The sequence below is a fragment of the Carcharhinus amblyrhynchos genome, chromosome 5 (genome assembly GCF_965287045.1).
Source record: "Carcharhinus amblyrhynchos chromosome 5, sCarAmb.v2.hapA, whole genome shotgun sequence".
NCBI lineage: Eukaryota > Metazoa > Chordata > Chondrichthyes > Carcharhiniformes > Carcharhinidae > Carcharhinus > Carcharhinus amblyrhynchos.
Window position 1 is genome coordinate 61,430,791 of NC_137328.1, and position 288,358 is coordinate 61,719,148.

Consider the following 288,358-nt stretch of genomic DNA (forward strand, 5'->3'; position numbering starts at 1 on the left):
TTACTTTAGCTCCCATGAAACATTCTGACATTTGATTTAATGTAACTAAAACAAAGTGATAATGGAGAAAGGAAATCAGGGCTTGCTTTCCAGAATAATTCCAGAGTAGAGATCAGTTTTTGCAAAGGAGAAGGAGGCCCAGTATTGTCCAATGTGGCCCACCCAGATCAGGCAATGAAAAGTAAACCAGGCATGCATCATATATGTTTATATGCACCCCTTGGACTTAAGAAGACAAGGATGAAGGAATGATTGAGCAGAATGAAGCTGCAGAGTAGTCTGGTGAATATGGAGGCTCAAAGATTAGATTTAGATGTTTGCAGGTATCATTACAAATATAATAGAGTGTTTTCTCCCCCTATAGCTATACACAGAAAAGGTGGTGTTGTCCTAATTGAGATGATAGGAATAGAAAGTCGCATGAAATAGCAGGGTTGAGAGTGTGGTTTTAAGTATAGTTATGAAAATTTGTATGGAGAAACAGGTTGAAGGAGGGTAGTTGAAAAGCGAGAGGAGAAAGGGGAAGTTGATTTGTGTTGAGTTCATTGCTAGGGTTGAGGAAGGAAATTATGAATTCTGGGTGAGAGACTTCGGGTGAACCTCTGTAGTTGGTAGAGTATAGTTATTTTAAAGGAATAAGATAGGTGGTCAAAGGAGGAGAAGGATGGGTGATAGACCATGGTGAGATAAGGGTCACTGTGGCATGAATAGAACTGGTGCTGAAGAGTAATGTCAAGCGGAAAGGCTTCATTAAGAGGAATAAATCAAGTTTCCATCAATACCATTGCTACCATGTAATCACTGAATAGAGGAGTTGGAATGTCTTGTTGAAGTTGTACAAGACATTGGTAAGGCCACACTTGGAATACTATGTGCAATTCTGGTCACCCTATTATAGAAAGGATGTTATTAAACTAGAAAGAATGCAGAAAAGATTTACTCGAATGCTACCAGGACTTGATGGATTGAGTTATAAGGAGAGGCTGGATAAATTGGGACTTTTTTCTCTGGAGCGTAGGAGACTGAGGGGTGATCTTACAGAGGTCTGTAAAATAATGAGGAGCACAGATCCGCTAGATAGTCAGTATCTTTTCCCAAAGATAGGGGTGTCCAAAACTAGAGGGCAGAGGTTTAAGGTGAGAGGGGAGAGATACAAGAGTGTCCAGAGGGGCAATCTTTTCACGCAGAGGGTGGTGAGTATCTGGAACAAGCTGCAAGAAGTAGTAGTAGAGGCAGATACAATTTTGTCTTTTAAAAAAGCATTTGGATAGTTACATGGGTATAGAATGACATGGGCCAAATGCGGGCAATTGGGATTAGCTTTGGGGCTTTAAAAAAGGTCAGCATGGACAAGTTGTGCTGAAGGGCCTGTTTCCATGCTGTAAACCTCTGACTCTAATCATCTACAATAAGATCATGGATAGCAAGAAATAAAAGAAAGATCTTGTGGATATACACATCATTCATGAATGGAACACAGCAAATAAAGTACTTTTGAAGTGCAGTCAGTGTTGCAATCTAGAGCAGCATGACAGCCAATTTATATACATTACCCATTCCGATCTGTGACAAGGAGCTTGTTTGCAAGAGAATGGACATTCTGAAGAGAGATTTTTGGAGAAGCAGTGTTATTTGATCACTGAAAGAGTTAATGGGTTCAGTGGTGGGACTATTGAGCAGAAAGGGACGGAGGTTGCAAGTGTGGTCCCCAGTGGGCATGTTTGATGTGGAGGTTAGTAAGTGTGAAAAATAGCTTGGGATACATCTTGTAAGAAGGCAGTCACAAACCCTGATAGATCCTTCAGAGAATGCTGAGAGGTGTTCAGGAAACTCTTATCCAAAAGGGAATTCAGCTTGGAACAGTGTGTTATGACCAGATGAGAAGGGGTGGACTGTGTCCCCTCTATTCAGCCTCCTTGGTTGGTCACTACAAAGATTTAAGTTTCTTTTTCGCGAGGATATGCCTTTTTCAAATCCAAATGTATTTAATTATTTAAGCAGTAAGCAATAAGGAGCCAACCAAACAAGGTTTTGTTGAGTTAAAGAAAGAGCAAATTTATTCAGCACTAAACCCGAGGGAAAAATTTAAAAACACAATGTCTCACACAAACATATATCAAAATAAGGGAAGTTAGAATCCAATAAAAATAAGTTAGAAGAATATACAGTTACGTGTCCTTGGGACATAGATTGAAACCATGGGATGGATTTAGATTTTCTGGTTTGTTATGTTATAGGATTTTTGCCAAGTTAATAAATCCAATCCTGCTCCTGGCTGATAGAATTGCGCCATAGTACGTAGATTTCAGCATGTGTGGCTGCTCATAAATGGGCACATGTAAATGTAGTGCCACTTTGCACTATTCACATTAACAATAGCAAACTGCATTTTAAAATATCCAGAGTAGAGCTAGGTGTTCAGGTACTTTCTCCCCTGTTGGCGTGAGTGAGGTGACATTGTTTAATATGGCTTAATCATACAGGCACCCTAGGTGCCTGTCATGTAACATCAAGAAGAGAAACTGGGTCAGGTTCTTAATTGTGAAAACTAGAAACTATGTGGCTTGGAAAGAAAGCTACATAAAATGTATAATAATTAAGTGCTGAAACAACAGTTTCTGATACACAAGAGACTACATTAAAAACATGACATTCCCGAGAATTAGCCAGGAGCCAAAATGACCAGGAATTGTTTTGAAATAACTGAATATTCCCAGTCATCCCTGGAGGGCTGACAGGTGTGATTATATTAGCACTTTCTGTGGTGGCATCTGCACTTAAGACAAGGTGTAGCTTTTATCCCTTTCCTACTGAGCAAAATTAACTCATTCCTTTCAGGTTTCCCTCTCTAAAGCTGTTATTGTGAAATCCACGGAAGTGATTCTCCCAAAAAAATTTTAAGTATTGAATTTGTGTAAAAACTGTAAGTAAATAAGTTTATTTACTAGTCACAAGAAAGGCTTACATGAACACTGCAATTAAGTTATTGTGAAATTCTCCTTGTGGCCATACCCCGGCTCCTGTTCAGGTCTGTGCACATAACCAGCACATCTTTCAGACTGTGGGAGGAAACCGGAGCACCCAGAGGAAACCCACGCAGACACGGGGAAAATGTGTAAACTCCACAAGACTGACTCAAGCCGGGAATTGAAGCTGGGTCCCTGGCACTGTGAGGCAGCAGTGTTAATCACTGTACCACCGTACCGCTCTTGGAGTAACTCACGCTGGTTTCTTGTCAGCGGAGTTTCAAAATGAATCTTGCACACTCTGCAGAATATGTTAGCGTGGATCATGCTGACATTCAGTGGGCGGGGCCTATTCCCACTGAAGAGACAAAGTGCTGAGCGGCCCCCTGAACATGTGCCGATCTGTCAGCACTGAGATTGGCACATGCGCCGTGGCCCCTCTCTGCCTGCCTCCTGATTGCTAGCCAGCTTGATTGCCGGCCAACCCTGCGACCCCCGTATTACCGGCCATGCAACCCTGGCCCCACCCCCCTCCGTGGCATGATCGCTGGCCCCCCAGACTTGCTTATGCCAGCTTCACTTGAGCCTCCCCAACCCCCAAACCTCTGCCAGCCTCATTGCTGGCCTCCCTTCCTCTGTCACTGAGCCCAAATGTAGAGTGGCTGTGGGACCCCACCCACCCACACCGATCACCCCCAAGGGGCCCTGCCCCTTTGGAACTGCCCCATGCCTTGTGGGCACTGCCAAGGTGCCCCCTAAACATTAGCACTTTGCTTCTTAGTGCCAGGCAGTCCAGGCTGGCAGTGCCAAGGCAGCAATGCTCTGGGGGCACTCCTCAGCACCTGATCCTCTTGGGGCTTCGATTGCCCAGCCTTCACTCCAGCAGGGTCGGGCTGCAGCTCCCCACAAATGGGAAGCTATATTAAACATCACAGGAGTGAGCCATTCCTGGCAGGAGTGGGGCGGAGATGCTGGCAGGCCTGGAGACCTTAGTTAAACATTATTTAAAACATTAAAATTAGGATTTACATGATTTATTCAGCTCTGTGCTGATTTCCATCATGGAGCTGATGGCACTAGAAATCCGGCTGCCAGTGACGCGAGGAGGCTGTGGCACCCAGTGGGGAGCCCATGAAACAGCCTCCGCTAGAGTCTCATAATCCACTGCGCTACAAAAGCAGTGCAGCGGGCTGGGAGAATCGTTTCCCACATTTCCATAAGTTGTATTTCCTGGAAGGCTTTCCTTCTACATATCGTTTTTTTTAAAAAATATGTTTTTGAAGATCATTCCAAATGTTTACATACAATGCAACACACACTCCAAAATTGATACAGCACAACATAATAATATTCCCACATGTACATACTGAGAAGATCAAATTATCATTACAGTTGGTTTGGAATATCAGTTATCAATTACAGTTGGTTATAATCATTGTAATCATTGCTACTGTAATTGGTGCCCTCCTTTGCGTGGATAATAAAAGGATATTACCCAGAGTGGGGGATATCAGGATAATCGGATAAAGCCATGAACACACCGTCACCCGCAGAATAACAAGAACGGAAGTACACAGCATAAGGGAGGCCATGTGGGGTCAAATACAATCAATGGGAGTCTAAAACAGCACTGCAAACCTCGAAATACTGAAAGGATACCACAGGACGAAGGAAACATCACAATACAACCCCAAACCCAAGATGCGGCATTGCAGTGTTTACCCTCACACACATGATACTGGGAGTAAATTTACACAGCCTCATAGGAAGAGTATAGATAAAACAGTGCCCAGGTATCTAAACTTGACCCCAGACCTCATGAATAACAGGGTGTCATAGTTTACAGAGAGACTTGGACAAGTTGCAGAGCTGGGCCGAGAGGTGGCGGATGGAGTTTAACGCGGAAAAGTGTGAGGTAATTCACTTTGGCAGGAGTAACAGATGTGTAGAGTATAGGGCTAACGGTAGGACTCTGAATAGTGTTGATGAACAGAGGGATCTAGGTGTATGTGTACATAGATCCCTGAAAGTTGGGAATCAAGTAGATAAGGTCGTTAGGAAGGCATACGGTGTCTTGGCGTTTATTGGTAGGGGGATTGAATTTAGGAGCCGCAGCGTCATGTTGCAACTGTACACAACTCTGGTGCGGCCGCACTTGGAGAATTGTATGCAGTTCTGGTCCCCACATTATAGGAAAGATGTGGAGGCATTGGAGAGGGTGCAGAGGAGGTTTACCAGGATGTTGCCTGGTATGGAGGGGAGGTCCTATGAGGAGAGACTGAGGGATTTGAGGTTGTTCTCGTTAGAAAGAAGGCGGCTAAGAGGGGACCTTATTGAAACATATAAGATGATTAGAGGTTTAGATAGGGTGGACAGTGATAGCCTTTTTCCTCGGATGGACAAAGCTAGCACGAGGGGGCATAGCTTTAAATTAAGGGGTGGTAGTTATAGGATGGATGTCAGAGGTAGGTTCTTTACCCAGAGGGTGGTGAGGGATTGGAACGCCCTGCCTGCTGCAGTTGTAAATGCGCCTAGTTTGGGGGCGTTTAAGAGATCCGTGGATAGGTTTATGGATGGAAAGGGATTGGTTTAGGTTAGAGGGTCATTGGCTTTTTAATTGGTCGGCGCAACATCGTGGGCCGAAGGGCCTGTTCTGCGCTGTTATGTTCTATGTTCTATTAGGGAGACCTAAACCGATAAGATAATCTCCACACCTTCTAAGTACGAATTTTCAAAGTAGCTGCTATCCTTGACTACAGAGCCAAAGAAGGTGAGGGATATTGACACAGATAAAAGAGGAGCCAATAAGTCAGATTCTCACACCAAGCTTGGGCTCACCACAAAATGAGCCTCACTCATCTCCAACCATACGGGAGTTGTTGCTCAAGCCCCACCATCAGCTGGCAAATTTAACTAATTTACCACTTGCCAACCAGAAGAAGAATTGCCAAGACAACACGGATGGGATATGTTGAGGAATGATACAATCCTTCCCCTCCCAACAGCGTGAGGGAAACTCCATGGGATCAAATATACTGAATCGGAGCTTAAATTAGCACCCACCTGATCTAGGAAGGAAAAGGAAACCTCATAGAAAGAAAATCCAGGGTAAGACCATAGACATAAGAATGGTTTGACAGTGTGCACTCTGATGTGCAGAATATCAGGATCGTAGCCACACAAACTCATAGGAGAAACTCAGATAATGCGGAGCCCCAGAAACAACAGAATGTAGCTATTGCTCTGATCTACCCAGCCAAGATAAACGTAGAACAAGGACACAGCTAAAAGAAGGGCCGACAGACCAGGAATACTCACACCACCCTTGGGCTCCATTACAAATGCCAGGATTACAATACAAAAAAAATCAATATTGCACAATCCTGATGACAAATAATCAACCTAACACATGCCCCAGTCGAATGATGGAAACCCATTATCAGCCCACAAGCAAAGAAAATATCTCTATTACAAACACTAGACCCCAGGAATTTAGATTTGACACAAGGCCAGAAGCAAAGTGGACAGACCCCTTACCCAACCTGCTTCCCAGGTGCCACATGGAGGGATGAAGATAGAACATAAACGGTAATACATTTTAAACTAATATGATAATAAGATTCAGCGTTAAGCCAATTTTGCATGTTTGAATGCATGGTAATCAGGTTCACCCCATCAATGGGTGTGAACCTGATTGTGTCCGTTGGGAGGGCCTGGCGCTGGTGAGCACTGGAGCATCTATGGCAGTGTCTCCTCAAATAACCTTTCTCACCTAAGGTGTCTGCCTGTTGCAAAGATCCTAGAGGAAGTAGAAAAATAAAGATATTGGGTTGTAGAGATGCAAAAGAAATGAACACAATGTAATTTAATGTAGATAGGCCAGTGGTTGTGCATTTTTGTTGTGCTTGATGAAGCAGTAGAAGGGCTCTTTCCAAGATTTTTAGATGGAGGGAAGAAAATTGTCAGGATACTGTGGAAAGGATGGAGGCTACTATCTCATAGAGTAGAGAGAGGGATACATGAAGCATATTAATCAACCATACCACTCCGATGAGGTAACTGCGGTGGTTTCTGCACTGTGTCTCGATGCTGAGGGTGACATTTGGAGCTGACAACCTCTGAAATATTCCTCCAGGTCTTGTGGAATGATTATTTCTACAGCTATAGCACAGCAGCTCCTTCCTGGCCCTCACTTCTTTCACAAGCTCTTCCAGTGAAGCTTCTGAGAACCTAGGGCCTAACTTGTGATGCATTTATAGAAGGTTGATCTTCCACTGCCTTAAAAACAGAAAAAAACCCAAAGGAATAAAACCAAGTTTTGAGGGTGCATTCTCGCTTTAAGTAGGCCTCTGAATGATTTGCCGGAACTTGCTCTTTGAGAGTGGATGGCCAGTCATTCGGGTGCAAATCTCACCAGCGAAATTATGATATAGTCAGGAGTTATCTTCTGGGTCTGTTTTTGACAATGGAAAGTGAGTTTTAAATTGAAAGTAAAATTCACCTGACCTGTTATAAACTAAATTTAAGAGATTAAATTGATAATGTGTTTTTGTGGCTGTAAATGCTGTCAGTATATTGATGCAGTTTTCTGAATGTCTTGTTAAAGTGCAAATGTATCAAGTGTGTTAGTAAGAAACCTTTTGCTATCATACATACAATCATTCCTTTAGTTCCTCATCATGTATTCCTTCCAAGTGCACGCTTTACCTAATTAGACTAGTTATTTACTGGAGACTTGGGGTAGGATTCTTCTGTGGTCTTCGGAATCCTGATATCGGAACCAAATAGGGGTTGCCAGGATCAGACTAGGGGAGATATTTTCCCAGTAATGGACTCTGAATTGGCCACCTCCAAGCTTGCTGTCCATTAACCAAAATGGAGGGCCCCTCAGAGGAGTGAAATTAATTAACTTTTTTGGAGGGGCCAAGTGGAAGACTCCTTTGATCAGAGGGGAAGTCCTTCTGGTTGCATGTTTTGGTTGAAGCCGTCCTTGCCTTTGGACCTGTGGACTGCTGCAGGAAGTCTGCTACAACTCCATGAAGTTGGTGACTTCTGCATATGAATGGAGAGTTCTGGCCTCAGGCAGAGCATATAAAGCACAGACAGTGTGGATATGCCGGCGTTGGACTGGGGTAAACACAGTAAGAAGTTGACAACACCAACAATGTGCTCTGTCTGAGGCCAGAACTCTCCATTCACCTGAAGAAGAGGGAATCGCCTCGAAAGCTAGTGAGTTTACTATCAAATAAATCGGTTGGACTGAAACCTGGTGTTGTCAGACTTTTTACTGTGTTTACCCCAGTCCAACGCCGGCATATCCACATCATGGCTTTTGCATATGGCAGGGGGCCACACTGTTGCCAACAAGTGCTCTAAATAGCCTCTAATTGGCGCTTTAAGTAAGATGATTCATTTCCCACCATCTTGCAGCAGGCAGCCAATCCACATTCTTGCCCACCCCAGGGAAACTAACCTAGTGTTAGGGAGCCATCCCAACAAAGCTCCCTGCTATTTTCCTTACTCTCATTCCCTGACCTCCTCCCCCCACAAAAGAAAACACCACCTCCACTTCCTGGGGTCAGAAAATTCTGTCCATTCTCTCAGATATGGATATAAAATTAGTGATATTTAGCAATCAGTTAGTGAATGCTAATGATATAATGTTGATAGTGATCATATTGTTAAATCATGTTGACTTGAGACACATTTCAAGTTGATGCTTTTTGGGAGAATGTGCATGATAATGATTGACAGCAAAGAAAATCTACACACTTGCAATTAAAATATGTGTCTGTATAGTCCAACCAGAAAATATGAATAAGATGTTACTTTTTAATTTTTGATTTGTTGGTAATTCCCAATCTTGCAATAAAAATCTTTATCCACTTTTAATGAAAACATCAAAACCATGTTATGTTGTTCACTGTAATGATGATATAGTAGTTGTCAACTAAAGCAAAAGTCCACATTTATTACACTTGAAGTTGATTATGTAGCTGCAAACTTAATATTGTAAGGTTTTACTTACTTCCTGCAGGAATTGTATGCTTGTGTTTTCTGGTTGATATAGTTGATGAGTTAGCTAATACTGGTATTGTAGAAGGATTCCTGTTTATATTATGAATGTGCAACTATTCATGCCAAGTGCATATGATGTGAATAGTTTTGTTTCATTGCTAGTTTAAGTATCTTTACTTCTGGAATCTTCCTCCTTAACAATCAGCTCTGTAACAAATGAGTTGCTGGAGGCATTAGACTTTGCTTGAAAAATACAAGTGTTTACAAATAGACTTTTCATTACACCATTAATTGAAATGAAAATTAAAACAAAACTGTTTTTAAATCTAACTCTGTAATTTCTTTGCCATTTTATTCAGTCCTGTCTCCAAATTATTGTATTTGGGAATGGTCAGTAGCTTTTCGCAATACTAATGCGCGCACTTCAATGGAAGAAGTTGAATGTCAAATAGGATAAATCAGCTGAAAGAGTTAAACCTGTAATGATATTTTCTGTTTACTGAAAAATCTACCAGATTTTTATGGTAGACCAACTTTATCTATACAGCCACACAAATAATTATCTATGATAATTACCAGCCTGAAGATGAATCTCTAAATGTTTTTCTGATGATAGTGCTGGGGTTGGCAGGTGTTAAAAGTGCCTCCTAGGGACAAAGATTGAAGAGGGGATAGTTCCCACTAATCCTTGAGGCAAGGATGTTTTACATTGTATTCTGTCATGTGAAAAAGAGCCTTGTGTGGTGCCCTACTAATGAAATTTAATAGGCAAAGGTCATGTATCTTTATGAGAAAACAGAGGAGCTCTAGCATGATGAATGTACTGTGCAGGGTTCAATGGAGGGTGCTCATGGATAAAATCCATGTTTAAACAGTGTTCCATGCAACTGATAAGCATTTGACAATTTAAAGGACTGCCTCACATAAATATTATTTCTCTACCTTGTCACCTTTTATCAAATGTAACATATTATGAGAGATCATATTTCATAGATTCTTTGCTGTGTTGTACTTGGTATGTTTGCTATTTCTGAAGGTTGCAGTTTATATCCAGTTACGTCTGCTCTTTTTAAGTAGAAACAATATACATATATTGGTCTTCTATATAAAAAAAGCATCAAGTGCAGATTTGCACTTCTAAAATGTGATTAGTGTTGCACAATTTTTACATGTTGATTACCTATTGTATAATCGTAAAAATGGTTTTCATGACGGCTTTCCAATTCCGATGTAGATATTACAAAGGAAATATTGAAATCCACATTTTAGCAGTGATGACTTGTCCCTTTTCAGATAGCCTGATTGCATTGAAGCCCTGTGGAGGGTGGAGCGGGGGAAATGGGCACAGTGGCAGAGAGAGCTGTTGATGCAGCATGTCAGAAAACCCATGCTTTTTTAAGAAGATGCATAAAACAGTTAAATTTGGAATTACTGCTGGTTTGTAGTGGAGCAGTGATGATACCAGTTCATTTGCTGAAGTTCTACTGCTGAGTCGGGAGACACTTCAATAAATCAAACAGAGCTTGATGGATTCTCCAATTCATTCAAATGAATGCCTGGAAGAGTGAAGAAATCTTGCAGTATTCCCTATTTGACAAAGGCTGTGCAAAGAGCCTGAATGGATGAATGGTTGATTAATTTTTACCAGAAATTTTACTGACAGCAGGAACTGTATTTTTGCTTTTATTTTGAACACATGGTAGTGTTTTTATATACGGTGTGAATGATAATATTTTAATGTATACTTCCAGACAAGTTATTTAATCTGCTGTCAAGCAGTTTGACTCGGAGTTAATAACGAGGTCATACCTTTCTAAGAATTGAGTTGTTTTATTTGGTCAAAAGCCATAGCAAATATAAATGCAACCCTGTGGCATTTATGCTATCTGCCTTAATTACCATATTAGTGGTGTAGCCAAATTCTGATTGTTGAATGTTCATCTTTGCTTTCCATTCTTACATTCACATGTTCCAAGTTTAAGGCACTTCCTCAAAGTTCCCTCTAAACATGTTCACTAGTAGGAATTTCAAAAATTCTTGAATAATTATTTTTAATATGTATTGCTATCTTTAAACATTGTTGTGGATGTTTTGTTGGTAGAATATACTGTATTCCATTGTAGGATTTTTTACACATAGTGAAGATCAAGTTATTATAAAATTGAGTACCGCCTCAAAATTATCCAGCAAGAGCTGAGGGAGGAATTAGTTACTTTGTGATCCTGGTAACATATTCATTCCCTCCACCTTGGAAAATTTTCACATTAAGTTTATTTATTAGTCACAATTATTATGTAGGCTTACATTAACACTGCTATGTAGTTACTGTGAAAATCCCCTAGTTGCTACACTCTGGCGCCTGTTCGGATACATTGAGGGACAATTTAACATGGTCAACCCACCTAACCTGCACATCTTTAGACTGTGGGAGGAAATCGGAGCATCAGAGGAAACCCACGCAGACATGGAGAGAACGTGCAAACACCACACAAACTGTGACCCAAGCCAGGAGTCAAACCCAGGTCCCTGATGCTGTGAATCAGCAGTAATAACCACTGTGCCACCGTGCCAGTCCTTGTTGAGTACGCCATCAATCCCTTAATCCTGCATTCAAGAACATTGAAACCATTCACCCAACTTCTATAGCACCATCATTGTAATGATGCAAACTCAATTCCTTAATCCACGTAATTTATATGAATTGTAATTATTTGAGGTCCCTTCACTGATCTGTGTGCAAATCACTTGTTACTTCCTGCCAACCTGAAAAAGACCCACTTATGCCTGTTCTTCGCTTCTCTCCATGCCAAAAAAATCAGCTATTTGGATAGACTCTTTCAAAGAGCCTGCTCAAGCATAATTGGATAAATGCACCCATTCTGTGTTTTCTGATTCTCTGATATCAATGTAACAGATGCGATAAGGGTGATGAATTTAATTCCCAACACAATAATTGCCTTCCATTAATTTCTCATCCAAGCGTTAACCAATGGTATTCCTGTAATTTGAAGGTTTCCAAGTCTGCTACTTTCATGGGTTGCTCTCAGCAAAGTTGATGGAAGGTTGCTGTTGCTCTGTGTTCACCAACTTTCAAATAGTCAGGTTTATGAGGGCCCAATTATAGACCACTGTTCCTGGTAAAGCATGGTCATGCTGGTGGCATGGTGGATATTGGCTAAGGGAGTTACACAATGGTTGATGTGCTAGCATCCTGATAGGGGGCAACATGTATGGTTCCCGTCACAGGACGCCCATTCCAGTGGGATTGGGATTCATCATTTCTACTAGTCTGTAGGAGAACAGTAAGTGAGTGACTCTGTGGAAACTTCTATACTGCCAATCAACACTCTCTGTAGTGGATGCATGTTTCTTGAATATTGAGCCTAATACCAAGATGGCAGTCTTCATGAACTACTTCAGTTCCATGGTCTAGATCTTTTGTCACCCTGTGTGGAGGAGGGCAAATAAGTCCGAGAATCCCCTCATGTGTCTGACGCAAGCCTGAACAAGGAAGTCACTCACTCGATGGCAATGACACTTTGGCTGACTGTCTCTTTTCAGTGGATTTGTTTCTGCCCAGATGGTCCAGGAGCACATTGTGTCTACCTGCAAGCTTATGACCTTCCATCACTTACATGCACAGCACTTTGACATGGTAGGTGATATGAATAATATTAAAGTTTGTGAAGTTATTTTGTTTAAACTTAAACTCTTAATTAGCGGTCTTTCTCTAAAAACAGGCACTTTGGTTAAGTTTGTTGTTTGATGACACAAATCAACTTAATCAATTTTCCCTTTCAAACTGTGTTGGAACAGAGGCTGTACAGTAAATGTATTGGTGCTGGCAGTCTACGTGCTGGTTTGCTGCCTCTGTTCCTGACTCTGAAGGCATTCTCAGGGTTGTGTGGTGCATGAGGTGGGGGTGGGAAGGTAAAGTTGCCCGGCTCCTTAATTGGGTGGTGTGAGGTCATTGGGGAATTTGTTGAAAGCTTGTGTTCTGTCCTTTAAAGATTTCCATGGGGGTTGGGGGGTAATAGAAGCTGCCTGAAGCTGACAGACTGCAGCCTGACAGGAAGAAGTATGGCAGCACTGAAGCATTTTTATTTAATACAAAAAAGTGAATGTTTGGACAAAAAAGTAATGAACAGTAACATAGATGTTGGCAATCAATCTCTTTATACTTTCCATTTGCTTTGAACATGAAGACCCTCTAATTGTTCCAATGACACACACAAATGGCAGCCACAGCAATGGCTACCAATACAGGTCCATTTCCCTGGTGTCCCACCTCCATTTTCACCACCCAACCTTTCCTTCCTGCCATTAATTGGGTGGTGGAGTCATCTCTCGGGTCATTTAGATCCTGATCTGTGAAAATTGCACTTTACGGCACGCTGGCTTCAGGAATGGGGTTTGTAATCTGGATTTGAAACAGCTTCCCAATTCTTGCCTCCAACTGGAAGATCTGGCTCCTGTGGCCCCCTTTCGTTTAATCAAGGAAAGGAAGTTATTTGAGCTTCCACCAGAGCTATAGAAGTTGCTGATATTGACTTCTGCTGTGAGGCCTGACTACAGCAACCACACAGTTTTCCACACTGTATAAGACACTGTGTTGATGCATGATAAGACCAGGCACGCTAAATATTGCTGAAGCTCATGAGGACCTCCAGGCATAAGAACGGAAGAAGTAGCAGCAGAAGTAGTCCATTGGGCCTTCGTGCCTGCTCCATCTGTAAGATTATGACTGATCTCATTCTGGCCCTAACCTCCCTCTCCTGCCTGCTCCCCGTCTCCTGTAGAGCAAAATTCTGTCTAATTCAGCCTTAACTATTTTCAATGACCCAGCAATTCAGTAAAGGTTCACTAGGCTGATTCCTGGGATGAAGGGCTTGTCTAATAAGGAAAGATTGAGCAGACTTGGCTTATACTCATTGAAGATTAGAAAAATGAGAGGTGATCTTGTTGAAACATAAGATTCTGATGGGGCTTAACAGAGTGAATGCTGAGAGGATGTGTTCCGCAGCCTCCATTGCACTCTGGGGAAGAGAATTGCAAGGATTAATGACCTCCTGTGACAAAAAAATTCCTTCTCATCCCTTCATTTTGAAGCTGCATCCCCTAGTTCTAGATTTTCCCTTTGATCCAATTCGATAGATGAGTGTTGTTGATGACCTGATCCTCACCCCCTCACTCAGTTCCCATGCACCAGTATCGACACCTAGTAATCCAATGTCCGCTAAATGTAGGACTCTATAACAACAATAGGATTCTTTTAGATGCTCATAACATAATCAAAAAAAACAAACAGTACCTCAAGGTCTTCTTAAAAAAGAGCATAATCCTGTTAGAACCTCATAAAAGTCAAGATAAACAGTCATTCAAAAACCATTTCTAACTAAAAGGTCTTAAAACTGTCAAAACAAATTCTCATAGTCTTTCTGTCAGATGCAGCAATAACCTCTGCTGATCTGAATTCAGTAATGGTTTTGGAGCCCGCCAAACATTTATAATGAGATATTATTGCACAGTTGTGTCAACAAAACTTCCAGAACTGAATGCATTAAAGTCTTTGAAGACAACCAGAAGCTCAGCCTTCTACTCAAGCTTTGAAGCAGTGAAACAGCTGAACTGAAGTAAAATTAAAAGATTAAAACATAGGGGAAAACTGACACAGTCAAATCTGAAATTAAATATTGTTCAATGCAGTAAAGTACTTTCTCTATTGGATAACGTATTATAATGAATCCGAAGACTATTCTACTTTCACAGTGGAGGTCAATTTAATGGTCACTTTAAGAAAAAACCCAATCATTGATCACATTATTAAAAACATGGAAAACTTATGAAAGAGCATTTTGTTGTGAAACACTTTTTGACTTAATGTCAAAGTGTTTCCGAGCCTAGGACAGGGAATCCCTCATGGTTCATGACACCTTTGAGTTGCTGTAAACCTAGTTACCTTCAAAGATCAGCCCAACTCTATCAAGATTGTGGAATGTTCACCTCTGCAACACAGCCAGCAATGTTGGGGGAGTTGCATGTGGGCTTTTGATCCACACCCATGTCAGTGATGGGAATACGGTCTGGAATCTTGAAATTGGGTCACAACCACCATTTTTAAAACTCTCCTGATGTGGGTTGACTCTCTGTCAGGTAGGCAAAGTTCAGCCCTTTGCATCCCCTCACAATTTGCTTTCCTACTTGGTATTTAAAGGTTTTCAGGCAGCCCCCGACTCATCACTGCAGAGATAATTCTCTCCACATTATTACAGATTGGGCTGATTGGGCTCGGAGAACGGCATTCTCTGTTGGCCTTAGGTGGGATTGTACGAACCTCTGGTAGATGTGCTGATAAAATTCCACCCTTTGAGTCTAGATGACCCTTCGTTTGAGCTCAACATTTCAAATCAGAGCTCTGATGAAGGGTCATGCAGATTGGAAGTTAGCTTTATTCTCTCTCCAGAAATGTTGTCAGACACACTGAGATTTTCCAGCATTTTCTTTTTGGTAAGTTCTTGGTGGAAAGATCAGTGGTCAACTTATTAATAATCATGGCCAATTAATAACCACTTGAGGGCTTTGTCCCACCACTGCAGATATTAAGCAAGGGGCGAGTATGAATTACAGGTAAAACTGAGAGGCAGCTTGTCAGCTCCCAGGAGTTGAGAGTCCTTCGATCAAAGGCACTCAGTGTTTGATAGAAGGACTTGACATTAGAAAGGGGGAACCTGCTGACTGCATGCTGAGAGCCGAGCCTCTTGCTCCCAATCCTCTTCTACCTCTCACTCTTTGAAGTCCCCCAGCCTCCCGCCCACGTACCTAACATTATTTACCTGCAGCTTGTTGCTCCAGTTGGTGCTTTTCCTAAAGCAGCTCCCCGACTTCCCCCCACCCCCACCCTGTGGGCTGCCGCCTCTGAGTGGCAAGCCTTTCTGGATAAGTGCTTCAACTTTTAAAATAATGTTTTAAAAAGTATATTTATGTATTTGTTATTTTATTCCCCAAGTCGCCACAGTTCTTTTAAATATTCAAGCATCAGCAATAATTTGCCTTCTTTCAGTTATTTTACCTCCACCTCTTCCTTTAGCTTCCTAGCCCTGTCTTCCTTCCTTTATTAGCTACCTGATCTCTCTGCACCTTTTGGAGTCTTGCTTTAGTCTGCCTCCAAAAGCTGTTTTGGCCACCTCTTTTCTTCCTTTGCCTCCGGACCTCCTGGGATATAAGATTTGCTCCTGACATTTGCTGAGTTTTTGCCTCTGTCCTTGAGCCTTACGCTACTTTTCCATTTTTCCTTGTGACCCCTAGTACAATTAAAAGAAAAAAAAAACAGGAAACCTGGAAGCAGCTTTAAAATATTCAATTTAAGATGAGTAACTCAGAATGGTGTAAGCTCCAACTATCCTCAAAGTTACTCAATTATTGTTCAAATTACTTTTGGGCTCCTAATTTGTTTAATGTTTCTTTTTCAAAATTCCCAATATAAGTAACCTAAAATTAGTGGCTTTTTTCTCGAAACTTATTACCAGTCAGCACTAACTAATAGAAAAGACACATAGGGAATGAACCATGCTTCCTTGGGAAGACCCTTTTTCCAATTTACTTTGCATTTCCTTCCTGCTCAGACCCATTATCACCAGCAGAAAGGCACATCAAAATAAACATGTGGGTACAGGACAGAAGTGAGGTGTCATGAATTTAGGGGTCTACATAAAGACGTCAGGCAGCAATAGGTAAAGAATCATTCTTTCTATCTCCATGATATCATTAATTGCATACTAATGGGTTTTTAGTCACAGGTGGGATACATTAGGAATAAGTGGAATGATGGGTTACAGTGTAGAAGAGCAGCCATAGCATTGAAAATCCATTAGTTGTTCACTCTTGATGGCTGGATTGTGGAGGATGCAGCCAATGGGACACCTTGTCCAGTTAGTTTTGGAGGGTTCCTCTGGAATGATTAAGGCAGTGAACTGTTGCTTTGTGGCCTGCTGTATAGTATTTCATGTGACAGCATGGATGTCATTGCACACATGGTTGCATAGTGGAGTGGAGTCATGAGCAAAGTGTACTCTCCTCCCCTGGCATTAAGAGCCTCTGTCACTTTTCTGACACAGCAGTGAACAAATGGAGGATGTTACAAATTTTGCCTTCTCCAGCCTGGTAGGGAGAACTAAATCTCACGGGATCCAGGGTGAGGTCTCTAAATGGATACAAATTGGCTTCTTGACAGAATGTGGAGATGCCGCTGTTGGACTGGGGTAAACACAATAAGAAGTCTCTCAACACCAGGTTAAAATTCTGATCACAAACAGAACTCTCCACTCACCTTACGAAGGGTCAGAAGACTGAAAGCTAGTGGCATTTGCTTCCAAATAAACCTGTTGGACTTTAACTTGGTGTTGTGAGACTTCTTACTGTGTTCTTGACAGAAGCCAGAGGGTGGCTGTTGAGAGTTGTTTTTCAAATTGGAGGCCTGTGACCAGCAGTGTGCCTCAGGGATCAGTGCTAGGCCCACTGTTATTTCTCATTTATATTAATGATTTTGATGAGAATATAAGGGACATGGTTAGTAAGTTTGCAGATGACACCAAGATTGGTGGCATGGTCAGTAAGGAAGGTTATCTCCAGTTGCAGCGAGATCTTGATCAATTGGGCCAGTGGGCTGACAAATGGCAGATGGAGTTTAATTTAGGCAAATGCAAGGTGATACATTTGGTAGATTGAACCAAGCAGGACTTAATCAGTTAATAATAGGGCATTGGGGAGAGTTACAGAACAAAGAGATCTAGGCGTACATGCTCTAAGCTCCTTGAAAGTGGAGTTACAGGCAGACAGAATGGTGAAGAAGGCATTCTGCATTTTTTGGTTTCATCAGTCAGAACATTGAATACAGGAGTTGGAATGTCGTGTTGAAGTTGTACAAAACATTGGCAAGGCTACACTTGGAATACTATGTGCAATTCTGGTCACCCTATTATAGAAAGGATATTATTAAACTAGAAAGAGTGCAGAAAAGATTTACTAGGATGGTAGCAGGACTTGATGGATTGAGTTATAAGGAATGGTTGGATAGACTGGGACTTTTTTCTCTGGAGCGTAGGAGGCTGAGGGGTGACCTTACAGAAGTCTATAAAATAATGAGGGGCATAGACAAGGTAGATAGTCAATATCTTTTCCCAAAGGTGGGGGAGTCTAAAACTAGAGGGCATAGATGAGAGGGGAGAGATACTAAAGTGTCCAGAGGGGTAATTTTTTCACACAGAGGGTGGTGAGTGTCTGGAACAAGCTGCCAGAAGTAGTAGTAGAGGCGGGTGCAATTTTATCTTTTAAAAAAAGCATTTAGATAGTTACATGGCTACAGTGGATATAGAGATATGGGCCAAATGCGGGCAATAGGGATTAGCTTAGGGGGTGGTTTAAAACAAAAGGTGGCATGGACAAGTTGGGCTGAAGGGCCTATTTCCATGCTGTAAACCTCTGACTCTATAACTAAAGAGCACATAGAACTGTCCCATTATTGGTAGTGCTGTTGCCTTGCTCTGAAACAGCAGGTTTGGTTCCAAGAGATGACACATTTCTGCAAAGACCTCTTTGTAAAGTGCACATGACACACAAACTGCTTCAGGCTTAGGTGAAGCCAAGAGAGGTGCTCCCAGAGGACCCTAAGTATGATACGGCTTCCTACCTGAGAATCCTTTCCCCCCTCTTCTTCCCTCTGTACTTGTCCTGTTCTATCTCTGCTTTATTTTCCTCTTGTACTCCAGCGCAAGAAGAATTGCAATTACATCACATGGATTTGGAAGTAAATGCTGTGGCCTTGAAGACACAACTAAAGGCTTTTGCGCATGCAGCATAATTTCTTGCAGACTTCAACAATTGCAACCAATTCCTCAAAACATTTAGCACTTCCACAAGTTCAAATTCGCTAGAAGGTAATCAACAACTAACCTGCAAGTTGTTGAAGATCTCTTTAAGCCATACTTGTGGTGGGGAAATCTTTCCTGTTGCTGAATACATGTTCAGATTTGTAAGGTCCTGAGAAGGCATTAGCTAGAGTAATGAGGTCTGAAGTGATGTCAGAGCAACATAACATGTGTTAAAGTCCCACACTCCTAATATCCATGCTAACATTCTCACCAAGATGGCATTCAACAGAAACCACACAAGAAGTATCAGTGCACACCATGGATGCCTTTCTGATAACCAAATCATATCATTAGTGCCTGAAACCATGGAGGCCAGTTTTACAGCCATTCCCTTTATTGGAATTCACTAAGTATTTTTTCCATTTGGAATTGGACACATCAGTGCTATTTCAGATAATCTTGATTTTTTTTTCAGTTAATGCTGGACTTGATTGGTCAGAAAATTCTATTTGAGCCAAGGCAGAACTCATGATGCTTTATCTGATTCAGAAGATAGAAATATTAATTCAGTAGTGTGTGGGAGACATTTGGAAATAGACTCCAAAACTAGTGTGTGAGCCTGAAGCACAGCCATATAGATGACCTGGGCTTCTTGTGGTTAAATTAATATTTGCCTGTAGTTTTTAAAAAATGCTTAGCTTTCAAAATATCAAGCAGTTCCTGAACGCTGACAAATCGAGCCCAATTTACCGCTTCTAGTTTCCTTTAGGGACAGGTGGGAATGTTGCAAATATTTTCACTGGCATCATTTATGCATCTGCAAATAGAGATTGTATGCTTTATACCACTGTACTGAAGAGCCATGCAGATGGGGAGACATGTTGTTGTCACCCTGCTGAGAAAAATTAAGTGAGTCAATTAAAGAAGAGTCTGGAAGTAGTGAATAAATAAGTGGTCTGTTCATAGAACTGAAATCTAAAATACAGAAATCAATGAAGTTTGAAGTTCGTTAATATTTATTAATTTTGATTTGGATCTAGGTTAAATTTATAATTCAGATGTGTATTTTCAAATTTCAAGACACAGCTGTGAACCAACATAGAGGGTTACTCACAAAATAAGCAAGCTAGAGTATTTCCTGTGTCCTCTAACTGGACACACGGGAGGTTAAACATTCGAAAGGACAAGGATCTTACTGTTATTTCTACTCTTGGAAATCCATTGATAATGCACTTGCCTGGATTATACTTTTTCCTATTGTCTCATGTAACTAATATATTTTTGTGTAATTTCAGTGAAATATTTTACTGAAAAGCAAGATGAGATTTCAAATTTTGGTTAGGCAGGTTCCAAATAAAGTTCCATTGTGGATTAGGTTTAACTTTAGTTGCAATAGCCTGAATGCAATAGTAACAAAAATAAATTCGCGTTTTACTCATTAACTAGATGATCTCCCTTTATTGTTATGCTTGAGCTGTATATGTCAAGGAGAATATAAATTAGTCTTTGTTAATGTTAACTAGAAAAAACATCTTAGAAGTAATAGTCCAGTCCTTACAGATCCTCCCCATCTTGATGCTTCACATGCTTGGAGATTGAAACTTATTGTAGCAGGAGAAAGAAATCTATTGCTGTCTATTGAGAAAAAAATATTTTCAAGGTAATTTTTTAGAATTTCTTTGGGGCCTGAGCGTGGTTTTGCTCTGAGAGCTCTTGCACAGGCTTTTGTTCAAGGTTCTTCAGAGAAATCCATCAGCAGTTTATGAATGTGGTACACTGGGACTACTGCATCCAATGTTCAAGGTCTTGTTTCCTTCATTGACATTTCTTTATCACATGCTCACCTACATATGGATAGGTGGATTTCCCCAGTACAAATACCTGGTAATGGAGTGCATTTCTGACTTCCCATCTGCTTCTGCCTTTACCTCAGCCTCTGCTTACCACAGATAACGGGGATTTGGAGCTGAAAAGTATGGGCCAATGTATCAGAAGAGCAGTGTAATACAAATTAAATGAAAATGGAAGAAATTCTGACTGAGCCACTTACAAAAGGTGGCATTGTCATATAAACTTGATCCTTAGATATATTTTTCTTTTAATCCTTTCACAAGATGTGCATGGGCATCGCTAGCTAGGCCAACATTTGCAACACATCCCTAATTGCCGTTGAGAAGGTGGTGGTGAGCTGCCTTCTTGAATCACATAGGCCATGTGGTGTAGGTGCATCCACAGTGCTGTTAGACAGGGAATTCCAGGATTTTGCCCTAGTGACAGTGAAGAAAGAGCAATATTGTAAAAGCCAGGATGATGTGTTGCTTGATGGAGAACTTGCAGGTGTTGTTATCATGCATCTGCTGCCCTTATTCTTCTATATGCTGGAGATCATGGCTTTCGAATGTATGTTGAAGGAACCTTGATGTGTTTCTGCAGTGTACCTTGTAGAGGTACACACTGCCACATTGTCCATTAGTGGTAGAGGAAGTGAATGTTTAAGATGGGGGATGGTGTTAAGGCTGCCTTAATCTGGATGGTGTCAAGCTTCTTGAGTGTTGTTGGAGAAGCATCATCCAGATAAGATGAGAGTATTCCTTCACACTCCTGACTTGTGCCTTGTAGATGGTGAATAGGTTTTGGGGTGGTCAGAAGATGAGTTACTCACACTGCTGTTTGGTGTAGAAGTAGAGCTATGTTGTTGCTTCAGCAGGTTGCTTTTAGATATGCCTGGTATTGCTCTTGGCATGTCGTCCTATACTTTATAGTGAACCAGGGATGATCCCCTGTCTTGGCGTTAATGGTAGAGTGGGGGATATGCCAGGCTACAAGGTTACAAATTGTGGTTGAGTATAATTCTGCTGATAGAGATGGCCCACAAGCAGCTCACGGATGTGGGCTCTTTGTCCTGAACGTCTTCAAAACTTTTTGAATGTTGTTGCTGTGGCATTCCAGACAAGGGGAGAGGATTCCATTACACTTGTGCCTTGTAGATGGTGGACACCCTCTGGGGAGTCAGGAGGTGAATTACTCACTACAGCATCCCTAGCTTCTGACCTGCTCTTGTTGCCACGTGTTTATATGGCTAGTCAAGTGAATTTTCTTGTCAATGGAAATCTCTAGGATTTTGATAACGGAGGATGGTAATGCTATTGAATGTCAAGGGGTGATGGTTAGATTCTCTCTCATTGGAGATAGTCGTTGCCAGGCACTTGTGTGGTGCAAATGTTATTTGCCACTTGTTAGTCCAAGCCTGAATATCATCCAGGTTGTGCTGTTTTTGGTCATGGACTACTTCAGTATCTGAGGAGTCACAAATGGTGCTGAACGTTGTGTAATCAGCAGGAAATGTGCCAACTTCTGACCGTAGGATGAAAGGAAGGTCATTGATGAAACAGCTGGAGCCATCTGCTACAGCTGAATAGCTTGGTAGGCCATTTCAGATGACATTTAACCACATTGCTGTGTGTCTGAGTCCCATTTAGGCAAAGCAAGGTACGTACGGCAGATTTTTTTCATAATTTTTACAAAACAGGTCAGCTCCATTGATCAGTGATATGCCAATTTTCTATGGGTATCATATATAGTGGGAGCGAAAAGTGCCTGATCTGGTTTTGCATTTAATGTTCTACTTATTTAGCATTCTACTTATAGGTACAATGCTATTCATAGTACAGCCATTAAAAAATATATGTCTTGGGAAACAGGATACACCACAAATCAATTGTACATATAGTTTCTTGACTCACGGTTGCTATTACTGAAGTTCTGTGACAACAGCAAAGCTTTGGAAAAGTGGCCCTCAAGTATTATTAATTTTCTTGCATTAAATTTATTGCTATTGTTTGGGTATATTTGAAGCATGTGACAGGGACAATTGCACTGAATAATCCTGCTTTCAGGAAGCACTGGCTTGTAATTTATGGAGCTATGCTTACCTCTGCCTTAAGCATGAAAAAAAGCAGCAGTCCTTTTTCCTTAAAAGATCCAACAGAGCAGAATTGGTCATGATACATTCAAAATAATGTATAAAGAATAGTAGTTTGTTAATTTTTTGTGTGATTATCGCTTTATGAATTTTGTTATCCTTCGAGAGTCACATATTCAGGTTTATCTAGTCTACCTTTTTGATAGTATCATTGACCGTGTAAATCATTGAGCAATGCAATTTAGGAAAGAAGAGAGAGAAAGGGTAGTTAAAAGAAAAAAGAACGTACTATCAGAATACATTTTCAAAAACAAAAAATCTGTGATTGATTCTTGTTTGTTAGCATTAAATAAAATTTCCACTTGTAAAAACGAATAACAGGTGAGCCTTTCAGGATGGGGAGAGGAAAGTATATGGATATTGATGAGCAGTATAGAACTTAAAAGTTACAGTATCCACAACAAAAACAAGGAATTACTTGCTAATTCCCTTCTTATTTTTACAAATTTACCCATAATGCAAAGAAGATGACTTCATTTGAAGGCAAGTGGTTGAGACCTGGATTTTTACTTGCCAATGAGGGCAAGCATAAATGTGGCACAAGTTGAGAATCACTTCACAGGAGGAGTCACTGGATCTCAATACCTCTGATGAGATATCATTTTCAAAGGGATGTTGGGAGTGGGAACACACACTCTTCGAATTAAATGGATGTTGGAGCTTGTTGATGAATTCAGAGGAACAATCATAATATTTTTATTATATATTCTTTCATGGGACGTGGGCATCACCAGCATTTAGGGCCCATTCTTAATTGTTTTAAAGAACATGGAAGTGTGTTGCCTTCTTAAATTGTTGCAGGCCGTGTGTTGTAGGAACATCCACAGTGCAGTTTGGAAGGAAGTTTTGCGATTTTAACCCAGCAACACTGAAGCAGTGGTGGTATTATTCCAAGTCAGGATGGTGAATGGCTTGCACGTCAACTGGCAGGTGATGGTGTCCCCGTGCGTCTGCTGCCCTTGACCTTCTAGATGGTAGAGCTTGCAGGGTTTTCAGTTACAAGGCACGAACAAGGAATGTGCAGTGGTGGTACATCTTAGGGTGCAATTGTCATAAATACAGTAGGGAGGTGTGAGACCAAACATGTACACTGGCCAACATGCTTAAGAAGGGGAGAATAATGCTCAGATGCTCAACCACTGAGTTGCCACCATTGGTTCTGTGAGACTATTTGTGAGCAGTGCCAAGTAGAATTTTCACAGTGGACTAGAGACTGCTGGCAACATTTTGTGCCACAGAAGAAGCCTTGGTGAGTGAATAGATGGCAGTTGAGGAAGTCAAAATTCAGGCAAGTTAGTTTGACTTTAGACAGCGTAGTGAGGATGAGCTTCAGCAGATACAACCTCCTGGTCAGGCGGAGATCAGAGGGGCACAGCATTGGGAAGATGAGTTTACCCAAGACATCAGGTATACTGTCCAAGAGTCAGCTGCCTGTGGAGATTACTCCAGTTGGAGACTGGTTTTGGGCATTGCCCCTCTCATTCAAGGTCACCATGGTGTTGAACTTTTATGCATTCAGGTCATTCCATGCATCAGCTGCAGCTCGCCCCAATTAGCTTCATGCAGTTGGCAGCTCCTCTCGCTATCAGGAGGGTAAGGCAAGATGCCTGATTCTGGGGAGTGGGGGATTGCATTTATTTTCAGACAGGTTGGCCAACATAGACACAGAGGGCATTAGGCTTTGCTACCATTGGTGGATTTCTGCAAGTTAATGGAGGCATTGATGGCACCCACACAGTCATCAAGGCACTGGTGATCAGCCAATCAGATTCCTGAAATGAAAAAACTTTTATTTATTGATTGTCCAGCTGGTTCTTTGATCAAAGGAAGAGACACTTGTATGTTTACACTTGGGCCTGAATTTTAGGCTCCCCCAGCAGGTTCTGAGGCTGATGGGGGGGGAGGGGGTGGGGGGCAGGGTGCAGTTTGAGTAAATTTGCGCCCATCCTCAACACAGACATGATTTTACAATGGTATGGATCAAATCTTGGATGGGAAGCCCGCCTTGCCCCAGTAGGTCTTTTTGATGGGCACCTAGTGACTGAGGGTAGGAAACTAAAAAAGTCCTTACCCTCGATCTCGGGTGGGAAGGAGGCAGGTGGAAAGAACTGTTCAGATTGGGGGCATCGTCTTCTCAGAGCCTGGCCTCTGCCGTCTCCCTCCCTCCCTCCCTCCCCATCCTCCCCCAACCTCCACCTCCTACCTCCCCCCTCCACCCCCAACCTCCACCCCCAACCTCCACCTCCTACCTCCCCCAGCCTAGCCGCAACACTGAGATCACCTCCTTCCCGACTTCCCAGGACATCACCTACCCTCGCCTCCCCTCTCCGGGAACTCTGATACTTACCAGAAGTGCAACCCTGGAGCTTAGTCTTGGGCACAAAACTGCAATAATTCTTCCGGACACTGCAGAGCTCTGCTTGGATGGCCTGTTCGGTAGCTCTCCAAGGCAGGATTTTCATCCAAGTATGGATGCAACTCCTGCTGGCTGCCAGACAGAACTAAATTGAGTGTGAAAAGGCAGTGGACTTGTTAGACTCAATGAGGATGTTTGCGTGCTGATTCTCTGGATGCCGGTTGCCACACACTCACCATTCTGAAGACTCTGATTTGTTTCCCAGAACGCTGTCATAATTCCTTTCATTGCTCTTAAATTCAGCTGACACCATGGACAAAAGCACTCAAACTATTATACAACAAATCTCCTTTATTGCACTCTACCAAATTATCATAAAAGTATCAAACTCTGCTAAACAAATTTTATTATACACAAAGTATCAAACTTTGTTACACACTTAGAGTAGAATTTTTCATTTAGCCTGCCTTGGGAGTTGTAGCGGGCGGGACACATACCATGCAAATGTCCGTTGACCTCGGACAAGATTTTCCAGCTTTGGGGTGAGCACAGCCAGAAAATCCCATCCATAGTATCTAACCAACGTCTTACTTTGTTGTACGCAAAGTATCTAACCTCTGACCTACTTTGTATGCACAAAGTATTCAAAAGGTATTAAAAGCCGCAGAAAACATCCAAACTCATGTCACGTCATGGACATGCCGTGAGGTGAGGTGGTCAGACTCCCTCCCAATGTGCTTTGTTCCAGTGTCTCCAAGTCCTAAACTTGGGGTTTTGCTGCTCCTTTTGCAGTGGTTGGTCCCAGGTTGCCGCTCCCAATGTTTATTTGTCTCTCCTTCTTATACAGATCTTGCTGCACTGGTCATGTTTTCAGTCACACACTCACAGGACAAGCATTAATCAATCACTGTCTTCTGGTCACCAATGCTCGTATTTGTCAGGGGTCATATTTCTCTTAGGAGCAGGACACACAGGGGTCTATGTTCAATTACTGTCTATTCAAGGCATAGCCAATCAGCTCCTGTGCCTGCTCTTCACTGCACATCCTCCACGCAGCCTTGCAGCTCCCACAATCCCCAGCCTGGTACAGAGTTAGCTCTTTTAACCATCAGGCTTTGCTGGTACTTTCACCTTTTTGGTGTTGTTATGAATACCCATCAGGTTACACTTTAACATTCAAGAGTCTTTGGTGCTGCATGTCTTCAGGCCAATCTCCAGATTCTGTGGGTGGCTGTTTGGGGATAAGGGTTATCCTTCAAGGAGGAGGCTTCTGATGCCCATCTTGTATTCAGATACATATGGAGAGAGATGCTCCAACCAGAGCCATCAACTAACACAAACTTGTATTGAGCAAACTGTCTACATCTTAACATGTTATTTCTGTTTCTTTGACCACTTGGGTGGTGCCCTCCAGTACAAACCAGCCAAGGTGTCTCAAGTTGTGATCATTTGATGCACTTTCTGTGCAGGTGGATGGTGTGAAGAAATAATGTGATGATGCAGTCTCTGTCAAGTCGACCTCTACTGAGAAGGCCACAATGATTGTGCTGGTACACTCACCTTCCCTTCCACTGCAGGTTCTCTGGAAAACATGAGTTAGTGATGTGAATTGGGTCTACTCTGCAGGATCATCTGCACGGTCAATCCCATCGGTGGCATTGTACAACCACAGTGAGCATCAGGCAAGAGTTTCCTCAATGCCTTCACCACCTGAAGGTCCAGCTATCGAATGAACCTGCTTGTATAGGCTTCCCATCTCACTATTCCCATGAACTGCCATTATGGCATGCTTATGATGTCCAGCACTTCTGTCAGGGTCATGTCTGTCACAAACCACCTGTTTGAAACATTTCCAAAAGTTGTGTGCTGTCTTTTTCTGCAAGATAAAGGGAAAATGATGTCTGAGTAGCTTAGTGTCCCTCCTCATGATATCCTCTTCTCTGTGGCCCTCTATATTTGCAGGCCACCTTCTCGGTGTTACATCTGGCCACTTGCTGTGACAATGTTATGGAGAACTATGAACACGTAATTTTCTCAGCTTGTGTGCTTGCAGATGTATACACAGTTAGAAGCTTGTCACCTGCCACTCATCTTTCCAGGCTTTATTAGGTCATTGAATCATTTCCAACACTGGACCAGATCCTTCTACTGCTGCCTTCCATCATCACCTCCATTCAGGCTCTCTTGGTGTGAATGGGTGCACTTTTCTGCCAAACTCCAGGGACAATATCTCATCAATCAACAGCTGTCTTGGTAAAGACTTCAAGAGAAGTATTCAAGAACTATGGTTCTGTCCATGGACATCAGCCTTTTCAAAGGACCGTCAGTTATTGAGTTCTGCCTCCAGATTGTTCTTGGCCCTGCTAACTGGAGTAATTAGACACTTTGCATTTTAAAGTACATCACATCACTCTGCTGACCTGGATCCTAGGACTCTTTAAAACAAAACTGAACTGTTTTATAGGAAGATTTTAGTGCTGGTAGTTTAGGATGAGATGAAGGGATTTTCTTTAACCTGATCTATTTTGGGATTAAAATATAAATCTGATAGTTTATGTTGAATTTCGTAATGAATTTGAAAATTACCACTCTGGCAATTATTTTCTAGTTGACAACTGTATCTAAACTCAGTATATTAAAAACCCCTTTGCATTCCTTTTAAACTAATGACTTGTTTCAGCACTGTGACAGGCTATGTTAGGCTTCATATCATATTCAAAGAAAAATGCATCTTGCAAATGAATTGAATCGACTTATTAGACAAACCTAATCAAATAAAAGGCTGACAATATTAGCAAGATAAGACCTGACAAAATCAAGCTGATGAATGAGGATCGTCAAACTACCCTGCTTATTTCAAAGTCGTCTTTTAAAGGATCTGATACTTAAAATTTCTTTTTGCGCTAAGTGCTTACTTTATTTTTTTTAATTGTTTGATTTTTTGTTACTGGATAATCCAAATCTTCATGCACATAAAGCAACTTTAAAATACAAACATTCAACTGAATTGCTGAAGATGCAATTGCCCACAAACTTTGTAGATGTGATTTAGACCCAACTGACCTGTTTATATCAATAAACCATTAAAATTATGAGACAAACAAGTTATAATTATTTCTATAAAAATAAAGGAATTTAGCTATTTCTATAGATTATCATTTTTAAAATATAGCCAATACTGTCTAAACATTGAAAGACATTCATAACAATAAGTCTACACTTTATAAAATATGTGGATTTCTTCATTAAGGTTTGTAAGGACATGTATTTGCTAGAGATTTAGGAAGGCTATTCTCTAAAACAGAACTAACTGAAGATTAATTTGTATTTGCAACAAATGGCACACAGGCTGCTGCTCTGCGTGTGTTCACTAATTTTCAGCCTATTATACAGCAATTCAAACACATTACAAACTTGAAGCAAAACTGAACCTCAAGAAGTCTAATGCAAATTAATGCAGCATAAATGAAGATGTGCTCACCCGGAATTTACTGTTTTTTGTTTCTTCTTGCTTCCTTACTAAAATGCAGCTTGTGCAGGACTAATTATCTAAGTCATTTATTAACCCTCTTCACCTGATTATTGTTGGGTATTTATAGTAAATGAGTCGTCAGCAGAAAGGCTTCATTAGACACATCAGGATGTCGTCTCCTGAAAAATGATTTCTACTTCAAACTGACAGTTTTTCCATGTCAGAGTGATAAAGCTGCTCCAACAAATACCATATTGTGCACTCCATGAGTAAAGTACCAGTAAACAAAATAAGCCAGTTTGTTCTCAATTTTGCCAGGTTAATATTGACATAATTTACTTGGAAATGTTAAGAATGGTACCAAATAGACAGATTTCCTTGTGACTTGGAGAGCTGAATTTTGGATATTGGATTGTTAGCATGTTAGAGAAATGTGAGAGTGAAATTGATGTTTGTCACCAGTGCCAAGATGGTGATAGTGAGAATCAATGACACATGTTACACCAATTCTGATTTTCTTCTCTAAAAGAAAATAGCGAAGTTGTAACTGTCCCACCGATTTATCTGATTTTCACTATAGCCGAAAACCCATTTCAGCCCCATTTAAAAGCTGATCGCAATAATGTAGATGATATTTGGATTTTTTTGACTACACAATATCTGTTTATGGTATGTGAGAAGTTTTCACATTCGCATTTCTTCCATCCCTCTCTTGAAAATTGTCACCTGTCTCGTTGTCACAGAGTATTGACTGTTCATACAGGTATTGGTTGGGTGTATTTCCATGACTCTGACTGGACTGCTCTTTACTAGCTATATGCATTTTTTACCCATTGCAGCTCATATATTGAGAATTAAAAGGAAATTTAAAATAGTGGTATCAAGTAATCTAACTTGAGTTGCGGTAACCAGAAGACTGCAGCTTTGTATGTAAATGTTCTCCTGATATCTGTTCCTGACATCCTTTCACCAATTTTAGCTCATATATTCCCTTGTTTTGTTTTCTTGGCATAGGCTGAATTAGTGTCCCAGACTAATTTTATCTATAAGCAAAATATTGCAGATTCTGGAGATCCAAATAAAAACAGAAAATGCTGGAAATACTCAGCAGCTCTGGCAGCATCTGTGGGGAGAAAAACAAAATTAATGTTTCAGGTTGTGATCTTTCATCAGAATTAAACTTCCCTAGTTCTTTTCTATGTACATGTAAGCTTGTATAGCACATGATATAGTAGGCAAGGTATCTAATGCTTGGTTGAATTAAATTAATAAACTGATTGAAGGAAGCCTACATACTGTATCTTAATCTACATTGTTTAACTAATCAGTGATAATCAGTTTTTGTCTGCCCAGCTTCTTTTGTTGTTCAGTTTAAGAGGCAAATCTTTTTATTTGTGGGTATTGCACATGGAGCCACGGGGAATGCATGGAGGACTGATGAGGGTGATACATATATGGCTGCCAATGGTTGATGACTGGTGGTGGAGGGGTGAGGTTGGGTGACAGAGATAAACAGTGGAAGGTGAGTCCAACAACAAAGTTAGCCTGGCTGGATGAGATTGTTGCTGTAGACGATGGGTTGGGAGAAGTGGATGAGATGGTGATAGTTTAGTGTGGTAAAATGGAGGGGGGGATTAGTTAATACAACCTACTCAAAAGCTATTCTTTCCGCTAATGATTGAGGTTGATTAGATTTGAATGAAGAAGTTTTAGAAACGTTTTCTGGTGATTTAGAAGTGGGAAACCAGTAGCATAATAGTAACAGCACTGGACTAGTAATCCAGAGGCCCATGTGAATGATCTGGGGACATGAGTTCAAATTCCACCATAGCAATAATCTGGAATTGAAAATCTAGTCTCAGAATGGTAACCATGAAACCATTGTCAATTGTCATAAATTATCTGGTTCACTACTATCCTTTAGGGAAGGACATCTGCCTTCTTTATCTAGTCTGGTGTACATGTGACTGCAGCCCCACAGCTGACGTGTAACTACTCTCTGAAGGCAATTAGGGGTGGGCAGCAAATACTAGCTTTGCCAGCGAAGCTCACGTCCCAGCAAAGAAAAAATAGCGAACAAAATGCATTGTGTGGACAAAAAAGATGATAATAGTCTATTCCCTCCATAGTTTCTTCACAATCTAGTTCAATCAGCATGTCACTCCACAACTTTATGCCTAATGAGGGAGCTGTTATAATGTTGTGACAGAACTTAAATCCAAATCAAGAACTTGGTCATGGAACAAATTGATAATCAGGAAGCTGTTTGCTTTGACGATAGATGCTGAAATTATAACTGGCAGATTTCAAGAATGATTATTTCTCAACTAATTTTGAGCCTATCAGATGTAAATCTTCCTTTTCAAAACAAGAGAAAATCATTCCCAATTAGACTTTCATAAATCACAAGATTAGACTCTTGACAGCATCTGTATTTATATGCTGAAATCTGTTTTTTAAACATGGACAGCTTTACATAGCTTTTTCTAGAGTGAAAAGTTTGAAGTATTTGGTGAAAGAGTAGATAGAAATCCTGTGTTTGAAGCAATACTGTTGCAATAAAGATCCTAATTTGACCATAAATGTTCTGGTAATTTTAATTATAATTCAAAAAATTACTTCCATACATCTGCATGAGATATTTTTCCAATCTGACTTTTTTACTTTGTGTGTTTTTTTTTGTTATCCCTTTATTGTGATCTCAGCATTTCTTTTTAATGCTGTTGACCTCAATTTCCTGGTGAATGAGTCTACCTGCCACCAATTCATTTCCCATCCTCTGCATCAGCTTTCTGTCCTTGATGATCTGCTAGCCTGCCTGAACTAGTGTTCAATCATTACCGGATTACAAATCAAATGCATCAGAGGCATTTTTAATGTTATTCATTTTACCACCTTCAGGGGGCGTGTTTTCAGTATTTATAACACATTTTAAAAAAAAGAAAATAATTTTCCAGCAAGTCTGACAATAATAACACATCAACTTCTAATTTTTGGAGTAAAGAAGGAGAGAAAGATCTTAGCAAAGAAAGTAAAAAACAATAGATTGAGTAATATTCTTTCAGCTTAAATTTATTGAGAAAAACACTTGCATTTTGTGTTTGTAATTTTTTAAGAAGTAAATTCCTCAAATGAAATGTGGAGGAGGAATAATTGGAATAAGCTCAATGTCAATAATGGGGATCACTGTTATCTCGTGCCTTGTCCCATTGAGGCTTGTTCATTAGCATAATTCCAGTGAAATGTGCTGCAGACTGACTACTTGGCCACAGAAGCTATGGCTAGGTATGTCCGTGGCTGGCATGCTGCGCAACTGGCTACACCTCGTAAAGACAGTCACCCCAGCCCCTAACTTGAAGGGGAGCTGCACTCATTCTACAGGAACTTCTGCAACAGGAACTGGTAGGCTTTGCTGAAAGGGAGATAACAGGAAATGTAGCAACAGGTCGAGAGAGGACTCTTAAGGTTTTGGTAGTAGCTATAGTGATGAAGGCCATAGTGATAAAGCTTGAAGGAAGGAGCAAGGTCATATTTCCACAGAGGAACAAGCAGCCCTCAAAGATCACTGTGGGAAGGGAATGGGAGCAGGTAGCCTGTGAAGTTAATTCCTGGAGTCTGGCTCCAAGGACCAGGCTGCGATGCTGAAAAGAAAATAGTGACCTCGCGTGAGTGCTCAAGGTCAGTGAGTGCATGTCTCATTGACATCTCCTCATCGTCAATAACAACACCGCCACCCTCTCTCAATATTCAACACCACCATGGCCCTATCACTCACCCAATAACAATCCAGACTCATGCCTCACATTTAGAAACTGCATCTCACGTTTGCACGCTTTCAATGCTGCCAACACCACATTCAACTATTCCAACTTCCATATAGCTTCAGCTATTCAGCTATGATAGACAAATGACTCAACTATGTTGCAACACACTCAGACTTTCTTCCCGATCTATTAGATGACAACCAGGAGGGAAGAAGCAGGTTTTCATTTCATGACTTCTTTGGCAGCGACAGTGTTCTTTGGCATGGAGCTAATTGTGATTGAGACTGTTGCACTTAGCATCAAAAAGATCATTCAAGTGACATAATGTTCTTACCTTATACCCCTTCTCAAATCTCACTTCACCCACATCCTGCTATCTGGCATGAAAAATGCAGATGGCATGACCATGTACCTCTTGCCTTCCACCCCAAATCTTTCCCTTTCTATTTCTGCTGTAGGATCCCCAAGCTGTTCTGCCTGGTCAGCCAATGCTGGCCTCGTTGATAAGGACAAGAGCAACATCAAACCTCTGAAAAGAGACTGTAATTTGATCTGACCGTAGCAGCCAATAGCAAATAGAGGGTAGCACAGAGTCAGGATCCATCAGAAAATTCAAACGCAGAAGATTTTTAAGTACTGGGCAGGAGCTATGACTAGCTTCCAGAGTTTTTAACTAATTATTTTATTCTATTGCTACAGGAAGGGCAAACACATGAGTTGTTCCTGACCATGCCTGAAAAACTGATAATACAACACAATGCACAGAGGACATTGAGTTAGTCACTGATCCAGATTCCTGTATGGTTTAATATGTAAATTAGGAAGACAACAAGCACTTTAAAATATGTAATATTAATGTTTCCTCTTGTGCTCTTTCTAGTCTTTGATTTTTGTCTTGCGGTCTTTTTGATTTGCTGTCTCTGCCTACATTTCCCAATGGTGCTTGAAATTATCAGTATGCCTAATTAACTGGTGTTATTTAAACCTTGTGCATCTAAAAGTACAATTCCACTTGATTTTTCTCTTTGTTGGTACTTGTTGTTAATATCTTGTATATTAATTAAATGAGAGTTTTTTTATTTTTTATTGACTTTTATTAGTTGCATTTATTTCTTGATCATAAACTTTATGTTTTAAATTTTCAAGAATTTTTTCACTAAGTACTTCAACTCATTCTACTCATCCTCTGCTTGATCCCTATTGACATTCTTTGAAGTTCTCCCTGTTCCTTGTTCCTTCTCTTGGCTGCAGAAATACTGGAAAAAATTATTTCTGTCTATAGCTACTTTCATTTTCAGTTCCTTGTCTTTCCCATTGGTTATTCTTTTTAACATGCTTCTGAAGTTATCTACAATTTTCTGAATCGCCGCATGTAGACTGAGACAGATTAACCTCCCTATACTTTTTTCTATCTTGTTGAAGGGAAAGTACTTTTTCAACGCGGTACTATAAATAATAGAATCATAGAAAATCATTGAAATCTTACAGTGCAGAAAGAGGCCATTTGGCCCTTCAAGTTGGAACCGACCACAATCCCACCAAGACCCCAGCCCCAACCCTAAATATTTACCCGCCAACCTACGCATTTCAGGACTCTAAGGAGCCATTTTTAGCATGGCCAATCAACCTAACCCACACATCTTTGGACTGTGGGAGGAAACCGGAGCACCTGGAGGAAACCCACGCAGACATGAGGAGAATGTGCAAACTCCGCACAGAAAGTCACCCAAGCCGGGAATCAAACCCAGGTCCCTGGAGCTGTGAAGCAGCAGTGCTAACCACTGTGCTACCATGCCGCCCAAATAATATTGCTGAAGTTAGGAACTTTCCATCTGAGGAACTGCAGTGACAACTTAGAATCAATTTTCTAAATGTACATTCAAGATACAAAGTCTCATCCTTACAGAACACATGGCAGGTGTCACAAACCCGGCTAATGTTATTTATGAGTGAGGATATCCCAGCCTAGAACACCGGTTCATAGTGTATAGTCTTACAGAAATTGTGTGAGGAGCCACCTGCAAGACCTGGTGAGAACAATAACCAGCCCAGTTGTGGTAAAACATTTACTAAAGATAATTTATTACAATAAAGAAAAGTCACATATATATGAACAAGACTATAATGACCTTACTCAATTAGGTATGGAAACTACTGGACACATCCACACAGTTGATATAGAAATTATCCTTTTTGATCCAAAGTATGTTTATGAGATCTGAATTCTTTCAGGACTTCACTATTCCCAAACAACATCTAATTCAATAGATTATAAGTAAAGGCCAGTTTATAGTAACTATACTGTATACGATTGAGGAGTTAATCTGGGGTATGTCTCTTCTTGGTTCTGATGTGGATATGCCGGCGTTGGACTGGCGTAAACACAGTAAAAAGTCTGACAACACCAGGTTTTAGTCCAACCGATTTATTTGATAGTAAACGCACAAGCTTTCGGGGTTAGTCCCTTCGTCAGGTGAATGGAGAGTTCTGGCCTCAGACAGAGCATATATAACCCCGAAAGCTTGTGCGCTTACTGTCAAATAAATCAGTTGGACTAAAACCTGGTGTTGTCAGTCTTTTTACTGTCTTCTTGGTTCAGCATAAGTATGGCTTTTATCTGTCTCTATGAAGGTTTCTGCACTCTTGCCTCTGGTCTGCTAGCTGAAACTGGCTTATAGGTTGCTAAGTAGAATCTGCCTTTTGCTTCCATGAATGGTTAGCAGTTATTCTATTTTTCCCTTTGACGGTTCTCTCTATTTGCTCTCTCATCCCCTCAGCTTCTGTAGTTCTAAAAAATTAACATTATGTATGCATCCCTTTGATGGTTCAATTGTCTAACTAAGGTGTTTTGTATTAGCTGGACGATGTATTCTTCTGGTCCATCTAAAATTGCTAATCTTGTTACTAGGAGACTCACATCCTGTGAAATGTCTTTTGAAATATTGATGGCTTCTAACCTGCTAATTTTGTTACATTCTTGGTATTGCTTGTTGTCAAGCATTCATTCTGCAGGAAATTATCGCTTTTCAATGGATTAATGTTTAAATGGATTGAAATTTTGCCAAGTATTTCTACTAATAAAATGGTGGAACATTTGTTTACACCTATGCCTTAATTTACAATAAGCTGTGTCGACTGCACTTAAGTGTAACTATGCACCTATATATAGGACTATTCTGTAGGTTGTTAGGCTGATTAACATTTGCTGGTTTACCAAGTTACCCAATGTGCAACTTAAAAACTGCTAGCCATCTTCATGCTCTGATGGTCAAGTTCAATGCTGTGTGCTACGTTTATTTATTACCAACTGTTCCATTTGGATTTTCATGTAAAGCAAGATGCTTACTACTTTCACAATGAAAACTGGACATAGTACATCCATCAGGTTCAATTTGTATGAGCATATAGAAATCTTTCAAGAGTTGGAATTTTATCTTTTGGCCAGTGAGATTCTCGTATTAACCAAACCTTGTTTTAATTGGAAAGGATTATTTAACAATTCTGCAGCAGTATCTAAAAAAGAGTTTGAAAAGAGGTAGTTTAAGGCTGAATGCAGTCTTTTATTTCAAATGTCAAAGCGTGCTTTGTCTTTTGCTTTCCTGAGTCATAATGTCATTTGAGCATCTCAGTTGGATTATACTCATGTCACTCACTGTTATTCTATAAATATCTGCAATGCTGGTCATGTCCGCTTGGTTACTAACAACAGTCCTGCGTTCCTTCGAACAACTTTGATGTTATGAGTGACTGCATATCTTTTGATAGAATGACAAATATACTGCTTTAAATTAAACACTGTATAATTAGATTTTTTTCACAAAATGAACAAGAGTGAAACATATCTCTTACTTATCCTTTTCTAATTAAAGGACCCTGTGCATATAAACAAATAGAACCTTTAATTAGTGCATTTTCTTGGCTCCATAAATCATTTTTTACATGTCACTAAAATTAACATAATTTATGAATCCTGAATAATTCAAGTGCAGTAATCTAGTTCAAATAACATAAATCATTTATATCCTGGCTTGCATTGTAACAAAATGCCCCTCTATGATCAAGTAGCTCAAACAAGAATTTTGATTTTTTTGTGTTTCATGCATTAATACGTTCACACCCATGTTTGGGTATCAGTATGGATGTTGTACATATCAGAAATGGAAACAATTAACATCACAAGATTGGGTGAAGGGACTGAGTGCATTAGCTGTGTTCTAGGAAGCTCAATAAATCAGAGGGTAAATAAAAAAAGAATAAAATTGACAAAGTATGTTGCTTAAGTCACTGCGATGTCACTCGGGTATTTTTAAAAACAAAATTAGGCAGGAAATTTTGCAGAACAAAAATGCTTGAGCGTGATGCTGTCTCCTGTGATAATGAAAGCAGAGCAGTGCTTTGGCAGCATATTCTGAAATGTCTTGTGACAAAAACTGTCAGCAGCTGTTTGCCACCTTTGTTCAATAAGGGAATGATAGATTGAAATTTGGAATAGATTAACAAATATTACCTGTTACATATATTACAAGTAATTTATCAGCCAGTAGGCAGACAAACAATTTAATGATGAGCAATCTGCATTGTGACTGATAATGAATTGCTGTTTAACACAGGACAACTGAATCAGACAGTTACATAATTTGGTCTATTATGCTGAATTACCTATCACAAACTATTATTAAAATATTGTGTGGAGTTAGGTGGACATGGAAGGACTGCATTAACAAAATGTCGAGCTACAACACTATCTACCTGATAAGGCTACAGTGGATATTTTTACAAATTATTTATCAAAAATGCATTTTCACTAGTTCATCTGATATGAAAGGAGGGAAATAGATAATCTTTGTGATATTTTGCTTTTGTTTAAGATTGAACCCTAATTCCACTGCAGGCATTTTCTTTGCCCAGTTTTCTCTCCTCCTGCCCTGAGGCTGCTGGCTTTTGAGTTACTCTATAAATGCTGTTTGAGGGACAGGTCCCTGAGAGAATGCTCTGATCTCTTCAAATACTATTGTAATATATCTTGTATCCACCATAACTTGGTCTAACATTTTATTTTCCAAAAATGAACCTGTTTCACAGCTGCACTGCAAAGTTATCAGTGAGCCAAATTTGACATTTTGGAGCTAGACCACATGTTCTACTCTTATCTCATTTTCCTAGGCAACTTGTAGAGATGTTAATATTATGATATTGTATGCAGGTAAGAAACTTTAAGATAACTAATGGAAATGCAGAACAGGTTTGGGATGCCAAGGGATACACATGATATACTCTCAGATAATGGGCCATAACTTCTTGGTTCCAAGTGTTGGATTTGAGGGGTAACCCAATGACATACTACGGAATCCCTCTGGCAGGTTCCAATGTAGAGGTTTACCCAGCAATTGGCCAGAAGGACTAACTTCCCCTGGACATTTGCGTTGGGAACCATCCAACAAAATGATTTAATTTGATAACTTCTGCCAGTTTTAACCTCTTAGTTACTCTGAAAGAGTTGGAAGGAAAAAAAACCACTCCCAACTTCAGAGTAACTATTTTAAAAACCCTGAATGAGCACCACACGAGACAACCCCTAACTCCCCAGGGGATTCCCTCACACCCCACCTCCCGAAACAAGCCCATTCTCACTTACCTTTGAAACTCCCTTTCAACAGTCCCTCGAAATACCTGCTTTACTGCAGCCGGTGCTGTAAAAAGGGGGTGGTCATGCCTAACAAATCTGATAGAATTTTTTGAAAAAAATGAACATGTGTGGATGAGGGAAGTGCAGTTGATGTAGTTTATATGAACATAAGAACATAAGAAATAGAAGCAGGAGTAGGCCATCCAGCCCTTCAAGCCTGCCCCGCCATTCAATAAGATCATGGCTGATCTGTCGCTGCTCAGTTCCACTTTCCCGCCCTCTCCCCATAACCCTTAATCCCCTCTCCTATCAAAAACCCATCAACCTGCGTCTTAAAAATATTTAGCGAGGCAGCCTCCACCACTTCAACGGGCAGAAAATTCCAGAGATTCACCACCCTTTGAGTGAAGAAGTTCCTCCTCAACTCCGTTCTAAACCGCCCCCCTTTTATCTTGAGGCTGTGCCCCCTAGTCCTACTGTCTTTTTTGAGCTGGAAGAGTCTCTCCACCTCTATCCTATCCATCCCATTCATCATCTTATATGTCTCAATGAGATCTCCCCTCATTCTTCTAAACTCTAATGAGTACAAGCCCAGTTTATTCAGCCTCTCCTCATAGCTCAACCCCCTCAACTCCGGTATCAGCCTAGTAAACCTCCTCTGCACTCCCTCCAAGGCCAAAATATCTTTGCGCAGGTGCGGCGCCCAAAAATGCACACAGTACTCCAGTTGCGGCCTCACCAATGCCCTATACAGCTGCAGCAAGACCTCCCTACTTTTATATTCAATAGTCCTTCCTACCATTCTTCCTACCAAAGTGGACCACCTCACACTTGCCAACATTAAATTCCATTTGCCATTTCCTGGCCCATTCGCCCAGCCTATCTAGATCCTTCTGCAGACTCTCCACACCCTCCGCACAATTTGCCATCCCCCCAATCTTGGTGTCATCAGCAAATTTCGACACTCTACACTCGGTTCCCTCCTCCAGATCATCTATATAAATGGTAAAAAGCTGAGGCCCCAGCACCGACCCCTGGGGCACTCCACTAGTCACCATCCGCCAATCCGAATACCACCCGTTGACCCTCACTCTCTGCCTCCTATTTGACAACCAATCCTCTATCCACGCTAACACCCTACCCCCAACTCCATGTCCCTCGACCTTCTGCAATAACCTCTTGTGAGGCACTTTGTCAAACGCCTTCTGAAAATCTAGAAAGACCACATCCACCGGCTCTCCTCTATCCACCACCCTAGACACATCCTCATAGAACTCCAGTAAATTTGTCAGACACGACTTCCCTTTCATGAAACCGTGCTGCGTCTGCTCTATCAAGCAATTCCCTTCAAGATGCCTCGCAATTTCCTCCTTAATGACAGATTCTAACATTTTACCTACCACAGACGTTAAACTAACCGGCCTATAATTCCCCGCCTTTTGCCTGGCACCCTTCTTAAACAACGGCGTAACATTAGCCGTTTTCCAATCATCCGGCACTTCCCCGGAATCCAGCGACGTTTGGAAAATAACCACCAAGGCATCCACTATCACCTCCGCCATTTCTTTCAGAACCCTCGGATGCATTCCATCCGGTCCTGGGGACTTGTCCACAATCAGCCGCTCCAGTCTGTCGAGCACCGCCTTTCTAGTAACAGTAATGTCATTAAGACCCTCCAGTCCTACCACCTTTCCATCGCTAACACCCGGCAAATTATTCACATCCTCCTCCGTGAAGACAGAAACAAAAAAGTTATTCAATACCTTAGCCATATCCCCATCCCCTACCACTAGCTCCCCTTTCTCATCCTCTAAAGGACCAACATTCACCCTAGCCAGCCTCTTCCTTTTTATATATTTATAAAAACTCTTGCTATCCTTTTTTATATTAAGCGCTAGCCCAGCTTCATAGTTTCTCCTACCCTTCCTTATCAACTTCTTTGTCAATCTTTGTTGACATTTAAACCTCTCCCAATCCTCTTCTCGCCCACTACTCTTAGCTACTCTAAATTCCTCCGCTTTTAGTTTAACACTTTCCTTCACCTCCTTCATTATCCATGGCTTATTACCTCTCCTCCTACTATCCTTTTTGACCATCGGAATAAATTTCCGTTGAGCATAAAATATGGATTTTAGCAAAGCCTTTGTCAAGGTTCCATGTGAGAGACATATAGAGAAGGTTGAAGGACATGGAATTCAGGAAAATTTGGTGAGATTGATACAAAACTGGCTTAGTAATAGGACAGAAAGCATAGTATTAAAGGCTGTTTGAGTGACTAGATGCCAGTGTCCATTGGTGTACCACAAGGTCCGTGCTGGGTCCTTTATTATTCGCTATATTCATAAATGATATAGATGATAAAATGGGGGAAATGATATATAGGTTTGCAGATGACACCAAAATTGGTAGGGTGTTTAATAATAAAAAAGAAGGTCGTATGTTACAGGAAGATACAGGTGGGTTTGTCAGATGGGCATAGCAGTGGCAGATGATATTTAACCCTGGTAAGTGTGAGGTGATGCACTTCAGAAGAAATAGGACAAAAAAGTTTTTAATGAATGGCTGGACACTGAAAAACTCAGAGGAACAGACGGATCTTGGGGAACTTATTCACAGATCCCTGAAGGCATGTGAATAGGATACTTAAGATGACATATGGGACACTTGCTTTGATCAGTCCTGGCATACAGTACATGAGCAAGGAAGAAATGTTAGAGCTATACAGAATGTTGATTAGGCCACAGCTGGAGTACCACATGCATTTCTGGTCACCTCACTATAGAAAGGATGTGATTGCATGAGAGGGGATACAGAGGAGATTCATCAGGATGTTGCCTGGGATGGAGCACTTGAGCTGTAATGAGATTCCGGTTAGGCTTGGGGCCGAAAAGGCTGGGGGATGGGGGGGAGCATGATTAAGGTGTATAAGATTATGAGCGGAATGGACAAGGTGAATAGGAAGCAGCTGTTTCTCTTGGTTGAGGAGTCAATCACAAGGAGGCATAGTTTTACGGTGAAGGGTAGGAGATTCAGAGGGGATTTGAGAACAAAAAAAATCACTCTCAGGGTGATGAGAATCTGGAATACACATTTTGGAAAGGTAGTGGAGGCCAGAAACCTATAACCTTTAAAAAGCATTTGGATTAGCACTTGAAATAACATAACATTCAAGGGTATGGGACAAATGTTGCAAAATGGGATTAACACAATTTTAGTGATAGTTATTGCTGGTGCAGGCTTGATGGGCTAAAGGGTCTTTTCTATGTTATACATAGAAAATTTCTATGACTCTAAGAGCGCTGCAGGTTTACTTCCTTCCAAGTTCCCATCAAATTTCCTCTTGAAATTATTGATCGTTTCAACTTCCACCATCTTCATGGGCGGAGTTCCAGACCATTACCATGCACAGTGTCAACAATTTTTATTCACGTTCCCTCAGCATTTCTTGCCTAAAATCATGTGTGTCCTCTAGTCCTCATACCATCAGCAGTACCTCAAGAAAATCTAACCATCGATCTTGACATTCAATTGCATTACCATCACTGAATTCCCCTTCTATAAACAAACATCCTGGGAGTTGCCATTGACTAGAAGCTCAACTGGACTAGTTATATAAATACTGTGACTACAAAAGTGAGTCAGAGGTGAGGAATCCACCAGTGAGTAACTCACCTCTGACTGCCCAAAGCCTGTCCATCAGTGATGGAACTCCAACAACACTCAAGAAGCTTGACACCATCCAGGAAAAAATAGCCAGCTTGATTGACATCACATACATAAGTATTCACACCCTCCACCACCAATGCACAGTATCAACAGTGTGCACTATCTACAAGGTGCACTGCAGGAACTCACCAAAGCACTTTCGACAGCATCTTCCGAATCCACAACCACTATCGTCTCAGACAAGGACAGCAGATGCATGGGAACACCAACACCTGAAAGTTCCTCTCTAAGCCACACACAATCCTGATTTGGAAATATATTACCATTCCTTCACTGTTGCTGGATCAACATCCTAGAACTCCCTCCTTAACACCACATAGACTGCAGCAGTTCAAGTAGGCAACCTTAATCTGGCATAAATTTTCAGCAATGTTTTTGAATCAACATTATAAACAGGAAACTTTGGGCAGAATTTTCTTAAAAATGACAATGTGTCAGGGTCTGTCTAAAAACCAGAGTGTTTCTCGCAAGGGAAATAGGCAAGTATTTTCTCAAGAGTTTCTGACACTGTCAAAAAGGAGGAAGGGGCATGTTTGCACTGTCATTCCCGAGGGACGAGACCTAAAGACAACAACAAGCCCAGTTCCACAGAGGTTGGGGCATCCTTTTTAAAGGGTACTCGATCTCAAATTGAAGTTAAAGAACAACCTCCCCCCCCCCCACCTCCCTCAGTCTCCCCTATCGCCCCTACCTCCCCCAACCATCATCATTGGCATCAGGGCCAAAACAGGAAAGGATGACAGATGGGTTTTTACGACAATTGGCAATGGTTTCATGGTCATCGGTAGACTTTTAATTCCAGATTTTATTTTGTCACTCCAATGATTTCCTGTACCACTTCCTCTGCAGCTCTCAGTTGAGCTGGAGGACCACTTCTAGCTCTCTAACTCTCCTTTGTGCTTGTGCTCATGCAAGGAGTGAAGTTGAATGGATAGCTGGAAGAACGTTTGTGGCTGGTTTCAGGAGAGATAACATTGCATTAAGAGGGAATATCAGTAATGGATGCAAGGATAGGGATTTGAAGATGTGCACAGACAGAGAGCAATGAGTGGAACTGCAAGGTAAGTTGTGAGGAATAATGGATTGCAATAAATTTGAGTAAACAGATTTTCTGCCGCTAACCTTGTGGGCAGCCTCCAACCAAATCATAGCTTCAATGGGAAGGGAAGAACATTTCCCTGCAGAAGTTTAGCTCCCAGCATCACATCTAGGGAGCCATCACTAAAATGAATCAGCTTTAAATGTCTGGACTTCCATTCTGCCAATTCCTTCTATTGTGCTCCCAACTTCAAAATCCATCAGTTTACATTTTTTTGGAGTATTCTATTAAATTCTGAAATTGAAATTGACTCTTGTAAGTCATGTAATGCCTACATGTCCTCATTAGATGAAGAGAACAGAAATGACAAGATAATAAGGTGGCTGGGATAGAATTCATAGAATCCCTACTGTGCAGAAGGAGGCCATTTGGCTTATTGAGTCTGCACCAACCGCAATCCCACCCAGGCCCCATTCCTATACCCCTTCATATTTATTCTGCTAATCCCCTTTGACACTTTAAGGATTAGCATGACCAACCAAACTAACCCCCACATCTTTGGACTCTGGGAGGAAACCGGAGCATCTGGATGAAACCCATGCAGACACGGGGAGATCATGCAAACTTCAGACAGATAATGACCCAAGCCGGAACTCAAAGCCAGGTCTCTGGTGCTGTGAAGCAGCAGTGTTAACCACTGTGCCACTATGCCGTCCTTTTCTGCGCTTGCCCAGAACAGTGGCAAAAATCAAGGCATGTAATCTGCGTGGCAAGGAAAAGGAAGAGCTACTGAAACAACTGGATGATCTCAAGGGTAAAAAATTGGATGACCTCAAGGGTAAAAAGCTACTGACTCTCAGTTCTGAATTTTCCATTTGCTACCAGACCCCCCAGTACTTCAGTACTTAAAATCCAGGTTGGAGAATGTATTATTCATCCATTTCACTCTGCAGTTTCTGCACAAAGAATAATAAGAAATCCCCACAATTTGCCTTTTCTTCTGATAAACAGGTATTGGAATGTCGTGTACAACCTGCAACGTCTGACAAGCTCGAGTCCCATTTTATGTGATTGTACACTGTATGTTCACATGCAGAGTTCTTTGAGAGTTATCAGCCTTTTAGGAGCTTACAGCGTTTTTGAAATTTGCATAGCTTTTGTTGGGTTGTCAGTTAGCATACATGAAACATTCCTAAGCAAGTTTACTGGAAGTATTTGAAGCTGTTTGCCATGCTAAAGGGACAAAGATGAAGCTGTGAAATATAGTAATGTTTCTAAGAAGAAGTGTGAACTATGAAGAAAAATGTGCCAGTGCTTTCAAAGATAAAGTTTTCCCTTTCTTGCACTATCACTTTTTGTCAGCTTATTTGAACTGAGGATCTTTGATCCTGAACTGTATTAAGTCCAATAAAATTTCACCAAATTATACATTTTTTAAAGTACATGTGACGTAGTGAATTATGAAACTTTTCTGTTGTCCATACCTTGCATAACCATACTTGCCCTATTCTAATGCCCTTACATTAGGAAGATCATCGCTAGAGAAAAGATAAATATGTCATGACATGGGTTATGTAATCTTGCGATTGACCTTTCCTCTGTTTAACTACCATAAATCTATTTTAAGAGAGATTGAAGAAGAGAGCAGCAATATTGCAATGTGAACTAATGAGAGTCAGCTGTTCTTTTCTAATATAACAAACATTATTTTCCCACATCTATTTAAATGAGATCAATCTTCTTAAACAACGATGATGTGAGGTGACCCCAACTTAACCCAGGCTAATTTTCATCAGGACCCTGTGGAGAGGAAAATTTTTACTTCAACTAAAAGCAGCATAATAGACCAGCTTCGAGATATTACTGTATGTGTGTATGATATATATATAGTAAAATGCATCATTTTATCCATAGAATATTCTCATATCTGCGGCATGTTTTGTTTTTCACATTAAAGGCATCATATGTGAATGCACACACTTTTCCATGTAAAAATATGGCACAAAGCTCAAATCCCACATTCAGCAAAGCACAGAACATAATCATTAATGACCAAACAGATATGTAAACTTCAATGAAAATCTACTAATGTGTGTTAAAACAACAAAGCAACAATGAACTATTTGTAAGAGCCAAAGATAAAAATGGCAGAGCAACCAAAGAAATTGCTCTAAATGTCTTTAGGCCCCACATTGGATTCTCTGTAAATTGAGCAGTGAAAATGAAGTTTGTCATGTCATTAAGACAGAAAATTCACATTCATAAGAATATGATTAATTAGCTTTATCATAGCCAGGAATTTCCTCAGAGCTGCTATTGGTCCAAGGAAACTCTCAGTTGATGTTTTTATGATTTGTCCAACAACAGTTTTAATTGCTTGTGCATCATGTAAACCCAAAAGCTTCATTTCATTTTTAGCTTTATTTGCCTAAATCTGATCACTTTGCCTCTGTTGCCTGTTATACCTTATCCAATTTATTTTTATTGATGTCAATCCAGTTAGATTTCTTTCAGATGACTGCTCCAATACCACCAGTTTTTTTGCCCTCATTGAAGCCAATAGTTACCCATCAGTTTTTTTCCGGACCAATCACTTCCAGGGAAGGAACCAATATATTTAACTCCCAACATGCATATGACATTTCTTGATTGACAGAAAGATTGTGCATTAACAAACACTGTTTTTGAGTATCCCTCGCTCCTTATCCAATGGTCAAAAAAATATAAGCAGCATCAGGTTGGAAAATTTTTTGTGTTCAAAACACTGAAGTCACAAAATACAATCTTTTAAACTTCTCAGAGTATAATCGTTGACAGAAAAATAATCATTGTTAGTCTTGAGTTAATTTTGCTGTTAAGTCAGAAAACTGGGTTCAAGTCTCACTCTACAAAATTAACACACAATCCAGCGTGATACTTTAGAGGTACTTCTTTCGAATATTATCACAAAAGATCACTATTGAATTAAGTATGTTAGAGATTTTCTAGTGGCCTGTTCAATAACTATTCCTCATTTAACAGTAAACGGATTATCTGGTCATTTAAATCATTGCTATTTGTGGGACCTTATTATTTTATTATAAATTAGCTGCATAATGTATATTTCTTAACTTAATAAATACTTAATTGGCTGTAATGCGCTTTGAGACATCCTGATGTAAAAAGTGCAAGTCTTTCCTCCATTAATATAATGACTTATGTAAAGGAATTTGTCCATTTAGGCAATTCAAGTTTATCAAAGCAGCCATGTGTTATTTACTGATTGGGGTAGGCATGTATTCCCATTGTTACTCTGGTCATTTAGGAATGTACATTTGACTGGTTTATGCTCCTGACATTCTGTTTTCTGAGTCTTCTGTTTCACTAACTTTATCAGCAAGTAAACCAATACAATTTTGGAAGCAAAATACATTCTCTGTCTTACAGTATAGCTACTGTCAGGGAGCCTGTAGAGTACTCTTACCAATGCTTTCTTCTCCTTGTTAATTCTTAACTCCACCCAAATGGATTCTACATCTTCCAATCCAAGATCATTTCCATAGAACTACAGAATTCTTATAGTTCAGAAGGAGGCCATTCAGACCATTGAGTCTGCATCAGCTGTCCAACAGGGTATCCTACAAAGCAGCTCCCACCTAAATCTATCCCCGTGAATCCTGCATTTACCATGGCCAATCCATCTAATCTGCACGTTTTTCTGGGGAGGAAACCGGAACATCCAGAGGAAACCCACGCAGACATGGGGAGAGTGCGCAAACTCCACACAGTCACCATATGCTGTGGCACAACAGCGCTAACCACTACCATCCAATTCCACCGTGCCATCCATTAAATTAGATTTGTTGGAGACCAATGTTGGGGACTTGGAGGTCATTGAAGAACCTGGTGGTGAGGGTCATGACTGAGCAGTGTCCACTTGTCACTTCCCACAACACCCTGGCTGTGTCAACTTGGCAGTGTCCCCTGGCAGTGTCTACCAGGTTGGCACTAAGGTACCGGGGCAGTGCCAAAGCACAGGATATGAAGGAAGCAAGAGTGGGCACGTAGGTGGACACATTGGGAGGGTCCTGATGCCAGTGATCTATGTTCAGGATGTGTTGGTGTTGGGGGCACAGAAATCAGGCTTGGGATCTATGTTGATGGGGTGGAGGGGTGAAGATCATGCCTTCAATGAGGGGTGATTTCCATGGGGGAAGGCAGGGGTCTTCAATTTCACTTTGAGATTTGGGCACCCTTTCAAAATGGCAGGATTGCTGGTGTGTTTAGGGCCCACTCCTTTCTAAACCAGTGCAACTCCCATCCCTTTTCTGAAAAATTAGTAAGTGCAGGAAGTGCAATCCAATTTGTGCTGGACATTCTGGCACATATCGCACTGATTCTGGTGTGAATCACATTTACCCGAAATGACGCTTAAGGCTAAATCTTACCAAAAAATGGCGGTGGAGTTGGGAGTGGGTGGGGTGTTGGGGGATGTGGCTCAGTACACCGACAAAACACAGCTGCACAAAGATCGAGGCACTATCTTTAAAGATCATAACCTGATTGACATCCTCCCAGTCCACCAGGAAAGTCTTGGGAGGTCTCAGGGACTCCACTCTGCCCCCACTGTCTGAGCTGGCACCTCCACCCCTGACCATCACAGCATCCCCTGCTCCTCTGTCCGCTCCTGATCACCACTGGATCCCACTGGGGCCTGCACCTTGGCACAGATTGGTACCACCAACCAGCAGTGCCAACCTGTGCCAAGTGGCACTGCCAGGCCCATGCCTGGCTGTCCCTCTCCCTGGGATTATATTGAGCCTTCAGGGGACTTGTAACACTTTTTGTTTGTGTGAACTTGTTGTAAACTGCACTAACGTGGATTCTAGTGAACAAAATGGATATGCTCATGAAATGTATTTTTCAAACTCTCTAGCTCATTATTGCTATGAGCCAGAATTTTGATCTTACATAGATCATGAGAGGAATGTAAAAATAGGACTTAAGTATTAGTGATGATTAGCAGCATTCTTTTGAATGTTTTTTCCCCGTATTGTTTTATGACATGGTAGCACTAACGTGTACCTTGTAAAAAGATCTGACTGAGGCTCACACATATAATCATCTGACATGTAAAATCAACATCTAAATGTTTAATACATGTAACTGGTGTTGGTAACTCTTTTTTTAAATGATGCTGGTTGCACCCTTCCCTGGCTATAATGATAGTGTTTTAAAATCAAATTAACATCAGTTCTTTTATCATTCAAAGCATAAAAGCTTTTTAATGGGTTTTAACTGTCATTTTAAGTAATTGGTGACATTATTGCTGACAGGTGTTGGCATAATTGCTGACCGAGGTGGCATGGTAGCACAGTGGTTAACACTGCTGCCTCACATCCAGGGATCTGGGTTCAACTTCAACTTTGGGTGTCTGCCTGTGTGGATTTTGCATGTTTTCCCCATGTCAGTGTGAATTTCCTTCAGGTGCCCCAATTTTTTCCCACAATCCAAAGATATGCAGGTTAAGTGGATTGACCATGCTAAATTGCCCCTTTGTGTCGGGGAGGACTACAGAGTAACATACATGGAGTTATGGGGATAGGGTGGAATTGTTGTCAGTACAGGCTCTATGGGACGATTGGCCTTCTTCTGCACTGTACAGATTCTCTGATTCTATGACTTTGTGCTTCCCTATCTCTATAATCTCCTGTGCCACAACTCCCCAAGATATCTGTGCTTCTCTAATTCTGGCCTTTTTGTGCATATTGAAATGGCGGCTCGGGCTCGTTGGGCCGAAGGGCCTGTTTCCCGTGCTGGGTTGTTCTTTGTTTGTTTTTGTACTTCTCTGAAGTTATGAGCAACTTCTAAATTCCACGAATGCGTTGGTAAATCAAATATTTTGAAGTTGCTATTGGTAATTCTATGCTTTTCCAGAAATTTTGCTATTTAGCCCTATCTTTGCATAACACTTAGAAATGATTGAATTGACAAAAACTTACACTCATGTGCCCCTAAGTCCCACTGGAAAATAACACCTTATTAACGGGGTTGTAGCAGGGTTTTTAAATAGCATACCAAATTCATAATTACTGCTAAGCTACTGGCCTTGAAAGAGTAATTTTATACTTGTTGTATATCAAATTTTAGAGTAATAAATTTCACATGTTGTTAAGCAAACTTAAAAACTATTTTACAATAGCTTAGCTTCTCGATCACATAAGTCTATCCCAAGCAGTTATTTTGTTATCTGTAAAATGTAAATGTTAGAGGTGAATTGTTTCTGGTTTTCAGTTTCTTGGCTTACTGTCTGTGAGAATAGGTCATTTGGCTCTCTGTAGAGCGAACCAGCCTACCCCATTCCTGCATTCTATCATCATAGTCCTGCAAAGTGCCCATCAAATTTTATTTTGAAATCATTTATTATCTCTGCTTCCACCACCCTCATGGGCAGAAAGTTCCAGGTCATTACCAGTCATTGAATAAAGAAGTTCTTCCTCTAATCCCCCCCGCATCTTTTGCATAAAGTCTTACATATTGGAATATAGCAGCACCATTTAGCCCTGTGCCCTATTGTGACAGAAACAGATGCAAAGCATAGACCTTCAAGTTGACTCATAACAGAATTTTAAAAGGCTGTTGTGCCTTTGCAGATTTCTGTGGATAAAATAAACGTGAGCTGTGTGCCGTAAAATCAGAAAACCTTACGGGCAGAGTTTAATGGAACCTGTCATAGGGGGAAGTTGGCAAGGAAAATCAGGTGGGAAACACTGGATTTACAGCACCAGGAAAACTGTTCCCAATTAAGTTGGGGATGGGAAGGCTCTAACAGTGGGATGTCAGTTGGGTTCCTTATCAGCCATCTGATGCCATGTATCTCTGATCCTACCTTTATTGAGTGATGGTGTGGTAATCAAACAGGACTCTTGTGGTCTCTCATGCCTCCTGAAGACAGTTTACTTATCTGTCCACATTTAGTTAAGGTTATCTTTGCTGAAGCCTGCTGTACGATTTCCGAATGCTGGTTAGGGCATTGTCTTTGTCTTGTGGCTTGAGCTGTGTTCGGTTTGCATTAGGTTTGCTTAATGTTTCTGGACGTGGTGTTATTCTGATTTGGCATCTGTTTTACTGCAGTATTGGTAATTAAGGTTAGGGGGAGACAATGGCTTATTGATATTATTGCTCGATTACTAATCGAGAAACTTAGTTAATGTTCTGGGGACGCTGGTTCAAATCCCACCACAGTAATTGGTGTAATTTGGATTCAATAAAAAATATCTGGAATTAAGAATCTACAGATGACCATGAAACCATTGTTGAGTGTTGGAAAAACGCATCTGGTTCACTAATGTCCTTTAGGGAAGGAAATCTGCTATACTTGATCTGGCCTACATGTCATTCCAAAGCCACAGCAATTTGGCTGATTCTCAACTGCCCTCGGGCAATTAGGATAGGCAATAAATGCTGGCCAGCTAATGATATCCACGTCCTATGAATGAATAAACAAAAAAATTCCTGGTTCTGGGCATTGGTTGACAACTTCTGCTGGATTACATGTGCCATCAATTGAGTGCCATCATTTGACCAGACAACATGGCTAGGTATTTTGTAGACTTTGACTTATGTTGTTTGGTACATGCTCTTGGTTTTGCTACCTGTGTGAATTTTGAACGTGGCTTCTTGTGATATTGTATACTTGATTTGGACTTTGCTCTCTGTATGGCATTTCACATGTCCTCTGGTGGCAAATGCCTTGCATAAAGGTTTAAAGCTGAGCAAAGTTTTTAGCGTCACAAGTAGATTTACATTAACATTGCAATGAAGTTACTGTGAAAATCTGTGAAATTTTCCGGGTGCATGTTATGAGGCCATTGCATCTGCATTGCATACGGGGCTTGGCTGCATTGCTGCTAATGCTGAATGAATTACACATAATCTTTAGGCTCTGGCCACCCATTAGTATGGCGTAGCACCTGTGTCTGCTTTGTCCACATTCTCCTCAACTCTGATGGTGTCTTTCTTCTCAACTCTATTTTAAATTTGCTAAGACCATGACTTCTTGTCCTAGAATGCCCCACAAGATGAAGCATCCATTCCACGTCTACTTTAACCATATCTTTTATCATCTTGTATACCTCAATTTAATCTCCCCTCATTCTTCTAAATTCCAGAGAGTCTTGGCCTAAACTGTTCAATCTCTCTTCATACGACATCAACTTCAGGACTGAAGGCCTAATTCTGCTCTTATATCTTGTGAACTTATGATGACTTATCTCCTTAATTTTGTTGACAATGAGGGAGAGATTAATGATGTCGGACCAGTTCACCAAATTCTCTATCTCTTTCCTGTACTCCATCTCATCATTTGTTTGAAATCTGACCCACGATGGTGATGTCATCAGCAAACTTGAAAATTGACTTGGAGGGTAATTTGGCCACATAGTCAAAGGTACATAAGAAGTATATTGTAAGAGGCTGAGGACACAGCCTTGTGGGTCACACTGAATTTAAGTGATGTGTTGCATTGTCTTGTTACCTCCAGCTTATTGAGTTTATGCAGCTTTAATGTCATGGTCCAAAGAAACTATGTAAAACCTGACAGTTCAGAATCATAGCATCCCTACAGTACAGAAAGAGGCCATTCGGTCCATCAAGTCTGCACCGACCACAATCCCACCCAAGCCCTACCCCCATATCCCTACATATTTTACCCACTAATCCCTCTAACCTATGCATCTCAGGACACTAAGAGCATTCTTTTTTAACCATGGCCAATCAACCTAACCAGCACATCTTTGGACTGTGGGAGGAAACTGGAGCACCTGGAGGAAACCCACGCAGACACGAGGAAAATGTGCAAATTCCACACAGATAGTGACGCAAGCCAGGAATCAAATCCAGGCTGCTGGAGCTGTGAAGCAGCAGTGCTAACCACTGTGCTACCATGCGGTAGTTATTAGCACTAATGTGGCAGTTGGCCAGAGGGACCACAAAAAAAGTGAACTGTTACATTGGAAGTTGTGGAAGGAATTACAGCAAAAAGGGGACTTGTTTTGACTTTATAACGTTTTGTACTTGACCTGTGAATGTGTGGTACTGACAGTAGGTACAAAAAGTAAAATATACATTTCATATTCCAGCAGATCCTTCACTAGTTGGAGGAAAAAAAACATTCCTAATAGAATTAAGAAATGATTGATTTGTATAGGGAATGATGAACTATATTTCATCTTATTGTGGGTATGTCAGCTGATCACTAAAATCTTGAGGATATCCAAAATAAATGAAAAGCTGAATGCATTGTTCAGCTGCAGGAGATTTAGATCATCTAAATAATGTTTTATTGAATTTGAAATTGAGGACCTTAAATTGGCACCTATTTTCTTATTGTCTCTTAATTACCTAAGAATCAAATTAGAAACTAATTATCAATTCTCTTTGTCCTACCCAACCTTCTCATAATACAGAATCAATCATTTATAAATATAAGTTCTTTCATTTTCTTTCTTTCATGATTAGTTTCTGGGACAATAACTAATATGGCACAGCAGAGTTCACATCCACTGTACCAAAGAGTTGTACAGTATAACTGTTTACCAATGATTTGTTTATTCTATTTATTAAATCCACTTGATGAGGCAGATAGTTAAATCTTAAGGCAGATCACCATGTATTGCTCTTGTGCGGCATCTAGTGGCCAGTTAGAGTTCATCAGTTGCCTGTGAGTTTATTTGATTTATTATTGTCATATGTATTGGTATACAGTGAAAAATATTATTTCATGCAATATATAGACAAAGCATATCATTCATAGAGTACATGCAGAATGTAGTGTCAGAGTTTGTTAGAGGCTAGAAAGTGCAAGTTTTGCAACCTGCCCTTCCCTTCCCATAACCACTACCATCACTTTTCAAAATTCTGTTCCAAAGTTAATTATATTTTTAAACTAACATGTGAATTAGGAGAAGTAGACCATTAGGCCCCTCAAGCCTGATGTGCTATTTAATAATATCATTGTTGATCTGTTTGTGTTTTGAATTTCACATTCTCACCTACCACCTTTGATTCTCTTGCCCTACAAGAATCCATCTAACTCCATCTTAAAAATAATTCAAAGATTCCACCGCCACCACCTTCTGAGGCAGAGAGTTCCAAAGTCACACAATCCTTTTGAAAAAAAAAGCCTCTCCTCATACTGTCCTAAAAGGGTGACTGCTAACTTTAAAATAGTGGTTCTGGACTCACCCACAAGAGGAAATATCCTTTTCATGGCGACCTTGACAAGACCATTCAGAATCTTGTATACTTCAGTGAAATTATGCCGCACTATTCTAAACTCCAGTGGAAACAAGTCCAGCTTTTCCAACCTTCAACACTATTATGCCTACAAAACTTATCTCCAAACTCTGTGGCCTGGGCCTTGGCTCCTCCCTCTGCAGCTGGATTCTAGACTTCCTAACACACAGACTGCTATCAATAAGGATGGGCTACAACACCTCCATGATTATCCTCAACACGGGTGCCACACAAGGCTATGTCCTCAGCCCCTTACTATACTCCTTATATAACCTATGACTGTGGGGACAAATTCCTGTCCAACTCGATTTTCAAGTTTGCTGATGACACCTCTGTAGTGGGTCAGATCTCAAAAATGATGAGACAGAGTACAGGAAAGAGATAGACAATCTGGTGAACTGGTGCAACGACAATAATCTCTCCCTCAATGTCAGCAAAACGAAGAAGATAGTCATCAATTTCAGGAAGCATAGTGGAGGGCATGCCCCCGTCTACGTCAACAAGGATGAAGTGGAAATGTTCGAAAGCTTTGAATTTCTTCGTGTCCGGATCACCAACAACTTTTCCTAGTCCCTCCACTCTGATACTATAGTTAAGAAAGCCCACAGATGCTTCAACTTTCTTAGGAAGCCTAGGAAATTTGGCATATTTGCAATGACTCTCACCAATCTTTACCAATGCACCATGAAAAGCATTCTTTGTGATTGTATTGTGGCTTGGTTTGGCTCCCGCTCTGTACAAGACTGCAAGAAACTATAAAGGGTTGTGAATGCAGCCCAATCCATCATGCAAACCAGCCTCCCATCTTTTGACTCTGTCTACATTTCACACTGCCTTGGAAAAGCAGCCATATAATCAAGGACCCCATGCCCCTCGGACATCCTGTCTTCTCCTTTTTCCATCAGGAAAAAGATACAAAAGTCTGAGATCATATACCAAACCGACTCAATAACAGCTTCTTCCCTGCTGCCATCAGACTTTTGAATGGACCTACTATATATTAAGTTGATCTTTCTATACATCCTAACTATGACTGTAACACTACATCTGCACTCTCTTCTTTCCTTCCCTATGTATGATATGCGTTACCTGTGTAGCGTGTAAGAAACAATACTCTTCACAGTATACAAGTACATATGACAATAAGAAAGCAAATCAAAAATCTTTTCTCATACAATAACCCATTTATTTCAGGTATTCAAGGAGTAACATCCTTTGAACAGCCTCCAGCGAATTTACATCCTTTGAACAACAAGACTAAAACTGCACCTGGCATTCGAGCTATTGCCTTAACAATGCCGTATATATCTGAAGGATCCTTACTTTTATGTTTAATTTTTCTCCTGATAAAGGATAGCATTCCATTAGCCTCCTTAATTACTTGCTGACTAGCTTTGTGATTCATATACTAGAATATCTAGATCCTTCTACGCCTTGAAATTCTGTAGTTATTCTCCATTTAAGTAATACTCCGCATTTTTATTCTTCACATTTTTCTGCACTATACTCAGCCAGGTTTTTGTTCACCCACTTAATCTATCCTTACATACCTGCAACCTCCTTGCGTCCTCTTCGTAACGTACTTTCTGACCTATATTTATGTCATCTACAAATTTAGCTACCACGCCTTCAACTCCCTTCATCTAAATCACTGTTTTAAATTGTTAAAAATTAAGGCATGAGCACAGATCCCTGCAGGAATCCACTCATCACAACTGACCAATCAGAAAAAGACCGACTTATGTATATTCTATTTTCTGTCATCCAGACAATTTTCTACTGATGTTAATATGTTACTCCCTACAGCGTAAGCACCTACTTTGGGCAATTATATTTGATGCGGTACCTTGTCAAATGCCATCAGGAAATCCAAGTACAGTTAACATACAAGCTCCCTTTATCATTTTACTCCTTAGAAGGACTCCAATTAAACACAATTTCCCTAACACAAAACCATGCTGACTCTTCCCGATTATTGAGTTTTTCCAAGCGCCTAGTTCTAACTACCTTAATGATCAATTCTAACATCGTTCCCATGTTAAGCATCAAGTTAATTGGCCTATAGTTTCCTGTTTTCTGCCTCCCTCCCTGCACGAGATATATTTGCTACTTCAAAGTCTGATTGAACCTTTGCAGAACCTCAGTAATTTAGGAAAATTAACAGAAACGCATTTACCACCTCATTCGCCAGCTCTTTTAGGACTCTAGGATGAAGTCCATCAGAATCTGGAGACTTGTCAGGCTGCAGCTCCATCAGTTTGGCTCAATACCATTTCCCTAGTGATTGTAATTTCCCCAAGTTTCTCTTTCTTCCCACTCCTGGTTTACAGCTATTACTGGAATGCTTTTTGTATTACCTATGATGAAGACAGAAGCAAAACATTTGTTAATTTCATCTGCATTTTCGTTATTATCTACTATTAGCTCCCCACTGTCACTCACTGGAGGACCAATAATGAGGACTCTCATTATTTATTCTTTTCCTTTTTAAATACACGTAGAAACTCTTTTCTGTTTTTATTGTAAGTTAGGATCCGCTCGTACACTAATTTCTTTCTCCCCATTAATCTTTCAGTCATTCTCTGCCGCTTTTTATATTCTGACCATCCTCTGATCTACCATTCATGTGAGCGTAGTTAATATGCTTTTCCCCTAAATTTGATGTTTTCCTTAGCTTCTTTAGTTAAACAAAGATTACAGGATCTCCCTTAGGAATTTTTCTTTGTAAGAATGTACTTATTCTTACTTAAGCATTCCCTTAAATGTCTGCCGTTGCATCTTTATTTGATCTATCTCCTCGCCTAGTGTCCCAGTTCACTTCAGCTAGCTCGACTTTCATGCCCACATAGTTGCCCTTATTTAAGCTTAAAATACTAGTTGTGGACACAGTCTTCTCCCTTTCAAACTCAGTGTAAATCTCAGTCATGTTATGGTCACTGCTACCGAGAGGTGCCTTTACTCTGAGGTCATTAATTAATCCTGACCCATTACTCAATACTAAGTCTAATATGACCTGCTCCCTAGTTAGTTTCTTGGAGCATCATGTTCTGGAACTATCTCAAAGCATTCTTCAACTCCTCATCTAGGTTATTATTGCCAGTCTGATTTTTCCAGTTTATACATTAAAATTACCCATGATTATTGCCGCCCCTTTATCATGAGCATTCAGCATTCCTTGTGTACGCCATTCTACATTTTGGCTATTATTAGGAAGGCATCCCACAAGTGTCTTCTTTCCCCTTCTTTTCCTCATCTCCATCCAAACCAGTTCTACATTCTGATCTGAACCTGTACCTTTTAAATACATTTATAAATTTATTCGTAAGAACAAAAGAACTTGGAAGAGGAGTATGCCATATGGGTCTTCAACACTGATCCACTATTCAACAGTGTACTGTCCAATATGATTTTGGCCTCAGCTCCAAAATCTGTCCATCCCAGCTTTGATTATATTCTATGAATCAGCTCTCTGGGGTAGAGAATTCCAATGATTAACGATCGTCAAGAAAAATACACCCTCTGTCTTAATTGGGTGTGCATAATTCTGAAACAACAGGAACATAGCGCATTGGAGTTAGGACCTGGAGTAGACTATTTGGACATTTGATCCTGCTCCACAATTTTTTAAATAATGGTTGATCTGGTTGTGGTCTCATCTCCACTTTCCTGTCTGCCCATCACAACTCATGTCCATGAGAAACCTGTTTAACTCTGACTTGAATAAATTCAAAGCCCTAACCTTCACTGCTTTCTGCGGTAGAGTTCAACATGCCAAAGAATCTCGAAGAAAAAAATCACCGAATCTCTGTCCTGAAAGGGAGACCTCTTATTCTTAAGCTGTGTCTACTAGTTCTAGTATCCTCCTGAAATGGAAACATCCTCCCAGTATCTATCCTGTCAAGTCCCCATGGGGAAACTTATTGCCCACTCACTGAACCTGTCTATCTCCCTTTGCAGACCCTCCTTTCTCTTACTTTCCTACTGTTAGCGCAAATGGGCGAAACGACCACGACGGACTCAGGGTGAAGTTCAATAACAGCACAGCTTTATTTTCTTTTACGTCGACGAAGAAGCACAGTCAGGACATACAATCGGACTGTCCCGAAAGCACTCTGCCCGTCCCTTGCAGCAGGCTATAGTTATACCTGAACTTCAGTGCAGTATGCGATTCAAATGCTAATATTTTATTTACAGTATTCGACCTTAGCCATCCTGTCTCGATGTTTCCAAGTGTTGAGGAAATTGTTTTAGGTGTGTGTTAATTGTTTTGTCTGGTTATTTAATAGTCTAGAATCTCTGGGGTTTGAACCATAGGTGTGTCATTGATCTCAAAAGAGGTTTTGAGGGGCCAGGAATGTTTCCTCAACTGTGCTAATTTTAGGTGTCTCCATGGGTTGTTTGACTGTGTTAAAAGTGCTGATTTTGATGGGGGTGGAGATTTAGTTCCTGTAGGTGCCATCCTGTCTAGCTTTCCTTATGTGCTAGCCCTCATTTGCATTCTAAAAGCATACTCTTGCCTATTGATTGGTGTCTGTTACTTTGTGATTTTTAGTGGAGAGGCTCTGAGTGTAACTTTAGTCTGCTTCCATTTTGTGTGCCCAACTTCATAAAATTTGTTGTCCGATAACACTACTTATCTGAGTATTATTGGCAAATTACCTACCATACGTTTGGTCCCTTCATCCAAGTCACTGGGTGGAATTCTCCCAAGCCCCTGCCAGCAGGTGCAATAATGGGCAGTGGGCAAGAATTTGATGGGAGACCTAGAAATCGGTTTCACGCTAGTATGAATTTTCTGCAGTACCTTCTGCTGATGTCCACCGTATATATCCCATCTCCTTTGCAAGTCACTATTCCATTTCCCTTCCTATTTGGTGTACCTGTTTATGCTAACTTTTTGTGTTTCATGTACATGGACACCTGGATATCTATGTATCACAACATTCTGTGGTCCCTTTCCATTTAAATAATAATTTGTTTTTCTATTCACCAAAGTAACCTTACAGCTTCCTATGTTATGCTAATCTGTCAGATTTTTGTCTCCTCACCTAACCTGTCTATATATCCCTTTGCAGACTGTGAGCCTCTCAATGTGCTTTCCCATCTACCTTTATATGATGAGCAAATTTGGTTATAATAGATGGCACAGTGGTTAGCACTGCTACGTCACAGTGCCAGGGGCCCAGGTTCAGTTCCCAGCTTGGGTCACTGTCTGTGCGGAGTCTGCACATTCTCCTTGTGTCTACGTGGGTTTTTTCTGGGGGCTCCGGTTTTCTCCCACTGTCTGAAAGACATGCAGCTTAGGTGTATTAGCAAAGCTAAATTTTCCCTCAGTGTACCCGAACAGGCACCGGAATGTGGCGACTGTGCGATTTTCACAGGAGCTTCACCACAGTGTAAATGTACACCTACCTACTTGTGATACTAATAAACAAACTTAACTTAAATACACTCAATCTGTTCAACTACATCATTAATCTAACTTGTAAATAGTTTGAGGGCCTAGCAGTGATCCCTGTGGCACCTCACAAACACAATTTACCAATCTGAAAATGACCCATTTTTCTTGACTCCTGGTCCATGCTAATATATTACAGTTCAACTTCATATCTCAGAGTGCTCTTGGAGATCCATCTTCATTTTCTGGAGGTACTCCTTCTTTCTTCAATAGTGGGTCAGGGATGTTGGATGCCTTTTCAACATGGCACCTGGATATGGCGGTGAACTATGCACCTTCCAGACCTGCCGCACCACTGAATATGGCATAAAACCATTGGAGCTTAATTACTGAGGTTGGAGCCAGACATTTTGGGGTGTTTTCCTGCCAACTGCTGCAGTGGGAAACATTCCACATTCCCGTCACCGCCACGGCATTTAGTCTCAAAATGGGAGAATGGGTCCTACAAGGGTGTTTCTCTGTCCTCCTTGCGGCATGTTTCTCGTGGAGGGAGGCAGTGCACTATTCTCCAGAGTGGAATCTTCTGGTCCCACCACTGTCAATGGGATTTCTCATTGACTGCATACTGCCTGTGGTGGGGGTGCACCATCGATAGGACCAGAAGGTCCCGCTGACATGAACAGCTGGAGAATTCTGGCCAGTTTTTAGTTTCCCCTACTGAAAAAAACAGACATGCCGCTGGAGCTTTCATCAGGGCACATTAGCAAGAATACCAAATCTCAAAGAAAATAACAATTTATGCTCCATGAGACGAGATTTGTTGGCAAGTTGTCTCTAACTGGTAGAGGCATTGTGATAGCAAATGTACCAGGGAACAGTAAACTATCAAACTTTTGTTTAAATTCAAAGCAGGCAATTTGTTCTGATTGGTCAAGGCATTGCCAAGGAATACCGAGGAATGATCCAACCAGCTGTGCCTGCAAATTCAAAACATAAAATCACAGTTAATGTTAGACACTTGTGGTTCAAAACATTTTTAAAAATCCTGATGTGTTAAGAATTGCATCAATAATCAATTTAGTAATATTTGGGCATGTATTGTGCTGATGTGTGCTAGATGTTACTTATATTTATGCATAGGGCAAACAGAAGGAGCATGTCCATGCATTGCACCTTATTACAACTAAACAAAAGCTTCAGAGACAACTAATCCTTTGTTCATTCACCATGGTAATGCTTTGACCAGAGTTGACTTGCTGGTTTTGAATTTAAAGAAAAGTCTGGCAATTAATTGTTCCCTGGTGCATTCTCCATGGCAACATCTCTAACAATTGAAGTTCCCCTGCCAACCAATCAACATCCTGTTCTCATGGAGTATAACTTGTTGTTCTCTTTGAGATTTGGCATTCTTGCAAATCTGTTCTGATGAGTATCAGATGGAAACTTTGACAGCATGTCTTTTTGTAAAGCAGTACTCAAATTCTTATAGGATCATAGTAGAAAATTAGAGAGCCCATTCTCCTTTATCCACCCTGCTTGTTATGTTAAAGAATGCAAATGAATTATCAAACATGATTTTCTTTTGATTATAGCCATGTTGATTCTGCTTGATTGTGTTATGATTTTCAAAATGCCCTGCCGCTTCTTCTTTAATAATGGCTTCCAGCGTTTTCTTAATGACAGATGTTAGGATAGTGACAGTAGTTTCCGGCTTTCTTTTCTCATCCATCTTGAGTAGTGTCGTTGTAGTTTTCCACTATTGGAGCTTTCACGAATTGAGGATATTTTTGAAAATTACAACCAAACCTCTATCTCTGCAGCCACTTTTTTTAAGCCCCAAGGATGCAGGCCATCAGGTCAAGGGGACCTGTCAGCCTTTATTCCCATTAGTTTGCCTAGTACTTTTTCCTGGAGTGATAATGTTTACTTTGAGTTCCACCCTCTCTTTCGCTCTCTAATTTTCTACTATTATTGGAATTCTTTTAGTATCTTCTACCATCAATTAGACTTACAAATGCAGTTTCTCAATTCAGATAAAATGGATTTGATTATAAATAAGAAATAGTTTTAATGAATGAAAATCATGTTGCTATGCTCTGTCATGCTTTTAACTCATTCTTTCCTCCTACTGGGCCACTTGAAGAACAGTCTCAAGCCATCTAATTATATATAGGAAAGAACTGTTACCATTAAGACTAAACAAGGAATTTTTTTACAAACATTTTGGAGGAAAATATTTGCTCTATTTACCTTGATTTTCTATGGGAGGAGCAGGCAAGTCATCTTCGGATTAATACTCTTACTTCTCCATATTTATTAAAAATCTATTTTAATTCTCATGAAATAACAATCGTCTAATGTAATAAAAAATCAGGTGGGTGGAACTTGCATGATAATTGGTTAATCTCTGTTTAAAAAGTGAGGTTACCATAAGTCTATTAGACTTTAAGTGTCTGAAAAATTGTCTATAGTTGTAAAGGTTAATTATTTAATATATGGTAATCGGTAATAGAAACAAGTAATTATCACACCTTGGGAAAAATGAGGTGTCTGACTTTTCAGAAGATCATATTGCTGTACCTTTTAGACATGATCCTACAATGGTACCTGGGGCATTACAGTATGTTCATTATGTTGAAAAATGTTAAGGTTATACGCTTGCAGAGTAAATTAAAAGGCAATGAGATGGTTCTTCTTTAATTTGTAAGTTAATGTAATTAATTTGATGTCCGTTGTTTCCCAAAGGGAAATTGACGCTCAACATTTAGTGTGTTATAAATTTATCATGGCCCGTCCTGGGGGGCTGTTTAGTGCCCTTTTTGTAAATTTTGCATTTTGCAGAGAACAGCACTTCATATCTAGCATGTCGGTTTTAACATTTAAAGGATACCTACCATTATTACTCTATACTTCTCTATATATGTTTCTTAGTTTTTGGGAGGTGCTTTCATTTGTTTTATCGGATGTTTTGATTAAGAGTTTCTACAACGTTGGGAAATTAAAGGAAGCTGAATTATACTAAACTATTCCTTACCAAATTTTCTTATTGGGACCACTGTAGGAAATATTTGAAAAATTGACTGTTGCCACATGCAGTGGAAGATCAGTTGAAGGAAACCATGTAATTCATAATCACATATACATTTACAATATACATAAAATTGTTATCCAACTTCAATAGCTTCTACATTATGTCTTAGCTGCACCTCAATGGGTTATGATTATTTCTTGGCTCTGCAAAAGATAACTTATAAAACATGAATTTGTGTGATCCAAAATACTTAGTGTGATTAATAAGATTCTTAATCTTAGTGTCCATTTTCCCCATCCTTCATTACTTTATTAACATACTTCAAGATTTAAAAAATTCTCATTACCTCAATGTCTTCTACATGGACTTCAAGCAATTTCTGTTTTTATTTTGCTCACCACAACTTTTGTAATATACCCAATTTCTGCCCAGATCTTATCCACTGTGTTATTGAAATTCTGATCAAACTTGTACCATCTCTAGACTTGGAGCCAATTTTAATCTCCACAACTGATGAGAATAGGGTGGCAGTGCCCAAAATAAAGGCGACATTTGCTTCTGCAGCAGATTTACACTCTCACCCACGGCTGTTTGACTAATCACCAGGCTCCAATAACCTAAATATAGAGCCCCAGGTTTAGAGTACAGCTTAACAATACGCCAAGAATGGGTAGCAGAATTTACTATGCAATTGATTTGAATGACGTAAAGAACCAGAGATTTATTTAATAGAAATAACTATCATTTCCTTTTTAGCTAAATTACATGACTCCTTTATTAATTCAGTTTTTTTTCCATTCCATTTATGTGGCTACAGTACTAGGTCCCTAGAGTCTGCCTTTTTATTTATGATCAATTAAATTATACTGTGAAAAAATTTGAAGTTGTTTTATATGTTCCTTTGTACTGAAAAAGTTAATGTTTAATTATAGTTTAGAGCTAAGACATGAATACATCATTTCTGTTTCAATAATGGCAAATTAAAGCTTGTCCTTTTCACACCTTCTATTTCCAAGTATGTTAAAAAATACGTAATTTTTGCCTAAGTTTTGCTTCAGAAGCTGTCTTTTTGAAACCACTAGCTAAAGACAATTTTTTGCACCAAGCCTAGCTCAAAATAATGTTTCAAAATTTGCTATGGTCTCCCTGTGCTATAAAAAAAGACTTCAGAGTCATTCTAATGTACAATTTTGCAATTCTAGAAGATACTTTAATTGTTTTTTGACTGACGAGAGATTAGGTATTTAGGAAGTTTTGCATTTTTTTCTGGAATATGAGAAAGAACTTTGTTCAATTGATTATTGTGTAATCTCATCAGAGGAACTGTTCAAGAAAACTGAAAAACTATTAGAATTTCCCAGGAGGGCTGGGTTGCTATTACAAAGAAGAAAATAAAAATATACTCACAAGAACATAAGAAATAGAAGCAGGAGTAGGCCAAAAGGCCCTCCAAGCCTGCCCCACTATTCATTATGATCATGGCTGATCTATGCCGGATTCAACTTCTTTTCTGTGTTATTACCCCATAATCCTCTATTCATTGATCTATCAAATATTTATCCATCTCCACTTTGAATACTTCTAATGATCCAGCATCCTTTGGGACAAAGAATTCCAGAGATTCACCACCCTCTGCGAGATGAAATTTCTATGCATTTCAGTTTTAAATGGATCGGCCCTTTATCTTGTAGCCATGTACCGTTGTTTGAGATTCTCCCACTGGTGGAAACATCTCACTATCTGCCTGTCAAGCCCTATCATTTATTTATTTGAATAAGGTCATCCCTCACTCTTCTAAACTCCAAGGAATACAGATGATTTCATACCAAGATTATTTCATCTCTTTTGATAGGATAACTCTCTCATTTCAGGAATTAGCATGGTGAATCTCCTTTAGATTGCGCCCAATGTTACAATATCCTTTTTTAGGTAAGGGGACCAAAACTGTACGCTGTATTCCAGGTGAGGCCTCACCAACATCCTGTACAATTGCAACAAAATCTCCCTATTTTGTAATTCATTATCTAGATCACCTGGTTCCCTCTGTACTTCACTTGCCTGCAGTCTCTCCCATTTAGATAATAATCTGCCTTTGATCCCTCCTACCAAAGTGCATGACCTCACACTTCCCACATTATACTCCGTTTGGCAGGTCTTGTCCGGTCACCCAATCTATCAATACAATTAGTTTAAAAGCAATCAACAAAGGTTTAATGATTCCTAGAGTTACAGTCCTTTTCATTATTATGCCTACTTGAGGAGTTGGATCTATTAGTTACAAGGCAATTAATTGAACTACGTGGTCTATATTAACTATTATATAATTGCTACTTATTAATTTGTGCAATAAATTCATGGCACCAAATAAAAAACATTTTTAGTGAATATTGTTCTTTTTGTAATGACCGATTATTTGTTCTGTCACTGATGAATAAGTCTACAGCAAAGTAAACTTGGATTCTACTTTGGTATTGTCTCGTGTGGCATTAGATCAAATCTTGATTTTGCATAGCCGATTGCAAGTACTGCATTTGAAGTCAGTTTGGGGGGGTGGGGGGGATGGATGGAGGCATAGTGTTTCACCAGGCTTGCTTGTCCTGAAGGCATTTAATTCCAGCATTCCTCAAATGTCGAAATCGCTTGATGACAGAGAATTCTCCATTTGGATCTGTTCATTACCCACCTCCCCGCAAAAAAAGGCTGCATCTTAATTGCACTAGTGTCATATGTTTCTTCCACTTTTAATTTTTTCTGAGTGACTGGTTGAGACTGTATTCTCGTACAATTATTACTCATCTAAATGTAACTGTTTAAAATTGAACAGTTTGGTTAAACTTGTTTTTGCTTAGACTCCCCCACAGGTATCACAGACTTTTTCAATGTCATCAGTTTTAGTTGGAAATTTAAAAGGGATATATTTTGTTTCACTTCATCTAATATACACATACATCATATGAACATACAAATCAGGAGCAGGAGTAGGCTATCAGGCCCCTAAAGCTTTCTTCACCATTCAATAAGATCATGGATGATCTGACTATGGCCTCAACTCCACTTTTGTTCCTACCACTGAGAAACTTAGTTTCCCTTGTCAGTCAATAATCCATCTAAATCAACATTAAAATGTTTTATTGACCCTGTCTCCACCACTCTATGGGGAATAGAGTTCCACAGACTCAGGCCCCTAGAAAAAAAAATTCTCCTTTTTTCCATGTTAAATGGCAGACCTTTTATACTTTAAACTGTATACTCTAGTTCTAGTTTCGCAACAGGAAACATTCTTTCAGCATTCACCCTGTCAAGTCCCTTCAGACTCTTATAAGTTTCAGTAAGATCGCTAGTACTTTAAAAGTTTGAAGGACTTTTGAATGTTAAATTGTCAGAACTGAAAACAATACTGGCTTCTGCAGTACCTTAACTTTATATCACAAGTTGAATGCTGTGAATATTGATATTGTTTTTGGTACTTGCATTTCTAACATCTCCAAGGTGCAAGTTTCATTCTGGATTGGAATTTTTTTAAATGTAATTGAGTCACAGAGGGTAAGTCTTTCAACAGCTCTGTGATTAAATACAAACTATAAATATATTTTCTGTTGAGGAAGTTGCACAATCAAGGAAGTTTTCACCCTCTTGTTCTTGCAATTTTGTAATTGTAGTTAGCCAAGGAAGTAACATAATTAGGAGATTTCTAAATCATATTACATAAGATCCGATTTGTTAGCCAGTACATGGAATTTATAATCAAATTCTAAAATTTAGCCTTTGGCAAAAAAATGTAGTGATATAATCAATTTGTTTGCTAGAATATATATCATATTAGCATATTGATATAAGGCACTGAGTTCCCTATGGAGTAGCAATTCTATCAGAACACTTGTCGATCTCCCATGGTATTTCTCACCTGAAGTTACAAGTAGACCTTTTGTGTGTGACTGTTATCTTTCTGTTCCTGGTTCTCTCAGTCTTTTACTTCTCTCCCTCTTTAGCCTTAGCTGGGAATTGATGATAGAGTGGTGGGAAAGGAGTAACGCTGAGGGCTGTAAACTGCATCTGCTACTGCCCTTTCCCATTATGCTGCATCATGCGGCACACTTGAGCTAGTTACAGGAGCTTCCTTTTCTTTAAAATTGTCCCTGGATTTTTAGCTCTTGTGATTTCTTGATCCTTGTCCTGCAGCTTTTCAATAATGTCTTACTCTTCCTCTTTTTCTGCCTTTGTCTAAAATTCAGATCCTCTGCACTAATGTCTAACTTTCCACGATTATTCACCCATCTCCTCAATCCTATCTGTTTCGCCCATCCAGAGCATTTCATCTTTGGTGATTTCCTATCCGTCATCCGTGTATTAAACATGCAAATGTATTAAAGGGACTACGTGCCTTGTAAACTATGGGCCCTATTTTACCATTTTGATTCTAAGTACTGCGAGGACTTGAAACTGCGAGTATTTCAGATCTGACTTTTAGACCCGTTATCAGGCACCCCCATATACCCTCTGCCTGAAAAAATATCAGCGATTCCGAATCGCACCGCACAAGCCTGTGGGTGGGGCTTAACGCGCCTGAAACCCTGCAGCTCCAATCGGAGCCTCCAGCTGCGTGCACAGAAAAGAAAATTATAGAATGCTGCTCCCCTGCCACATCCCTCCTGGGCTGGATAATGCCCCCAGCCCCCACAGACATTGCTCCATCCCTACAACATTACTGACCTCTTTATCCCCCCCACCCCCTACCACCCAGACCGATCGTAGGCCCCTTCCTTCCACTTCCCCCCCCTACCCATCTTGGGCAGAGTGGCAACGGACCCTCCCTTTCCCCTCCACCGATTTCAGGCAGAGTGGCAGCAGACCCCCTTACCCCCCACCGATCTCAAGCAGAGAGCCATTGGACACTTTGCACTTACCTCCTCACTAACTGGAGCCCCTGAATCGGACTTTGATGGAGCATGCCTGTTTCGTGCCAATTCTGGATGGGCAAGCATGGTGGTAAAGGGGGAAGTGCCAGTAAAGTTGGGCGTGCAGCCTATTAAGTCAAGTTAAATGCATGCAAATACATTTAAAATGGCCGTCATGCCCATTTCGGGCATGGTCCCGATCATGGCCATTTTCAGATCTTGGTAAAGGGAGAAATAGCATGGAGGTGGGTGAGGATCGCATGATTCGCCTCATGCCCGACTTTAACAAGTTTTTACACCCGAAAACAGGAGCAACATGATGGTAAAATCGGGTTCATTGTTTCTGAGGCCATTGAGCATGAGCTAGTCTATGGAGGTGAAATAGGCAATAGTCTAGGTGATTAATTCAAGGGAGGGTGTGGTCCTGTAAAGAGGGTGAAATGAGAACAGTGCCCTTAAAAAAGAGGCTGAAGCAGACAACGAAAGTCCTGAGCCAGGGGGAAAAATGCAGTGATTTGGCAGTGAGAGGCAGCAGGAGTGTTCAATAAATCCCTAATGGATTAAAATAAAGTTCAATACCTGATTCCCTCAGCTGTGGCCTCTCATGCCCCCCCAACTCCTGCTTCTGTTCCCCTGCACTCAGATCCTGTCATCCTGCATCATGAACACTTGCCCTCCTCTACCTCGAGGTTCCTTTCCCCCTCTTTCTGCTGTCATTGTGCATTGGTTGCTGGTGGGCTGATGGAATAATTCTGCCAAGGTCAGTCTTCCATCACCAAAAATCCTTGGTACAAGGAAGAATCACACCCTTGGCTTACAGCATGCAAGGTAATGCCCGAGGAGCTACAAAATACCGGTCCAGGCTGAAGCAACGGGTTTTAACCCCCACTGCTCATTTCCCATTAGGCAAGCCTTCGCTTGCTCATTAAGGGAGTTTGTACTCCATGAAGTCCAAGGGTAGATCTTTTGATGATCCCCCGTGCCCTTCACGGCCAACGTACTATCCCTCTCCATTTTGATCCATTCTCTCCCATTATCCCCATGAGAGAAAGTTCTTTCCATCGCTTGGTGATCAATCTGATGTCAGTCGATTTTGGGGCTCGGTCTGCTGGCGTGAACCACATGGGGGACTTTTGTTTCCAAAGGAAGTGTCGCAGGATGGCTGATGCAGATTCCTCCTCAGGATCCAGTTCAGCCAGGTTGAGGATGATCGTGGAGAAGGTGATTTTGTACCCTCATTTTCTGAAGGGGTGAACGCAGGGTTAGCTTTGCGTTGTGGGCAGACTATATATATTTTCTCATGAAAATCATCTCCAAACTCCATGGCCTGGGCCTTGGTATCTCCCTCTGCGACTGGTGCTGAATTTGCTAACTCACAGACCACAAACAGTAAGAATAGGCAACAACAACTCCTCCACAATCATCCTCAACACCAATGCCCCACAAGGCTGTGTTCTCAGCCCCCTACTATACTCCTTATACACCTATGACTGTGTGGTCAAATTCCCCTCCAATTTGATTTTCAAGTTTGCTGATGACACCACTGTAGTGGATCGGATCTCAAACAATGGGCGGCACAGTAGCACAGTGGTTAGCACTGCTGCTTCACAGCTCCAGGGTCCAGGGTCGATTTCCCGCTTGGGTCACTGTCTGTGTGGAGTTTGCACATTTTCCTCGTGTCTGCATGGGTTTTCTCTGGTACTCTGGTTTCCTCCCACAGTCCAAAGACGTGCGGGATAGGTTGATTGGTCATGCTAAGAAATTGCCCCTTAGTGTCCAGGGATGCGTAGGTTAGAGGGATTAGTGGGTATAATATGTAGGGATATGGGGGTAGTGCCTGGGTGGGATTGTGGTCGGTGCAGACTCGATGGGCCGAAGGGCCTCTTCCTGCACTGTAGGGTTCTATGATTTCTGTGAATGACGAGACAGAGTACAGGAATCAGGTAGAGAATCTAGTGAACTGGTGCAGCAACAATAATCTCTCCCTCAATGTCAACTAAACGAAGGAGATTGTCATCGACTTCAGGAAGCGTAGTAGAGAACATGCCCATGTCTACATCAATGGGACGAAGTAGAAAGGGTCGAGAGCTTCAAATTTTCAGGTGTCCAGATCACCAACAATCTGTCCTGATTCCCCCCCCCATGCTGACACTATAGTTAAGAAAGCCCACCAAACCTCTACTTTCTCAGGAGACGAGGAAATTTGGCATGTCAGCTACAACTCTCACCAACTTTTACAGCTGCACCTTAGAAAGCATTCTTTCTGGTTATATCACAGCTTGGACGGCTCCTGGTCTGCCCAAGACCACAGGGAACTACAAAAGGTCGTGAATGTAGCCCAATCTATCACGCAAACCAGCTTCCCATCCATTGATTCTGTCTACACTTCCCGCTGCCTTGGCAAAGCAGCCAGCGTATTTAAGGACCCTATGCATCCCAGACATCTCTCTTCCATCTTCTTTCTTTGGGAAAAAGATATGAAAGTCTGAGGTCACGTATCAACCAACTCAAGAACAGCTTCTTCCCTGCTGCTGTCAGACTTTTGAATGGACTTACCTTGCATTAAGCTGATCTTTCTCTACACCCTGCCAGTGAGTGTAACAGTATATTCTGCATTCTCTCATTTCCTCCTTTATGAATGGTATGTCTTGTCTGTGTAGCAGCAAGAAACAATACTTTTCACTGTATGTTAATACATGTGACAATAATAAATCAAAGTCAAATCTGCATTGAGGTCAAGCCACCAGATGTAGCTTCTAACCAACATTTTCATCTTTGCTATTCCCGGGTGACCATTATGTAGTTTCATAAGAACATAAGAAATAGGAGCAGCAGTAGGCCATCCAGCCCTTCGAGCCTGCCCCGCCATTCAATAAGATCATGGCTGATCTGTCGTGGCTCAGTTCCGCATTCCCGCCCTCTCCCCATAACCCTTAATCCCCTCTCCTATCAAAAACCCATCAACCCGCGTCTTAAAAATATTTAGCGAGGCAGCCTCCACCACTTCAACGGGCAGAGAATTCCAGAGATTCACCACCCTTTGAGTGAAGAAGTTCCTCCTCAACTCCGTTCTAAACCGCCCCCCTTTTATCTTGAGGCTGTGCCCCCTAGTCCTACTGTCCTTTCTGAGCGGGAAGAGTCTTCCCACCTCTATCCTATCCATCCCATTCATCACATTATACGTCTCAATGAGATCTCCCCTCATTCTTCTAAACTCTAACGAGTACAAGCCCAATTTATTCAGCCTCTCCTCATAGCTCAACCCCCTCAACTCCGGTATCAGCCTAGTAAACCTCCTCTACACTCCCTCCAAGGCCAAAATATCTTTGCGCAGGTGCGGCGCCCAAAAATGCACACAGTACTCCAGTTGCGGCCTCACCAATGCCCTATACAGCTGCAGCAAGACCTCCCTACTTTTATATTCAATCCCCCTCGCTATGAAGGCCAGCATCCCATTCGCCTTCCTGACCACCTGCTGCACCTGCAAGCTGGGTTTTTGCGACTCATGCACAACGACCCCGAGGTCCCTCTGCACCGTCGCCTGCTGCAGTTTTTCGCCCCGTAAGTAATAGTCCTTCCTACCATTCTTCCTACCAAAGTGGACCACCTCACACTTGCCAACATTAAATTCCATTTGCCATTTTCTGGCCCATTCGCCCAGCCTATCTAGATCCTTCTGCAGACTCTCCACACCCTCCGCACAATTTGCCGTTCCCCCAATCTTGGTGTCATCAGCAAATTTCGACACTCTGCACTCGGTTCCCTCCTCCAGATCATCTATATAAATGGTAAAAAGCTGAGGCCCCAGCACCGACCCCTGGGGCACTCCACTAGTCACCATCCGCCAATCCGAATAGCACCTGTTGACCCCCACTCTCTGCCTCCTATTTGACAACCAATCCTCTATCCACGCTAACACCCTACCCCCAACTCCATGTCCCTCGACCTTCTGCAATAACCTCTTGTGAGGCACTTTGTCAAACGCCTTCTGAAAATCTAGAAAGACCACATCCACCAGCTCTCCTCTATCCACCACCCTAGACACATCCTCATAGAACTCCAGTAAATTTGTCAGACACGACTTCCCTTTCATGAAACCGTGCTGCGTCTGCTCTATCGAGCAATTCCCTTCAAGATGCCTCGCAATTTCCTCCTTAATGACAGATTCTAACATTTTACCTACCACAGACGTTAAACTAACCGGCCTATAATTCCCCGCCTTTTGCCTGGCACCCTTCTTAAACAACAGCGTAACATTAGCCGTTTTCCAATCATCCGGCACTTCCCCGGAATCCAGCGACGTTTGGAAAATAACCACCAAGGCATCCACTATCACCTCCGCCATTTCTTTCAGAACCCTCGGATGCATTCCATCCGGTCCTGGGGACTTGTCCACAATCAGCCCCTCCAGTCTGTCGAGCACTGCCTTTCTAGTAACAGTAATGTCATTAAAACCCTCCAGTCCTACCACCTTTCCATCGCTAACACCCGGCAAATTATTCACGTCCTCCTCCGTGAAGACAGAAACAAAAAAGTTATTCAATACCTTAGCCATATCCCCTACCACTAGGTCCCCTTTCTCATCCTCTAAAGGACCAACATTCACCCTAGCCAGCCTCTTCCTTTTTATATATTTATAAAAACTCTTGCTATCCTTTTTTATATTAAGCGCTAGCCCAGCTTCATAGTTTCTCCTACCCTTCTTTATCAACTTCTTTGTCAATCTTTGTTGACATTTAAACCTCTCTCCCAATCCTCTTCTCGCCCACTACTCTTAGCTACTCTAAATTCCTCCGCTTTTAGTTTAACACTTTCTTTCACCTCCTTCGTTATCCACGGCTTATTACCTCTCCTCCTACTATCCTTTTTGGCCATCGGAATAAATTTCCGCTGAGCACCAAGAAAGATCTCCTTAAAGATCCTCCACTGCTCCTCAACAGACCCTCCCTCCAACGCGCTCCCCCAGTCCACATTCGCCAATTCTTCTCTCATCCTACCGTACTCCCCTCTATTCAAACAAAGTACGCGTGTCCGGGAACCCACTTTCTCCTCCTCCATCTGCACCAGAAACTCTACCATACAATGATCACTCTCCCCAAGAGGATCCTTCACCACAAGGTCCCTAATTCTACCCACTTCATTACATAGCACCAGATCCAAGATAGCTCGCTCCCTCGTCGGCTCCAACACACACTGCTCGAGGAAACTATCCCGGCAGCATTCCAAGAACTCTTCCTCGAGCCCCCCACATCCAACATGGGTCGACCAATCAATATGCAGATTGAAATCCCCCATAACTACGGCCGTCCCATTCCTGCACGCCGCACTTATTTGCGCGTTAACAGCCCGCCCCACCTCCAGATCATTATTCGGAGGCCTATAGACGACACCCACCAGTGTCTTCCTCCCTTTGCTGTTCCTAATCTCCACCCACAACGATTCCACCCTCTGCTCCTTGGCTCCAATATCATCCCTTGCTACCACCGTGATGCTATCCTTAATCAGCAGAGCTACGCCCCCCCCTTTTCCCTCCTGCCTATCCTTCCTAAACACTTGATCGCCCTGTACATTCAGCTCCCAGTCCCTGTCACCCTGCAGCCACGTCTCTGTAATGGCCACCAGATCGTATCCATTTGTGTCGATCTGCGCCACCAGCTCATCCACTTTATTCCAAATACTTCGTGCATTCAGATAAAGTGCTTTCATCCCAGCATTCACCTGGACCCTATTTGCCGCAACACCACCAACTATACTCACGCCCCCTACTCCCTCTATTATTGGGACATCCTCGGCCTCTTCCCTTACATGTACACTCTCCTTAACTTTAGACCTCGTAAGGTCACCTACCCTCGCACCCTCCCCCCCCCAATTAGTTTAAAGCCCTGTCTACAGTCCTCTTTACTCGATTCGCCAGCACTCTGGTCCCAGCATGGTTCACACCAACCCCATCCCGCCCGAACAGGTCCCACCTACCCCAATACTGGTGCCAATGCCCCATAAATTCAAACTCATTCCTCCCACACCAATCCCTGAGCCACCCATTCACTTCCTTAATCCTGTCAACCCTACGCCCGTCTGCACACGGTTCAGGCAGTAGCCCAGAGATAACCACCTTGTCGGTTCTACTTTTTAATTCCATTCCCAGCTTTTCATACTCCCTCCCCAGATCCTCAGTTCGCATTTTGCCTACGTCGCCGGCACCCACATGAACCACAACGACCGGATTCTCACCCTCCCACTCCAGGTTCCTCTGCAGCCCAGCTGCGACATCCCGGACCCGAGCACCAGGCAGACAACACACCCTTCTGTGCACTTTGTCATTGTGACAAAGGACAGTGTCAATACCCTTCACCCCACTATCCCCAATCACTACTACATTCCTTTTCCCCTTCTCTTTGCCTATGTCCTGCTGCAGCACTGTACCGTGTGCAGTTTGCTCACCAACCTCACCTGCCTCGTTCTCGTCCAGCCTGGAAGCAAGAACCTCAAACCTGATATGCAGATTAAGAGGCTGAGGCCTCCGCTCCCCACCCCCCTTCCTCCTCCCAGCAGCCCCCTCTTGTCCCTGACCCTTAGATTTAGCCAGTCTAGGGGGGGTGGATGTCACTTGCACCCCATTGACAATGGCACCCTCTCTCCCCCTGATGAGCCTCAGTGTCTGTAGCTCAGAGGCCAGCTCATTTACCCTGAGCTGGAGCTCCTCCAGCAACCTGCACTTACTGCAGACATGGTCACTGGGATGGACCCTGGGGTCCACCAGTTCCCACATCATACAGAAACCACACATCACATGCCCCTCCATTATTCACTGTAGTAGTTTTGAAAAAAATTTTTTTTGTTTTTTTTGTTTTTCAAACGAACTCACCTGGCCTTTCTTCCTTCCAGCCCTTTTTGATATTAAGCCCTAATTGCTCACTCTGCTTCCCCCTCACTCCACTGCCCGCTCAGACGCTGCCCCCTGTCTACACCAGGCCTCCTTTTAAACCTGGCGCTGATTTAAAGCTGATGTCCCACAACTGCCTGTTAACAACTCCCTCAGAATTCTTAAAGCAGTAAATACAATAAATAAATGCTTTAAACAGTTCTACAAAGAACAAAGTGCTTTAAACTTATTTTAAACAGGTTTTTAACAGGTAAAATCTTAGCTCTCTCTTTGCTCCTTCACTCGTCTGCTCCAGTCACAATAGATGCTGCGCTGGGTAAGGGACAACTACTCGAGATCCGCAGAGAATGATCCCATCCTCAACACTGACCTCGTCTTTCTTAGCCAGAATAGGTTTCGTTTCTTCTGAGGTTTGTCCATGGCATCCACTGTGAAGGATTATTTTAGACAAGATTGGATTTGTAACTATTACAAAACATCTGTCATAGACATATTGATGCAACTTTTTCACATCAAATATGATCTGAGAATATCTCCGCTTGGCATCCAAAAGTTTCTTGGATGTGTATGCAGTAGACCTCTTCGTCTTGTCTCTCCAGCGATGTGAAAAGTATCACCAAAACCCCATATGAAGAAGCATTGAACGTTAGAACAACTTCTTTCTTTGCTATCATTTAACTTTGTTGAAAGCTTCCACCTGTGATGCCTCCTCGGACTACCTTTGGTATTTTCATGTAAGGTATACAAAGGGATCAGCATGGAAGCCAAATTTGAGATAAATTTTATGTATTAATTTACTAATCCCAGGAAAGATTATAATTTTGTGGTGTTCCTTCGAGTTGGTGCTTTATTAATGGCCTTCACCTTATCCTCCACTGGGTGTAAACCTTTGCCATCTACCCAATAGCCTAAGTAGGTCAATTCAATTGCTTAAAAGACACATTTTCCCTCTTCAAGCATACTCCACCTCTTGAGAATATTTTCAAGACCTCATCTAAGTTTTCCATACGCTCTTGTTCTGAAGCCCCCATGACCAGGATGGCACCCAAGTATACTACCATTCTGGGTAACCATTGGAATGCGTTTTCCATGACTTATTGGAATATGGCACACGTTGGACAAGAGTGTCGTACAGTCCCTTGTGCGTGTTGATCTTTACATACTTTCAGGAAAACTAGTCCAATTCAAGCTGAAGATAGGTATGGCCCATGCCCAACTTGGAGAGCGTCTGGCCACCTGTTGACTTGCTGTACAGGTCTGTGATTCATGTGATGGGGTATCTATCAAATTTGGAAACCCGATTGACTAGTTTATAATGCCCACAGTGATGGATTTATGGGGATTACAATGCAGTTCATTCTACAAATTGCATGGGCCTTTTTGGAGAACTCCAGGGTATCTACCAATAACTTTGTACAGACACCCAGTCTGAAGATCTCCAACCAGTTCAGCTTGATTTGTTGGAGCCAGCCTTTCCCTTCAAGGCTTGGTCCTTGCCCCCATACAATAATGAGTCAGAGACGAGCTGATTGTAAGCTACTGCGGTCATTGTAGTGCCTGTTATTTGTAAAGGTTCCCTGTGTAGGTGGTTAATCTAACCTTGGTTGCTACTTGTCCTGGATGATGTTCAGCTTCATGCCAAGTGGAGAATATTCCATCATGACTTGCGTCTTGTAGATGGTGGACAGGCTTTGGGGAGTCAGGTTGCAAGTTTTTGCAGCCACAGTTTTTAAATGGTTAGCGTAGTGACGTTTCTGGTCAATAGTAATCCCTCGACTGTTGATAGGGATTCAGTGATGATAATGCTGCTGAACATCAAGATGAGACAAAAAGATTTTCTCTTGCTGGACATGAAAAATGCTTAGCACTTGTGTGGCATGGATGTTATCTGCCACTTAACAGCCCAAGCCTGAACGTTAACCCAATCTTATAGTATATGGATACGCATTGACTTACTATGTGAGAAGTTGTGAATGGGACTGAACACTGTGCACTCATCAGTGAACATCCCCACTGACACCTCAGGATGGAAAGAAGATCATTGATGAAGCAGGTAAAGACAGTTGGGCCTAGGGGGATTATCCTGAGGTACTTCTATATTGATGTCCTGGAGCTGAGATGATTGGCCTCTGATAAATATAATTAGTATTGCTGAAAAGAAAACATGTGTTTTCAAAGCTATGCATCTTGCACTTATCAGGATAGCTTGCAAGAATTATGAACTGTAACAGGGAACAATTTATATTGCATGAGGAGACAGTAACTGATTAGTTCGTGGACAGAAAATTCTGGAAAAACTCAGCAGGTCTGATAGCATCAGTGGGGAGAGAATAGAGCCACCTTTTCGAGTCTAGATTACCCTTTTGTCAGAACTCTGATGAAGGGTTATCTGGACTTGAAACATTGGCTCTTTTCTCTCCCCACAGATGCTGTCAGACCTGCTGAGATCTTCCAGCATTTTCTGTTTTTGTGTCAAATTCCAGCATCTGCAGTATTTTGCTTTTAAGTTGGCAAGTGGACCATGATTGGTGAAGGTGTTGCTATGGAGCATGTAGCATGGAACAGTGAATTGCCCAGCTTTGTTCAAATTCAAACTAGGCAGGTTGACTTTGGTCAATATATTGCCCTGTGTAGACATCTGTTAAAATAGCAGTTCTGAAATCTGTTTGTTGACTTGAGGGGTTTTGTTGGCCCTTCACTGCAATCCAGTGGCTAATTGTTTTACAAGTGCTTGACTTTATTTGCACTGGTGGTTTGAAGAGTTGTTTGTTTAATGAAGGAGTTTTACAGGCTATTCAACAGCTTTCATTTGATGTAATAGGATTTGTGAATTCTGTTTATAAAATGCATAATGGATTGAGGGTGAGGTGTTGGGTGAAGATGTGAAGATGGGAGTGTTTAAAAGATCAGAGGTTCAACTGAAGATAGATGAGATGCTGATTGCATTGGGAGCACTGGGCCAAGGAGTTTTGATAATGGAGGTAGGCCACTTAACCTGTCTGCTCTGGACTCTGCCTGCCTACATTTAAAGCTTATTGCTTAGCCACAAGTAAGGCTTACCTTAATACTTCAATGAAGTGACTGTGAAATTCCCCTAGTCGCCACAGTATGGCGCCTGTTCAGGTCAGTGCACCTAACCAGCACGTCTTTCAGAATGAGGGAGGAAACCAGAGCACCCGGAGGAAATCCATGCAGACACAGGTAGAACATGCAAACTCCACGCGGATAGTGAACCAAGCCAGGATCCCTGGCACTGTGAAGCAACAGTGCTAACCACTGTGCTACCGTGCCGCCTACATCCACCTCAACTCAAGGCCTGGACCCCGGAAGATGCCACCTGTTGGTGGTCTCAAGACCGAGGTGGGATTGCAAGTAGTGGTATCACACTTGTTAATATCTAATCTGCTGGGACTGTTCTAGAATCTAAGAAATTTTGAAAAATTGTAACTTGCATATCCACTTTCTGCAGCTATGTCTTTTAGAACCCTAGGATATAGGCCATCAAGAACTTATCAGCTTTTAGTCCTTTAAGTTTCTCTAATAGTTTTCCTCTGCTGATATCAATTACCAAGTTTCTCACTTTTATTAGCCCTTTGGTTACCCTCTACTTCTGATCTGTAATATGTGTCTTTGTTTGTGAAGGCAGACACAGAGCCAGATTTTCATGTTGGAGGTAGAAACTGGGAGAAGGGACTAATTGCACCCCTCCTCAACCTCCACCACCCCCTACCCGCCTTCACCATTGTTGAGCAAGCAAATCAGGTCATTAGACTTCTTGTAGCACCTTAGGTCTATACTGCAGTAGTTGACTTTCAAGGCTATCTGTTCCCACTCCTCAAGAATGGTCCTTGAGGATTTCCTTATTCCTGTGAAGCCTGGTTTCTCTCCTCCAGCTAGTCTGCACTATTAATGCCTGTTTCCATCACAATCATCATTCTAGATGCTTAAGTGCCCCTTTTTGAAGAATCTCCATCATTGCCAATCTTTTCTCCACCCTCACTTTAAGAGACAGCCTGCTTTTAAGAAAAAGCAGATCATTTGTAGCACTTGATCAAAAAACAATGCTGCCAGCACCACTGACTGTGTGCAGGCCAAGCTAGCTGCATTGAGAAAAGGGGCTAGTGCTTGAGGCGCAGATTCCTGCACAGAAATCTTTCAGATGAGGTGGGTAGACCAATTTTATTTTCGTGGCCTCAATCTGAGTGGATGCAGACATGTTGCAAATTACGGCAAATTACACCCAAAAATTAAGGCGATTTGAATTTTATTCAATAATTTTTACAATTGCAAAAAAGCATTTGTTCAAACAAACAGACTTATTACTTTCTCATCAACTCACTCAATTCATTCTCTCTCCTGGAATGCAAGTTCCCTGAGTCTATTTATATTGTCTTCATCAGTAGCTTTGTCCATAACTTACTACATAAAGCTGAGGTAATTAGATGTAAAAATAAAACTACTTCAATTAATTTCTTCAAATTTTTTCTATTATCGCTTTAACACCGTTCCAGAACCTTTCACTATAGTACACAACTTCTGAAAACAATACTTGTTAATTTTTTCTATACATGTGGCAAATTCAAATATATTATTTACAAGAAAATTTGCAAAGAAAAGAAGCCTAGCTTCTTTACGATTTAACATCCTGAAACCCAGAAACATTGAGAGTCATTAGCAATATCTATGGTAACCCTAAGTATTGTAGTTGTCCATATTTTTCAGAAAGAAATATTGGAAAATAACAGAATTACTCAAAGAAGAAGTCACTGTTTTTAGTGTCTTTTGTTACTGTACAATGTTATATGTAATGGAGTTCAATAATGGCTTCAGTTGCCCTTTTTATTTCACAAGTTTCAATTTTTTATCACTCCGTTAACCTCAAATTGTAAAATGCAATGTGCATTTCAATAGTTCAAGTGAATGTCCTCACCTGAAAATAATGACATATGACCATGACTGCTCCAGATGCCATCGAGTAACTTACCACTTGACATTGTGTGGTATTATGCTGTTTAATAATGGTGGCATCACAATTGAGCTTGAACTTGGCTTCACCCAAAAGTCTAATATATACAATTTATGATGGAAGTTAGAAAGTGAATACTGGTTAAATTTTCCTTCCCTTGTTCAGATTTAAATTGGACAGCCCTATTGGATGCTGGCTGAGATCAGCTAACTCGAGCAAATCAGGATTCCAAACTGGTACCTTTCTAATCTTCAGGGTGCAAGCTTACAAAATTTCATGCATTGGTTTATTGAATCAGGGAAGCAAACAAGCTTTAGTAGCCAGCCTACTATTTTCCACCAGACAATAGTCAATATTAAAATTATGGATATGTGCAGAATATGATTGGATAAAGCAAGGATGTCATTTAATTCTCGATAACTGAATTTTATGGTAATTCCAAGGCCATGGGCAGGATCTTCTGCTCTCGCTGGTGACTAGCTTGGGTATGAGATGATGGCATACCTGAACACCTCTATCCTCAAACCTTTGCAAGGATTAAGTTCTGTGCAGGAAGGCCCATGCTCAATCCTTCTGCTCAGCTGCCAGTTGAAGCCCTTAAGTGGCATTAGTCTAGCTGAAGGCGGGTCTGTCAACATGCAGTATACACAACAGGCAAACTTTGTGACCAGCTTGTGAGCTCTGAGGAGGAGGGGGGGTAGTAGTAGGAGGTCCCTAGATCAAAGGCACTGCTTTTCACCCCTGCAGTCATCTCCCCATGACCCCCACCACCTCTTCTTCCACATTACTTACATGTGGCCTGAGTTGCTTTGGGTGATTCTGAGACTGAGATGCCTGTCCTTGCATCAGCAGCCACAGCCTCTCAAGTGGCGCTGCTGAGCACAAGAGCAGCCAGCCTGATTACTAGCAGCACTTAGTAGGCCAGACTTCCATCCCACAACCTTGATTCCAGGGGAAAGGCTGGCTTTGCCATTGCTTGCTTGACTTGTGGTTCGGCGGCCTTCCTGAAAAGAGGCTGTCCAGCTAGAAAGCAAGGTCTGCAGTGCCTCAACAAGATTTTGCTCACCTAATAAAATTAAACCACTGATGTTAAATACATTGTGTAAGTTTAAAATTACCTTAAAATTATTTTTTTCTCGTCAGTCTTTGTTTTTCTTTGTTACGTTCCTAGTTGAGTTAGTGTTCAATTTTAATATGCTTTATATCAAAGTTCAATACAAACAGATCACTCCCATTCTAAAGGGCTGTCATATTTAATTGTCTTTCTTCATTAGAAGATGGGCTGGTTATTTTTTGCTTGACTGATTTGCATACTGTAATTAAAATTCACTATTCTATTATTATCCAGTGTGTCATTACATGCAGCAGAAGTCATAAATTACCACTGTAAAAATCAGCTGAACATGGACATAGCAGGAAGTCTAGCTGACAACTCCTGCTCTGAATATGTAATATAAAGGAAATGGCTTTCTCACTAATTTATCCTCTTGTGCAGTGTGAGATGTGATAGAAGCATAGATTCATGCATTAAGTTGGTTTATATGCATTTTCTCTTTCGATCTGCTAATAAGATAGTTAGAATTAACCGTTTGTCTCCTTTATGTCAAAATATAGGGAGCGTGGGTAACTTTCATTTCACTATAGCTTGTAACAATTGCCATCTGTCGATTATTCCCCCAAAAACCAATGAATGTTTTCTCGCATAAACTACAGTGGTGAAGATAAAATCTTACACTTAGATTCACTCCTGAAAAATCTAATGTTGAGTATAAAGATCTACGTAATAATAAACACTCACGTTGGTTCTGATACCACCATTCCCAAACCAATGATCAACCAGATAGAAATAACCAATGCATGATGGGTCATTGGGAGAGCCTTCAGAGACTAATATATTGATATTCTACAAGGGAATAGCCTTTTAAACATATGAGAATTATAGCAATGTGACTTTGACAATGTAAATCAGTGCAAAGATCAATGGGACAGATCTAAAAATTGCCTATCACTTAGCTCACTAAAGAATGCAAAAAATAAATTGCTGGACCAATTTGTAAATTGAATAACAACAAGACTGTCACATAAATTTCGAAGTTCAATTATACATCTAGTATTAGTTTATCTATCTCTTTGTCTATGTCTGTCCATTGTAGGACTTGCCCATGATAAGTCTGTGATTGGGTGGAGGCAGAATTGGTGAAGTGAGGAGTAGTGCACACACAGTTTTTTCAGTTTTGTTTTTGAAGTATTGAAAATTTCTGACTAGAACTTAAAAACCTGGAATTCTTTTCCTCATTGCATTTCCAGCCAAAACTGGCATTAGCAGTGGGTTTTGTGCCCTATCCACTTCTTGCCAATTGCTGCTTCTTCTGTGATTCTCCACAAGAAGTGATTGTGAGATATTGAGTTTGAACTTGTAAATATGGACAGGTCTGTAGTAAAGTGTAAAGGAGAAGATAATAAAGTGACTTTAAACTCCATGGGTGGTATTTTCCAGCTGTGCTCGCCCTCAAACCGGAAAATCCCACACGAGGCTAACAGATTTTTCCAAGGTCTGCCCCTCGCCCACTACAATTCCCGAGGCGAGCGGGAGAGTAGAATTTGCCCCCATATCTTCCATCATCACATTTTCAAATGTTGCATTAATAAGCCAGTGATAAATTACAATTAAAGAGGTAGACATGAGGCCATTGAATTGAAAATAGAATTAACTAATTTCTCATGCAAAAATAATTAATTTTGATTGAACTAGTCTGTTCATAACCTTGATATTCTATTCAACACACCAAATTGAACTTCTGATTGTGATAAATAATCAAATCTGAAGAAGAGTCATATGGACTCAAATGTTAACTGTTTCTCTCTGCACAGATTTTGCCAGATTCGTTGCGTTTTTCCAGCATTTTCTGATTTTATTTTGGATTCCAGCACCTGCAGTAATTTGCTTTCACTCTGATTGTGATACTTGTCACTATTTCAAAGATTACCTATTTGTACCTCTGGAACATCAGCCACTTCTGTTCCTACTTCAGCTTATCTGACATGGAAATCCTTATCCATGCCTATGTTGGCCAAGGCTCTGTGGCAGCAGTATTGTTCAGTCAAAAGGTTGTGAGGTCAAGTCCCACTCCAGAGATGTGACAAACAAATCTATGTTCACATTGAAGCAGTACTGAGTGAATGTTGCACTGTCAGAAGTGTAATCTTTCAGATGAGGTGTTGAATTGAGACCCTATCTGCTAGCAGGTGGAAGTAAAAGATTCTATTGCATAATTCAATGGAAAACAGGATAATTCCAATTCAATGCCCCTCCTTTCCTAAACTATTTAATTTTTCTTCCAGTCTCTCATGTTTCATTCTTAATATGCTAGCTCATCCTGTCATCCATTTCTTGTCCCACACAATACAATTTCCATTGATGTATTGAATGTATGTTTCTCATTCCTTTTATTCTTGATGAAATATTTTATATTCAATACCTTTTGGTTTTTATTTGAAGATTGTACTTAATAATAATCTGTTACTTAGTAAATTCCTGATTTGTATTTTGTCCATCATAGCTCTTGTTATATAGGATGCAGTCTTTAAACCTTAATCATAATATGATAATTGTAACCACTCAAAATTTCTCATTGAATAAATACACTATCCACTGTGCTACTGAGCCAGAACATTCTCACCTGTGCTAGGTTAGCTAATCTGCATTAGAGTAGTGGTGAGGGACTAGCACTGATTTTGATGCCCCTGAAGTAGGAAAGGGAAAACTCAGCATGGTTCTCATTTCTGATTCAACAGTGTGCACATGTGCCGTTAAATAGCCTGCCAGTACTTGCTGTGTAGAATCAAATGAGGAATAGCTACTTGGGGGAAGATCCTGGAAGGCTGTCACTGCCAGTCAAACTGTACCAGTATATCATACCATTTTCAGGACAGAAAGAAAATAATCAACTAAAGATAGAGGCAAAACAATCCATGCACATAATTCATAACATTTGAATACTTACATTATTTTACTCCCAACTTGTATTCACAACCACCGTCTTGAAGTTGCCACTTCATGAGGTCTTACTAGGCCCATCATATTGATTGCAATATGTTTATCTTTGATCATGTCCTTGTATCACACTCTACCCACATCCGCCTTCCATTCCCCAACCCTGCCTTCTTCTATCTCCATTATCCTCACTGGAAAATGTTATCACCCAATTCACTTACAACTTACTTTCATAATTCCAACTATCTAGTCTTTTGGCCATTAATTCACCACAAGATTTCAACAGCTGCTGATTTGCCCAACCACTTCCGTCTTTGATGCCCTGTCTCCCAATAAAGTGATCACTTTTGTTCACCTTGACTGTTTCCCCTGATATGCTCCTCATTTCCACTCCATTAGTTTCAAGGGATGCAGACCTGAAAGTATATTGCAAACAATTGGTTTAGTCATCTACTGCCAGATTTGGCTTGAACACAAAAGCATCATTGAATCCTACTTTCATTTGCTTAAAGTGCTCACTGGATCCACTCGGTAGATCATCCTGAAATACAAAGGTAACACCTCATTCCATCCATGGCTTTTTGACTGAATCATAGAACCCCTACAGTGCAGGAAGAAGCCATTGGCCCATTAAGTCTGCACTGACTGTCCGAAAGAAACATCTCACACAGGGCCTCCCATCCGCCCTATCCTTATAAACCTCTTGCATTTACCATGGCTAATCAACCTAGCTTACACATCTTTGGATTGCTGCACATAATCATGTTAAACCCTTCTCGTCTGTCTTCTCCACCCTGAACCTCCAACAATAAGTTCAAGGGCTCATAGACTTCTTTGTCATTAAAATCCAGAACACCAATCAGCTGCCTCCGTCACATAAGAACATAAGAAATAGGAGCAGGAGTAGGCCATCTAGCCCTTCGAGCCTGCCCCGCCATTCAATAAGATCATGGCTGATCTGAAGTGGACCAGTTCCACTTTCCCGCTCTCTCCCCATAACCCTTAATTCCCTTGTCTATCAAAAATCTATCTACCAGTGACTTAAATATATTTAGCAAGGGAGCCTCCACCACTTCAACGGGCAGAGAATTCCAGAGATTCACCACCCTTTGAGTGAAGAAGTTCCTCCTCAACTCCAATCTAAACTGCCCCCCCCCCCCCCCCGCCTTATCTTGAGGCTGTGCCCTCTAGTCCTGCTGTCCTTTCTAAGCGGGAAGAATCTCTCTACCTCTACCCTATCCATCCCTTTCATTATCTTATACGTCTCTTTAAGAACCCCCTCATCCTTCTAAACTCCAACGAGTACAGACCCAGTCTATTTAGTCTCTCTTCATAGTCCAACCCCCTCATCTCCGGTACCAGCCTAGTGAACCTCCTCTGCACTCCCTCCAAGGCCAATATATCCTTGCACAAGTGCAGCGACCAAAACTGCACACAGTACTCCAGCTCCAGCCTCACCAGTGCCCTGTATAGTTGCAGCAAGACCTCCCTGCTTTTATATTCTATCCCCCTCACTATAAAGGCCAGCATACCATTTGCCGCCTTGGTCACCTGCTGCACCTGTAGACTGGGTTTTTGCAACTCGTGCACAAGGACCCCTAGGTCCCCCTGCACCGTAGCATGCTGCAACTTTTCACCCTTTAAATAGTAATCCCTTCTACTATTATTTCTGCCAAAGTGGATAACCTCACACTTGCTAACATTGTACTCCATCTGCCAGGTCCTCGCCCACTCGCTCAGCCTATCCAGGTCTCTCTGCAGACTTTCCACACCCTCCGCGCATTTTGCTTTTCCACTCATCTTCGTGTCATCAGCAAATTTCGTCACCTTACACTCAGCCCCCTCCTCCAGATCTATATAAATGGTAAATAGCTGAGGCCCCAGCACCGATCCCTGCAGCACTCCACTAGTCACCAACCGCCAATCAGAAAAGCACCCATTGATGCCAACTGTGTGCCTCCTATTAGACAATCAATCCTCTATCCACGCTAACACCTTACCCCCAACTCCATGCCCCCTAACCTTCTGAAGCAACCTTTTGTGAGGCACCTTATCAAATGCCTTTTGAAAATCTAGAAACACCACATCCACCGGTTGCCCTCTGTCTACCGCACTAGTCACATCCTCATAGAAATCCAATAAATTCATCAAACACGACTTCCCCTCAACGAATCCATGCTGCGTCTGCTCTATCAAACCATTCCTTTCTAGGTGCCTCGCTATTTCTTCTTTGATGACGGATTCAAGCATTTTTCCAACTACAGACGTTAAACTAACCGGCCTATAATTTCCTGCCTTTTGTCTGCTACCTTTTTTAAACAACGGCGTAACATTAGCCGTTTTCCAATCTTCCGGCACTTCCCCGGAATCCAGCAAGTTTTGGTAAATAATCACTAAGGCATCCACTATCACCTCTGCCACCTCCTTCAGAACCCTGGGATGCATTCCATCCAGTCCTGGGGGCTTGTCTACCATCAGTCCCATTAGTCTATCAAGCACTACCTCTCTAGTGACAGAATCGCATTCAGGCCTTCAACTCCTACCAACCTTCTATCTTTAATATCCGGCAAACTATTTGCGTCCTCCTCTGTGAAGTCCGAGGCAAAAAACTTACTTAAGGCCTCCACCATTTCCTCATCTCCCACCACTACATCCCCCCCTCTCATCCTCTAAGGGTCCAATATTCATAGGAACATAAGAACATAAGAAATAGGAGCAGGAGTAGGCCATCTAGCCCTTCGAGCCTGCCCCGCCATTCAATAAGATCATGGCTGATCTGTTGTGACTCAGTTCCACTTTCCCGCCCTCTCCCCATAACCCTTAATCCCCTCTCTTATCAAGAACCCATCAACCCGCTTCTTAAAAATATTTAGCGAGGCAGCCTCCACCACTTCAACGGGCAGAGAATTCCAGAGATTCACCACCCTTTGAGTGAAGAAGTTCCTCCTCAACTCCGTTCTAAACCGCCTCCCCTTTATCTTGAGGCTGTGCCCCCTAGTCCTACTGTCTTTTTTGAGCGGGAAGAGTCTCTCCACCTCTATCCTATCCATCCCATTCATCATCTTATACGTCTCAATGAGATCTCCCCTCATTCTTCTAAACTCTAACGAGTACAAGCCTAGTTTATTCAGCCTCTCCTCATAGCTCAACCCCCTCAACTCCGGTATCAGCCTAGTAAACCTCCTCTGCACTCCCTCCAGGGCCAAAATATCCTTGTGCAGGTGCGGTGCCCAAAACTGCACACAGTACTCCAGCTGCGGCCTCACCAATGCCCTATACAGCTGCAGCAAGACCTCCCTACTTTTATATTCAATCCCCCTCGCTATGAAGGCCAGCATCCCATTCGCCTTCCTGACCACCTGCTGCACCTGCAAGCTGGGTTTTTGCGACTCATGCACAAGGACCCCGAGGTCCCTCTGCACCGTCGCCTGCTGCAGTTTTTCGCCACGTAAGTAATAGTCCTTCCTACCATTCTTCCTACCAAAGTGGACCACCTCACACTTGCCAACATTAAATTCCATTTGCCATTTCCTGGCCCATTCGCCCAGCCTATCTAGATCCTTCTGCAGACTCTCCACACCCTCCGCACAATTTGCCTTTCCCCCAATCTTGGTGTCATCAGCAAATTTCGACACCCTGCACTCGGTTCCCTCCTCCAGATCATCTATATAAATGGTAAATAGCTGAGGCCCCAGCACCGACCCCTGGGGCACCCCACTCGTCACCAACCGCCAATCCGAATAGCACCCGTTGACCCCCACTCTCTGCCTCCTATTTGACAACCAATCCTCTATCCACGCTTACACCCTACCCCCAACTCCATGTCCCCTGACCTTCTGCAATAACCTCTTGTGAGGTACCTTGTCAAACGCCTTCTGAAAATCCAGAAAGACCACATCCACCGGCTCTCCTCTATCCACTGCCCTAGACACATCCTCATAGAACTCCAGTAAATTTGTCAGACACGACTTCCCTTTAATGAAACCGTGTTGCGTCCGCCCTATCAAGCAATTCCCTTCAAGATGCCTCGCAATTTCCTCCTTAATGACGGATTCTAACATTTTACCTACCACAGACGTTAAACTAACCGGCCTATAATTCCCCGCCTTTTGCCTGGCACCCTTCTTAAACAACGGCGTAACATTAGCCGTTTTCCAATCTTCCGGCACTTCCCCGGAATCCAGCGACGTCTGGAAAATAACCACCAAGGCATCCACTATAACCTCCGCCATTTCTTTCAGAACCCTCGGATGCATTCCATCCGGTCCTGGGGACTTGTCCACAATCAGCCCCTCCAGTCTGTCGAGCACTCTAGCCAGCCTCCTCCTCTTTATATATTTGTAAAAACTCTTACTGTCCTTTTTTATATTTAGTGCTAGTTTAGCTTCATAGTCTATCCTACCTTTCTTTATCAACTTCTTAGTCATCCTTTGTTGATTTTTAAATCTTTCCCAATCTTCTAATCGCCCACTACTTTTAACCACTCTGAACGCATCAGCTTTTAATTTAATACTCTCCTTTACTGCCTTCGATAACCATGGCTGGTTATCCCTTCTCCTACATTCCTTCTTTACTATCGGAATATATTTTTGCTGAGCACCGAAAAAGATCTCCTTAAAGATCCTCCACTGTTCCTCAGTCGTCCTACCAACCAATCTGCGCCCCCAATCTACATTTGCCAATTCCTCTCTCATCCTATCGTACTCCCCTCTGTTCAAACAGAGGACACAGGTTCGGGAGCCTACTTTCTCATCCTCCATCTGCATCAGAAACTCAACCATACAATGATTGCTCGTCCCAAGAAGATCCCTCACAACAAGATCCCTAATTCTTCCTGCCTCGGTACACAACACCAGATCTAAGGTAGCTCGCTCCCTCGTTGGTTCTATCACACACCGTTCAAGGAAACTAGCCCGACAGCATTCCAAGAACTCTTCCTCAAGCCCACCGCGTCCGACTTGGGTCAACCAATCAATATGCAGATTAAAATCCCCCATAATTATCACCGCTCCATTTCTGCACACATCATTTATTTGCTTGTTTATAGCCCGCCCCACCTCTAAGTTATTATTTGGGGGCCTATAGATCACACCCACCAGCGTCTTCCTCCCCCTACCGTTCCTTATCTCCACCCACACGATTCCACAACGATACCTTCCCTTACTACCGCCCTGATATTATCCTTAATCAGCAGAGCTACCCCACCCCCTTTTTCCTCCCATCTATCCTTCCTATACACTTGATATCCCTGGACATTCAGCTCCCAGCCCCTGTCACCCTGCAACCACATTTCCGTATGGCCACCAGATCATATCCATTTGTGCTGACCTGCGCCACCAGCTCGTTCACTTTGTTCCGAATGCTTCGTGCATTCCTCGCTTGCAAAAGGCAACTGGCCTAAACATCTTCCAAATTCCTCTAAACTGCTGACTACACACCATCCCTATTTGATCCCCATGTTAGCTGATAGTTTTATCAGCAATCTCTATTCCAAGGTGTTGGGAGCCAGAATGGTGGGTGGGGAGCTGGCTGACATTGATACCTGAGGGATAAACTCAGGCATACTTTTAAAAATATTCTCAAAGTGTTTACATATTTAAACATTTATAACAGTTTTTAAAACTGCCTCAAGTATTTTAAAATATTTAAAGTCATTAAAATCATGTTAGTCATTGTTTATTTATCTATATTACAGGATTTCCTATCTCGTCCAAATCTTGTTGTTGACTTAAAAACGTTTACTGGAAGGCATGGTTATGATATTCTTGTCTTGATGACTTTCTTTCCAAATAATGGTGCTGAAGCAACTCGGCAAGTTGCCATCTATACTGACAATGATGAACTATGCAACAGAGTAAGTTATTTAAAGTATATTTGTTTGATCAATTTTGTATTTCATGATATCTATTTTAAAACTGAAGCTATTGGACTTTTTGTGGAGAGATGGGTGTTGCTTATGGGTTAATTATTTTAAGTACACAGAGGAATAGGGTCATTTTGCACTCTGGCATTCAATACTATCATCAATAACACTAAGATCAGATTTAGTACTGACAGTCACAGTTCTTTAAGGCTCTTTTTGCTAAGCCCAATGTACTTTGCAGTCTGAAGGTACTTTTATGTTGGTGTTTATGAAAGGCAAATCATGCTTGAAAATTGTTGAAGATGTAATAAACATGATGGATAAAGCAGAACCAGCAGATGTAGTGTATCTTTATTTTCAAAAGCTATCCAATAAGTTACTATAGAAAGTAAGAGTTCATGTTGTTGGGGGTGATATATTTTGCATTAGATAACTAAAAGAAAACAGAGGCCGCAATTTTCCTTCCCTTCCAGGATCTTCCGGTCCTACCGATGGTGACTCCTGCAGCGCATTCTTCAGCGGTGGGTGTGGGGCACACAAATCACTGTAGACATTGGTGGGACTGGAAGATCCCTCTGCTGGCCAATGGTAGGCCATTCCTCCACTGGAAAATACATCACGGGGGAGGGGTGTGGTGATGGTGGAGTGATAAATGAGTCATTTTTAAGTTGGTGAACTGCAATGAATGGAGTGTCTTAGGGACCAGTGCAGGGACCTTAACTATTTACAATCTCTATTAATGACTTGAATTAAGAAGGAGAATGTACTGTAGCTAAGTTTCATTGTGACACAAAAATAGAAAGGAAAACGAGTTGTGAGGAGAGCATGAGGACTGCAAAAGGTAGATAGCTTAAGTGAATGGCAAAAAATTAGAGATGGCGTATGTGGGAAAATGTGCAATTTGTTGGAACAGTAGATATGCAAAATACTATTTAAATGTAGAGGGACTGCAGAATGTTGTGGTGCAGAGGGACTTGAGTGGCCTTGTACATGAATCACAAAATGTTAGCGTAGAGGTAAAGCTAGTAATTAGGAAGGCAAATGGAATGTTGACCTTTATTTCAAAGAGGATAGGTGTACAAAAGTAGATAAGTCTGTCTCAACTGTACAAGTGTACAGGGTGGGTCAGACCACATTTAAAATGACTATTTTTAGGTGATCCAATTTTGTAACCCGCAAATTAATTGCAATGGACTAAACGCACCAGTAATTTATAACTAACAAAATAAATTGTTTCAGTTCAAATAAGACTTTAACCATAAGCAAGACAGGACTTTCGGGTAGTAAATTAAATTAAGTTTAATAAAGGTATAATTTTATCAGCTCAAGATAGACTTTTGCAACTGCAACTAGGTTATCAGTTTGTAGACCACTCAGAAATCCCTTTAACATTGCTTCTTTCTGTGGCCAACTGGGAAGCTCTTTCGGAACCTTTGCTTTTAACCCCTAAATGAGATTACCTCACTTTAAATTAGGCTCATGATAAATGGATAATTGATCAATTTTATTGTTTAAGTTAATTTGATTAGCTTTCAATTACTATAGTCATCTGCGTGCATTATCCCAGGCAAGAGGAAAGGGGAGCTGTTAAACAGCAGTATTCAATTTGATTTTGAACAATTCGCTGTCATACAATTGCAGCTGCTATTTCAGTTATTTCAGTTCTCTGTAAGGGCACATGATCTTTGAGGCTAATCAGGGTAGGAGGATCCATTGCTTGTACATTTTATCTGATGGTATATTTCTTTTACAGACACACAGAACGGGATTTTCCAGCCGCATTTGCCCCAAACCTGGAAAATCCCACCCAACGTCAATGCACGGTCCACCTCCCACCTGCTACGATTTCTGTGATAGGTGGGATGGGGAAATTCATCCCCCCACCCCCAAGCTTATGGCTAATTAGTGACTTTAAAACAAGCTTATAGAGTTTTGACTATAACCCAACCTTTTTAATATAACTACTGAATTTTTGCTCATTCCGATATAATTCAGTTGAGGCTCACTAGTTATTCAATCATCTGTTTTTGACCGATGACTAATTAAGATGGTAATTTTGAATAAAGTATTTATTAAACGCAAGTTACAGAATACAAAGTGGCTTCTTTACCCTAACATTATTCTCAAAATGGCTTCCTTGACCTTGTTGGTTTGATAAGTTAAATTTTCATAATATTCACAGACTAATATGAAAATTATCTCAAATGGTAATGGTAATTTAAATCTTATTGCCTCGATCTACTTGCATTGTGTACAGGTTTATTTTCTCTATTTAAAGGAAGATATACTTGCGTTGGGTGCAGTTCAGAGAAGGTTCACTAAGTTGATTCCTTTGTTGAAGGGGCTTCCTTACAAGGAAAGATTGAGCAGGTGGTTCAGTAGCACAGGTTTTATTTATATATGGCTGTATTGGTAGGAGTGGCCACTGTCTTCACTAAAGACATGTTCTGTTACGTGTGGTGGCTCCATCAACATGGTAAATGAGATAAATTCAGAACAGATAATACCAAATACAAAGGAAATTGATTATGGTTACTGGAGGCCAATCGTCTCAGACCTGGGACATCAAAGCAAGAGTTTCTCAGGCTAGTGTCTCAATCCCAACCATCTTCAGCCGTTTCATTAATGACCTTTCCTCTATCATAAGGTCAGAAATGGGGATGTTTGCTGACAATTGCACAATGTTCATTTTCATGTACGTGCATGCTGCAAGACTTGAACAACATTCAGACTTGGGCTGACAATTGACTAATAACATCATGTCATAGAAATGCCGGGCAATAATGAGCTGCAACAAGAGTGAATGTTACTAATTCGCTTTGAAATTTGGGGCATTGCCATGACTAAATCCCCCACCAACAACACACTGGGCGTTGCCATTGACCCCAGACTTAACTGAACCAGACGTACAAATACTGTGGTTGCAAGACTAATCAGAGGATGGAAATTTGGGGGCTAATAGTTCACTACCTGACTCCACAAATGCTGTCCACCATTTACAAGGCATAAGTGGAGAATTTGATGAAATTCTCCAATTTGGTGCAGCTCTAACAGCACACAAGATACCTGACATCATCCAGGATAAATCAGCACACTTGACTGGCACTCCATCGACTACCTTCACTTCCTGCTCTACGCATGCATCATGGCTGCAATATTGTACAACCTGCAAGATGCATTACGATAATTTGACGAAGTTTTTTTAACGGCGCCTTCCAAAACCGAGATTATGACAGCCTAAAATAGACAAGGGCAGCAGACACATGAGAACATCACCACCTGCAAGACCCCTCAAAATCACGTATCATCCTAATTTGGAACTATACCACAAGTCCTTGATTGAAGCTGGGTCAAAATCCTGGAACTCCCGATCCAACATCACAATGTGCACTGCAGTGTTAGAAGAAAGTGGCTTACCAATGTCTTCTCAAGGGCAACTAGGAATGGGCAAATAATTCTGGACTTGCCAGCAACACCCAAATCCCTTGAAAGAATAAAAAATAAATTCTGAAAAACTGGTAGATGAAGGAGTAAGGGCAATACTTATTCTTTTGCCAATTCATATGACATTGTTGAATATCTCTGTGCTTTGTGTTCATAGAGAAGAGCAAAATTCTGTTTCAAGTTCCATTATTTTCCAGTACATAACATTATTCACTATAAAATGATTGGTAAAGATTGTTTCAGGAAGGCTAATGGTCTACCAAGCATTAATGGCATCTGTTTTTCTGTGTTACATTGCTCATTTTATGCATGTTATATTGATTTTTAATTTTTGTTTTACAGAAGCTTATAATTTGCTTCTCAAATTATAAAAGCAATGATGACATTTTATGAATTTCCAAGACAATTGGAAATTGAATAGCCGTTCCATTTTTATGTTTTTACTTCATGATTTTGGCTTAACTTAAATGACACAACACATGAATTAAATAGCAAATCATAATTTTAAGTTCCGGAAAATAGAAATATCATGTAGTGACCTTTTATGCTAAGTGGTTCTTTGACAAGTACCATTGATTTTTTTTTGCTGTAGTAGATTTTATAGTAGTTCAATTTGTTGAAATAAAAGTGCTCACTAATATTTTCATTATTTGATAGATCTGTAATACATTAGAAGAATGTCAAAATCCATGTCTTCAGCTAGTGCCCATGGAGTACGGCTTTCAGGAAATCAGAGCATATCAGCAAGGGAGCTCTTCAGTTTCATGCAAGCAGATACTTCCACTAATAAAAGACTGTATCCATAGGCGACAGCAAGGAATGGTGATGAACAGGAGAACTTCCTCCACTGAAGCTGTCAATGGCAGTGCTCCGGTTTCAGAAGGATCATCAGGTGTTCTAGACTTATCTGGTCCTGATGTGGATTCCCAGAACACTGAATATATTGGTGACAACTTATTGGAAAACTCTCAAATTATAAACTCCTCCTTACAGGCCCATGGTGATGGCAATTTAGATCTAATGAGTCCAGACAGTGGATTAGCTACTATTCGAAGCAATCGCTCATCCAAAGAAAGCTCTGTTTTTCTCAGTGATGAAAGCCCAATTCGAGAAGCAGTAGTACCGCCCTCAAGCATCGTACATGGATTTGATCTGTTTAGCTCACTACCTGAAGCTGAATTAGCAGAGGAAAAGGTACCAGCAGTTGTGAATGTGAATGATAATTTTGATTTGTCTGTTCTTGATCCATCATGTTGCAGTAACACTAAAGCTGATGTTGCAGGAGAAAAAGAAGAGTTTTTGATGATTACTAGTTTGCCAAAGTTAGATTCTGCACCTCCAAAAAATCATATTGTGAAAGCTGTAAAAACAGAGAAAGCCAGTGCAGTAACTGACCCAGTAAAGGAAGAGGATTTTCATGGTTATAGTGAAGAAAATGCTAGGGATAAATTAGAAAAAGATCAAACGCTGCAACAATTTACGAGATCTCGTGTGGTTGATATTTCTCCAACTTCTCAAAATCTTCCTAATGATGTGATTGGAGCACAAATTGAAGATAAGAATGTGCCCCCAACACCCATGAACAGTCTTGTTGAAGGTTCACCTCTGGATGAGGGTCCTCATAATATTTTTGCGGAAGATGTGATAGAAAAAATCAATGAAATTGCAACTGTTGATTCTGATCTGTCAGGTTCTAAGCACATTGGACAACAAAACGAACTTGAAGAAGGCCTTAAACAGCCTGGGTCAAGCACAATTGATGTCTGGAATGAAAACCAAAAAGAACTAAATGTAATTGGGCAACCTTCTGATTTTTGGACAGATTTTGATCAGGATTTCAGTCAGTCTGATTTCACACGTTGCGATATTTGGAATGAAATTGATAATCAGTCTAAGCAATCAACTGTTAGAAATGTGGATGATCTGTGGAGTACATCTGAACAGTCCATTTTCCAATCATCCTCTGCCAAACCAGATGTAGATGATGAACTGGATAAAAACCAACTGATCTCTGTTGATTCCAATCTAGATACCTGGAACATAGCTGCGAAAGAAGCAAATGTGTTTGGCTTCAATAATTTTGATCCATTATTAGAAGGCGAATCCCTCAACATTATAACATCATCAAGACAAGAGGGCAAACCGCAATGTGCGGATAGTTCAGACATTGATTCTGAACAGAAACAATGTGCATTAGCAATAGCAAATACATTTATTTGTGACGAACCTATACATAAAGTTACAAGGCCCACTGAATGTAAAATCCAACAACCAAACACTGAGAATCCAGAAACTAGCACAGAGTCTATACAGGAGACTGATCTTTCTTCATCACAAATTCCTACAATACTAAGGAATTCTGAACAGGAAGTTAATTTGCCAGTTACTGCAATTTTAGATATGGAGAATGAACCTACAAATGAAACCCAGTCAAGTCGTGAAATTTTAGCTGCATGGACTACATTTGACCAGGAAGTCAGCAACTCAACTTCCAAAAGTGGAAAAATAGGGTTTGCAGAAGACTTCCAAACATCTGCACAGGAGTATGATCTAGAGTTTAGTCCTGAAAAGGTGAAAAAGCAGTTGGCCATTGAAGATACAGATTTATGTGATGAACATTTACAGACAAAAAACTTGGAAGCATGGAATATTTCTCAAGGTGATCCCAAACACTCACCACTGACACATCCAAATCTATTGAGCAGACAAATAGATGGCATTAGTCAACCATGTAAGGTGAAGGGTGAATCTGAGCAGGACATTACTCAGTCAGTGACTGAAACTAGCATTCAAAACATTGAACATGTTCAGGACCTACAGCAAGATAACATTAGTCACAGCCAGGCAGAATTTGAAACTTTAGTGCCATTGGATGCAGAGGAATGCGAACAAGCATCTCCAGATGCTTCTGCAATGAGGAATGAACTTGAACTTTGCAGCCATTCGTCTTCTGAAGGTCGAGAGGAAAATGGTAAATGTATTGAAAAGATCAGTCAATCAAATGTAGAATCTCTAGATAAAGTGAAAAGTTTGGACCAAAGAACTAGATATTCTTCAGCTGAAAATCCATATATAGAGAATAAAAATGGACAAGAGAGCAACCAGCCTTCTATAAAGAAACATCATCCATGGAATGTTTTTGAACAAGATAATCATGAGTCCACATTCATGAACCAAGAATTTTGGTTCAATCAAGTACAGGAAATCAGTCAACCAAATGCAGACCACCCTACCTTATGCCATGATTATGAAATGGAAGACAGATTACCAGACTATGAAACTGATAAATTCTCCAGATCTGTTGAGTATAAATTCGTTGAAACAGATAACCAGCAACCCTCTTCAAGTCCTCAGATGTGGAATCAGATACAAGGCGTTTCTGAACTGAATGCAGATTCACATAGCAAACATGAAGAAAAATTTTCTGATCCTGACCTGGAAGGACAATGGAAAGCAACTACTCAGAAAACGGAACAGTCAGTGTTCAGCCTTCTTGATATACATTGTGAAGATGAACAGTACAGTCAACTGTTAGCTTCTGAAATGCCACAAGATCATTTGATAGCCATTGATATCAGCAATCAATCTTTGGAAGAAGGAATGCTGAAAGCCATGAAGAATTCTGATCAATTCAATGATTCTGAATGTGAGTTTATCCAGCCAACTACTGACCTTCATATTTCAAATAAATTTGAACAAGAGCGACCAAATGTACTACATCCTAACAAACGTGGAGAAGGTGAGAATGACCAGTCTTGCGCTGAAATTCCTGAAACTGGGATAGACTCTACATATCACTTTCCTGAGGTACTTCCCACTATTAATAATGCCTTTAGTGGATTTGAACAGGAGTTAATTAAACCAGATGGAAACATTCCTGATATCATGAATGACTATCACCAAGAAACATATCAGATTTCTTCAACAAATCCTGATGTTTGGGTTGAATCAGATCACTTGTTTTTTAGTTCAACTGATGTAAACCCTGATATTTTGAATGACTGTGAACTAGATTCAGACCTCTCAGCCTCAAAGAGTCCTGATAAATGGACTGAACCTGTTGAGGCAGAAAAGCAAGATTCTGGAAATCCAGATATGTGGATTGACTCAGAAGAAAAAGCTGCTGAATCTACAACCAAACGACCAGATATAATGGATGTATCTAGACATCAGTCTTGTCTTTCAGTGTCAGATGATGTTAATTCATATGAATTGGCTGAACAAGCTCCTTTTCATCCATATCAAAGTGTGGATAATGAATTGGTACAACAGACAAGCCATTCACCCGTAGTTGCTGTGGATACAGAGTTTCGTTTAGTACAGTTAGATAACATGAAGGAATCAAAACACGCAGACATTTGCATTGAATCAGGACAATTTTTTATCACAGAAGAACAAGCAATTGATAAAGATAAAGAGTTGACTGAATTACATAATGTAAAGATTGAATCTGCACAAGAAGATGAGCAACAAATTTCTGGTAGTCCTGTTGCTTGGATTCAATTAGAAGAGGGAGTTACTGAATCAATCACAAAATGTCCAGATTCACAGGATAAATATAAAGAGGAAATAAATTATTATGATTTAGAAAATCCTGAATTTACAGGGCATAGAGACCATCTAGTTAACCAATCAAATGTAGAACACCTTGATCCCTGGAACCCAGTGGAAGCGATTTCTTTTACGCTGGATAATGTAAATGATATTTCTTTGGCAGAAACTAAGCAATTTCAAGTCTCAGGTCCTGAAAATAATGTTTTGAACACAATGGAAGATAATAAAATGGCACCTGTGACTCTGGAGGACAGAAACTTAACTTCATTCGTTCTTGGGGAAGAGCAAGAGGGCAATGTTTCAAAAGAGGAACCTTCAAATTTATACCTAGACAATAATTTACACAGTATAAATGATGGGGTAAACGAAAGCTTTTTTTCAACATCTGGATCTGTGGATGACTATTTCATTTCTGTTACTTCTGACTACAGTCTGGATAAGCAGGTAGAAACTTTGCATAATTCAGAAGTGATGGAATACTTCTCTGTATCGGAAGAAAATATTTTGCATATGGAACCTCTGAGAGATTTTTCTCTGATTGAAACAGGCGCCACTTGCTTGGATGATGTAATTTCACCTGCAAACATCAGTGCTTCCAAAACCATGAAGGATGAGTTTGCTGCAACTCAGGAAACCCCAATAATTACTGGTGAGGAAACCCGGCTGACCGGTCCTGAAGTTCAAGGTTGTTACACAGAACCTAAATCAGACCTATTTAAAGACAAGACAGCATTTGTCCATGAAAATGTAGGATCTGTTTCATTTCATGATACTTGTGAATCTGTAAAACAATCAAACTCGTTGAAAACTTCAACCAAGGTTATTGAAGAGAGAAATATATTTTCACCAGCAGATGGTACTGCAGGACTCTCTGACACAGATATATCAAACCAAAGAAGTACAGAATCTAAGAATGTGATACATAATGTTGTGGGAAGTACATGGGCTTCATTTGAAAATTCAGATAGCAGCAGTAACAGCAATGTGACATCTTGTAGCTTATCTTCCAGTATCCAGAAATCAGACTTTTGGGAAGACCTTAGTCCCCAGGATAGTAGTATAATTGGTGAAGGATTTTCTCATACTTCCATTTCAGAGGGTCTTGCTGCAACAGCAAGTCATAAAGAGGCTGCAGGGAGCGAATTAAGAGCAGAAATTGCAGACCAACTGTCAGAGCCCTGTAACAATGGCAATGATATCCTTTTGGAGCATAAGTTTGACAATCAGTACAGTTCCTTGGTTTCTTCACTCAGCTCTCCAGCTTCCTCTGTTGAAATTGGTAACAGTTCACCAGAGGTTGAAAATGTGAGTAAACATCAGATGAACTCAAGTGAATTGGGTAGCAATGACATCAGGCTAACATCAGATAAAGACATTAGTACAGGAGAAATGGACTATATTATTGTATCTGGAAGTGAAAGACCTTGCGAAGGAGTGCCAGCTAGTCAGGAATATAAAAGTTTGATGGTAGAAAATGTGAATACAACCATTGTAAAAGTAGATTTTCAAGAAGGTATTTTTTCAACATTTCCTTCAGATGCAATTCAGCCAGGGGTCAGTGGAAATGCAACAAATGACTTGGAGAGATTTTCCCATGACTCTCCTCCTGCATACAAAATCGCTGAAGAGCAGCTTGAGGACAATAATGACCAAGATCAAAGGGAAGTATATTTAGATGAGAAAGCCACAGGTCAACAGAGCAAAAAAGCAGAGGAGGTAAATGAACTCTTGAACACCTCACTTGAGGAAAGTTCTAGTAGGGCAGAAGTGAGTGAATCTAATTCAGAGCATTCACTTAAGGAGCTAAAGACAGCAAGTCCTCTATTTAATGAGACCAGTTCAAATAAACCTGAAGAATTGAAGACTGACAATGATGTCATGTGTCATACACCTTCAGAAACAAGTGGAACAATTAATTCAAATAGAACTGCATCTATAGATGAGCTAAGCAACAGTGAATCTGAGAGCACTGCATCACAGTTCTCAGTGAGGGAAGCCAAGATCTCACAAGAAGATTTAAGGGAAGGTGGAAAGATGGAAGAACAGGTTTATCCAGAATCATTTGCAACTGAACGCTGTGCTTTGATGGAAAAAGAATTAATGAGGGAAGAGATTATTTTAACTGAAAACAGTGATTCAACTCAAGTGAGGTAAGCTCTGCCCTATTCAATTACTTTGAACTTTTACATATACCAACATAACCTTTATGTATATTATAAAGTTAGTACTTTTGAATTAAATAATTTTACTTTGTTATTAAATAAACTGACAATTATCAGGTATTTTGTAAATGAAATTGATGCAATCAAAATTAATTTCAGAAGATTAAAAAAAAATCAAATTTGAGAACCACACTTTGGCACTCAGAACTTGGTGACTGAAAGTAAATAGATCCAGAAGCTAAATGTTAAAATGTAGAAATTGTCCTCTTATATAGAGTTAGGTTTCTGGGGACATCTGATGACCCTGCCCAGGGCCCACACTTATCCCTTATCATCTTATCATGCTTATGTGATTTTCTAATTGGGCTACATGACTGCTTAGATTGCTCTTGCCCATTTTGTGTTAGATTTTATTTCAATATGTGCAACAGAAGACTATCAATGAAAATTATTCTGTGCTGTTTATGATAGGATTGCACTATGCATTCAGCCTTTCCATCTGGAGTAGGGAGAAAAGGAAACTTCACGTGCAGATGATCTATTCAAGTTGACTGAGGCACTGCTGCCCTCAAGAGACAAAACAAGGAAACCTTCCTCACACTCCTTTATACAGTCAGAACTCTACTCTAGCAGACATCAATTTCTGATGCTGCACCACTCTATTATTTGCCCACAGACTATGTGTTGTATTTGACCATAATTTCCAAACCTCATCAAGATCATAAAACCCAGTTCTAGATCCAATTTTTACTTGCATTACCACAGAGTGATTGTCAGTGATTTTACATACAAACCAAGTTTATTCCCTTGAATGCAATAAGTAGTTTATGATTCTTGAGTAATCCTTGCAATAAAGATATATGTGCAATAAATAATTTATTGCAGAATGCAGTGAATATATATTTCTTGAGAAATTATTTTTTCTCGATGTAGATTTGTAAAATGCAGGATGATATCGATATTAAACATTGCCTGGATAGAGCACAGAAAGGAGAGATTCACATCCACACAGAACTCGCTGATTTTCCTTCCATTCATTTCAATGAAGCACAATCAGGTTCTGTTCCTGGTGTACAATCCTTCCTGCCAGATTTTTTCCTTGTATATTTCACCCAAATGGCAAATATGAAAATCTACCCCAGTGAATTTTGTTTAATAAGCAGAATTAGCAATTATATTAACTATCTCTAAGTTGCATGCAACCATTTAGTTCCATTATTAGGAGGCTTTATGAGGTGCAAATGTTTGAAGTTTTGGTGTGAATGTACTTTGTTTTGTCAATGATGTGGTATTGCTCCTGGGGACAAAAGAACAAATTTGATCTAATTTTTATTCCTTATTGATGCAGATTTGCAAAGTTTTGAGACCTTATTATTTAATTGTTTATCGTGTTGGGAGAAATTGTTACAGATAATTTTCATTTGAAAATCAAATTTTGTTGAAAGTTTATCAGAGACTGGTAAACCCATATTTTCAATGAATATTGCTATATTTTTGTAAGGAATTAAGCTCCGTTAGTACGATTCTTGCCCAGTTTTAGCAATTGTCTGATTTTCCAATATAATTTTGCTAGTTGGTAGAAGTAACTGTGCTAAAATAGCTGGTCATATTTAGATGAAACATTAATAACTTGGTAATGCCCTCCGCTACTATTAGGACACCATTTATGCTCAGTATCAATAAGGCAGAAGTAGATTTCAATAGCACATCAGGTAGTTTAAAGAAAGGCTAATTATTAGTTGCTTTTTTAAAAAAAGTTTTACTTTGTTAATAACTGTTTTTTATTAATGAGGTTCCTGTTCTTTCCCTCCCCATTCTAAAGAGGGACACGGGCCTAGAACTTGCAATCTGTATCAGAATCCCTATTTATTATCCAAATCACACAAAATGTTATCTGTTTATCTTCCTCAGATTATTCAGGCCGATCCTTTGATGGAGGGGCCTTCTGAACTTGTACAGTGCAGGAATCCTTGCAGGGAGCAGTACAGAGAATCTTTGTTCAAGCTACATCCCCTTTTTACGACACTAGTTGCCATATTCAAATAGAGCATTCTAATGCCCCAAAAGCACTTTGAGAAGCTACAGAAAGAAGTTAAATGTGTAAACTAAGTTGGTGAGGGGGTAAGGTAGCAATTAAGTGGGTTACATACAGCTATTGGAGATTTGGGTCAGTCTGTTAATCGCAGGGAATGCTTCTGTTTATTTTTTGAGATGAAGTTCCATATATTCCTGAACTGAAGATAGGAATGTTGCATTACACACATTCTGATGTCAATGCCATCCACAGGATACATAGGGATGGATATTCATGTTAGAGATGGGTAATGAGAGTTGAGAAATTTCCTTGCTTGGCATCCCTTCATCTGTAAAATGTGCCATGAAGGGCATGATTTTCACTCCATTCTATGGGAGGCCATGCTGGAGATGGGCCCACTGACCGTTAAAACAGTTCAGAGGCATCCATGGGCTGCTGAATGCCAAGACCAGCTGGTTAAAAGGCAGGCCTTGGTTCTCTGAGACTTCATCGCAGTTGTTTTTTACAATGTTAGGCTCTCTAGCCCTCATTTCTCACATCATTTCATGCCCCATCCACTTGTCATACCCCATCCATGCCAATTTATGCTCCTACACCCACCCCATTGCTGTTTATAGCCACTATGCCAATTTAGTGCCAAATCATAGGAAGCCTTTCCCTCCTCAGCCCTCACCCTTTGTCCTTACACCCTTCAAACCGACTTAGCAGCTATCCACCATGGCAGACCTCAGGATCCATGCTGAGATGAAACAAAGTTCTAAGGATCTATTAGAGACTTTGTTATATAAAAAGCAATTTAATTCATGAAAGCTTATTCAGTACATTTAAATCCCTTAAAGTAATTAATCCATTATAATAACACATCACATCGAAGCCAGCTTTAATAACCTCTTGGAGCTATCAATCAAGTTGAACTCATAGATCCTACTGTGTTAATGACAGGTTTTGGAAGCAGTAATGCAATAATGATAACCCTTAGGGGTATGTCACCAACATGTATTGAAACTTCTGGAACTTTCTTTTTAACTCTGAGACACAGACAAGCAGTTCTGCTTTTCAAAACTTAAAGGGCAGGAGATTGAAAGAACTTGATAGCTTGATGTTCCTATATACTTTATGCACCTTTCACAAGCATGTACATCTCCACCATGAAGTCATGAAACACAAACTGCAGCTTATGGCCATTCCTGGAGTGTAAATTGGATCTGCCTGTCTGTGCACTCAATTTAAATAACCCAGATGAGTTTGGGTTTCCCTCATGTCTGCTTCAAACCCTTACCCCATTCCCCTACCCATGCGTGCCTGAAATGGCGGGTGAAGCTTCTGGATTCAAGCTCTTTTTAAAGGGCTCTAGAAACTCCACTGATTTCATGCAAATCCAGCTTATAGTAGTTGTTGAAAACCAACAAACATTTGTAATAGCATTATGGTCTAAATAGTTACTGAGCAGAAATTTGTGGCTGAGGTGAGAAAACCGGCGTGTAGCTTTCTAGCTCCATAGTTGAGTTTTTCTTCAGATTCTCTGGCACTCTGTGTGATAGACCCAGCAATGCCAGCTCTACAGTAATTGGAAGGTGCCCCAATTTGCATTAACCCCCCCCACAAGCACTGGAGCAACATGTCACGTTAGCAAGGGGGGAGATCTTTACATGGTGAGTAGGATGTGATGGGGAAGTTCTTTAAGCACATATAAATTTATTAAAATAGATTTAAATGAGGTTTCCACCCTTTCTGGACAGTAATGTCGTTAGGTCACTGGCAAGGGGTGGGGAGAATCAGAAAACGATATTTTGCTGCTAAGATTCTCATTCCTGCGATCTTGCGAGACTTTCTGCCTCTTGTCACCATTTTTGCTTGTGCGAATGCCAATAGAAATCTCCCCCACTGTCTCAGGCAGGTTCCTCCAGACATTAGTGTTGAAAACACGTTAGTGTTGAAAACTGCAAATAAAAAGGCTGCTGCTACTAATACTGGATGAAGCTTGCAGCTACTTTTTCTTGTCTACGTGTGGATTCAACATTCAGCCATCCTGTACAAGACAGCAAAGCAGCTGGCAGCACTAATTGTGTTGATATTGTCAAACATATGTGCTCAAAGTCACTTTTTTTGTTACCCTCACCAACTTCATGAGAAAACTTATTTGTCCAGATCTTGCAGCCAGTGGTAAAGCAATGTCACTCACCATTCACTACACTGACAGCCCCTAAAGAGTTTTTGCAGGCTTTTAAGTGAAGACTTGGGCCATGATTTTTCCATGGGAGATAGGTACTGGGAGGTGGAACTGAACCCTCCTACCGTTGAGCAGGATTTTGCATTTGCTGCTGTCCAGAGAAGAAAATTCCAAAGAATAACAACTCTCTGAGAGAAGAAATTCCTTAACATCTCTGTTTTAAATGGATGACCCCTTATTTTGAAACTGTATCCCCTACTTCTATAAGGGAAAACAAACTCTCAACCTGTCAAACCCTTCAGAGAGGTAACGCTGAGGGAGACTGCGACACTCCAGGTAGAAGGTCACAGACATTTATGCCCTCATTAATGAGAAGAGATTCATTGACTAGGTTGATTCCTGGCATAAAGGGACCATCTATTAAACCTAAGAACATAAATATAAGAACTATGAGCAGGAATTGGCCATCTAGCCCCTCAAATCTACTCTGCCATTCAATAAGACCATGGCTGATCTTTTTGAGGACTCAGCCGCACTTACCTGCCGACTCACCATTAATACAGAACGTTTGAGTGGGTTCAGCTGACACACAATGGAGATGAGAAGAATGAGAGGTGATCTTATTGAAGCATAAAATTATGAGGGGGTTTGACAGGTTGAGAGTATGTTCAATGCCACATGTGTTCCCAGCCCTTAAGGTGACACAAACCTCAGCCCAGCCTGCCTCTCCATCCTTCCCTGATGAGCTCTTGCAACTTTTCAGAACATTCAATACATTCATTTAGACCACTGAGTTCGTTCCAAATAATTCAGATCAAAATTCAAAGATTACGTCGCCATCTGACGCACCTCCATTACTGTTCATGCCTTCACTCATTGGGCATGATTGCTGAGAGCTCCCGATTCTTGGTTGTCTTCCAAAAAAATTTTTAGTGTCTACCTTGGGGTCTTGTGATGCAACTTCAGTGAACTTAATTAATGTCTTGCTGGGTACAGGTCTGATTTGCCACCAGTGCCCTTTCCAGCAATGCACAAAACAGCCGGCGCTGGAAACAGAGATGGTACTTCTAGCTGCCATTTCTGTGCCATCCTGCCTCTCTTTTGTCTTGAGCGAAAATACGGCCTGAGCCACGTCATTGGACATTTGATCCAACATTAGACTTCGACAGGGAGTCCGTGGTACAGTTCAGCAATAGAAACAACAGTGAGACTCTATAATTAATCAAATTGAAGGATCTGTGATACATAGTGTGAATGAGGAAATAAAAATTAAATTTAAATCATGTTTATAAAGCAAAATAATGAGGAGGGAAAAGAGAGAGAGAGATGTAAGTAGAGAAATGGTTTTGGGGAAATTGATGGAATTGAAGGTGGATAAGTTTCCAGGTCCTGATAATTTTCATTCCAGAATATTTAAGGAAGTCATCCTGGAAATAGTACATTTGTTGGTGGTTATTTTCCAAAATTCTTTGGACTGGACTGGTTCTACAGATTGGAGGGTAGCTAATGTAAGCCCACTATTCAAAAAAAGGGGGAGAGAGAAAACAGGAAACTATACACTAGTGAGCGTAATGTTAGAACTGGGGAAGTTGCTGAAGTCCATTATCGATGATTTCCTAACTCAGTATTTTGAAGGCAATGGTATAATCAGACAAAAGAGAAATTATGCTTGATGCATACATTGGAATTCTCTGATTAGAGTTGACCGAGGAGAACTAATAAAGGTAGTTTATTTAGACTTTCAGAAGGCTTTTGACAAGGTCCCACATAACAGATGACAATGTAAAGTTAAAGTACATGGGATTGCAGGTAATGTCTTGAGATGGATAGAAAGCTGGTTTAAAGATAAGAAGCAAAGAGTTGGCATAAATGGGTCTTTACCTGATTGGCAATCAGTGACTAGTGGGGTTCTGCAGGAATCTGTGCTAGGACCCTAACTATTTACATTATGTATTAATGATTTGGAAGAGGGAACTGGATGTATTATCTCCAAATTTGCACATGATACAAAGTGTTGGAGGGTGAATTGTGAGGAGTATGCAGAAATGCTTCAGTGTGATTTGGACAGGCTGAGTGTGTGCCCATGTGCATGGCAGATGTAGTAGAATGTGGATAAATATGAGGTTATCCTCTTTGGTAGTAATAATAGGAAGGCAGAATATTACTTGAATGAGTGTAAATTGAGAGAGGTAGATGCTCGGCGAGACCATGGCGTCCTCATGCATCAATTGCTGAAAGTAAGCGCGCAGATACAGCGGGCAGTAAAGTAGGCAAATAGTATGTTGGCCCTCATAGTGAGAGGATTTGAGGAAAGGGTAGGGACATTTTGCTGCAATTGGATAGGGCATTGAGGAGGCCGAACCTGGAGTATTGTGTGCAGTTTTGGTGTCCTTATCTGAGAAAGGATGCCCTTGTTATGGAGGGTGTACAGCAAAGGTTTACTAGGCTGATCCCTGGGATGGCAAGGCTTTCATATGAGGAGGGACTAAATTGGTTAGGATTATAGTCACTGAAGTTTGGAAGAGTGAGAGGGGATCTCATTGAAACGTATGAAATTCTAACATGGTTATAGAGGGTAGATTCAGGAAGAATGTTCCCAATGACAGAGGAATATAGAACCAGGGGTCATAGTTTGAGAATAAGGGGTAAACCTTTTAGAACGGAGGTGAGGAGTAATTTCTTCACCCAGAGGGTGACGAATGTGTGGAATTTATTTTCACAGAAAATAGTTGAGGCCAAAATGTTGTCTGATTTCAAGAAATTAGATATAGTTCTTGGGGCTAATGGTATCAACGGATATAGGGGAGGGGGAGGGTGGAATCAGGATATTGAATTTGATGATCAGCCATAATCAAAATGAATTGGTGGAGCAGGCTCGAAGGGCCAGTTGGCCCACTCCTGCCTCTAGTTTCTAAGTTTCTATGAAAGAGATGGACAGGAAAAAAAGAGAAAAGTTATATTTTGTTTTATTTTGAAATCTTCAACACTAATTAAGTTCTGAAGGGATGCAACATGGTATATCATGTAAATTGTTTGGCAATAATTAGGACTTGCAGCTTGTTAAAAATTCACTTACACTTGAATGCACCAGTCTTTACTTTTTTTTGTGTTTAGTGGTAACTAATGGGTGTCTACTGCAATTTCACATCCTTACGTGGGTTTCAATTGCGAATCTCTCAGTGAAATATTGTTACAGCATAGAGCTCAGCTCTTGATATTGTCTACTCAATTGCAGAGTAGTGTGCACCAGTACGGTACAGCCTATCCCATACCAGTCTTGTAAATACCCAGCTCAACACAACAATGCATATTACCTCAAGTACCCTCTGATCAACTCAACTCCCCTGGCTCCCAATACACAACATACTGCCTCCTCATATAAGGACAGAGATTGCAACAAGAAAGTGCCTGGAGAAGACCTACATCAACCCAAGCTTGCCACTACAAAAGGGCCTTACGAATCCACCTGCTGCTTGCCTCCCATCATGCCAGCCTGTATGGCGAAGACCACCATGCCAAGGAATAACAGTAAAGACCCTATGGCAACAGAAATCACAGAATAGAATCAACCCCCCCCCCCCATTAAAAATCACTTTCTCGTCATAGATCCCACGGTCCGCCCGCATAGCTTCAATCTGCCATGCCAATATTGGACAGTCCTTAATCATTTCTGCACTGGCCAAGGCCTTTGTGGAGCAAATTAGCACAAGTGGGGCCTTGCAGGGAACCCAGACTGCAGTTGTGGAGCACCTCAATCAATGATTCATGTCATGTCCAGGCTGTTCCCTGACAACATTTAGTGGGGGAGGGGGGGCTCAGAGTTCTCCATTTAGTCACTGAAGAAACTATTGCTTGGCTTGGTGATTACTGCACACGCTAAAAAAAAGTGTCATCTGGGGGAGAGCAGAGTAACTCAGACCGCAGCTTCCAGATTTCCACATTTATCTGCACAAGTGCACACTTTGGAAATTGGGGCCCCATTTACACCACAATATGGATGAATTCTGTTCACCTTATGTTATTCTCAGTGCAAAATAAGGAACTTTATGGAAGTTGGAAGTATTACCTGTACACTTGCTACACCTTTTAAAATAACCAAGTACATTATGCAGAACAATAATGCCAGAAAAATAAATACATCAAATTTAATTGTTCAATGTTCTGTCCTTCTTAGCTTAAATAAAACAAAAAGGCCAAGATATGTTGTGTTACAAGAGTTTGTGTAGCCAATAAAATGTGTTTCATATTGCATATGTTTCAATCAAAAAAACAAAATCACTAGTGAAGCGTTCATAACTGAAAGCAGGAAGCTAATTGCAAAAATTATTTTGCAGCAGTAACAAGCTGTGGTTAGCTTGTGTAAGTTGTGTAAAATTAGTGTGTACAGTTCCTGTTTTGTGGTTGGTATTCGTTGAACAGACTCTCCAGCTAAATGAATAGTCTCCCACTGATGCCTTCAATAGAATGTGAGTATACATGTTATGAATGAAATGTAACAGTAAATTCAGGAGTTTGCTTGAGTGCTACAGTATTGGTTGAGTAACAGTTGACTCATTAAACAATCTGCTACTATGTAGGTTGTATACCTGTGTTCATTTCTTTATTAGATTAAAGATAGGGGGTGGTTACTTAAGTTGGCTAGACTGCTCACATATGGATCTGATTAATACTAACAGCTTGGGATTTGAACCATTCCAGTTGGGGCCAGCCTCCTTACTATATCTATCGCTACAGTTTGTTGCTATTCGGCAGATAATTTCCAAGAACCTGCCAGCAGGCAGAAAACTCAAAGAAGAAAGATATTATCACAGAGGAATTGGTCATTTGAAAGTTGATTTCATAAAATATATTATTTTATTGATGGAGGAGACCACATGGTTATTATAATTCAATCTACCTCTCCTCTGTAATGGTTCAAGATAAACAAAAGTAACTCGTGAAATAGAATGCTTAAATGTTGCTAAGTGCATAATTTTTCACTTCCTGCCTGCAGTTCTAACATGCCCATAAGAAATCATCAGTTGTGTTAATAAACCTTGATGTTTGTTCATATTTTACAAATAAAAATAAAATGTTAAAATGATTTTGGCTTTTTATATTTAATGCGATTGTTACTGTATGCTGACAAGTGGATTATTTAAAATATCAATGTTAAGATCCAATGGTGTGCTATCCACAATTTTAAAATGTGTAATGCATATATGAGAGAAAAAACAATTCGCAGATTAATTGTAGAATTACTTTTCCATGTGTATAGGATTATATAACCTGAGGAAAAATTTCTGAAATAATTTTAGATGAAAATGGGTATTTTAAAATCTGTTTTAATGCTGTGCTACACTGTCAACATCCTTTGATAGTCTCCTTAAAACTTACTGCTTTGGCAAAGCATTTATTTAACAGTCATAATATCAATTTGTTAGGTCCTGTGTCAATTTTTGTGTTATAACTCTGCTAACCTTAGGTTGTTTTCCTACGTGAAATGAGCTTATGTAAAAGAAAGTTGTATTGTAGCCATTTGTCAAGATAGCATGAAGAAATTCTTCAGGATGATATTCTTCACCAGATATGTATAATAGTATGAAATGCTTCCACCTGATAGAAGATGTTTTAATTACTTTCATCATCCAAAACATTGGCGGCGAACACATTCCCCCCACTGCTATTTTACGCTCCAATGAGGTTGATTGGCATAAGCAGCTATTTCCACCTATCGCTTGAGAATCCCACCATGAAGTGCTGCCTGCCAGTCAGATTGGGCAGCAGCTTTCCAGTCCCTTCAGGAACTGCACTAGGGGCGATGCGTGAAACTTCCTGAGCCTAAATCCTGGGAACTGGAGAAAAAGGAGGGGAGGAAAAGCAGAGGGAGTTGCCAGGATGGAGGGGTGAAGGAGGTCCAGAAATCACTGGCTGTTAAGGGGAATGTTCCTCACCCCACCCCCGAGTCAGAAGGGGGCTTCTGATGGAGGCACAAATCCCTTTGCACAAGAGACCTAACTATTCACAATGAGTTAATTTACAGTTAAAACTCCACAATTTTATAAACATTTATAAGACTACAGTTTATTTTGTTTTCTTTGTCATTCTTGTTTTTACAGTTCCTTGAACTTTGTGCAAGAATATTTGCCTGAAAGCTCAGTGACAATGGCACAAGATACCCTTCAGGGATCCCCTGCAGAAGTAAAGGAAAACAGGCTATATGAAGAATATACAAGGTCAGTTTTAGTAAGCATGATATTCGTCAATTCTTCTATAATGTGTCATTTATTCTGAGTTCTCATAATATTGTGAAAATGTTGTGAAGGATGATACATATGCAATTAGCTGGAGTGTCTCAGGTTTTCTTTTAAATTCCTGTACTCAGTGCTTCAAAACCAGTGAATGTAGAGAAATCTGTCTGGAAACTTTGCTCACAGGACTGAGAGAGTACTTTGTATAAAGTACTGTGATAGCACTTCAGACTCAGGATTTCAACAAAGAGGTAGCTTTGGACACATTTTCCTGGAACAAAGTAGATGGCACATCTGCAGTGCAATGGCCTACCTCACTCCACTGTCCACTTGCTTCATTTTCACCCTGAATTTGCTGTTGATTGAATTTGCCTCTATTTCCAGCTCATCCAATCAGAGGCTGGCTTTTCAGTGCATTGTCTGCTGATAGGCTGACTAATGTGCCTATCAAAGAACAAAGAACAACACAGCACAGGAAACAGGCCCTTCAGCCCAACGAGCCCACGCCGCCATCTTAACAGTGTTTTCCTCCTCCACCCTTGACCCATGTCTGTGCTTATGGTACCCCCATTGGAAACCAGTAGGCAACAAAGTGAAAAAATTGCCTTCAGTTGGACAAACTGGAAGGACATTTATTTTCAAATTTTAAGCGACTAGATGTAGTGCGGAATCCCTGAGTGACTCCCGCGGAACCCCAGAGTTTCATGGAACTCTGTTTGGGAAACATTAATCCAGACTAACAGTTCAGTGCAGTACTGAGGGACTGCAGGATTGTCAGTGTGCTGTCGTTCATTAAAACTGAAGTCCTGTTTAATGTTCAGCTAGGCAAAAAAGTTTCTTCCTCATCATCCAAAGAGAAGGGAAATTTTTCAGTGCTAGGGCCAAATGTTATCGCCCAATTAACATTTCCAAAAACAGATTAACTAGCTATTTATTTCAGTGAGATCTGTGGAAACTTGCTGACAAAATAACAGTAACATGAAAGGCACAACATAAATGGACGCTTGTTCTTCCACTTAACCCTTTGTCATTTTTAACATTCTAACTCGATGAAAAGCTGTGATTATGACATTACGATTTGAAATCTAACTTCATGTTAGGATTATAGTCAATTGAGTCATCTTAAATTGTTGTGACATCTACATAGTATCAATCTGTGTTCAGTTGTTACCATAAAATGTTCCTTTCAGCAGAATATTGTGATAGGAATGAGACTACTGTTTACTATGAATTATTGTAATGATCAATAATCTTTCATATAAATTAGTTAATTTTCAAATTAAGAAACAAAATGTAGATTACAGGGAGGTAGATGTAACATGGGTGAATTATTAAATTGAACTTTTGTTCAATATAAAAGTTCAATACAAAGACCAGAACTTTCTGGCTACTAATTTGCTTCACGCTGGAGGGATTTTCCAGTCCTATCGACCTACCACAGGTTTCCTGGCAGCGGGAGTACATTCAATGGGAAGCCCTGTTGTCAATGGCGGGATCAGAAGATCCCATTTTTGGCCAATGGCAGGAAAAACTCCACCCAAATATTGTTAGTAACGGGCAATGATAAATAACAAAACTTACTTAACTCCCTGTAATCTACACTACAGGTGTAAACTAATTGAATTCACACAATATTTCACCCCAGATATAGTTTGATTGAGCAATGACTCACTGAGTCCCTGAAAATGTATTTTCACACTGTGATTTGAGATCACAAATTATACAAACACATTTAAATTTATAGATGATTATTGTCAGCATTCAGAATTGTGCTTACCACTTCAACTCCGTAGAGCCGGTGATGTCACCTACCCCCATAGTGATTTTGATGAATTGATGGGATGGGAGCCACACTGAAAGTTTGGAAAAATAAGTCCATACTTGTGGGCTCAGTTGAGTTATCTTGCTGTTTCCTGATATTATAGATCCCACGTGAAATCACGTTAAGTAAACTCAATGGTGTTTCACTTGGACTTTTATCTTTACATGAAGCCATCTCTAGCCACCCAATCTCTACGAATCATTAGTTCTTGGCCGTTTGGCTAAGATCAAGCCCAAGATGGGATGCAATCTATTTTCTTGTCAGCTAGGATCTTGTTTATCTCTCTTTAATGTAACATGAATTGGATTCAGTTTGAAACTTAGTTTGCTTCTTGGAGCAAGCAAGGAGATGGATTCAGGATTGCCCACTCCGCTCTGTGCATTGGCTTTGTAACTTTTAGAATGGAGTACAAAATTAAAAATAATTCAATTTGTTTTCATGGAATGTGGGTGTCACCAGCCAGGCCAGCATTTGTTGCCCATCACTAATTTTCCTTGACGCTGGAAAAAGTCAATGTAGTCTAGGAGATACAGCCTTCTAGACTAGACAGGATTGAGGTACATAGGGAGGAGGTGTTAGCAATTCTTGAGAGTATGAAAATAGATAAGTCCCCTGGGGCAGATGGGATTTACCCTAGAATTCTCTGGGAGGCTAGGGAGGAGATTGCAGAGCCTTTGGCTTTGATCTTCATGTCGTCATTGGCTACAGGTATAGTGCTGGAAGACTGGAGGATAGCAAATGTTGTCCCCTTGTTCAAGAAGGGGAGTAGAGACCATCCTGGGAATTATAGACCAGTGAGCCTGACTTCTGTTGTGGGCAAAGTTTTGGAAAGAATTATAAGGGATAGGATTTATAATCATCTAGAGAGAAATAAATTGATTAGGGATAGTCAACACAGTTTTGTGAAGGGTAGGTCGTGCCTTACAAACCTTATCGAGTTTTTTGAAAAGGTGACCAAAGAGGTGGATAAGGGTAAGGCAGTTGACGTGGTGTATATGGATTTTAGCAAAGCGTTTGATAAGGTTCCCCATGGTAGGCTACTGCAGAAAATGCAGATGCATGGGATTGAGGGTGATTTAGCAGTTTGGGTCAGGCATTGGCTAGCTGATAGAAGACAGAGGGTGGTGGTTGATGGGAAATATTCAACCTGGAGTTCAGTTACAAGTGGTGTACCTCAGGGATCTGTTTTGGGGCCACTGCTGTTTGTCATTTTTATAAATGACCTAGATGAGGGTTTAGAAGGATGGGTTAGTAAATTTGCTGACGACACCAAAGTCGGAGGAATTGTAGACAGTGAGGATGGATGTTACAGTTTGCAGAGGGACACAGATAAGCTGCAGAGCTGGGCTGAGAGTGGCAAATGGAGTTTAATGCGGAAAAGTGTGAGGTGTTTCACTTTGGTAAGAGTAACAGGAGTACAGAATATAGGGCTAATGGAAGGACTCTTGGTAGTGTCGATGAGCAGAGAGTTCTCGGTCTACATGTGCATAGATCCCTGAAAGTTGGCACCCAGGTTGATAAGGTTGTTAAGAAGGCATACGGTGTGTTAGCTTTTATTGGTAGAGGGATTGAATTTCGGAGCCGTGAGGTCATGTTGCAATTGTACAAAACTCTGGTGCGGCCGCACTTGGAGTATTGCGTACCGTTCTGGTCGCCGCATTATAAGAACATAAGAACATAAGAAATAGGAGCAGGAGTAGGCCATCTAGCCCTTCGAGCCTGCCCCGCCATTCAATAAGATCATGGCTGATCTGTCGCTGCTCAGTTCCACTTTCCCGCCCTCTCCCCATAACCCTTAATCCCCTCTCTTATCAAAAACCCATCAACCCGCGTCTTAAAAATATTTAGCGAGGCAGCCTCCACCACTTCAACGGGCAGAGAATTCCAGAGATTCACCACCCTTTGCGTGAAGAAGTTCCTCCTCAACTCCATTCTAAAACGCCCCCCCTTTTATCTTGAGGCTGTGCCCCCTAGTCCTACTGTCTTCTTTGAGCGGGAAGAGTCTCTCCACCTCTATCCTATCCATCCCATTCATCATCTTATACGTCTCAATGAGATCTCCCCTCATTCTTCTAAACTCTAACGAGTACAAGCCCAGTTTATTCAGCCTCTCCTCATAGCTCAACCCCCTCAACTCCGGTATCAGCCTAGTAAACCTCCTCTGCACTCCCTCCAAGGCCAAAATATCTTTGCGCAGGTGCGGCGCCCAAAACTGCACACAGTACTCCAGCTGCGGCCTCACCAATGCCCTATACAGCTGCAGCAAGACCTCCCTACTTTTATATTCAATCCCCCTCGCTATGAAGGCCAGCATCCCATTCGCCTTCCTGACCACCTGCTGCACCTGCAAGCTGGGTTTTTGCAACTCATGCACAAGGACCCCGCGGTCCCTCTGCACCGTCGCCTGCTGCAGTTTTTCACCCCGTAAGTAATAGTCCTTCCTACCATTCTTCCTACCAAAGTGGACCACCTCACACTTGCCAACATTAAATTCCATTTGCCATTTCCTGGCCCATTCGCCCAGCCTATCTAGATCCTTCTGGAGGCATTGGAAAGGGTGCAGAGGAGGTTTACCAGGATGTTGCCTGGTATGGTGGGAAAGTCATGTGAGGAAAGGCTGAGGGACTTGAGGTTGTTTTCGTTAGAAAGAAGAAGGTTAAGAGGTGACCTAATTGAGGCATACAAGATGATCGGAGGATTAGATAGGGTGGACAGTGAGAGCCTTTTTCCTTTAATGGTGATGGCTAACAGGAGGAGACATAGCTTTAAATTAAGGGGTGGTAATTATAGGATAGATGTCAGAGGTAGGTTCTTTACTCAGAGGGTAGTAAGGGCGTGGAATGCCCTGCCTGCAGCAGTTGTGGACTCGCCAACTTTAAGGGCGTTCAAATGGTCAGTGGATAGGCATATGGATAACATTGGAATAGTTTAGGTTAGAGGGTCATTAGATTGGTTTCACTGGTCGGCACAACATCGAGGGCCGAAGGGCCTGTACTGCGCTGTAATGTTCTAATGCGGAAGTGAGCTGCCTTCTTGAACTGCTGCAGTCCATGTGGTGTAGACACATCACAGTGTGCTGTTAGGGAGAGAGTTCTAGGATTTTTATTTAGTGAAGGAACACCAATATTCAATTTAGGATGGTGCATGGTTTGGATGGGGGTAGTGTTTGCATGCATCTGCTGCCCTTGTGCTTCTAGGTGATAGAGGTTGCAGATTTGGAAGGTGCTGGCAAAGATGCCTTGGTGAATTGTTGCAGTGCATTTGATTTTGATTTGATTTGATTTATTATTGTCACCTGTATTAACATACAGTGAAAACTATTGCTTCTTGTGCGCTGTACAAACAAAACACACTGTTCGTAGAGAAGGAAACAAAAGAGTGCAGAATGTAGCATTGCAGTCATAGCTAGGGTATAGAGAAAGATCAACTTAATGCAAGGTAAGTCCATTCAAAAGTCTGACAGCAGCAGAGAAGAAGCTGTTCTTGAGTCAGTTGATACGTGACCTCAGACTTTTATATCTTCTTCTCGAAGGAATAAGATGGAAAAGGGTATGGCCAGGGTGTGTGGGGTCCTTATTTATGCTGGCTGCTTTGCTGAGGCAGCAGGAAGTGTAGACAGAGTCAATGGATGGGAGGCTGGTGTGAGTGATGGATTGGGCTACATTCATGACCTTTTGCGATCTTGGGCAGAGCAGGAGTTATACCAAGCTGTGGTACAACCAAAAGGAATGCCTTCTATGGTGCAGCTGTAAAAGCTGGTGAGAGTCGTAGCTGACATGCCAAATTTCCTTAGTCTTCTATTATACATTGCATATATTGCATATTATAGATTGTACACACTCTTACAGGTGGAGGGACTGAATTTTTCAGGTCATGGGTGGAGTACTAATAAAGTGGGTTTTTTGCCTCGAATAGTGTCAAGCTTCTTGGCTGCTGTTGGAGCTGCACTCACCCAAACAAGTGGGGAGTATTCTGTGACACTCCTGACTTGTGCCTTAGTTGAAAAGCTTTGGGGAGTCAGTTTGGGGAATCGTAAATGAAGTGCTTTTTAAATGGAATTGTTGCAGTCATGTTTAATTATATTTCCTTCAGCGTTTTGGAATAAGATATATCAGCTCTAGGACAATAGCTGGAGAGTTAAACCCTATATCTCATGTATTACCTATACTAAATTGGTCTGACTTGTCAAAAACACTCAGTTGAGAGTAAAGTTGAGCCCACGGGTTTAATGCCATTGAGTATTATGAAGGGATTTTGTGTTTACTTCTAACTAACATGAGTTAAAAATGAAACATATACTTCATGGCTTCCAGGCTAGAAATTGGGTAATACACAAGACTTTTGGCATCATACTGGAGTAATTACTGGACAAATCATAGATCTAATGTATTTTACAACAACCCAAGCTTAGCAAGTTTTGATTAACTCTATGTTTAGCCTTCTGCATATAAAGAGATGATAGTCATTTAGAACGTAGTTCACAAACAGGAATAAAGTTATGCAAAATTTTGTCACTGTCTTTTAGATTGACATTTAAATCTGAAAACTTGTATTCCTCCATAAACTGATTCAAATATGAGCAAATCTTACCCATGTTGCCCTAATCTTTAGACTACAGAGAGCTTGCACATCCCTGCAATGCTGTAGAAACACGTTGGGTGGAATTCTCTTATCTGGGACAAAGTTCTGTGGCAGGGCCAGGAAAAGGGAATGTTTCTTGCTGCAGAGGCTGGTGGGAAACCAAGCCATATCTTCTTCCCCTGCCTCATTAATTATGCAGCTAGAAGTTTAGTGCTGTATTCCAAGGCAGAGCAGACATGTGGGTGTGCATTCTGCCATCATATCTGGTTGCCATAATGAAAAGGCAACCAACATCACTGATGCAACATTGAAGAAAGAAGATCGATCTTCTGGGGTTGGAAACTGGACCTACTCCATGGCACTGAAACTGGAAGATCCACTTGAAGATGCTCCCCCTACCCAATCTGTGGTGTTCCAAGGTCCAGGGTTGCTGGCGGCCTACATTCCAATCTCCAAAGGTAGCTCCAGGCATTGTTCAGGTGAGTCCCACATTCAGCATGCAATGTTGTTCAAGACGCGTTCCGGACAGGTATATTTTACTGCTGGCATTGCAGAGAGTTGGGTGTGAGTGGAAGTTCTGTTTGGGCCTTCATCTGCATCCGACAGACATCACCCCCAAAGTACAACATAACTGTCCCCCTTATCCAACCAGCCCCCCACCACCCAGACCAATCGAGACCCTCTGCACCACCCACCCACCCCTCCAATGATTATAGTTTAGTGTCATGGCAGATACCAGTACAAGATCCCATGGGAAATTCAAACTGACATAAAATTGATTTTTGGATTCTTGTCGAATTCTCCACCTGGCCCACCAATGAACCCATCTGTGGGACTGTGGGGATAAGGGAGACTGCCTATTGTGTCATGAAGGAAATCATCCTATTGAGGTTGCATGATATTGAACTGTATTGAGTTTAATATCTCACAGATATATATTCTTTGCAATCTGCAAAACACGGTTACAGTTTACCTGCTAGGAAGATGTAGGCTTTGTTCAATAAGAAAGCTACTTGAGTCCCTACAAAGCTATCTCTCCCTTAACTTAAAGAAAAAAGCTTGGAAAAATAGACTGGTCTTAGAAATTGAAAAAAAAGGTAATTATTGTTCACAATATTTCCACTTGTATTTTTATTGAAAAATCAGGAGATTATTGACCCGTATTACATAAATCTACAGGACAAGCTTTGGGGAGTCAGTTTGGGGAATCTTAAAGGAGGTGCTTTTATAAATGGAAATATTGTAGCAGTGCTTTATCATACTTCCTTCTGTGTTTTGGAATAAGTAGCCCAGTTTTACGACAGTAGCTGGAGAGCTCAACACAATGGCCTGATTTTACCATTTTCATTCTAAGTGCTAAACCTGGACGCAATTCAAATCCGACTTCAAAACCTGCTCTCGGGCGCCCCCAGATGCACTTAGCCTGAAAAAAAGATTGTGAGTCTGAATCGCACTATGAGCAGGGCTTATTGCGCCTGAAATGCTACTAGTCTGATCGGAGCTCTGAACTGCACATGCGCGGTGGAAATAAATTGAAAATTGCACAGCTTTCATATCGCTCCTGGGCCGCAAAAAGTGGATAAAGCAACCTGGGAGCGAAAAGTGGGAGTGATGGCCCCAACAGACATCACCCCCATCCTACAACATAATTGTCCCCCTTATCCACCCACCCCCCCCACTACCCAGACCAATCGAGACCCTCTGCCCCCTTCCTCCCCCACTAATCACCAGCAGAATGGCACCTCTGCCCGGCCCACCCACCCTCCCACCAGAGATCCTTCTGGCCTTCCCACCCCCGCCCCCATCCCCCAAGTATATTTCACACACTCATAGCCAAGCACTTTGACAATTTCACTAATCAAGTGCACGTGCACTATTATAGCTGTGGAATTCCTTCTCTCTGCTGCCTGTACTTGCAAAATCCACTGAGGTACATATCTAGGCCTTTATTGAAGTTGTATAATGAAACATAGATACGGGTACAAATAACCTTTGCGATTGTGTTTAGCAACAGCCAACTTGCAGCGACTTCTAAGAGTTGCATTTCCAAGTTTAGAAGATAATTTGGGAAATGGCAATAAAATAACTTCTACTTCTTCTGAACTTGGGGAAAAAACAATATTCGTGGCAAGTGAAATATGATCTAGGTAGCATTTATAACAGGAATGATCAGAATTAGAAATGTGATGGGATAGAATTAACTCTCCTCCCCACCCCTCCTCCAGAGAATGGTCAGGCCTACTTCCCCTTCCCCCTCCCCCACCCCCAGAGAATGATCGGGCCTCCCTCAAACCCCCCCAACCCCCCTCCCCGAGAATGGTCGGGCATCCCTCACCCCCGTCCACCAGAGATACATCTGACCCACCTCCCCGCACCCCCCCCCCCCCCCCCCCCGCCCCAACCAGAAAATGATTGGGTCTCCCTTCACCTGCCCCCTCCTCCCACCCACCAGAGAATGATCTGACCCCCCCTCCCTCTTCCCTCTACCATTGATCTGAGTCAGAGAGCCGTTGGAAGCACTGGACTTACCCCTTCAGCAGCTGGAGCACCCGAAACAGACCTTTGCCGAGCATGTCTGTTTCGCGCCATATCTGGATGTGTGAACACACGGGTAAAGAGGGAAATGCTGATAATGTTGGATGGGCAGCCCATTAATTCAATTTAAATGCATGCAAATGCATTTAAATTACTGTTGCACCCATTTAGGGCATGAATAGGATCACAGCCATTCCTTGGTAAAACGGGCAACGGTGTGGATGCGGGCACGGATTGTGTTAATGGCCTCACACCCGACCTTACCATGTTTTCGATACAATTGGGCCCTATATCTCATGTATTACCTGTACCAAATCGGTCTGACTTTAACCCAGTAAAAACCCACCCATTTAAGAGTAAAAATAGGCCATTCAGCCTAAACATTCAATGCTGGCATTTTATTCCCCAAGCAAGCTTTCTCCCATTCTACTTCATCCAATCATTGTCTATTCGTCAGATCCTATCAGCTTATCCTTCTGTTCTTTGCTTTGTCATCTGCTTATCTACTTTATCCTTAAATGTATCTTTACTCACAATGCAGTCTAGACACTTGCTTGTCACCCACTATTTAATTATCCACATAGCTTGCAAATGCAGCACCTTCATAAATCTTGATGAATTTGCAGCTTCTTTAAGATGATTAATGGAATGTTCAAAGTTCCTAACATTTGTATATGTTGGATAATTCCCCGCAGCCACTATAACAGTCTTAAAAGCTCAAGCATAAATGTAATTATTCTCAATCTCTCAAAATACAGGGAAAAACAAGTACTAATCTTATTTAAAACAATTTAGATATAAGATTGACAATTGGGGTGTGGGGATTGTTGGAGGGTTTTTGCTGACTAGGGGTTGGCAGATATTGCCCACACTAATTTCAGATATATCTAATGTTTTTAAACCAGAATCGATGGAAAAATAAAGAACTGTACATCTTGATCATGTTTTCTTTGTATCATAGTAGAAATATACTTATTCTGTGGTTAGCAGTGTTTGTGCATTTTATGGCACCCCACCCCCCCATACTCACTTCCTATGTTGTCATGATACCATACATTCATGACTCATCATTGGTGAAAGAGTGGAGGCAGTATCGAGTCTGCTAATGCTGTTTACTACCAACGTGGTTAATCTAATTCAGTGAGAAATGGAGAATGTGTTAGCGCGGTGAAATGCTATGGACAAAGTTTTGATGCAAATGTATTGAAAGGCACGCTGGTGCAGATTCCACTCTGGATGAATTTAAATACTTAATAGGAAGGAAAAAGTTGCTTTTGGCAATACCCCTTCAGTTAGTATATTTTGTGCAGTTTTTTTATAGAAATTACATTACACACTTGCAGCAGAGGAAGACACATGATCAGGAGGAGATAATGTTTACGCTTCCGGCTACCTCGGAAAAGCAGCCAGCATAATTGAGGACTCCACGCACCCCAACATATTCTCTTCCACTTCCTCTGTCAGGAAAAAGATGCAGAAGTCTGAGGTCACGTACCAACCGACTCAAGAACAGCTTCTTCCCTACTGCCATCAGACTTTAAAATAGACTTACCTCGCACTAAGTTGATCTTTCTCTATACCCTGCTGTGACTGTAACACTACATTCTTCACTGTCTCCTTTCCTTCTCTATGAACAGTACGCTTTCTCTGTATAGAATGCAAGGAACAGTATTTTTCATTGTATACTAATACATGTAACAATAATAAATCAAATCAAATCAAAATCAAATCAAGGCTATGGGGCTATTGGGATCACTCTAGCAAAGGGCCAGCGCAGACAAGATGAATTGAATAGATTTATTCTGTGCTGTTAACTTCAATAGTAACATTTTTCACAGTGAAAACATCCAAAATTAGATGTTTTAGCTCAACTGCAGTCAGCAAACGATAAGATTGGTTCTAGAGGCCAGAGACAAAAGATAATGGTTGATGGGTGCCTTTTGTGACTGGAAGATTGTTTTCAGTCAACTTTTACAGGGGCTCAGTGTTAAATCCCAAGCTTTTTGTGGTATATAGCAATGACTTGTACTTAGGGAATATTATTAAGAAGATTTGAGGATGATATAAAAATTGGCTGCATAGTTGATGAAGAAAGCAGGAAGACACCAATGAACTAGTCAGGTCGGTGGAACAGTGACAAATGGAGTTTGAGCCGAAGAAGTGTGTAGTAATGCATTCAAGGAATAGACGAGGTGAGAGATCACATGATACCAGGTTATAGTGCAACAGATTTATTTGAAATCACAAGCTTTCAGAGCATTGTTCCTTTGTCAGATGAAGGAGTAGCGCTCCAAAAGTTTTTGATTTCAGATAAACCTGTTGGACTATAACCTGGTATCTTGTAACCTCTCATCTTGTCCACCCAGTCCAACACCAGCACCTTCACATCACAATAAATGGTAGGATACAGAGAGGTGTAGAGGACAGAAGGGCCATAGTGCACATGTTCACAGATCCCTGAAGGTGGCAACTTGGATAAATAAAGTGGTCAAAAGGGCATACAATAAGCTTATCTTTATTAGCTTAGGCATAGAATATTAGAGTAGGGTTGTTATGCTGGAACTATATAAAATACTGGAAGATTTGTACGATTTTTCCTGGACTGGAGAATTTTATTTATGAGGAAAGATGGCATAGGCTAGGATTAGATTCCTAGAGGTTTACAGTATGGAAACAGGCCCTTTGGCCCAACTTGTCCATGTCACCCAGTTTTTACCATTTTCCCAGTTTTTACCATTTTCCCTATTGCCTGCGTTTGGCCATACCCCTCTATACTCATCTTACCCATGTAACTGTCTAAATGCTTTTTAAAAGACAAAATTCTACTTGCCTCTATGACTACCACTGGCAGCTCGTCCCAGACACTCACCATCCTCTGTGTGAAAAGACTTCCCCTTTGGACCCTTTTGTATATCTCCCCTCTCATCTTAAATCAATGCTGTCTAGTTTTAGGCTCCCCTATCTTTGGGAAAAGATGTTGACTATCTACCTTATCCATGCCCCTCGTTACTTTGTAGACCTCTACAAGATCACCCCTAAGCCTCCTACGCTCCAGGAAAAAAATCCCAATCTTTCTGGCCTTTCCATCAAGTCCCAATAGCATTCTAGTAAATCTTTTCTGCACTCTTTCTAGTTTAATAATATCCTTTATATAAAAGGATAGACCAGAACTGTACACTATTCGAAATATTCAATGTTCTGACCAATGAAACCAAGCATGCTGAATGCCTTCTTCACCATCCTGTCCACCTGTGACTCCATTTTCAAAGAACAGTGAACCGTACCCCCAGATCTGTTTGTTCTATAACTCTCCCCAGTGCCCTACCAATAACTGAGTATGTCCTGCCCTGGTTTGATCTATCAAAATGCATCACTCACAATTATCTAAAATTAAACGCCTTCTTCTATTCATCAGCCCACTGGCCCAATTGATCAAGATCCCTTTGCAATCCTAGATAACCTTCTTCATTGTCCACTATGCCACCAATCTTGGTGTGATCTGCAAACTTACTAACTATACCTTCTAAATTCTCATCTAAATCAGTAATGTAAATGACAAATAACAGCGGACCCAGTACCGATCCTTGAAGCACACTGCTAGTCACAGGCCTCCAGTTTGAAAAACAACCCCCAACAACCAAGCTGTGTCTTCTGTCGTCAAGCTAATTTTGTATCCAGTTGGCTACCTCACTCTGGATCACATGAATTTAACGTTATGCAACAACCTACCATGCGGAATATTGTTAAATGCTTTGCTAAAGTCCACATAGACAACATCGCCTGCACTGCCCTTATCTAACCTCTTGGCTGCCCCTTCAAAAAACTCAAATTCATGAGACATGATTTTCCACTCACAATGCCATGCTAACTGTCCCTAATCAGTCCTTGCCTCTCTAAATGCCTGTAGATCCTATGTCTCAGCATGTCTAACTTACCCACAACACATTAGGCTTACTGGCCTTTATTTCTCAGGCTTTTTCCTGCGGACCTTCTTAAACAAAGGCTACCCTCCAAACTTCAGGCACCTCACCTGTGGCTGTTGATGATTCAATTATCTCTGCTAGGCAACCCACAATTTCTTCCCTAGCCTCCCACAACGTCCTGGGATACACTTCATCAGATCCCAGAGATTTATCTACCTTGATGCCCTTTAAGAATTCCAGTACCTCCTTCTCTGTAATATATACACTCCTCAAGACATCACTATTTATTTCCCCAAGTTCCCTAACATCCATGCCTTTCTCAACAGTAAATACTGATGAGAAATATTCAATTAGGATCTCACCCATCTCTTGTGGATCCACACATAGATGACTTTATTGATCCTTAAGTGGCCCCACTCTCTCCCAAGTTACTCTTTTTACCCTTATGCTTTTGTAGGAGCTCATTGGATTCTCTTTTGTCTTATCTGCCAAAGCAATCTTGTATCCCCTTTTTGCCCTCCTAATTTTTCTTTTAATTCTGCTCCGACACCCTTTATGCTCTTCAAGAGATCCACTTGATCCCAGCTGCCTTTACATGCTGTCTGCTTTTTCTTGACCAATGCCCCAATATCCCAAGTCATCCAGGGTTCCCTAATTTTACCAGCCTTCCCCTTCATTCTAAAAGGAATGTGCTTACCCTGAACCCTGGTTTTGGAAGCCTCTCACTTAGCAGACATCCCTTTGCCTGCCATTCAGCTTTTGAAAGTTCCTATCTAATACCATCAAAATTGGTCTTGTCCCAATTTAGAATTTTAACTTTTGGGTCAGATCTATCATTGTCCATAGCTATCTTAAAACAAATGGAATTATGGTCACTGGTCCCAAAGTGATCCTTCACTAACACTTCTGTCACCTGCCTTTCCTTATTTCCCAAGAGGAGGTCAAGTTTTGCCCCTTTTTAGTTGGGCCATACACATACTGAATGAGAAATTCCTCCTGAATACGCACAAAAGATTTCTCTTCTTCCAAGCCCCTAGTACTATGGGTGTCCCAGTCAATGTTGGAAAAGTTAAAGTCTCCTACTATTACCATTCTATTTTCCTTGGAGCTATCTGCATCTTCTTACATATTTGGTCCTCAATTTCCCACTGACTATTTTGGGGCCCATAGTACAACCCTATCAAAGTGATCTCCTCCTCCTTACTTTTCAGTATAGACTCAGTAGGTGAACCCTCAGATATATCCCCTCTTGGTACTGCTGTGATGTTCTCCCTAATCAACATTGCTCCTTAATTTCCCACATCTGGTAAGAGGAGCATACCACTGCCCTAACTGCCATACTGCCCTTTTACAGTTAAAAGGATGGAAAAATCTCAATTCACCTTTCCCTTTCTTGTGGTCCTCACAGTGCCTTCTTTTTAAAATCCAGTTCAATAAAATCAAGTCCACTTCAGAGTCTCAACAAGAGAGACATTTCCAATCCAAGCTGACAAGACAGGGCTGTCCTGTCTTGGGCTTGACCTACATGATCCAAGCTGATTGGAGTAGGCATTGCACCTCCTCCAAGGTTTGATCTTATTTGCATCTTAGCGAAAAGGCTGGGATGCCGCTTTGAAAAATTGCTTCAAATGAAGCTAAAATGTAACCTAATGACTTCAACCAAGTACAGCATGTCAGTACTACACTTGAACTTAGCCAAAAGGCCAAGTTAGAGGATGAGGTAGGGAGGGAAAAAATGAAGTTGTGTTTAACTGTCTCTTGACAACAGTTCCTCCACAAATCACTGTCTGGAAGCAGTGACTGCGCCGATGCAAATCTTCCCCACCACAGCCAATCAGCATCGCCATTCTGCTACCCTCTGCTGGGCACTTGCCTTCACTTGAATAGAGAGGATGTCTTGCTGAGGTGCAAGACACCTTTTGTTTTCTTTGGAACAGATGAAGCTGATGGAAGACCTGACTGAAGTGCATAAAATTAAGAGGGATCAAGATAGTTTGCATAAAAAAACCCTATTCCCCTTGTTTGAGTAACACACAAACATTGGAAATAAACTTAGGATAAGATATAGGAGGTTTGGAGGGGATTCTAGGGGAATGCTTTTCACCTAGATGATGGTGGGAATCTGCAAGAGTGGGAGATGCAGAAACCCTCAATATTTTAAAAGTTCTTGGCCATGTGCTTGAAATGCAGGAGCTATGGAGCAGGAGCTGGAATATAAGAACATAAGAAATAGGAGCAGGAGTAGGCCATCTAGCCCTTCGAGCCTGCCCCGCCATTCAATAAGATCATGGCTGATCTGAAGTGGATCAGTTCCACTTTCCCGCTTTCTTCCCACAACCCTTAATTCCCCTGTCTGTCAAAAACCTATCTACCCGTGACTTAAATATATTTAGCGAGGTAGCCTCCACCACTTCAACGGGCAGAGAATTCCAGAGATTCACCACCCTTTGAGTGAAGAAGTTCCTCCTCAACTCCAATCTAAACTGCACCCCCCCTCGAGGCTGTGAATATGGGATTACGCTGGAAAGCTCCTTGTCGGCTGGTACAGGTATTGTGGGCCAAATGGCCTCCATCTGTGCTGTCCATTTCTATGACTCACACAACAATGCATTCCAGTTGAAAAATCAGTAGATGAGGGAATTGAAATAGTGTCCTTCCACTCTGTGGCATCACACGCTTGTTAATTTTTTTGATGCTTTTAAGGGCTTTGGCCCTGGAGGGAGTGCAGAGGAGGTTTACTAGGCTGATACCGGAGTTGAGGGGATTGAGCTATGAGGAGAGGCTGAATAAACTAGGCTTGTACTCGTTAGAGTTTAGAAGAATGAGGGGAGATCTCATTGAGACGTATAAGATGATGAATGGGATGGATAGGATAGAGGTGGAGAGACTCTTCCCGCTCAAAAAAGACAGTAGGACTAGGGGGCACAGCCTCAAGATAAGGGGGAGGCGGTTTAGAACGGAGTTGAGGAGGAACTTCTTCACTCAAAGGGTGGTGAATCTCTGGAATTCTCTGCCCGTTGAAGTGGTGGAGGCTGCCTCGCTAAATATTTTTAAGAAGCGGGTTGATGGGTTCTTGATAAGAGAGGGGATTAAGGGTTATGGGGAGAGGGCGGGAAAGTGGAACTGAACCACGACAGATCAGCCATGATCTTATTGAATGGCGGGGCAGGCTCGAAGGGCTAGATGGCCTACTCCTGCTCCTATTTCTTATGTTCTTATGTTCTTCGTAGATTTCAACGACCACTGAAGAGAGAGTGTAGTGCTGTAGTCATAGCTTTCGTGGGCAAGTGAATTAACTTTATTCTGGCAGGGAGAGGGAAGTTGGAGGGAAAGGTGAAATGAACCATCTCCGCTGTAGAATCTTGGATGAAAAAATGTCTGTGATTCCCCTATTACTAAGAAACACAAAAGGAATGGAGAACTTACCACAAACTATTTTTATCATTGTCACCACTGCAGAATTAAGTCACTAAAAGCACTACTTCTGATTACTAATGCTGATCTGATTACTGAAAAAGACTTTCTGATGATGAATAACTGCATTAAACACTTTATAAATCCATTGCAACACTTCATTGCACACCAGTATTTTGTATTGTCACTAGAGGGCACCATTTGTTAGCTATAGTGAAAAATGTTTAACTGGGCATGTTGATCAGACGAGCTTATTTGAAAATATAAATCATAGCAATACATTTTGTGCATGTCTTAACGCAAGTATTCTGTTTCATTTAAACAAATTTAACAAATTCAAGACATTTCAGGCATCCAGAATCAAACACCTTTAAATAATGCAGATAAAGTGAAGCCGCTTAAAATTTATTTATCAGTCACAAATAGGCTTACATTAACACTGCAATGAAGTTACTGTGAAAATCCCCTAGTTGCCACATTCCTCGGCTGTTAGGATGCACTGAGGGAGAATTTAGCATGGTCAATGCACCTAACCAGCACACCTTTTGGACTGTGGGAGGAAATCAGAGCACCCAGAAGAACCCTACGCAAACGTGGGGAGAACGTGCAAACTCCACACAGACTGTGATCCAAGCCAGGAGTCGAACCTGGGTCCCTGGTGCTGTGAGACAGCAGTGCGACCCATTGTGCCGCCATGCCGCTTGTTCTCTGTGTCCTGCCCCAACCAGAAAATTTCCTCACAGTGGCACAGCATCATGACATTTTTCATTTCTCAGACCCCTATTGCCTTTCTGAATAAGCTTGACAATTAAAAGACAATTTTGTGCTGGTGGTTGATGCGCGCTAAGGATTGGGAGATACTACACAAACTAACCTCAAGTATGATGGTCAGATGTTTATCCCAAAAATGTGGCTCAGATCCTCAATCGGCTCCCAACTGTAGAACCCAGTGCCTTTTGGCAAGGGGATAGCCTAAAAGTCCACTGTATTTCGTTTGTACTCTGGATGCAGGTGGTATTAGGTTATAATAGAGGCAAAATGACAAGAAAAAGAAAATTACTTAAATAAAATTAATTTGTTCCAGCAGTGTTTCAATTAGTACACAAATTAATGCCACCTCAGCCATTTTCAAAAACACAGTGCAGGAGTTGTAAATGTTGAGTTGAAAGAGTACAGCATATGCTTGCACATCAAATTTCACGGTTCATTGGCTGTTCACTATGGACAATATTTTAACTGTCAGGGAAGCACTGGAGTGTGAAGTGTTGGACCAGCAATAAAGGTTACCACAATCATCAATCCAGTTTTGTTCTGCAGCTAAGAGAATGGCATTGCTCTCCCCCGAAGAAAATCCCTGATCTTTTAATTCTAAATTTCAGATCTATGTTGGCAATTATGTTGGAAGGGGACGAATTTTATGCAGCCTGCATGCAGAGTGCATCTGACATGCAGGGTGATTGAATTATGCGGGATACAAAATTTTGATTTCCTAACTGCATGTTGAGATGTGAACATAATGTCAATGACGTGTTTACAGTATGTTGGGTCTTGCGCCATCCTGTGGTAGCTTTGGGTTTTTAATACATTTGTGAACCATGAATACGCCTTAGCTTAAAAATACTTAAAATTCACATTGAACCTTCAATGTGAAGTTAGTAGCACATGGAAATCCTGTGACACCCAGTTCACCTTTGTTCAAAGATGGTGTGCACCAGTTGGCTTTGCACAATTGTGTCTGAGGTCAGTGCTATTCCTTGTTGAATTCTGTGTCACAAAGGAGGGGAGCAAGAGAACAGCAGCTTGATTGGAAGCTCGAGATTGGCAAGAGTGAGTTAGAGGTGAAGGGGTAGGGGTTCAAAGTTTGGGTGCACGGAGGAGTGGACAAGGGATCTAAGGGAGAACAAACAGTGGGGTTGAGGGTATAGTGTACTGAAGTAGGAAAGGCCTGGCACCCTGAGTGTTAGTAGGGGAGTGGTTGCTGGGACAATCATTCAAGGTAAGAATGTGAGAGGCATTAAGGGCAGGGTTAGTACTGTTCAAATGTGGGTCCATCTCAGTGTGTCAGCTGGCAGAATCCTTAAAGGCTTTTGAGTTCACCCACAACATTTGAATTGTCCCTGCTGAGAATGATAGCTGCCAATGTCCTTTACAATGCATAGAAAGGAGGTCCAGCGAGCTTGCAAGTTCAGCCATGCCCAACAGGGCACTGAGTACAACACTGGATGTTAAGATGAATGATCAATAAAGAACAAACAGGGAAACACAATATTGTGTCTTCCACAACAAAGGAAATGTCCCCAACTCTTATGTAACTATCAATGTGTGACAACCTGGGCATCCCATCGACCTGCTCCTCCAAATAAATGCCTTACCTGTGACAGAGACTGTAGGACCTGAGAACTAATTTTTAGCGTGAAAACAAGTCATCCTCGACCCCGAGACACTATCTAAAAAGAACTATCTATGTGAACCAACCATGAAATGTACCAATACATATAGGCTCTGACTGACATAGTTTCAACAAATAGTGATGATGCACATGTGAATAAAATGAAATCAATGTAATGCAAAATATTCATAAGTGAAATTTCTAATGTTAGTGGCAGTAGAGCTGGGCAAGAAAGTACTGGTTGTGATGCAGAGTGTCCCTGTTTGAGCAGAAGGCTCTTTTATAGCCCCCCTGTAGCTGTAACATTCACAGTTTATGCCAGGTTTCACCCTGAAAAGCATCCTCATTGTGTGGTTGCACACAGGTCCTGTGCACACCACCAGGAGTGTTGTATTCCCATCCCGAAGTGGATGTCATTAATATCTACCAAAAAGAACAAAGACTCCTGTGGAATACCAGTGTATACCAATGCCAGGGCAGCACAATGGCACAGTGGTTAGCGCTGCTGCCTCACAGCACCAGGGACCCGAGTTCAATTCCCGGCTTGGGCCACTGTTTGTGCAGAGTTTGCAGTTCTCCCCATGTCTGCGTGGGTTTCTTCTGGGTTCTCCGGTTTCCTCTCATAGCCCTGACAGATGTCTTGGTTAGGTGCATTGGCCATGCTAAATTTCCCTCAGTGTACCCAAACAGGCAGCAGAGTTTGGCGACAAGGGGATTTTCAAAGTAACTTCATTATAGTGTTAATGTAAGCCTACTTGTGACGCTAATAGATAAACTTTAAAACCTTAAATTTCCCTCCAGTCTGAAAAACAATCATTTGCCAGAATTTGCTGCTTGCTAGTCTTTTAACCTATTTTATATCCAATTTTGCTAATAAGCCTGATGTGTGGCATTTATGAAATAGCTTTTGAAAGTATGTATTCTTTGCATTTACCAGGGAGACACGGGGCCAGATTTGTGGTCCTGCAAAAGAACCCAGTGTAAAATTTAAAAAGGCAAGGCAACTGATAAACTAATCAAACTTAGAGAGGATGAAACCTACAGTTTCGCTGGATTGCATCAATGCATATTAAAAGATGAACCCGATGTAACAATCCAGATTCAATGAAGAGTGCAGGAAGGCATGCCAGAAGCAGCACCTAAAAATGAGGTGCCAAACTGGTGAAATTAGGGCTAAGTCAGGACTACTTGTATGCCAAACAGCATAAACTGGGCTGAGTAATCTCACAATCAATAGATCAGATCTAAGCTCTGCAGTCCTTTTACACCAATAATGAATGTTGGTGGACAATTAAATAATTAACTGGAAGAGGAAGATTCACAAATGTATCCATCTTTAATCATCAAGGATGGCAATACCAGTGTGAAAGATGAGGTTGGAGTATTTGCAACAATCTTCAGCCAGAAGTGTGGGGTAAATGATCCATTTTGGCGTCCTCTTGAGGTCCCCAGCATCACAGATGCCAGTCTTCAGTCAATTTGATTCACTCCACATGATACCAAGAAACAACTGAAGGCAATGGATACTGCAAAAGCCATGTGCCCTGACAATATTCCAACAATAGTAATGAAGACTTGTGCTCCACAACTACCTTCACCCTTAGTCAAGCTGTTCCAGTACAGCTATAACACTAGATTCTACATGGCAATGTGGAAAATTGCCCAAGTATGTCTTATTCACAATAATTAAGCAGGACAAATTCAACCTGGTCAATTACCACCCCATCAGTCCACTCTCAATCATCAGCAAAGTGATATAATGTGTTGTCGATGATGCTATTATTTGGCACTTATTCAGCAATAACCTGCTCACTGATGCTCAGTTTTGGTTCTGCCAAGACCATTCAGCTCCTGATCTAATTATAGTCATGGTTCAACATAAACAAAAGAGCTCAACACAGGGGGTAAGGTGAGAGTGACTGCCCTTGACATCAAGGTAGCAATCTACTGTGTGGCATCAAGGAGCCCAAGTAAAACTGAAGTCAATGGGAATCAGGGGAAAGCTCTCCATTAGTTGGAGTCATACCTAGCTCAAAGAAAGATGGTTGTAGTTATTGGAGGTCAATCCAATCAGTTCCAGGACACCACTACAGGAGTTCAAAAAGCTCAAAACCACCCACAACAGAGTCTGTTTGGTTGGCACCTCATCCGCCTTCATCTTCCACTCTATCCATCACCGAAGCACAGTGGCACATTATGCACCATTTACAAGAAGCACTGCAGCATGTCACCAAGGTTCCTTTGACAACATTTTCCAAATCCATGACCTCCATCGTTTAGAATGACAAGGGCAGCAGGTACATGGGATGCCACACACCATTCTGACTTGGAGTTATATCGCTGTTCCTTCATTGTCACTTGGTTAAAATCCTGGAACTCCCTCTCTAACATTGTACCTATGCCACGTGACTTAGTGGTTTAAAAAGGCAGCTGACCGCCATCTTCTCAAGGACAACTAGGGATGTACGATAAAAAAATGCTGGCCTCGTCAGCAATGCTCACATTGGGTGAAAAGAATAAAAAATACTTGGGGATAAGCTAACGGAAACAATTAAATAAACATAATAATCTCTTCAAAGTGAATTGTAATATACAGTAAGGACTGAGCATTTTATTATACTGCCCACTCTGCTGCCCTCTCTGGTGGGGAGGTGTAAAGTTAGTTCAACTCTGGCTGCTTGCACTGAGTCTCTTTGGTGAGTTTTTTTTCTCAGTCCAGTAAACAGCAGAAGGATGTCAATGAGGCTGAAATCCAATTGTATTTTGTGTTTTGGTTGAGACTGTAGAACATTGTGACCTGATTTTTGGAACACCTAAATTGATTTTGAGGAAGTTTAAGCAGTTTGAAAGATTGCTTTGTGCGCACATCATGTTCAGGTACCTCTTTTGCATACCTAACAAGCAAACTCAAATTAACTTAGGGACAAATTAAAAAGGGCAGCCCCCCAAGAAGGAAGGGGGGACAGCCCAAACAGAAACCAAAGTCCAAAGGAAACTTAAAACATTAAATCAAAATGTGATTGTAAGGGTCTATAACACACACCAGTCCCTGCTGTGCCCAGCGGGCACGGAAGGCATCAACTGTGCCCGTGGACACCACATGCTCCCTCTCCAGGGATACCTGGCCGTGAATATAGCTGCCGTACGTGGGCAGACAGTCAGGATGGACAACCCCGTTGATCGCCCGCTGCCTGGACCTGGTAATGGCTACATCATGTTCAGGTACAAATTAGTGTGTCTGCAGATTACACAATTGAAAAAAATAGTATGTGCTGAAATTAATGGAATTCTGGACTCATATTTTGGCACAATTAATTTTCAATGAAAAAGCATTGAGAGTTGCATTCTATTGAAGGAAGCAGTTGCCATGTGAAACTATTACAAATTACATTCTTGAGCTAAAGAAACTGTTTAATTACTGTAGCTACACAATGAACCATGTCCCCATTTCTAGTCATAGTCTATGCCTATGGAAAAATTGGTCATATCCGTGCGGTACGCAGGAGAAAACAATAATGCTCCAGGTCATGTTAAAGCTGCAGCTCACAGCAATGTACCTGGTTGAGGTGGTAGTTCAAGAGCCTGGAAATCCTCAAATGCACAGATGCTAGCTATGGAAACAGAAGTTGAAGTTTTCGAACAGAGAGCAAGAAGAACAGCACATGAAAATGAGACTAGGACTGAAGATATAGGTCAGAATTCTCCAGTATCGCCTTCAGGTGGGATTCTCCTGTCCCACTGTGGTGAATGGAATTTTAGCTGAGCGCCAAATTCTCCATTCCCACTGGCATCAGTGCAAAGGCAAATAAGACTGGAGAAACCAACCCTTAATTCCAACACCCAAAATAGAAATGAAACTCAGAGATTCACAACTTACTTTCATCGTTGTTACAGCTGCAGCAGTGTCTGTCATCTTGAGAGGACTGTACAAGGAGTCCCCAAGTTAGATTCCCTATAGAAAACTGTTGTGAAACTGACTAATTATTCCAATAACAATATTCCAGTGTTGCAAAAAAACTAGTGCCAGGATGAAACATAATATGTCCTATTACTTGCCATTGGCAATAGTGGACTGAACAATGTCTCCCTGATGAAAAGAGATTGGCTTAAGAAGTTAAGTTTAATATGGATGAGTTATTTACAATAGGGATCAGTATGAGTGTGCCTGATATTGAGGAAAGAAATCTCCTGGATCACAGTATTCCAGATCTGTGACCTATTCTGTAGACCTAATTCTGCAGTCCACAGCTTTGTGAAATAAGAGAAGAGTAGAAACTTTGCCTTGTAAACTTGTGTTCAGATAGTTGGACATTGAATATTTATCTGTAAAATAACACCTGTGCAGAGATCAGAGAGAAAAATTGGATGGGCTTTGAAAAGACAATTTTGCTCATCCTATTTTCCTAGTTGTGCTTTGTCCAAGCAATATTTTATGCCCAGTCAGTATAGACAAGAATCTATTGCTATGTATTAACCTACGCTTAAACTCACATATTTGCTTTCTACACTTCCATAATTTCTTATGGTTATTCCTTATCCCATAAAATGTGGCAGCAGAGCAAAACATGGTGGGCTTGAAAATCATTGAGCCTTTTTAAATCCCTTAAGTCCCTATGCCATTGACTGTTTATGGTTTATGAGATGTGAATATCACTAACAGTCAACATTTGTTGCCCATCCCTAATTGCCCTTGAGATAATGGCAGTGAGCCATGTTGAACAGCGGCAGCCCACGTGGTGTTAGGCAGGGAGTGCCAGAAATTTTACTCATCAACAATGAAGTAATTATAATATAGTCCCAAGTCAGGATGGTTTCCCCCTCCTTTTGGGGAGCCGCCCCCTTTTTCTTTGTCCGAATGTAATTTGAGTTTGTTTACTTGGTTTGTCTGGAAAATACCCGCCCCGCCACGCTACCGTCAGGATGGTGTGTGACTTGGGGAACTTGCAAATGGTGTTGTTCCTGTTGCTTTGTTGCCCTTGGTCGTCAAGGTGATAAAGTTCATGGGATTGGAAGGAAAGCTATTGATGAAACAGCTGAAGATGGTTGGGCCAAGGATGCTATCTTGAGGAACTCCTGCAGCGCTATCTTGTAGCTGAGGTGATTGGCATCCAACAACCACAATTTGTGAGGTTATCCAGTATTTGAAGGAACTTTCTATCATTCACACAAAATTGGTGTGAGCCGACACCAAGATTGCCAGAGCACTGGGGCTGATTGAAGTGGCAGAAGGAGCCACTCGTTCTGAATTTTTAAGTGGCCAATTAGTCACAGGGTTAATCAGATACTGAAGATTACTAGAATTGTTTGGGGTTTATGTCTTTACCTCCAGGAGAGATCCAATATCCATCAGTCATGAAACCAGTGTAGCTGCATTCATTTGTATACCTGCGGTCCCCCTCCACCCCAATGTAGCAGACCAGATTTGAAGCCCAAACCCCTGTCCCAAGATGTATCCAGTGGTGGACCTCTGGCAGACTTAGGCTAGGACTGTGCCAGAAATGCTTATTTCACGACAAATCACTTTTTTTTTCATTTGAGTTACAAAATTAGGACATTGTTGAAAAACTGAACTATCAGAGAACCATACATCAAATACAACTGAGTAAGTACTGTGCTGCAATTATTTCCATTCAAATTACCTGGATGGTTTTAACAGATTTTTCTTTTCTGGTTTATTGCAGACCTAGCCCTCTGTGAAAGCTGTTTTGATAGATTAGGCTATTATTCAAGCAATTAGGATTATTCAGATTTGTCACAATGCAAACCCCCAATAATTACAATGCAGTGGCCAGCCTTTAATTCTTCCTGCTCTCTGATCCATGATTAAAGTCAAAGCTGCTGTGCTTTCTCATTGAAGGGCTATAAGGAAGCAGGTGATCATCTGTGTTTTGATGTGTCATCAGTCATGTGATCAGCAGTGTAAAATGGAAGATCTGGTTTGGAAATGAGCTGCTCATAGGGATGTAGAGAATAAAGTAAAGAATATAGTGATATTTTTGGTTACAAGATTGTCCACACCTTTAAAAGGTAAGGGTTTCAACAGAACATGATTTTTATTTTAAAGTTGGTGTTTGAGTAACTGAAATCACAGAAATCCATGTTTACTTGTGACTATTCACAAAGAACTACATACCGCTTATCAGTGCTTCAATTAAATGCAGCTGCTTTCTCACTGTTAAATATTCATTTTATTTAAAGATACAGTGTCTATTTATCTATAGATTCAAAACTATATGACATACTACATTTTGCACCTGCAGTCGTTCATTAAAGAGTTTATTTACATATAGTAATGATACTTTTGAATTATATTTTGTGAAACTGCAATGTTAGTAATTTTCTGTGCTGGACTACAGTGGGTCATCAAGCGTTAATGATAAAATTGTGTCCTTTGTATGTTGTACAGAATAGAAACAATAGAATTCCCAATGAAGTAACCTTCTGATGAGCATTTGGCTGGTGTAAAATCAGCAGAGGTTGACTCATTCATATGATAATGTGGATTTCAGAGATGGAGCTTGTTCTAGTGTGTGCAAATAATTGTCAAATCCTCATTGTTGACTGTATAATGAAGGTAATAGAAGGTTGACTGAAGAGAGTACCGATATTTCTTTCACGGTGCCTTGGGCAAACCACATATTTGAGTCAACTATGCAAAACAAGTCAATACAAATGTTAGCTTGTTGTTCAGTGTACTTCCTGTTGGTCATATTATCAGCTGCAGTGCTTTTTGTGGGCCCATTGTCTATGGCTGAAGCTTATATCTTTCTCTCATTCATTCAATCCTTAAGGCTGAATGGCTGCAGGTTGTGGAAGAGAGACTGTTTTTGTCACAGTGTCATGAATTGTTTGCTTTAGTTTCCTGTAAGTTGAACCTCTGCTCACTTGAAAGGCAGGTTTGTTGATGGAAAATTAAGCAAAGGTAACTTAAAACAGCCTGTGAATTTAATCTAAAATCTTAGTTCTCTGCAAATAAGGCTTTTGCATGATTAGAAGTGACTTTTGGCATGGATCAAGTTTTTTTTTCTTTTTGGAATTCAACATGCTTGAAGTGTAAATGCATTCATTATTTTACATTAGTTAAGATGTGAGCAATGCTTTTTGATAACTACACTTTATATTGTAGTTTAAGTCAAATTGTTCAATCAATGTTGGTAACTACGTTAGTTTTTCAATCAGAAGGTTCTGTAGTTCAGCACAGAGGCAGAGAATATCTTCTCTTTCTGCATTTGTACAGAAAATAATGAAATAAGTGATTTATCTATAGTGTATTCTGTCTGCTTGCTAAATTATGAAAATAAGAGCTGTCATTTGTGGTTCAGAGCCTGTTGAAGGTTGCTTCATTTCCCGAAAATGTTTTCTACATGAAATGCTGAATACAATTTCTGATGTTATGAGTTCTGGCAGCATTACAATTTGAACAAACCTTCCCCTCCAACGCCAACAGGGAAGGAAGGGTCATTGAAATGTTGCTTTGACATGTTTTGTGGCAGCTGGTACCCCAACAGTTGAGTGGCTAGCGCACTATTGGGACAATAATGATTATGAGCCAGGGTAGATGCGCTGGAAGATATACTAGTCTTGAATAAATTCACTACTTTCTTTGGAGACAAGTATGTTTTTTTGTCAGCATTTAATTGCTGAGCATTTGCACTTGGAATCTGAAACCCAAAGGCACAAGATGGCAAATCATAAGGTCAAGGTGAAAATGTGTAGTTATTTCTAATGAAGGTTGTCAGACTCTGTCAGTTGTCAGTGGCAGTTAAAGTAATGAAGAGTTTTTTTATGTTTTTTGTAATCAATGAGGAAAAATGCCCAGAAATTATTTATCAGTAGATCAACACTTAACCTTGGTTGAAGCCAAATTTGTGATGAGAGGCCTGACGTGCAAATTCTACATCATTGCTGTCAGAGTAGTAATTTTTAGCCTCTCAAAGTGCAGTTGTAGAGCAAGAATAGGTTATCACAGAATGATGCTTTTGCATTTTAAAAAAACATTGTTCAAGATCTGTGTTTATATTTTAATATTTGAAAGATATTTTAGCTCAAGTTCAACAGCTGTCCATTCAAAATGGGCATATATCTGATGTAGAGCTTGTAACAGGTGCTGTGATTTTTGAAAGCCTGGAGAAAGTTGATGCAAAGTAATAGAATATTTATTTTGTTAAGAATAATGTTCTTAGTAAGTGATAAAACCAATACTTAAAAACCACCTCATTTGCCAGTTACTGGTCACCTAAGCTTGTTTTCCATTGTAGGTAGGCAGCTGACCAATGGCAGATGAGGCTTGGAGACAAAAAATGCCCCAGACCTGAAATTAAGGCCAAGACGTGTGTTGTGCACTTACCCTATCCTACCCCCATCTAGTTGTTCAAACTCATTGGGAATTAAATTGAATTCCAGAATTTCTCAATTTTTGGTGCATATTTGAAAGATGAGCAGACAATTTGCAATCCATCAAAAGTAGTTCAAATTTTGATTTCATGTTCTGTGCAGTTGCTATGCATTTCTGATTAAAAACTAATGTAGAGGTTGATTGTTGTATACTTTTACACTTTAGACAAATACTATTGTTACACAATCAAAATAAAATACCCACAAACATGACTCTTTGGATTAAAAAGTTGATTATCTTTCCATACAATGAAAAGTGCAGAAATAGCTAACCATGTTGAGATAGACATTGGATTGCTGGAAGTGTACAATGAACTCATTAGGCTTCTCCTTGGAATCTACTTCAGTTCCCAAGACATTTGGGCAAAGCTGTGATAGAGAAAAATTTTTACAAGATTGAAGAAAGATGGTGAAACTGTTCTCTAACCACGAAAGGAGGCAATTGAGTAGGAACCTTGCAGAAGTACACAAGATATATATTAAAATCTTTGGATAAGATATATCTGAAGCACTATTTCAAGATAAACCAAATGATTGTAATTAGGTAGCATAAATTAAAAGTGAAGGTCTGACTTGGACTAATATTTGCACATAATACTTGCTTATTCTTATAAGCAGGACAGTGGAAGATCAAAGGTCCATTGCCCTGAATTCAAAATGTTTCTAGATAACATCTGTTAAATAATCTAAGGAAGGACGGTTAGCTTCTATCTCATGAAACAAATGAAGTAACATATTCTTTAAATCATGGTGAATTTAGACTGATAGAATTTGTGTTCTAAATATTTCAGATGCTCAACACTGAGGGAATGTATATCAAAATTTGAAAGGCTTTGAAATTTATAACAGTCACATTTCAATGTAGGATTTTGCTCAGGATTGGTATGGGCTTGATATTTTGCTGATGATTTCTGTTTATGCCCTGTATGCTATAACATGAACTGAATGTTATTCTAGCCTCCTATAATATGCATCAGTATGATAAGTAACATGTAGCCCCACTGTGGTTTTAAAATCAGATTCTAGTTGTGAATGCAGTGTGAGACTTTGACAGTTAAGGTGAGAAAAGAAACAAGGTGGTGTTGATGCTCTGGCAAGGAAAGAAGTGCAAAGTTATGTACAGAAGTTTTGAAGGATTCCAGAAGCAGGACTATTGCTATCCACTGAAATCCATATTTTCATTTCTCTATAGTATTGTGGATTAAACTTCATACTAATTTAAAATTTATGCTCAGTACCTGCAAAAATGCTTAAATGATTTGGCAGCTATAATTTGTTTGTAATATTAATACATCATGATACTGGGTGGGATTGGCTTGGGCGGTCATGTAATTTCATACTGTCAGCCAACATAACTGTTTTCTACCACTAGCCTCTCTTCCTAGACTTTGGGTCAGGAAGGGAATGGCCACCTGCTCCAAGCGAAGGTCAACCAACCATAATAATTAAAAAGCCAGTTGTAACCAACCAAAATTTTCTAGTCGACTCATGGAGCCCCATTGTGTCTCGAGCAGGGCAGCTGCCGAGAGGCAGCCTCTCTGTGACAGACCAAAGGTGCCTGCAGTCCAGGATGACTTGGAGGCTCCTTCTGCCTACCTGACCACAGCGGCAGCCATAGACCTTAGAAATAACTCTTCATGACATTAGCTCCTGCATTCTTAACATGTGCCATTTCTTTGTCCAATATTTTTTATTTTAATAGCTGGTAACTATTTAAAAGAAGTAAAGCATTCAATAAAATTGCAAGTATGTAATAGCATGAGTTAACATTTTGGGTTGGGACTCCCCACGTCAGGATCAAATGAGGATTCTGACCCCACACTCATGTGAATAGTCACATGACATTGATTTTGCCAAGATTGACCAATTATTAAGAGGTCATGATCCAATTAAGGTGGTAGGTGGACTTTCTGAAGCTGGAGGGCCAATAGGAAACATCTGGAGACAAAATCTCTGCACTTGTAAAATCTGCAGCACAACATAACATCACAGCTACCTGGCTATCATTTGCAGAGGAAGAACTGATGTGGATGGGCATAGAGTTTTGTGCCACAAGTCAGAATGCTGATTGGGGTGGAATTGTTGCCTGCCTTTCTATAAGTACCTGTAAGCTAATGTCATAAATAAGGTTTTATTATCCAGACATTTGTATTTTCTTAAACTTGTAAACAGCTTGTTCTAAAGTGAAGGAAATGTGCTTTATCAATGGGGTGGATGGAGTTAATTGAAGTATTTCATGTTAGTGTTGATTATCATGGAATTGCACATTTCATTTAGTGGCTAAGGCTCAATTTTGTGATAGCTTTAATTATGTTCAATGTTTTGATTTTAAAATGTTTGTTATTTGATAAACATGTCTGTGTGGGTTTCCTCCTGGGTGCTCTGGTTTCATCCCACAGTCCAAGGATATGCAGATTAGGTTAACTGGCTGGGCTAAATTGACCCTAGTGGTAGGGAGATTAGCAGAGTTAATATGTGGGGTTACAGGAATAGGGCCTGCGTGGGATTGTGGCCAGTGCAGACTTGATGGGCCAGTTGGCCTACTTCTGGACTGTAGGGATTCTATGTATGTTTTTGGGTACTAATGCAGCATACTATTCAGAAATTTACATGATTGGGGCATCATCACTTGCTAATTTGTATAAAAATGCTCAGATACACAGGCCTTTGGCTAGAAATGCTATTAATCAAGATGGTGATATGGATTGGGCAGAACTCTGGTAATCCCTAATTAAGTTTAGCAATGAAAGAAGTTGTTCTTTTGTGACCTGGTCTGTAATTAAATATGGAGTATAACAGCACATAAATTTAGCATTCCAGCTGGCTCTGCAATTGCCATACGTCACTGTTGTTCACACCTCAGTTTCAATTTGAAGTGAGTCATTTTGGAGTGCCATGATAATCAGTTCATATTAATCATAAAAAACTGAATTTGAGGTGAGTTGCTGTCCATCGTCTGGTTGAACGTGCTAGTGCAATAATTTTGTTTCACATTTTTAAAATGAACAGAAAATGGATTCAGTGCTCATTTTGGGTGATATGGATCTGGATCACAAGACTGAAACCCTTTAAAGGTCAAAAACTCTCCAGAAGTCTCATGGGTGGCCCCTGTTTGAAGTTTGCTTGCTTTCAAAATAAAATGTAGAACCAAGGTTAGACATTTGTTATTTGTACAGCCAGCAGCTAGTTTGTTTTCCTTACGCTGCTATCTTTTAGGATTCATTCTGTGAATGCTTAGTTTAGTGTCTTGACAACCCATTTTTGAAATTACTCCAACTCACTGGGTGAGCCTAATACACCATGGTTGATTTCCAAAAGAGCACCAAATCCACTGACCAGTGATTTTTTTTTTAAGAATACCTCAAGAATCTGCAAGTTGAATTCTTCAAGAAATTTCTAGAAGTATTTCGGTTTAATCTTTATAAAGAGTAGAAACGGAGAAAGCACAAACTTGTAAAGTTGCTGGGTGTGAATCCCACTTGCTAAACTTGCATCGTTGGAGTTTTGGTGATTAGGATGGTGAAAATTTCTGCTGGAATCCCAACTCAAAACATTACATTTTAAATGTTTTCTTCCAAATTTATCTGCTAGAAAGTGGCATTATTTTCTTAGTCCACCATATTGCATGTAAAATAACTCAGTTTCTAACTACCCCACTGATGACCCCACCAGTACTATCTTAGGACTTTACAGGAAGAATATTTTCCAAAGTCATTGCTGCAAGATGGCTAAAATTCTCACAGCTCTTGATCGTCATTAAAATATTCCCCTCTTATTTAAAACACATGTAAGATTGGAAATTTGGGTTTCTAAAGGAAACTTCCCAATGGGAATTTCTCCCTTCGTAGGATGATATTTGTGACTCCTTTCACACGCTGCCTAACTTAACAATGGTTGTATCCAGCCTAGTGATACTCCATCCACAAGTATTTACAGCCTTTGTGAATCTTACCTAGATTTTCCACTCTCTCTTTGTGCACTCCAGAAGTTATTGAGGAATTATGCTGAATGAACATGTGCAACCTGTATCATCAAAACTCAATCACCGATCAGTAGATTTTGCTGGTGGCTGTGAAAACATTGAAACAGGGCATATGTAAATGGCGCAAACCACTAGATATAAGAGATCCCCATATTCTCTTGAAGCACGCTTTTCAATTAATTCCTCCATGGAGATTACAAAACAGAGTCTAATTAATTTGAATTAAATTGTAGCATGCACCAAGTCTATGGGAAGTACCTGGGCTAGAAAGGCCCAAATGCAAACTCTCTAATTTTGCCCATACAAAGGACTTCAATTCAATGACCATCCAGCTAGTGTGTGTGAGGTAAATCCAAATGATCCTGTATGTCAAAGCTCCTTACGCTTGAACTTGCCAAAATGGACCCGCTATTCTTTGAGCAAGGGCAGAGCCCGAAAAATTGAGTATTTAGGATGGTTGTAGGGCTATGGGATGTTATGAGGTTGTGGCAAAACGATAAAGGAACTTGCATCTGAGGTTTTAGCCAATGTGTGTCAGCAAAGAGTGGGGTAAAGGTGAGCAGGACTTAACACAGGATATGATCTTATGGAAGTGCTGTACTTTAGAGATGTTTGCCATGACAAAGGATTAAACACAAGCCCTTTTGATTTTGATGTAGTGTTTTACATGAGTGCATGGATTCTATGGCAGTGCTTTGCTTGGCCATTTCTGTTTAGAACAGATCTGCCTTTTAGTCTTGTTTGCAAAACTGGTTGCTTATTTGGTGAAATAATGGTCATTTAGCAACAATAGCTTGTATGTATTTAATACCTTTTTGACATTAAATATTTTAAGGTACTGCATGCAAGGATCATAAAGTAGGATTTGACTAAGCTACATAAGAAGGTATTGGGATAAGCTATCAAAAACTCAGGATTTAAGGACCCTCTTAGAGGGAGATTTAAGGAGAAATTTGATGAGCTTGGATCTTGGTAATTGAAGATATGGCCACAAACGGTGGACTCTTAAAATTGTGGATACTCATTAAGACAAAATTAAGGGACCAGAGATATCTCAGAGCGTAATTGGGCTGGAAAACATTAGAGGTGAAGGTGACACAAAATTTGAAAACCAGGATAAGAATTTTAAAATTGAGGCATTGAAGGAGCCAATGTAGATCAAGGGTGGGTAATTGGGAAATAGTGCTGAATTAGGACATGGGCAGCAGAGTTTTAACATAAGAAATAGGAGCAGGAGTAGGCCATCCAGCCCTTCGAGCCTGCCCTGCCATTCAATAAGATCATGGCTGATCTGTCGCTGCTCAGTTCCACTTTCCCAGCCTCTCCCCATAACCCTTAATCCCCTCTCTTATCAAAAACCCATCAACCCGCGTCTTAAAAATATTTAGCGAGGCAGCCTCCACCACTTCAACGGGCAGAGAATTCCAGAGATTCACCACCCTTTGAGTGAAGAAGTTCCTCCTCAACTCCGTTCTAAACCGCCCCCCTTTTATCTTGAGGCTGTGCCCCCTAGTCCTATTGTCTTTTTTGAGTGGGAAGAGTCTTTCCACCTCTATCCTATCCATCCCATTCATCATCTTATACGTCTCAATGAGATCTCCCCTCATTCTTCTAAACTGTAACGAGTACAAGCCCAGTTTATTCAGCCTCTCCTCATAGCTCAACCCCCTCAACTCCGGCATCAGCCTAGTAAACCTCCTCTGCACTCCCTCCAAGGCCAAAATATCTTTGCGCAGGTGCGGCGCCCAAAACTGCGCACAGTACTCCAGCTGCGGCCTCACCAATGCCCTATACAGCTGCAGCAAGACCTCCCTACTTTTATATTCAATCCCCCTCGCTATGAAGGCCAGCATCCCATTCGCCTTCCTGACCACCTGCTGCACCTGCAAGCTGGGTTTTTGCGACTCATGCACAAGGACCCCGAGGTCCCTCTGCACCGTCGCCTGCTGCAGTTTTTCGCCCCGTAAGTAATAGTCCTTCCTACCATTCTTCCTACCAAAGTGGACCACCTCACACTTGCCAACATTAAATTCCATTTGCCATTTCCTGGCCCATTCGCCCAACCTATCTAGATCCTTCTGCAGACTCTCCACACCCTCCGCACAATTTGCCGTTCCCCCAATCTTGGTGTCATCAGCAAATTTCGACACCCTACACTCGGTTCCCTCCTCCAGATCATCTATATAAATGGTAAAAAGCTGAGGCCCCAGCACCGACCCCTGGGGCACTCCACTGGTCACCATCCGCCAATCTGAATAGCACCCGTTGACCCCCACTCTCTGCTTCCTATTTGACAACCAATCCTCTATCCACACTAACACCCTACCCCCAACTCCATGTCCCTCGACCTTCTGCAATAACCTCTTGTGATTATCTCCAGTTTAGAGAGAGAAATAACCAGGTGTCAGAAGCAATTCTAACAATTATTTTGCGAGCTGTGATCTGGTGCAATGTAAATACAAGTTTTTTTTTAATATAACTACTGGTTCAAGCAGAAATTGGAAATTGTACACCAAAAGTTCTTTTTTGCTTCAGTACTCATTCAACAATTGGAATAATTGGTTGAACCATGAAGAGGCATCTTATACATGCTGGCAGGGGGCATTATGCTGGTGTGAGGGGACAATAAAAAGTATCCTTTTGGCTATTTCTAAAATTCTAAGTCTGGAGACGTAGCTTTTAAAAATAGCTGGAACTCACAGAAAAGGAGCTCTGCTCAGGTCTGTTGGAAGTTATGTACCATTGCCTACAAGACTGCTTCATCTCTGTGCCCATCTCATCATACAAAGTCAACATCGGAGAAGTGAATTCTACAACATTGGTTTTTAGTCTGCTGACCTCCATAAAAGAATACTACTTCATTGGACTTCCATTCTAGACTCAAGCCCACGTGAAATAGTATTTCTTTCCTCTTTGATCTCCACAATATAAATCTTCTCTCTACCCCTTTATTATCTGAAGGTGAGGGGAAATGTTGTGAGCCCTCTTTTTTTTTCCTGGTTAGATTTTGTGTGCAAAAAAAAATCTTTTTTTGAGTTCATCCTACCTCAAGTCAACTGTGGGGGTATAAACAGAAAATCGGATTGCACCAAAACTGAGGGGTTGGGAAATTTGTCATTGCTTTAAAGATGGGAACAGATCGCAGCATCTTTGTTTACGAATGGATGATGAGAGGAGAAATGAGTACTATTTAATCGTCTAACCACTCCAGTCCGTAATGCTAGGAAGAAGTTAGAGGCATCCTTGTCTGTTGGAATAACTTTTGCTTCTCTCTCTCTTTCTCCCTCTCTCTCTCTCTTTCTCTTTCCTCCCCCCACCGGCCTTTTTGTTTGGCTTGAGGTCTTTGAAGATCAACTAAAGCAAGGGTATAGATACAATCACTATTTGAAGCGTTTGTACATAACTGCCACAGGGAAAATTGGTTCTACACTAAAATTGTGACTTTACATTAACAAGCTAATCTTCAAATTGATGTAAACCTATTTACTTTTAGTTCAAAATTCAGGCTTTGTAAAATAGACGTTTTATATCACAATGGGGTTTACAGAATGGGTAAGAATAGGCAGAAATCTTGCTGTCAAAATCTAAAGCACGGAAGGAGACTCTTTGGCCCATCGAGCATCTACCTGGCTGCCAAACTTGTGTTTTAGAAGGTGTGCATGTTACTGGAATCAAAACATGAGAACAGTGTTCACTTAACAGATGTCAATGTATTTGTATTACATACACAGCATTCACAGGAATTAATTGATGTGCCTGTGTTTCACAGATCAGTGCCAGACGATGTGGGAATGGACATCCCCTTTGAGGAGGGTGTGCTAAGTCCCTTAGCTGAAGAAAGCAGACCTGGTAGGAAGAGTTTAATTAATTTATTCTGGAAATAACTGTGCTAAATTATGTGCTGAGAGTCAATATCACAGTAATTATGACCCTCTCAAAAGCGTAACCTAATCTAGTATTACTAACAGTTTTGATTTAAAAATGAGCTGATCAATATGAAGAAAATACAGGGATTTATTCTGATAACTTTGTTAACTTTACAGTCTGTATTTAAGTTTTTATATTGGGTCATTTATTGCCTACTGTTCAGTTAAATTTCGCTGCAGATACTGTGGTGAAACTGAATACTTAACCATAAGTTTAAGCGGTGGAGCACAGAGACAGGGAAAGGTCCCAGTACAAAGACCGGGATTAGAAAGAAGTCCAGAAGTCCAGTCAAAAGAAAGGAGCAGAAAAGAGAGCTGTGAGGGATAGACTGGAAGCTAAGTGGGCTTGAGAGAAGTCCTGAAGATCCAAAGAGACAGCTGAAGACTGTTGTATCCTTACTGCAGGCTTTTTGGAGCCATGGTGTGCTGCTTTGTGGACAAGAATCATCTGAAATTATGCTTGGACAGGGAAGCTTGAATGTGCTCAGAGATCCAGGAGAAAGGGGTGTTAGCAAGCAATAGTAACAAACTGCGAGGTGGATTCTTGTTGAAGCAGCCCAAATGGGAGCAATGTTTGTAGAGAATTCCAAGGCGAGATCTACAAACATGGAGATTTGTATTTTGCATGAAAGTTTTCAATAAGACTGGTAGGCCAAGAATGTGACAAGTGTCTGCGTGGGCTGTTGAAAAATCATGGAATCTGCTTTGGCCACGTCTGTTCTCTTCGGAGAGAGGTCTGTCTAACCTCTGTTCCCCTGTTTATTAACAGGCACCTCATACTTACCCTGCATATTAGAGGATATGATGCATATTGAAAATTGTTTTCTCTTTCTGAATTTGTATGTCTGTAAAAGACATTGCTGGGGTAAAGGGAAAAGTGAGAGTTTGAACTCTTTTTTGTTTGTATTAAGATCCTTCCAATCTTTGCATCAGGAGCCAATCAAAGGTATGATGGGAGAACAGGGCTCAGTGGGAGTTTGAACACAAGTAATAAAATTTTGGGTAGTCTCATTTGCAGAGGTTTGAGGTCAGTCTTGGGCACTTATGTATGTTGGGGGCCAAGAGAATGGCTGAAATGACCTGAGTTTGACTAGCCAGTCATGTGCTGACTGTGTTAGGATGCAGATGTGTTAATAAGCAGATCCAGTTCGTTTGCTACCAGTGATCTCGTTTTTATTAGTCTGTATCAGATCTCAAACATAATAACTGGCAATGAGGCTGAGTCATGGCCCACAGACTGCATATCACAGCTGACTTTTAGGAAAGGGAGGAAGATTGACATCGTCCTGGACTCCGAAAGCGGCGTGAATCATCAAGATACTGGGGTAGACTTGAGGGAACAGGCCTAGGCATTGAGAGAACTGGTCTTGGTGGGACACGGGCTACAATCGGGGACCAGGTATAGGAGAGAGAGATCTCCACTGGAAACACAGACCTTTGGGATTAGAGCTGACGATAAGAGCAAGGCAGCACAGTTGGTGAGGGAGCAGAGATGCGAAGATCAGAGTGCAGAAAAGTAGTTACAGAATGTGAAGGTGGAACAAAATCCCTTCAAAGGAAACAGAAAATGCTCATCAATGGGGTTGTTCAATGAAAAGATGGAGCGTTGGACACTATACATGGAGCATTTCCACTCGAGGTAAATAAGATGGGTAATCTCGCATTAGCAGTCTTAAGCACTGCAGGGAGTAAAACATTCGCAACATTAAGAAGCCTCATACAACCAGGGAATCTGCGGAGTTGTGTAAAGTACTAAGGAATGATTATGCCCCAAAACCAATTATGATAGCAGAACATTTCCAATTTTTATTAGTGAAATGCAGTAGGAAGGCAAAACCATTGCACAATTTGTGGCAGTGTCAAAGAGACATATTGAGCCCTGCAAATTTGGTCTTTTCTTGCAGGGTGCCTTGAGGGTTTGGTGTATAGGCTTTGCAATGAAGTGATGCAATGGAAACTGCTGACAAAAGCAATGTCTGGATTTTTAAAGTGGCGTTTGGCGTAGCTACTTCTATGGAACTGGCTGAAAATGAGGCAACACAGTTGGGTGTCGGTGTCAGAATACTCCAAAGAGTAACAGAACGTGGTGTCAACCATAGAATGCTGCCACTGTGGCAAGCCTGGCCACAGAGTCCACATGCTGAACTCGTTAAGCCCACTGTCCCCACTCTAAGTGGGTGAGGCATATTGCCTGGAACTGTCAGGCATAATTGAAAGAGGAGTCCAAGAGAGACAAAGCTGAAGATGAGGCAAGAGAACCAAAGAGAAAATGCTGGAAAATCTCAACAGGTCTAGCAGCATCTCTAAGGAGAGAAAGCTGATGTTTTGAACCCAGATGACCCTTTATCATTGAAGTAAAAATACATAAGCTTTGACAAAGTGCCTGTATCAGGTTTGAAACACCAAAAGAATGGATTTAGTCTTATGAAGAACTATTAGGAATCAGCCTGATTTGAGCCCCAACCTGTGAAGTAAATGGGACTTGTCCATAATGAATGGCTGTCTCTTTTGTGGACATGAAAATGGACGTTCCTTTTGCATTATGTAGGAAGGTGCTGGATCAAGTGCTCCAAGAGCACGTGGATGCAAAGGAAAGAGATAGTCAGGAGCTATTTTTGGAGGCCAGGTATTGACTCTCAGATCAGACAGAAGGCAGCAGTTTATGAATCTTATGCTGTAGTGTGAAAAATACCGCTGTTGACATCTCTCCACTTGTGGAAATGACCTGAAGCTCCTTAGCAAAGGATCTATGTGGACTTCACAAGCCCAGTATAGAGAGAGAGAGAGAGATGATTGCCAGAATTGGCAATTGTGAAATCAGTGGTTTGCAGCGGTGACTATAGAGCGACTTGACAACTTGCTCAGTTTGGAAGCCCTGATCAAATAGAGTGGCAACAGGCCACACTGGCATATTTGTGGATTACCTCAACTATCAGGCAGTCCAGCAGATGAAGTCAGCCCCATTCCACCCTGTAACAAATAGCCAGGCCAAAAGGTTTGTCAAGACTTTAACACAGATCCTGAAGGTTTCCCAATGGGAGGGGTCTCGTGGTGAGTAAATTGATTCTTGAGCATTTATCACATACCTCATCTGCAACAGTCCAAGATTCCCCAGCATCATTGATGTTTGGTCACAGATTGAGGATGACTTTTTTGACCTGATACACCTGGAGGTGACGCAAGAAGTGGTAACAAAGAACCAAGATGGGCAGAGGTAAAGAGGAAGAAGTTTAGGAAGGGAAGAGCTATATGGCAGGGGAAAAATGGATTCCTGCATCAGTAGTGGCCCAGACAGTGTCAATTTCATTTGCTGTTCAGACCCCGCATGCACGCACCCTCACACTCCATGTCAAAGCAGGGAAGTCCTCCCTGATATGGGATTGTTGCAAGAGGAGATGGATTAAATGACAGTCCTGTACTCCTGAAACTGAGGGAGTTGAAACCAGAAGCTGCTGATAGTAACCAGGCAAGAGTGGGAGCTTAAGAACTTTCAGAAATGTGGGAAAGAATGCCACCGAGCAAGCAATGAAACGTTATCTGGGAACCATTGTCCTTCAGATAGACTGATTTATGTTTTTATTTCTCTTACTGCCATTTGTTTCATTTTAATTCATCCATTGAACATAAGCGTCGCTGGCTGGCCAGCATTTATTGCCCATCCCTAGTTGCCGTTGAACTGAATGGCTTCCTAGGCCATTTTGAGGATAGTTGAGAGTCAACCATATGTAGGCCAGATCAGGTAAGGAAGGCAAATTTCCTTTCCTAAAGAACATTAGTGAACCAGATGGATTTATCGGACAATTAGCAATGGTTTCACGGTCACAAATAAATTCTTAATTCCAGATTTTTTGTTGAATTCGAATACCACCATCTGCTGTGGTGGAATTCAAATCCAGGTCCCCAGGACGTTAGCTGAGTTTCTGGATTCGTAGTCAAGTGATAAAAGGGGTGGGGGGGGGGGGGGGTGTGCGATGCAATGGCCCAATGGTGTTATGTTGCTTTTGTATATAGCTGAATCAAGTTATCTAAAAAATGTTTTATGGAGGGTTTTGAAGTAAGAGAGGAGGATATTTATTGAGAGAACAGATCGGGTGACCTGGTATTCAGCTTGCCTAACCAGTTTTGTACCGACTGTGCTAGGATACAGAAATGTCATTACACAGTTCCAGTTGTTTTACTTCTACTGACTTCATGGTCTTTATTAGTCTCTATATCAGACCACAAACATAATAGGCAGCTGAAAACAGGTTTTGGGCTTCTCATTTGCAAAAGTAAGGGGCCTGTGCTTGTTTTAGTACCCCTCTGCTAACCTGGCTAGTGCTGAATGAAGCAGGTGGCAGGTTTGTTCTCCCTAGGAAACTTCAATGCTTGTTGTAAACCATTAGTAATTTCTTAAGTATAATGTTGAGCAAATATGCTCGTTCCATTTCTGTTTTAAGTTGAAGGCAAAATATTGCTGTTGCTGGAATCTGAAACATGAACAGAAAATGTCAGACCTGCTTGAGATTTTCCAGCACTTTGTTTTTCCACATTTTTAGGTCATTTGGTTTAAATTTTGGATGCAGCACCCAACTCTGCCACAATCTCTCCTCCCTTGATTAGGTGAAACCCTCAATTCTCTTCCCTGTCATCCATAATCATTGTTTTTTTGCAATGGTAGATGTGTATTTCTAATTCTCTCCCCCAGCCTGCCCCCCCCTCGATGCTACATAAGTCACACACCATGCATCCAAGAAGGACACATCCAAAGCAGATAGTGCACTTCTACAAATGTTAAATTAAAGAAACAGTTAGCATTCATATATAGACAGTAGACAGCTTTTGATGCAAAATCATACGTGGAACTGGAGGGCTTGGCAAAAGCTAGCAACTCTAACAATAGAACAGCCTAAAGCAATAGCTGTTCAGGTACAGCTTACTGAGAAAATGGGCAAGAGCCCGGAGGTACGGGAAACACTGGATGAACACCTTGGCCTCAAGCCAAATTTGGAACAAGCAGATGATATAGAACCTGAAACAGACCAGGTTAGCCCTAATTCACCTTGAAGCGGGGAGGCTAGAGATAGAACTCTGAGAACGAATCCCAGAAAAGAATGGGAAGCATGTCTTCCAACTCAAAGCTGGCGAATAAATTACAAGCACAAAGGGACAATGAAACAAGGCAGATTGAAATAGCTAGGGGAAAATTGTCTTTACCAAGTGAGGAAGCTGCTGGTAACTATCTCTATAGATAGTTATGTGGGTATAGTGGGATATGGGCCAAATGCGGGCAATTGCGATTAGCTTAGGGGTTTTTTTTATAAAAAGGGCAACATGGACAAGTTACACCAAAGGGTCTGTTTCCATGCTGTAAAGTTCTATGACTCTGACTCCTAATTCAAATATACCTGGCTCAGAGACCAGCTTTGGTTTCTTAAAGTATTCCCAATTAGTCCCCATGTTAGATGATGTGGAAACTATTTTCACAGCCTTTGAGAAGCCAGCAGATCGGTTAAAATGGCTATTGAGGTTGGAATCTTCTAATGCAAATTTAGCTGATGGGGAAAGCTTACAAGGTTTAATGCAGACTGTCTTCAGACCATTTGTGTATATTATTGATTGGTGCCAGAAGCATTCCATCAGAGATTTAGGAATAGTCACACAAAAGCACTTGAAAAAAGGTTCAAGTTTAGAAGTAGTAAATGGGTTACAATTGATCGGTGGATGCAAGCACGTAAAATTGACTACACATGCTAAGGATTAAGGGAAGTAATCCTGTTAGAAAAGTTCAGAAAAATGGATGCTTTACAACTGTAAAACTCGCGTGCAGGAACGAAGAGCCTCAAAAGCCAGAGAAATGACTGTCTTAGCCAGTGACCATGAATTGATTCATAACGTTCTCGCTCCACGTGAACGTGGGATTGGCAACTCTTATAATCCTAAGAGGCCATGATGTGGAGATGCTGGTGTTGGACTGGGGTGGGAACAGTAAGAAGTCCCTTAACACAGGTTAAAGTCCAACAGGTTTATTTGGAATCACAAGCTTTCGGAGCACGGCTCCTTCCTCGGGTAAAGCCCAGGAGAGTGATGGTTAAGGTCGATGAAATAGAAACAAGCTCCAGAGAAAAGGAGTGTAGAAGGAATAGCAGATCAGTCTCTTATTTTTAAAATAAAGAATCTGGATAGTAAACCTTCCATGTTGTGTTTTTCTTTTTAGCATGGGAAATTTGGGCTCATTAAAGAAAATTATTGACATGCCAAGAAACCAACAGGAGCACTACACTCAGCCCAGAATCTACAGCCATGAGTACTGAGCTCGTCACAGGAAAACTAGAGATTTTTTTCGCACAAAGGGTCACAAAATAATTCATTATCCCTAGGAAAAGAGAACTTTTCTCAGGACACACTCTTAAACTTGTGGTAGTGATGCCATCTGAAAACAGAACAAATACCACATTCCCTTTAGTTAAAATTTACCTGCAGAGTTGGTCACCAGTGAAGTAATGATCAAGGTCATTCCAAGCTTATCAATGCAGGGGATTGACCTATTGGGCAGTGGTTTAGCTGGAAGTGCAGTCTTTTGTCCAGAGCAGCCCATGGAGATTGGAAAAAATGATAGGAATAAACAACATGCTGTCTAGCCAGAGAAGGCTAAACCCTAAAATCCTATAGTAGGCAATGGACCCAGTTCGGGCTAGAGTTTAAAGTTTGTTTATTAGTCACAAGTAAAGCTTGCATTTTATAATGCAGTGAAGTTACTGTTGAATTCCTCTCGTCACCTATGCTCTGGCGCCTGTTCAGGTCAAATGTGCCTAAACACGTCTTTCAGACTCTGAAGGAAATAGGTGCATCTGGAGGAAACCCACGAAGAACGTGCAATCTCCACGCACACTGACCCAAGCCAGGAATCGAATCCTGGCGCTGCGAGGCAGCAGTGCTTGCCACCATGCTAAGGAAAAGCCAGCAAAATATACAGGGGCTAGTTTAGCTCACATAAGTACCTGATATTCAGTGGCACCATGTAAGGGGGATATGGTTTATGAGGCAGCCCTGTACTTTGGTTGCACTAGAGAATGGTCCTAGACTTTGACAGAACTGGGTTGAAAGTCCTTTTAATAGGGTTGCTGGGATTTGATAGCCTTGCAGGAAACAAAATCTTTTGACCTGGCACTGCAATGAATGACTTGTGTTTTGATGGGGCTTGGTTTACTGTTATCTGGTGTATTTTATTGGGGGTCAGGGAAGGTGGCGGGGGGATTGGTGGTACTCATGTCCTGCAACAGTCTTAGAGTCATAGAAGTTTACAGCATGAAAATAGGTGCTACAGTCCAACTTGTTTTTAAAACATAAGAACGTAAGAAATAGGAGCAGGAGTAGGCCAACTAGCCCTTCGAGCCTGCCCCGCCATTCAATAAGATCATGGCTGATCTGTCGTGGCTCAGTTCCACTTTCCCGCCCTCTCCCCATAACCCTTAATCCCCTCTCTTATCAAGAACCCATCAACCCGCTTCTTAAAAATATTTAGCGAGGTAACCTCCACCACTTCAACGGGCAGAGAATTCCAGAGATTCACCACCCTTTGAGTGAAGAAGTTCCTCCTCAACTCTGTTCTAAACCACCCCCCCTTTATCTTGAGGCTGTGCCCTCTAGTCCTACTGTCTTTTTTGAGCGGGAAGAGTCTCTCCACCTCTATCCTATCCATCCCATTCATCATCTTATACGTCTCAATGAGATCTCCCCTCATTCTTCTAAACTCTAACGAGTACAAGCCTAGTTTATTCAGCCTCTTCTCATAGCTCAACCCCCTCAACTCCGGCATCGGCCTAGTAAACCTCCTCTGCACTCCCTCCAAGGCCAAAATATCCTTGCGTAAGTACAGCGCCCAAAACTGCACACAGTACTCCAGCTGCGGCCTCACCAATGCCCTATACAGCCGCAGCAAGACCTCCCTACTTTTATATTCAATCCCCCTCGCGATGAAGGCCAGCATCCCATTTGCCTTCCTGACCACCTGCAAGCTGGGTTTTTGCGACTCATGCACAAGGACCCCGAGGTCCCTCTGCACTGTCGCCTGCTGCAGTTTTTCTCCGTGTAAGTAATGATCCTTCCTACCATTATTCCTACCAAAGTGGACCACCTCGCACTTGCCAACATTAAATTCCATCTGCCATTTCCTGGCCCATTCGCCCAGTCTATCTAGATCCTTCTGTAGACTCTCCCCACCCTCTGCACAATTTGCCTTTCCACCAATTTTGGTGTCATCAGCAAATTTCGACACCCTATACTCGGTTCCCTCCTCCAGATCATCTATATAAATGGTAAATAGCTGAGGCCCCAGCACCGACCCCTGGGGCACTCCACTAGTCACCATCTGCCAATCCGAATAGCACCCATTGACCCCCACTCTCTGCCTCCTATTTGACAACCAGTCCTCTATCCACGCTAACACCCTACCCCCAACTCCATGCCCCCTGACCTTCTGCAATAACCTCTTGTGAGGTACCTTGTCAAACGCCTTCTGAAAATCCAGAAAGACCACATCCACCGGCTCTCCTCTATCCACCGCCCTAGACACATCCTCATAGAACTCCAGTAAATTTGTCAGACACAACTTCCCTTTAACGAAACCGTGCTGCGTCTGCTCTATCAAGCAGTTCCCCTCAAGATGCCTCGCTATTTCCTCCTTGATGACGGATTCTAACATTTTACCTACAACAGACGTTAAACTAACAGGCCTATAATTCCCCGCCTTTTGCCTGGCACCCTTCTTAAACAACGGCATAACATTAGCCGTTTTCCAATCTTCCGGCACTTCCCCGGAATCCAGCGACGTCTGGAAAATAACCACCAAGGCATCCACTATCACCTCCGCCATTTCTTTCACAACCCTCGGATGCATTCCATCCGGTCCTGGGGACTTGTGCACAATCAGTCCCTCCAGTCTGTCGAGCACCAACTCTCTAGTAACAGTAATGTCATCGAGATCCTCCAGTCCTACCACCTTTCCATCTCTAACATCCAGTAAATTATTCACGTCCTCCTCCGTGAAGACCGAAACAAAAAAGTTATTCAAGACCTCAGCCGTTTTCCCATTCCCCTACCACAAAGTCCCCCTTCTCATCCTCTAAGGGACCAACGTTCACCCTAGCCAGCCTCTTCCTTTTTATATATTTATAAAAACTCTTGCTATCCTTTTTTATATTAAGCGCTAGCCCAGCTTCATAGTTTATCCTACCCATCTTTATCAACTTCTTTGTCAATCTTTGACATTTAAACCTCTCCCAATCCTCTTCTCGCCCACTACTCTTAGCTACTCTAAACGCCTCCGCTTTTAATTTAACACTTTCCTTCACCTCCTTTGTTATCCACGGCTTATTACTTGTCCTCCTACGGTCCTTTTTGACCATCGGAATAAATTTCTGCTGAGCACCAAGAAAGGTGTCCTTAAAGATCCTCCACTGCTCCTCAGCAGACCTATCTTCCAACACGTTCCCCCAGTCCACATTCGCCAATTCTTCTCTCATCCTACCGTACTCCCCTCTGTTCAAACAAAGGACGTGTGTCCGGGAACCCACTTTCTCCTCCTCCATCTGCACCACCAGAAACTCCACCATACAATGATCACTCTCCCCAAGAGGATCCTTCACCGCAAGTTCCCTAATTCTACCCGCCTCATTACATAGCACCAGATCCAAGATAGCTCGCTCCCTCGTCGGCTCCAACACACACTGTTCCAGGAAACTATCCCGGCAGCATTCCAAGGACGACTCCTCGAGCCCACCGCGTCCAACATGGGTCGACCAATCAATATGCAGATTGAAATCCCCCATAACTACGGCCGTCCCATTCCTGCACGCCGCACTTATTTGCGCGTTAACAGCCTGCTCCACCTCCAGATCATTATTCGGAGGCCTATTGACGACACCCACCAGCGTCTTCCTCCCTTTGCTGTTCCTAATCTCTACCCACAACGATTCCACGTTCTGCTCCTTGGCTCCAGTATCATCCCTTGCTACCACCCTGATGCTATTTAAATCCCTAAACTAATGCCAATTGCCTGCATTTGGCCCACATCCTCTATATCCATCTTACCCATGTAATTGTCTAAATGTTTAAATTACAAAATTGTACCCACCTCTCCTCCTACCTCTGGCAGCTTGTTCCAGACACTCGCCACCCTCTTGTGTGGGGGGGAAAAAAAATTGCCCTTCTGGCCCCTTTTGTGTGCATCTCCCCTCTCACCTTAAACCTACGCCCGCTAGTTTTAGACTCCTACTTTTTGGGAAAAGATATTAACTACCTAGTTGATCTGTGCCCCTCGTTATCTTATAGACCTCTAAGATTACCCTTCACCTTCTACGCTCCAGAGAACAAAGTCTTGAGTAACGTTTAAAGAGCTCTTGGCAAACATTTATGATAGATGCCTGGAATCAGTGTTTGTTTTCTCCCTTTCTTCTGCCCCAACAGTCCCCTTACTCATGTTGTTTCAGCATACATTTTGAAGTTTGTCCTTTTCAAATATTTTTAAAAGCAGTTTTATCTGAGGCAAGATGAGAAGCAATCCGTTACTTGGCTGTCTTAAATGCTGTTGTTATATCCTGAAGAATAGAGAACTTGCATGTACTCAAGTAGACTACTTGCACATACCAGTGTCATCAATATGTGCATAAAAACTCAGGATTTTAAAAGTTCTTGTTTTGGTTGAGAGGGCTGAGGATTAAAGTCCGTATGATAGCAATTGAATTTCATGCACCTCGGTGACAACAAAACTGTTCTAAAAGATAGGCATAGCAGTTTCAGCCAGATGGGATGCTGTCTAAATATGGAAAGATACATATGAGAGAGCATTGATTGTAACATACTACTTTCTTGTATGAAATGCTTTATGAAGAGTTATAATAAATGAAGCAACTATAAAGGACAGGTCAGTAACCTGGTAATCAGAATGCAGCCTGCATTTGACATCTGAAGCTACTCTAAGTTAGAAAGACCCTGCCAAATTCTCCTTCCTGTGGCGATGAAGCAGCCCATTATTATTTGTTGATCCCAATAAATCTATGATGATAAGCTGAAATAGATCCTCCACACAGGGGATCTAAGATGTACGTTTCAGATTGATTGATTAGAACCCACTTTTAGTCACAGACTTGAGATGGTGCTTTTTGAATGATTATTGAGCTGTAATATAGCTATTTTCAATCTAATGTTAGCGCTATCAATTAAATGATAGTGCTGATGCTACCATCAGGAACACGAGCTTAGCCAGAATATTGATTCAAGGAATGTGAAGCAAATGAGTTGATGGCACGATTGATTTCACGGCTGAGTTTGTTTCATTTGGCTCAAATAATTCCTTCAGTCCAATGCTGCGTCATGTCATATGTCGTCATTAAAATTATTTTTTTTTAAATCCTGATGGTGGGAGAAACCTCCCCTGAAATATGAAAATTTAATTTGTATCTAATTAAAAATGTCCCTGCTACGTTATTTAACATGTGCATCAATTTGCATATAAATTATTGTCAAAGGCTGTGATTAGAAGTTGCACAGTAGTTGACTATGTTTAGATACTGTTCTCTCCAATGACATATTAATTGAAATTTCAGAAGCGCAGCAGATTTGAGATTATTTAAGGTATGTGCATACTGTGATTTAATCCTTTTCTATTTCCATTGTTTTTAATCAGCACCACCTAATTCCCTTGACCTCAATGGAATCCACCATGGGAAGAAAAAGCTTACAGCACCTGATATCAGCCTTTCACTCGATCAGAGTGAAGGCTCAATCCTATCTGATGATAACCTTGATACCCCAGATGATCTTGACATCAATGTAGATGACCTTGAGACCCCTGATGAGGCAGATTCTCTTGAATACTCTGGACATGGTAATGAGCTGGAGTGGGAAGGTAAATAAAACATTTAAATACCTCCCTTTGAACGTGTTTCTAATCCTCCTTTTGATTCAATTTTAATCATCTTCAGCTTTTAGTTATCATCGCACCTTTTTATGGAACTGCTTTGTTGTTTCAGGACAAAGATGGCAGAAATCAATATGACAGCCAGAGAATCATACTAACATAACTTGTTTCATCCATTTTTGGTTCTGCTTTCAATCTTCTGCCTTTGTCCCCAAAAAAGTAGTGGTAGCTGGGTCTATTTTCAGATATGCTATAAGATTATGAGCTCCAATATATTTGTTTGACTCCTTGCACTCTTAGGACAACTCTGTGTAAACTATGATCTGAATGTTGTAACCTACAATTTGCATCAGAAGGGACAGATTAAGGACACCAATTGCAAAGAGAATTTACCAAGGGAAGATTCAAAAAAAGGGTCACCCCAGTATGCCTGTACCATCGACACTTAGGGATTTATGTTAAATTGTGCTCTTTAATGACTGGAGCAGTTGAATTTCAGAGCACTTATTTAGTTTCTATTGGCATAGAAACATTTGTGTGGCACGATTGTCTCAGGAATCTGCATTTAGTTCCAGCCTTGGATCATTGCCTGTGTGGAGTTGGTGTGTTCTCCCTGTCAGTGTCGGTTTCCTCCCTTAGTCCAAAGATGTACAAGTTGGGTGGATTGGCCATGCATTTTTAAAAGAAATGCTCCTAATCTGTGGAGTTACAGGGATAAGCCAGAGGAAAAGGCTTGGGCAACATACTGTCAGATAGTCAGTGCAGACTTGATGGGCCGAATGGTACTGGAGGGATTCTATGAAAAGCTCTAAAATATATGTAAATCCTCAGCATATAACAGAAAACTGTCTGATGGGAAAGGATTGAAAACACTTGGTAAATGACAAGGTTGAGATTGTATCCATTGAGTAAGGGGAAGTTCTGTTTCACCCCAGATCCATCTCTGAAAGTTGTCTTCCAGAATTGTGATCCCAGAAAGCCAATTGGAAAGAACCCAATCATTTCTTCTTGACGTTCAGTACCATTATCACTGAATTCCACTCCCTTCCACCCCCACCACCACCACCATTGTCATGCTGTCATTGACCCAGAAACATAATAAGAACATAAGAAATATGAGCAGGAGTAGGCCATCTAACCCTTCGAGCCTGCCCTGCCATTCAATAAGATCATGGCTGATCTGTTGTGGCTCAGTTCCACATTCCTGCCCTCTCCCCATAACCCTTAATCCCCTCGCTTATCAAAAACCCATCAACCCGCGTCTTAAAAATATTTAGCGAGGCAGCCTCCACCACCTCCAACGAGCAGAGAATTCCAGAGATTCACCACGCTTTGAGTGAAGAAGTTCCTCCTCAACTCTGTTCTAAACCGCTCCCCCCCCCCCCTTGAGGCTGTGCCCCCTAGTCCTAGAGCCTCCACCTCTATCCTATCCATCCCATTCATCATCTTATACGTCTCAATGAGATCTCCCCTCATTCTTCTAAACTCTTAACGAGTACAAGCCTAGTTTATTCAGCCTCTCCTCATAGTTCAACCCCCTCAACTCCGGTATCAGCCTAGTAAACCTCCTCTGCACTCCCTCCAAGGCCAAAATATCCCTGCGTAAGTGCGGCGACCAAAACTGCACACAGTACTCCAGCTGCGGCCTCACCAATGCCCTATACAGCCGCAGCAAGACCTCCCTACTTTTATATTCAATCCCCCTCGCTATGAAGGCCAGCATCCCATTCGCCTTCCTGACCACCTGTTGCACCTACAAGCTGGGTTTTTGCAACTCATGAACAAGGACCCCAAGGTCCCTCCTTAACTAGCTAAATCAATATTGCAGCTTCAAGAGCAAGTTCAAGGTTGGATAATCTGCAGTCAGTGCCTCGCCACTTGATTTTCCAAAGCCTGTCCACTATAAGGCACAAGCCAAGAGTGTGATGAGATATTGTTCACTCATGGCTGAGTGAAAATGCCACAACACTCTAGAAGCGTGACACTATCCAGGATAAAGCCCTGTGACCCACCAGAAATCTGGAACAATATCCTCTTTTTTTGTGTCCCTGTGGGAGAAGCCAGCCAAGGAGTTGGGCAGTGGATGCCCAAACTAAGGGTTGTGACTCTGAGGAAGGAGCTTCGGTGTTTTTGGGGAAAGAGCAGGAATGGAACCGCAGAGAGAGAGGTTGACCTGTGGTAAAAATGTAAGGGCCCTCTGCATCTTCAGTTTTGAGTGAGGTTCTGTGTTGTCAAACCCTTTAACAGGCCTTGCACTAAAACCATGCCCCTTGTCTTGCAAGAACATCAACCGCTGAATCTCAGCCATCAACAAACGGTGCTCCCCTGGCCATTCTCGACAGCACCTTGAAGGATATCTCCAAACGAAAACGTGGAGGGGGCATCACATATCTCACCTGCACCACTGCAGAGTCAAGCATCTCAGGAGATTTTAGCTGACACGCTTTTGGGTCACTATCTGGGGAGCAGCACATAGCTTCTGATGCACATCAGGTGGCGGGAATGTCCCAGGGACTGGAGGTCTGATGGATGCCATGACCTGCAGTGCCCCAGCCAGGTGCTGTGCATATTCCCCCCTCAGCTGCTGAAATGTTGCCAGTGATGTGTCGCACCCAGGCCAACATTGCAAGGGTGGTGCCTGCAGTGGAAAGTTTGGAGCAAGATGTCAGAGCCATGATGGGAGAAGTCTGATGCATGACTTCAGTCCCTAAAGACAATGACTAAGAGATCTGCCGTCACGGTACAGACATGTCAGGCTTCCAGGACCAGCAGCACCAGATGACGTCAATCCAGCTGCCCTTCCATCCCATGGAATAAACCAGGGGCCCGGAGGGAGAAGGAAGTGCTGGGTAAATCCTGAGGCCTTCCAGCCAGGAGACCTTGGGGGTGACCAGCTAATCTGAATCTCCTCTTCTGGATACTGGCGTAACTCAGGACAGTGGATAGAACAAGGTGACATTGCAACATCAATGCCATCCAAGAGTAGGCCAGGGCTTGCCAGGTCCCAGCTGCTAGAAGGCACCTGCAAAGCACATCTTGGGCAACAAGGTCTGGAAAGCAACCAACCGCCTCCACTTCTGATGTGTATCCTGCAAAATATATTGAGACATTGAGAGGGGGTATGCAAGAGAAAGCAGTTATAGGGGCACAGGTGAAGTTAGGGATAGATAGTTGGGGAGTCAAAATCAAATGTCTCGATGCATTTGTTCACCTTATTGAAATCTGTTGTTCATAAACTTAAGGTCTCACTCTCTTTGACCTTCATCTCACTGGGATAGATCTTTGCCTCCTCCGTACACAACTTTTCCCTTGGACCCTAAGTGTAAGGAAAATAGTTAGGACCAATTAAGGCGACCAAAATTAAATTAGCATCCATGACCTCGCGTGTGCTTTTGAGTGGTTGACTGCAAGATACTAAACAGGTCCCATGTTGAGACCTAGAACAATCGCATGGTGTAGAACCTGAGGGCTGCCATGTCCTTCACAGTCACAGGAAGGAAGTGCCCCCCTCTTCCTTTGTGGAGGTAAGTTGGAAAGGTGGTGGTATAAATGCTGTGCTTCCTCTCTAGTGAGTAGAGGCTCCTGTGGAACATGTTGTCCGACAGCTCTGTGAAGGACATTAGGGTTCTGCAAAGCTTCTATTTCTTTCTCCACCTTTTTTTTGAGTCTGCTGTTCAGTCTGTCCTGGGGCCTCCTGCTGCTGGCTTTTCCCTGGGTGTGTTGTAGCTGCTGGAGTCTCTGCTCCTCCAGTGCATTTATAAGCAGAATCAGTAACTCCACTGGCTGCATCCCAATTTTGTCAGAAATCTGAGGGGTGAGAGTGACAGTGAAGTTGGTGTTCCAGCTGATTACCTTCAGACCCTCCCAATGCCCCCTTGCCCTCCCAGTCCTGGAAGCAGTCCTTCCTACACCTTATCTGGCAGGTAGCACTCCCTTGCCCTTTGAACTTCATCACTAGAATGACCCTGGTCAGTGGCCTGTGGCGTCCCAACTAGTTGTCAACTCCCTTTTAAAGTTTACGTCACTGAAAGTTCTAGGAGGCTACTTCAATGGTCACCCATCTCCAGACTCATCTGGACACCTGTGTAGACATTGAGGGCTAATGGATTCAGGCACTGAGGTCCAGCAATTATGCTCACGCATTCCCTTTTGATCCTCTGCATCCAATCTTTAAACCTTGATACATGAGTTATTACTCTTAGCCTTTGAGAATGTAGGCAGCTGATAACATAAGAAATAGGAGCAGGAGTAGGCCATCCAGCCCTTTGAGCCTGCCCCGCCATTCAATAAGATCATGGCTGATCTGTCGTGGCTCAGTTCCACTTTCCCGCCTTCTCCCCATAACCCTTAATCCCCTTGCCTATCAAAAACCTATCTACCCACGTCTTAAATATATTTAGCGAGGCAGCCTCCACCACTTCAACAGGCAGAGAATTCCAGAGATTCACCAACCTTTTGAGTGAAGAAGTTCCTCCTCAACTCTGTTCTAAACTGCACTCCCCCCACTTGAGGCTGTGCCCTCTAGTCCTACTGTCCTTTCTGAGCGGGAAGAGCCTCTCCACCTCTATCCTATCCATCCCATTCATCATCTTATGTCTCAATGAGATCTCCCCTCATTCTTCTAAACTTTAAGACGTAACTCATGATGGCCAATTTAACACGAATGAGTCTCAACAATTTTAGAGGACACAATTACTGTGATTCGGAGATGAGCAAGACTAATGGGCACCGTTCTTACTCTGGCTGTATCATCCAGAGATCTCATTGCTGTCATGCCTTTACAAGATTCTGGGAAGCCAGTCCATGGCTCCTATTTTTCAGTTTTTAAAAAGCAGTAGTAATTCATGCCTGTGTGACATCGTACTGGTGAGCGGGAGGATTCAGTGAGGTCTGAAAATACAATTTTAGCCTCGCTAATTGTATTGAAATATAATCAAATTAGGATCTCGCTTTTCTTGGGCAGGAACCTGATCACGTCATTGGGGAGGGCCTGGGAACTTTGATCAGAAATCTCGCTGGCGCAAATCCAATCATGGCTGCAAAATTCCGCAAGCGGTCAAAAAGGGGATTTGCGCCCACGGCTAACAGACCTATAAAATTGCATCCTTCATCTTCAATATTCATAATCATCATCTAATCCTGAACTCTACTGCCCACCTCTTCAGTACAGTCCCACATGTCCATTCGCCTGCTCCTTTTTGGATAGCTTCCAAGGGCTGATGAATTGGCTCCAAGATCCATAATCTTGCTTTCAAAATCCTCCTTTTATTTTCCCACCTTTTTTTTATTTGTGCATTACTCAGTGGCCTGCATCCCAATCATGCTGTCTGCCACTTGCACACTTCATTCTAGAAATTACTCTTGTCCCTCCACTTCCACTGTTGCATTATTCAGAGGGTGGTATTTCATAGCTTAAGTCTCTGCTTCTCGCATTATAAAGGCATTTGCCCGATCTCTCCTCCCACAGGCGTCTTGCTATATTCCACCTCTCTCCCCTTGCAAAGCAGTCAAGTGTTTCACAGGCAAATAAATATCTGTACGTAAACGTTAGTTGTTGCTGCTAATATTAGGCATTTTTGATGTAAGCTTAATATATTTGTCCTGTAAGAAAATGTCTTTTTATGGCTATTTTCTCACCTTTGGTTACACTGCAGTTTTAAAGCGCTTTGGTTGATTTGGCTGAATATTCAGAAATCTTTTACAAACATGATAGAAGGGCCCCAAATTTGGCTCATAAGCTATGTTGGGAATTTATCTTCTGCAGCCATAGAAATTTATGTGTTTATTGAGAGCACAAAGGAACCTTTTATTCATTGAGTGCTTATGGCATAGAATGGATCTGTGTGTCTCATGCAGAAAGTAACAGGAAAGCTGGAATGAGGGATCTGCATTAATAATTGTGTCCATCTGTGAAAAGTGTTCAATGCTGAAAATATTCTACGTGCAGACTTGTGGGTGAATTCTGTTTTTGTAGTAATGCATTTATTAATAATATTTTGAAACAATTTAATTATTGTCCTAAAGGGCCTCTGACCATCCTGAGTGATGGAGAGGTTGTACACTGAATTGGTTCTCTATCACTTTTTTTTTCCATAATTTTACACTACTACTTCTTTCATCACTGTTTGCTTGGATCTCCCTTCTGAGTTTTACAAATTTTGGCATGTGTCTGCAGCTGACTGTTTTTCTCCTCCGTGAATTTTGCTCTTTCTGTGCAAGTTTCTCTCAAATTAAATATTTTATTAGAAATTATTCTAAATCTGCAAATCTTGTTTTCCAGTCAATGATGGAATAGATCCAAAGAATTTTTTTAAAGGCCATTTTTAATTTTTTTTAATAAAAGCAGAAAATGATGGAATAACTCTGCAGGCCTGGCTGCACCCATGGAGAAAGGAAGATTTAATCTTGAATCTGTGTAACTTCAGAGCTAAAGAGAGGGAGAAATGTGTTGGATTATATATTGTATGAGAGGGTGGAGCCAAATAGGTCAGTGATAGGTGGGAGCTAGAAGAGGTTGTAATAAAAATGTGTAAAGCACAAAGCGAAAGAAATGTTAATGCGGTGTGAAGGATTGTGGAAAATGGTGATGGTGGCTTAAAGATAAGATAGCAGAATGTAGTAATAGGAGAACAAAAGGCAGTGTTCAGTGAAAGTAAATCTTAAGCCCTGTGGGGGTGGGGGTTGCCTTAAGACAAACGTTTGGATTTTTTTGGGTGGACTGAGCGAAGGTGTTCTGCAAAGTGGCCACCTAGTCTGTTTCATTTCCCCTCAATGTCAAGGAGACCATGTTGGCAATAGCAAGTACAGTAGACAAAGTATCTTATTATATTTGTGAAGCTGAGTATCCATAATTTTATACAATATGAATAAACGTAAGGGATAAAGTTGCTTGGGTTTTGAGGGCTGGTTCGCCTGTGGTTGGGAATCCCTATTCCAGACCTCCTGAATGTATTACTACAATTAATTTGAGTTAACCACATGAACTAAACTGGCAGACTGTTCTTCTAATTGCAGTTCATGACTGATTAATACTCCCCACCCCACCCGCCCCCTTTTTTTTTATTTGCTGACAATTTGGTGTGAGATGTAGCCTGTAGTGTGTGAAAATAGTAAAATTGTAAAAAGTGTAAAAGAAGCAAGCTTTGTCACCCTCGTATTATTTATTATTGTTATTAATTATTTATAATTAAACATTGAATGTTACACCAAGATAGACTGGGAACAGCTACTAATAGGAAAATCTACAGAAGAGCAAAAAGGAAATGGGGAGGGTGCAAGCCATCATGTTTCCTCTAGGGTGATATGTAGGAATAACAAGCCCAGAGAACTATGGATGGCCAGAGATATTCAGGATACAATGAGAAGGAAAAGAAAGGATTTTAAAAAGTATGAAAGGAGCAAGTCAAGGGAGGTATTAGTGAGGTATAAGAAGTGCAGGGTGGTGCTTAGGAAAGCAAATAGGAGTGCAAAGAGAGGATGAGAGAGCGCTGTGGCTGGTACAAGTAGGGAAAATCCCAAGATATTCTTTAAGTATATCAATGAGAAGAGGATCATCCAGGAAAGGGCCTATTAGGGTAGAGGGTTGAATGAATGATCCACATCCGTCTTCACTCGAGAATGAGAATGATGGTATGGAATTTGGGGAGGGAGATTGTGAGGTTCTTGAGCAAATTGACATAGCATAGGACAAGGTGTTGGAGTTGGTGGCAGCCATAAGTGGATAAATCTTCAGTTCCAGATAAATTGTGCCCTATGCTGCTGTGGAAGACAAAGGAGGAGCTTGCTGGGGCTCTGACCCAAATTTTCAATTCCTCTCTGGCCACCGGGGACGTGCCAGATGACTGGGGAACAGCTGATGTGCTTCCATTATTTAAGAAGGGCTGTAGAGATAAACCAGGGAACTACAGACCAGTGAGTCTAACGTCAGTGGTAGGGAAACTATTAGAGAAACTTCTGAAGAAGAGCATCTGTCTCCACTTGGAGAGGCAAAGCTTGATCAGTAGTAGTCAGCTTCGTCAAAGGGAGGTCATGCCTAACAAATTTGTGACCTGGTGTGTAGACAAGGGTAGTGCAGTCGATGTAGTTTATAAGGATTTCAACAGTCTTTGACATGGTTCCACATGGTAAAGAAGGTAAATTCATGTGGGATACAGGGTAATTTGATAAAGTGGGTTCAAAATTGGCTCAGTTGTTAGAAACAGTGATGACAGAAGGCTGCTTTAGTGACTGGAAGCCAGTTTCCAGTGGCGTACCACAGGGATCAGTGTTGGGCCCACTGTTAGTCATTTATATAAATGACATTGACTATGTGGGAGGTAGGATTAGTAAGTGTGCGGATGACACAAAGATTGGACAGGTGGTTAATAGTGAGGCAGAATGTCTTGGGCTACAAAAAGATATGGATGGAATGGTCAAATGGGCAGATAAGTGGCAGGTTAAATTTAACCCTGAAAAGTGTGAGGGAGTACACTTTGGAAGGAGTAATTTGGCAAGAAAGTACTCAGTGAATGATGGGGCACTACAAAGTTCTGGGAATCAAAGAGACTTTGCAGTGTTTGTCCACAGATCTCTGAAAGCTGTAGGGCATGTTAAGGTGGTGAACAAGTCATATGGGACACCTGCCTTTATCAATTGAGGCATAGATAATAGGGTATGTTGGAGTTGTATAGAATTTTTGAGGCCACAGCTGGAGTATCGTGTGCTGTCTGGTCACCACATTCTCAGAAGGATGTGATTTGCACTAGAAGGGGTGCAGAAAAGATTCACCAGGATGCTGCCTGGCATGGAACATTTAAGTTATAAAGAGACGTGTGTAAGCTTGAGTTATTTTCGTTGGAGCAGAGAAGACTGAAGGACAACATGATCGAAGTGTACAAGATTAAGAGACATGGACGGAGTGAATAAGGAACAGCTTAGTTGAAGTGTCAGTCACAGGGGACATGGGTTCAAGGTGGGGGAACCAGATGTTAGGGGGGATGCGAGGGAAAACCTTTTTACCGAGAAGGTGGTTATGGTCTAGAAATCACTGCCTGGGAGGGTGGTAGAGATGGGTTGCTTCCCATCCTTTATAAAGTATCTGGATGAGCACTTGGCACATCATAACATTCAGAGCTATAGGCCAAGTGCTGGCAGATAGGATTAGGTGGGATTCAGATGTTTCTAATGTGTTAGTGTGGGAACAAAGAATAACAGGAACAGGCCCTTTGGCCCTCCAAGCCTGCACTGACCATGCTGCCCATCTGAGCTAAAACCCCATAACCTTCTGGGGACTACATCACTCTATTCCCATAGATTCGATGGGCCAAAAGGCCTCTTCTGAGCTGTATGGTTCTATGATTCTACAATTCTTTGGATAGTTCTGTTGCTTCAGCACTTTGTCACAAAAATAAAGTGTTTTTATCACTAGTGAAATTTGTCTCTTGCCATTCAAAATATGGACTGTCTTGGTCTGGCTGGAGTATAAGTAGTCTTTTAGTGACCATGCAAAAAAAAAAGTATTATTCAAGAGAGACAAATGTTTTTGTCTGTTCTGTGTGAGTGTAAGTTGGATATATCTGAGAGACCAAAATAGTAAATAAAGCATAGCCTGAAATACACATTGGTTGATGAAGGCTCACCAGATCTTCACCAGTCAAGTATAATACCAGAATTCAATTTGCATGATACTGCTGCTTAGTTTAACACAGGTGTCATTTTCCAGCCCACTCTTGCCTATTTTTATCAGTCAGATTATCACTACTCTGCTGAATCAAGCACATGGTTATAGTTGTTTCCTTTCATTAGCAGTAATTAATGAGCAGAAGCTTTGGTTTTCTGATGAAGTGAAAGGGGAATATGTGTGCCTGATAATTCTTTTGCCCAAAGCAAGAGTTAATACTTTAATAAAGGGGAAAATTGGGATGAGAATGCTTAATATAAAATGGTAACCTACATTTGGCTGTGAAATATTCACTGTGACAGCTGTTTCTATCAATAGTTCTAACATTCACAAGTGAAATGAAGAATCACTGACCAGAAGACAAATTTATTGCACCAGAGTTACATTAAACAGTGTCTGCCAGATGGCAAAACCAATACATGCACTGCACTAAAAATGACTCGAAGATGCATTTCTGTAGAACAGCCAAAACAAAGACTTGGTATTAGTTATAATTTTTGATAAGAAATTAAATGTAGCTCATAAGATTAACAAAATCCTTAACTAACTTGTAAGAGAAAATAATCTCTTAGTGTTGCAGTTGTTCTTTCAAGAGCTGGGATTTTCTGAAAGGAGAATTTTTTTAAAACAAGCTGCTTGCTTCATGTGAGCGAGCTACCTGGGAGATTTTTTAAAATCGTTATGATAAGGGGGAATGGTTCCCCCTTTGTGTTTTGTGTTCAAGGAGTTTGGTGTTTTTTTTTAGTTTTAGAATAATCTGAGAACAGGAAACTTATTTCAAACAAAGTTTAAATTAAGAATCTGTCTGGTAGCTGATAAAGTTTATAAGCCTTAATTGAAGGACTCCTAACAGTGAGTTGAAGTTGTAGGGAAAGCAAAGAGAGAGCGAGCTTAGGAGTCAAGAAATTTTAGAACCGAGTTTTGATCAGTGCTGGTTATGCTTGAGACTCTACTGACACCTGTGTTGAATGTGGAGTCTACAACTGCTGGACATTTGAAGGAGCAATCTTGCTGGAAGTAAATGGAAGGTCCAAGAAATCTCAGTTCTCGTGCTCAGACCAAGCTGTTTATCATCTTTATTGGAAAAGTGTTGGTCCTGAGGTCTAGGGGTGTAAGTCAAATGAATATAGAAGGAAAATTTGAGTTAAGTTCGCTTTAGAGAATAAGCAACTGTTCTATTTAAGAGTATGGTTATTCATATTCATGCTTTTTGTTTTTTTTTTCATTTAAACCATTAACCTTTGTGGCTTCCTCCATTTAATAGCTGAGTTTTCAGATTTCATAAAGAATCACTGGCCCCTACTGAGATCATAACACATTTACACTAATGAATTGTTGTAGTGTATGATTTGCCTTGTGTTGTTTAATCTCTTTCTTCCACCCTATTGCAGGCTTTCCATTTTGTTGTCCCTTCCTCACTCCATTCCTTCCCTTCCTCTGGATTTGCTTGAAAATCAAATGGTTTTCCCCTTCCACAGATCCTGCCTGAGCTGCTGTTTTCTTCTCATTCCCAAGATCTGCAGTATTTGGAATTCATTATAATACTCCTGAAATACATTTTCAGGGGTGTTTGACTCCATTTGTTCTTGATTGCTCCTTTTAATGCTGAAATATTTATTAAAAGTTAATTTGTTTTAGATGAAACACCCAATGCCACTAATACTGGAAGAGAGGTAGTAGAACCTATACCAGAATATACTGCTGAAGAGGAGCGCACAGATAATCGGTTATGGAGAACAGTTGTCATTGGGGAACAAGAACACAGGATTGACATGAAGGCTATTGAACCTTACAGAAGAGTTGTGTCTCATGGGGGTAAGTCGGTTCATCAAACCATTCATTTTTAATGTTGTATTAAAAAACATAACCCTAGACCATTGTGATTTTTCTTTTCAAGTGGTATGTTGTTTATTTGACTGAAATCTGGTGTAATTTCTTAAGAAATGAAATTGGGAAATGTTTCAAAAGTAACCTATCAGTTTGTTGTTCACTTATTTGTCCCACAGCACTTTAGCTTTCCATCAGCTTATTTTGAAGTAGGGCCATTCCATCACAGTCAATCCCAAAACATTTTGAACACTAATGAATCTCCCAGCCCTGCTCGTGGTCAGTGAAAATTGTGTGTCTTTGAGCTGTAATTGCCAGGGCTATCTGTGATTTGCATAAGTAGTAATGACGCAGTATTTTCTATACTGGATATGGTTCCTTACGGCGTGAGATTATATTGGTTCAAGCAGCTTTTCTCTAGGAGTTCAGGTCAAGTTGTTTATCCTCCTAAAGAGAAAGCCAAAGTCCATGTTACAGATAGTAGGCAGTACAATGTTATCTAGATACAGATTTTACCATTGCACTTTTGGTTCATCTATTGATCTTATCAAATATTCAGAAACCAAAGGTCAGTCTAGCTCTGGTGGAAACTTCTCTCAACAATTCAAAACAAAATTAATAGTCATATAGACAAATTGTGGTTAATTGAGGAAAGCTAGAATGACGTGTTAAAGGAAAATCATACTTAGCTTTCTGGAGTTTTTTTTTGAGGAGCTTACAGATAGGGTAGATGCTGGCAGTGCTGTTGTGGTGTACATGGACTTTCAAAAGGTATTTGATACAGTGCAAGACAACAGACCTGTAAGAAAAGTTATAACTCAGAGTAAAATGGGCAGTAGCAATGTGGTTATGAATTTAGCTGAACAAAATGCCAGAAAAGAGTTAGAAGTTTTTAGGGCTGGAGAAAGTAGTGGAGTCCCCCAGCAGTCAGGTATTGCTCTTCCTGATATATATTAATGACCTAGAACTTGGTGTACAGGGCCCAATTTCAACATTTGCAGATGATACGATTCTTGGAAGCATTGTGAACTGGGGAAGATAGTCTAGAAGATATAGATAAGTTGATGGAATGGGCAGATAGGTGTCAGATTAAGGTCAGTGTGGAGAAATGCAGAGTGATATTGTTAAGAACTAGGAGAGACAACATAAAATAAACATACAACTGGTGCAGGGATGCAGGAACATGGGCCTAGGTGCATCTGTGAATAAGCCATTGAAGGTGGTAGGGCAGATTGAAAGATGGTTTAAAAAAAACATGCAGTATCCTAGGCTTTATTTAAAAGGGGTATTGAGTAGAAGAGCAAAGAGGTTATTATCAAACTTTTTATAAAGTATTTCATTCAGCCTCAGCTAGAATATTGTCTCAATCTGGGTGCCTTACTGTAGAAGGGTTGTGAAGGCATTCAGCATACTACAGAGATTCAGGAGAAAGTCATCCTTGGAACCAATTTTAATTATGAAAATAGTTTGAAGCAGTTGGAACAAGTTTCCCCTTGGAGAAAGGAAGGCTGAGAGGAGATTTGAGAGAGGGATTCCAAATCATGAGGGGTCTGGATAGAGTAGACGCAGAGAAACTATTTTCCATTCGTGAAAGCATTGAGAATCGGAGGGCTCATTGGCAGAGTAATTGGCAAAAGAAACAAAGCTAACATGAGGAAAGACATTTTAGCAAGTGTTTAATGTCTGGAATGCACTGCATAAGAGTATGGTGGGGTCAGCTTCTCTTGAAGTATTCTAAAGGAAATTAGATTGGTATCTGAAAAAGAATTGTGCACAGTTATGGGGAGAAAGGGTATTAAGTGAATTGCTCAATCAGCAAGCCAATGCAAACATGAAGGACCAAATGGCAGCCTCCTATACTGTGGTGATTTTGTGATAACAAAAAATTGAGGCTGTAGAATATAGATGTGAATTTTATGTGTAAGTGTACTTATTAAATTTCCATGGTAGAGAATGATCTATTTGTAAAACCAGGTAAATTGCATTCCATTCAATGGTTAATTAGTCCTACATTGGACAAAAGGTTACTTGCCTTTTTAGGGATATCCTTGGTACAATAAGGATTTCAAATTAAAAATTTTCGTGTTCAGTTTCTGTCCCATTATCACTGTACCTCATTCGTGTTGCTTGTTAGGGCCTATCCTTGCTATCCCTACAAAAGTTTTTTTAAATTCCTTTTCCGTGTGTTGAGGTCATTGACATGGTTGCTGCAGTGCGTCTTTCGGGTTGTTCATGACAGCATCAATGACTTTAGCGTAAAATGTTTCAAGGGGCTTCACAGAAGCATTGTAAGTACAACACTGCCACACAATAAAATGTTGGCTCACATTGACCAAAAGCTTGATCAAATAAGCAGGTTCCAGGAAGCCTCTTTAAAGGAGACCGGGAGCACATTCCAGTGACTTACAAGTGAAGGCGTAGCTACCAGTAGCTGAGTAATTTTTTTTTAAATTGGGAATACTCAAGTTAGAATTCTTGGAGGAGATTACAGAAATAGAACAACAAAGAACAAAGAAAATTACAGCACAGGAACAGGCCCTTTAGCCGTCCAAGCCTGCACTGACCGTGCTGCCCGACTTAACTAAAATCCCCTACCCTTCTGGGGACCATAACCTTCCATTCCCATCCTAATTCATGGATTGTCAAGTCACTACCACATCCGCTTCTACTACCTCCCCTGGCAACAAGTTCCAGGCACCCACTATTTTGTGTAGTTAAAAAAAATCCTGCCTCATACATCTCCTTTAAACCTTGCCCCCTAGTAATTGGCTCTTCCACCCTGGGAAAAATCTTCTGACTGTCCATACCTCTCATAGTCTTGTAGACGTCTATCACGTCTCCCCTCAACCTCTGTTGTTCCAGTGAGAACAAACCAAGTTTCTCCAACCTCCCCTCATAGCTAATGCCCTCCATACCAGGCAACATCCTGGTAAATTTTTTCTGTATCCTCTCCAAAGCCTCCACTTGTTTCAGGTAGTGTGGCGAACAGAATTGAACACTATACATTCCAAGCGCAGCCTAACTAAGGTTCTATAAAGCTGCAACATGACTTGCTAATTTTTAAACTCAGTGCCCCTACTGATGAAGGCAAGCGTGCCATATGCCTTCTTGACTACCTTCTCCACTTGCATTGCCACTTTCAGTGAGCTGTGTACCTGTACACCCAGATCCCTTTGCCCATCAATACTCTTAAGGGTTCTGCCAATTACTGTATTTTTCCTATCTGTATTAGACCTCCCAAAATGCCTTACCTCACATTCATTTGGATTAAACTCCATCTGCCATCTCTCTGCTCAAGTATCCAAGTGTTCTGTGTTCTCTGGCCCTCATCACTATCAGCAAATCCACCAACCTTTTGTGTCGTCTGCAAACTTACTAGTAAATCCAGTTATGTTTTCCTCCAAATCATTACAAACATCAAAGGTCCCAGCATTGATTCCTGAGGAACACCACTTGTCACGGCCCTCCATTCAGAAATGCATCCTTCCACTGCTACTGACTTCTTTTGAGCCAGTTTTGTATTCACCTTGCCGGCTTACCTCCTGATCCTGTGTGACTTCACCTTCTGAACCAGTCTGACATGAGGAACCTTGTGAAAGGCTTTACTGAAAGCCTTTGACAAATAGACCACAGAAGGATTTGGAAACCAAGATAAGAATTTTAAAATTGGGGCATTACTTGAACAGGCGACATTTTTCATCAGCATGTACAGGGGTGACAGGAGAATGGACTTAATGTGACTTAAAACAGGCAGAGGAGCTTTGGATGACCTCCAGTTTTTGGTGGATAGAATATGGGAAACAAACAAAAAATAATTTGGAGTAGTCAAGTCTAGAGATGACCATGGCATTAATGAGGGTTTTAGCAGCAGAAGAGCTGAGATGGACAAAGTGAGACACCTTACTAGAGATGAAAATAGATAGGGTTGTGAGATCAGAAACCCCATGGTATATTATATTATAAAGTTAGACTAGACCCCAACTATTTGCTATTTTTGCATTAATGTGAAAATAAGTTGTGATTCTATTGAAACACTTAGGTTTTATCAGAACAAATTTTAACTAACACAGTTTAACTATAAATGAATTAGCTTAACGTTTAAAATTTGAAGGATTCTTCACATACAATTCTTAACTGGTAACATTTCTATTAGATCCAATTCAAACAATATTCCTCTTATAGGCTTAAAACTACTCTTCAAAATCGGTTTATAACCCCCAGGCTTATGTGCTTGTTCATGTTAACTGTCCTAGAGCCTCTTGAACACCTCCTGGAGACAGACAAAGAGACACTGTTTTCTGACAACCCCAAACTGTTTCCAGGGAGGGAGAGATACCTCTTATTTCAGGAAGAGGAAGAAAAACAATTGCTCTAAAGTAAGAAAACTGTGTGCTTTCCCTGCAAGATTAGCTCCATCCATTCACATGACTCTACCTCTGTCAATCAACCTAATCCAAAATCATACTGTGAAACCCCAGGGGAAAAAGAACAAATGCATTAACTCAGATTAAAACAAACACCCATTAGCTAAAATCAACCATTAGTCCACATTCTCAGCATGTGAGCTGCCTGGTGCTCAGACAAATTGGCACCATAAAGCAGAATTTTGGACATGTCCCTCCATAAGAAACATCCTATAAAGACATTGTTTTAAGGCAAGAATATAATTTCAGAAGCTCCTCTTAAGAACAAATGTAACACCAAGGCTATAGACTGGCTTAATCTCAATGTAGCCAGAGGAGCTGAATGGATTCAGTAGAGAACAGAGATTGGACTGGAGACTGAAAACAATGGATTCAGTCTTGCTAACATTTAATTGGAGAAAGCTTTGTTCATCCAGTACTGGATGTTGGGGAAGCAGTCTGATAAATTTAGCAATAGTGGGAGAGTGGACAGCTATCACCACAGTATGTCATTGATAAAGCAGGTGGATATTGATTCTGGTAACAGTCACGTAAATTGCTGTATCCTAAGTGGTGCTGAGATTTTCATTGTAGCAAATCCTGTCCAGGCAGGTGGTGAGAATTCTTGCATTCTGCTGTTGAATGTTGATGACCATTCAAAGGTCAATAGATTTACCACTCATCACAGAATACCCAACTTCCACTCAGCTTTATAGTTACAGTATTGATGCAACTATTCAGCTTCTGGTCAGTGGTGGATGGCTCAATGATGACATTGCTTTTGAAGATCAAGGGATGATGGCTAGTTTTTCTTGTTGAAGATGACTACACCTGGCATTTACTAGGAATCATAGAATCCCTGCAGTACAAAAGGAGAGCTTTTGGAGTGCTGCTCCTTCAGGTGAGTGGGAGTCGTGTTCACAAACAGGGCATAGAAAGACACAAACTCAATTTACAAGATAATGGTTAAAATGTGAGTCTTTACAGGTAATCAAGTCTTAAAGGTACATGTGACCTTCACAACACAACAGCGCAGAATTGCTGAGCAGGGACTGATGACCAAGTTCTGCACATGAGGTCAGCCTCAACTGGGATCTTGGGTTCATGTCACTCTATCTGTAACCCTCATGACTTGCCTGGCATTGCAAAATCTCACTAACTGTCCTGGCTGGAGACAATGCATGTCTCTTTAACTTGTGCTTAACCCTCTCCCTGCTCATATTGTCTGTATCTTTAAGACTTGATTACCTGTAAAGACTCACATTCCAACCATTATCTTGTAAATTGTGCTTGTCTTTACATACCCTGTTTGTGAACATGACTCCCACTCACCTGATGAAGGGGCAATGCTTCGAAAGCTTGTGGCTTCTGCTACCAAATAAATCTGTTGGACTTTAATCTGGTGGTGTGAGACTTTTTACTGTGCATACCCCAGTCCAACACCGGCATCTCCACATCGTGCAAAAGTAGGCCATCCAAGTTCTGCACCAATTCTCCAAAAGAACATTTCATCCAGGTCCCTAACCCTGCACATTTAGCATGGCTTATCCACCTAACATACACATCCTTGGACACCAAGGGGCAATTTAGCGTGGCTAATCCAGTTAACCTGCACATCTGTGGACTGCAGGAAGAAACCACAACATCTGCGGAAAACCCATGCAATCAAAGAACAAAAAAGTATAGCCCTTCAGTCCTCCAAGCCTGTGCCGATTGTGATGCCCTAACTAAACTTTTTTAAAAAAAATCTTCAGCCCTTACTCCTTATTCATGTACCCATCCAGATGCTGCTTAAATGTTGCTAATGTATCTGCTTCCACCACCTTTGGCAGCATTTTCGAGGCACCCACGTTTTGTGCATGGAAAACTCCCACTGTACACCTCCCTTAGACTTTTCCCCTGCTCACCTTGAATCTCTGCCCCCTTGAAATTGACACTTCCCCTGGAAAAAACCACTGTGGCTATCCACCATGTCTATACCTGTTATAACTCTCTCCATTTTGTAGACCTTGATCAGGTTTCCATTCAGCCTCTAGCTTTCCAGTGAAAGCAATCCTAATTGATTCAACCTCTCCTCATAATCAACACTCTTGAGACCAGGCAATGTTCTGGTGAACTTTCTTTGCACACTCTCCAAAGCTTCCATGTCCTCCTGAAATTGTGGTGACCAGTAATACATGCAATACTCCAAATGCAGCCTAACCAAGGTTTTATTTAGCTGCAACATGAATTCCCAACTCTTGTACTCTGTGCCCTGGCTGATGAAGGCAAGCATGCCATATGTCTTGTTGATCACCTTGGCCACCTGTATTGCCACTATTAGGGAACTGTGGACCTACGCACCCAGATTCACACCTAAATTTGATCCTCCAAAATATATCACTTCACATTTTTCCAGATTAAACTCCATCTGCTATTTCTGTGCCTGAGTCTCCAATCTGTCTCTATCCTGTGGTATCCCCTGATAACCCCTGGCACAATCAGCAACAACGTGGGTATGCCGGCGTTGGACTGGCGTAAACACAGTAAAAAGTCTGACAACACCAGGTTTTAGTCCAACCGATTTATTTGATAATACAAGCTTTCGAGGTTTCCTTCTTCGTCAGGTGAATGGAGAGTTCTGGCCTCAGACAGAGCGTATAAAGCACAGACAGTTTAGAGATTACTGATTAGAATGCGAATCCTTACACCTAACCTGCTGTTCGAGACCTGAAGTGGCTGACAATGTGAGTGGAAGGAGCACTGATCACAGGTTACAAGAGATGTGTATTGTCTCCAGACAGTACAGTAAGTGAGGTTTTGCAAACCCAGGCAAGTCACGGGGGTTACAGATAGACTTGCCTGGGTTTGCAAAACCTCACTTACTGTACTGTCTGGAGACAATACACATCTCTGTAACCTGTGATCAGTGCTCCTTCCACTCACATTGTCAGCCACTTCAGGTCTTGAACAGCAGGATTCGCATTCTAATCAGTAATCTGTAAACTGTCTGTGCTTTATATGCTCTGTCTGAGGCCAGAACTCTCCATTCACCTGACGAAGAGGGAAACCTCGAAAGCTTGTGAGTATTATCAAATAAATCGGTTGGACTAAAACCTGGTGGTGTCAGACTTTTTACTACGATCAGCAACATCAGTCTTGTTATCTGCAAATGTACTATTCAGGCCACCCACATTTTCCTCCAGATCATTTTATATATACTACAAACAACAAAGGCCTCAGCACTGGTTCCTGTGGAACACCACTAGCTACAGATCTCCACTCTGAAAATCATCCTTTCACTGCTCCTGTCTTCTATAACCAAGCCAGTTCTGTATCTATCTAGCCAGCCGACCCTGAATCTCATGTGATTTTAGTTTTTGTACCCGGCTGCCATGTGGAACTTTGTGTGGATTTTAGGAAGGCATTTGACAAACTACATCTACAGCTCTTCCCTCTTCAATTGTCTTTGTCACCTGTTCAAAAAAAACTCAATCAAGTTGGTGAGACATGATCTTCCCAGTACAAAACCATGCTGCATGTCACAAGCTGGTCCATTTTCTTGAGTGTGCATAAATCCTGTCGCTCAGCATCTTCTTCAAAAGCTTCCTTACCACTGCCATCAGGTTCACCAACCTATAATTTCCTAGATTATCTCTGCTTCCTTTCTTATACAAGGGAGTAACATTGGCTGTTCTCCAGTCCTTTTGGAACCTTGCCTGTGGTCAAAGAGGATGCAAAGATATCTGTTAAGGTCTCAGCTATTCTCTCCTTGCCTCCCGCAGTAACCTGGGATAGATCCGGCCCCGGGGACTTATCCTAAATTGCATTAAGGTAGATACTCAACATTTCTTCTGTCAATTTTATATTGACATTCTCTAGAGCCTTCACAAATCTATCCCTAATGTCAACATCTGTCATGTCTTTCTCCTTGGTAAATATCGCAATGAAGTACTCATTAAGACTCTCACCCACTTCCTGAGGCTTCATGTATGACTTTCCTCCATTGTCCTCAAGTGGATCTGGTCTCTCTTGCTGCTCTTTCGGTCCTAATATATGCCTAAAAAGCCTTGGGATTCTCCTTGGCCCTGTTTGTTAAAGAGATTTCATTGTCCCCTCTGGCCCTCCTAATTCCATAATTAAGTTCCTTCCTCCTTTCAGTATACTCCAGGGGCTTTGTCATTGGGAGAAGATGCAAACTTCACACAGTCACCCAAGGCTGGAATTGAACCTGGTCCCTGGTGCTGCAAAGCAACGGTGCTAACTATTGTGTTGCCCACAGTAACTGGTACTTTCACTCTGTCAGCCAAGTTTGGATTTTATCCTAACCCTGACGTACATTGGCCAGGGCTACTTTATAATTGGAAGACATGTGAGTTGAGCTGAATACTCTGGAATCAACACGGAACAGCATTCTTACCCTTGGGGAAGATTGGGGGAACGGCAAATTGTGCGGAGGGTGTGGAGAGTCTGCAGAAGGATCTAGATAGGCTGGGCGAATGGGCCAGGAAATGGCAAATGGAATTTAATGTTGGCAAGTGTGAGGTGGTCCACTTTGGTAGGAAGAATGGTGTGAAGGACTATTACTTACGTGGCGAAAAACTGCAGCAGGCGACGGTGCAGAGGGACCTCGGGGTCCTTGTGCATGAATCGCAAAAACCCAGCTTGCAGGTGCAGCAGGTGGTCAGGAAGGCGAATGGGATGCTGGCCTTCATAGCGAGGGGGATTGAATATAAAAGTAGGGAGGTCTTGCTGCAGCTGTATAGGGCATTGGTGAGGCCGCAGCTGGAGTACTGTGTGCAGTTTTGGGCGCCGCACCTGCGCAAGGATATTTTGGCCCTGGAGGGAGTGCAGAGGAGGTTTACTAGGCTGATACCGGAGTTGAGGGGATTGAGCTATGAGGAGAGGCTGAATAAACTAGGCTTGTACTCGTTAGAGTTTAGAAGAATGAGGGGAGATCTCATTGAGACGTATAAGATGATGAATGGGATGGATAGGATAGAGGTGGAGAGACTCTTCCCGCTCAAAAAAGACAGTAGGACTAGGGGGCACAGCCTCAAGATAAAGGGGAGGCGGTTTAGAACGGAGTTGAGGAGGAACTTCTTCACTCAAAGGGTGGTGAATCTCTGGAATTCTCTGCCCGTTGAAGTGGTGGAGGCTGCCTCGCTAAATATTTTTAAGAAGCGGGTTGATGGGTTTTTGATAAGAGAAGGGATTAAGGGTTATGGGGAGAGGGCGGGAAAGTGGAACTGAGCCACGACAGATCAGCCATGATCTTATTGAATGGCGGGGCAGGCTCGAAGGGCTAGATGGCCTACTCCTGCTCCTATTTCTTATGTTCTTATGTTCTTATTGACACATCTGAAGGTGGTTGAGTTGAGGATGCTCTTCTGAAGTCCTGCAGTCACAGATATTGTCTTTGCCTCAGACGTGATTCTAATCATCAAAGAATTTTCAGCTTCATGCTCCAATTACTTTAGTTTTGCTCAGGATTCTTGATGTATTAATTGAAATCTACATTGACATCAAGTCATGCTGAATTCTCCTCTAGTGTTCAGCCTTTATTTCAGAAACTGGAAGAGGGTTGTGATACTGTCCGAAGCTGTGAGATTTTGATGGAATCAGAACTTTGCATATGTGAAAAGTATTTCTTGATTGCGCTATTAATTGCTTCTTCCCTCACTGGGAGCAGGCTGACAGGGCAGTAATTAGCCATGTTAGATTTATCCTAATTTATTTCTTGGATCAATACCTGTGCAACCATCCTTATTGGTTGCACAGGTATTGAACCTGTGCTGAACAGGTCTTCAAGAGCTGGCATGTTGTCGTGGCCACTTATTTTTCATGCAATATTCCATGTACTTAGCTGCTTTTTATGCACGCATTTTAAAGAAGAACAGAAGCAATTCAAATTACTTGGGCATGTTATGTATGAAATTATCTGTTTCATGTTGTGCTTGTGACAAGCCTGTGATTTGCATTTCCAATCCTTTCTCCTTGAGATTTTGAGGCAAGGAGGCTCATCACTGTGGTGTTTCATTCCAGGAGTTTAAAATTGCTTTAATTAGCAGACGGTTTATATTTTCATGAATTTATAGTTAATCATGATCTCTCATTCTTAGCTGTCCGCTCGGCACAAGTAATTTGATATTTTTATATACCTTTTTTAAATTAAGATCAAAGACATGGAAATTTTTTAATTACCTTGACAGTCCAATAGTCTTTATTTCCAAGCTTATTTTTGTGGTTAGGATTTCCGAGAAAATCTTAAGAGACTAAGCTGATTTTGACTGAGACTACTTTGTGGATCTGGTTAAGCACTTCAAACATGTCAGCAAACTGGACTATGATTAAGAGAACAGCATCTCCTGAAGGTTGTTTCTATTAGACAGGGTACATCAGTAGAGGGTTAGCCACAGGGCTAAGAGATTAAATAAGGCAACGTTCTAGAGAAAACACTTTTCATTTTAATTTCTATATCAAAAATGAAATCAAACAGTGGCTCAGAGCTTCTTGCAACTACATTAAATTCCAACTACGTTAAATATAATTTCTTGCTAAAACTACATTAAATACGATCCTGCAATCTAATCACCCTGTCAATCACATCCTTCTAAACTCTCTTGCATACCCAATTAGAATATATTGCAGTGATCATGCTGGTGAATTGGAAGTGAGTCACCCAATAGCCATTCTTTCAATTCTGATACAAAATCATCTTAAGTACTTGTGTAAAACGGTAATCCAGAACTAAGTCCCTAAATCAATCCATGTATAAAAGGACAGTTTCAAATGTTAATTTGAAGCAATAAACAGGAAAGTGGAAGGGAATCTTTTAAGTGCTGTAATCTCAGGATTAAATGACCATTAATTAGACAAGTCACTATCATTTTATTATCTACCATGACTTCAGTCACTACACCTTTTATCCTGCTGCAGCTCATTCTATCCCCTTAAAACAATGCCCTCCCATAAATCTCATCCACTTAAATGCTTACCTTCTCCCTGGCCCATTATTAATTTGCCTGCTCTACAGCAGGTAGTGCTGTATAAAAGGGACATATGCTCTTCCACTTTCATATGGACTGTCACTGGACACAGAGACCTGTTGGACTGCATGAATCTCACCTGGCTTGATTTCAGGAAGGTTGGGTGACATGGGCATTGAAGAACTTTAGCGCAGATAAGTGAGTACAGAATGGCAATCCAACACTGATTGCCTATCTGAGGAAATTATGACCCATTGTTTCTTTTTAGCAGTATTGTTTGAGTTAGTGTTTTGCACAGTTGAATTCTGACTTTCTGCGAATATGTTGTAACAAAGGTGTAGGACTTGACTATTCAGTCCTTTTGAGGCAGTTCTACCATTCTGTTAGAATACGGTTAATCTGAACTTTACCTTCCTCTACCTGTCTTAGTTTTTATAACCCTTAATATTTGTATATGATAATGTATTCGTCTCAAATTATTAATCTTTAATCTGTTTTTAGTGAGGAGATTACTATATTTTTTCGAGGGCAGAAGTGCTTCTGATTTTATAATAAAACAAAGTGACACTCAGTGTGGCCAACACATAACTAAAGGGCTTATTGATATGAAGGAGCTATATACATGAAGGGTTCAACAGCATGACTAATGCAGATCTACTTCTAACAATGTCCTAACTCCGACTGAGGCCTCCAGCCTCAGGACTGCTCACACCCGCTTGTGATTGACCAAGGTTCATGCATTTGCGCTCCATTGACTCTGACCCTTGTGAAGTCCACTGACAAAGTGGGGATGTCAACTGGAGAGGTGGGGGTGGGGTGGAGGCAGCAGTGGAGGAAGTAGTTTCACTCAGCCCCAATGCACATACAGTTTTGATTTGTAACAAATTCAATATGCATTTCCTCGTAAGATTCAGCTGTCGAATCAATGGATTTCTATTATCCTCTATTATTCCTTCATGTTGACTGCAACTCGGGTAACCCATTGATCCTAACCCCAATTTGACAGTCTGTAGTTTCACTCGCTCTCAAAACCGTGTGCATGTACTGGGGCTGAGTGCACAGTTATACAGACTGGAACTCTCCCCAGGTGTAATTGACATCTCATCTCTCTGTCAGGACTTCAAAGGGGTCTGCTTTCTCCTGCAGCTTCTGACAAGGAGAAAGGAAAATCTCAGTTGTGGAATGGAGTGCTGCAATGATTTAAAATCCTGCCAGGTGACGGGGGCATGGAGTTAAAGTGAGAATTTGCATAGTTGACAATGTAAAGAAAGATCAAAATGTGAGGTAGGTCCATTCAAAAGTCTGGCAGCAGGGAAGAAGCTATTTTTGAGTCATTTGGTATGTTTCCTCGGACTTTTGTATCTTTTTCCCAGTGGTGCTTACCCTAGTCCAAGGCCGGCATCCCCACATCCTGATTAAAGTCCCCAGCCACGATGAACAAGTCCTCAATGTTTTGTCTTGAGGCTGTTTGTGATGGTCTATATTCCATCCAGTACAGTCTTCACATCGTCGGGTGGGATGTAAACTGCTGTCAGACTAACAGATGAACTCCCACAGAAGGTAGTAGGGGCAGCATTTTAGTATCAGGTATTCTAGGTCTGGGGAGCAGAAACTTACAAGCGTAGCTATGTCTGGGCACCATGAGATGTTGATGAGAAGGCAGACCTCATCTCACCTAGTCTTGCCTGAGGCTGCTGTGTGGCCAATTCAGTGGATTGCCCTTCAGTTGTAGGGCATAGTCCAGTGAAACAGGATGAGCCATATCTCTGTGAAGCAGAGCAATGACAGTCCCTCAGTTCTTTGATTTCAGAACCTAGACACTTTTTTTACGTGTGCCTGCAATGAAATAGATTATAAACCCAAAACAGTACTGTTTTAGAACTCATTTCATAGTGTTTGCCTACAATTGGTGACCCAGGTTGGCCCTTAATGCTCTTCTGAGTGAGAGATTTTAAGTTGTTGTTACTTTACTAGATTTCTTGTGCCTTTGCAATGCTAAGAAGTTCCAGTATTTCTGATAAGAGTGCATAATGCTGAACAAATGCTTTCTTGTTTTTCCTCAGGCTACTATAGCGATGGACTCAATGCCATCATTGTGTTTGCAGCATGTTTCCTGCCAGAGAGCAGTCGACCCGACTATAATTATATTATGGAGAATCTCTTTTTGTGAGTAGAATGTCAATATTTGTCTTTAAAGTAGTTCCTGGGTTATTGAACCAATATAATCTGTGTCCTCATTGTGAACGGCTTGGAGTTATTAAAAGCTGAGTTAACTCTGGCTAAATGAAGTTTTCAATTAGACTTTATAGACCTGTTAAAACAAGGTGCTCAGGAAGAAATAAGTTGTCTTCCAATTTTTAAATAAGCAATATAATAAGGTCTTTATTCCAGACCTTTACAAATTATGTTTCCATACTCCTTAACATGACTCCCAGAATGTTTTCAGACATTTCACTTCCAATAAAATGTTTTGGATGTGTTTGCATTGTTGCCATGTGATTAAATGCACCAGCAGCCAATTTATGCGTAACAACCAGCAGCCAATGTATGCATCGCAATGCCCCATGGTGTTATGACCAGGTGAGGAGGAGTGAACTGACTCTATCCAATTTCCTCAGTTGGTCACAACAGTTTTTAAATTTCTTTTCTCTGTGGATGCCTTTCCCAAATGTGTATTTTTTTTTTAAACTATGCAGTGAACAGAAGCTAAACATAAGTTTATTAGCTACTAAAGCGGAGGGGAAAAATGCAAAATACACACATGTACCCCCTGCCCCCATTGGCATTATGCATAGCCCTGTAACAAGACCTGCAAAGCCTCAGGGCTGTCTTTAGTCACTCACCCTGACTAAGGTCCACAAACCCCCAGGACTGCCTGTACACACAGTTTTTCTCGTGCTCTCAAACTCCTGTATAACCACCTGTCAATGAGTTGTCCTGTTCCTTCATAGTGAGAAGTTTCACAACACCAGGTTCAAGTCCAACAGGTTTATTTGGTAGCAAATGCCACTAGCTTTCGGAGCGTTGCTCCTTCGTCACATAAGTGGGAATTCTGTTTGCAAACAGGGCATATAAAGACACAAACTCAATTTACAGAAGAATAATTGGAATGCGAGTCTTTGCAGCTAATCAAGTCTTAAAGGTATTGACAATGTGAATGGAGAGAGCATGAAGCACAAGAGCATGAAGAGATGTGTATTGTCTCCAGCCAGGACAGTTAGTGAGATTTTGCAAGTCCAGGCAAATCGTGGGGGTTACAGATAGTGTGACGTGAATCCAAGATCCTGGTTAGGCCGTCCTCGTGCGGAACTTGGCTATCAGTCTCTGCTCAGCGACTCTGCGCTGCTGTGTTGTAAAGGCCACCTTTGGAGAATGCTTACCCAATTGCCCTTGACTGCTGAAGTGTTCCCCAACAGGAAGAGAACAGGCTTGCCTGGTGATTGTCGAGATGTGTTCATTCATCTGTTGTCGTAGCATCTGCAGTGACACTGAGTGACTACAGGCAGCCCTGAGGCTTCGCAGGTCATGTTACAGGGCTAATATAATGCCAGGGGTGGGGGGTAATGCATACGTTTTTCCCTTTGGCTTTAGTAGCTAATAAACTTGTGTTTAACTTCTCATTGCATAGATGGTTTTTAAAAAAAAATATACATTTGGAAAAGGCATCCACAGGGAGAAGAAATTTTAAGAACTGCTGTAATCAGTCTCCCCCACAAGTCTCTAATCCATTCCTCTTCTGTCACAGTAACACCTTGCCTCCCTCTATTATGGAGTCAGTGTGCATCCCTCACATTCAAACAGTCCTATTTCCATCCGCCCCCTTCTGTTGGCTTCCATTCCAAAAATAGATAATTTCCTTTCTTCACAGATACTGCCAGACTTGCAGTAATCTGTGAAGAAAGGAAAGAATTTTGAATCCATCTGACTTCAGAGCTGAAAGATGGAATGTTCCCAGAGTGCTGAAGCAGGCAAGAAAAGCTGTGGGCTTGCCACTTGTATCCAGTGATGATCTAGACCGGTCTAATTTTTGCACTAGTGTGGCATGTAATTGGGAGGGGGAAACATGATTGAGTTGTCTTTATTAAGTATTCATGATATGGTAATGCATGCAAATAGCAGTCCTGACATCAACAGTGAAACTGCTATGAAAGTCATGGGAGGAAAATTGCAACTTTATTTCTCTCTGACAGGATTCCGACTTTTAGTTTCACTTTGAATTTCCTACTTCCAGCTGCCACGAAACCTGCCACTGGCAGGACTGGAAAATTCTGTCCTACAGTGCAGCTGCTAATTGGATTATGCCATGCAACTATTGAAAGATCTAATTCAGCAATATTATTGTCAGATTGGCTCCACAATTTAAATAACTTCAAAGAATTCAGCAGCAACATTTTGTCCATGCTTTAAACTATAATCATGTCTATTAGTTAATTGTTTCAATTTCAAATTAAACTCCTAATATATAATTGGCAGCAATTGATTTTGCATTTAAAGAAAAAGTCCTAAATTTCTGAATCCTAACTCTGCTTGCTCCATAAGTTTCATTCAAATGTGGTGATCTGCTATGTGTTTATGGTTAGATGATACTTCAAAACAGACTAACCTTATGCAAAGGGAAGTGATTGCAATCGGTATCCATCACAGTATAATTGCTCGATTCAAAGCATGTAATGTTTGAAATTGATTAATTCATATGTCTTGAGTTGAAATTCTGTAACACCATTTTAATTTGAAGTGTATTGTGTCCATTTTAACATTTTTTCAATCCTAAGTACAGATCCTGCTTTTGCAAACATCATATTGTAAATGACGAAGTTGGATTATATAAAAAAAAGTGATCCAATCCTAGGCATCTCTCTGCTAATTCCACAGATTGTATACTTCCTTCTAGTTTCTCAGCTGTTTTAGGTTTCTGTCCTGGCCTTTCCAAGCCATGCATGTCTTACAGTTAGAGATTACACTTGTTCAAGGCAGAGGATGAGATACAACTCCAACAGAATTCTACCCTAACTATTCAATTCAGCCATTATGAAGCATACAGCTGCATGATAACAAAACTCCATTCAAATTTCTTACTATAAAGAATCCCAAATGGCCCTGGTTACCACTTTTCCATGCAACACGCAGAGCTATTTTGGCCTTGGAGGGAGTGCAGAGGACGTTTACTAGGCTGATGCCGGAGTTGAGGGGGTTGAGCTATGAGGAGAGGCTGAATAAACTAGGCTTGTACTCGTTAGAGTTTAGAAGAATGAGGGGAGATCTCATTGAGACGTATAAGATGATGAATGGGATGGATAGGATAGAGGTGGAGAGACTCTTCCCGCTCAAAGGACAGTAGGACTAGGGGGCACAGCCTCAAGATAAAGTGGGGGGTGGTTTAGAACGGAGTTGAGGAGGAACTTCTTCACTCAAAGGGTGGTGAATCTCTGGAATTCTCTGCCCATTGAAGTGGTGGAGGCTGCCTCGCTAAATATTTTTAAGACGCGGGTTGATGGGTTTTTGATAAGTGAGGGGATTAAGGGTTATGGGGAGAGGGCGGGAAAGTGGAACTGAGCCACGACAGATCAGCCATGATCTTATTGAATGGCGGGGCAGGCTCGAAGGGCTAGATGGCCTACTCCTCCTATTTCTTATGTTCTTAAGGACTTGGCAGAGTACAGAACCAAATCTACCTCCCTCAGTGCAATCACACAAAGGGCTGGATTTTATGGCTCCCCCCCGCCCCGGGGTGGTGGGTAGTCAGGCAGGGTGGCCCATAAATAACTTTGTCATAGTGTCTGCTGCCTACCTGTCCACCTCTGCCAATTTACCCAGGGGTCATATCTCACCATTACTAGGAGAGGCATACGCCAAGTTTCCGACCTGGCAGATTTCACTGCTCACACTAGTGAGGTAGTGCTTCTTAACAGGCTCCCTGAGATCTACCAACACCCACCTTTCCCCTGGTGAAACTGCTGGGACTGTGCTGCTGGCCATTTGATTGGCTGGTAAACTCTCTCAAATGTAGGACTCCCTGCCCAGATGAAGGTGAAAATTTCACCTTGAAGAAATTAACGACTTTCCAAATATTAAATGCCTGCGCCATCAGAACGGGGCCTTCCTCCTTGGGCCAGGGTCGCCTTCCTTAACTCCAGCCTCATAAGTTAATGTTACAAATAACTACTTAGTGGGCCTTTAGGAATTGATAATTTGAATCTGAATTCTTAATAAATGATGTCTAATCTTGGTGTTCCTGCAGACCATGTTAAATGCCTTCCATAGTTAATGAACTTTAGTTCAGCTCTAGATTTACGTTTATCTAAAGCATGGGGTCCTAATTTGGTACCTAGAATGTTTTAAACCAGGAATTAGTCTAATAGCCCTTCTCTACACCCTACTCCAAATTCTGTATCACTGAATATGAGAGATTAAAACTGAGGACAGTATCACAAGTGAAGTTTGGCCAAGTTCATGGGGCAAAACAGTGTGTCTATCTTCCAACACATTTAAGATCCATATTATGCTATATACAATGGCTGGAATTTTCTGGCTTCCCATCAGTGGGTTTCTTGGCAACGAGGGGTAGTGTGGCAAGATCTTCTGGTCCACTGCCAATGGGATTTTCCATTGTAGACGCCCCGTGCCACAGGGAAACCCATGGTGGTGGTGTGCTGCTGGTGGGACCAGAGAACCTGTCACTAGCAAACGGCCAGAAAGTTCCCGCCAACATGTATCATACTGTTATATCCCTCATAATTATGAATACATTTTTGTGGATAGAGGAGAGCCGGTGGATGTGGTCTTTCTGGATTTTCAGAAGGCGTTTGACAAGGTACCTCACGAGAGGTTATTGCAGAAGGTCAGGGGACATGGAGTTGGGGGTAGGGTGTTAGCGTGGATAGAGGATTGGTCGTCAAATAGGAGACAGAGTGGGGGTCAATGGGTGCTATTCGGATTGGCGGATGGTGACTAGTGGGGTGCCCCAGGGGTCGGTGCTGGGGCCTCAGCTATTTACCATTTATATAGATGATCTGGAGGAGGGAACCGAGTGTAGGGTGTCGAAATTTGCTGATGACACCAAGATTGGGGGAAAGGCAAATTGTGCGGAGGGTGTGGAGAGTCTGCAGAAGGATCTAGATAGGCTGGGCGAATGGGCCAGGAAATGGCAAATGGAATTTAATGTTGGCAAGTGTGAGGTGGTCCACTTTGGTAGGAAGAATGGTAGGAAGGACTATTACTTACGTGGCGAAAAACTGTAGCAGGCGACGGTGCAGAGGGACCTCGGGGTCCTTGTGCATGAGTCGCAAAAACCCAGCTTGCAGGTGCAGCAGGTGGTCAGGAAGGCGAATGGGATGCTGGCCTTCATAGCGAGGGGGATTGAATATAAAAGTAGGGAGGTCTTGCTGCAGCTGTATAGGGCATTGGTGAGGCCGCAGCTGGAGTACTGTGTGCAGTTTTGGGCGCCGCACCTGCGCAAAGATATTTTGGCCTTGGAGGGAGTGCAGAGGAGGTTTACTAGGCTGATACCGGAGTTGAGGGGGTTGAGCTATGAGGAGAGGCTGAATAAACTAGGCTTGTACTCGTTAGAGTTTAGAAGAATGAGGGGAGATCTCATTGAGACGTATAAGATGATGAATGGGATGGATAGGATAGAGGTGGAGAGACTCTTCCTGCTCAAAAAAGACAGTAGGACTAGGGGGCACAGCCTCAAGATAAAGGGGAGGCGGTTTAGAACGGAGTTGAGGAACTTCTTCAGTCAAAGGGTGGTGAATCTCTGGAATTCTCTGCCTGTTGAAGTGGTGGAGGCTGCCTCGCTAAATATTTTTAAGAAGCGGGTTGATGGGTTCTTGATAAGAGAGGGGATTAAGGGTTATGGGGAGAGGGCGGGAAAGTGGAACTGATCCACTTCAGATCAGCCATGATCTTATTGAATGGCAGGGCAGGCTCGAAGGGCTAGATGGCCTACTCATGCTCCTAGTTCTTATGTTCTTATCCCTAATGATTTCCTCAAGCATCTTTCCTATTACTGGTTTCAAAGTAATAGACTTATAGTCTGTCAGGTTTGAATTGTCACTTTTTAAAAAGTTGAAACTACAGTAGAGTCTGCAGGAACCATCCCAGAATACAGTGCAATTTAAAAGTATGGGCTTGTGCAGCAAATGCCTGATTTTTTTTTTCCCGTGTGGATCCTCACTTGCTCTATCTGTATTCAAGTTAATTCTGTCTAGAACAACCTGTCCATCAAATGTAATAAAATCATTCAATTCAAATAATCAAATATGCAAAGTACTCATTTTGTATTTCCACCCTATCCATTTGTAACTTGACCTTGGCGCTTCTTTCAATGGCCAGTACTGTCTTTGGCAGTTCTCTGCTATTTGTGTATAACCACACAAACTTTTTCCATTATATACACAATTGTCTCACATTCTGCTCTTGTATGTTCAAAATCATCAAGCATTTTAATTACATTTACTCTTCTGAAATCTGGTATTAATTGAAGATTCCCAGTACCTCCTTTAGTCTTCCAGCCAATTGAAACTAATGACGACATAAATGCTAGGAATACACAGCAGATCAGGTAGCACCTGTGGAGAGAAACCACCTGGATTTTCAATACCTAGGTGGGTAACTCAAGACATATTATCTCTTGGCTCACCCTGCCGACCTCTGGAAAAGGGTCTCCAATGTCTCAATCCTCACTTGGAGGCTGGGTGGTGAGCAGAATCAAACTCTTCGTCCAGAGAAGCAGGGGATGGCTGAGTTCTGAGGCAGGCTGGTTAGAAGGTTTGCTTTGGTTCTTTATGACTTCACACCAGTGATGTGAGATTTTGGCCACTCAATCTCTCAACCACCATGCACCAATAAAGTCCTTTATAATCTCATTCCAACTCATGTTCCCTAAGGCCCTTCATAGCTCCATGCCAACTCACCCAGTATACATTCTGGATAGGCTGCTCTTTGTTGGGTGGTGTTGAGCTTTGTGTTGCTAGGGCTGCACTCATCCAAGCAAATGGCGAATATTCCATTACACTCCTGACTTGTGCCTTCCAGATGGCGGAATCACTTTGGGAGAAGGAAGGTGAGTTACTCACCACAGAATACACCATCTCTAACTAGCCTTGTAACTGCTGATTCTGAACTAAACCATTTATTAGAATAAGTTTACAATAGAACTTGTTTCAGTTAAAATAATTGTACACATCTCAAAACTTCCTCCAATTATATTTGTTTGGGAATAGGTCAATTAGCATCTGTTTCCAACATTTATGTTTATTTCAGGTTTTGATCTTTTGTAGTTTTTGCTTTTTATACATTTTATAGTACCAGATTAAGTTTGTTTGATGTAGTATTCAATGTTTTCCAGTATTTAATTAAAATTATAATTTGCTTCCTGTAAACAATCATCAGATGTCTTTTCCTAAAGATGAGTGAAAAACTCCCTGTATAACAAACGAGACTGACAGGATGGAATTAGCCCCATTGAAAATGCTCATAATGACTCAGCAACCCATCTTGCATCAGTGACAAAGAAGAAAATTGACAGCATGTTATATAAGCTGTCAGTTTACAGTTTTGTGTTGCTGATGATGTTGACTGGTTTACCCTTAGCTGTCTTGCAGAGAGACTGGCAGATGACTTGACTATTGAGCAGGAAACCTCTTTTTAGTGCCTCTGAAAACTACCTTGGATTTTAAAATCATCTCAACAGTACAAGTTAAATGTTAAATCTGACTAAATTAATATCAAACTTTGTTTCTCAGTCACTTTGTGCAGATGTTGTATTTCATCAGTGTCGCCCATTTCAAACAGAAATGTATGAACACACTTAACAGGGTTTTTGACAAAGTGGCAACTGGACACAGGAAACCAGTTCACTGTACAAAACATAAAAATTTATTAAAAACCAGTGATCAGTGGGAGAAGTTGTCTCGATGGTCACAGAAGTAGAATGTCCGAAACTCTAAAGTATCAGTTAAACCAAAACAGTTATACATTTTGAGTTCATTTTGAGCCTCCATTTATGTGAGCACTTCAAGGTCACCTTTTGGGAGGTTGGCAGTCACCATGAAGACCTTGGCCTGGCAGGTCTTGCTGGTTCACAGGTCCCTAGACATTTGTGCATTGTCAGGGAGATAGGTTTAAACCTTTCTCGAAGTGCATATTGTTTTGAAACTTTACTCCTCAAGCACCAGCAATAGTTGAGGACGGCTTACCAGCAATAATACATTAATAACATCTAGATAATCTCAGTGTTAGTGTTTGCATCCAAGACATGCACTTTTAAGATATGATCCCTAGGCTGCTCCACATCTTATTTGCGGCAGTATTTATATCATTAGATGACATTAAAAGCATCAACCCTCATCTCACATTGCTGTTGATCCGCAGCGGACTTTAATGCACTTACTCAATAAATTTAGCAAGTCACCACTGACCAAAGCTCAGATAATGTTCTGGCAATTTTTTATAGTTTTTCCATGTTCTGTGTTCTAATTTATGGAGTTAGAATGTGCATATGAGAATGCTGAACTCATTCTCAGCGATGGCTCAGTCAGCCTCTGAGATGACAGGGAATGGCTTGGAGGACTAAGAGGGATGTGTGTTTGAGATTACCTCACTTACCTTTTACTCTTTCTGGAACCAGTCAGCTATTAAGGTATCATGGACACATACACATCTCCTATGTCTTCCTTCTATTGTTGAATCTGTGTACTCAAGATGATGCGCAAAAATCCCAGACAGCTGAGAGTGACAGAGGATGTAGGAGTCATGGCAACTCCCAGGGTGTGGAGATGTTGCCATTGGACTCGGGTAAAAGCACAGTAAGAAGTCTCAACACCAGGTTAAAGTCCAACAGGTTTATTTGGTAGCATAAGCTTTCAGTGTCACTCCTTCTAGTGAGTGAAGAAAGATTGATGCTCCGAAAGCTTGTGCTACCAAATAAACTTGTTGGACTTTAACCTGGTGTTTGAGACATCTTACTAAATTCTTAGGGTACCATGCACGTGCTTGCAATAGTCACACCAGTTGTACCCTGATGGAATAGTGACCCTTGTGGTTTATAAAATATTATACAGGCTATTGAACCCATATAGCCAAAGGAGTGCAGTTTTTTTGCCCCCCCTATACACTCGAAGATTAAGATGATTGCAAAGCCAGTAGATCTTTGAGTGTTACTATCTTCATCCAGACACCTGATATAATGATGCCCTATCCATAAACAGTATTTGTGACCTTTTTATGCAGTAATATGTTAAAGTTTATCAGTCACAAGCTTATATTAACACTGCAATGAAGTTCTGTGAAAATCCCCTGGTTGCCACTCTCTTGGCACTTGTTCAGATGCACAGAGAGAATTTAGCATGGTCAGTGCATCTAACCAGCATGTGCTTCAGACTGTGGGTGGGGGGGAAACTGGAGCACCCAGAAGAAACTCACGGAGATGGGGAGAAGGTGCAGACTCTGCACAGACAGTGATCCGAGCTGGAACTCAATCCCAGTTCCCTGGTGCTGTGAGGCAGCAGTGCTAAACACTGTACCACTCTTGTGGATTGGGAGATGAGGCACAGATCCTCTGATCCCTGGAAAGATCCAGCAGCAAAGACATTAAGTGTTGCTGTCACTTTCAAAGCCACTGGCAGAGGGAAGTCTCCAATCCTACATGGCATCAGGTCTTCACAAAGAATGTGACGCATATATGATGTACGAGGTCTCTGGACCATTGGAGATATGCCTGGCACTGCCTCGCACTCCCACTTTTAAGTACAGGACTCATTAATGATAAATCCTCAGTTTATGTGGGTCTCACTTGCTCACCTATTCAGACACAGACTCCCCTTGGCCATGTCCCCCAAATGGATCCTCCTGCTGGAGTTATGCACAGTGACACCTCATCTTCCTCCATTGTCTGAAGACTGAGAAATACAGCATTGAGCGGTAGATCCATTAGTCCTTGTGCTTTATCTCTGACATGAAACATCAAAAACAACAATAGTTAAAGGGTGCAGAAAGGGAAACTGTGATAGACATGATATGGAGATGCTGGCATTGGACTGGGGTGGGCACAGTAAGAAGTCTCTCAACACCAGGTTAAAGTCCAACAGGTTTATTTGGTGGCATAAGCTTTCAGAGTGCTGCTTCCTCATCAGGTGAGATAGGGCTCATCTGATGAAGGAGCAGTGCTCTGAAAGCTTGTGCTACCGAATAAACCTGTTGGATTTTAACCTGGTGTTGAGAGACTTCTTACTGATAGACCTGTGGGGAAATGTGGGGTTCAACAGCTTTGGGTGCCTTGATTGCATTTTGCCTGAAGAATCTTTTACTCCAGGGACGCTAACATGCATCTTGTGAGTGAACACATTTCATACAGTGCTGTCAAAGGGAGACAGCGCAACAGAGTCACATCAAAGTCTCTCGTCGACAGTGTGAGGTAGGAAAACGACCTTGGAGAGTGAAGGCAATAGTTTTTGCACAGCTACATCATATCTGCCATCCCAATAGTAAAGGGCAGTCACGGATTAACAATGAATGCCATTCATCACTGGTCAGATGGATTCCACTCACGGGCCCATGAGCAAATGAAAGATTGTTGGTATGTCACTTCTTCAAAGAATAGAAGTTAGCAACACTAGTTTAATTGTTTAATTCACAACGTAGCACACCGCCCCCACATTTTCTCCCCCACCCCACCCCCCAAAAAAAGCTCCAGATATCAGTGAGTGGAATCCATTTGGCCAGTGATAAATGGCATTCATTGTTAACCTGTGACTGCCCTTTACTGTTGGGATGGTAGATATGATGTAGCTATACAAAAACTATTGCCTTCCGTCTCCAAGGTTGATTTCCTACCTCATACTCTTGTCGATGTGAGACTTTGATGTGACTCTGCTGCATTCTGTCTCCCTTTGTCTACAGACTCTCCTATCTGATTTCTGACAATGAGGTCCACATAGTCTCTGGACTGTAGGTCATCTGTGACTGCTTTTTATTACGCAGGAGGAATCCCTGCACTCTGAGTCCTGTCTGCAAGAACTAAAACAGGAACTTTAACGTAGTTCCCCTTTCCAAAAAGAATTAAGGTCGACCTTTGGTAATCGAAGTGGAGACTGCATGAGTCCTGTAACACTGCTGTCCATAAAGACCAGTTCAGTATGGAGCTGGAGGCCACGAACCACTCTGTCCCAGCAGAGTGGCATTCAGCGCAAAAGGAGTGGCACAGTGCCATGGCTGATAGGCTATGTATGTTGTACTCATCTCGTGCCAAGTAACCCAGGGTCTACCTTGTCCATGCCACTCCTTTTCAAACAAGTGTCTGGCTGCTGCAATAGAAGATTGAAGGGCATGGAAAGATTTTGGCAGGCAGTATTTTAATAACATTCGTGATATGCAAATAATGTTCACACCACCAGGCAGCTGGAAAATTGAATCACCATTAATTGCCATTGGGAGACTTGACTGTTTTTATGCCCATGGATTTTCAACATGCTACTGCTAGATTGTCCACAATCGCTTGTGTTTTTTATGGTAAATTAATTTTTGTAAAGTTTATTTATTAGTGCAACAAGTAGGCTTACATTAACATTGCATTGAAGTTACTGTGAAAATCTCCTAATTGCCACACTTCAACATCTGTTCAGGTCACTAAGGGAGAATTTAGCAAGGCCAATGCACTTAACCAACATGTCTTTCAGATGTTGGGAGGAAACCCACGCAGATGTGGGGAGAATGTGCAGAATCTGCATAGACAGTGACCCAAACTAGGACTCAAACCTGGGCCTCTGGTGCTGAGGCAATATTGATAACCACTGTGCCACTGCTTTTTCCATTTTTCTGGAACCAAAAGCAGCTGATTTTGTAGAACAAAATAACGTGATAGGGACAGAAAGCAAATGTAAGATTATCCAATTTTTGTTTTTAAAAAAAAGTCATGAACAGAATCTTCCCAAAAGCCAGCAGAGTGTTAGTTTAGGAGAGAACCAGTGTGAAGCTGCAGAGCTGGATTCTCTCACTACTGAACAACACTCTGTGAATCTGGCTTCCCCTTTTAAAATGCGCAAGTCAGCTGGAGGGGTGGGGCCTAAAGACATCAGCAAGGACAGGAGTCCCAAAATCAAAGAATATCTTGATGTCTGACTTAAGGTTCTTCCCCAAAATCACAGCAACAATGCCCAAGCACAATACCATGAGAGAACCTCCCCACCGCTTTGCCAATATTGTCTCCGTCCCCATGCCCCAACACCACCATGCATCAGGCTTTTCTCTCTCTCCCTCCTCCCACCACCTAATGTTTATGGGACTCTATCAATGACGCAAAGAGGGGACTGTTCTAGGGTCGGGAACTCCAAATAAGGCTCCCCAGATTGCCAAAATAGCAGTGCCTGGCATTGCCCAGTCATGTGCATCACCATCCTGAGATTATACTTCTGCTCCCCCAGCATAGGTGGTCATGACTTTTTTTTAAAAAACCAGTAAAGATTCACGCCAGCATGATATCACGCCGACTGCTGGGAGGGAGGATGGGCATGTGCAGACACTCTGGCATTAAGGTTGCTAAGTAGGTGTTGAATTATTAAAATGTACGAAAATCAGCTTGATGCCCTTCATGGGTGTAAACCTGATCATGTCACCGACAGGGGTGTGGAAGATTTCAAACTGTGGTCTCGTTGGCGCACATCTTGGTTTTTAGCTGTCATTGCATGAGAACTAGAAGCAGGAGTAGTTAATTCAACCCCTTGAGACCGCTTCACCATTCAATACAATAATGGCTGATCTTGTCTCTGCCTCAGCTCCACTTTCCTGCCCATTCTCCATAATCCTTCAACCCATTACTAACTCAATCTGTCTATCTCCTCTGTCCAAGCATCCGTCACACTCTGAATGAAATCCACAGATTTGTTACCCTTTGAAAGTAGTAGTTTCTCCTCATATCTCTGTTTTAAATCTGCTACCCCTATCCTAAAACTATGAACTGTTGGTCTAGATTGCTCCACAAGAGGAAGCATCTGCTCTACATCTACTTTGTCAATACCTTAGCATCTTCAGTTAGATATCCTTTCATTCTTCTAAACTGTAAAAAGTTTAGATCCAAACTGCTCGATCTTCCTTCGTAAGATAAAGCCCCTATCTCTGGAATCAGTTTAGTGAACCTCCCCTGAACTGCCTCTAATGCCACTGCAACCTTCCTCAAATAAGGTGACCAAAACTGCATAGTATTCCAGCTGCAGTCTCACCAATGCATGCTATAGTTACAGCAACATTTCCTTGCTTTTTATACTCTATTCCTTTAGCCAAAATTTCATTTGCTTTCCTTATTACCTGCACACCAAGATCCCTCTGCACTGAAATCTCTCTCCACTTGGATAATGAGCTGCCTTTCCATTTTGCTGACCTGAGTGGTTAACCTCACATTTATCACGTTAAACTCCATCTGCCACATTTTGGCCTGCTCGTCTAACCTATCTATATCCATTTTTATAAGTTTCTTGTGTATTGAGATGTAATTTCTCAAACTAGTGTTTAGACATATTTGATCGATATTACTGGAAGAATGCTGTAATATGTCTATTGACTGTCGCACTATCATCAGCCCTTCCTTCACAGTATCCTTTATACCTGCAATAGAAAATAACTAAATAAAAGCACTTTCAACTTTGGAGAAGTCTGAGAGCTGAAAAGGTAAATGGAAATGTTAATTAAATTTCCAGATAGTATACCTAAATCTTGTATATAATATTTTATCAAGTCATTTTGTAGACCAGTTAGCTGATTTATAAGATGAATATTGCAGATTTTTATTGCAGAGTATTAACCAACAATAAGGAGATTGAAAATACTCAGCTTTCTTGTGCAGCTGTAACAGGAGTGCTGAACAAAGGCTAATTTGCATACATGTCTGCAATGGTATTCCTGTGGGACTACATAAGGACCTTAGCCTCTACACCATTGCTGACCATCACATCAATGTTTATGGAGCTCTATCAATGTCCTAGGATCAGGAATTCCTTATTTGGAAATCTCCTACAACTTCAATCTGAGGCTTGGTTTGAAATATGATGGCAAATAGACCTCCAGTCTTACTAGTGTTTGATTTTTCAGCTAACTGAATGTATGGTTTACTAGAAAACTCAAGTTATGAAGAGCATTGTTCCCTTAATTTATGGGTTTCAATTCAAACCTCTTTGTTTCACTAATTACTGTTTTTCTTGGCATGCTTCTAGCATCTGATTGGTAATTAATCAATCTTGTAACTTTAAGGCAGTGGTTGAATGTAAGTTTTAAAGTTCTTTAATATAAAACTATCCTCCTTTGGCCACAGGTATGTGATCAGTACTTTAGAACTTTTGGTAGCTGAGGACTATATGATTATTTATCTGAATGGAGCAACTCCAAGACGGAAGATGCCAGGTTTTAGCTGGATGAAAAAGTGCTATCAAATGATTGATAGAAGGCAAGTATTCTTATTCGCGCTACAATAACTTCTCCAAAATGGAGTAAGACTCTTCATCCATATCCCCAACTAACAACAATTTGGTGGTTTTCATTTTGGCATACTTTTAACAATCAACACCTAAACTCAAGCCATGAACAAAAATAGCTTGGTGCTAACATTAGCTGTTGTGATTCTTAATTGTATGCAATCACTTCAACCTGAGACTAGGTGAATAGAGCTGTGGTTGCTTGTTTAAATTGATGAAGCAGAAATGCAGTCTGAACAATATAATGGGCAGTGGTTGTTAAAATCTTTCCATTGGTTGGAAGACAAGCCAACAAATTGCACAATAGAAATTAGGTAGTTGGTGTTCCTGTGTGAATGAAATTCAATGTGAACCCAAACTGAAGCTGAGATTGTATCATCCTTAGATGAAGCAATCTGTCACTGTGCAGGATTATTTAATGTTATACCCTCCATCTCATTGGTCACCTAAAGAGAATCTGATTAGAAGCAACTTTTCTTTTTGATATGCAAATGTTATGGATGAAGTCAAAAAATCTTCCACCCACTCAAATTTTCTTTCTCCAGTATTTTATTCATTTACAGGATGTGGGCATCACTGGCTGGGTCAGCATTTATTGACTATCCTTAACTGCCCTTCACTTCAGAGGGCATTTGTGTGTTAACCACATTGTATACTTTTTTACATCCTAACATCTAATTTATTTTGAATCTTTGTGCCTATGACACTATTGAAAGCTTTTCACAATTATGTAAATAGTAACCTAGCATTTACATGTCAAAATAATAATGTAATTGATTGCTATTCTCTCTCAAGTACAGACTTAAATGTGCAGCATCTTTTTCTGACTTGTTCAAAGAGATGGTTTTCTGTACTTTTGTAACTTCCGTTTCATCAATTTTAAATCGGTGAAATAGACTGTCAGATTAGGCAGCAAGGTGGCACAGTGGTTAGCATTGCGGCCTCACATATCCAGGGACCTGGATTTGATTTCTGGCTTGGGTCATTCTGTGTGGAGTTTGCATGTTCTCCTTGTGTCTGCATGAGTTCCCTTTGGGTGCTCCAGTTTCCTCCCACAGTCCAAAGATGTGCAAGTTAGGTTGAATGGTCATGCTAAATTGCCCTTTAGTATCCCGAGATGTGAATGTTAGAGAGATTAGCAGGATAAATGTGTGGGGTTTTGGGGATAGAGCCTGTTATTGGTGCAGACTTGATGGGCCGAATGGCCTCCTTTAACATTGTAGAGTTTCTATCTCGGTGATTATGAATACAATTTATTTAAAGTAATTAAGTAGATAAAACACTTTTTTTTCTGATTATTTGGAAGTGGGAAAATTAAATGGGTATATGTGTTATTTAAGAAGTATGTTACTGAGAGAATTTTTTTGATGCAGATTAAGGAAGAATTTGAAATCCTTTATAATTGTGCATCCATCGTGGTTTATCAGGACCATCCTCGCAGTCACTCGACCTTTCATTAGGTAGGTGATACTGTTCTACTATATGATATTGAGAGGTTAAGGCTAATTGGCATATAAATGTTCAGTTGCCAACCCAACACTCATGAAACACAGCAGCAAAAGGAAGGTAAGAACTACCACTCCCACCCTTGTAAGTAACCAAGTGTTTTTTATAGCACACCTTTTAGGCCTAGTGAAAGAGGAATGTCCCTCCTGGTCACTCAAAAGATATTTCATTGCCCCTCTGCACACTGACAACTCCTCACCCCCACATATGACCTTAAGCTTACTTTGCCAGGGAAGAGCCCTGTGGGTGCCTTGCCCGTGGTTTTCCTGTTCGGCAGCTAGCTAGGTTAGAATGAGGATCCTGCTGTTAGAAGCAGAAACCATTAATGATTCCAGAAGGAAATTGGATGGGCACTTAGAAAATAAACTGGGATAGGGTGAGGGATTGGGACTGACTGACTAGATTGAGTTCTAGCCGTCTTTCCAAGAAGCAATGTGCAGAATGACCTCCTTCTATGCCATTCATGACTATCACTGTAGGACCTCTGTGCCCCTACCTTGCTGGGTTTCTCACTGCTAATGTGTTCCATGCACCCTCTGTGTTCACTGAAAATATAGGGGCCATCGTTTCCCAGATTCACTTTAAATTTACCTCCCTTTTAAATGCAAGTCATGTCTTCTAGATCTGGACAAAGTGAAAATGCTCACCACAACTTTCATTATCGAGTTCCTTTTAGAATCCATAAAACAGTAATGACGTAGTCTCTTGACAACTTTTTGAATGCAAAGGTGCTTGATTTGCTTAACATATGATCAACCCTTTATCTAGAGTGCATGGAACCCTAATGTGACCTGTGCAACCCTTTTGAGCTCTTTCCAGCAAGAGTGCCCCCAATATAAACAGGCTAGGCTTAACAGGATTTGTAAAATTATAACTGATAATTCTGCCACTGTGAATAATTATCAATCATGTCAAACTTTTTTAGTGAAGTGGAGTGTATGTCTGTCCCTTCAAGTCGCTGGAAGTAGCAACATTATAAACTGAAGGGGAAGCAGGTACATTCCCAAGCTTCAATCCATTCTGTGTAACTGGCCCAAAGCGGAAAACTGATGCACCTACTCAAAATCTAGAGGGGGGGGAAAAAAGAGGGAGAAACTTAAACCATCACCAAAATTATTCCGAAAACTAATGAACTAAAAGCTGACCAGTCCTCTGGATCTGATGGTTTGCATCCCAAGATTGTAAAAGAGGTTTCGGAATGCCGCTCCTTCATCAGGTGCTTCACTTAGGCACTCACCTGATGAAGGAGCTGTGCTGTAAAAGCTTGTGCTACCAAATAAACCTGTTGGACTTTAACCTGCTGTTGCGAGACTATTTACTGTGCCTACCCCTGTCCAATGCCAGCAACTCCATATCTTGTAAAAGAGTGACCGCACCAGTGGTAGATGCGTTGGTTGTCAAAATTCCCTAGATTCTGGAAAGGTCCCAGTGGTTTGGAAAACCTCAAATGTAAGCAAGAAAGCAGACAAAAAGTAGGAAACTATAGGCCAGTTAACCTCAGGTCTGTCATTTGAAAATTGCTGAAATCCATTATTAAGGAAGTAGAATAGGCACTTGAAAAATCATGATATGATCAAGCAGAGTCAATATGGTTATATGAAGGGGAAATTATTTTTGACACATTTTTAATTGAGTTTTTTAAGAATATAATGAGTAGGATGGATTAAGGGGAATGGGTAAATATTGTGTATTTGAAAGACATTCAGTAGGTGCTATCTGTGGAAAACTGTACAGCACATAACATATTAGCAAGGATAAAGGACCATCTGGCTAACAGGAAACAGATTTGGGATAAATGGGTCATTTTCAAATTAGTGTCACAGGGATCAGTGCTGAGGCCTCAACTATTTACAATCTATATCACTGATTTGGAAAAGGGGACCAAGTATGTAATAACTGATAATATAAAGATGGATGGGAAAGCAAGTTGTGAGGAGAACAAGAAGGATGGAATTTAATGCCCTTCCGGTGATGGTTCTGGTGGTGGGGGGCTTTTAATCAGGTGGAAGAGTGGCAAACCCTTGCCACTTGTCCCAATTAAGTCCATGGCAGGAATTCCTGTCGTATCACTAATTGAGGCCCTTAAGTGGGCAATTAAAATACACTTAAGAGCCTTTTCCCACCATTATTGCTGTTACCTGGCAGTGGGCAGTGGAGTTGACATGTGGAAAGCTTGAAAAACAAACTCTAGCATGTTTGCTTTCAGGATTTGTCCTTTTATTTAACAAGTAGTCAGTGCCTGTTTAAGGGACCCAACCTTGTATGTGGAATGGGGAAGTGGGGGGTGGGGCATGGGGACTAGCAACTGAAAGGGATCACCCCTCCCTTTGCTGTCAACAAACAAACCCCTCAGGATACCCACCACTCAATTCCCCTCCTGTCTCCCCAGTTATGATGTTGAGCAAAACACAGTTGCCAGCTTCTGATTGGCTGGCATCTTTCAGTGAGCTGGATCTCTACTCCAGGGGTCCTTTGGGCCTTCCTGAAAGTATGCAGCACAATTCCTGCCAATTCTCTCACTAGCAAGTGAGACACACTTTGCCCTCATTAAATGCTGCCCAAAGAGTCTGCAGAGGCCTAGATGGGTTAAGTGAGTGGCAGACATTTGACAGACGGAGTATAAAGTGAGAAGATGTGAGGTTGTCCACTCTGGTTTAAAAAAATAGAAAAACAGGGTATTACTTAAATGGAAAGAGACTGCAGGGGTATGAAGAAACCTGGGTATCCTTGTACATGAATCACAACCAGTTATCATGTAGGTACAGCAAGTTAGGAAGGCAAAGTGGAGCGTTGGCCTTTATTGCATGGCTGATTGAGTATGGAGTGAGTCTTACTGCAGCCATAGAGGGCATTGGTGAAAGTACAGTGTACTTTTGTTCTAATTTAAGAAGGGATATATTTGTAGTACTGACAATTTAGAGAAGGTTCACTAAAATTGAGCAAGTTGGGCTATACTCATTGGAGTACAGAAGAATGAGAGGTGATCTTATCGAAATATAAGATTCTGAAGTGGTTTAACAAATGGATGCTGAGAGAATATTTTCCCTCGGTGGGGGGGGGGGGAGGGCGGAATCCAGAACTTGAGGGTTATGGGGCACACTTTCAAAATGAAGGTGACCTCATTTATGATGGTGATTAAGTGTCTGTTTCTTCATTTCATTAATCATGGAATTAGCCACCTCAGGAGAGCAGTGAAGATTAGATGGCTGAATATAGTCAAGAGCGAGTTGAGCAGAACTTGATTTACAAGGAAATCAGGAGTTATGGGGAGCAGACAGGAAAGATTATTTATGGCCACAATCAGATTAACATGTGATCTCATTGAATGGCGGTGCAGGCTTAAGAGCCCAAAACGACCATGCCTGCTCTGATTTCTTCTTGTGTTGAGAGTATAACATATTAGATGGCACCCTAAATTTGTACAGATTTGGCTACTGCAAGTGTATCCCTTAAATGAGAACAATGCAGTACACAGTACTCTCTCAAATGCCCGCCATAGTTGTAGCAAAACTCACTCACCTTTTATAGTCCATCAGCCATGCAATAAATGCCAACGTTCCACTTTGTCTTCTTAACTTGCAGTACCTGCATGATAGCTAGTTGTGATTCATGTACAAGCATACCCAGATTTAGTTTTACCCCAGCAAATTTGCTGATGACACCAAGATTGGTGGAACGGCAAATTGCGCGGAGGGTGTGGAGAGTCTGCAGAAGGATCTAGATAGGCTGGGCGCATGGGCCAGGAACTGGCAAATGGAATTTAATGTTGGCAAGTGCGAGGTGGTCCACTTTGGTACGAAGGACTATTACTTACATGGCGAAAAACTGCAGCAGGCGACGGTGCAGAGGGACCTCGGGGTCCTTGTGGATGAGTCGCAAAAACCCAGCCTGCACGTGCAGCAGGTGGTCAGGAAGGCTAATGGGATGCTGGCCTTCGTAACGAGGGGGATTGAATATAAAAGTAGGGAGGTCTTGCTGCAACTGTACAGGGCACTGGTGAGGCCGCAGCTGGAGTACTGTGTGCAGTTTTGGTCTCCGCACTTACGCAAGGATATTTTGGCTTTGGAGGGAGTGCAGAGGAGGTTTACTAGGCTGATTCCGGAGTTGAGGGGTTTGAGCTTTGAGCTATGAGGAGAGGCTGAATAAACTAGGCTTGTACTCGTTAGAGTTTAGAAGAATGAGGGGAGATCTCATTGAGACATATAAGATGATGAATGGGATGGATAGGATAGAGGTGGAGAGACTCTTCCCGCTCAGAAAGGACAGTAGGACTAGGGGGCACAGCCTCAAGATAAAGGGGGGGCAGTTTAGAACGGTGTTGAGGAGGAACTTCTTCAGTCAAAGGGTGGTGAATCTCTGGAATTCTCTGCCCGTTGAGGTGGTGGAGGCTGCCTCGCTAAATATTTTTAAGATGCGGGTTGATGGGTTTTTGATAAGCGAGGGGATTAAGGGTTATGGGGAGAGGGCGGGAATGTGGAACTGAGCCACGACAGATCAGCCATGATCTTATTGAATGGTGGGGCAGGCTCGAGGGGCTGGATGGCTTACTCCTGCTCCTATTTCTTATGTTCTTTATGTTCTTATTCTGCAGTCTCTCTCCATTTAAATAATATCTTGTTTTCTATTTTCACCACCTGAAAGTAGACAACCATTCATTTTTAATGTATAGATTTTACATTTGATTTGAAATCATTAGGCCAACAATGCAAGGTCTAAAAATTCCCTGAGATGGTCATCAGGCACTTTTGAGATTGAAAAGGAAAAAATGGTCAATTTAAGGACTTGTGATATTTTCCTACTTGCAGGAAAAATAATTTATCTTATGAAATGTTTGGGAAGAAAATGCTCAGTAATGGGTACTTAATATTTATGAATTGAATGATGTAAGAATATATCTGTTTTATTTTCAGTTCGAAGTTCAGTAGTAAGGTAAGATACGTCAGTAGCCTGGCTGAGCTGGAGGAGTTGATTCCCATGCAACATGTTCAAATTCCAGAGACTATAAGACAGTGAGTAATTTATTTCACGTACAGATCATTGGTACTCAAATAACATTAGTGCTGAAATCCTAAAAGTCTAACTTGCTTTTTTACAAGTTTTGATAACTATAATTTTTATGTATCTTTGTAAATATGTTTGCTTCTGACACCTAATAGTGTATATATCTATTTTTATATACTCTGAAGTTCATTAAAAATGAATTTGAACAGATTCAAGGTACATTGCTGTATGTGGTATCCTGGTAACAGTGGTGAACAATGCATATTTTATCTTCATTAATCATGAGCAGTGCACTGTAATAACCAGTATATTTACAAGTAGACCAAATCACAATGTAAAATTTATTCATTTCACTGCATTACTTATTCTCCTCTCAAGTTAATTACTTTTTGAATGCTTCTCAGCTGTTTTTGTCTCTTATATCCAGAGTGCTGAACTCCTAAATTTAATTTTCTTGCATTGCCATGGTTTCTGCTTGCTGTTATAGTTGAAAAAGGCAATCATGGAACCCTAGTTCATTCTTAAAGCCTAACTCTGACGTTGTTATCGTGGATTCTACTTTTGCATCACAAATTAATATTAAAACTAAATGCACCATGACACCCTGTATCCACTGCTTTTTGCAGGGAAAAATTAACTGTGGCAACCGAATTAAGTGCTCATTTTGTGTATGGACCTTTTAGTGGTAATAACATGCTGAGAACATTTTTGGCTATTAATTTTTATGCACATCAGTTATAGCAAAATCAGAACCTTATTCTTCATGACAATCTTTGCTACACTTTCCAGAGGAAATCTCCCCCTCCTCAGTGGATGATTCAGTCACATTCAAAGGAATTGCATTATTGTTTGAATTTATTCCAGTACTAAATCTGTACTCTTAAGGAGGGAACAATTTGCCGGAAGCTCAAGCACCGCAGTGCGTTCACACATGGGTTTACTGAGTGCAATGTTAACTGCAAACATTCCCCCCTACAGGATGCATATGACATGTTTGCAATCTCAACATGGTTATGTTAAAAGAGATTGAGCAAAGATGAGGTGTCCCAAAAGGGAAAAATGGGAAATGCTTCCATTCTTTGTCATGTATTTATGAGCAACATAGGTGGAGGTATTAAATCAAGTTGCTGGCTGCCCTGTCAACTAGGTTTCATCGTGTCAGGAGATAAATAACAAGGGAATTGGGAAAGATTTAAAGTAAAATATCATTAGCATTTTAATTACTTCAGTGTACTGTTAGTCTGTACAGTTTTCACTGTTTCCCCATCCAGAAGTAGTGATAGTTTGACAACATGAGAGTTAAAAAGCTATATGAATGTTTCAATCACTCTTCAATTGTTTCTATATATTTTTATTAGAGGCTGTACCTTCAGTTAAAATACTGCAAAAAAGAACTAGAGATCACTGATCATTAGCCATAATTCCTACTTTATAATCTCAAACCATTCATGCATCGTAATTTTTCTGCATTCATTCAGGGGATCTTGTTATTTGTGGGGGGAAAGAGGTGGAACAAAGTAATATTTACTGCTAATCCTTAATTGTCCTTGAAAAGATGTTGGTGGACTGCTGCAGTCCACATGAAGTGCTATTAGAGAGGAATTGCCAGGATTTTGACCTGGCACCATTAAAGGAATTATATGTTTCCAAGTCAGGATATTAAGCAGCCCTTGTTTGCCATTTTTCTAGATGATAGAAGTTGTGTTTGGAAGGTGCCATTGAAGTGACCTTGGCAAGTTGCTGCAGAGCATCTTGTGTAGCTGGTACAAAGTGCAGCCATGATGAAGGGAATGAAAGTTTGAGGGTGGATGCAATGTCAATCAAATGGAATGTTTTCTCCCAAGTGAGTGTTATTGGTGCTGCACTGAATCAGACACGTGGTGATTATTTCAACACCCTCCTGAATTATGCCCTTTGAATAGTGATTTGGGGAGTTGAGGTCATAGTCATAGAGGTTTACAGTATGGAAACAGTCCAACTTGTCCATGCCATCCTTTTTTTAAAGCCCATATCCTCTACTCATCGTACCCATATACCTGTCTAAATGCCTTTTAAAGGAAAAATTGCATCCGTCTTTACCACAACCTCTGACAGCTTGACATTCTCTCACCACCCTGTGTGGAAAAAATTGCCCCTCTGTACCCTTTTTTGTCTATCTCCCTCTCATCTTAAACCTACTAGTTTTAGACCCCCATAGCCTTTGGAAAAGATATTGACTATCTAGCTGATCTGTGCCCTTCATTATTTTATAGACGTCTATAAGATCACCCCTCAGCCTCCTACGTTCCAAGAAAAAAAATCCTAGTCTATCTAGCCTCTCCTTATAACTCAAACTACCAAGTCCCAGTAGCATCCTCGTAAATCTTTTCTGCATTCTTTCTGGTTTAATATCTTTTCTATAATAGGATGACCAGAACGCTACACAGTATTCCAAGTGTGGTCTTGTACAGCTTTAACAAGACATCCCAACTCCTGTATTCAGTGTTCTGAGCAATGAAATAAAGCATGCTGAATACCACCTTCACCATTCTGTCCACATGTGACTCCACTTTCAAGGAGCTATGAACATGTACCCCTAGAACTCTTTGTTCTGTGACTCTCCCCAGTGTCAATAACTGAGTATATCCTGTCCTGGTTCAATCTACCAAAATACATCTCCTCGCATTTATCTAAATTAAACTCCATCTGCCATTCATCAGCCCACTGGCCCAATTGATCAAGGTCTCATTGCAATCAAAAATAACTTTCTTCACTATCACAATGCCACCAATCTTGGTGTTATCTGCAATTAATAACCATGCCTCCTATATTCTCATCCAAATCATTAATATAAATGACAATGTTGATGATGGATTCAACGATTATAATGCTGTTGAATATCAAGGAGAGGTGGTTGGACTTCCTCTTATTACAGATAGTCATTGTATGGTATAAACATTGGCACAAAGGCATGGCTAGTTCTGGAGTACAAGTTTTCAGCACAACGGCCTGGACTCCTAGCCCTTTTCATATCTAGTGTGCTCAAAATTTCTTTATATCAAGTGGAGTAAATTGAGTTGACTGAAAACTGTCTTCTTTGACTCTGATTTCGTGAGGAGGCTGCGATTAAATCATCTAAGTTGACAATTTTGAGCCTAGCATGTGATTGCAGAAAGGCTGAAGCATTTGCAATCACATGCTAGGCTCATCCATAATTGAGGATGTTGGAAATTTCCTTACCCTGATGCTTGTTTAACTTTCCACCATTATTCACAACTGAATATGGCGTAACTGCTGTTAAGGTTTGTAAGCATACAGTTGCTTAGCTATATCCTTAGCATGCTGTTAGTTTGCATTTCATCCTGATCTCTACTTTCATCAAGTTGACATTTTGTTTCCAGGCCAATAGGGCAAGGAAACTTCCTGCTGATTAATATCTCCTCCTCTCACCCAGCTAATGTACACAAACTCCTTAATGAACACTATTTAGAAGAAGCACTGAGGGTAGCGAGAGAATGTACTCTGGGGGATTTCAACATTTATATTACAAAAAATAGCTTGGTAGTATCAATACTGACCAAACTGTCCAAAGTCTGAAGGACAAAATTGCCCAATTGGGCCTATAGCAAATAGTGAGAGAACCAATGTGAGGGGAGAAACCTACCTGACCTCGTCCTCACCAATCTATCTGTTGTGGATGAATGTATATCATAAGAACATAAGAACATAAGAAATAGGAGCAGGAGTAGGCCATCTGGCCCTTCGAGCCTGCCCCGCCATTCAATAAGATCATGGCTGATCTGTCGTGGCTCAGTTCCACTTTCCCGCCCTCTCCCCATAACCCTTAATCCCCTCTCTTATCAAAAACCCATCAACCCGCTTCTTAAAAATATTTAGCGAGGCAGCCTCCACCACTTCAACGGGCAGAGAATTCCAGAGATTCACCACCCTTTGAGTGAAGAAGTTCCTCCTCAACTCCGTTCTGAACCGCCCCCCCTTTATCTTGAGGCTGTGCCCCCTAGTCCTACTGTCTTTTTTGAGCGGGAAGAGTCTTTCCACCTCTATCCTATCCATCCCATTCATCATCTTATACGTCTCAATGAGATCTCCCCTCATTCTTCTAAACTCTAATGAGTACAAGCCTAGTTTATTCAGCCTCTCCTCATAGCTCAACCCCCTCAACTCCGGTATCAGCCTAGTAAACCTCCTCTGCACTCCCTCCAGGGCCAAAATATCCTTGCGCAGGTGCGGCGCCCAAAACTGCACACAGTACTCCAGCTGCGGCCTCACCAATGCCCTATACAGCTGCAGCAAGACCTCCCTACTTTTATATTCAATCCCCCTCGCTATGAAGGCCAGCATCCCATTCGCCTTCCTGACCACCTGCTGCACTTGCAGGCTGGGTTTTTGCGACTCATGCACAAGGACCCCGAGGTCCCTCTGCACCGTCGCCTGCTGCAGTTTTTCGCCACGTAAGTAATAGTCCTTCCTACCATTCTTCCTACCAAAGTGGACCACCTCACACTTGCCAACATTAAATTCCATTTGCCATCCATCCGTGTATTGACAGGATTGACCATCCTCTTGGTACTTGTGTAAAGTCTTGTATTTTCACCCTCTATCATGTTGTGTGACACTACCTGCTAAACAAGATATATTCAGAACAGATCTTGCAGTTCAAAGTTTGGCATCCAAAAGGCAACAACATTTTACTCCATCGCAGTCTTTAAACTTGTGACCAGACCTATCTCTCACTCTCTCATCTTTTGCGACAAGCCATGAATCTCTGATCATCTGTCTGGATAGGTATAGTTGCCTACAGTACTGCCTCTCTGAAATGTTCAGTTAAGTTCACCTTCAGAAGCAGGTCCCTATGCTGAGAGTATGGCCTCTGTTGCCTGCCTGCTCTCTCTCCCTCCCTCTGCTCTGGCCTCCTCACACCTTGGGGCTCTGTCTTTGATGAAGATGTTGATCCTCATGGCTACCAGATCCAAGATCTGAGAATTGTGCTCCTTTCATTAGTTGTTGCCTTCTTTGGAGACTGAGTTCCCTCTTGTCATGATGCTGCACTACCTGTGCACTTAGGCTCTCTGCATGCTCAATAGCATCCTTCCTACCTGTTCTTCTTTTTATAGGTCTACCTGAGAAGATGGTGCAGCCACAACTAACCTGCAGCTGTGTTGCAGCACTCATGACCCTGATTTGTCTCTGACTATGAAACCCATACGCACTAAAGTCCCAGACTGCCACTTAATAATAAACTGACAAAGCTAATGTGCCTTGTTGCAAAATTGGGTGGGTTTCTTAGCTTCCCCTTCCCTGAGTAAAATTGCTGGCATTGGTGTTATTTTTAGCTCCCACCCACCTCTGCCCAACCCCGTCAGCACCAAAGATCTAACCTGAAGACTTTATGGGGTTAGCTGGGCTGGTTGTGCCTCTGTCGTGTAAAAAATCATTGTTTAGGTCATTGCCAGATGGTTAATCCAGTTTTATTATCCAACTTTGTTATAGCTATTCAATATTAACTCAGTAGCCCACTTGGCCACTGTGTTTAATAGTAAACCACGTTGTGTGGGCTTGGAGTCACATATAGTACAATGATGACAGATTTCATTCCCTAAAGGACATTCATGCATCAAATAGATTTTATGACAGCTTGGTAATTCCACAATCTTTGTTAATAATGCTAGCTTTTTTATTCCTGATCCACTTATTTGAGTGCTGAAGCAGTATTGTCACTGGAATAGTAATCCAGAGCTAGACCTGGAGACCCGGGTTCAAATCCTGCCATGACTGATGGTAAATTTGAATTCAACAAAAATCTGTAATTAAAAGTCTGATAATCATTAAAACTGTTGTTGTAAAAACCCATCTGGTTGCCTAATGTCCTCTAGGGAAGAAAATCTGTTGTCTGGCCTACATGTAACAGCAATGTGTTTGTCTCATAAATGTCTTCTGAATGGAGCGCAGTTAGGGACTAGCAATAAATGCTGACCCAGCTAGCATCACTCTCATCCCATAAAATGAATTTAAATCCCCAGCTTCCATAGTAGGATTTCAATTTGTCTACATTATTAGTGCAGGTCTCTGGATTACTTATCCAGTAATGTAACTCATGTCATTTCCTTAAAATGCTTATTTTTCCTTGCAGTCTGACTGTAGGGATGCCTTCTAAGTATTTTGTGGCTTAGGTGTATAAGAAACTGTTAAATAATTGTTTCCTTTCAAACATTAGTAGTTTTGGATACTGACCAGAAATTGAGTGTTTTCTCCAAACTATAAAATCTTAGCTTCCTACTGTACTCATTGGATTTTAGTAGTGTTGACATCAGCTCCTTTATCTGCATGTTGCTCTGTCCCAAATTGTTCTCTGCTCTTTTTGTGGTATCTGGGCACCAACACACATGTTGATCTTCATACTGTAGTCTTCACATGAGGCTCCTTTAATTCTGAGACTCCAGCCCCTTATTGTTTATTGCCTTTGGCTTCACATTGCCCAAAGATCACAATTACCAGTTTACTCGAGCACTTGATAGTCATTGACCTCGAAGTTAGCACCATTTTAAAGTCACTAAAAATAAAATGCAATTTTCATCAAATCAGCTGCATTCCCAATTATTTTGTAGATTTTTTTTATGGGTCAAAGACTCTTCTGAAATGTCACTTCATTCTGCAGTCCATTTACAACCACATCCTCATATTTGATAACAACTAAAATCTATTTTTTGAATTTTACTTGCCTTTCCTATGCTTTGTCACTACACACAAGACAAACTTTAGAGATTTGTGATTATCTGTCAAATCCTATTACTCTTCAAAAGTGGGTAATGGAGATTCCGTTGTAAAATGTAAGTAATTGTTGATTAGACTCTTGAAGGTCCAATACACTGGCATAAAGAGAAGAATAAAGTTTTGAATTGCTAAATAAATAATGAATGACAATATTTTCATTTAGTGGAATAAATGTGTGACTCAACCTTTTGAATACTTGGTCAGATTTCATTAGTTGAATGCATTTAAAACAAAAATGTAGCATTTTGTAGGAAGCTTCTGTGAAATACTTCACATCTGCAACTTAGAGTTTTAAGGGCTGCAATGAAAATGTATTTGATGTCAAACCTGCAGCCTTTCTCATTTGACAAATATAAGACAAATTAATTTACTTAGCATTGTTAAGTGGAAGAAATAACTTTGAATTGTTTTAACTAAGTAAGCTATAGGATTCAGTCCCTGAGTAACTCAAACCTGGCAACCTCCAATTCAGTATCCACTCTGCACTGTTAGATACTGACTCATTTTCACAGCCAGCTCTTCAGCTTAGGTTGCTTAGCTTCTACCCAGATGCACTCTGCCAAACAGCTCAGATTGGTGTTCTGCCCTGCTGCTTTTGAATTTTCCAACTAGGACCCTTGTCTTGCTCTGTGTGGTTTGCTCTCTTGAACTGCTGTCACCACCAGCTGTCACCATACTTTCCAAAGACAGTTCAACCATGCTGGAAGGGTAAAATGGATCTGCTCAATTAATCCTGAGGCTAAGGTCTTTGTTATAAAATTTGCTTTGCTATCTGTGCACATTTTAAGTCTGCTTTCTGAAACAGTTTTACATTAAGAATTATATTCCAAAGTGCTGTGATATCTAGGAACAAATTATATTGGCAAGCTTGTAATGCACCCACTAAAATCCTTTCCTGAAAGAGAGATCCTTTGAAAAGCTCATTCTGTACAACCCATCCCCACAGGCTAAAACCTTTAAAGAAAATGCCTTTATTTCCTGTCTTGGTGTTTTTGTGGGCCAAACCCATGTTTTCTCCCTGATTAGTCATTTGCAGGCTGCATGAGTCATCGTGCTGAGAATTTTAGATATCACAAGTTCCGATTGCTTGAATCATGCATGTTGTATAGTTTTTATTGGTCCAATTTTTGTTCAAGACATCCAGTAAGCTGTGTAGTTGAGAGGAGGCATTCAATGAAAAGGAATGAGGAATCTACATGACAATATGATGCCTTAGTAGCTGCCTTGTATCTAAAAAAAATAAATACTGAAGATATTGGCAGAACTACCATGGAGCAGTAACCAAGCCCAACAGTTTGAGGGGGCAAAAATTAACATGGGTGAAAATGTAATCGTTAACCAGGATGTTTCAGCAATCTTGCCACTTCAGCTGCATGTGTTAATTTGGTGCTGCATAACAGTGCAAAGGAATGGAAGTGTCAATGGATTCCTGCTCCAATTAGAACAGAGATAAAAATAAAAATTGCAAATGTGGAAAACAAATAGAAATTTACAAAGATATCTGAACTGTGAATTACTCAACCTTGTCCTTTACTTGCTATAAAACTGAATTACTGCAGAATGGGACTCAGCCTGGAACTGGAGTATGAATCATTTAGCTGACAGTACAAATACTTTCTAAAATAAATGTCAGTTGCTCTGATTAAACGCGATCAATTTGTTTCATCTAGTCAGGCACAAATGATTATTGTAAGCTGTTTGACCAGCAAATAATTGAATATAGATGGTATGGCTTTTTGACCAATTCTTTAAACCAGCAAATATTCTCTCCCCCAACTACAATGGACTATAATCCAATACAATGAAAACAATGCTGGAAAATGGATATGTGTTTGGCTAGTGCATACTTGGTGGGCTAAAACGCCTTTCTTTGTGTTGTAAAACTCTGACTTGCTTGATCAGAAATAATTAAGTAAATTAGTCTCAGCCGAACTACCTCAATGCTATCAGATGTTGAACAGTTATCTGTTAAATAGTGCTTCAAAGCAGAGCTAAGTGTGCAAGTGCTAAATGTTGGCAAATATATAACATCAGTAAGGACAACCTGAGCGAATGTAACCATTCTCATTCGCACTCAATAGCATTACCATCGCTGAATCCCTAAACATCGGAAACTTAGCTGGACTAGCCAGATAAATACCGTGTTTACAAGAGTCAGAGATTGGGAATTCTGCTATGAATGATTGTCCTGATTTCCCAAACCTGATCATCTACAATCTGCATATTGGAATACTCCACTTGCTTAGATGAAAGCAGCTCCACAACATTCAAGGTTTGACACCACCCAGGCCAAAGCAGCCCCCTCCACATATTAAACATTCACTCTGTAACAGCAGTGTGCACCACAACAAAATGCACAGCAGCAACTTGCCAAGGTTCCATCGACAGCACCTTCCAAATCTGTGACCTCTATCACCAAAAGGGCAATGGCACAGATGTGTGGAACACCACTGCCTGCAAATACTCCAAGTCACAAACCATCCTGATTTGGAACTATATCAGTTTGACAAAATCCTGGAACTCACTCCCTAACAGTGCGAAGGCTTACCCGCTCAAGAAAACTGGTTTGATTGGCTCCTTACGTATTAATGTGTAGGCTGGAAAAGGTACCCATGCGGGGGGGGGGGGAAGAAGAAGAAGAGGGCAGCAGCATTTTAAACAAATCTTTGTGTAGAGCAACCATGGGATTCAAATAAAGGGGAGCCAGCTCCTTCCTCTTCACCTGCTCCTAACGGAGGACTGTTTCTCTAACCAAGCAGGCATGGATGGAACTTCCCCCAAGAGGTTGCAGCAGATCAGAAAGTGGTTTACCACCTTCTCAAGAATTGAAGATCAACAGTAAATGCTGGTTTAATGGTGATGCCCATTACTCTGAAGGAATAAAAAAAGACTCTCTTCATTTTGCTACAACCCCTTTCAACACAAGGTTCATGTACCTAGTCAGAGAATTTGAGAATTTTGTGTGATAGACATTGTTATACAAGACATTTGAAAGTTAGGCATAGATCATCTACAGAGAACTGAAGGCATCTTCATAGGTAACAGAAGGCAGGTTTGGGCTCACTCAGTGAGTTGGGTATGAAGGAGAGCTGGGGATAGCCGCGCGATTAAGTAGATTATGCAATCAGGCAATTAAATGTATAACAGCCAGCACTCTCTTTCCTATGATATCAACAAAGTTGCCATGGTTTACCAAGCTCCTTCAGTGAAACTGATAGGCTGGGAAGGCTTTGAATAATGAAACTAAAGGGCTGTAGCCAGGTGATAAGCTGCTGTTGATGACACTCCTCCTCAAAGTGCTTTCACTGCTTGGCAGGTGTTTGGCAACTTCTTTGAAGTAATTTTACCTCTCTTGCACTTCACTCACCTTCAACTGTACATCCCTGCTGCCAGCCATCACCACAGTATGGGAGCCACTAATGCAGGCAGCTCTATCTTGTAATGAGGGACAAGAGGAGCAACAGCACCTGAAACAGGGGCAACAGGTGCAGGGGCAATACCAGCGTCAGCAGCAGTTGCCTTCTCTTCAGGTGTATACTACTTCACAGGGCCGAGGCAACTGATGTCCAAGATCCAACTTGCAGGAGACGAGACTTCTAACACAATCTATAGGCAATGGATTAGCGCTCTCAATCTATATGAGCAGCAGTTCTTTGGGAGGCTCAAGGTTTCATTGAAGACTGTGCTAACATTGGCAGCCTCCTGGTCAAGTCCTCCTTCCCAATGAACTTGATGGGCGTGTGGTGTTGGTGACCTTCAAGATGCCTTGTTTCAGCACCCCTCCGAGGTATCTGCCTCTTTCCAAGGTTCTGTGCGCTCTTCTGGGAGGAGAGATTTGAGTACGAGAAAGGAAGGGGGAGTGGAGAGCAGTGGAGGTGGACAACATTTGCTAGGATGACTCTGAGGCTTAGGTATGAAAGGGCAATAGGATGGGAATGTGAGCTGCCTGCAGGAAGAGGAATGAGTGGGACTGCAAGATATGTGGACCTGAGAACTGCTGAGCAAAAGAATGCTGAGGGAGTTGAGAATTTGGTACTTGACACCTGAAAGTTTTCCACCTTCTCGAAGTCCTGGAATCTCTTGGTACATTGTCACCAGATTGAAGGAATGAGACTTGTACTGCTGACCTCTTGGGGGCAGTTCCATCCATGCCTGCTTGGTTAGAGGAATGTTCTTCTGTTAGGACCAGGTGAAGAGGAAGGAGCTGGCTCCCCTTTTATTTGAATCCCATGGTTGCTCTAAACAAAGATTTGCTTAAAATGCTGCTGCTCCCCCACCCCAACATGAGTACCTTTTCCAGTCTACACTAACTTTTTAACAAGGAGCCAATCAAACCAGTTTTCTTGAGTCAAAGCCAGAGGAAGTTTATTAATCACTCACTGGAGGAAAAAAAAGGCATAGTACGTATTCACACAGATCAGAAAAGAAAGTTGAGTCCAAATAAAAGTTAAGAAGGAATACATGGAAAAAGAACTTGCCTTATCCATAAATTTGACTTATGTTAGATGATGTTGTAGCAGTCTGGAGCTGACTGGCAATTTTGCAGTCTGTTGGAGACATTTGTTGCCTTGTGAGAGAGAGAGAGAGCCACACACAAAGGGAAAGATGTTGTCTTTGTTTCTTTTCGTCATTGTTCTTCTCTGTAAGAAGTCTGATAACGCCAGGTTTAAGTCCAACCGATTGATAGTAAACTCGCAAGCTTTCGGGGTTTGCCCCTTTGTCAGGCGAATGGACAATTCTGGCCTCAGACAGAGCATATAACAGCAGACAGTTTACAGATTACTGATTAGAATGTGAGTCTTTACACCTGACCTGCTATTCAAGTCTTAAAGTGGCCAACAATGTGAGTGGAAGGAGCATTAAGCCCAGGTTAAAGAGATCCGTATTGTCTCCAGACAGTACAGTAAGTGAGGTTTAGCAAACCCAGGCAAGTCATGGGGGCTACAGAGAGTGCGACATGAACCCAAGATCCCCGTTGAGACCATCCTCGTGTGCGGAACTTAGCCATCAGTCTCTGCTCAGCGACACTGCGCTGTCGTGTGTCGTAAAGGCCGCCTTGGAGAATGCTTACCTGAAGGTCAGAGGCCGAATGCCCATGACCACTGAAGCAATAATCAGCCAAGGCTGGACCACTGAATTTATTCAAGGCCAAGTTGGATAGATGTTCAATAGATACGGGAGTTGACGGTTACGAGAGGCAGACAGGAAAGTGGATTTGCGGCTGTAATGAGATCAGCCATGATATTAACTGGTGGAGCAGGCTGGAAACCCCATATTTCTGATGTTATCCTACTGTGGTTAGGGAGCACAGATACTAGGTGCTCAGTTAAAGAACCATAGCATAGCCTACTCCTTCACCATTGGGGTTCCTGACCAGCCACTAGTCCCATCATTTCTGTGTGGACTAAGTAAAGAAAATTCTCCCCGTTGTCTCCAAGCAATCTTTTCTCCCCTGACAAAGATGATCTTAAGGATATATTTGTTAGACTGGTTTTTTTCTGATCTTGCTACTAAAAGTCACTCAAATGGAAATGTTAAATGGAACTTGCTGTGTAAAATACTTTTGAGCTGACTGTTTTAATGATCGGTTGAAAAGGGACGTAGGGTAAAGTGAGAAGGCAGAAATTTGGCAAATGGAGTTTAGTGTGGGTAGGTGTGAAATTACCCACTTTTGAAGCAAGAATTAATGCAGAATGTTATTTAAATGGGGAAAGATTGCACAATGCTGCAGTACATCAGGATCTGAGTGTTCTCATGTGAATCACAAAAGTTAGCATGCAGGTACAGTAAGTAATTGGAAGACAAATGGAATGTTAGCCTTCATTGCAAGGCTGATAGAATACAAAAATAAAAGTCGCGTTTCAGCCACACAGTGCATTGATATGATCACACCTGGAGTACTGTATATAGTTTTGTTCCCCATGTTTAAGAAGGATATACTTGCTTTGGAAGTAGTTCATAGAATCATTAGCTTGATATTTGAGATGGAGGATTTACCTAGTGTGGAGAGATTGAGCAGGTTGGGCTTATGTTCATTGGAATTTAAAAGGAGAGATGACTTCTTGAAATGTATAAGATTCTGAGGGTGGATAGATACTGAGGATATTTCATCATGTCCAGTAATCTCGAACACTGAAGTACAGTTTCAGCATAAAACACTTATGGAGTTGAGGAGCAGTTTCTTCTTGGTGTTATTAATATTTGGAATTCTCTATGCTGCAAAACAATGGCTGGTCATTGGATATATTCCTGGCTGAGTGAGACAGATTTTTGATTGGGAAGGACATTAAGGATTATGATAGCCAAGCAGGAAAATGGAATTGAGGCTGTGATCAGATCAGCCATGATCTTATTGAGTGGCATAGCCTACCCCTGTTCTTATTTATTTTGTTCTTAGATCCAAATAATCAAAACATGTTTTTTTTCAACTGAATGGCTACATTTTCCCAGGGGTTGCTGACATGCTTATCGAAGTTAAACTTCAGCTCTACAGGGAGGACACGTGAGCCCAGATTTTACTGTCTCGCCTGTCATGGGAATCTGAGCGGGCTAGAGGCAGAACTTGGAAAGGTCTGTCAATCTTGGGTGGGATTTTATGGTTGCAGGGCACGCAAGACCATAAAATCCCGCCCATAGTGTTAAATTCCTTCAAGAGCGTGATGGATTTATGTATGATAGAGCTGATGGGACTTGCCATCCTGCTGAATAAGGAAGCAAATAGAATAGACATTCCAGTTAAAGAGCTGGAAACTATCACAAACACAGTGGGTCAAATGGCCCCTTTCTCATGTGATCTACTAAAACTGTAAAACCAGTTCATTGTATACTAGGGCAGAATTTTATAGCCTCGCACCAGCTGCAACTGAGCCATAAAATTCTGGCTGTTATCTTTCCCACAAGACTAGTAGGAATTGGGAAAGTACACAGAAACCACAAAATACATAATACTTTTCTCACTATATTGAAAGATTTTTTTTAAGTTCCCGTCCAGTCCAGAGCTCCAATAATTTCACTGGTATCTTAACATCAGATGATCTCATCAGTAATCGTGAGAAGCTTTAAATGTTTAAAGTCACTTCTTGTATCTTCTCTATCATAGAAATAAATTTAATTATCTGTCAATTATTTAATAATGCATTTTTTCAACTTCTAAATACTTTGTTAGGATGTTAATAGTGCATAATTTACTGATGTGTATATGCTATTGTGCATCAGTATAACAATGAGATGGAAACTTGTTCAGTGGTCAACAGAATGATGTAGGAAACAATAAAAGTTCTCTGAGTAGTCACAGACTATCTTATTTCTTTTAATTTGAAATTGCTTCTTTTGCTCTCTGTAGCCATTTGCATTTGCTGCTTAATCCTTGTACTCTTTCTATATTGTTCTCAAAATGGAGGGATTCAACAAGCTGCAAGTTTCTTCTTAATGAATCGCCAGTGAAAGCAAACCTACTTCTTCCAAGTCTGAGAATTTAGTCAAGGGATATATACGGAACTTAACTTTAGAAAGATAGGTTTCTGACAATATGTCACAGTCCACAATATTTCCTATTTCACTTTCAAGGAATGCATCCTGCAGATATATCATGTAAACCTTGGTTCTGTACACCATTTTTTCAATTTTTTGGAAAAGGCTTCTGATAGCCTAATGAGATCTAATTTCACCATTGATTATGGACGTAGTTTGTAACCAAGTTGTTTTTTTCCCCTTTTGAGCTCTGGTGCTTTTAAGTATCAAATTTCAAAAACTTCCATTGGATACTGAAGAGTGTATTTTGAAGGAAACAATTGTTTTTGAATATGTGGACTTCCACTTTCAAGATGTGTGCCACACGTTTCTTGCAGAACTGCTATTCTGAAAATTTATTCGTACACAGTGCAGAACAATTTCTAGTTCACACTTCAATATGTTGCATCAACAGTTGTCTTGTGCTCCAGCATGATGATCTGCAATGTTCATTTTTCAAATGTTTTATAAATGTTCAGCATCTGTAATTTTTTCAAATGTTGTCATACATTTCTACTGAAGCTTAAAGGTAACTATTGTGACTGAAAGTTTTTTTATTTCCTAACCTTGGTTTAATGACTTATTTCCTATAAGGTATGAAGAAGAAAAGTGTATAAAAAGAAAGATGAGGTAAATTCTGAAATTTCAAGCCATGTTACAGGCCATAGCACTACCCTCCGTTGCAGAAAACTAACCTTTTTGCTGTTGGGTGATCTCAGCAGTAGCTATATTTGCTTGAATGTGCTGATCTATCTATCTGCTGTCATCTCACCCCTCCTATTAAACTTGAAAGTAACGCTGGGACAAAATTACATCGGCACTGGCAGACGACAAAGACAACTTGCTTATATAGCACCTTTAATGTAATAAATCCTCCTGAGATATTTCTTAGGATTGAACCAAAGGAGACGTTTGGACAGGTAACCAAATGCTTGACCAGCTAGATCGGTTGTCTTCAAGGCGAAGAAAGATAGATGGGCAGACTGGTTTTAGAGTGAGAATTCCAGACCTTAAGATTTGGAGGGCTGAAGGTACAGCTGCCAGGGTGAAGGTGATGAGCGATGTCTGAGAAGTGGAACCTGACTTTGCGTCTTCGGATGAAGTTGCCGAATGCTAGTATGTGAATGGAAAGGAGGCAGGGATAGATCCTTAAGGAACACCACAGATAATGATGCAGTGTTCAAAAAAGGCAATTGCAGAGATCCCAAGGTAGCTGGGGAGATTACGGAGATGGGGAGAAATGAGCCCTAGAAATACAATGGTTTTGGGTTTCTCTGTTTAATCTGTTGAATAAGCAGTGTCCAAAACCGAGGTAATGGAACAGTTAGTTGCTGGTGAAGTAGAACAAAGTATCGTCAGTGTACATGTGGAACTTTGCCTTGTGTTGGATGATGTCATCAAGAGGTAGGATGTAAATGGGCAACTGGAGGGTGTCAAGAGTCGGTTCTTGAGGGGCTCCAGAGATGATGATGAGTGGTGGGAAGAGATCAACTTCAGGAAATTCTGCTCCTATTGTTGGCTGTTCCTGAATTTGCAAATGATATCCACTCAAGGTTCTGGGTTTCTAGAGTTTTCATTTGACTGAACAGTTCAATTCTTGATCCACGGATCTTCGGACACAGGGCAAAGCGGCCTGTGAATTAGTGGGATCTGGTGTGCAGGATTTGCTTCCTTTTCTTTCTTTCTCTGGATTCATAATGCATTCATGCGTTGAATTTCATCTGACCAACGGAGTCCTGAGTCTTTTTCTTAATGGCCTTTGAAGATTTGCCACAAGCCCATCAGTAAAATACGTTCCATTACTTCTGAATTTGAGCCAAGGTTAACTGAAGTCATATTTTGAGCTCTGAGGGTTTTACTTGGCATGTTTTATAGGAACAAAATGGGCCATTTAGTCCCTTGAGCCAATTCCACCAAATCTGAAATCCAGTTCCCAGATCAAGAGCACTTTGGTTGTAGTTGATGTTGAAACTCAGGCAGAGTCAGCAAGCTATTTCCACACCATAGGGGATATCACAGACACAATTATGAGTGATGTCCTGTGTAGACACTTATTAGCAGGTGTCACTGAATACTGATTAGGAGTGGAAACTTTGATATTCTTCAGGGATCAGCCGGCTGACTTGAGAGCTGCCATTTCCATCCCATTTATTGTCGGAGACGTACTGTTTACTTTTCCCTTTTTTATCAAGCCTGAACTGTAGAGACGGACTTTTTGGATCTCTTTAAATAACCACTTACCCTTATTTAAACAAAGAATGAATCTCATTTGCTTTGCCAGGTTGCTGAATGTTAACAATATCTGAGTAGGCGGCTGCTCTTTTAGCTTTCTTTAAAAGCATGTGATTTTAAAAAAAAACAGTCTGCGCCTCTGCCTTGTATAGATCTGTTTTGACAATGTCAGGTGACGCTGTTGAGGGCATTCTGAATTGGAAACACTCGCAAAGCAAAAGCGCTTAAACTGTCTTTATTTTGAGACTCCCATCAGGCTTAGTCGCATGTTAAAGTTAGCTTTGTGATTGTCTATTTCCTTTTTTTTAATACTATTCGTGCTTATCTTTTGCAGATTGGATGAAGAACTGAGAGAGGCATCAAATGTGGCAAAGTAAGGCAAACTGCAATGTTAACAAACAAGTTACTTTATGTTTTGGTTTTACTTATTTCTCTGGGGGTCTGTATCAAACATCAATTCTGTATACAAGCCCCTGCTCTTTGGTGTGTGCTATATCCACAATGAAATGTGATAATATTGGATTTCCAAGCAGTCAAAAAGAAATGCTTGTTACTGTATTTAAGTTGATATGCCATAAGCGCACTCATGGCAAACAGACTTTGAAGAGCAATAAAATAAGTACTATCAGATCATGGGAGAAGCAGAACAGGTTTATCCAAAATAACAGATAAGCAGCAACAATAGACAATGCAGCCACAAAGCACTCCAGTATAGCAGTTTAGAGAACCTTGCCTACACCATCTCAGTAATAATAGACTTGGATCAAAATTCTTAACAAAGTTGCTGAATTTTATGGGCCACCCCAGGTGGGAAAGCAAACATATGGATCCATAAAATAGAACAATGTGAATGCCCACCTGTTCACCTCCACTCTAGCACTATTTTGAGAGTGGTGAGTAAGCTGTCAGGTGGGCCTTATACCCATGGTCCAATTGCAGCCCTTTTTGTGCAAGCCTGGCCTTGGTGAGATCCCAGGCATAGCTGTGTTCTAAGTGTCCAGGGTTGCTTTTTTTTTCAGGTCTCCTGTAGCATCAGCAGTGTAAAACCACCACACCTAATGGTGCTGCCAGTACTAGAGCTGCTGGCCTCTTATTAACCAGTAGCTTCCTAAGACAGGATGTCCTCACAGTTGGGGGCAGAATTCTCGCTTTATAATAGTTGAAGGCTTGGTCCTAACGTTTATGCTGGGGCGCTGGGATTTCACACTTTTTGTGTATAATCCAGCCCTGGAGTTTCATTTGAACCGCTGAGTCCCAAGTCAGCATCTCAATCATCTTTAAAGAATGGCCAATGCTTTCCAAGAGACACTCTTTCCAGCACTTTTCAATGTTAGCCAGGATCAAATCAGTTCAAATATATTGTCTGAATGGAGTTCAAATCCTACCATGTCAGTTTGAGAATTTGAATTTAGTTCAGAACATCTGGAAGTACAAAGCTGATAGCAATCAAAGTGAGCATGAAGTAGTCAGATCATTGTAAGAAATCCACTAAGGTTCACTAAGATCCTTGAGAGAAGGAACCTTGCTATCCTCACTTAGTATGGCTTGTATGTTGTTACCAGTGCAGGCTTGATGGGCCAAATGGCTTCCTTCCGCATTGTAGCGATTATACGATTCTTTGTGCCTCCCGACTCACATGGTTGACTATTAATTGCCTTCTGAAGTAGCCTAGCAAGTTTCTCAATGTTGTCTCAAACCAGGAATCAGCAACTGGCAAAGCTGCATTTCATTGTCCATCTTCAATGATATCTACATGTTGAAGTTAATTATTTTAAATATTGCAAGATCAAATAAAGAAGCCAATTATATTTAGAATGCTTGCAGGTCTAGGAAGAGTCCATTAAACAATTGTAAGGCACAAAACAAATAGCTATCAGGAATTGTCACTGTTTGGGGAAAAGCTAATTGCAACATTATTAGGCAGGAAATGAAGAATGTAGATTGGGGATAGATGTTTGAGGGCAGATCCACATCTGGCATGTGGAAGGCTTTCAGGTATAAGTTGAAGGGGATTCAGGACCAGCACATTCCTGTAAGCATAAAGGATAAGTCTGGCAAGCTTTGGGAACCTTGGACAACGAGAGATATTGTGAGCCTAATCAAAGAGAAAAAGGAAGCATTTGTCAAGGCTAGGAGGCTGGGAACACGCAAAGCAAGTGTGGAATATAAGGAAAGTAGAAAGAAATTTAAGCAAGGAGTGAGGAGGGCTAAAAGAGGTCACAAAAAATCATTGGTCAGCAGGATTAAGGAAAATCCCAAGGAATTTATTTATAAGAGCAAGAGGGGAGCCAGAGGAATTAAATGAGTACTTTTTGTCAGTATTCACCAAAGAGAAGGACTTGGTTGATGATTCTGCAAAAGCAAGTGTAGATAGTTTGAGTCATATTGAGATCAAAAAGGAGATGGTATTGGGGTTTTTGAGAAATATTAAGGTAGACAAGTCCCCAGGGCCTGATGGGATATACCTCAATACTGAGCAAGGAAATTGCTGGGGCCTTGAGAGAAACCTTTGTATCCTCACTGGCTACATGGGGAGGTCCCAGAGGATTGGAGAATAGCCAGTGTTGTTCCTTTCCTTAAGAAGGATAGCAAGAATAATCCAGGTAATTGCAGGCTGGTGAGCCTTACATCAGTGGTAGGGAAATTACTGGAGAAGATTCGTCGAGACAGAATTTACTCCCACTTGGATATATTAGTGAGAGGCTAATGGTTTTGTGAAGGGGAGGTTGTGTCTCACTAACTTTATCGGGTTCTTTGAGGAAGTATCAAAGATGGTTGAGGGTAGGGCGGTGGATGTTGTCTCCATGGACTTCAGTAAGGCCTTTGAAAAATCCCTCATGGCAAACTCGTGCAAAAGGTGAAGTCATATGGGATCAGAGGTGAGCTGACAAGGTGGATACAAAACTGGCTGTGTCATAGAAGGCAGAGGACAGCAGTGGAAGGGTACGTTTCTGAATGGAGGGCTGTGACAAGTGGTGTTCCTTGAGGATCAGTGCTGGGACCTTTGCTGTTTGTAATATATATAAATGATTTGGAGGAAAATGTAACTGGTTTGATTAGTAAGTTTGTGGATGACACAAAAGTTCGTGGATTTGCGGATAGCAATGAGGACCAGAGGATACAGCAGGATGTAAATCAGGTGGAGACTTGGGCGAAGAGATGGCAGATGGATTTTAATCCAGATAAATGTGAACTAATGCATTTTGGAAGGTCTAATACAGATAGGAAATATATATAGTAAATGGTAGAGCCTTTAAGTATAGTGATAGGCAAAGGGATCTGGGTGTACAGGTCACAAAGTGGCAACGCAGGTAGAGAAGGCAGTCAAAAAGGCATACATAAGAACATAAGAAATAGGAGCAGGAGTAGGCCATCCAGCCCTTCGAGCCTGCCCCGCCATTCAAGATCATGGCTGATCTGTCGTGGCTCGGATCCACATTCCCGCCCTCTCCCCATAACCCTTAATCCCCTCTCTCATCAAAAACCCATCAACCCGCGTCTTAAAAATATTTAGCGAGGCAGCCTCCACCACTTCAACGGGCAGAGAATTCCAGAGATTCACCACCCTTTGAGTGAAGAAGTTCCTCCTCAACTCTGTTCTAAACCGCCCCCCCTTTATCTTGAGGCTATGCCCCCTAGTCCTACTATCCTTTCTGAGCAGGAAGTCTCTCCACCTCTATCCTATCCATCCCATTCATCATCTTATACGTCTCAATGAGATCTCCCCTCATTCTTCTAAACTCTAACGAGTACAAGCCTAATCTATTCAGCCTCTCCTCATAGCTCAACCCCCTCAACTCTGGCATCAGCCTAGTAAACCTCCTCTGCACTCCCTCCAAGGCTAAAATGTCCTTGCGTAAGTACGGCGCTCAAAACTGCACACAGTACTCCAGCTGCGGCCTCACCAATGCCCTATACAGCCGCAGCAAGACCTCCCTACTTTTATATTCAATCCCCCTCGCGATGAAGGCCAGCATCCCATTCGCATACATCATGTTTGCCTTCATCAGTCAGAGCGTTGAATTTAAAAATTGGCAAGTCATGATGCAGCTTTATAGAACCTTAGGCTGCACTTGGAATATAGTGTTCAATTCTGGTTGCCACACTACTAGAGGGATGTGGAGGCTTTGGAGAGGGTACAGAAAAGATTTACCAGGATGTTGCCTGGTATGGAGGGCATTAGCTACAAGGGGAGGTTGGAGAAACTTGATATGTTCTCAGTGGAGCGACAGAGGTTGAGAGGTGACCTGATAGAAGTCTACAAGATTGAGGGGCATGGACAGAGTGGATAGTCAGAAGCATTTTCCCAGGGTGGAAGAGTCAATTACTAAGGGACATATGTTTAAGATGCAAGGGGCAAGGTTTAATGGAGATGTACAAGGCAAATTTCTTTTTCTTTTTTTATAGGAGGGTGGTGGGTGCCTGGAACTCGTGGCCAGGGGAGGGAGTGGAAGCAGACACGATAGCAACTTTTAAGGGCTTCTTGACAAATACATGGCTAGGATGGGAATAGAGGGATATGGTCCCTGGAAGGTTAGGGAGTTTTAATTCAGTCAGGCAGCATGGTCAGTGCAGGCTTGGAGGGCCTAAGGACCTGTTCCTGTACTGTAATTTTCTTTGTTCTTTGATATCAATGTGAATGGTTTTTCATTTTAACAGGTACTAACATATTACACACTTATGGCCTCATATCAGTGGCTTTGTCTTTGAAGTGCAAATGCCATTGTATTCAATGAAATATTTAAGTAAACCTAATTTTAACTGAAAATATTGTAAAGAAATATATGTAAACGAAATACATTGCTTTATCAGAGTTTTGTCATCTCAGGATTCATGATTCAGCTTATGATTTTGGAACACCTCCCAGAAGTACTTTAGGCTAGGGATAAGTTCCATGTTAGGAAGGTTGTTTTGAGGTTATGAATCTCAGGAAAATGGGTCCTCTGAACGTCTTAACAGTTGTTAACTATAGGACTTTTTTTTTAAACTTGTTCTGTTTCCACTCCTCAGCCTGATTGAGCAGCCAAGGAGATCATGTAAGGCCGAGTGATAGGGCTTGATCTGCAGCAGATTGGGCAGGATTTGCTGGGTAACTTGTTAGGCCAGGAAGAAGCACTCCTGCCCCTTTTGGCCTACAGACAGTGTTCTCAATGCAATCACATGTGAATGCATCCCTTCTCACCTCCTTCCACCTGCCTGGTTTTCCAAGGCAAGGGAAACATGAAAGGTTTATTTATTAGTCATAATTGGGCTTGTATTAACACTGCAGTTAAGTTAATGTGAAAACCCTGTAGTCGCCACATTCCGGCACCTGTTCACGTACACTGAGGGAGAACTTAGCATGTTCAGCACATCTTTCAGACTGTGGGAGGAAACCGAAGCACCCGAAGGAAATCTATGGGGAGTACTTGCAGATGCCATACAGACAGTGACCCAAGCTGGGAATTGAACCCAAGTCCCTGTTGCTGTAAGGCAGTAGTGCGAACCATTGTGCCATCATGTCATCCAGACATTAGATAAAAAATAGGATGACTGCTGAAATTTGGGGAGCTTGCCTCATTATAATATTTAAATGGTCAACCTATTTCCCATGAGTGCAATGATCTCCTGCCCTTCATCTTTCTCCATTAAAACCGGAATTGGACCTATTTGAGACTGGCTAGGTTCCTAACTAATTTCTGTGTCTGTTTCAATTGTTGAGTCATATCCTGGCACTGTTCATACCTTTACCTGGCATATCATCCATTAGACCCACATTAAGAAGCTTTGGTCTTCTCAGCTTTCATTTTTCAGTGACTGGAAAGTCCCAAAATTGTTGCATTTAATTGTCCAGTTATCTTGCCTGATTAAGGGCTCTACAAGGATGTAATGAAAGAAATTCTGAGAAATCCTGGACCAAGCTGTAAGGTGAACTTGAGGCAAGAAAGAGAAAGCAGGAGGGAAGGACCCAGCGTACACTAAATGGTTTTTAAACATCCTGCCAAAGAATTCAGTCTCTCAGCAGGTTAAATTCTGTGAAGCCCATGATAAACCAGATTAAGCAGCATGTAAAAAAATGAAGTGTGATACTTGGCACTGTCTTAGAATGATTAGAATATCAAGGTAGCTGATACATTGCAGACAGGTATTTCCAGCACCTGTGATCTGCTCATCCTGTGGTGAGGAAGTTCTTGAGACTCTTGACGACAACTACAGAAGTGTTACCTTTGGCAAATAGGAATACCTCAAATCTAGAATTCAGTGCTTATATCTGGGTTGCAGAGGCTGAATAAAGCACTGTTGAAACTGGCCACCATTATCCTCTCTCTCCTCCCGCCGCCGCCGCCCCCCCCCCCCCCCCCCCCCCCCCGCGGACTAAGGAGCCACCACTTACTGGGAGATGGTCTGGTGCATGCCCATGCTCCAAGATCAGAAGATAGCATTACTGTATTTTTATAATAAATGATTCTGTTCAGAAGAAGCCTCTGGTATCTCATATAAACCAAGCTGATGCTCAAATCTGATCTGTCGGTTATCTAATAATGAAATTAGCCATCTGAAGGGAACAGGAGAAGTAACAGGAATCTTTGAGATCAAGATAGCATCAAGGTGTTATCATAGAATCCCTACAGTGCTGAAGGAGGCCATTCGGCCCATCAAGTCTGCACCGACAACAATCCCACCTCGGCCCTATCCCCACAACATCATGCATTTACCCCTCTAATCCTTCTAACCTATGCATCCCGGGCTACTAAGGGGCAATTTAGTATGGCCAGTGCACCTAACCCGTACATCTTTGGACTGAGAGGAAACCAGAGGAAACCCATGTAGACACAGGGAGAATATACAAGCTCCACACAGACGGTGACTCAAAGCAGGGAATCGAACCCAGGTCCCTGGTGCTGTGAGGCAGCAATGCTAAGCACTATCACCGTGCTGTGGCAGTGAAAGTTTGGAAACAATCCTCTGATAGAATCCTATGCAAAGTAAGTCTAAAACACTCCTGATTATTGCCTAACCAGCCTAGATAAAATTATCTGAGGCTTGGAGGCTCAGTGTCTACCCAGAGAATTCTGATAACCCTGTTAATCAATGCCTTTAGTGTTAAACTATGCCTGGCCAGCAAGCTGTGCAGTTTTAGCTATTTAAATTCCATTGGTATTTCCTGTGCACACTTGAGTCTCAAATATCTTAGCTGTAAAATAGTGTTTAATAAATGCCAAAACATTGGGCAGAATCCTCCCAAAAAATGTTCTAAGTGTCATAATGGTGAGAATAATGGAGTGATCTACACCGATCTCAACATGTTCCACACCGCGATCCACCAACACTTAGTGCATTGAAAGAGCCCCCGTGTGAAAGGTGCTGTTATCGTGTCTCCAGACATGTGACACAGCCAATGGAGCCACAGCTGTGCTCCATTAACAAGGGGGAGCTGCATTTAAGTTCTTCTGCTGTGCCCTGTCATTCATGCCAGGTAAATGGCACCATGCAAACTAGCCCACGGTTTAGTAACAGAGGCCTCAGATGGCTGTTGGACATCATGGAGGAGAGGTAGGCCACTCTGTACCCATGGGATGAAAGACAACCAAGGAACAGGGACTCTGACATGGCCTGGGAAGCAATAGCTGCGGCAGTCAATGCCTGTGGTATGACACACGGACCAGCACCCAATGCTGGAAGAAAATGAATGACCTTATTCGAGCTATAAGGGTCACACCTCAAATGTCCCCCTCAACCCACTCCTTGACTCCCCACGGCCATCTGGCACCCGACCTCTCAGCAAGGGTGTCACAGAGGCACAATAGTTAGCACTGCTGCTCACAGTATCAGGGACCCAGGTTTGATTCCTGGCTTTGGTCATTGTCTGTGCGGAGTCTGCACATTCTCCCCATGTCTGTGTGGGTTTCCTCCAGATGCTCCGGTTTCCTCCCACTGTCTGAAAGACATGCTGGTTAGGTGCATTGGCCATGCTAAATTCTCCTTCAGTGCAACAAACAGGTGCCAGAATGTGACAATGAGGGGATTTTCACAGTAACTTCATTAGCAGTGTTAATATAAACCTACTTGTGATTAAATAAATCCTCCTCAAAATCTCTGACACCCTACTGATGTGCCAAGTTATGGAGTGCATGGCAGACTTCCACAATGCAAGAGACCCTCTGGGGGCTGTACTGCAGGGCCCTGCCAGATGGTCTAGACAGTGGAACCACATCTTTAGCAAACTGATGCACTTCCCGATAGACCGAATGGCAGTTTGGGCCTTTATTATCACGGGTCTCTGCACTGGCAGCGTCAGCCATGACCACAGTGGGTAGCCCTTGTTCCCCTGAGCCATCCTGGAAATTTAGGGTGGTCCTTGAAGATCCCAGCAATGTCCGAGTTCCCCGGGATGGAATATCCAGGATATTAATGAGGTGGTTGCACACTGTCTGCATGTTCAGGGAGAGGAATCCATTCATGCTGACAGAAGGCACTCCTGACTCAGTGGGCCCACAGTATGATGTGCATGGCATCTATAGCCTCCAGTACCTGGTGATGTTGGCGAAGCGTTCAGCCCAGGTATCTTGTTGGGCCTGTCCCAGGTCAACATGGATGTACTGTCCTCCCAGCATAAAGGGTATCTGTTGTCTCCCAGATGTACCTGTGGGCTGATTACAGCAAAATGCTACACAGGTCCCCACTCAAGCCCTGGAATGACCCAGTGATGTAGACGTTCAGGGCTGTTGCCATCTATACTGACAGTAGGAGCAGGTATCCATGAAATGGTCCATGAGGAAATGGCACAGGTGTTTTACTGTCTCCGCACTAAAGCAGAGCCTTCAGCTGAACAAGACATCCCGCAGCTCGTTGCAGGACGTGTATCCTATACAGCCGGGGGTCTCCTTGAGCCCTTCCGGTCAGGCCGTGGTTTGGCCAGGTCTTAACCCAGACCAGCTGCCCCCTGATGTCCTTGTGCAGCCTTTGGCCTGGGTTGGTCTTGCCACAGGTGACAAAGTCTGTGCACTGCAACAGGAGCAGTGACTATCACTGCCAATTCTGCTGGCTCGATACCGAAATTCATGTTTGCTCTGTGGGGGTTGTGGGAAGGGAGAGAAAGTTCGTGACGTTATCCATCTGGGCCCTTGTTATCCCGGTGCCATTTGCCACTTTGATCAGATGCTGACTGTTACCACATCATCACCTCAGCAGCAATGGGAATTGCCTGTGTTGCCAGCCATGTCCCCCACAGCTGCACCCCCAGTGTAGTTGCATGGTTGCTGATGTGCAGCACGCATCTGCTCTCCTAGATATGGGCCTGTTGTGTCAGCAGACTGGGCTTAGTGCTCTGGCACTCACATTGAGCATAAGAGTGGCTGTGGGAACGTCCTCAATGAGGACCCTTTTGCAGATTACGCCTGTGCGCACCCACCTGAACATTTTGGTGCAAACTAGCTCCCAGACAAGCATCTAGGTCAGACAGATGGTGGGGAGGCGCCCTCTGACTTCTATACGATGGGTGGCCATCGTAGGGAGCACTATAGAGTTCCTGCAATGTGCACAGCTGTATTAACACCTGTCGTGCTCTATTAATTGGGGTAACAGCTGCCAGATGCTTAGACTGCCTGGAATGGGATATCTGCTAAACCATGGAGCCTTCCCAGCTAAGAGGCAGCAGGGTGGAGGCTGAGAAGTTAGTGCGATTTGACCTCGACCTCTTGCACACCTCAGTAAGCAGGGAGAATGCTCACCACACCACTCCAAACCACTTGGCCCACCCCATGCCACAGCTAAGCCACTCTCTTGTACCCTGGAGGTTGGTGCACAGTGGTACTTGCTCTCCCTCGCAACTGTTGTGCCTGAACCATTCTTTTTAGGAGCAGTAGTGACTCATGCCATGTGGCGTCTTGCCAGAGAGGTGGGTGCATCGGGAGAGGGAGTTAAATTGCCTGCCAAACTGGCTAATGAAATTGAAATGCAGTCAATCTCATGCTAATCTGCCTCGTGCTCCTTCTGGGTGTGAATCAGTTTGTTCCATTAGAAAGGGGCCAGGAGAATTGCAAACTGGCACCAGTGGCAAATTGGGTTTTATAGGCTTGCATGCTATTCTCTGGCATTGGCAAGATCTGCTTTGTCAGAGAATCGCCCCATTATTTTTTCACAATGACCTCCATTTATTATTTCGTGGGATGTGGACATCAAAAACAAGGCCAACATTTGTTGCCCATCTCTAATTGCCCTTGAACACAATGCTTTCCAGGTCTTTTTGGGAGAGCTGTTAAGTGGTTCTGTAGTCACATATTTGGACAACCAAGTAAGCATGGTGAATTTACTTTCCCAAAGGACATAAGTGAACCAGATGGATGTTGCACAATCACTGACAATTTCATGGCCATGATTACTGAGACTATCTTTCACTTCCAGATTTATTAATAGAATTTAAATTCCACTGGCTGCCACGATGAGATTTGAACCTATGCCTCCAGAGCATTATCTTGGATTTCTGGATCACTAGTCTAGTGACATTACCACTCAGTACAACTTTGTTGCTAATGACTTTAAAGGAAAGGCATTACACATCTTTATATTTGGTTGATATGATAATCATTAAATTGTATTAATTTATGTTGTTTGATTCTATCTAGTAGATACTTATTGTATACACTTTCACAATTACTCAACTTGGTTAATTGAACTGTAGTATCACATACTAATCGTGTTTATTGTTTTGTTTTGAATGTTCATGTCCATAGAACTAACAGGCTGTCGATTGAATCTGAAGAGCCTTCAGGGGAACAGGAGTAAGGATAACATTATGATTGAATATGTCATTGTGTGGTGTTCTGTGGTCATGGCTGTCCAGTTCTACCTTGCGTTTTGTTGTGTGGTACTGTTTTTGTATGTTTCTGAACTTGTCAACACAAACTTCTTGGATGATTTTTGGATCCAATCATCCCCACCTTTTTTTTTGTTTCAATCAATGATTACCCTTTAACTCTGAAAATGAAACGATTTCTTGTCTTCTCTCCAACCTGTTGAGAAAAATCTATTCAATATGTTTACACTAAAGAACGCAAAGTAGTCTAGCAGATTGTAGCAGCAAAGCCTCAACATGATAAATGCAGCAGTGATTCATCAAGTCTTTCATTTGTTGGTGGATAGAAACAAATGTTGATGAACCATCCTCAATTATGTTTGCATTGTTGCATCCAATCTTCAAGTAAAATAGAATGTGCAAATTCTGAACATCTTAAACCAAGATTATAATTTTTTTCAACTTCTCTAAATATAGTGATTTTTGTGAAGTGTAGTTTCACATCATTCAGTAGCCTTTGGAACCTCACTGAAGCGTATGGAACCATTGAAAATTATTGCTCGCAGTGTATTCAAGAATACAGAACAGGATAGGTTCAGTCCTAACCCAGGGCACTGAGACAAAACTAGCACCGTACAAGGATAGCATCTGGTTTGGATGATCAACTATACCCTTTGAAGTTTATCCAGTTGTCTCAATTTGATACATTCACATGATAGTGTTGGGAAGAATACATATTTTTGCATTTGTACGTGTGTTCTGCAGTTGATTCGATAATTTAAGAATACTTTTGTAGTGTGTGCCCATTTCAAAAGCTTAAAGTTTAAAAGTTTAAAAAAAAGTTTAAGAAAAACAGTAAATTAGCCAAGTATAAAAATACAAGAATTTTCACATTTATAAAAATGAAGAGCAGCTAATATGAACATTGGTCCCTTAGAGGCAGAGTTAGAAGAAATTATCATGAGGAGTAAAGAAATTCCAGACACTTTGAACAAATACTTTGTTGTTTTTGCATTATCAAACGCAAGTTAAATATAAAAATAGGGGGTAAAGAAGGAGTGAAGAAAAGTAAGGAACTTGTATAGAATTTGATGCATTTGGGTGCACAGTTCTGAGAGTGCATCTCTGAAGAGATGTAGATACTTAAAGCAATGTCTCTCTGACATTTGTAGGTAGGTCATGGTGCACCTGTAAACTCTCAGGTGTGTGAAGGGCCTGAGCCTGCCTCAGCTTTGGTGCTTGGCCTCTTGTTGTGCTGTCTCTAGTTTCTGCTACTGGATATTTGCACTGATGCCTATGCAGTGCTGATCTCCTCCAGCACTCCAGGATGAAGGAGCACGGGGTGAATTATTCCATCTGGGTGATGTCCTCTCAAGACAGCTTCTGAAGTGTCCTCCCCTGAGGAACTCAGATATTTAATACCACTTTAATGAGTGGTCCCTCTGTCCCTAGGCTATACATTGCCCCATTAACTTTTGGAACCACCAACACTGTAGCCATAGTCACTTCTAACCTCAAATTCCATCCCTCAGTGTGTCAGATTAACAAATTTGTACACAGAGAATCTCCAAACGTAGCGCAGCTTCCTTTTGACTCGCTCTCCTGTAAGTCAAAAGAGCCCTCGCAGTGAATCAGTTTAGCAGGAGATGGTGATGTAGTGTTGATGTCACCAGACTAAAAGCCCAGACCCTAGGTTAATGCTCTGGGGACACTGGCTCAAATCCCACCTGGTGGAATCTTCCCTTTAACAGCTCTTTTAATTTTCCCCTGAAATGGCCTAGAAAGCCACTCGGTTCAAGGGCAGTTGGCATGGGAAATAAATGGGCCTTGCTCACAATGCCTGACCCTATGAACAGTCAAAAGAAAAGATGAGCTACATTTAAGTCACCAGCATTCAATGGTGAGTTACTGAAAGCATGGGAAACTGGGGTCAGTTTCATTTAATCAATCCCAGTGAATTACAATGCCATAAATGAGTGGCGCCTGTTTCTAGGTTCTCCCACGATAATAAACACACACTCTCTCTCCACATTCATCCTGTCAAGATCCCTCAGGATCTCAAAGGATTCAATCAAGTCATCACTTATTCTAAATTCTAGTGGATACAAGCCTAGCCTCAAAACAGTCCACCCATTCCAGGTATTTGTCAACAAACTTTCTCTGAACTGTTTCTAACACATTTACATCCTTTCTTAAATAAGACTAATACTGTGGTGCCGGTGCTCTACACAACTGAAGCATAACCACCCCCACACCCGCTCACTACTTTTGTATTCAATTCTCCTTACAATAAACACAACATTCTGTTAGCTTTCCTAATTATTTGCCTACCAGAAAAAGGCATATTTGTACCAAGTGTTCTCTGTTAGCTAGCCAATCTTCAATCCATGCTGATCTGCTATTTTCTGCAATAACCTTTGACATGGCAACTTATAAAATGTTTTCTGGAAATTCAAGTACAATGCATCCACTGGTTTCCTTTATCCACAGCATGTTACTACTTTAAAGAATTCCAATAAATTGGTTACACATGATTTCCCTTTCACAAAACCATGTTGATTCTGTCCAGTTGCCTTGAATTTTTTGAAGTGCTTGTTATAAGATCTTATTTCTAACATATTGCCCATGACAAATGTTAAGGTAACTAGCCTGTAGTTGCCTGCTTCCTGTCTCCCTTTTTTGAATAAAGGAGGTATATTTGGTATTTTGTAATCTAACAGAATCCTGAATTTGGGGAATTTTGGAAAATTAGCTTTAATTCATTAATTATTTCACTAGATATTACTTTTAAGACCGTAGAATAATGTCCATCAGAACCCAAGGATTTACTGGATCACAATGTGCTCAATACCACTTCCTGGTGATTGTAATTTTCATGAATTTCTCCCTCCCTTTCAGTTCCTGATTTGCAGTTATTTCTGGGAAGTTACTTGTATCCTCTCTAGTGAAGACTGATGCAAAATTAATCTGCCATCTCCTTATTTTCCATATAAAAGCAAATTACTGTGGATGCTGGAATCTGAAACCAAAAGAGAAAATGCTGGAAAATCTCAGCAGGTTTGGCAGCATCGGTAAGGAGAGAAAAGAGCTGACAATTCAAGACCGGACAACCAGCTTTGACAAAGGGTCGTCTGGACTCAAATGTCAGCTCCTTTCTCTCCTCACAGATGCTGCCAGACCTGCTGAGGTTTTCCAGCATTTTCTCTTTTGGTTCCTTACTTTTCATTATCAATTCCCAATACTTACTCTCTCTGTAGGACCAATGATCATGTTGTTAACTTATTTAAATACATAGGGAAGTCTTAACATAGATTATATTAAATAATTTGAGAAGTTCCAAGGGAGGACCCACCTTCAATCTTTTTGTCATTCTTCATCATTCTTTATATTGTCTCCAAACTCCTGACCCACTGTCAATCTTTGTACAGTTACATGTTTTTTCTTTAAGAACGTAAGAAATAGGAGCAGGAGTAGGCCTTCGAGCCTGCCCCGCCATTCAGTAAGATCATGGCTGATCTGCCGTGGCTCAGTTCCACTTTCCCGTCCTCTCCCCATAACCCTTAATCCCCTTGCCTATCAAAAACCTATCAACCCGCATCTTAAATATATTTAGCGAGGCAGCCTCCACCACTTCAACGGGCAGAGAATTCCAGAGATTCACCACTCTTTGACTGAAGAAGTTCCTCCTCAACTCCGTTCTAAACCGCCCCCCCCTTATCTTGAGGCTGTGCCCTCTAGTCCTACTGTCATTTCTGAGCAGGAAAAGCCTCTCCACCTCTATCCTATCCATCCCATTCATCATCATATACATCTCAATGAGATCTCCCCTCATTCTTCTAAACTCTAACGAGTACAAGCCTAATCTATTCAGCCCCTCCTCATAGTTCAACCCCCTCAACTCCGGTATCAGCCTAGTAAACCACCTCTGCACTCCCTCCAAGGCCAAAATATCCCTGCGTAAGTGCGGCGACCAAAACTGCACACGGTACTCCAACTGCGGCCTCACCAGTGCCCTGTACAGTTGCAGCAAGACCTCCCTACTTTTATATTCAATCCCCCTCGCTATGAAGGCCAGCATCCCATTAGCCTTCCTGACCACCTGCTGCACCTGCAGGCTGGGTTTTTGCGACTCACGCACAAGGACCCCGAGGTCCCTCTGCACTTTCTCATGCTGCAGTTTTTCGCCATGTAAGTAATAGTCCTTCCTACCATTATTCCTACCAAAGTGGACAACTTCACACTTGCCAACATTAAATTCCATTTGCCAGTTCCTGGCCCATTCGCCCAGCCTATCTAGATCCTTCTGCAGACTTTTGATGCTATCTTTAACTTTTTCAGGATATATAAAGGGATATTTCAGAGTACACATACATAACATACATATGTATAGTGTGTGTGTGTGTGTGTGTGTGTGTGTGTGTGTGTACTCTGAAATATCCCTTTAATGATGCCGCTACGCCTTTGACTTGTCTCTTAGACTCATTTTCCAGTTTACTTTCACTAGTTAGCTTTCAAACCCTAATAATTCCCCTTATTTAAATTTTAAAAACTAGTCTTGGACTATATCTTATTTCCCTCAAACTGAATGAAAAATTAATTAATATGATCACTGCTATCTAGTGGTGCCTTCACTGAGGTTATCAATTAACCATATCTCATTGCACAATATATGATGTGGTACCATTTGTTTTCTGGTCGGCTCCAGAACTTGCTAGTTCTAAGAAACATTTCATAAAACGTTTTATGAACCCGTCATCTGTGAACCTTTGTCCATCTAATTTCCTGCTTGCTTACCCTCTTATCACCATCATAATCAGGAACCGTTTTCCCACAGCTGGGCTTCTGGCTCACCATCTTAACCAGCTTTAGCAAGATGCACATTTGTGATCACTTGTTAGCAAAACTAAGTATAAGTTCAAACTCAGTTATGATGCCATTCATCAGTGACAGACTCTCATTGTTTGGGTTCATTCATGTGTAATGATCAATTGAGTGAGGCACAAGTGCACAACAAACATCTATGGACTATTAGGAGAAAATTAAGCTTGCCTAATTTCCTGATGTACTCAGAACCAGGAGTCTGTATTTCATAAATTTGCTCCTTTTTATAAAAGGATAAACATGTGTTCTTAACTCACTTTGCATTCCATGAGGAGAAAATCAAATGTGCCATTTGAAGTTGAAGATGGTGACAGTGGTTAGCATGGCTGCCTTACAGCACCAGGGACCTGGGTTTGATTTCAGCCTTGGGTGATGTGGAGTTTGCACATTCTCCCCATGTCTATATGTGTTTTCTCCAGGTGCTCCAGTTCCCTTCCAAAGCCCAAAGGTGTGCAGGTTAGGTGGATTGGTCTTGCGAAATTGCCCCTTTGTGTCCAAAGATATGCAGGTTAGATAGATTAGCCGAGGGTGGTGGGCTTGGATAAGTTACAAGATACTTGGTTAACAGAGCTGGTGCAGACTTGATGGGCTGAATGGCCACCTTCTGCACTGTAGACATTCTATGATCTATAACTATTCTCCCCATCACAGTCAGCACAGTAATTATTGAACTTCCTGTGTTTGCCCCTTCACCCCAAATTTATATTTTAAAGAACACAACTATTATATACAAAATAAATAATGCTTGTAGTTTTTTATTTAATGTTATTGCTGCAAATATAATCTGTTTTTTTTTATTTTTACCCAGAGTTGAAACAACACTCAGTAAACATATGGAGCAACAGTAACAGTTGGGCATGGACTCCCCACAACTGCTTACGATTTTTGTTTCCAACTAGCAACAGTAGCAATTAACTTCCTTTATTAATTCCTGACTTAACTGTTTACATGTTGGTTGTTCATGTTTATTTTATGAAGTGTTATTCTGTGAGTCATGCATTGAGACAGTTGTGCCTGTGAATAAAATGTCAAACAATATTGTAGTAAGTGGCAATAATATACATCTGGTTAAAAAACTTTAATTTTAAAGTAATTGTCTATTAGAAACACTGCATTAGTATTGCCATATTTAAAGGGAATCTCCAAACATCAAATTGCTTCCTTTCCTTTTTGCCCCTAAGCTTTTCCCAGTGAGCAGTAAAATGAGCAGTAGGTTTTGAAATGAGACTTAGCATCAGATGATAACCAGAGAGAGCAATTGATGAATTATCTGCAAATTTTTGCACCACTTTGCAAAAATGAAGAGGGAGAAGAAAATTGTTTATTTGAAACTTCAACATGCTTTTCTTGAGCTTTTCCCAGGCAAATTTGTTTGATTGTCTCTGATGTGGCCAAACCCAAGGAAGGTGTTGCAAGTTTTCATTCTATCTGTTATAGAGTTTTCACAACAAATCATTTTTCCTATATAAATGGGTTTGGTTTATTTTAAACTGATTCTAGTGTGGCAGACGTTATGTATACTCTCAAACTTATAATTATTGTTTTACAGCACAGCTATTTATAAAATAATTTTCTTCAATTTGTTTCAACATCTCTTTCCTTGTCCACTTCTTCATTTGAGAGGTTTGGGTCACCTGTATTATCCATATCATTTCCTGATTAGACAGGAGGTACTCAATGCTTTAAGAGCTGGTGTGCTGGAACATAAATGATTGATAGAGTTACAAAGAGAAACTTCCTTTTTGTGGAGTTCCAATCCCCTCAAATCCAGTAGTTCCAGGCAAATTATATTTGCTCTGAACTATTAGCTCATGCAATATAACACTAGCAATCCCATCTCACTGCTACAGAGATATCAAAAACCTTTATTATTGTAAAATTAAGTACACTTTTTAAATAATTGGAGTTTAAACAGCTTTGAAAAGTTAATTTCTTCACAGCCTGTCTTTTCATCCTTTTTCTCCAATCCAATTTATTTCTAAGTAAACAAAATCATTGTTGCTTCCCCACTCCGCCCCCCCCAAAACAAAACAAAACAAATATTTCCCCTCCAAGTCACATGGCAATTCTGACTTGGACATGTATCACTTTTTTTCATTATTACTGGCTCAAAATCCTGGGACTCCCTGTTTTGGAAGTATCTTTGACAAACAGATTCCAGCAGTTCAAGAAGACCTACCACCGTAAAGGTGATTAGGGGCCTGCAATAAATACCATCCTTGCCAGCAATTCTCATGTCCCAAGTTTTTAAAGGAAGCAATACAGTTATCCAGTTTGTTGAGCATCACCATTTTGTTCTTCATTAGGAGTCTGAATCTTGAATCCAGCCTCAACCTTCCAAGAGCAGAATGTTCATTAATATTTAATCTAGTGTATATTTAGTTTTCAGGAATATTTTATCACAGTACACATCCCAAATCACAAACCTCTATGAATGCTTCTATAAATCAGTTGGTAGGATCCACACAATTGTCTGTCCCATTCCACTGCTGTATGACTGAAATTGATAAGTCAACAGCAAAGGGATTAATACCAATTTTTTTCTGAAAGTAATGATTCATTTCAGTTACTGAGATTCCATTTTGTTCTATGTTAATGCTTTGTTTTAAATTAGTTACTTTTTTAAAATGATACTGTAAGTATTTTTGGTTATTTCTCTCCCTAACTAAAAGTTCAAATACCTTTTACTTGATTTCTTTATGCTTTCTATGAATCTGTTAACTGTGCAATATGGCATGGAGATTTCCTTTAACAAAAAAGCCATCCAATTGCTAGTTGCCAAGATCAATTAATAGTTTCTAATATTTTATTTTTAAAATGAAGTCTTAATTCCTGAATCATTTTTTTAAACAATTAGAAAAGTTTTGATGCAATAAACTGTAACTTTAACTGGTAATTTTAGTCAGCTTGTGCTGCACGGATTTTTTTTGTTATTTCATAGCAATTCTGAACTTTGAGTCATTTACCCACAAGTATTCTTCAATTTATTGATGCAACAGTGCTTTCAAAAATACTATTGCAGATTTCTAGGGTGAATGAACCTTGGTTAATGTAAACCAAACATCAATTACGGAAAATGTTTGCATCCAAATTTATTATAATTATGTTAATGAATATATATGGAATTCTGAAAATTTCAGTAATGTTTTTCTGTACTATTCACAATTTCTAACTAACCTGTTTTCATTAAAAATTATAGCAAGAAAATTGCATCCTAAGGGTTACAATCCCATGCAGAGTTGAATTTATTGTTTTCATTTGGAGAAGTCCCTGTCTAATCCACTTCCATGACCAAATAATTAGACCAATGAATGCCCTGAACCTGTTCTCCCAATTGTATTCCTGCTGCCTATCTCACCAAAATCCCATAGCTTATCAACACAAACCCTCCAGTAGATATTTTTAGAAGCTATTTCTCACCTGATATATTTGTGTCCTTCAGTGGATCTGGGGTGAGGTCCCAGCACTTCTTCCCTTTATACACAATCGACTTGGTGGCAAACTGTGTCCCAATCAATAAACTGTTCTTAATGATTTACTAACCTTGCAACAAATGTGTGTTGGAATCTTGCACAAGTTCTGAAAGTGTAAAGAGATTCAGTCTTCATTAAGTAAATTCCAAATACTCTCAATTTTTCCATTCCTAAATTCATGGTCAGTAGATTATTGTAAATGAAAACATCAGATTTTCTTCTTTCTTTCATGTCTATAAATCTTTCAATTAAATATTGTTAGAAAATGCAATGTAGTTAATGACACCACAAGTCAGAAATTACCTGTTACATTTACAGTAGTGTTTATTTCTATTAAAGTGTAAATTATGTAAGTGAATTACACTCATGCAGTATAACTAAATGAGCCATTTATGGAATGAATTCACTTTTTATTAGGATTTAAAAACAAACTACCTAAAGTGACTGCAAGAAAGATGATGGTGTTTCTAAAAGGGCATATTTTTCCTATATGACAAGTGACTTAACAGTCTCCTTCTTTCTGTGCCATATTAGCTGCACAGTCTTCAGAAAAGTTCAGTTTCGGATCACAGTCAAATTGAGCAATGCTCTTTTCAATGTAGATTCCTGCACTATCTCTTTTAACATAGAGACTTCTGAATCTTAAAAAGTGCTGTTTATACATATTATGATAGGGAATTAAAGATGTCCAACAGTTAGTGCATGCTTGGGCAGAGGCTGCAGCATCATTGAAGGAGAAATCAACACCTTATAGTAGCTATATCTGCTGCTCTCTCTGGCTGTTATGGTAAAGTAATGCCCTCTGCTAATGTATCCTTTCAGGCATTATTACTGTACTTTGAAAAATTGATGGTCATCCTTTATGTAAAAATATGATGTGAAACTTTACACATCCTTACAATGGTAATTTGCACTATTAAATGCTCTCCTGTCCTTTATGTTGTGTTGTTTTTTAATTTAAACTGTTCACTAGTAGAAAAGTGAAAGAATATTTGTTGAAAAAGGGCACATATATAGTGGGATCCCTCAGGAATTGGTATAGGATGAATTCTCTTTTTACAGATTAATACCAGGATTCAGTGGGATTAGGTGCGCAGGTCACGGCCTTTCACGCATTGGTACAGACTCACTGGGCCAAAAGGCCTCTTCTGCACTTTAGTATTCTGTGACTTGGGTATTTGTGCACCATGATTTCAACATTTACAGATGACACAAAACGTGGAAATAAAGCAGACTGAGTAGTATCGTAGCAATGGGATGGGCAGACTGGTGAAATGGGCACATAGTAGATATAATTCACTGCAAGAAGGTGTGAAATGATGGATTTTGGAAAAGAGAATGAGGAAAGGCAATAAATAGTACTCTTTTAGAGGGATGCAGGAATGGGGATCTGGAGGTTGATGTATTCAAATATTTTAGGATGGTAGGACCAAATTGAAATGCTGGGGATCTGATTTTTATTTTAAATAGAGGCACAGAGCACAAAAACATGGAAGATATACTAAACTATTAAAAATTACCAGCATGACCTCAGCTGAAGAGTTTTGTTCAATTCTGCTTACTGCATTTTTGCAAATGTATCAAGACCTGAGGGAAATGTGCCACATTTGACCCCAAGATGAACCTCCAGCCACATCTGTTCCATTACCTATTTCTGCCTCCATAATATCACCTGCCTCTGCTTAGCTCATCTGCCATTGAAACCCTCCTTCATGCCTTTGATACCTCCTGACTTCATTCCAATGCACTCCTGACTGGCCTCACATATCAGCCCTCGGTTAATTGAGGTCCTCCAATAAATCCATTGCCAATGTCATTCCACACACCAAGACCCATTTACCCATCACTTCTTTTGTCATTGACCTACATTAGCTTCCTGTTAAACAGCCCCTCTCATGCTTGTTTACAGTTATTTCTGTTGCCTCACCCATCCTTATCGCTAATCTCCTCCAGCCCCATAACCATCTAAAGATATCTGTGCTTTTTAAAATTCTGGCCACTTTCATTATCTCCAATTTTGATTGCTCTACAACTGGCAGTAATGTCTTAGCCCTGATGTTTCTTCCCTTTTATCTCCTTAACTCACTTTCCTCCCATTAGTGTTTCTTAAAACTGATATCTTTGATGAAGCTTTTGGCTTAATATCATCTCCTGTGCTCAGTATCAAATTCTGCTTATAGTACTACAGTGAAGCACCTTGGGACCTTTCATTTCATTAAAAGTGTCACCAGATGTAGAGAAGGCACAGAGGAGATTTACTACAATGATACCGGGGGTGAGACACTTAGTTATGTGGAGAAACTAAAGAAGCTGGGCTGTTTTCCTTGAGTAGATTTAATAGAGGTGTTCAAAGTATTTAATAGTTTTAATAGGAATGAATAAGGGGAAATTGTTCCCCTCAACAGGAGGATCAGTAGAACAAAGAAAATTTACAGCACAGGAACAGGCCCTTTGGCCCTCCAAACCTCCACTGATCTTGCTGCCTGACTTAATTAAACCCCTACCCTCCAGGGACCATATCCTTCTATTCCCATCCTATTCATGTACTTGTCAAGATGCCTCTTAAAAGTTACTACCATATCCACTTCCACTACATCCCCCGCTACGGGTTCCGGGCACCCACTATTCTGTGTTTTTAAAAAAAAAAATCTACCTTGTACATCTCCTTTAAACCTTGCCCCCTAGTAATTGACTCTTCCACCCTGGGAAAAAGCTTCTGACTATCCATTCCGTCCGTGCCTCTCAATGTTGTTGTCTTCTATCAGGTCTCCCCTCAACTTCTGTAGTTCCAGTGACCCAAAGAATATGTTTAAAATTAAATCTGGCACAGAGAGGAGGTGAGACTATTTTACGGAGCAATTTATGCTCTGGAATACATTATTGCATGGATGGTAGAAACAAGTTCAAGAGTAACTTCTTTAAAAAAAGTAATTGGCAACCTACTTGAAATGGAAAATAATGCAGAGTTTTGGGGAAAACAGGAGTGGGGTGAATAGCTCTGTGCAGTATCATTCTATGGTACACAGTTCTTGTAATAACCTGAAAAGTCAAAAATTTTGTAGAAATTCACTTCCTTGTTTACTCTTTACAATAAGATGAGTCAATTAAACAGGGTGGGGGTGGTGCTGCTGCTGGCATTTTTAAAGCTGCATCTAAAGATGGGAAGCCATTCTGGGAAAACCATGATGCAGACTTGGACCAGAATGCCCTTTTACTATGGTTTGTCTTGATCCTATAAATATTTTACCACGTCAAATTATTTATCAACAAAATCAACAGCTATTCACTGAGTTCTACAGTTGAAAACTGCAGATATTTCTTAATATTTCTGTTTAATAGAATATTAAATTGTTCTATCACATTGTTTAAAAAAAGTCACTAAAATAACTAATTGAAGTAATGAAGCTAAGAACATAAAAAATAGGAGCAGGAGTAGGCCATCTAGCCCTTCGAGCCTGCCCCGCCATTCAATAAGATCATGGCTGATCTGTCATGGCTCAGTTCCACTTTCCCGCCCTCTCCCCATAACCCTTAATCCCCTCTCTTATCAAGAACCCATCAACCCGCTTCTTAAAAATATTTAGCGAGGCAGCCTCCACCACTTCAACAGGCAGAGAATTCCAGAGATTCACCACCCTTTGAGTGAAGAAGTTCCTCCTCAACTCCGTTCTAAACCGCCCCCCCCTTTATCTTGAGGCTGTGCCCCCTAGTCCTACTATCCTTTCTGAGCGGGAAGAGTCTCTCCACCTCTATCCTATCCATCGCATTCATCATCATATATGTCTCAATGAGATCTCCCCTCATTCTTCTAAACTCTAACAAGTACAAGCCTAGTTTATTCAGCCTCTCCTCATAGCTCAACCCCCTCAACTCCGGTATCAGCCTAGTAATTTAATGTTGGCAAGTGTGAGGTGGTCCACTTTGGTAGGAAGAATGGTAGGAAGGACTATTACTTACGTGGCGAAAAACTGCAGCAGGCGACGGTGCAGAGGGACCTCGGGGTCCTTGTGCATGAGTCGCAAAAACCCAGCTTGCAGGTGCAGCAGGTGGTCAGGAAGGCGAATGGGATGCTGGCCTTCATAGCGAGGGGGATTGAATATAAAAGTAGGGAGGTCTTGCTGCAGCTGTATAGGGTATTGGTGAGGCCGCAGCTGGAGTACTGTGTGCAGTTTTGGGCGCCGCACCTGCGCAAGGATATTTTGGCCCTGGAGGGAGTGCAGAGGAGGTTTACTAGGCTGATACCGGAGTTGAGGGGGTTGAGCTATGAGGAGAGGCTGAATAAACTAGGCTTGTACTCGTTAGAGTTTAGAAGAATGAGGGGAGATCTCATTGAGACGTATAAGATGATGAATGGGATGGATAGGATAGAGGTGGAGAGACTCTTCCCGCTCAAAAAAGACAGTAGGACTAGGGGGCACAGCCTCAAGATAAAGGGGAGGCGGTTTAGAACGGAGTTGAGGAGGAACTTCTTCACTCAAAGGGTGGTGAATCTCTGGAATTCTCTGCCCGTTGAAGTGGTGGAGGCTGCCTCGCTAAATATTTTTAAGAAGCGGGTTGATGGGTTCTTGATAAGAGAGGGGATTAAGGGTTATGGGGAGAGGGCAGGAAAGTGGAACTGAGCCACAACAGATCAGCCATGATCTTATTGAATGGCGGGGCAGGCTCGAAGGGCTAGATGGCCTACTCCTGCTCCTATTTCTTATGTTCTTATGTTCTTAAACCTCCTCTGCACTCCCTCCAAGGCCAAAATATCCTTGCGTAAGTGCGGAGACCAAAACTGCACACAGTACTCCAGCTGCGGCCTCACCAGTGCCCTGTACAGTTGCAGCAAGACCTCCCTACTTTTATATTCAATCCCCCTCGCTATGAAGGCCAGCATCCCATTCGCCCTCCTGATCACCTGCTACACCTGCAGGCTGGGTTTTTGCGACTCATGCACAAGGACCCCGAGGTCCCTCTGCACCGTCGCCTGCTGCAGTTTTTCACCATGTAAGTAATAGTCCTTCCTACCATTATTCCTACCAAAGTGGACCACCTCGCACTTGCCAACATTAAATTCCATTTGCCAGTTCCTGGCCCATTCGCCCAGCCTATCTAGATCCTTCTGCAGACTCTCCACACCCTCCACGCAATTTGCTGTTCAACCAATCTTGGTGTCATCAGCAAATTTCGACACCATACACTCGGTTCCCTCCTCCAGACCATCTATATAAATGGTAAATAGCTGAGGACCCAGCACCGACCCCTAGGGCACTCCACTAGTCACCAACCGCCAATCCGAATAGCACCCATTAAGCCCCACTCTCTGCCTCCTATTTGACAACCAATCCTCTATCCACGCTAACACCCTACCCCCAACTCCATGCCCCCTTACCTTCTGCAATAACCTCTTGTGAGGTACCTTGTCAAACGCCTTCTGAAAATCCAGAAAGACCACATTCACCGGCTCTCCTCTATCCATCGCCCTAGACACATCCTCATAGAACTCCAATAAATTCGTCAGACACGACTTCCCCTTAACGAAACCGTGCTGCGTCTGTTCTATCAAGCAATTCCCCTCAAGATGCCTCGCTATTTCCTCCTTGATGACGGATTCTAACATTTTACCTACAACAGACGTTAAACTAACCGGCCTATAATTCCCTGCCCTTTGCCTGCCACCCTTCTTAAACAACGGCGTAACGTTAGCCGTTTTCGAATCTTCCGGCACTTCCCCAGAATCCAGTGACGTTTGGAAAATAACCACCAAGGCATCCACTATCACCTCCGCCATTTCTTTCAGAACCCTCGGATGCATTCCATCCGGTCCTGGGGACTTGTCCTCAATCAGTCCCTCCAGTCTGTCGAGCACCGCCTCTCTAGTAACAGTAATGTCATTGAGACCCTCCAGTCCTACCACCTTTCCGTCGTTAACACCCGGCAAATTATTCACGTCCTCCTCCGTGAAGACCGAAACAAAAATGTTATTCAAGATCTCAGCCATTTCCCCATCCCCTACCACAAAGTCCCCCCTCTCATCCTCTAAGGGTCCAACGTTCACCCTAGCCAGCCTCTTCCTTTTTATATATTTATAAAAACTCTTGCTATCCTTTTTTATATTAAGCGCTAGCCCAGCTTCATAGTTTCTCCTACCCTTCTTTATCAACTTCTTTGTCAATCTTTGTTGACATTTAAACCTCTCCCAATCCTCTTCTCGCCCACTACTCTTAGCTACTCTAAACGCCTCCGCTTTTAATTTAACACTTTCCTTCACCTCCTTCGTTATCCATAGCTTATTACCTCTCCTCCTACGGTCCTTTTTAACCATCGGAATAAATTTCTGCTGAGCACCAGGAAAGATCTCCTTAAAGATCCTCCACTGCTCCTCAGCAGACCTACCTCCCAACGCGCTCCCCCAGTCAACATTCGCCAATTCTTCTCTCATCCTACCATACTTCCCTCTGTTCAAACAAAGGACGCATGTCCGGGAACCCACTTTCTCCTCCTCCATCTGCACCAGAAACTCCACCATACAATGATCACTCTCCCCAAGAGGATCCTTCACCACAAGGTCCCTAAGTCTACCCGCCTCATTACATAACACCAGATCCAAGATAGCTCGCTCCCTCGTCGGCTCCAACACACACTGTTCAAGGAAACTATCCCGGCAGCATTCTAAGAACTCCTCCTCGAGCCCACTGCGTCCAACATGGGTCGACCAATCAATATGTAGATCGAAATCCCCCATAATTATCGCCGTTCCATTCCTGCACGCCGCACTTATTTGCGCGTTAACAGCCCGCCCCACCTCCAGATCATTATTCGGGGGCCTATAGACGACACCCACCAGTGTCTTCCTCCCTTTGCTGTTCCTAATCTCCACCCACAACGATTCCACTTTCTGCTCTTTGGTTCCTATATCATCCCTTGCTACCACCCTGATGCTATCCTTAATTAGCAGAGCTACGCCCCCCCCCTTTTTCCTCCCGCCTATCCTTCCTAAACACTTGATACCCCTGGACATTCAGCTCCCAGTCCCTGTCACCTTGCAGCCACATCTCTGTAATGGCCACCAGATCATATCCATTTGTGCTGATCTGCGCCACCAGCTCATCCACTTTATTCCGAATGCTTTGTGCATTCAGATAAAGTGCCTTCATCCCAGCCTTCGCCTGGACCCTATTTGCCAGAACGCCACCAACCATACTCACGCCCCCCACTCCCTTTATTATTGGGACATCCTCGGCCTCTTCCCTTACCTGTACCCTCTCCTTAACTTTAGACCCCGTAATGTCACCTACCCTCGCACCCTCCCCCGCGCACCCCGCCCCCCCCCCCCCCCCCCAATTAGTTTAAAGCCCTGTCTACAGTCCTATATTCACAATTTGCCAGGACTCTGGTCCCAGCATGGTTCAGACCAACCCCATCCCACCTGAACAGGTCCCACCTACCCCAATACTGATGCCAATGCCCCATAAATTCAAACCCATTCCTCCCTGAGCCACCCATTCACTTCCTTAATCTTATTAGCCTTATGCCCGTCTGCACTCGGTTCAGGCAGTAGCCCAGAGATAACCACCTTGTCGGTTCTACTTTTTAATTCCATTCCCAGCTTTTCATACTCCCTCCCCAGGTTCTCAGTTTGCATTTTGCCTACGTCGTTGGCACCCACATGTACCACAACGACTGGATTCTCACCCTCCCATTCCAGATTCCTCTGCAGCCCAGATGCGACATCCTGGACCCGAGCACCAGGCAGACAACACACCCTTCTGTGCACTTTGTCATTGTGACAAAGGACAGTGTCAATACCCTTAACCACACTATCCCCTGCTGGAGCAGACGAGTGAAGGAGCAGAAAGACAGATAAGAAATTACCTGTTAAAAACCTGTTTAAATAAGTTTAAAGCACTTTCGTAGTACAAACTTACCTTGTAGAACTGTTTAAATCATTTAAAAGCATTTTTGCGGGCTTTTTGTATCTACCGCTTTAAGAATTCTAAGGGAGTGGATAGCAGGGAGTTGTGGGGGAACAGGCTTTAAAACAGCGCCAGGTTTAAAAGGAGGCCTGGTGTAGACAGCGGGCAGCGGAGTGAGAGGGAAGCAGAGTGAGCTATTAGGGCTTAGGAGCAAAAAGGCTGGGGAGAAAAAGGGCCAGGTAAGTCCGTGTTGAAATTTTCAATATTACTACAGTGAATAATGGAGGGGCATGTGATGTGCTGTTTCTGTATGATGTGGGAGCTGGTGGACCCCAGGGTCCTTCCCAGTGACCACATCTGCAGTAAGTGCAGGTTGCTGGAGGAGCTCCAGCTCAAGGTAGATGAGCTGGCCTCTGAGCTACAGACACTGAGGCTCATCAGGGGGAGAGAGGGTGCCATTGTCAATGGGGTGCAAGAGACATCCACCCCTCTCGACTGGCTAACTCTAAGGGTCAGGAACAAGAGGGGGCTGCTGAGAGGAGGAAGGAGGGTGGGGACCGGAGGAAGGAGGGTGGGGAGCGGATGCCTCAGCCTCTCAATCTGCATAACAGGTTTGAGGTTCTTGCTTCCAGTCTGGACGAGAACGAGGGAGGTGAGGTTGGTGAGCAAACTGCACACAGTACAGTGATGCAGACGCAGGACATAGGCAAAGAGAAGGTGAAAAGGAACATAGTGGTAATAAGTCTACTCTCTCAACACAATTTTCAAGTGGAAAATGCCCTGGGAAGGGGAGAGAGGGGCAGTGGCATTAGTAGTGTGTGGGTTTAGGAAGGCTTCGATCAATGAAATCAAAAAGTTGCAGCCATGGCCAGGTGAGAGGCTGATGTTCACAGCACTCTTTCTCAAAGATTGCTTGACAAGCAACAACCAACTTCTTTTAGCACTTCACTGCCTTCAGCTGCACATTCAGTAATGTGACCACCAGTTGCCTTTTCCTAAGCCACATGCCATTGATTAGGGCAGAGGGGATGGACACTCAAATCCAGGTCAAAGGAGATGAGGCACCCAACACAGGTTGAACAGGCAGAGAGAATAACAGTTGTCATGTCTGAGCACCAGTGTCTCAGGCAATTAAGAAGGTAAGTTGAATTTTGTCCTTCATTGCTGGCGGGATGGAATCCAAAAACAGCAAGCTTACTTTGCAGCTGTACAAAGTGCTGGTGAAGTCACACCTGGAGTACTGTGTACAGTTTTTGTCTCCTTGAGAAAGGATAAGTGGCACTCGAGGGTGCAGAGGCAATTCACTAGGTTGATTCTGGAGTTGAGTGTTGGGTTATGAGGAGAGACTGAGTAGACTGGGGCTATACTCGTTGGAATTCAGAAGAATGAGGAGAGATCTTATAGAAACACATAAGATTATGAAGGGAATAGATAAGATAGAAGCAGGGAAGTTGTTTTCACTAGCGGGTGAAACTAGAACTAGGGGCATAGCCTCAAGATAAGGAGGAGCAGATTTAGGACTGAGTTGAGGAACTTCTTCATACAAAGAGTTGTGAACCTGGAATTCCCTGCCCAGTGAAGCAGTTGAGGCTACCTCATTGAATGTTTTTAAGGCAAAGATAGATAAATATTTGAACAGTAAAGGAATTAAGGGTCATGGTGAGTGAGAGGATAAGTGAAGCTGAGTCCACAAAAAAATTAGCCATGATCTTATTGAATGGCAGAGTAGGTTTGAGGGGCCAGATGGGCTACTTCTGCTGCTAGTTCTTATGTATCCCTAATTTCCTTTGGGAATATGGTGGTGGTGCCTGCTTGGACCGCTGCAGTCCATGTGGTGTAGTTACACCCAGGGCTGCGAGGGAGAGTGTTCCGGGATTTTTAACCCAGTTACAGTCAAGGAATGGCAATATATTTCTAAGGGTGGTGAGTGGCTTGGAGGGAAACTTCCAGGTATTGGGTTCCCATGTGTCTGTTGCCCTTGTCCTTCTAAATCAAGGGTTCCCAAACTGAGTTCTGTTAAACCTCTGGGTTACCATGCCAGGGTTCCACAGAGGGTTCAGCTGCAGAAAGCCCCTGGGAAGAGTTGAGACTGGTAGGTGTGGCGTGAGAGGAGCAGAGGCCAGGGGATCTGAGACAACCAGAGTTGAGAGGAATCAGGGTCAAGGGGTCCAAGAACAGCCAAAGTTGGGTTGCCTGGGTGCCTGTTGGGCATCTGCCAGGCTGGTGACCCAAGAACTACGTGGATACAGTCAATGACACCTTGCACCTAAGGCATCCCTGCTATGAGGGTGAAACCCATAGCCCTGCCATTCTGGCTTACCTGATCCGGGTCCAAGTTCATAAACATCTCTGCCCTTGCATAAAGGGCATCTGTAACCTCCCTGATACATTTGTGAGTTGAAGACTCAGATGCCGCAGGTGTACCCTATGCTACTCCGGAAAGAGACAATGATGAAAAAGTTTAGTGCAGCTGTAACTTAAAGGACCACAGGCAATGGGACCAGCTCATGCAGTATGTGGCAGAGGCGGTCCAATGTCTCTCTGAACAGACAGAGTCTTCTCAGATATCTAAAGGTGTGAGCACCTTTGCTGGAAGATTCTAGGCCAGTCTATGGATTTGATCCAATGCCCCTTCTCCGTGGATAGCTGCAGGCCTCTAGTCTTGGGCCCATGCGGCAACACGTCAATGTCTCTGCTGTTGGTCAATTGCGATTGCAGAAAGGCTACTCCAACAGGCTCCCTGATTCTCCTGAATAATGCATTGAAAGAGTGAGAACACCACAGTGAGCTCTGAGGAGTCCTATCACAGCCCTGATCCTCTGTGGCTTCCGCCCAAGTGTTTCTGATTCAAAGTTAATTTCTAATCTCCCTTCCAACATCCCCTCTGATACAACAGTCACATCCCCATATTATTTCCCCTGCTGAGACTCCATTTTGGCATGGTATCTGACAACAAGAAAGTGGTATTGAGTCTGTGGGTTGACAAATCCTGCTGTCCAGATAAGATAGTTAATGTGTTGGTTTTAATTTTTGAAAATTCCCTAAATTTGAGGAAGGTTCCATTAGACTGGAAGATAGAAAATGTAATTCCTTAATTCAAAAAGGGAAGGAGACATAAAGCGGGAAACTATAGGCCAGTTAGCCTAACATCTGTCATTGGGAACACGTTAGAAGCCATGCCAGAGATGTTATAGCAAGACACTTGAAAAAAAATTGAGAAAATCAGGCTAATTCATCATGGTTTTGTGAAAGGGAAATCATGATTAGCCAATTTATTGGAGTTCTTTGAAGGAGTGATGTGCTGTGGATAAAGGGAAATCCGTGAATATATTTCACTTAGATTTCCAAAAGGCATTTGATAAGATGTCACATCAAAGGTTTTTGCAGAAAATGAAAGCTTGTGGTGTAGGGTGTAACATATTGGCATGGATTGAAAATTAGCTAACTAAAGGAAGCAGAATTGGCATCATGGTTTTTTTTCTGTTAGGCAGGATGTAACTAGTGGTATGTCACAGGGATCAGTCTGGGGCCTGAACCTTTTACAATTCATATAAATCATTGAGACGTATAAGATGATGAATGGGATGGATAGGATAGAGGTGGAAAGACTCTTCCCGCTCAAAAAAGACAATAGGACTAGGGGGCACAGCCTCAAGATAAAAGGGGGGCGGTTTAGAACGGAGTTGAGGAGGAACTTCTTCACTCAAAGGGTGGTGAATCTCTGGAATTCTCTGCCCGTTGAAGTGGTGGAGGCTGCCTCGCTAAATATTTTTAAGACGCGGGTTGATGGGTTTTTGATAGGAGAGGGGATTAAGGGTTATGGGGAGAGGGCGGGAAAGTGGAACTGAGCCACGACAGATCAGCCATGATCTTATTGAATGGCGGGGCAGGCTCGAAGGGCTGGATGGCCTACTCCTGCTCCTATTTCTTATGTTCTTATGATGGTTGCTAAATTTGCTGACAGCAGAAAGATAGGTAGGAAACTAAACTGCGAGGAAGATATAAGGAGGCTGCAAAGGGATATATATATAGGTTACCTGACTAGTTAAAAATCTAGCAAATGAACTTTAATATGGGCAAACATGAAATTATCCATTTTGGCAGGAAGAATAAGAAAGAAGCTTATTATCTAAATGGTGAGAGTGTGCAGAGGGACCTGGGTGTCCTAGTGCATGAACCGCAAAAGGCTATTGTACAAGAATAGCAGTAATTAGGAAAGCTAATAGAATGTTACCATATATTGTGAGGGCAATTGATACCAAAAGCACTGATGTTATACTTCATTGTAAGGGGCACTGTTGGGACCACATCCGAAGTATTGTGTACAGTATTGGTCTCCTTATTAAAAGAAAGATGCAAATACATTAGAAGCAGTTCAGAGAAGGTTTACCAGAAATTGATGAATTGTCATATGAGGAAAGGTTGGAGAGGTTACGTCTGTAGCAACTAGAGTTTAGAACAATAAGAAGTGACTTTATTGGAATCTTTTAAAATCCTAAAGGGTTTTTACAGGGTGGATGTGAAAAGGATGTTTCCTCTAGTTAGCTCTCTCTAATGCAATAGACATGATTGGCTGCCATATTTTCAGGAACATTTTTTGAATTCCCAAGAATGCAGTGCCAACTGTAAAGTAAATGTAACATTCCTACAATTTTTTAACTAAAAAATGGTCTTGTTTTTCATAAAAAGAATAAATTCTAACGCATACTTAGGGATGAGAAATTTCCTTTATGCATTCAGTGTGGATTTTGCTACCTCTTCACAGAACCTAGAACTGTTTACTGTTTAAAAATAAAGGGTTTAAGGCAGAGATGAAGAGAAATTTTTCCAAGTGTCGTGAGTCCCTGGAACTCTCTTTCTCAAACTGCAGTGGAAGCAGGGCCTTAGCATATTTTTAAGGCAGAACCAGATAGATTCTTGATTAAGGGGGGAGGGGGGCGGTTACTGAAAGGAGGTAGACAGGAACGTAGGGTTGAAGTTACAATCAGATGATCTTATTGAATTGCAGGGCAGGAACTTGATTAGAGACAGATGGATGAAGAAGTTATGAGATTCGAATTAGCCAATCAGTGAAAAACAAGTAGTTTGCATATGTGACTAAAGAAAACAATGGGACTCTAGAAACGTTAACTTCAAAGTGGAGAGATGAGGTAATTGACACGTAATTACCTAAAGCCAACTTCTCATGGAGATAAAGTCAAAAGGAAAGAAATTGTATAACTGTAGAACACTAAGAAGAAAAGAGAGAGAGACAACTAACATCAGGACTGCAACAAGTTGCAACTATAGTCTCCTGAGAGAAGCAGCCATATTCTGCCTTCGTTGAACCAGAAGACTATTTCCCAGATGTAACCATTTTAACCTGGCTGTGGTAATTATTTGCTGAATTTAGCTCAGTCACTTAATATTGTTCAGTAAAACGGGTGTCTCCAAGTTCAGGTAAAACGAAGTCGTTTTGAAGACCAAGGGTAGTTTCATGTAAAATTATGTGTGTATAGCCAACAGTATCCTTAAGTGTTGTTGAATATTCTCATCCTTCTTGTGTGTTTTTGTTTTCTCTTTTAATAAATATTCTTTATTAATTGTTCACACAGCACTTGGATTGTTTCCTCACTGGGTTATACATCGTTTCTCACAGAATACCAAAAAAAACACCAATATGAGCCAGTGTTTCAAGTTACCCTTCTGGGATAATCTCGCATTTAACATTAGTGTGGTTTGTAAAACTCAAACTTTGTAAAGTATATTAGTTTAAGGAAGAGAAGGGGAGAAAGTGAAAGAATATATTGTCATTTTATGATCAATTTAATAAACAAAAAAATGCAAGTCGTATTTTGAACCCAATCAATTATTTTACCCGTGTCTTACAGACAGCTGCAAAAGGTCAGTGTTATCTATTTACAACTTCAAGAAAGAGATTGTTTTTTCTATATCACATGAAACAAAAAGGCACAACTGGTGGCTAAGGCTGATCTTTCTGTCCTCGTTCTTCTTTGTTTTTAAGAAGACAAGTTGAATTTCGAAGGAAACAAAGCTCCTATGAAGAAAGAAATTGTAATACAGATTAAGGATAAAAGGACCTCAGTCCTCTCACAACCTATCCTTGGCATATCGATGTAACATAATGATAGTAATTAAGAGTCAGGTGCCTCGCAGTCCAGCAAAGGCAATAACAGGATCCAGAGATTGAGCAAAGAAGTAAGAAGTAACAGTGATGATGGGATGTCTCTTGATAACAGTTGCATGTTGACATAATTGCCTTTTAATCTGGCAAACACAAACCCAAGTCACTTAATCAGCCTTTCTCAATATTTGTTGAGTCATGATCCAGAAATATTGTATATCTGGAGCTGTATTATCAAATTTCACAATTTCTCTTCTGGGTAAGTTTCTAATTAGCTCTCCCTAATGCAATAGACTTGATTGGGTGCCATATTTTAGGAATATTTTTTGAATTCCCAAGGAAGCAGTGCTAACTATAAAGTAAATGTAACAGTTCTGCAATTTTGTTTTAAACTAAAAAAATTGTCCTGTTTTTCATAAAAAAAGGGTAACTTCTAACACACATTTAGGGATGAGAGGTTTCCTTTATGCATTCAGTGTGGATTTTGCTACCTCTAGTGCACAGAGGAAATTGCTGCTTAAAGCTACAAGAACAATATAAAATTGTTCATGCTGTGGACCAGTGGATAACATTACAAAATGTGCAGTGAGAATTTATCAATAGCTCTAAATAAGTGCTGCAACTTCCTGAAAATTCGCACTGCACTCTGTAACCTGTTTCATTATCAAAACATTGTAATGACATGGTTCACAGTAATTCTTTATGCTCCCTTTACAGAACCGTGTTTCATGAGACTTGTCTAAGGGAAAGCAAGATCAATGTTTTTTTTCAGACACATCGCCTCACTATTTGTCTTGTACTTCTGTCCAGAAATCTGCAGACTTGGTTCTAGAGACAAATTGTCTAGAAACCAAAGCAAATAAACACTGTAAGAATAGTCCAAGAATCTAAATTTCGTAAGGCCGTCACCATCCATAATATGAGACTTTGCAAGCAGTCGATGTGAACCAGTAAATAGGCACAGGATGATCTGTGGGCTGCTGCATCTTCCAACAGGATAAATATTTATTCAAAATGCTGCACTGTACTGCTTTAATTCAGATTCAGAGGCACAAAGCCGTCTTGGAATTTGAGCACCTGAAGCAGGGAGAAAATCTTATTATTGGATTCAAATCGATTTGATTCACATTGGATTCGGATGGATCCAGAACTGGCTTGGCCATAGAAGAGGGAGGGTCGTGGTGAAAGGGTGCTTTTCTGAATAGAGGTCTGTAACTACTGTTGTTCTGCAGGGATCAGAGTTGGAACTTCTGCTGTTTGTAATATAAATGACTTGGAAGAAAACATAGCTGGTCTGATTAGCAAGTTTGTGGATGATACAAAAATTGCTGGAGTTGCAGGTAATGATGAAGATTGTTAGAGAATACAGCAGCATATAGATAGGCTGAAAAATTGGCAAAGAAATGGCGGATGGAATTTAATCTGGTCAAATGCAAGGTGATGCATTTTGGTAGATCCGATTCAAGTGGGAGCTATGAAATAAATGGCAGAACCATCAGGAACATAGACACACAGAGAGATCTGGGAGTGCAGGTCCACAGATCCTTAAAAGTGGCAGCACAGGTGGAAAAGGTGGTGAAGAAAGCATATGGCATGCTTGTCTTCATCGGATGGGATCAAATAAAGAAGTTGGCAAATTATGTTACAGTTACATAAAATGTTGGTTAGGCCACATTTGGAATACTGTATCCAATTCTGATCACCACACTACCAGGAGGATGTGGGGGCTTTGGAGACAGTACGGAAAAGGCTTACCTGGTTTGGAGGGTATTAGTTATCAGGAGAGATTGAATAAACTGGAATTGTTTTCCCTGGAAAGGCAGAGACTGGGGGATGATCTGATAGAAGTTTATAAAATTATGAGAGGTATAGATAGGGTGAACAATTGGAAGCTTTCTCTCACGACAGAAATTCAAGGTAAAGGGGGAAAGATTCAGTGGAGATGTGCGAGGGAAGGTTTTTTACACAGAGAATGATGGGGGCCTGGACTGGAGGGTTTGTACCTGTGCTATATTGTTTTTTGTTCTTGTTTACATTTTCTGTTACCAAATAAAAATATTCGATAGAGTCAGTACAGAGGAACAATTGCATTCTTTTGGAAAAGATGTCATCTGCTAGTCTCCAATGATCACCCGAGGGACAGGCACAGGCAATGCAGAAAGCAGGATAAGACCTTTATGCAAAACTTCTAATATTTCAAAGTTCTGATGTTGCAGCAACTGCCTAAAATTTGCATTTTTGGCAGAAGCAGAATGGAAATATTCTGACATATTTTTCAATCACTTATTGCAGTTTCGGTGCCTGGACTGCTTGGGATGTGACCTACAATACAGTGCCAAAGGGTCTCCCGCATTATTGAGGTCTGCTGTGCACTCCACAACCTAGCGCTGCAGAAGGGAGACAACCTGGACCTGGAAGCGATGGGTGAGTGCCAGGTCTCCATGGATGAGGAAATTGAGGAGAGCAGTGGGCTTGACAATTCCGAGGAGGAAGAGGAAGAATGCTGGGCAGTGGACAAGACCAGAATTGGATGGCATGTAGGGGATGTGCGGGAATGGCAGGTAGCGAGGTCTGTTGCAGTGGGTGTAAGGTCAATGATATTGTACTATCTTGATCTAACCATTTGGTTGTACGTTTTCAACGATGATTACTGTATTGGCCTGACTCTGCAGGAGAATTATGATGCCTTGTAGCAAGGACAGAGTGATGCTTCTCTCATCCTCAGTGATATGCCTGACTCCTGCCTGACAGAGAGCTGCATGTACTCTGCCAATGAACGGGCACGCCATGGGATTCATCAAAGCTGGAATGATAATGTCAGACACTGACAGCCCCTCTAAATATTTGGCCAGGTTTTGACTTTCATCATACACCCGAGATGGGCAGCCAATCAGCACCTCGCCAGCCCCTTGGCCTTTGTCACTCAGGTGAAGAGATTCATAATTGAACTGCTCTGGTTCTGATGGGTGGGTAGCGGTTTGCTCCTTCCATAAATGGGGTCCCAGGAAGAGTAGCCAGGGGTTGAGGAGGGGTTGGGTGGTTGCCTGCAGTAGGGTTTCTTGTCCTCAGTGTGGGAGAGATATAGCACGGCCATTCTCACACTCCACAGGAATGAAGCGCTGGGTGTGTGCATGGCTCCGCCAAGCTTGGCGACATGAAATGACAGGTGGAGGTCCTTTAGTGATTTATTATTTGTAATTATATACAGTGGTGGCTTCACTAAACTAGTGCCTACTTTCACCCTTGCCAACTAGGTGTCAATCGCATCTTATTATTCCTCATCTAGGTTCTTCCCCAGAATCTGCAGCCGAGGTTGAGGCGGCCTGCTGATTTCCATTGCCTGTTGCCTGAGATGACCATGATGTCCCTTGGGGGCCTGGACCTTGAGGGCCCTGGCCTTCATTCAGGCAGCATAGATATCATAATACTGCCCTCATTGGTGTGGGGCTGGAAATGTTTTGCTCACAGGAAAGAGGGACTCAGATATGCTGGACACCCCAAGGGCCTCCTGGGTAATAGACCAGCCCTGCACAGGCCTGCTCCGCCTCCTCCTTGGCCAGTTCGAGTTCGCTCTTCTCAAAACATATGAGGATTCTGAGCTCCGGCATGACTCCGGCTGGGCCTGCTTGCTCATGTTTCTTGTGATTGTGTTTGCCTTGCAATGACAGGGAGCGTGTAGGCAGCTATGTTGACATTTAAGATGGTGATGAGGTGTGGCAGACGTGGGTCTTGAGTGGAAGCTAGAATGTAAGGAGCATGGCAGCAAGTAGGAGGGAGGAGAGCCTCCTTATAGGTGTTGGCAAAGGCTGAAGTGGCTGGGTGAAAGATAAAGGTGGAGGTGGGAAGAGTGTGTCAGGGAGTCCAGAGAAAGGTTGCATGAGGCTCACTTACCCTGGTTGAGGGTAGCTTGTTCATCTTCTTGCAGCACTGCTGGCCATGCTCTTCTACATAATGAGCTTGCACTCACCAGGGCTGCCACAGCACCCCAGGCAGGGGTGGTGACCTTGGTGGGAGACCTTCACCCTGGAGCTGGGGATATTGTTCATCCCACTTCTGCTGCACTCCATTGAGAGGTCTGGTGAGGGCTCCCTCTGAGAAACATGGTCCAAGCTTCCAGGCTATCATCCCTAGATGAGCTGTGGAACAAGTGCTGGGGAGCTGTTTATACGCAGCTCCCAGTGATTGGTGCGATTAACTGGAACTGTGGCAGACTAATCAGAGGGAGGCTGCCACGGGCTCAACATAATTTTCATGACCATAGGAGCTTGTCTCCAAGGTTCAAGCTTCAATCAGAAATTACGCTGGAGCTAGCCGTGCGATTCACTCCATATTTTTGCCAGAACTAATACTCTGCCAATTTCTGGATGGATCGCCCCTAAATCTTTTGTGACTCAGGTACCAGGACACCCAGATCCTTCTATATCTGAGAGTTCTGCAATCTCTGTCCATTTAGATAATATGCTGTGTTTCTTTTCTTCCCGCTGAAGTGAATAAGTCCACATTTTCATGTGTTATTTCTAGTTAGCTTTCTCTCACACTATAATTTTTCCCTCCTCATTATTCTTTTAGCTATTATTTGATGATTTTTATTTTCTTTCCAATCATCTGATCTGCCACTAGTTTTTGCAAAATTGAATGCCTTTTCTTTAAATTTGGTACTATCTTTAACCTCCTTAGATAGCCACAGCTGATACGTCCTTCCCCTGGAGCTTTTCTTTCTCAGTGGAATGTACCTTTGCTGAGTGCTGTGAAACATGTCCTTCAGTGTCTGCCATTGCATCTCTATTGACCTATCCCTTAACATAATTGCTCAGTTCAGTTTAGCCAGCAGTTCTGTCTTCATACTCTCATAATTGCCGTTATTAAAGTTTAAAACATTAGTCTTAGACCCATTCTTCTCTACCTCTGCATGTGAAATTCAATTATGTTATGATCACAGCCAACTAGGGTCTCCTATATTGAGGTTCTTGTTGCACACTACTCAATGTAGAATAGCCTGCTGTCTGATTGGCTTTATATAGCATGCTGCTCAAAGAAACTGTTCCAAAAGCACTCTGTGAAATCAACTTTCAAGCCACTCTTGCCAATCTGATTCATCCAACCTTTACGTAAATTAAAATCACTCTTGATTATTTCCATACATTTTGTCACAAGTCCCATTAATTCTTCCTGTATACCTCAGCTGACAATACAGTTAGAGAGGTGATAAGCGACTCCCACAAGTGAATTCATTAAATTCATATGCAGTTGGTGTAACAAGCCAGGATTTTCATGGTGTACTATTTCAACTTATTGTGATACACCTTCATTGGCTTTGAAAAGCAAATGCTATTTGAATATTAAATTTCTCTAAAATGATTTAAAAATCTCTGTAAGCAATATATATTTAGGTTTGTTTTGCTTTAGTTTATCTTTTATTGGAACTCAATCATAATCATTTATTTAGCTTTTGAAAAGTTGAAGGTATTTTGTTGGAAATTGACAGCCGATATTCCAACTGATGGTGGATGGGGTGGTATCTGTCCGTGAGTGTGTGTGTGTGTGTGTGTGTGTGTGTGTGTGTGTGTGTGTGTGTGTGTGTGTGTGTGTGTGTGTGTGTGTGTAAGATGTGGCCCTTGTGTTCTTGGCCACTCTGAGGATCATCTGATCACTGAGCTGTCCCCAGATTTGGCTGTGAGGCTGGACTCAAATTATGGGCAACTGGGATTAGTTTAGGGATTTTAAAAAAAGGAGTGGCATGGACAAGTTGGGCCGAAGGGCCTGTTTCCATACTGTAAACCTCTATGACTTTATGATTACCCCCTTCAAAGTGGCAGCCATTCAGAAACTTTTTTAAAATCAATTGGCACACAGGTAGATACAGGAGGTGATTCACATTTCAACTGGCACATAGGTGGTACAGTGGTTAACATTGCTATCTCACAGGACCAGGAACCCAGGTTCAATTCCAGCCTTGGGTGATTGTTGGGAGTTTGCATGTTCTCCCCATGACTGCTGCGATTTTCTCTAGTCCAAGTGAGATGGATTGGCCATGTTAAGTTGCTCCTAAGCATCTCAAGATGTGTAGATTAGGGAAATTAGGGGTAAATATGTGGGGTTATAGGGATAGGGCCTGAGTAAGATGCTCTGTTGGAGACTTGGTGCAGACTCACTGGCCCAAGTGGCCTCCTTCTGCACCAGGATTGCAGCAACAGTTGAATGATTAAGAAAACATGGATCCAGCGATCCCACAATGCACTGCCTTGCATAGTATGGCAAGCCAGACAAAAGATACAATATATAACAGGGGGAGCTGGGTTTGAAGAGGCTAATGGCAGGTTGCCAAGCTCATCCGTGAAACATAGCTCCAACCTGGACCCAGCTCTGGCATTGAGGCGGTATTGAGACAACGGGCATACCTGCGTCCCCTGCAACAAATTAAGAAATGGGTGGGTTATCACTTTATGGGAGAAGAAAGATGAGATATTTGACATTTGACATCTCACCAGCTGATATTTTGCCATGTTTTTTGGACATTGTGTGACCTCATACAGTGTTGGGAATGAGGGGATCTGGGAGACATGGTTTATAAATGTGTTGGATTTTTTTTCCCTAAATTTTGCCTTTTTTTATTACATTATGAAATGTAAATTACACTGCAGTTGGCTGTTAATGTTTTTTTGAATAAAATTATGAAGTGCTTTCATATTCTGATTTGGTGTGTGTGTGTATAATTCAATGTTAAAAACATTGCAGCTGCATACTGGAATATCCCCTTGACCTGGTGCAAGCCTTAAACAGCAGTTAGGAAAGTAGATAACTTCACTACAGGGTTGCTAGATCTTTGTAGGCAGCTATCTTCAAGGTGCCTTCATCCGCCACTGAGCAGAAAATCTGGCCAATGAGTTCTTATTCTAAAACAATGTGTCTTGTAATATTTGCCACAAGATGTCACTGTCTAATACATGTTCAAATAAAAATGTAAAATGGAATTGGATTCCTCTGCTTCACATATGTATTGGGAAGAGATGATTTGTTGTAAAGTTTATCCGGTCTACTTACAATGTTTATCCGGAGTAACTTTAGATCAGAAAGCATTAAACTCATATCACTCATTAAAGAAAACTAGAATGTTGGCACCGGCTATTTTTCAAAATGATCTTGACTTAAAATCAATGACTCCCTTTCTTCACTACCTGAATTGACCCTTGCGCTGTCTCTGTGCTATTATACAGCTGGCGATATTGAGCCTAGGATGACCACAGTTTCCTCCAGCTAAACATAGGAATGACTAAAATCATCACCTACTGCCCTGACAAAAATTCTGTCCTCTCACCATTGGTTCCATTCCCTTTCCAGCTCATTGTTTAAAACCTGAATCAGACTGCTTGCAACCTTCTTGTGCTGTTCAGTCCTAAGCTGAGCCAACAATCCATTGTTATCAAAAACATTGGCCCAAATCTTCCAGTCCGGCTTAACGCACAGTTCATTGGCGCGCTCGCTACAATGATACTTCTATGTATTTCCCATATCTTGTGATCTAGCTGAAGCATTGAAGGTTTGGCACAGGATTTCCAGAGCAAAGTGGTCAGACACAAGAAGAGAAGGAAGAAGGGACGACACATTCCTTTTTTTGCAACATTAACTGCTACACTCAAGTAAATTTTTAAAGGTCTGGTAGTCGTTCAGTGAGTAAATTAGTGAATGGTTGAATACAAGAGTGAGTGATTGGGAGGTGGATCAGTAGGTAGTCAGGTTGAGGAAGCTGGGTGGCCGGAGGGGTTTGTTGGATAATCGGGTGTAATGAGGAACTTGAGGGGCTAGCCTGATCTGGTTATGGTGGTTGGGTAATCAGGGAGGATAGTTGGGTATGGTCAGGGGGCATTCAGGTGCTTGACAGTATCATCAGGTGTGGTGGGGTGGGGGTGGGGGGGGGGGTCGTTGTTGGATCTGGTCAAGAAGTGCACTGATCAAGAGCGGGCAATAGTGTGGGTGGGTAGTAGGATGTTCAGGTCTTATTGGGGGATTGTCAAGTGTGGTCAGGGACCAAGTCAGGATTTGTCAGGACCAGTTGGATGCAGTGGAGGAGTCTTTGGGTGATTGGGAGGTATCTAGTTGTGCGTGTGATCAGGTCTGGTTGGTGGGGATGTGATTGTTAGTCTGTTTTGGTCAGGGGCTGTCTGGTGGCTGAGGGAGGTGTCTGGTCAGACTGGGTCGTGGAGGGTAGTTGGATTAATGAGGTGGTAGATGGGTGTTCAGTAAGTTAATTGGGTCAAAGAGTGGTCAAGTGGGGTAGGTGGGTCTGGGTGATGGCCAGGTGGTGGGGAGTAATCAGGTGGTCAGGGAAATTAGGGTCTAGTCGAGAGGCAGCCAATTCAGGGTCTGGTTGAGGGGCAGTTGGGTCTGATCAGGGAATAGTTGGTTTAACAGTAGAAAGGTCAGGGGTTGTTGAGTTGTTGGAATGGCCTGAATGGGTGAATGGGAGGATCAGTTGTGATGCTCAGTTGAGTTATGCTGTCTAACCACTGAGTTAGACCAGATATTAAACTGTGTAACATTTTCACAATAAGTCTGCAATTAAATCTCATGTATATGGCCCAGGATTCTACAATGAGTTCAGAGTCAGAGAAATTCACAGAGAATCCCAGGGAGCAGGAAAATAGCCCATTGAAAATGTACATTTCTTATGCATTTCTCATGTATGTCTATGCGTCAGGACTTTCATAGGGTCCTGACACTGTCCTCCCAACCTTTGCCCGACCTCCAATGATCTGGAGTACAAGAGATTTGGGCCTATGTTTGCCTCCACCTCAGTAACTCCAGACTCTTGCTCAGTTTATATGTTACAGAAACCCTCATCTTGTCACCTCATTACTCAATAATTCCAATATTCTTGTACTCACCATTCCAGTTTCCACCTCCTGGAAACTTCAGGTTATCTGGAATTCTACTGCCTGTATCCTGCCTTACACCAAATCTCACTCACTCATTGGGTGGAATTTTACAGGCTCGCTCGCCCCAAAACCAGAAAATCCTGCCCAAGGTCAATGGACCTTTTCGTGGTTCACCCTCACCCTCTCCAATTCCCGTGGTTAGCAGGTACGGACAATACTGTCCTGGGTTTGCTAATCATGTGGAAATATCAATTTCAATGACATTTCTATATGATAATCAGTGTGGAGCTGATCATGTCACAAAAAAGCACCTGGGAGGCTCCTGATCGGCAAACTTCTTGAAAAGCCTCCTGCCTATGTCTTCTAACAGGCCATGAGAATCCTGGCCTCTATCTCTCTTCTCCTACTTTTTGTTTGCAACTATGACTCATTGAAGTTATGGGCTCAGCTTTTATGGTCTGTGCCAGGGACTTGTCTCTGCTCCAGATAACATTGAAATTAGAAAATACGAGCAGGAGTAGGTCATTTAGCCCTTCGAACCTGCTCCCTCATTTGTTATGATCATGGCTGATCGTCAAACTCAGTAACCTGTTCCCGTTTCCCCCCATATTATTTGATCTCTTTATCCCCAAGAGTTATACCTAACATTTTCTTGAAAAGGTACAATGTTTTGATTTCAACTGCTTTCTGTGGTGGAGAATTCCACAGATTTTCCACTCTCTGGGTGAAGATTTTTTTAAAGTTTATTAGTTAAAATTCCCTAGTCGCCACACTCCAGTGTCAGTTCAGGTACACTGAGGGAGAATTTAGTGTGGCCAATGCACCCAACAAGCACATCTTTCAAATGTGGGAGGAAACTGGAGCACCCAGGGAACATGAGAAAAAGTGCAAACTCCACACAGAGAGTGACCAAGCTAGGAATTGAACCAGGATCTCTGGTGCTGTGAGACAGCAGTGCTTACCACTGTGCCACCCATTCTCGTCATCTCAGTCCTAAGTAGTCTCCTCCATGTCCTCTGGCTGCGATCCCTGATTCTGGACACCACCACCATTGGGAACACCCTTCCTGCATTTATCCTGTCTAGTCCTGTTAGAATTTTATAGGTTTCTATGAAATCTCTCCTCCTTCGAAACGCCAGCGAATATAATCCTAACTGACTCAACCTCTCTCCAAATCAACTTAATCTCTCAGAAGTGTGATGCAAATTCAATCATTGGGCATGCTGACAATGCACTGAGTGATTCCCTGTTGCCCCACCTACCCCCATCCTGCAGCCAAAATGTTTTAAAGCATGCCAGTACATTTCTTCCAGTTTTACAGGGGATTTACACTGACAGCTCCCCCAATCATGGTGTAAATGAGATGATGCACAATATTCTAGTCCAAGGAGTTGTTCAGATTATCTGGATTCTTAGTGGGGCAGATGAACTCACAAGGGGGATTTAATTGAATAGTGATTGCTTTCATGAGTGCAGTAATGAAACTGCTGTTGCTCTACTGAGGAAAGACAACCTGAGATCTCTATAAGCTGTGTGACTGCTTGCAGTGTGATGGCTGCAGTGGTCACTGGACTACAGTTCATACAAGAATAAGACTAGAACGCTATGCCTTTGACCAGGAGTAAAACAAAGTGGATGTGCTAACCTTTATATCCAATTTCTCGATGTTCTCTGCCTTTGAAAGAAAAACAAATAAAGAACTTTGCATTTATAAAGGTCATTCATACAGGATGTGATTAACGATTAAGTATTTCTGAAATATCATCACTGTGGTAATGTAGGAAATCCAGTTTGCACACAGCAATCTCCCACAAACAAAAGGTGATGATAACTAGATAAATTGCTTGTGTGATGTTGGTTGAATGATATGTGTTGGCCAGAGCACTGGAGATGTCTGCCCTGCTCGTCTTTGGGATAATACATTCGCCTAAGAAGGTGGAGAATTTAGTGTAATATTTCATTCGAAAGATGGTGAAATCCTGATGTGATTTTCACAAATTTGCCCCTGTTATTAAAAGTAAAATGAAGAAATAACTATCTTCTTGAAATAACAATGTCAGTTTAATCATTCATGAGGGAGCTTTATTGTGTATTTTGGGGCACAGCTATTTATAAAGAATGTATCGTGCAGATGAAATGTTCTTCCTTATTTACACAACATCAGTAGGCAAGGAAATCCCTGGTGTCAGTGTGTATGAATCCCAAATTGACATGCAACAATTGCAGTGAATACAATCTAGAGGATGCACAGCAGCAAGCCATTAACATTTCCGCAGCAGTTACTCCCAAAGCCATGACCTTCAACAGCAAGAAGGTTAAGAGCAGCAGGTGCATGTGAACAATATTGCCTCCAAGCTACTCTCTAAAACTGCGCCATGCTGATTTGAACACATAAACCATGCCAACAACTTGTATTTATATAGTACCTTTTAAAATAATAACTTGGCCAAAGTGTTTCACAGGAACATTATAATACAAAATCTGACACTGAATCACATGAAGAGATATTAGATCAGGTGATCAAAATCCAAGTCAAGAGGCAAGCTTTAAGGAATGTCTTAAAAGAGGAAAGCACAGTGGAGAGGTGTTGAGAGGGAATTCCAGAATTTAGGGTCTAGGCACCTGAAAGTACCACCATTGGTGGTAGAGCAATTAAATGCTTGAGAGGTCAGAGTTCAATGAGCACAGATATCTCACAGAAACAAAGAAGGTAGGAGCAGGAGGAGGCCATTTGGCCCTTTGAGCCAGTTCTGCCATTCATTAAGATCATGGCTGATCATCCAACTCAATAGTCTAATCTTGCTTTTTCCCCATAACCTTTGATCTCATTTGTCCCAGTTGCTGTATCCAGCTGCCTCTCAGGTGCATTCAATGTTTTGGCATCAACTACTTCCTATAGTAATGAATTCCACAGGCTCACCACTCTTTGAATGAAGAAATGTCTCCTCATCTCCATCCTAAATGGTCTACCCTGAATCCTCAGAGTGTGACCTCTGGCTCTGGACTCCCCCACAATCGAGAACGTCTACACTGCATCTATCCTGTCTAGACGTGTTAGAATTTTACAAGTCTCTATGAAATCCCCCCTCATTTATCTGAACTCCAGAGAGAACAATCCTAACCTAGTCAATCTCTCCTCATACATCAGTCCCACCAAACCAGAATCAGCCTGGTAAATCTTCGCTGCACTTCCTCAAGAGCACGAACATCCATCCTCAGAAAAGGAGACCAAAACTGCACACAATACTCTAGGTCTGGCCTCACCAAGGCCCTGTATAATTGCAACAACACATCCCTGCTCCTGTACTCGAGATCTCTCACAATGAAGGTCAACATGCCATTTGCCTTCTGCACTGCCTGCTGCACCTGCATACTTATCTTCAGTGACTGTTGCACAAGGACACCCAGATCCTGCTGCATATTCTCCTCTCCCAATTTACAGTCATTCAAGTAGTAATCTGCTTTCTTGTTTTTGTTTCCAAAGTGAATAACCTCACACTTATCCAAATTATACTGCATCTGTCATTGATTAGCCCTCTCACTCAACCTGTCCAGATCATTCTAAAGGATCTCTGCATCCTTGTCCCAGTTCACCCTCCCACCCAACTTGGCATTTTGTTCCCTCATCTAAATCATTCATATATATTGTAAATAGCTGGGGTCCCAGCACTGAGTCCTGTGGTACCTCACTAATTACTGCCTGCCAATTTGAAAAGCTCCATTAATTCCTACTCCTTGTTTCCCCATAACCGGGCATTATGCATGGCTGGTGTATGTGGGGAGGGAGGAGAGATGAAGAGGGAGGTTGTCCAGGAGTGGTGGTGAAACTAAAGAGAGATTTGAAAACAAATATGAGAATTTTAAAGGCCAATTTCTTTCTTGACCAGAATCCAACATTGATCACAAACTCAGGGGTGATGAGGGACAGGACTAAGTGCACATTAGGATGTGGCTAGCAGAGTTTGAATGACGGAGCGTACTTTACAAAGTGTAGAATGTGGAAGAGCTAGGAGTACTTGGAAATAGTCAAGTCTGGAGGTAAGTAAGTCAGGTAATATTATGGAGGTGGAAATAGACAGGCTCAATAATGGCCAACGTGAGGAAGAGTTAACCAGTGATAATAGACAATGAGCTTACAGAGCAGACAGAGACAGTTTGGATACTTGACGTGTCTGTTAACTTAGATAAAGGTTGTTAGCTGAAATCCTACCACTTAGCAACAGCAAAGGCTAAAATTGAACAAGATGTAGGATATTTATGTGGTTAAGTAAATGATAGGTTTCATCTTTTGAATGGCACACAAAACAATCACAGTTTATGTTTTTATCTGAATTATGTCCACGTGATTAATAGAAAACACTATATTTTGCCAGCAAGACTTGTATCATTGAACCCGCTACATTACTGGCTATATTTCCCACCATATCTGGAAAGAGTTCTCATTACTACACTTGCTACTTTTAAAGCTGTTAATGCACATCTTATTATCAATCCTAATATCAAATTATTTAAATTACTTCATTTCAGTCCCTCTTTTAGACCACTGGTCAGGAACTACCTAGCCCAGGTGGGATATTCCCAAGACTCACTGCTCACCAGTATCTCTAGAAATCCTACCAGAGACCAGTGGGCTTGGGGTCTGCTACCTTACTGTTCTCTTATAGCTTTGCCTAAATCTTAAAGTCCTAGGCCAGGCCTGGAACCATCATTCCATTAAATAAAAGCCTTCGTAAATGTTCCCAATTTTTCTATTCCCTGGGAGAGGAGTTTCAATTGCAGCAGATATTGGGATATATCCTTTAATGGCCCAGCATTACCACCTCTACTGCTTTGGATACCAGCAGCCTCTGATAACAGCAAATACAGAGACCAACTATTAAGTCCACAATGGATGCAACTGCTTCTGTCACCCTGCCTATTTCCCACCATTTATACTTCATTATGAAAAGGCAAGCAATCACTAGGAGGGCAGAGGAAACCCAATAAGGACACTCTGAAAACCACTCTCTATAAATGCAACATCCACATTGAAATGTGGGAATCGGTTGCCTTAGAACACACAAACTGGGGAAGAAGCATTCGCAAAGATGCCTACCTTGAGTGTCACTGGGTGGCTCAAGCAGAGGCCAGGCCTAAACTGTGCAAAAAGATAACAGAATCCAGAGTGTCCCACCCACCTCACAAAACACCAGCTACCAAACCTGTGGCAAAGTCTACGCTCCAGGATTAGACTACTCAGCTATTGCAGCATCCACCTCCCTGAAATGGAAGAGTCACCTTCGACCCTGAACGACTGCCAAAGAAAAAGGAAGAGGAAAAGAGACATGTATCCTTGGTTGTACTATAAGGATGAAAAGCTTGAGTGTAAAGTATGTGCAAATATTAATAACTGATCATTTTTCACATCCAAGGGGTTGCAACTTTTGAATGAATGGTGTTTGTACCAAGTGACATACAATGGATCTAGCCGAGTGCATATTTAAAACCTCTCAGAAAATAAAATACAATCTGGAATACTCAGTGTGCAACATGTCATTGAAAAAGCAGATGAAAATGGTCTTGGAAGTATTTGTGACAATCTGAACACATCTATGTGAAGTTGATTGGTGCAATTTTCCGTTCTGCATACTTCCTATTTCAAAACAACAGAGCTTACACTGGCCGTTTTGGCTTGCTGAAATTTCAAAGTGCAAATGGTGTTGACAGCGGGGTTGGGTTCTATTTCCGTGACAGTGCTGCAGAAGTTATTGACCACATTTGCCAGCATGTCAAAGTAATCAAGGATAAAATTTTGATTCTTACTGAATCTACAAGCCTGAGTAGCAAAACTACTCTCGCAGTTTACCTGAAATGCGGAAGTGATAACAAAGATGATCCGCACTCCATGTTTTTAGGTCTGACTGAACTTCCTGATCAAAAAACTGATACAATAGATTAAAGTCTTCTTGAATGTCTCGCGAAACATAGTTTTATGAATCCTACCTGAAGCAACACCTTGTAGCATTTGCTAATGATTGACTTTGGGCAGCAAATCAGATATAACTAACAGGCTTAAGAAGCACAACCCAGATATTCTTATTTGGCTTTGCCTGAACCATAGAATTTGCAGTGGGTGATGTGGTAATAGACATTAAGTGGAATGAACCATTTCCATTCATTTATGGACAAGTTGTACTCTGTGTTTAACAGAGCACCAATTAGAACTACACATTTCCAAAATAGGCCTCATTTTATGCACCAGATGGGTGGCAAGTTCATTTTGAATAGTGTCAGCTGTGTGGTACAAAAGAAGCATTATGTGCTCATTTTGAACTGGCAATGAACGATGAAGCAAGGTCTGCCTCTGACAGGAAAACTTATGAACGTCTGTTGAAGAGAATTTCCTCAAAACAGTTTCTCTTAGACTTAGCTCTGATGTATGATATTTTACATGAACTCGGCATACTCTTCGAGTGTTTGCAGAAACCACAATGACTTGCATATGCAGATAAACTGATTCTTCACAGCATACACTTTTTGAGTGGATTGAGAGACCGATCTGGCACAGAAACATTTGAGGTTGAAATTGCACTCACACAGGTAATGTTTGGAATGGTCTCATTAAAGAGAAACAGTAGATTATCAGCACCAACATCAGCAGTTTCTTCCCAGTTTCATGAATAATCTAAACAATTGAATGTATACAACCATGCCTTTGAAAGGTTCTCATTCAGCCTTTGCAGCCCAATCCAGCTTTGCAGCCCTGATCGAGCAATTGAGCATTCTTGACAAAGACTATTGGCCAGCTAAAATGCCACTGGGTTATGGAGAATCACCAGTTGCTTCCCTCTGTAAGTGGTTTAAACAGTTATTTACCTCTGTAACTGGTACACTTATTGATAATGTGGAGGGAGCTGGACAACACATTCCTCAGGATCTCAGATCATTTCTAAATTACACACAAGCAATTCAAACGGCTCTGCAGAATGTGAGTGAGGATTCAGTCAAATTATTTTGACTGTAATAGCAATGTGCTCAGGAATTCTCAGAAGCTGAGTATCAGCTCCCACATTCATTAGACTACATGAAAGCCCCTCACCTTCCTCACGCATTGAGGCCCAACATCATGACCGAAATTCTCCAGTCATTCCTGCTGATAGGATTTCCCACATCCGCCAGCAGCACATGGGTTTCCCATTGGCATGGGGTCATCAATGAGAATTTCCATTGACAGCACTGGGGCCAGAGAATTCTGCTACTAACAAACAATGTGCCACCTCCCACCGGCAGGAAACATGGCTGGTAGGCCAGAGAATCTTGCCTCTTATGTCACAACCTGGCTGTGATTTCACTGATCAATTGCTTACTCAAGCGCAAATATGGAACCAGTCCAGTTGTGGAAATTATTGTGAAGTGTTAGTTGCAGAAATGAAACACAGGAAGTGTCATAGGTATCAGGTCTTTGAAAGTTTGTGCTAATAAAGTATCCGCAGACCATGACACCACTGAAAAATGTACTGAAGGGTTTGGGTATGCTAACTTCAGATGAAAATGTTTTGGCTAAACAAATTTACAATGCTGATGAAACAAGTCTGTTCTAGAGGTGTGGCCCTAGGAAAACGCTAGCAACAGCTGAGAAGAGTGCAGCAATGAGCATTAAGGATGCTAAGGATAGGTTGACTGTCCTTGGTTGTACCAATGTGGCTGGCACAAGCAAATGTAAATTGGCTAAAATAGGCAAAAGCAAATTTCCCAGGAGCTTCCAGGGCATTCAAACATTACCTGTTCACTATAAAGCCAATTAGAGAGCCTGGATGATAAGGGACATGTTTTCTAAATGGTTTCACAGCTTCTTTGTGTCAGAGGTACATGTGTATTGTCAAGTAATAGGACATGAAGAAGTCTGTAACTTCATAGTGTTGCTGGACAATTGTTAAGCACATCACCCTGCTGAATTCTTGGAAAAGATCGATGTTTTCGCTGTTTATTTCCCACTGCAATTAAATGTTATTAATTCATTCATTGATTCAAGGCAATTTTAAGTTTGTGTAAAGTGTTACCATGGATTCAGGATTGGCTATCTAACAGGAAGCAGAGAGTTGGAATAAATGGGTGCTTTTCCGGTTGGCAGTTGGTGACTAGTGGCGTGCCGCAGGGATCGGTGCTGGGGCCTCAACTGTTTACCATATTCATAGACGATCTGGATGAGGGGACCGAGTTTAGGGTAACAAAGTTTGCTGATGACACAAAGATGAGTTGGAAAGCGAATTGCGTGGAGGACTCAGAAAGTCTGCAGAGAGATTTAGATAGGCTAAGTGAGTGGGCAAGGATCTGGCAGATGGAGTATAACGATGGCAAGTGTGAGGTTGTCCACTTTGGAAGGAATAGTAGTAAAATGGACTATTATTTAAATGGTGAAAAATTACAACATGCTACTGTGCAGAGGGACCTGGGGGTCCTTGTGCATGAATCGCAAAAAGTCAGTTTGCAGGTGCAGCAGCTGATCAAGAAGGCAAATAGAATTTTGGACTTTATTGTGAGAGAGATGGAGTAGAAAGCAAGGAGGTCTTGCTGCAATTGTACAAGCTACTAGTGAGGCTGCAACTAGAGTACTGCGTGCAATTTTGGTCCCCTTATTTGCGAAAACATATATTGGCCTTGGAGGGGGTGCAGAGAAGGTTCACCAGGTTGATACTGGAGATGAGGGGGTTAGCTTATGAGGAGAGATTGAGTAGATTGGGCCTGTATGCGTTGGAGTTTAGAAGGCTGAGGGGGGATCTGATAGAGACATACAAGATAATGAAGAGGCTAGACAGGGTAGAGGCAGAGAGATTATTTCCACTTAGAAAGGAAACAAGAACTAGAGGGCACAGCCTCAAAATAAGGGTGAGTCAATTTAGAACAGAGTTGAGGAGGAACTTCTTCTCTCAGAAAGCAGTGAATCCTTAGAATTCTCTGCCCATTGAAGCAGTGGAGGCTATCTCGTTAAATGTGTTTAAGTCACAGGTAGATAGATTTCTGATCAATAAGGGAATTAAGGGTTATGGGGAACAGGTGGGTAAGTGGAACTGAACCATTATCAGATCAGCCATGATCTTATTGAATGGTGGAGAAGGCTCGAGGGGCTAGGTGGCCTACTCCTGCTCCTATTTCTTATGTTCTTAATTTTCAGACTGTGAAATATCAATATAAAGATGCTTTCCTAAATTATGTGCTTGGTGCTATAGAAAGAGGCCAAGGCTTCCAAAATTAATTTACAATTAAAGATACCATCTATCCTTCTCTAATGCCTCCTGCTTGTTGATAGATACCTTGACCAACGGCTAGTCCTTTGGTCCTCAACTATGTGCATCAAGGGTGATAATATTGACAAAGACTTTGAAGGTGAACAAAAAACCTGGTAAACCAGCTCCTTGAGTATGCAAAAGATACATCAATGGAATGTGTGAATACACTGAAGGGCAAGAATACCAAGGCAGTGTTGAACATTGATAATACTCTCATTGTGCATTTCTGAACAGACATTGCAGTGTGGCAACCAAGGGATTTTCACAGTAACGTCATTGCAGTGTCAATGTAAGCCTACTTGTGACACTAATAAATAAACTTTAAAAATTTTGATGGGGAGATTGCAGAAATGGCATTACATCAAGATCAACTTTATCAAACAGGTTTGTATAAGATGAAATGCAAATCCAGTCGAGAGAATGCCCATCAACAATATTATTAACATATGTGATGGGTTGATAGATGCAGTAAACAACTTGCATTTATAAGTGAACAAGAAATAATGAGAAAGTTGTATAACACAAGAGTTCAGCTCAACGGAGTACTGCTTCAACAGGTTACATAACTTGCAATATTTGATGAGTGAGGGAATCCGGTGCAATGAATGACGAGGTACTCTTCTAGTCTTTTATTAAACAAGGAGTGATCCTATTGAGGGAGTGAGAGAAAATGAAGTCCAGCAATAGCAGTGTACAGCTGATGAATCAGTGTAGGGGAAGAGTTGATCTTCAGTAGTGTTTTATTTAAAACACAGAAAGGAGAGAGGATAGCAAGCAGATGATCAGTTATTCTCTAAAATAGGGCAGTAGCTTATAGTAACACTATGAAACTATGAAGTATTTTAACATAAGTACTAATAAAATTTCAGTTGGAAAAGCATAATGATAATGAATTAATAAGAATTTTCAAAAAGAATAGATCTAGAAGCACTAATGAATGATAATTATTTACACAAGGTACTAACTAGCAGCGCTGGCAAACAACCCATCCACTTTATGCTGACCGGGAAGTCCAGCATAACAGTATTTCAACACACTCCAGGCTGGTTTCTCATAATCTACCCTCTGTAAACATGACATTATTGAAATCTCTGAAGCCCCTGTCCTAACTTGCAGTGGAGTTAAGAACTGATTTAAATTTTGCTTCTTGGTCATGCAGATCCTCATTTTGTCTTTTGGATCCTTAGCTCCACTGATAGTTGCCAAAGTTGTGAACTATCAATCTACACATTCCTCCAACACTGGAGAATAGATACAGGTACAAGTGTCAATAGCTGAAAACAAAATTAATATATAGAATTTTGATAAAATCTTTTCCATAGAAAGTGATTGCTGTTTGCAACCTTCATCATCATGGTACCTGGTCATTATTGGTTTCTCTCCAAGGTTACTAACATGACATGTATTAATGAATGCGTTTACACAAAATGAAAAGAAATGTCCATCACAACATGCTGTAAATTGATTGTATCCTAATTTATGAGGAAGTGAATTGATTAACATCATTTGCATTGTAGCTACATTTCAAAACCAGTGTGTGCTAATCTTTGAATAGGGAATATTCTTGGCTCAGGATTTGTCAGAAAGGAGTGATAGCCTGAGATTTTACATTTTACAAAATAAATTGCAACTACCTTTTAAAGTTTAGTGTTGCCACTATTATATACTCAAGTTGGAGACCACAATCATACAGCGAATATAATCATATAATAAGAACATAACATAAGAAATAGGAGCAGGAGTAGGCCATCTAGCCCTTCGAGCCTGCCCCGCCATTTAATAAGATCATGGCTGATCTGAAGTGGATCAGTTCCACTTTCCCACTTTCTCCCCATAACCCTTAATTCCCCTGTCTATCAAAAACCTATCTACCCGTGACTTAAGTATATTTAGTGAGGTAGCTTCCACCACTTCAACGGGCAGAGAATTCCAGAGATTCACCACCCTTTGAGTGAAGAAGTTCCTCCTCAACTCTGATCTAAACTGCCCCCACCCCCCCATCTTGAGGCTGTGGCCTCTAGTCCTACTATCCTTTCTAAGCAGGAAGAATCTCTCTACCTCTACCCTAGCTATCCCCTTCATTATCTTATATGTCTCTATAAGATCCCCCCTCATCCTTCTAAACTCCAACGAGTACAGACCTAGTCTATTTAGTCTCTCTTCATAGTCCAACCTCATCTCCGGTATCAGCCTAGCGAACCTCCTCTGCACTCTCTCCAAGGCCAATATATTCTTCACAAGTGCTGCGACCAAAACTGCACACAGTATTCCAGTGGCAGCCTCACCAGTACCCTCTACAGTTGCAGCAAGACCTCCCTGCTTTTATATTCTATCCCCCTCGCTACAAAGGCCAACATTCCATTCACCTTCTTGATCACCTGCTGCACCTGCAGACTGGGTTTTTGCGATTCGTGCACAAGGACCCCCAGGTCCCTCTGCACCGTAGCATGCTGCAGCTTTTCACCTTTTAAATAATAATCCCTCCTACTATTATTTCTGCCAAAGTGGATAACCTCACACTTGCCAACATTATACTCCATCTGCCAGGTACTCGCCCACTCGCTCAGCCTATCCAGATCCCTCTGCAGACTTTCCACACCCTCCACGCAATTTGCTTTTCCACTCACCTTTGTGTCATCAGCAAATTTCATCACCCTACACTCAGCCCCCTCCTCCAGACTGTCTATATAAATGGTAAATAGCTGAGGCCCCAGCACCGATCCACTAGTCACCATCCGCCAGCCAGAACAGCATTCATTGATACCAACTCTCTTCTTCCTATTAGACAACCAATCCTCTATCCACGCTAATACCTTACCCCCAACTCCGTGCACCCTAACCTTTTGTAGCAACCTTTTATGAGGCACCTTATCAAACAATTAATGTGTCACGATTAATCAATACAATTTTATTTGCTGAATACCTTTGATGAAAGAAGCAGTTATCTCTCTTTGAAGTGCACACACTTACAGAAAATAGCAGAGACCGCCACCTTTATCATTCCATGCAAAATAGAATGAAAATGTAAACAATAAGACACACTACAGGTAAATTTGCATTGGGTGTTAAAATCAAGACTGTGTTCATTGCCAAGTGCAATTCTAGTCTTTTACTCCATCACTGAGACTGACAGAGTAGTCAATCAAATTCAAGACAACAGAAGTGAACCAAGTGACCTAAATAAATCTTACATACTGGAACATTAACGATAGTTAGAAAGAGGGATATTTTAAATTCAAACTTGTCAGCAATATTCCTGTCTAAGTACAGTTGCTTCTCCAACCAGTGAAATGGTTTGCTTCCAGAAGAACTGGGTAGAATGCATACAAATAAGTTAACAGTATTAGTAAATATAGATTTAGCTAATTTTTATTTGTATTTACATTTGTAGGCAAAAGCTACAGCTTTATGTGTTATTTGTATTTCTGTATTTTTGTGTGAAGGGATCTTGGGTTTTTATTTCACTTTAAAAGATGTCTACAATTTAATGAGGTTTTATGACGCTAAAACAAATACGAGGCATAAAAACTGGGCTGTTTCCTAGCAACAGAGAGGCCACTGGGGAACAGAGTGCAGTTTGAGGTTCAATTGGTGGTTATGTTCTAAGGGGCAAGGAGCAGTTTAAGATTCTTTCTAGTAGGATGTGAAGGGACATTGTAGATAACAGGTCCCAACTAAAGAATTGAGAAGTCCCAAACCAGGAAAATTGACAGAAGTAGTTCTAAGATTATTTTATGGTCAAAGGAAGAGAAAGGAAATTATGTAAAGGTAAGAGTGAGGAGCAGAGGTTTCAAGTTAAAAGGCAGGACTGCAGGATGCAGACCTGGAATGATTTGGATTTGTGAGACACTATAGATCCAAGAAGACCAAAAGGTCAGTGATTCTTTGCTACAGGCCTCAGAAGCAGTGATGTTCTGTTGGTTGGGTATCTGAGAGATTGAGTGGAAGGAGAGGCTTGAATGCATGTGCACACTAGAGCAGAGGAAGGAGAGGTTGAAACCCTGGAGGTGGGTCCTTAGTGAAGACATTCAAGAGAAAACATCATGGAAGGAGATTTCAAGGCACATTGTTCGAGAGAGGAGATCAAGACCCCATGAATGAAAGACTAAGAATTCCAGTAAGACCAGTGGGTGTGCAATGTGAAAATTGTCTTACGTTTGAGCTTCTGGGGATCTTCTGTGAATGTCTGTATAAGCTGTGTATGTTTATTGATGTCTTTTTTTTACATCCACAGGTGATTCGGTCCGCCTTGTTGGCCAACAAGGGGCATACACGCGGTGGGTCTTGTGAGGGATGCTCTTGGATGTTGCTTCGAGAATTGCCTAGTGCTTCACATCGTTAGTGTACGCTTAAACTGGACTAACTGACGGGCAACACGACAGCTCAGTGACTATCACTGTTTGCTGTGCAGATACATGGACCTGGGTTGGATAGCCGACTTGGGTCAGTGTCTGTGGGAGTTTGCACATTCTCCCCGTGCATGCGTGGGTTTTCTCCGGGTGCTCCAGTTTCCTCCCACACCCCAAAAGCGTGCTTTTAGGCTGATTGGTTTTAACAAATTGTCCCTAAATTAGACCTCCCTTAATCTGGCACACATATAATTCTCTAAATTTGCACACCTTTATTGTGGAGTCCAAGAGGCATAGGCAAAAGCCATAGGTAGAAGAAGGATTGGAATGAGGCACTCACTAAAATGGCGGTGCGGGCTTGTTGGGCCGAAGGGCCTGTTTCCTGTGCGGTGTTGTTCTTTGTTCTTTGTCTTGGGTGAGGAAGGGTGGTAGTGCTGAGAAATCCATAGAAATCGTTTTGGATAGCATTCTTTGCTTGAATTCGGAATTTGGCATGCCTAGCCACAAGTCACCTACTGGTTTACATTGACTGCGCACTTACTGTGAACATTCATGTATAAGATGGATCTTGTAATGAATGTTATCCTTATGGATCTGTATTGATCTGTAAATGATAAGTACAATATTGTAGTTAATCTTTTCTTTCTTAATAAATGTTTTATTCTTTTGACAAAAGTACATCAGCTGAGTTCTATGACTTTGCTCATTAGCCACCTGCCACATTTCCAAATAAAAAATAAAAGTTAGGGTCTATCAAGCCAATTTCTACCCTGAGATCTGACTTGTTCAGTAGTAACATCAGCTGGGATCATAACATCAGGTATACTGGAATTATGAAAAGAAAGAAATTTGTACCTGAAATCTGTTTGTGCCAGGATAGGAATAAATTGATAAGGGAATGATTTTTCTTGAGAGTCATGGCTGACCATGAGAAGAACATTTGGATTCAGAGGTTTACAGTTTGCTCTGGTTGTTTCAAGTCTGTTCTGGCGCTGCTTTCACAATGCTAGGTCTTCAACTTAGACACTTTCTTTTTGACTGTTGCATTTTGTTCCTTGTTGATAAAAAAAAACTTTCTTGTAGGCTGGCATAGTGGAGTGATGTCATTGGATTTATGTACTTGCATTGATTATTGCACATGGGCAGATAGGTATTGTTGGCTATCTTGTGGGACCACATTGTTTTGGAGTAGACACTTTGTAAAATGAATTGCTGATAAACAATTTCTCTATGATTATAAGTTGAAATGGGACACAATTTTCTACCATTCCCAGTTCTTCAATGGGAGATATGAATGAGGCAACCAGAAGTAATATGTGTGGTAAAACCAGCAAATGTCATATTTTCAGTATTAATAGATGTTTTTAACATTTATCTACTGTTATTAACCAGGGTGGGGGCAGGTGGCACCAATACCCCTGAAGTAAGTGGGGCCTTCTGTAGGCAGAAGAATGCCTCAATAAAAGAATACTTTTTTATTAGAGCCCACTGGGTGTCTCCCACAATGGCAGACAGAACCTCTCCATCCTCTGTGTGCCATTGTTTAAATGATAGGGGGTGGAAAATGCCCTTAACTGACCACTTAAGTGGAACAATTAGGTTCTGGGCAGGAGGGCTGTATGCTATCTTCCCAGCCATTGGCAAGATGATATGATAGCAGGAAGATGATGAAGACAAAATCTCATACCTTTCTGCATTATTTTACAGCCTCTTTTCCACTCCAACCTCATTGTAAATGGTAAAATATCAGCGTGTTAAATGATTATGGTTACTGTGTGACAACAGTGTCCATTAATTTTGTGTATACAGTGGGAGCAACCACTAAACTCTAAAAGGCTAGTAACAACTTGTTTTGTAAAATGTAAAACCTGGGCTGGTATTTTACGACCTCACTTGGGCGAGGCTTGTAAAATCCTGCCTGAGGTCAAAGAAGAATTCCATTCTGTGACCTGCGCTGCTCCAATTCTGGGGCAGGTGTGACATTAAATTCCGGCTCTGGTGTTGTCACGCTTTTTATGACACACCTTGCGCCAGAACCATTCCTTATTCAATGAATTGTCCAGCACAAGTGCTGAAATGTTCCAAGAATACTAAAGGTGTTAATTACAGGGCTATAGAGGTTTACAGCATGAAAACAGGCCCTTCAGCTAAATTTGTCCATGCTGCCCAGTTTTTACCACTAAGCTTGTCCCAATTGCCCACATTTGGCCCATATCCCTCTATACCCATCTTATCCATGTAACTGTCTAAATGCTTTTAAAAGACAAAACTGTACTCTACTTCTGCCTCTGGCAGCTTGTTCCAGACATTCACCACCCTCTGAGTGAAAAAATTGCCCTAGTGGACCCTCTTGTATCTCTCTCCTCTCTTTTTAAACCTATGCCCTCTTGTTTCAGACTCCCCTTTCTTTGAGAAAAGACTATCTACCTTATCTATGCTCCTCATTATTTTACTGACCTATATAAGATCACCCCAAGCCTCCTATGCTTCAAGGAAGAAAATCACAGTCTATCCGACTTCCTCTTATAACTCAAACCATCAAGCCCTAATAGCTTCCTAGTAAATCTTCTCTGCATTCTTTCTAGTTTAATAATATCCTTTCTATAATTAGGATGACCAGAACTGTACACCATATTCCAAGCGTGGCCTTACTAATGTCTTGTACAACTTCAACAAGAGATCCCAACTCCTGTATTTAATGTTCTGACCAATGAAACTGAACATGCCAAATGCCTTTTTCTTCACCCTGTCCACTTGTGACTCAACATTCAAGGAACTATGAACCTGTTCTCCCAAATCTCTTTGGTCTATAACTCTCCCCAGCGCCCTACTGAGTAGATCCTGTCCCAATTCAACCTCCCAAAATGCATTATCTCAGACTTATTTAAATTAAACCCCATCTGCCATTCATCGGCCCACTGGCCCAATTGATCAAAATCCCATTGCAATCCTAGATAACCTTCTTCACTGTCTACTATGCCACCAATCTTTGTGTCATCTGTAAACTTACTAATCATGCCCCCTAAATTCTCATCCAAATCATTAAAATAAATAACAAATAACAGAGGACTCAGCACCGATCCCTGAGGCACACCATTGGTCACAGGCTGTTGGTTTGAAAACCAACCCTCTACAACCACCCTCTGGTTTCTGTCATCAAGCCAATTTTGTATCCATTTGGCTACCTGCATTACATGAGATTTAACCATGTGGTACCTTGTCAAAGGCCTTGCTGAAGTCCACATAGACAAAGTCGACTGCACTGCCCTCATCTACCTTCTTGGTTACCCCTCAAAAAACTCAGTCAAATTTGTGAGACATGATTTTCCACTCGAGAAGGCATGTTGACTGTTCCTAATCAGTCCATGTCTCTCTACCTGCCTGTAGATCCTATCTCTCAGAATACCATCTAACAACATACCCACTACAGATGTTAGATAGGCTAACTAGTCTATAATTCCCGGGTCTTCCCCTGCAGTCCTTGAACAAAGGTGCAACATTTACCATCCTCCAATCTTCAGGCACCTCACGTGTGGCTGTCAATGATTCAAATATCCTCACTAGGGGACCTGGAATTTCCTCCCTAGCCTCCCACAGTGTCCTAGGATATATTTCATCAGTTCCCAGGAATTTATCTACCTTCATGTTAAGACTTCCAGCACCTCCTTCTCTTTAATATGTACACTCCTCAAGACATCACTATTTCCTCAAGTACCCTAATATCCATGCCTTTCTTAACAGTAAATATTGATGAGAAATATTCATTAAGGATCTCATCAATTTCTTGTGGATCCTCACATAGATGATCTTGTTGATTCTGAAATGGCCCTACTCTCTCCCCAGTTACTCTTTTGTCCTTTATGTATTTGTAGAACTCTTTGAATTCTCCTTTGCCTTATCTGCCAAAGCAATCTCATGTCCCCTTTTTGCCCTCCCGATTTCTCTCTTAACTCTACTCTTCTATACTCTTCAAGGGATCCACTTGATCCGAGCTGCCTATGCATGTCATTTGCCTCTTTCTTCTTTTTGACCAGGGCTTCAATATCCTGAGTCATCAAGGGCCCCCTACTTCTACCTGCCTTGTTCTGCACTCTAAAAGGAATGTGCTTACCCTGAACCGTAGTTAACCGTAGTTAAAGCCTCCCACTTACCAATTGTCCCTTTGCTTGCCAACAGACTCTTTGAATCGATTTTTGAAAGTTCCTGTCTAATACCATCAAAATTGACCTTACCCCCATTTAGAACTTTTATTTTTGGGCTAGACTTATCATTTTCCATAGCTATCTTAAAACTAATGGAATTATGGTCACTGACCCCAAAGTGATCCCTCACTAACATTCTGTCACCTGCCCTTCCTTAATTCCCAAGAGGAGGCCAAGTTTTGCCCACTCTCTAGTCAGGCCATCCACATACTGATTGAGAAATTCCTCTTGAATATACTCAACAAATTTCTCATCATCCAAGCCCCTAATACCATAACTGTCCCAGTCAATGTTGGGCAAGTTAAAGGCCCCTACTATTACCATTCTATTTTTCTTTGAGCTTTCTTTAATCTCCTTCCACATTTACTCCTCAATTTTCTGCTGACTATTTGGGAGCCATTAATACAATCCTATCAAAATGATCTCTCCCTTTGTATTTCTCAGTTCCACCCATATAGACTCAGTGGGCGAACCCTTGGATATATCCCCTCTCAGTACTGCTGTGATGCTCTCCCTCATCAAAAGTGCAACTCTCCCTCTTCTTTTACTGTTCTATCTTTCCTTTGGTAAGAAGTATCACAACACCAGGTTAAAGTCCAGGTTTATTTGGAATCACAAGCTTTCGGAGTGCTGCTCCTTCTTCCGGTGAATGGAGAGGCAGGTTCACAAACATGGCATATATAGGCAAATTCACAATTGCAAGATAATCCTTGGAATGTGAGATATTCAAATCTTTACAGGTACAGACAGTACGAGTGAAGAAAGGGATAATCACAGGCTAAAGAGATGTGAATTGTCTCAAGCCAGGACTGTTAGTAGGATTTTAGTAAGCCATCCTCATACATGCAGAACTTGGCTATCAGTTTCCTATTGCATCTGTGCCCTGGGACATTGTTTTCGAGTCCTGCCCCTCCCTTAGCCATGTTTCTGTAATAGTTATAATGTCCCAGTACCATGTACCCTTCCATGCTCTGAGTTCATCTGCCTTGCCCACAGGCTCTTACACTGAAATAAATGCAGTTTAATCTAGGCTTCCCTTGTTCTCTGCCCTGGTTTCTCAGGCCATCTGCCCTGTCATGTTTTGTAAACTCTCCCTGTGTTTTATTTCTCTTACCCTTACTGGACCCATTCACTGAGTTGTCCACAGTCTCTGTACTGTGGTCCTTTTTGATTTTTATCTTTGGTTTCTCCGCCTTTCACTTTTCCCCTTACTGCTTTTTGTTTCTGTCCCCATAGTACTTCCTTCTGACTTCCTGCATTAGTTCCCATCCCCCTGCCACATTAGTTTAACCCTCCCCAACAACACTAGCAAACATTCTCCCAGGACATTGGTTCCAGTCCTGCCCATGTGCAGATGGTCCTATCTCCCCCAGAACTGGTTCCAATGTCTCAGGAATTTGAATCCCTCCCTCTTGCACTATCTCTCAAGCACACATTCATCTTAGTATCCTGACATTCCTACTCTGACTAGCACACTGCATTTGTAACAATCCTGAAATTACTACCTTTGAGATCCTACTTTTTAGTTTAAGTCCTAACATCCTAAATTCAACTTGTAGGACCTCATCCCATTTTTGTACCTATATCACTGGTGTGTATATGCATCACTACAGCTGGCTGTTCACCTTCTCCCACCAGAATATCCTGCAGCCACTCTGAGACATCCTTGACTCTTGCACCATTGAGGTAATATACCATCCTGGAGTCTTGAATGTGTTCACAGAAACACCTGTCCATTCCCCTTACAATTGAGTTGCCTACCACTATAGCTCTGCCACACTTTTTTCTGCCCTCCTGCAAAGCTGAGTCAACCACAGTGCCATGAACTGCCACTTTCCCCGGGTCAGCACCTCCCCCAATAGTATCCAGACAGTATATCTGTTTTGCCACCTGTGTTGCCATTTTAAGATTCTGTAGACCTGCTCTCCAAGATCTGTCTGTGTGTCTATGCTCCTGATAGTTCTGCCATTTGTTTTATAACTCCCACTTGAATTAGATCTACTAAAATGCATCACCTTGCATTTGTCCAGATTAAATTTTCCAGCCTATCTATATCCTGCTGTATTCTCTGACAATCTTCACTACTATCTGCAACTTGAGCAATGTTAGTATCATCAGCAAACTTGCTAATCAGGCCAGCTACATTTTCTTCCAATTTATTTATAAATATTACAAACAAGGGTGGTCCCAACACTGATCCCTATGGAACACCACGAGTTACAGATCTCCATTCAGAAAAATATCCTTCCACCGCTACTCTCTGTCATCTATGGCCTAGCCAATTCTGAATACATCTAGCTAGTTCACAGTTGATCCCGTATGACTTAACCTTTTGTATCAGCCTGCCATGAGGGACCTTATCGAATGCCTCACTAAAATCCATTTAGTCAACACCCATAGCCCTTCCTTCATCAAGTATTTTTGTCACCGCCTCAAAAAACTCAATCACATTAATGAGATGTGACCTGCCTCGTGTGATTGGTCTTTGATTCACATTGAACTGAACTCAGTTTAATATATCATGCATAGCCGGTTTTTCCTGAACTCAGTTTTTCCAGCATATTTAACCACACGATGTCTGGTGCATTCACCTTTTGTTTCTTTCAAAATTCAGTTGTCTCATAGGTGCTGTGAGACTGTCCAATGTATGAGGAACAAACTTGTTTTGATTTGATTATTGCCACATGTATTAACATACAGTGAAAAGTATTGTTTCTTGCACGCTATACAGACAAAGCATATCATTCATAGAGAAGGAAATGAGAGAATGCAGAATATAGTGTTATAGTCAGAGCTAGGGTGTAGAGAAAGATAAACTTAATGCAAGGTAAGTCCATTCAAATGTCTGACAGCAGGTGGAAGAAGCTATTCTTGAGTCGATTGATATGTGACCTCCGACTTTTGTATCTTTTTCCTGAAGGAAGAAGGTGGAAGAGAGAATGTCTGGGCTGTGTAGGGTCCTTAATTACGCTGGCTGCTTTGCCGAGGCAGCAGTAAGCGTAGACAGAGTCAATGGATGGCAGGCTGGTTTGCGTGATGAATTGGGCTACATTCACAATCTTTTGTAGTTCCTTGCGGTCTTGGGCACAGCAGGAGCTATACCAAGCTGTGATACAACCTGAAAGAATGCTTTCAATGGTGCATCCGTAAAAGTTGGTGAGTGTCGTAGCTGACATGCCAAATTTCCTTAACCTTCTGAGAAAGTAGAGGCTTTGGTGGGCTTTTTTAACTATAGTGTCGAGATGCGGGGACCAGGAGAGGTTGTTGGAGATCTGGACACCTAAAAACTTGAAACTCTCAACCTTTCTACTTCGTCCCCATTGATGTAGACAGGGGCATGTTCTCCTTTACATTTCCTGAAGTCAATTACAATCTCCTTCATTTTGTTGACATTGAGGGACAGTTCATTGTTGCCCCACCAGTTCACCAGATTCTCTATCTCATTCCTATACTCTGTCTCTTCATTGTTTGAAATCTGACCTACTTCTGCAAACTTGAAAATCAAATTGGAGGAGAATTTGGCCACACTGTCACAGGTATATAAGAATTATAGTAGGGGGGCTGAGAACACAGCCTTATGGGGCTCCAGTATTGAAGATGATCATGGAGGAGGTGTTGTTGCCTACCGTTGCTGATTGTGGTCTGTGATTTAGGAAGTTCAGGATTCAATTGCAAAAGGAGGTGCCGGGGTCCAGGCCACAGAGTTTGGAGATAAGTTTCTTGGGAATAATAGTGTTAAAGGCTGAGCTGTAGTCAATAAATAGGGGTCTGACATAGGTGTTCTTGTTATCCAGATATTCCAGGGTTGAATGCAAGGCCAGGGAAATGGCATCTGTTGTGGACCTGTTGCAACTGTCAGCAAACTGTAGTGGATCCAGGTAATCCGGGGACTGGAATTGATTCATGCCATGACTAACATTTCGAAGCACTTCGTAATGATGGATGTCAGAGCCACTGGCCAATGGTCATTAAGGCATGCTGCTTATTTTTTTTTAGGCACCTGGATGATGGTCATCACCTTGGAGCAGATTGGGACCTCAGATTATTGTGAAGTGAGGTTGAACATGTCTGTGAATATCCCCATCAGCTGACCTGTGCAGGATCTGAGTACACATCCGGGTACCCCGCCCGGGCCGCCTCCATCTCGCCCCCACCTCCACCCCCCACCTCCTGGTAGTCCCAATCTCCAAATTCCCTCCCCCTCAACAGCAGCCCCGTACACCCACCCACAGTCCAACCGACCCCCTAGCCCCTCAGCCCACATCCCTGACCCCCCTGCGACAGGTCAACCTCTCTACCCCAATGTTCAGGCCTGATCATTGGCTTCCATATATCTGTCACCAAGCCTGAGAAAAGAGTGGCAGCAGGACCCCCACCCCACTCTCACCGATCACCTCATCCAGAGGCCCCATGCTCTCTAGCCCTGCCCTCTCGGCCCAATGTCTGGAAAGAAGGGAAATCTTTATCCCCAGCTCTTCTCGGGAGATCGACACACAGTTGCTATTTTTCTGGCCCCATCTCCCCAGATCAACCAGGGTGTTCAATATACCATGCAAAGGGATTTCTAAGGATTGGAGGTTATCCTTCACCAAGAAAACTGCCCGCTCGACTGACAAAATTTTCTTCTCCACTTCATTCATTCTCTTTATTTCCAGACGACACAAAGATTGCTGGAGTTGTGGATAGTGATGAATATTGTCAGAGAATACAGCAGGACAAAGATAGGCTGGAAAATTGGGCGGAGAAATGGCAGATGGAATTTAATCCAGATAAATGAGAAGTGATGCATTTTGGTAAAAGATGAGTTGTACCAGAACTCACAAAAGTGCAACCGCTCCCGAACGTAGATCATGTCATGCGGGGGGGAGCTATACAATAAATGGCAGAACCATTAGGAGTATAGACACACAGAGGGATCTGGGTGTGCAAGTCCACAGATCCTTAAAGGTGGCATCACAGGTGGGAAAGGTGGTGAAGAAGGCACATGACATGTTTGCCTTTATTGGAATAGGCATAGAGTATAAAAGTTGGCATATGCTGTTGCAGTTACATAGAACGTTGGTTAGGCCGCATTTGGAATACTGCATCCAGTTCTGGTCACCACACTATCAGAAGGACATGGAGGCTTTGGAGAGAGTGCAGAAAAGGTTTACCAGGATGTTGTCTGGTATGGAGGGTCTTTGCTATGAGGTGAGATTGAGTAAACTAGGGTTGTTCTCCCTGGAAAGACGGAGGTTGAGGGGCGACCTGATAGAAGTTTATAAAATTATGAAGGGCATTGATAGGGTGAACAGTTAGAAGCTTTTTCCCAGGTTGGAAATGACAAATACAAGGGGTCACAAGTTCAAGGTAAAGGAGGCAAGGTTCAATACAGATATGCGACTGATGTATTTACACAGAGGGTGATGGAGGCCTGGAATGCACTACCAAGCAAGGTGGTTGACGCAGACACGTTGGGATCATTTAAGACTTATCTAGATAGCCACATGAAGAGAATGGGAATAGAGGGATACAAATGGATGGTCTAGTTAGAAACACATGATCAGTGCAGGCTTGGAGGGCCGAAGGGCCTGTTCCTGTACTGTATTGTTCTTTGTGTAGGATATGTCACAGCTCATCAATGTAACTGCCAATAGTCTGTGCCAGGGAGCCAAAACCCTCATCCACAACTTCATTCACAATAGCAGCCATCATCTTGAAGCCTACACAACACCCAAAGTATACGCCCACTTACCAGTGAAACTGCCACTGCAAACTGGGCCCCACCCCAGCCATCTCCAACCATCTAGGTTTCTCTTTGGGACAACAACATGGCAGTGTGGCAAAGGATTTTCTTGACTGAGTTCACCATCACCAAAAAGTAGCCATGACCTTTAAGGAACATAACACAAATTACTCACATCATAATTACTCACATAATTATGGGTTGTGCATCAGATTAACAAAAGGATTAAAAGATGAGTCGTACCAAAGCTCACAAAAATGCAACCACTCCCAAACCTAGATCACGTCATCCCTGACGGGTCTTTATTTAAAGATGAAAAGTATTTTAAATTCCTTGAGTTCTGTAAGTCTTGTTATAAAGCAGTACATTATATCCAAAGTAGCTTTATGTATTTGTAAGGTTAAAATAACTGGTTGAATTTTAAAAGGCTGCATGACAGCATTTCAGTGACTCCACGCAGCTGCTCCTATGATTGGTGAAATTTGGGGCAGCACGGTGGCACAGTGGTTAGCACTGCTGCCTCAAACTGCCAGAAACTGCGACTCGATTCTCAGTTTGGGTCACTGTCTGTGTGGAGTTTGCACATTGTCTCCTTGCCTGCGTGGGTTTCCTCTGGGTGCTCCAGTTTTCTCCTATACTCCAAAGATGTGCAGGTTAGGTGAATTGGCTATGCTAAACTCTCCCTCAGTGTACCTGGACAGGTGTTGGAGTGTGGCGACTAGGGGATTTTCACAGTTACTTCATTGCCTGTTAATGTAAGCTTACTTGTGACTAATAAATAAACTATAAACTTTAATATAGCTGCACCCTGCAAATTACAAAGCCATTATAATGAAGCCAGACTCTCTAAAAGATTGTATCAAAGACAATTGTCTGAGTGAATGTGAATAGAACATTTCCTGAACCATTCACAAAACATCCATATTCCCAACTGAATATGGAACAAACCTTTTGGGCACAACCACTTGGAATAATGAACATTGTGGGAAAATCTTCTAGCTGGAATCTAATTTTATCAAAACTATGGACCTGGAATCAATTTGCTACGACCATATTTGGATAACTGGTCATTTGGTAAAAGGGGATCAGGTGGTGAGCCAAGGAATCCTTAAGTGTTTTAAGAAACTGCATTTCTCCAGACCAGAGAACAGAAGAAGAGAAATACAGAAAAAGCAAATCCTTGAGCATATTGTTGTTGTTTCATCCTCTCAATAAAAAAATGCTGATTGCTAATTACTTAGCTTGTAGGATACTTAGGAAATGTCATTTTCCAACCCATTTTTTAAACTTAGTGTTTAAGCTTTTCATTTTAAAATTCTATCTATGTCTAGTTATTTTTCAGAATCAATATACCTTTCAGAAGGCCCATCTGGTGTATTGACTACAGTTCATGAGCAGATCTTAGATGACAAAACGATAGTATTTAACTTTAACACAAGTGTTTCACTCTCTTCATCCATTCCTCAATCTCAAACCCTGGTTGTTGTTTAACCATCCACATGCTGCTGACAGTGTTTTAAGAATAGCATATTCTAGCTGCAGAAGAAAATAAATAAATCATCTGTCAATGTCTTTCAATTGTCTAGATGAAAAATCCAGAAAGATCATGGAGCTGCACTTAATAGCATCAAGTCATCAATCTATAATATTAACTTTATTGACTTTTGAACTACTTAGCCTGTCCTCCTAATTTTAACTTGCATGCATGTGCATAAAACCTTGAATGCATACATGTGTGAAAGTGGGACATGGGTATTATTTTTATTTAGATCAGGAGCATTAAGTATCTTAAATACTACTGTCCTTTCTTTCAAATTTACAAACACATCCATTTTTTGAAAAAACCAAACAAATGAAGACTGGGAAAAAGGAATCCAATCTATCACATCTCAGCACAACACACACACACACACACACACACACACACACACACACACACACACACACACACACACACACACACACACACACACACACCCCTTGAATTACTTGAGATGCAGGACCCTATTTTACCATTTTCATTCCAAGTGCTGGGCGGACTTGAATCTGGGAGTGTTTCAGATCTGACTTTTAGACCCATTCTTAGGCGCCCCCCTACGTACTCTGCTGCAAAATATCAGTAATTCCAAATCACCCTGCAGAAGCCTGTGGGCAGGGCTTAACATGCCCAAAATCCTGCAGCTCCAATCAGCACCTCCAACTGCGCATGCTCAGAAAAAAAAACATAGAATGCGGCTCCTCTGCCACATTCCTCGCGGACCATATAATGCCTCCTCCTGGCATCCACAGATATTGCCCCACCCTACAACATTACTAGCCCCTTATCCACCGCCCCATCCGCCACCCAGACTGTTCACAGGCCCCTTCCCCCTCACTGATCTCAGGCAGAGTGGCAACGGACTCCCCCCTCTAACTCCCCCACGATCTCAAGCAGAGAGTCGTTGGACCCACCTACACCCCCGCCCCCGCCAGTCCCAAGCAGTGAGCCATTGGATGCTCGGCACTTATCTCCTCATAAACTGGAACGCCCAAATGAGACTTCTATGGAGCATGTCTGTTTCGCATCAATTCTGGATGGGCAAACGCAGTGGTAAAGAGGGAAGTGCTGGTAAGGTTGGGCGTGCAGCCCATTAAGTCAATTTAAATGCATGCAAATATTTTGGGCGCAGTCCCGATCGTGGCCATTTTTGGGCCTTGGTGAAGGGGGAACTGGCATGGAGGCGGGCGCGTATCGCGCTACTCACCTCACACCTGACTTCACCAAGTTTTCGCGTCCAAAAATGGGCGCAACTTGATGATAAAATCAACGAGCAGTTTTGAAATGTTGCAGGGTTATGATTTCATTTTGGTTCACTGAAGAAATAGAGGTTGGAAATTATTGATGATGGATTTGTAATGGCTTATTGTTTGTAGTAACATATTTCTGTCTTCATTTCAATTTATATATAGTCAAACCATTATAGTGAAAACCTGGTTTAGTTCTTAAAATCAATAGTTAACAGCTAACCCCAATTCTCTGTCTGCCGATGGATCTGAGGCATGGCATGTCTGCTCGAGGTTTGTATGATTCCACCCAGGCCACTGGAGAATGCCGTTCTCCAAGCCTCGGCTGCCGCCCCCGGAATCTGGGCAGGTGTTCCAGTAAAATTCTGGCCACAGTCCTTCCTTTACTGGTCTGCATCTGTTCCTCTCTCTCTTTCTTTTCATATCTGAGTCATCTCCCTGGAGTAAGACCTACACCTTTATCATTCACATCAATAGGCACCTTAAATGAATGGTTCAAGTCTAGGGCTGCTTGCATTGGCTCATTTATTAATATATCCTTCAATTTTTTGAAAGCAATGTCAGACAGTTCTGACCACAATATCTTGATATTTTTCATCAGCAAATTAGTCAATGGTGCAACTAGGGTGCTTAAATTAGGGACAAATTTCCTCTAAATTCCATACGTCCCCAGGAAAGGCAGTATCTTGGTCTTGGGAATGGAAAGATCTATTTTGTACTCTTGCTGACCTTGGTCACTACAATATGTCCAAAGTATGTTACCTTGGCCTTAATGAACTCACTTTTGGCCTCATCTTGCCCACTACTAGATGTACATTCAACGGCTTGTCCTATTCCTGACTGTATCTTTTTATCATGCTTATGTGGCACAACCATTGTTTCTTTCTCTGGCTGGGAGTGTTGGTCAGGTAATTGACCTGGTTAATGTTTTCCCATATGCAGTGTAGCCAAGCTTTCAGAGGTTTACCTGTTACCAACCACAGGACTAGGACCTGATCCTCTGGTTTAAATGCTTAAAGTAGGCATGTTTAAGCATGTCCACCTACTTACTTTTTCAGGTGTTCATTAGCCACAGCACATACTTTTAATGAGTCAGTCACAGAAGGCTGATAAAACAAAATTTAACAATGAGATCTTACTGTTGCTCAGAAACCTTTTCTTGATCAGCTGTCTCATGCCCATAGACAAGTCCAAGTGGACTGACACCTATCGGTTTATTAAGTAAATCTCTGATTGTGAATAACAGGAAACCTAACTCCTTGTCGAGTTGTAGAGGCACTCACAGAAATATGCATTGATGGTGGTGTTCAAGGCGTGGTATTACCGATCCAGAGCCTCTTGTGACTGTAGGTAATATGCCCAGGATTTGAAGTGTTTGATGCTGAGGGAAAGCATAACATAAGATTGGGGCCTTGATCCAACTGAATTCTTTAGGTCGTTCGTAAAGGATGGAAAACTGGGTCAATCCCTCAATCACAGCTTTGGCTGAGATTTACTGTAGTGATATGGCCTCTGGGAATTGGGTAACAATATCCATGATAGTTATGATATATTGATAAACCAACCTAGTTCTGGGTAAGGATTCCACACAATTTACCAGAATTCTGTAAATATGTTCATCAAAATCAAGGATAAGGATTAGTGTGGTGGTCCTGATCATGGATTGTGGTTTCACAAAAACCTAACAGTAATGCAGAGACAACAAAATTTCATCTTTGTGGAGCTGAGGCTAATAAAGATTCTAGCTTATCCAGACTTGAGTTTCTTGGATACCCACATGCCCAATCACTGGGATCTTGTAGGCAATTCATAAGTTTATCCTTCAATACCCAGGGGAAACCATAACATAATTTTAATAATGGGAACACAGGATTTAGGAGCAGGATTAGGCCATTCACCCTTTGAGCCTACTCTGCCATTCAGTTAAATAATGGCTGATCTGGTTATGGTCTCAACTGCACTTTCCTATTTGCCCCAATAACCTTTGACTCCCTTGACCATTGATCTATTTTGCTTTGAGAAAATTCAATGACCCTGCCTCCACTGACTTCTGAAGAAGAGAATTCTACACGCTAGTGATCAGGTTCTTTTAAAATG

At 41.6% G+C, this 288,358-nt stretch overlaps 1 protein-coding gene across 3 annotated transcripts; it reads left to right on the top strand.

The window, feature by feature from the left end:
• The first annotated feature begins 106,891 nt into the window (after positions 1–106,891).
• Positions 106,892–237,978, top strand: LOC145343067 (protein prune homolog 2-like). Of its 3 annotated transcripts, XM_080188889.1 has the most exons (13): positions 106,892–106,951; positions 108,584–108,700; positions 143,525–143,604; positions 155,347–155,568; positions 166,877–167,053; positions 180,500–180,602; positions 194,734–194,865; positions 196,267–196,353; positions 201,310–201,408; positions 216,275–216,310; positions 218,247–218,285; positions 228,625–228,672; positions 234,376–237,978. In XM_080188889.1, exons 2-13 carry the CDS (start codon positions 108,630–108,632, stop codon positions 234,413–234,415), a joined length of 1,134 nt encoding a protein of 377 aa, XP_080045015.1. In that variant the 5' UTR covers positions 106,892–106,951; positions 108,584–108,629; the 3' UTR covers positions 234,416–237,978. The 3 variants fall into 3 exon arrangements, with proteins under 3 accessions (XP_080045015.1, XP_080045016.1, XP_080045017.1); XM_080188890.1 differs by lacking the exons at positions 106,892–106,951; positions 108,584–108,700 and adding an exon at positions 133,292–133,406; XM_080188891.1 differs by lacking the exons at positions 106,892–106,951; positions 108,584–108,700 and adding an exon at positions 134,104–134,301.
• Positions 237,979–288,358: the final 50,380 nt, after the last annotated feature.

What these genes read in the sequence shown, in the direction of transcription:
- LOC145343067 (XM_080188889.1), top strand. Translation starts at nt 108,630, where the DNA reads ATGGCACAAGATACCCTTCAGGGATCCCCTGCAGAAGTAAAGGAAAAC. An exon ending in ATTATGGAGAATCTCTTTTT is followed by an intron (nt 180,603 to 194,733) that starts GTGAGTAGAATG and finishes CTTTGGCCACAG; the next exon opens with GTATGTGATCAGTACTTTAG. An exon ending in ATTCCAGAGACTATAAGACA is followed by an intron (nt 201,409 to 216,274) that starts GTGAGTAATTTA and finishes ATTTCCTATAAG; the next exon opens with GTATGAAGAAGAAAAGTGTA.